The sequence below is a fragment of the Alosa pseudoharengus genome, unplaced genomic scaffold (assembly GCF_046254945.1).
Source record: "Alosa pseudoharengus isolate Yale_2024_CS ecotype anadromous, Long Island Sound unplaced genomic scaffold, YU_APseudo_1.1 YU_APseudo_1.1_scf_11, whole genome shotgun sequence".
NCBI classification, from domain to species: Eukaryota; Metazoa; Chordata; class Actinopteri; order Clupeiformes; family Clupeidae; genus Alosa; species Alosa pseudoharengus.
The window spans coordinates 20,483,834-20,743,961 of NW_027468576.1; the positions used below are offsets into that span (position 1 = coordinate 20,483,834).

General features: G+C 42.2%; 14 protein-coding genes, 1 long non-coding RNA gene and 1 other non-coding gene across 25 annotated transcripts in view; 11 read left to right on the forward strand and 5 right to left on the reverse strand.

The window, feature by feature from the left end:
• The window catches only part of LOC143116947 (uncharacterized), a 13,478-nt gene extending 8,552 nt beyond the window's left edge, over positions 1-4,926 (reverse strand). Inside the window, exons 1-6 of one of the 2 annotated variants that reach the window (XM_076278350.1) lie at positions 3,597-4,926; positions 2,922-3,191; positions 2,154-2,204; positions 1,804-1,923; positions 1,372-1,513; positions 914-1,086 (exon numbers count right to left, since the gene is read on the reverse strand). In XM_076278350.1, the coding sequence (XP_076134465.1) occupies positions 914-1,086; positions 1,372-1,513; positions 1,804-1,923; positions 2,154-2,204; positions 2,922-3,191; positions 3,597-3,644 (804 nt within the window). In that variant the 5' untranslated portion in view covers positions 3,645-4,926. The remainder of the gene's footprint in view (positions 1-913; positions 1,087-1,371; positions 1,514-1,803; positions 1,924-2,153; positions 2,205-2,921; positions 3,192-3,596) is intronic. The other variant, XM_076278351.1, reaches the window with a different exon arrangement.
• An 88-nt stretch (positions 4,927-5,014) lies between these two features.
• On the reverse strand, positions 5,015-13,188 carry LOC143116948 (uncharacterized). Of its 2 annotated transcripts, XM_076278352.1 has the most exons (10): positions 10,936-11,233; positions 10,627-10,681; positions 10,398-10,461; positions 9,442-9,572; positions 8,349-8,437; positions 7,981-8,045; positions 7,659-7,716; positions 6,793-6,863; positions 6,186-6,292; positions 5,015-5,714 (listed from the first exon to the last, which is right to left on the reverse strand). In XM_076278352.1, the coding sequence occupies exons 1-10, from the start codon at positions 10,949-10,951 to the stop codon at positions 5,159-5,161; spliced, it is 1,212 nt and encodes a 403-aa protein (XP_076134467.1). In that variant the 5' UTR covers positions 10,952-11,233; the 3' UTR covers positions 5,015-5,158. The 2 variants fall into 2 exon arrangements, with proteins under 2 accessions (XP_076134467.1, XP_076134468.1); XM_076278353.1 differs by lacking the exons at positions 10,398-10,461; positions 10,627-10,681; positions 10,936-11,233 and adding exons at positions 12,742-12,812; positions 13,098-13,188.
• A 2,151-nt stretch (positions 13,189-15,339) lies between these two features.
• On the forward strand, positions 15,340-35,279 carry shdb (Src homology 2 domain containing transforming protein D, b). The gene is made up of 7 exons (XM_076278354.1): positions 15,340-15,608; positions 16,093-16,760; positions 18,142-18,292; positions 21,622-21,816; positions 30,351-30,519; positions 31,544-31,663; positions 33,950-35,279. Exons 2-7 carry the CDS (start codon positions 16,419-16,421, stop codon positions 34,134-34,136), a joined length of 1,164 nt encoding a protein of 387 aa, XP_076134469.1. The 5' UTR covers positions 15,340-15,608; positions 16,093-16,418; the 3' UTR covers positions 34,137-35,279.
• Positions 35,280-45,324: 10,045 nt separating this feature from the next.
• On the reverse strand, positions 45,325-48,752 carry s1pr3a (sphingosine-1-phosphate receptor 3a). Its single transcript, XM_076278355.1, has 2 exons — positions 48,534-48,752; positions 45,325-47,787 (listed from the first exon to the last, which is right to left on the reverse strand). Exon 2 carries the CDS (start codon positions 47,653-47,655, stop codon positions 46,468-46,470), a length of 1,188 nt encoding a protein of 395 aa, XP_076134470.1. The 5' UTR covers positions 47,656-47,787; positions 48,534-48,752; the 3' UTR covers positions 45,325-46,467.
• Positions 48,753-79,341: 30,589 nt separating this feature from the next.
• mier2 (mesoderm induction early response 1, family member 2) lies at positions 79,342-102,089 on the forward strand. Of its 3 annotated transcripts, none has more exons than XM_076278356.1 (14): positions 79,342-79,417; positions 79,626-79,741; positions 81,671-81,840; positions 93,468-93,593; positions 96,555-96,681; positions 97,973-98,073; positions 98,431-98,500; positions 98,962-99,110; positions 99,405-99,486; positions 99,794-99,888; positions 99,998-100,128; positions 100,297-100,427; positions 100,790-100,891; positions 101,952-102,089. In XM_076278356.1, the coding sequence occupies exons 2-13, from the start codon at positions 79,639-79,641 to the stop codon at positions 100,846-100,848; spliced, it is 1,344 nt and encodes a 447-aa protein (XP_076134471.1). In that variant the 5' UTR covers positions 79,342-79,417; positions 79,626-79,638; the 3' UTR covers positions 100,849-100,891; positions 101,952-102,089. The 3 variants fall into 3 exon arrangements, with proteins under 3 accessions (XP_076134471.1, XP_076134473.1, XP_076134472.1); XM_076278358.1 differs by having other exon boundaries at positions 81,674-81,840; XM_076278357.1 differs by lacking the exon at positions 79,342-79,417 and having other exon boundaries at positions 79,480-79,741.
• Positions 102,090-115,576: 13,487 nt separating this feature from the next.
• Positions 115,577-137,660, forward strand: plpp2b (phospholipid phosphatase 2b). The gene is made up of 6 exons (XM_076278363.1): positions 115,577-116,062; positions 129,346-129,497; positions 131,282-131,544; positions 131,852-131,909; positions 134,556-134,732; positions 135,412-137,660. Exons 1-6 carry the CDS (start codon positions 116,002-116,004, stop codon positions 135,559-135,561), a joined length of 861 nt encoding a protein of 286 aa, XP_076134478.1. The 5' UTR covers positions 115,577-116,001; the 3' UTR covers positions 135,562-137,660.
• Positions 137,661-144,659: 6,999 nt separating this feature from the next.
• Positions 144,660-144,731, reverse strand: trnaq-uug (transfer RNA glutamine (anticodon UUG)). The gene has a single exon. It is a non-coding gene; the product is annotated as a tRNA-Gln (tRNA).
• A 9,242-nt stretch (positions 144,732-153,973) lies between these two features.
• Positions 153,974-165,756, forward strand: LOC143116956 (uncharacterized). 2 transcript variants are annotated; one of them, XM_076278364.1, is made up of 18 exons: positions 153,974-154,313; positions 156,792-157,389; positions 158,149-158,245; positions 158,916-158,998; positions 159,613-159,709; positions 159,902-159,981; positions 160,639-160,676; positions 160,826-160,866; positions 161,145-161,280; positions 163,043-163,202; positions 163,728-163,839; positions 164,116-164,129; positions 164,267-164,303; positions 164,744-164,807; positions 164,929-165,091; positions 165,199-165,232; positions 165,380-165,417; positions 165,556-165,756. In XM_076278364.1, exons 1-18 carry the CDS (start codon positions 154,311-154,313, stop codon positions 165,582-165,584), a joined length of 1,824 nt encoding a protein of 607 aa, XP_076134479.1. In that variant the 5' UTR covers positions 153,974-154,310; the 3' UTR covers positions 165,585-165,756. The 2 variants fall into 2 exon arrangements, with proteins under 2 accessions (XP_076134479.1, XP_076134480.1); XM_076278365.1 differs by having other exon boundaries at positions 161,148-161,280.
• A 563-nt stretch (positions 165,757-166,319) lies between these two features.
• On the forward strand, positions 166,320-169,631 carry pex11g (peroxisomal biogenesis factor 11 gamma). Its single transcript, XM_076277248.1, has 5 exons — positions 166,320-166,629; positions 166,738-166,926; positions 168,409-168,587; positions 168,749-168,820; positions 168,929-169,631. The coding sequence occupies exons 1-5, from the start codon at positions 166,567-166,569 to the stop codon at positions 169,155-169,157; spliced, it is 732 nt and encodes a 243-aa protein (XP_076133363.1). The 5' UTR covers positions 166,320-166,566; the 3' UTR covers positions 169,158-169,631.
• A 217-nt stretch (positions 169,632-169,848) lies between these two features.
• LOC143116957 (amyloid-beta A4 precursor protein-binding family A member 3) lies at positions 169,849-177,940 on the forward strand. Its single transcript, XM_076278366.1, has 11 exons — positions 169,849-169,935; positions 170,531-171,822; positions 172,118-172,148; positions 172,274-172,419; positions 172,562-172,648; positions 173,446-173,628; positions 174,930-175,094; positions 176,204-176,416; positions 176,638-176,757; positions 176,883-177,023; positions 177,120-177,940. The coding sequence occupies exons 2-11, from the start codon at positions 170,665-170,667 to the stop codon at positions 177,189-177,191; spliced, it is 2,316 nt and encodes a 771-aa protein (XP_076134481.1). The 5' UTR covers positions 169,849-169,935; positions 170,531-170,664; the 3' UTR covers positions 177,192-177,940.
• LOC143116959 (uncharacterized) lies at positions 176,924-180,443 on the reverse strand. Of its 2 annotated transcripts, none has more exons than XR_012985945.1 (3): positions 180,320-180,443; positions 177,153-177,185; positions 176,924-177,012 (listed from the first exon to the last, which is right to left on the reverse strand). It is a non-coding gene; the product is annotated as an uncharacterized LOC143116959 (long non-coding RNA). The 2 variants fall into 2 exon arrangements; XR_012985944.1 differs by lacking the exon at positions 180,320-180,443 and adding an exon at positions 179,720-179,950.
• Positions 179,201-185,230, forward strand: LOC143116958 (calponin-2-like). Its single transcript, XM_076278367.1, has 7 exons — positions 179,201-179,357; positions 180,787-180,908; positions 180,998-181,064; positions 182,882-183,019; positions 183,125-183,241; positions 183,373-183,519; positions 184,227-185,230. Exons 1-7 carry the CDS (start codon positions 179,292-179,294, stop codon positions 184,473-184,475), a joined length of 906 nt encoding a protein of 301 aa, XP_076134482.1. The 5' UTR covers positions 179,201-179,291; the 3' UTR covers positions 184,476-185,230.
• A 212-nt stretch (positions 185,231-185,442) lies between these two features.
• abca7 (ATP-binding cassette, sub-family A (ABC1), member 7) lies at positions 185,443-216,057 on the forward strand. 4 transcript variants are annotated; one of them, XM_076278370.1, is made up of 51 exons: positions 185,443-185,582; positions 185,693-185,768; positions 186,185-186,232; positions 187,115-187,232; positions 187,689-187,782; positions 188,297-188,438; positions 188,696-188,823; positions 189,335-189,456; positions 189,925-190,119; positions 191,610-191,702; positions 191,974-192,211; positions 192,318-192,457; positions 193,084-193,200; positions 193,485-193,682; positions 195,190-195,395; positions 195,714-195,890; positions 196,709-196,931; positions 197,131-197,352; positions 198,578-198,782; positions 198,941-199,054; positions 199,255-199,426; positions 199,671-199,802; positions 200,121-200,260; positions 200,783-200,920; positions 201,127-201,353; positions 201,590-201,647; positions 201,898-202,100; positions 203,199-203,313; positions 204,021-204,166; positions 204,668-204,792; positions 205,268-205,372; positions 206,135-206,327; positions 206,632-206,726; positions 206,916-206,948; positions 207,050-207,155; positions 207,300-207,374; positions 207,484-207,653; positions 208,717-208,894; positions 209,743-209,858; positions 210,254-210,398; positions 210,652-210,775; positions 211,051-211,180; positions 211,479-211,602; positions 211,798-211,860; positions 211,958-212,064; positions 212,335-212,476; positions 212,731-212,865; positions 213,075-213,178; positions 213,288-213,380; positions 213,717-213,960; positions 214,356-216,057. In XM_076278370.1, the coding sequence occupies exons 4-51, from the start codon at positions 187,167-187,169 to the stop codon at positions 214,932-214,934; spliced, it is 7,197 nt and encodes a 2,398-aa protein (XP_076134485.1). In that variant the 5' UTR covers positions 185,443-185,582; positions 185,693-185,768; positions 186,185-186,232; positions 187,115-187,166; the 3' UTR covers positions 214,935-216,057. The 4 variants fall into 4 exon arrangements, with proteins under 4 accessions (XP_076134485.1, XP_076134483.1, XP_076134486.1 ...); XM_076278368.1 differs by lacking the exon at positions 185,693-185,768; XM_076278369.1 differs by lacking the exon at positions 185,443-185,582 and having other exon boundaries at positions 185,611-185,768.
• Positions 216,058-219,427: 3,370 nt separating this feature from the next.
• On the forward strand, positions 219,428-226,166 carry r3hdm4 (R3H domain containing 4). Its single transcript, XM_076278372.1, has 8 exons — positions 219,428-219,582; positions 220,718-220,872; positions 221,001-221,119; positions 221,853-221,967; positions 222,238-222,323; positions 222,645-222,730; positions 222,919-222,974; positions 223,146-226,166. Exons 1-8 carry the CDS (start codon positions 219,533-219,535, stop codon positions 223,247-223,249), a joined length of 771 nt encoding a protein of 256 aa, XP_076134487.1. The 5' UTR covers positions 219,428-219,532; the 3' UTR covers positions 223,250-226,166.
• Positions 226,167-227,151: 985 nt separating this feature from the next.
• Positions 227,152-229,887, forward strand: LOC143116962 (G-protein coupled receptor 54-like). The gene is made up of 3 exons (XM_076278373.1): positions 227,152-227,328; positions 227,772-228,010; positions 229,427-229,887. The coding sequence occupies exons 1-3, from the start codon at positions 227,229-227,231 to the stop codon at positions 229,775-229,777; spliced, it is 690 nt and encodes a 229-aa protein (XP_076134488.1). The 5' UTR covers positions 227,152-227,228; the 3' UTR covers positions 229,778-229,887.
• Positions 229,888-244,707: 14,820 nt separating this feature from the next.
• The window catches only part of arid3a (AT-rich interactive domain 3A), a 20,686-nt gene continuing 5,265 nt past the window's right edge, over positions 244,708-260,128 (forward strand). The window contains exons 1-6 of the mRNA XM_076278374.1: positions 244,708-245,150; positions 245,486-245,768; positions 256,518-256,590; positions 257,362-257,545; positions 258,194-258,441; positions 259,261-259,557. Coding sequence (XP_076134489.1) covers positions 244,792-245,150; positions 245,486-245,768; positions 256,518-256,590; positions 257,362-257,545; positions 258,194-258,441; positions 259,261-259,557 — 1,444 coding nt within the window. The 5' untranslated portion in view covers positions 244,708-244,791. The remainder of the gene's footprint in view (positions 245,151-245,485; positions 245,769-256,517; positions 256,591-257,361; positions 257,546-258,193; positions 258,442-259,260; positions 259,558-260,128) is intronic.

A 260,128-nucleotide genomic window follows, 5' to 3' on the forward strand; every position in this document is an offset into this window, starting at 1 on the left:
GTCTCTGGGTGCAGTGTGCTGACCACTCAACCGGCACTTAATCTACTCCTCAGACAAACTCAAGAGGACTTCTGTAGTGGGGTTAGGAGCGAGCAGCGTCACAGACCACCTTGTAGTGGGAAAAAGCGTAACAAAGCACACACAAAAGTGCAATTGCAGGCTCGATTTCAAGAGTGAATTATAACCTTTCATATTGCTGTAATTTATAAGAGAGCGAATCCAGAGCAAATGTTTTTGTATTATCATTATTTTACTGAAAGGAAACCCTGCAAAGTCTTTAAGAGTCTTTTCACAAAAAAAACAACTGATGATTTACGTGGGGTAAAATTGCAGGCTGACTGTGTTTAGGCTAAGTGGGATAAATGATTGTACATAATGGCAAAACTCCTGCAAGTTCCTGGAACTCTTGGAACTTTATGAGAACCGTAGAGTTGAGGTTCTTGTGTTTGAAAGAATATCCTGTCTTCATGAGATGGATATGGTCAAATGACCTCTTAACATAGGTTCATTGGGTGTATACACCAGTATCTAAGCATTTCAGTAAAAGTAAGTATACTGAAATGCTTAGATACTGGTATATACACCCAATTCCATGCGCCAAACTCTGATATGATCTGACCTTGACAAACCATGCTAATATAATGCATGTGAGAGTCTGTGTGTATGTTTGTATGTTTGGAATTGGATGACTCCTGAGTGTGAAAGTGTAGCATGTAATCTTGTAAGGCAGCCCTGAAAATACAGAACATCAGAAAATATAGGGCAGCATAATTAGTCTGTGCATGTGTGTGTGTGTGTGTGTGTCTGTCTCTGTGTGTGTGTGTGTGTGTGTGTGTGTGTGTGTGTGTGTGTGTGTGTGTGTGTGTGTGTGTGTGTGTGTGTGGCATGTTTGATTTCATCTGCTGATATATACCTGTACTTTGAGCACTAGCTCGGTATTCTGAGCTGTCAGCTCCTCCACCTGTTTCTGCAGCTCTGCCGCGTCCCCAGGCTCCCGCGGGTGGGCCTCCCCAGCTGCAGCGGCCTCCTCCTGGGTCTGCTCCACATCTGCAGCCCTAGACTGCCGGGAGAGGAGCTTTTCGGCTCCTGAAATACATGGCGATATGAATGTGGGGCATTATAACAACTCTACCCAGGTCTATGCATTGTCACTGACATGTCATCAAGGCATTTATTTATACTTTCCTTTTCAGTTTTAGATTAGTTTAAGTTCATATATACTAAACAGTTTAGATTTATTATAGTTTGAATATAATAGACAATGGTCAAATACACACACACACACACGCACACACACACACACACACACACACACACACACACACACACACACACACACACACACACACACACACTTTTTCTCTCTCAGACCTGGGAAGTCCAGCATGCCGTCTGATTCCTCCGAGTCACTGAAGAGGCCGACGGACTGGGCTGCCCTCAGCTCCTCCAGTTCAGTCTGCAGACGATCTCGCTCAGCCTCCGCCTGCTCCAGACGCGCCCGCAACATGGCCAGCTGAGATACAGCGTGGCGGACAGGAGGACACGCAGCGCGCGGAGACAGGTATGAAATATGGGGCAGAGGAACAGGAAACCAAAACACAGACAGACGGATTACGACAAAGATAACATAAAACAAATTGGCCTTGGTTGGTTTTGCACGGTAACCTGAAAAATGTGCTGCACTGTTAAATCATTAGAGCTCTGTTTACTTCCTGATCTGGATTAATGGCTAAATTGCTGGTTGTCAAATGTGAGCAAGGCCAAACCAAATATCACGAATGTAGAAGAAAGTGAGTGCAGTACCTCCTCCAGTGCAGTGAGGGCGCTGTGCTGCTGCTGCTCCAAAACTTTAATCTTCTGCAGCAGGCGTCCCCTCTCAAGCCTCAGCCTACGGATCTCCTCAAACACCTCCTCATCCTCAGCCTCATACACACACACACACACACACACACACACACACACACACACACAGACACAAGCACACACACACACACACACACACACACACACACACACATACATCCTTTACAATGTGACAGGCTTCCCTGATAATGACTAATGGAGCTGCCATCCAAGACAGGGATTATGTGGTCATGGGCTCCACTTGGGCTCTAGACAAGAATCTCTGTTGAAAACACTGTTCAGTCTCTCACTTGGCTGATGGACTGTCCAATGGGTTGGCTTGCAGAAAAACTCCTCTGCTCCTTTTAAACAGTAGCACAAGCATTTAGTACTGAAATTATTTGTACTTAAATAACTTACATTTTGAATAGTTTTAAAATACATATAATGGGACACAATACTACATTTACCATTAGAAATAGGATTCTGATGTTTACTTTACTGACAGATAATGAGAATACTGACTTTGCATCTGCATCCACATTGCCTGACCCTCTTGACCTATCCAGATGGCTGACAGGAACAAACTGTCACCAATCACAGACATCTCTATAGATGGTGTTTTGTTTCCTTTCTGCTCTTGCCCCAGGTATGCAGCGGGGTAGTGTGTGTGTGTGTGTGTTTGGTGTGTGTGTGTGTTTGGTTGTGTGTGTGTGTGTGTGTGTGTATGTATGTGTGTGTGTGTGTGTATTTGTGTGTATGTATGGTTGGTATATGTAGGAGGTCAAAACTCCATCTCTGTTAAATGATTTGTTAAACCACACAGGGGGCCACATGAGAAAAAAAGCAGACCTGAATAGAGTTGCATTAAGCCGATATCTCCTGTCAGAGCATCCATAATTCATTAGGAGCCCTTTGAGTGGTGTGTGTGTGTGTGTGTGTGTGTGTGTGTGTGTGTGTGTGTGTGTGTGTGTGTGTGTCTGTGTGTGTCTGTCTGTGTGTTGTGTTCTGTGTGTCCCATTCAATTTATTCGCTGTCGCTGAAGGGCAGAGTGGAGAGGCTGTCACTCACACACTCACCAGGTTGGGCTGCTGCGAGTTGGCGGGGTTGTCGGGGGACTGGCTGGAGCGTGGGGAGCGGGGCGCAGCCCGAGGGTTATCCCCGGGGGAGCGGGGCGCAGCCCGAGGGTTATCCCCAGGGGAGCGGGCTCTGGGTCGGGGGTTCTCCCCAGGGGAGCGGGCTCTGGGTCGGGGGTTCTCCCCGGGGGAGCGGGCTCTGGGTCGGGGGTTCTCCCCAGGGGAAGGCTTTGGGGTGGAGGTGGCCTGTGGCTCCAGGCCTAGACCTGCAGCCTGGAATAACACATCATCAAATAGATCGGGCCAATCATTCATGGGAGGCCAGGGTCTGTGTTGTACAACCCATTAGGACATCAAGGAACTTCTCCATATCCATTAACAGGTCATCAGGCACATAAAACATACAATAGTACAATAAACATAGAGCTCAAGACATTCCTAGTCATACGTTAGGCAATCATTACGAAGGAATAACATGTCAGAGGACTAAAACAACAAAGTTATGTTCAGCAGGTCAGATTCAGTTGGTACAGAGCAGCATGCTGATGTTCAAGAGAAGCCCGGTCGGGAAAGGGGAGGACAGCGCAGCAGGGAAATATATGTATGAAAGTTTGAATGAAGACCTGTGCGTCCATGTGAGTATAATGGACATGTTTGATGCCAAAGCCATTCGCATACCTGTAGAGGGGAGCGGGGTGGGGGAGGGGCCTTCCTCTTGCGGGGCATAGATCCCCCCGGAACAGGGGGAGGGGCAGCAGGGGGCTGCTGGGGTCAAACACCCAGACATAAAGGTCAAAGGTCAATTATAGGGGAGAGAGGGGAGTGGGGTCAAAGAAAAATATGCAGCAAAATGAATTGGAAAATAGCCCCCACACCACCTTTGTTCCTATGTATGAATAGGCTTAATGTTTCTAGAACATTTTAACATGAGAGCTCTTAAGAAAAGAAGTTCCTCAGTTTGCCCCACAGAAGAAGCCACATTAATTTTACCTAGAAACATTTTGAGCTATTAGCTTTGAAACACTTTTCAGCTTTGAGGAACCCTGTGAACAGAACCCAAACAGGACCAGACAGGGATTCTTTGTGTCTTTGAAAACCTGTATGCTTTAAAGATTTTCTTTTCACATAAATAGCACATTCTGGCAGCTGAACTGAACACTTTTGTAACACTAATAGCTCACCATAATTTCATAAGGCTTCTACAAACAACTATTCATTAGACATTTAAACAAAAGCTCTTGTGTTCTCTGGGGAAACAAGCCAAAGTGTTCCTCTTAAGAGTGTGAAGCTGGAACTTAATGAGAATAATATTCATTGAGGCAGCATAGTAGGATAAATCTTCCATTTATCCCTGACGGAGGAAAAACTATCAACCATGTAATTTCTAATGCCGAAATCCACTTTAGTTCCACATTTTGCCAGATGCTTCAGCCAAGCCCCGAATTACTACAGTCATCCTTCCACAAGGACAAATGATGCTACCCAGCACCCTGGTCTTTTTCAAATGCAGTTTGGATATTGGATTACTCATGCGACAGATCCCTGGTGTGGAGAAGCTGAAAGGGGAGACAGCGGGAGCCACATTTTCAAAGTTTGAGTGGGGCTGTTTGCTGTAACCACGCCAGGGCTGCCTTTATGACTGGTGCTGCAGACTATATGCGTAATGGCTCGAAGTGATGATGATTTATCTGGGATGTGACAGAGATGCTGAGTCGCTGTGGTTACCTCCTCGCTCGCCCCTTCAGTGACTGTGAGTGCATGTGGGAAAGACAGACATCATGACCTTTCACCTTTTGGATGTTTCCACTTTTGACACACGCATGAGGACTTACAGGAACACAGACACTCGAGTTTGTAACATCAGATTCACAAATGCTAATTTCCACACACATGCACAAACCAGGCACATCTTAGATTTACAGCACACATTAAAACAAAAGATTGCAGTCAATCACATCACACCAGCTGTAAAACGGGGAAAGTTCAAAAGCAACCACACAGCCACAAATATCACATATCACATTTGAAACACACATGCAGTAATACACACCTACTCACACACACATACGCACACACACACAGACGCATAGACACATAGTCACCATATGGTTTTAATCAGTCTTTGAGGGCCTTTGTAACTGGAGAGAGACTTCACTGTTTCTCAGTCTTTCATCCCTGTGTAATAATCCACATCTGCCCCTCTGATCCACTTACTTAGATTACTCTCCACTTCAAGGGAACTAAGAGGTACCATAAGCCAGAGGAGAACCTGTGCCTGTGTGTGTGTGTGTGTGTGTGTGTGTGTGTGTGTGTGTGTGTGTGTGTGTGTGTGTGTGTGTGTGTGTGTGTGTGTGTGTGTGTGTGTGTGTGTGCGTGTGTGCGTGTACACGCCCGTGTGGGTGTGTGTGTGCGCGTGTGGGTGTGTGTGCGCGCCTGTGTGTGAGTGGATGTTGGTGTGTGTGTGTGTGTGTGTGTGTGTGTGTGTGTGTGTGTGTGTGTGTGTGTGTGTGTGTGTGTGTGTGTGTGTGTGACGCCAGACCCTGTCTGCAGCTGTCCACTTTGTCCCTGGGGACTCCCCTACAGCTCCAAGAGGCCTTTGAGGCCGTCCATTTACCTGCTGCGGTCCCCTTACCCCCGTTCTGCAGCAGCTGTGTGATTCTCTGGTTGCCTGTGGCGACGCCATAGTGCGATGCATCGCGCCCGAAGACGTCGGTCTGCTGGGGGTTGGCCCCGCCCCTAAGCAACGCTTCTACTGTCTCCACACTGTCACTTTCACATGCTATCATCAATGCTGACCTGCAACACAAAACAAACGTAGACTTCACAGTCTTCATTTGACCACCAGTATATCAACAAACAGGTTTATCAACAAACATTAGTATATCAACAAACATTACTTTATATAGTATATCAACAAACATTACTTTATACAATACAGTACACACATACAGTAGGCACATGAAGGTTTCAAGGAGTGTTGTTAATAATAAAAAAAATAGTCTAAACCTGGCAATCTAAACTAGTCTAAACTTGGCCTCACAATGTCATCCCAATAAGAAGCTGGTTAAGGACGCCGAGTGCAAACTCTTCATGTGACTATATTAATAAACTGCAGACCTCAAGGAGAGTGTTGCTGAAAATAAAAGTTGTCTGAACTTGTCTGAAAAGTTGTCTGAACTTAATCAATAACATAATGTTCTCCCTTTCAGAAGCTGGTTACAGTATCATGAATTTATTTGGTGCCATGGTGATTGAAGTGTCCCCTACCTGCCCTGCTGGTCCTGTATGTTAGCGTTAGCTCCGCGGTCTAGCAGGAAAGCACACAAGTCCACTCTGCTCATCTGTGCTCCCAGGAGCAGTGCTGTTGCCCCATCCTGTCACAGAGACACCCTTACACATCTCACACGGACAAATGCATACTTCACATCACCTACGTTAGATCTGACCAAACATACACTTAAGACGTGGACTAAGCAAATGTCTATAGGCCGGTTTCTCATACATGGATTAAGCCTAGTTGTCGACTAAAAGCTTTTGTTCAATGGGAATCTCCATCGAAGTTCTCTTTTAGTCCAGGACTAGACTAATCCATGAACAGGAAACTGGCCCTATGTTATGTGTGTTTCCAAACGATGCAAAGGAAAAACATTCCAAACACACTCACACACTATTTTTCATCCAGGCCCTTATACTCAATTCCACCTACAGCACAGCAACATGCTACGATCAGCACACATTGCTTTCATCCTCCCACATGCACGAGCCAAACTAATGGTTTTCAGTCCCCAACTTGCTTTGTTGTTATCTCTCCACCCCCATAAGACTGCCGCTGGGCTGACTTCAAACCCAAGTTGGATTAGAAGTGGAAGCATACCCCATCCTGGGCATCCAGCGAAGCCTTGAAATCCCACAAAGTCTCAGTGCATGACAGACACCCACTGATGGCTGTTAAAGCAGAGAGAGAGAGAGAGAGAGAGAGAGAGGGAGTGAGAAAAAAATGGAGCAAGAGACAGACAGACAGAGAGAGATAGAAGGAAATGGCTTTAATCTTGAGGTAGATGTGATGTTTTTAATTCTTCACTCTAGCTTTTCCTTTGAAGTGAGTGGCTGACAGGCTTTAGCAATTTCTTTTGCAGGGACCAAGTTCTCAATGTGTTTACTTAGAAATGAGTTACCATAATGGTCCTGTTGCCAGTTAATTAGACAAGGGTTAAATACTCTCTTAGACATGTCCCTTAGGAGTTTTGAAAGCAGCACCTGTGTTGGCGTAAGATCAACAGCATTTGATATTGCTCGACATTGCCATCAACCAATGCAGCAACAAAGGTGATTATTTATTACCTAATAAAGAGGAAGTGCTTAACTGGCACACTGCCTAAAGCCATTTATGGGGAACTACATGATCTAAGACCAAAGCACCATCAGGGAGCACTACTAAGGTCCCTCAAATTGGATCCACAGAAATAGACTCTTTGTGTGTGCCTCATAGACCTGTGTTATTCTGCACCAAAATTTACAACATTCCCAAGGATGAAAAAAGCTCTATTACGACCCCTTACTTTTCATGCCTGTTGGACTCATTTAGCTCTGGGTGACATCATATGGACCACAGTGCAGCACTGTTTAAGTGTTAAAAAGAGCTCTCCAGAACGTATAAATATACGTATGAGCCCACCCAAATGATGGAGGGAACGCTGGATCACACGCCAGGAGGTCATGTAGCCTTGGATATTACCTCACCTGCATGGTGAAGGGCAGTCCTCCCAATGGTGTCAGTGGAATCAACCGGCATTCTCTCCTGGGAATTAAAAAGGTGCAAGAGGCAATCAGATTAACCCAATTCATTATGGAAAATTAAGTAGATTTTGTGAACAAAATCTTGTAGATATCAAGCTTTGAAATTATTAAACAAATAATCTTTCTTGACAGTCACCTTTGCTTTACGGTTAGACAGCAAAAACAAAACAAAACACATATCGCATCTTCAAGAGAATGGACTTGAATTTAGTGAAAAACTGTCATCACTGCTGTACACCACGCTCTGCTGCCGCCGACTCCCTACCTGCAAAAGTCTTTTAAGACACTCAGGTTGGCCGTTCTTGGCAGCAAGATGAAGAGCATTAAATCCTGTAAAAAGAGGTGAGCAATAATAATAAGTAAAAGAGAGTTCACATACAGTACCTTCCTCAACAAAGGCACAGTGTGTCTTCTGTCCCTTTACTATATATTCATCTTGTGTAACTGACCGTTACATTGCTGAGTGTATAAATGTGATTCATTTTTTTTGCTTCCACAAGTGAACTTCAAGCACTAAAGAACTCAACTGTGACTCTATAGAACACTGCTTTTGAACAGACATCCTGTGTACAAGGTCACTTCTGTCAGTACCAGTTATCAGTAAAGAGACAGATAAAAGGGGATCCTTCTCACCAGCTCCATCTGTGATGTTGATGTCCACTCCGTGAGAGATAATGACCTCCAAACAGTCTGCACGACCTCGTGAGGCACACAAATGAAACCTGGGAAATGCACAAGACAGAGAGGGGAACAGTGTAAGGTATACAAGGTATTAAAGGTGCTCTAAGCAATGTCACGCGGTTTCTAAGCTAAAACATTTTTGTCACATATATAGCAAACATCTCCTTACAATCCGCTAACTGCCCCTGAAAACACTGTAGAAAAACGTGGAAATGTGTAGACAGCCCAGACTCCAAAAACGTCAACAAAAACAGCCTGGTGCAGCCTGGACCATGAAACATGACACGTTTTTCCAGCCAGTCATGACGTGATGCACATTTAGAAGACTTTCAATTGCACGGGAGGGAGGAGGAGGGAGTAGCAAGCTAGCTCTCTGTTTTGTTTGAATGTCAACAGAAGTGACGTTACCCAACATCACTTAGAGCACCTTTAATAATACAGTACATAATGTGTCATTCTCATCCATCATTGATCTAGGGAGCTTTTTACCCAACATCAAGGGTTTGTGTTTTGTTTGCTGATAGGATCATAAATGGCCACAGCAACAACGAGTATTGGCTGAAGAATTTGTTGCCATTTGTTAAAATTTGGTTCTTTAGTTGGGCATTCAGGTTACTGGCAGTGCATGTGGTACTGTGAAGGAGGGCTGTTAGGATCCTGAGTACAACATGCGGCATGTTTGCGACTTCAACTGTGCACTGTTGTTGTATTCTGTTGTGTAATTTAAATAGGCTTGGTTGTTGATTGGCCACTGTGGGAAATCCCCTGATTACAGCGAAAGGAATTTAACACCTCTCCAGTTTATATCTGAAATTACATATTGAAACAATAGCCCTTGAGAGCTAAATCCCTGAAATGCTGACAATGATTGCTTTTACAAGAAAATAAGTTCAGGCAGAGCAATCAGTAAAGGGGCAGGTGGGTCAAATTCTATAAGCTTTTGGTAGCAAAATACAAGGTCATACCCTTAATTACCAAGAAACACCTTCAGCTATGAAAAAAATATAAATTTTCCTTGAAGACAGATTGAATAAAAGTGTCTCACGCTGATTTCCCCTCCGCGTCCAGTTTGGAGGGATTGAGGCCCTTCTTGACGATGAGTGCTGAGACTTTGTCCGGCTCGTTCTGCTCCACGGCCTGCAGCAGCTTCTCATCAGTCTTATTCCAGTCCTGGCTCTGGCCGAGAGGCAAACCGGAACAACAAGACCGACAGTCACGCTATCTGTGTCAGCCAACGCTATCTCATCTCTACACATTTCTCCACAGCACTAAAGAAATGAAGGGGCATTGACTAGCCAGTGAGTGGGGGAGCGAACGAAGGCAACCTTACCTTACCTTACCTGGTCATAAAATCCATCTGCTAATCTCTCAATTGTTCTACACAGAGAGGGCTCCAAATAATAGCTTATGTGGTGGCTGTGTGAGATAAACCGCCCTATGTTGAGTTTTGAATGCTGCCTCAATCAAACCTGCCAGCAAAGTGGCGCTAGGTTTAAATGTTATAACTATCTGTTACAGTTGGAGTGTGTTTAGAGTCTTTTGTATGCAGCTGCATCACAGAGTCTGCTGGGAGCTGAATGGACTCGGATTAATCTGATCCTGTGATGTCAGCTTTTCCCATAGTACATATGGAGAAGAGTTTGCCTTTGGTGTGCCCAGGGGACAGGAGGGAGTACAGCAAAGTACAGTACAAAACACATGGACATGGCATCCTACAACTTTCACATTATACAGCACAGTATGCCTCATTCAACTCTGGTTAAGTAGGCCGCAGTATACCACATCCAACAATACCATAAGGGTGGTACAATACACCGAAAGCTTAGTTGATGGCAATAAACTACATACTGTAGGAGTGAGTATAGTAAGCAATGCACAATGAATATAGCACAGTACAACAATTATGCACACATTGCACTTAACATAGACATATGTTTAAAAAGTGCTGAATGAAAAACTATAGTCTGTATAATGCAGAAGAGTAGTAGCATACATACATACCCCCAGCAGGGCAAGACACGCACAGAAGCGCTTCATCAGGCTGGACAGGGCCTGATCCATACAGCTGAGAGCACAGATAGCAGTAGTGCACAGTAGTGCTCAACACATCACACAACACACAAGAACACACATATAACATACAGACTCACTCACACACTCACTCATTCACTCGGAAGCTGCACAGACGTAACCTCAGACTCTCACTGAACCCTGGTCCCCTGACACTGACCTACTCATACCCTTCAGGAACGCAATCCAGACATGTGCTCTCAAGTACTCATCAACTGCCGAGACAAAAACGTGGTCATAGTTACATATTAACCTCACAACCTAATGACAACATGTTCATTCAAACATCTAAGCACTAAGTCTCTAAATCATCACCAAAAGTGAACTAAAATTAGCAGTAGTTAAAAGACAAACAAATTAAAATCAACACAGACAAAACACATGACCTTCAACAATCATTTATAAATAACCTAAATACCCTTCTTGCTATTAGCACTGACATATACATTGTGAAACTAGCTCGACTGACCATTCTTCGCCAACATGCATCCTGACTGACTAATTAATTGCTTCCGTCCACAGGAATAAGAATGTCTTAAAAAACATCCTGGGAGACTGACCGGGTGCCTAGCCTTTAAAGACGAGCAGACATTCTCGCACAGACTCACACACTGACACACCCCTTTGGAATCCTCACATCAGCCTCTTTCTAAAGCGACTGATCAGCTGATACTCTGAGTCCCTTCACCCGCCTCGGACGTTTGCAGATATACATGCACAGCGCAGTCATTGGTTGGCACAGTCACAACATACTTTCTCTCCCTCTCTCTTTCTCTCTCTTTCGCTCTCTCTCTCTCTCACACACACACACACACCCTCATTCTGTGTCCTTCTTTCTCACACACTCTAGCCTAAAACTGTCGCCTCATACCCTGTCCCCCACGCCTCATACCCTCTCCCCCACTCTCCTCCCCCTCTCTCTTCCCTTATCTCTCTCTCCCTCTCTTTCTCTCCCTCTCTCCTCTCCATCAGGTTTCTGTTCAGCTCTGCTGGCTGCTGGCTCGGCTGCCTCAAGGCCCTCCTGCAGCAGCGGCAGCAGCTCTGGGCTCAGCAGAAACCGACACGGCCACAGGCAGACTGGGAGTGCCAGACCAGAGAGGGGAGCACAGCAGTCACAAAACAGCAGCACAGCGAGCACGCAGAGCATGCCCCAGCCTCCACAGCTTCCCACAACAAACCACTCCGCACTACTAACAAGGACTCAATGGGAACAACTACATTTCATGTACCATAGTTACCATACGTTACCATGTAACGTATTCTGCATTCATGCAAATACTGGCTGAGAGTGCACCACATGGATACATTAAGAGCCAGTGTTTTGGTTATCTAGCTCCATGCAGGGAAGGCACTGGCACTAGGGCCACAGAGACACAGGGAAGACACAGGGAAATCACCTTAGTTTCTAAACAAGTCCAATATTAGTCATTAGCTGTGCATGCCTGAATAAATATTCTTAGAATAATATTTCCCAAATATTCTACATGCTAGCTGATCATCTGTCTCTTATTATTGTCACCAAACACCTTTGTCAGTATGAGGTAAAATACTCCTGGAAAACCATTCAGCACAATAAGCAGTAACTTCATATCCAGTCTCTTTTTATATTTCTGCAAAGCAGCCATGTCATTTTGGTAATATTTGCCATCCAATCCCTCCGATATCCACATCTGCTATATTCTGTAGATTGTGCTGACACCGAGGAAAGATCAAATGATATATAATTAGTTCAAGTGGTGATGAAATGTATGAGAGATATCCTGGCCTTGCTCATTGGATCATCTGTGCTTGCCCGGTGAAACATTCCTCTCCAGGGGAGGACACCATGGGCCAATGCAGACATCTCACAGAAAGACAGACTTATAGTCTCATGGTGGAAGGTGCTGGAGGAGTCTATTATGTGTGATCATCTATACGGGCATGATTGTGTCACTAGATGTGTGTGTGTGTGTGTGTGTGTGTGTGTGTGTGGTAATGATGTGTGTCTTAGTGTGTGTGTGTGTGTGTGTGTGTGTGTGTGTGTGTGTGTGTTAATTATTTAAAACAGGTAGGCAGCTCTGGTTACAGCCCCAGTCTGCCGTCTGTACTGGCCTCTGGCTGCTTGGTAACACTGACGCTTTGTGGGGGCCAGTCCAGTCCCCTCAGCTAACTCAGAAGGACAGAAGCACCCCCACCCTCATGGTTTACATTACAATGTTCTTATATTCACAATAAAAAGACAACACTAAATTGACAAAAGAAGTTATATTGCAGGGTAGTTTCAGGGTAGCCTTACCTCAGTCTTTCGGAACTTGGCTTTCAGAGTCTTCATAATAGCCTACCAGTCAATAAGCCTTACTTCTCAAACTGGCAAAATTGAAACATATGTAAAACAAATATTTAACAGCCTAAATATACAAAAAAATGAAATCACAGAAAAAAGTTAAATCACAGTAGACAAATGTTACTGCCAAAAACAGGAAATAATAAGCCTATGATAAAATAAAATACACAAACCAGCTTTCATCTCATGGGATTTTATACTAAGAATGTGCAAACTTTGAAGCCTAAAGCCAATAGGCTACTCATCCACAACAGTCAACAATATAGCATTGGCGGACATATAGAATGCTATATATATCGAAGACGTACCTGAGGATAAACCGTGAGACGTAAGACCACATAGGGTGAACCGTGCCAGGGAGGGGGGCAACTACAGCAGTGTGACAACTAGGGAAGGGATGCCCTGTCCCAAGTGACGCTGATACGCAAGCCTGTTAGTCGCACTTTGCTAACCAATGCGTTAATCCACCAATCCTCTGAGAGGAAACGCCTTCTCTCAATTTGATTGGGAGTTGTAAGTCTATTGGAAAATGTCCTGGAAATGTTTACATAGATTTGGTTGTTCTCTAAAACTAGCTAAAGCTATCCCTCGTCTAGCCTATCGCTTTAATAAACGAAGGTATAGCAGATAGGCTAAACATGCGCTTTATGCACTGGCATTTCAATGCAGTCAAAAAGAGAAAGCTTAGGTTTACAGTGTTGATAACTAGCCTACCTGAGACCAATAAGGGCAAGGTAAAAAGGCATTGACCAATTCGATGTCAAAAGAGGCGGGATTTCGCCTAGAGGTGCAGGCATCCACTGGTAGTCTGGGTTAAAAAAAAAAAAAAAGGGGGGGGGGCGAAAGAGTGGCTCCTATGGTTGCATTTTTACCAAAACTGATCAGACGAGTTAATAGTAGCCTAGCCTAAGGGCAAAACTTGGGACAATCCCAATAATTAATTTTAATAGGTGACAGTTCACAAGGGCAGGCTATATCCCTTTAATGTCCTTATGCCGTAGTCAAATACGGGTTGATGAAAGCACACAAGAATGAATGTAGTGATAGTATATTGCCATGCGGGGGCAGTAGGCAATAGATTTTCCTAAACAGTGGCTCTTTTGCCATTATTGTTCCCAGTTTCATGTTGAACAGAGTGCCATTAATTCAATTTAATGAAATGTTCTGTAGATAATTGTTATCTATATAGACTAGTACCTTTCATGGATGCAAATAGTGATTGGCCCACTGATCAAATGCTGATCTCATAAAAGTGTTTATTTGACTCTTGGCCTCTAGGCTATGATGTAAAATAAAGCAATTTAGAAATTAGATTCGAAAGTCATTGTGAAATGACAGGTCACTGTCAATATGCGAGTTGGATGTCATTATACCACATGACACCACTACAGCTGGTCAAACCTACTATTTTATTATCAGCAGCTGCTGCTTAAATTGTTCCAGCTCAGTGTCATTCAAATGCTTTACAACAAAGCCATGATCGGGTCTGTAGTAGAGTCCCCAATCCAGACAAAGAACACCCACCTAAACTGCTCTTAACTTTTCTGATCAATACAATATTTTAGAAAAAAAGAGAGATGTTGAGTGAGTTGAGTGTGTAAGTGAGTTGATGTGCCAGTGTGTGAGAGAAAGAGAATTGGGAGGATATGGGTTGCTTAGTGGAAAAGATGGGATGGTAGTTGTGCTGGCTGGCATGACCTCATCCTCTCGTCAACCTCGAGAGAGTATGAGCTCATAGCTGTCCTGAGGAGGCGTTCACTGGTATTTTATCATCTTAGCCTCTCACACAATCCACTCTGATTTCAACAGCCTACCCGGAAAATGACACACCTAAACGAATGAAATGCATTCTGCAGAAGACAAATGTGTTGTCTGGTGAAGTGTAGGCTATGATTATACCCACTTGATTTGCTCTGCCTCTCTCTGTCTCTCTCTCTCTCTCTCTCTCTCTCTTTCTGTGTGCCTGTGGGAAAGAGAGAGATTATTTATTTAATTGGTGTTGCAAATTTGTGTTTTCACACTTTTTTATTTCAACAAAACTGTTTGTTCTGAAATGTGTCAAGGCATTCTCCGTCTGTACATTGAATAGGATTTTCTCCATTAACATAATGTGACTTGACTTGACTTGACTTGAACATAATTTTAGACTGGAACTTAAGGAATATGACCTACACACCATTAATGGACATTCTTTTATGTGTATGAGGCGTTTTTAGGTATCTTTGAAACAGTGTATGACTACTGTATTTGTATGCCTAGGCTACTATTCATCCATAGCCTATTTGTTGTGTTTAGCCTATGTATTGACATCAACTAATTTTAACCAAGAGATTGTGTAAACATAGAATAGTTTTCTCAGCCACAGGTTTTCCTTTTTGTCATGAATCATCATCAATCATTTTAAATCAACACTGTATTTAATCATATTAAAAGACGTCAAAGTGTAAAATGAATGGCTTGGGTTACTGTTCGAATGCGGCCGTCCCCTTTAAGAGTGTGCTCCCACTCTCGTACTTTACTCACACTCAGTCGGATGCGCCTCGACGTAGCTGAGTGCTGGCTTGTTTTCGCTGGTGGCTCGCCACCTCTCTCTCTCCTTTTCTTTTTGTTTTAAGTAGAAACATAGGTCAGAAGCATAGCTTTCCTATCTACAGAACCTTCGTAGGAAACAGAAGGAAACGCAGTAATTGCACAGAGGCAGAAAATACATCTCGTTCATGCGTTTGGGAATTGTCTACTCTTGTTGGAATTTTCTAATCTGAAATTGCATCGGTTATCTTATCACGTTTGTGCGTTTGTTTCATATAGTTGGATATCAAGTAAGTAGCCCTCGTCAAGTTACTTTTAATGCAATGCGTTTAACTCCTTGTGTGGTTGGCATTTAGTCAGCATTAAAAATGCCCCTGTGGAATTGAGAGCAAAATTGCTGACCGTGTACATTAAAAGAAAACAGACAGCGATAGGTCAATGTTCAATGGCTACAACGGCAGACGCGTCTCAGGAATAGTAGTGCTGAGTGTGCATATTGTTGGAATAATTGTGAAATTCCCATCACGCCTGTAAATGGACTATGGCTGTTAAAAGTAACCTTTACTCATATTGGCATAAGTTATCTGATAAGTAGCCTACCTTAAATTGTAAATAGTAATGCCAGGCTTTGTCAAAAACACGAGTGAGGTCTCAGTAAAGAAAGCACTGCAAAGTGAATAGGCTATAGTTACAGTCATTAAAATCCATTGGAAACAACCATACTATAAAAGCTTGATCAGTGTCCAATCTTGTTTCTACTAATCTAATTTGCAGAGGAATCATATCAGAGCCCAGAAGATACTGACTCGTACCAGCTGTTTGCACAGGCAAGGAGAGCAGAGCGTGCGTTGTTAGGAGTCTTGAAGGGGAAGCTACACCTGCGTCGGGAGTCGGCTGGATTGGGATTATCGTCATATTTAAAACCAGTTGCCGTGACATCTGAATAGATTGTTATACCCACATGGCCTTCGCTTTCAGGCCCATATGCAGACGTTTACATAAGTTGCTGTCAGGATGATTATGAAACTGTTGAAAGCAGTTTATCACACACGTATGTGGCTGTTTTGACTTTTGTTATCTGGTCAGTGTGCGTTGTAGCAATGGCGAAGTGGCTGAAAGACTATCTAAGTTTTGGCAGCAAGCGTATGCCACCCCAACCACCTACGCCGGATTACACGGAGAGTGAGATATTGAAGGCATATCGCCTCCAGAAGAGTTTAGATTTCGAGGACCCCTACGAAGACCCGGAGAACCGTTCAAGAAATGACTCTGGAACAACTGACACATCCCTGTCTGCTTTCGGGTCTCCAGTGAAATCCAGCACCACTCTGGATGGGAAAGTTGTGTCACCCAAACATCGGCTCATAAAAGTCGACTCTCAAGATTTGGGGAGAACCAAGATCCTCCTTAGCTCAGTTTCCCCCGAAGAATCACTGGAACCCGTAAGTTATTCTTGATTTCTCCTGGTGTGGCTAAAAACAATATTGCTAGGATATGTCATCGTTACAGCCCCCTTACAGACATGACGCATGGACTGAAGTTTTATACTAACCAAGAAATAAAAGCAGGCCTATAATAAGAAGATTATCAAAACAGCAGTGTTATGCATTTTAAGGTACGCAGTCTAATGCTGTCTTTATAGGTTAATACGCCACAAATTACAGTCCTCACTAAATTATGGATGAGTGTTTGCTTTCACATGAAGCGGTGTCCCATCGGGAACGTATGACCAAATTCAATAGCCAGCCTACCCAGCTCGGTCCCTACAGCCGTCCGTGCCCAATCAGGCGTAAACCTTCAGACACCGCACGGCACCAAAAGCGAATAGTGTTTACTTCGTTGTTTTTATTACGAGTCAGCCTACATCTAATGACTCGTAACTGTTGAGCTATTATATAAGCTACACTGTCAAACCTGTGGACTGATATTTGGTCTGTTCTTTAGCCTATTCCTAAATACGCTATACATTGTCCCCCAGCCCATGACCCAACTGAAAGTAAGATGTAGGCTATGCGCGAGCGATGCTTTAGCGCCTTAATTAGTTTCCCCTCCCTTGTCTTTTTTCAAGGGCTTCTACGTGGCAAACAGGCTGCTGTGGCCGTCTAATTAATAGAGCACAATCCATCGCCACGCACTGGAAATTCTCATTATTGAATTAACTAGGGTGTTAACACAGAATGGTTTTCGTGAGCTGGCGTCAAACGGGAATTGAGTCCCTTGCGTGTGGAGTCTTTTTAAATTGTGGCTGTTTTCGACCGGTAACTGTGTGCAGTCGGTGGCTTCGACCACGGTTTGTGTCGCCATATGGCTGCCTTTGTAGTTTGTCATGGTGCCAGCTGACCAACGACTTCCCCCTGCGAGAGGATTGAAGAACAAATGTTCTCCTCAACAAAGCCATCAATGCTCCCCACCTATTTCGTTCCCTTTGGTTAGCTTTTGGATATATTTCAGAGACCGAAATATTTGGTTTCTACAGAAGGGACCTCTCCTGTCTCCTATCACATAGAGAGGCACACATTCCAAATACACTTCAATGGGAGATTAGTTGCACTTTTGGAATAGTCTCAGTGTGAACTGCTGTACATAGCCTAAAATAGCACATTTCAGGACTCAATATACAGGAATACAATGAAACCCAAATTAAAAACAATTCCACACAAACCAGACCTGAATTCACCCATCTATGCACTCTTTTGTCCTATCTGTGGCTGAGCCGGTGTGTATGTTTGTGTCTAGTATGCCTGCTGGCATGCGAGTGCGTGATTGATGTTCCTTAGCCCCCACAGGCGTGTTCAGTGTTCCATGCCCTCTGTCTTGCATCAGGTGGTGCCGTCTGCTCCGACAATGGGGGACACAGATTACTCTGATCCATTTGATGCCCGGCTGGACCGGCGCTCGGAGCCGGATCACGGCCCCACTCCGCAGGAGAACAATGGCTACATGGAGCCCTACGAGGCTCAGAGGGTCATCACAGGTGAGTGCCGAGCTTCCGGCAGTAACACCACCAACTTCAGTCATAAAAGGAGGTAAAGCCAATTGATAGGATATACAATATTTCATTTGCTAGTTTTATTTTCACGGATGCCAATCACAGGTAGATCTGGTACTGTAGTTTTTACTGTGGCAGGTAAGGTTTTGAGGGAGCAGGTTAAATTTCACTTAGGCTTGAGCTGCTGCACTGGTAACTTTGTTTTGCTTTATACAAGACTCTCGTAATGATGTTTGTCTAGTGATCTCTTTATGGTTGTGGTATTTTTGTTTTTAAACTCTGACCATGACCTTGGCGCATGGTGTTGAGTCTACAATGGTGATCTTTTAATTCTGTCGGTGTTTTTTCCATGGTTCCCGTGGGAGTCTGGGCAGCTGTTTAATCAGTGTGTGTGTGGGTGTGAGTGAGCGTTTATGTGTGGTGTGTCTACACTATGCATAGCAAAAGCCTTTTGCTTTGTTGCTCAGGACTAACACTGGGAAGTGTGCAGTAGTGGTGTTACACGGCGAAGTCTAGGCCAGACAGTTCGGTAGCGACGAGTGAAGAATGCAGAGCCAAATAAAACAGCTTCTCGCCCCTCTGTTTGTGGTTCCATCTGCACCATGGCTGAATGTGTGCAAAGACTGGCACGGCCTGAAGGACGCTGAGGGTTCAGTGGTGACAGGCAGAGGCACTCAAGCCTAGCCTATGTGTCTGGAGGGAATTTCCTTTTTAGAAATGTATTTACGCACATGCACACATACATTTGCATGCAAACACACAACATTTTCATAGTAGATATCTACACATATACATGTTGCACCTTCTGGTTGTTTTTAAATATAAATATGGACAGGCAGTAGTCTGTACCTGATGCTCTTATTTCACCAACCCACTATTCCACTTAATTCCTTGGATCCTCTCTCTCTCTCTCTCTCTCTCTCTCTCTCTGTCCTACTCGCTGTGCTCAGGTACGGATCAGAGAGTACAGTCACTCTGTGCTGCTGTCTGAAAGACTTAACATCAAAACAGTCCTTGTCACCCCCTCACACACACTCGTACCCCTCTCCTCTCCCCACTTCTGACGCCTCCAGGCTCTTTCCCCTGGGCCTCTGTTGTCGCCATGGAGACAGATGGGGCGCCCGGTAGTGGAGTGTCATCTGAAGGTTAAAGTTTGCCTCTTCACAGCCCCTCCTATTCTCTCCCTCTCATGCTCATATTTTCTCTTTTTTTCTCATTTTCCTGTTCTCCATTCCTCCCCTCCTCCCTCTCCTCCCTCCCTCCCTCACTCTCTCTCTCTCTCTCTCTCTTACTCACACACACACACACACACACACACACACACACACACATTCACACACACATTCACCCACAGCCTCTATGTGTGTTCACACCTAGGGCTCCCCACCTTTTGTATCTTAAACAGAGACCATATTTTCTCTGTCACCCTCAGCAGTCCCTTGGGCTCCACACAGCGAAGTCTATAACTTGACCGACTGCAAACCTTGCCTGTTTGTACCCCCATCTTAATGTTCTGTATGATGTCACACCCTACATCTCTCCACTCAAATGAACAAAATATCCAGCGATCCCATAGATGTCCTGGTGACATTTATAGATGGCTACGCCAAGGTCGTGTGTGCAGATGTGGGTTTCGGTTGAAGGCCATGCGTGGGTTGTGCGTTAGCTGCTTTGGCTCAACAGTGCGATGAGGGGGACTCCAGTGCAGCGCAGTCCAGAGTAGGCACGCAGACGATGAGTGAGGCTTAACACCCCCCGCCCCAACCCCCGCACCAAAGGGACTGGCCAGTGAAACAGGATATCTGCATTGTGAGACAGGGCCCCACTGCCGTGATGGAAAGCAGTGACCGAGAACACTGAGCCGTGAGAACAGGACCCCAGCACTGCTGACTTGTGGAGATAAATCAAAGAGCAGGAACATGAGACAGCTGTTAGATAGTGGAGAGATGGAGGACGAAGTGGACCTCAGTGCCATGAGACAGGTCAGGGACATTAGGATGCAGTAGAAAGGCAGGACCCATCGCACCAGATACGCAGTGGGACAACATGGTGACATCAATGACTTGAGCCCCACTTCATCAATGACTGACATCACTGGAGCCCCACTTCATACATACTAGAGATAAAGAAAGCCAGAACTCTGAGGCAAGACGGGTATCTAGGGTTGTGGAGATTGTAACCGAGACGAGGGCCTCTAACTCTGCTAGAAAGAACATCAATGAAGGAAACAAATGAAGAGTTAGCCTCCAGGACAGTTGTGCTTTTGCATATGCATTTGAGTGAAGAGCTATGGATCCCGAGCTCTAAACAGGGACTATATGGAATCGCAAGCTAATCAGCTGCAGCGCCCGTGCCTCTCCTGGCGCTTCGGGCTTCACTCGAAAGCCCTTCCATATGACGCCTGAGCCTGCAGCAAGCTGTGCAAACACGCTTCCTGCCCCCCACTCCTCCAGGCCTCCTCTCCCTCTCCCTCTCTCTCTCTCTCTCTCTCTCTCTCTCTCTCTCTCTCTCTCTCTCTGCACACTGCTCATAATTAATCACTCTCTTCTGGTGGGGCAGACCAGGAGGATGTGGAGCTCATTTCTCTCTTTCTCCTTCTTATCTCTGTGTGGCGCAGAGGAGGACTGAGTTGTCTGCGGGGTACGCAGAGAATTGGGTTTGGTGGAATAAAAAATGATATTTGAATAAACATAAGTACTGTGAAGTAATTAAAAAGACTGTTGGGCTTCTTGAGGAATTTTCAAAGGCGCTGAAACATCACCAGTGGTGTCAATTCACTAATGGTGTGTATCATTTCCTCGTCTGTTTTTGGAAACAGCAGATACTAGTATTAGTTTTTCTCTATCAGTGTCAAACAGAAACATCTACTCAAAGGTTAAATGTTTTTTTATTGTTCTTATCAATTAATTCACAGTGACATGAAGTCTTTTGAAAATGGAGTCAATCACAGGTGGTATTTTTCATGAATCCTCTTGTCATTTCATTTTCTAGTTACATTCCATTTCTAGCCTCACAAACCCAATGAACCTCACTATTAATTGCTCACTTTAGGGTGTTGGGAACCTGTACTTATGTTTTAGCATTAATCTTGACATTGTATCCAGGACTACTAAGGCATAGGGGGCAGTCAAGAGGAACTAAAAAGGAGCCAAAATCATGCCAGCAGGTTGAATAGAATTACCATGCCATTGTTCGCTGTGAAGTACTTGGGGTGTATTAATAATTAACATTTTAATTAGTTTCTCTCTCTCTCTCTCTCTCTTCCTCTCTCTTCCTCTCCCTTCCTCTCCCTTCCTCTCCCCTCTCTCCCTCAGAGCTGCAGCGTGGTACTACTGTGGGCTGGGGCCGAGGAGGAGTCCAGCTGTACGACACCCCGTACGAGGACAAGAGCCTGGTGCCAGCAGAGGAGGAGAGGGAGAGCCGCCTGCCGCAGGACGACGAGAGGCCAGCGGACGAGTACGACCAGCCCTGGGAGTGGAAGAAAGACCACATCTCCAAGGCTTTCGCTGGTACATTCTCTCAAGCACTATTTCCCCTTAAAACGTATTTTCCCCTTAAAACTCCGATGATTTTCCCTTTTTTGCTCTCTCTCTCTGTCTGTGACTGTCTCTTTGACTCTCTGTCGACACACAGATTAAACACATCCTCCCTTTTAACTGATTACTGTCTTTGTCCCCCTTTAAAGCGTTAATGTTTTATCTGTATTCCTCTCTTATCTCTCTCCAGTCTTTCTTATCCGTTATGCAAATGACAGATGACATATACCCTGCTGTTTATGTCGTCATGTACGCTTACATTTCCCATTTACCCTGTCTTTCTTCTTTGTCTCTCTGTAGTACAGAGTTATATTAAGCAAAACATAAAAGTGCACATTTATGCTCGTGTCTGTAAAGGGCGTCTAGCCCCGCAGGCATTTGATCTGTGTGTGGGTGTGTGTGTGTGTATGGGTGTGCATATATGTATGTGTGTGCACGCTTCTATTAGAGTGGTTGTACCCAATTAACTGTGTGTGTGTGTGTGTGTGTGTGTGTGTGTGTGTGTGTGTGTGTGTGTGTGTGTGTGTGTGTGTGTGTGTGTGTGTGTGGTGGGCAGTCTAGCCTATAGTCATAACATAAGTGCATGCTCTAAGTGGCAGGTTGCCTAATTGAGCCACAGTGGTGGCGTCAGTGGGGTCAAGGTTACAGATCTAAATCAACACGGGTGCTCCTGTTGGTCTGCTGCATCTCCGTGCTCTATTTCAGCACTCTCCATCCCTGCTCCTCTCCATCTCGCTCTCTATCTCTTTAAGTTAATTACGCGCTCGCCTGTGCATGAATGATGTAGAGCTAATGAAGCCGGTGGTCAGTGGCGGCGATTGCCCGGAGCCAGTGTGAATCACGTGACTGGGGTGAACGCAAGAGAATGAGGGGTGAGAGAGGTGTGTGTGAAGGGGAGAGAGATAGAGAGAGAGAAAATGAGAAGTGTGTGTGAGAGAGAGAGGGAGGTGTTATCAAGATGTTACCTTGCAGACAATTTATCCTCCTCTGTGCTGCACTCTCTGTGCCAATTTCTGCCAAATGTGCGCTTTTGGAATGGGATCGCTTACAGGGTTGTTAGCAGGGTGGTGGTGGGGGGTTCAGGAGGTGGAACAGGAGGCCTGGGCAGCGGACGCGGTCAGAGGTACCTGCCTCCCGCAGCACATGGCCTGTTTTAGCAGACTCCATTTTGCTGCACAGAAAAAAACACATCCACATGCACTTTTATCCATCCATTTTTTTCATCCAGAAACCCATCCATATATTCATGCAAAATAAAATTGCAGTAGCTGGGCCAGTGTTTCACTGTGATATGAAACCCCACGGAGGCAAGTGTGAGAGCGCAGGGCCCATGCCAAGAAGTGATTGAGAGGCAGCCCACGTCCATAGGAACGACTCTATGCGCGTCATGGGAACAGGCCTGTCAGTGCAACACATGAATCCGTACCATGTCGGCCGTGGCACAGTGTCACATGAGTTATGGCTCCTCAACATGATGGCGTGAAGACCACATAAATGTGTGGTATGGGAGGAGTGACGGGGTGTGTGTGTGTGTGTGTGTGTGTGTGTGTGTGTGTGTGTGTGTGTGTGTGTGTGTGTGTGTGTGTGTGTGTGTGTGTGTGTGTTTGAGAAGAGCGAAGCTGACAGAGGATGGAGTTTAGCACTAATCTGATTTGAGCGCGGCACAGCGGACGAGACCGAGACCCCCTTCACTGAAGCTAGCCCTCCTAAGAGCCCACAGAACAGAATTAATGACAGTAACCCAGAGAGAGAGAGAGAGAGAGAGCACATGAGTAAGAGAGAGAGTGAGAGGGTGACCGGGAGGGAGAAAGAGAGGTGGGTGATGGAGGGAAAGGGAGATTGATGCCGAGTGATGGAGGGAGGGAGGGAGGGAGGGAGGGAGGAGAGATAGAGGGCGGGGGGTTAGTGGGTGTGCTGGGAAATGGGAAAGAGCGAGGGTGTGGAGGGGATGGAAAAAGGGAGAGGGAGGGAAATATGGACGAAGAGGGGGAGCAGTGGATGGATGGAGAGAACAGGCAAGGGAGAGGGAGAGCGGGAGGGAGAGAGATGAAGTGTGATTGAGAGGGAAAGGGGTCGCCGCTATTGTGGTGTGTTCCAATCAGTCACACACTGACACCTCCTCCCTGACGGAGGCCTGTAGCCCCCCCTGCAGCACTGACAGGACCGCCCTCTCCTATTACACACTCACACACACAAACACACATGCATTCAACACATACATACACACTTGCATACAACACATACACACACACACAGAGACACACACACACACACACACACCCCTGCTGCTGTGACACAATCACTCAGATAACCCTCTGCAGGGTGCATGGGGGTCCTGCCAGCAGCCTTTCTCTGCACTCTTCATCTCCACACACAGACACACACACACACACACACACACACACACACACACACACACACACACACACACACACACACACACACACACACACACACACACACACACACACACACACACACACACACACACACACACGTGTTCACACATCCCTAACAGCCCCCTCCCCTTTCTCGTACCACCTTAGAGGAGATAATTACCACCATGGTGCAGTGAAGGACAGAGTGACAGATTAAAAAAAGGATCGAGCCAAAGACAGGGATGAATTGAGATAAAGGGAATGCCTTTAACACAAGAACATCCATTTTAATCCACAGAGAATGTGTGCGTGCGTGCGTGCGTGCAAATGGAGCCAGCAACCCATGCTGGACAGGTTGGCATCAGTGGGTCGTCCGGCTCCAGCGAGACGTGTTGCTGTCAGGCGTGCGTCCAGTCACTCTTAATTAGGGCGGCCCCTAAGCTGTCACCGATTACAGCGGGCATTAATTACTCTGAATGGTCGGACACGTCAGCTCAGAGAGCCGTGTGCCTCGGGCCACCGAGCAGCCATTACGGAGTTAATCAGATGGAGAGGGTCCATGATACTCCACCACCACCACCATCAGCACCACCCCCCGTACCCACACCTAACATGCTCACACTCTGAGAGGAGCGTTTCTCATGGAGATGAAATGTGTTTTTTTATCCTTTGTTGTAAATATTTCCATTGATTTCAAATGAGAAGCCTAGATGCTTTCTTTTCCCACGGACATGGCAGGCATTTCAGCTGGATTTCTATTTGGGCTCTCTTTGAGAGGGTGCGTGTGTGCATGCTTGGAAAATCAATCTTCCATGCGTGAAGAGTTTGACTAGCTACAGAGAGTGTAAAGAGGAGTCTCTCTCTCTCTCTCTCTCTCTCTCTCTCTCTCTGTCTCTCTCTGTCTCTCTCTCTCTCTCTCTCTCTCTCTCTCTCTGTCTCTCTCTCTCTCTCTCTGTGTAGCGGTGAAGCTATGACTGTGCCACAGCACAAGTGTGTGAGCGCATGCAAGTCCCACTCGTGTGCAGTAGTGTGCATGTGTCTGTGTGTATGAGTGAGATTTGTAGCTCGTGTCCTACTCTGTCAGCCCTCTGTCGGGAGGCCCCAAGGGAGAAGACAAGCTCTTCCATCAATTTACTCTTTTCCATCTCTCTCTCTCTCACTCTCTCTCTCTCTCTCTCTCTCTCTCTGTCTCTCTCTCTCTCTCTGTCTTTCTCACTGCCCCCCTCTCTCTCACTGTGTGAAAGCATCAGTGACATTAATGAAAAGACATGTCCTCTGCGATTCCCTTTCCCCCTGCCCCCATTAACATGCTGGGGACGAATATAATAAAAAGAAGAAAATAGATGTGGAGAGTAGCAGAGGAGAGGGGGAGCTTTAAGTGGTGCGTCGAGAGCAAAAAAAAACCCGGAGAATGGGAAGAATAGAGAAATGAGAAAAATAGAAGCCGGTACCTCTCCCGATGGAGGGAGGCCAGGGAATTTGAGGTTTGTGTGCTGGCTGTACTATGGAGCGGAGATCCACCACCACCACCATCATCCTCCTCAACATCTGACACCATGTCATTGTCACGATATAAAAAAACATCCTGAAGGATGCACTCCAAATATATTCCAGCACACCATGGATTTGAGCTCTTTTTTTTGTGCACGTATGGGATTTTTCATTTCATTTAATTTTGAATTGGAAAGATTAGATTAAAAATTGTGGTATGATTGGTAGATTTCTCCACTGACAATATTTCCCACTTGATATTTTGATATGTTTTCCTACTGAGAGAGTGGGAAGGTTGTGGTAACATCATGCAGAGTTGAGTGTTTTCCAACGGAGACGAGGATGAGCGCTCCAAAAAGAGCAAGAGAGAATGCAATAATCATTTTATTATGCTTGGCCTCGGGATGCTAACACGCTACATACTTACACATTAATCAGATCACTCACACACAACAACATCCACTATGTTTATATATGCATGGTGTAGCCAGGCATACCTGGCTGGAGGTGATGCTTCTGTCCTACATTAGGAACTACTTACAAACACTATTAACAGGATACAGTATGCAACTTGTATGTCAAAATCTGTAATTCCTCTAGGGAAAAAATGGAACATAAAAATGAATCTAATGAGAAATGTCTACCCTAGCACACTACCGTGCTTTTTAATCTGATTGGAACTGTAGAACTGAAGTGTCAGGCCAGTGCATATCCACACAGAAAAAGCAGCTTAGCATTGGAGATGAGGAGGAGCATCTGCAGCAGACTGTCTCATTGCCTCGTCTCTTACAGTGTGAGCCGCTCCACATGGCCCCGGTAATGCAGAGAGGGGTGTTAATTGCGTCTCATTAGTGCAAAGTAGATTCCAACTCGTCGAGTGGAAATTGGATGCATTACCACATGTTTCATCGTACCGCCGTACCATCGTGCCATATGAGGTCTTCCTCCTTTGTGTTTCCATATTCGGGGTTCTATTACAGGTTGAAATGAATAGGAAAAAACATGAGAAAATGAGATTCTGAGGGCCTTAAGGCACACTGCTGCTATAACAAACAAAGCCATACAAGTCTGCACCTTTTGTTATCTCTCTCTCTCACTCTTTCTGTGTGTTTGTGTGTGTGTGTGTGTGTGTGTGTGTGTGTGTGCTGTATTTCTCTAGTCCCTTTGTCATTCTCTGTAATGAATAACAAAGCCACAGGTTCCTGTTGTTTTTCTGCCTGCTTCAGCAGGAGTCCAGATGTGACCTTAGTGTTACAGTTCAGTTCAGTCTCTCTCTCTCTGTCTCTCTCTCTGTCTCTCTCTCTCTCTCTCTCTCTCTCTCAATTCAATTTTCAATTCAAGGTTGCTTTATTAGCATGACTGTAAGTACAGTGTTGCCAAAGCACAATTAAAACAGCATAACAATTAGAACATTGACAGCATTAAGGGAAACAGTAACATGTAACATGAAAATTGTGTGTATACCCTCACTTTCTCTCTCTCCTACACACACACCCACACACACACATACACACACACGCACACGCACACACACGTAGGCATGTGGTCACACACACACACACATACTGCACACACACACACACACATACACACACAGACAGCATACACATTATAACACATTGGATTAAGTACAGACATTAGGTCGGGCATTCTCTCTCTCTCTCTCTCTCTCTCTCTCTCTCTCTGTCTCTCTCTCTCTCTCTCTCTCTGTCTCTGTCTCTCTCTCTCTGTGTGCCTGAAAGGGACCTAGAGAGTGTGTGTGCCTGAAAGGGACCTGGAGAGTGTGTGTACACAGGGTAATGTAAATTGTGTGTGTCTTGAGGGGAGTTGCTGAGAGGGTCTGTTAATGTGTAAGGATGTGTCATGTGTGTGCTTTCTTTGTTTTAGTCTTTGCATCCTTGTGTGTGTGCACGTGGGGAATGACCAGTTGCCCTTTATCAAGCTGACACATGCTGACAGACTGAGGAGAGGGGTGCTGTGATGTCACATAAAGGTCATCAGTCGGTAATCTAGAAGTCACAAATCACATTGGGTCATACTGACAAACTGACACATCACAACCAGCTAAACATGTCCCCCACACACACACACACACACACACAAACACACACACACACACACACAAACACACACACACACACACACACGTGCACACGCACTCACGCACTCACAATCGCACACACATACACACACACACACAAGCACACACTCACACACACATGCACACACTCACACAGCCTTCAGTGCCATTTCCATGTGCCCTAATATCATAAATCTGCACAGTCCCCGTGCCATGGAGGGAGGAGAGTCAGTTCAGTTATAATCAGTGTTGTGGGCGGGGGGATTGGTGAACACTTCTGACACTTGTCATAACAAGTTACATGAAACATAAATAGACAAAGATCTGGTTTTCCTATGATTTCTCTGGAGCTGTATTCCAAAAGTGTGTGAGAGAGAAAGAGAACAGACTGAGCGCAAAGCAAACGTGTTCGTCTACATGTAAGTGTGAGTGATTGAGGGTGTGTGTACACAGAGGAGAGGTGGACCAGGTCACTGTTTAATCACGGCTCCGGGCCTTCGTCTTCCCAGACGGGCCATTGTGCCTCGGTGCCACGCATCAATAATTCACCCCGAGCCGGGGAAAGTGCCGGAGTGTGTCTGCCCCTTCAATAATTAACCAGAGAGCCAGCAGAAGAAAGACACGGCAGAGAGGGCGAGTGATGTATGAAGTGGTGTGTTTCTTCTCCTCTAAATGGCTGTTATGCGCCTGCCTTTCATGTCTGGGGGCATGGGGGACCTGGCAGAAACGGGGGAGGCAGCTGGAGGCAGAGCGGCCTTCTTATAGAGATGTCATAGCCCTCTCCCGTTTGACAGAGTGCATGGGTATGTTTGTTATGGTGTTGTGGATATTTATGTGTGTGTGTGTGAGAGGGAGGGAGAGAGAGATATGTGGGTCATTATAGTGTGTGACATGTATATGTGCAGTTGTGTATGTGTATGACTTACTGAGAGGGTGTGTGTGAGAGTGTTTGTCTGTGAGGTGCTGAAACGGCATTGCAAGCACTACATCATGATTGCTTTGTTTTATAATGAGCTGTGTAGGATCCCGTCACATGCTATTGTGTCTCTTCCCCTCTCTCTGTCTCCCGCCATCTTCCTTCTCTTGTCTCTTTATCCTCCCCTCACTGAGCTGAGCTCCGCAGCCCAGCACTGTACACATCACCATGTCTCCTCTCTCTCTCTCTCTCTCTCTCTCTCTTTTGTCTTCCTCTCTCTCTCTATCTCCCTCTCTCTCTCTCTCTCTCCCTCTCTCTCGTGCCTCCTGTCTTGCTCCTCTCTTCCTCCTGTCATGTCCCTGTATCATCCCATCCAGCTCTTCCTCTCTCCCTTTTCCTTTTCCTCTCTTGTCATTTCTTGTAACGGTCATCTTTCTCCCTTTTCTCTCTCCATCTCGCCAGTTGTTTTCCTGCCCTCAGTGCTGGCTTTGCTCCCTTGACCTCTCCTCGCCGTCTTCCTCCTCCACTGTTAATCTCTCTTCAGTCATCCTGTCTTCTCTTTTCTTTGCGCTTCTTTTTCTCTCCTAATTATCTTCGCTCGCTGTCCTTCACTTATCTGATGGTGCAGTTTTGCCCTCCACTTCTTGTTTGTTTCTGAAGTCTCGTCTCGTCTCATCCGTCTCACTTTACTATTTCTCTGCCACTAACATGATCTGCTCTGCTTTTGTCTTTACACATGAATCATTGGTCTTTCTTTCTATCTCTCTCTCTCTCTCTCTCTCTCTCTCTCTCTCTCTCTCTCTCTCTCTCTCTCTCTCTCTCTCTCTCTGCGCTTGTGTATTGTGCTGTCTCAGACATGACTGAGTGTACTGAGAGGCCTTGGCCCCCTCCGGTGGGGCAGCTGGAAGAGGAAGATTCTCCCCTTAACGACCAAGGTGACCTCTAACCCCTGGGAGTCTCACTTTCCTCTCCTGCTCACCTTACTGTCCACCCTCTGCCCACCCCCTGAGTACTGTCCTGCATCTGCCCTTCCGCCCACGGACCCTGGCATTGGCCTTGTGATGACCAGCCTGCTGAGTCATGCCGCCCCCGCTGGTACCACAAGGGCACCCTCCTCTCCCTCTCCAGAACCCCAGCCACATTCCTCTGATGTTTGGTCAACACCCTGTCTGCTTCCCTGAGATCCTCCAGCATCAGAGTCCAACTTTACCCCCTCCCCACACCCCTCAGACTGAATGTGGTCCGGTCAGGGCTCACAGCTCACTCTGAATGCCTTTGATATCCCTCCTCTAGTCTGGACAGAGCTAGCATGCATGTGCCTTCTGCCTCAGCTGATTTCCCTGTGGCCCTACCAGACTCGGCTCTCTCTCTCTCTCTCTTTCCCTGATGGACATCACTCCTCTATGCAGTTTGTGCCTTTGAAATGCAAACAAGCTTGCATCCAGTGTGACAGCCTGCCTTGGCGTTATACATATACTGCTTTTATGTTGCTTGTGCAGTCAATCTGAACTCCTTCTCTGTACTCATGTTGTTATGGGTTTGTGTACTCCTAGTAGACATAGGTCATGTTTCTCCTGTGTTAACATCTCTCTCTTTCTCTCTCCATTGGCTCTCATTTTCCTCTCTCGCTGTCCCTCTCCAGTTCAGTTTGAAGGTGCCGAATGGGACCGGTCTTCCTCCCCCACCGACCGCCTCCGACCCCCCAGATCCTCGCCTCTCGCTGCGGGCAGCATGAAGTTCCGCAAGCCCTCGGAGTCCCTCACCCTGATGGGAGAGCGGGTGGACCCCACTTTACCCCTGGAAAAGCAAGTGTATGTACTATTCCAGTGACCGTAGAAACCCCGAAAAAGAGAATCGTGGCGATATCTTGCTGTCTTGGTCTCCTATTGTTTTCACCTTGTGTAGACATTTAGATACCTGTACACAAAAGCTAGAAGTGGTGACACCGCTGAATCATGTTGGGATGGTCATTTAAACCCATTGAAAATACAAAGTCATTTGTGAGTGATATTGTCTACCATGAGGCAACTCTGGAAGTCCCAAGACCCATATTCACAGTAGAGTTGTGTATAACTACTTTTGTCGGAGCTCGCTATATTGTTGTGTTTTGTCTGAGCTGAGGCAAAGTGATCCTCATTAACTCTCGGCTGCTCTGTATATCCTAGCTCAGGTGTTAATAGGATGAGGCCAGTGCGCTACCATGGGACAGGTGTTTTATCAGCAGTGATGTTTGAAATCCTCTTTAAGACTCTCATACGGCGCCTAATGTTTGTAATCACCGTTGAGCTCTGTGGGTTGGCTCATTATCTTACACAGTCAACAGCAGCTGGCTGTGGGGCTTTCACAAGAGCTAAACAGCCTCAGGAGTGTATTCCTCCACATCCATAGCACCTAAACAGCTTTTACTTAGACTCTTATTTGGTTAACAGTTTGTAGATATGTCTTTTGAAATTTGTATTGTTTTTGCTGAGATATGAAGATATACAACAGGACTCCAGGGACTGTTTTAGTTTGTTGTAATGCTGTTTGGCTTCCACAATGCACACACATGTTCCAATCTTGGACCATGTGCTAAAGGGTTGTGAAGATGTGTTTTCACTCGTTTATGGCATAAGCTGCACGAAGAGGCTCACTTTGCTGATTGTTATGCAAGATGCCATTTTCCACTTTTACATTATGCTATACTCTGCAGTTAGTTTGATGATAAGATAATGGAGCAGTCTTTATTAGCTCACAGAAGTGGGCTTGAACAGGGTCTATGCAGTCTAGGCTAAGTGTGTGTGTCTGTGTGTGTCTGTGTGTGTGTGTGTGTCTGTGTGTGTGTGTGTCTCTCAGGTGGTACCATGGGGCTCTGTCGCGAGCGGAGGCTGAGTCTCTGCTGACACTGTGTAAGGAGTGCAGCTACCTGGTCAGAAACAGCCAGACCAGCCATTCCGACTACTCCCTCTCTCTCAGGTAAGCCATACTATCTCTCCATCCCTGTTCTATCTCTCCATCCCTGTCTCTTATATATTGGTCCAACTCTGCTTATCTCTCAGGTAATGTTGGGTTTTGAGCATTTGAGCATTGTTCTCATGCTGGAAGCTTACCCACACGCAAGCATCAGCTTGGCCTATTGGTCTCTGTGGCATTAGCTACTAAAGTATATGAAGAAAGTTCTGGCAGCTCGTGTTTTTGATGAATCCATCAAAGAAAATCCGAACGCAGCATGAATCTGAATTGTGAAAAAACGAATTTACTATGTATTCAGGTTGGGAGGGGAGGATGAATTTAAAGTGCTTTTTGCATCTCTGATATGCATAGCGTGCGGCAATCCTGCAGCTCCTCCAGATATTTCATTCACTACAGGCGCCCATCTGCCCCCTCTCCTCTTCCCCCTCCCCCTCCTCCTCCTCCTCCTCCCCCCTTCTTCTCTCCTTCCTCCTTCTGCAATTCCTCAGTGCGCCAAAGCACTGATTTTCCTCTCAATATTCAATCATCCAGCCCCAGCACTGCTTATCTGTTCAAATCTCTTCCCTCCTAATTATGGTCCTGATCTCTGGCCCGCTGCTCCCCCCCCTACACCCCCCCCGCCCCCCCCCACACACACACACACACACCTCCCGCTCCCTGCCTATGTGTGTGCTGCCTGTGCGCTGTGTGCTAATCACACAGGTAGCCAAGGCGCTCCATCATACTCATGACAACCCAAACGCGTGCTTGCACACACACACACACACAGGCACACACACACAGGCACACGTACATGCTTGTTCGCTCACAGCCGTCCCATCCGCAGGACTAATGAATATGAATCTCCGTCTGTAGACCTCACAGAGGTACGCTTTCGCATGCACACTCGTGTACGCACACACACAGACATCAGAGTCTCTGATCTTGTCAACCTGTGTATGATGCATGGAAGTACATTCTGTGTGTGTGTGTGTGTTTGTGTGTGTGTGTGAGAGACGGAAAGATAGACAGAGTCTGTGATCTTCCCAGCGTGTGTACGTTTTAAAGTAGATGCTGCCGTGGTGCACACTGCTGGGTTGTGGTTGGCGACAGCGTGGTGGCGGTTCCTCACACCGCGCGGCTGGTGGGCTCTGGGGCTGTGCTGGGCTCGGCTGGCGTGCTGCCAGGGTGCTCGGAGACTGATAAGCAGCCGATGTGACAGATATGAGACCTATGAGAGGTTGACAGGTGTGTGTGTGTGTGTGTATGTTTGTGGGTGTGAGTGAGAGAGAGAAAAAGAGAGAGTGAGAGAGAGAGTGTGAGAGAGTGAGAGAGAGAGTGTGAGAGAGTGAGAGAGAGAGTGTGAGAGAGTGTGAGAGAGTGTGTGAGAGAGAGAGTGTGTGAGAGAGAGAGTGTGAGAGAGAGAGAGAGTGAAATCTTAAATTTGGCCTTAATGGCTACTTGTCCAAATCAGTTTTTTGACTGTTTTTTTCAGTGTATGAAGCACTAGATGAAAAGAATTGGGGGAGGTTTTATGTTTTCTTCTTCCTAGTCTATGTTATGTCTCCAGGACCCAGATACTCTTTCTCACATCGGTTTGTGTTTTTACACTTCGAAGTGACCGGCCATAGCCAGCCAATTACAGTGCTTGGGTCTCCCTCCCGTTGCTATAATTAGAAACACATCATCTCAGACTGGGCTGTCTTAAAGGGGAGGTGCGGGGCTCGCAGAAACAAAGACCGCTTCACAAGGCTTCAGAATAATCTTTATCCCATTACAACTACCCATCCAGAAAAGATTATAAGAGACTTGTTTACATCTGGACAGAGTTCAACCCCACAGATATTCAGAAGATAAGTCAATTTCAACCTGGTGTAGAGTGAAAAATATTGGATTGTTAAAGCTTTGTGTAGTCTCACCTCTGAAGAGTGTTCTGTGTTTTTTCTCTCTCGTCAAATGTGCCCGGTAGTCTTTTGTACTAGTGATGTTGTAATTTCGCTTTCAAACAGTATGGAGTGTTGTGATTTCTGTGTAAGTGAAATGAGGCGCTAGTCATTGTTCTTTTAGAATATTGTAAGGAATCCCCACATTCATTTTACTGACCTGCCTTTTTGTTTTTTAAGTCTCTTGTCCAGTGTAGCCAGAGTTTTTTTTTTCCCCCTCTCCCTGTCCTCTCGTTCTTTGTTTACCCTTATCCAATTTTGTCTCCCTCTTATTTGAACAGTTTTATGTTAATGTCACATTAATCTCCCTCTCTCTTTTCTCGTCTCTCCTCAATCTCTCTTTCTCTGTCCATCTCGCTCTCCCCAGGAGCTGCCAGGGTTTCATGCACATCAAGTTCTCCCAGTCCAAGGACGGGAAGTACATCCTGGGCCAGAACAGCCCTCCCTTCGACACCATCCCCGAGGTCATCCACTTCTACACCACCCGCAAGCTGCCCATCCGCGGCGCCGAGCACCTCTCCCTGCTCTTCCCCGTGCTCGTCCAGACCCTCTGAACGGCCGTCGTGGCGCCCGTCGCCACGGGCAACCGGCACCCACAATGCCATTGACTGACAGGGACAGGGGAAGCTTTTCCCTTTTCCTTTCGGAGCGGCCACGGGTGTTCTGCTATTCAGTGGATTTGTTTGGTATTGTGTGGGTACAGGGAGGCGCGGTAATGCGCTTGCTAATCCACCCCCACTCTCCTCCACTCCACCCCTCCGCCTGGCAGGGCCATTCATCTCAGGCCCGCAAATGGACACGTTTGAAGGGATAACACGCACTCAGTCCGCGGAGGGCTTTAACCTAATTAAGGGCCTCTCAGTCCTCGCTACTCAAGTTGTCTTCGCAGAGGAACCATTTGTGCCATTTGACGCACTCTGACTAATGAACACTTAATGACCCAGTTCTGATTGGTCACACAGATCAGATATACGACGTTCGTACACTCCAGACATGCACACGCACCACGGACTGACAGTTTTCTTCCTCTCCCATGGTGCCATTTAGATCGTTTTGATTTGGATGTCCGTTGTGGCCATAGCAGTCATTTGATCTTGATCATTTTGTCTTGATTTGCCAAAGAAGCCGCTGATGGGAAATGCTTATCTGCAGTTGAAATGCTGGCGGACTCCCTCAGGCTTTTTACAGTACAAGTGGACTTTGTACACACAAACACACACACACACACATGGCAAAGGAGTCAAGGCATGCCATTTCTCTACCTACCCAAATTAGTTGAACTAGGCCAGTGGCTATTTCCGAATGTGTGTTGTGGTAAGGTGTAGGGGCTGCTGAGATCCTGCTGTGCCATCTGCATCACACCTCTGCTGCACCAGCCGCCAGAAACAACTGATTACGCCGGGCTGCCAGCGCCATTAAACCCAGTTAGACCCTCGCACCTGTCGCCCCATGCCCCTGGCTGCCAGTCTTCCCCACAGCTGCCATCCTGTGTTGGCGGCAGCCTCATCAAGCCGTTAATGATTCACTAGCATTCCCATCATGGCCACAACCTTCAGTCGCGAAACACGGACAGGATGTTTATTTATTTAACAAGAGTTGCTCTGCGCAGTAGCATAATGATGGTAGTTTTTTTTTTTTTTTGGTTGGTCGTAATCTGGAGAAATATCCTTTATTTAGCAAGTGTGTTTTTATTTTTATGTGGGTATGAAATAAACTTTCTTAATACCTTATTGTGGATGTGTGCGTGTTTTCATTTAGAATCTTTGTCTCCACCTCACGCTGTGTGTGTTTTTAATTTTTTATTTATTTTTTGCTGTTATAAAAAGACCTGCACCACCTGCCGTCACATGTAGTCTTTTGTGAGGCAGCTTGTGCAGGTGGACCGCTTTTCTTTTGGCACAGTTGATGCTGAGCCACACAAAAGCATCCATCTCATGCTGAACAGCATCCCGCATACAGCCTGTGGACCATGCAAGAGCAAAGCAGTTTTTTCCCCAGTGTACTAGACACTGGATTGGCCCCCTCCATTAATCAGAGTGGGGGGGCGGGGTATAGATGGATTGGGGTGGGTGGGGGGGCTTAGGGGAGGGGGAGGGTATTTTGGAGAGGGGGGGGGGTGAGCTCATTATTTCGCTTCTGCTGGAGTTGAGGGTGCTGGGATTGCTTTCATTACAGAGCCAAATGAAAATGGCAGTGGCTGATTACTGGTGTGACGGGGAGCCGGGACGACAGAGCATGCTGTGTGTGTGTGTAAGTGAGGGAGGCAGGCTGTGGCTTCGTCTCTGTGTGAGTAGGCTCTCGTGGCACCATTGTTTAGCGAGAGACAAGAGTTTTTACTGGCTCCGCTGAAAATCTGAGTCTGATGGGAGCACTCGCCAGTGCTGCTCTCCGCTTTAATGAATTGCTATCCAGTGGGAGAGCTAATGATGAGACTCATCGCCTCGGCTGTTGTCTTTACTAACCACAGGTTTCATTAAATGGTGACTCACTTTGCTAAACCTGGGGGAATGGTGTTAAATTAAAATGCATTTTATATTAGAATGTAATTCCTTTGAGGGTAGTATCATTCTCTCTCACTAAGTCAACATTAATATACTTGTGGTCACGTTGCTATGCTGGTACCCTAGAAAACAAGCCATATAAATATGATTTCAGTAGACGAGACAGGCCTCACTGAGTCTTCGGACATGTTTTCCATTGCTATTGTTATTTTGTGTTTACCATCTGAATATTTATCATCAAATGTGTTTTTTTTTTCTCCTGTTCTACTGTTAAATATTGCATTCCTGTCCTTAATATATCCTCAGCAGGCTGATTTCAGTCTGTTGAATCTCATCAAGTGTGGAAATGTGCAGCTGCTGACGGGCTGGTGAGTGACAGGACTGCAGACGTGTGTGTGTGTGTGTGTGTGTGTGTGAGAGAGCGAGAAAGAGTACGGCCACCTGTTTAATCACAATCTCTGTCATGCCAGTCCAAAGCTTGCATGTCTGTGCTTGCGTCTTGCATGCGAGTGTATGTGATAACAGCTGAGGATAACTCTGACGTTATCTGAGCCCAAAACCATTTCACACCGAATCATCCACTTGCACACACACATACACACAGTCTGACTGTGACAGACACCCTCCTCCCCCACCACAGAAATGCAGAAATTGTACCGACACACACAGATAGGCAAGAACTTGTGCCAACACAGTGACAATAGCCATGCAACACATTGAGGATTCACATGTTGAGCTGTGAATGAACCAGCTGTGCCCACAGGCATGTAGGCCTATAATCACATGGTCTCTGGAATACGCCAAGGCATATCTATCTCTTCTGTTTTCACTCTACTGGGTCTGGTCCATCATACCCACTATATACACTCACACAAGCATATCTTGTGACAGGCACATGCTGTGACACACCTGCTCCGTCTGCCATAAAAAAGAAAACCACTGTCCATGGGTCTGTGAGGATTTTTGTGTGTGTGTGTGTGTGTGTGTGTGTGTGTGCGCACAGACACATCTGGATAACAAGTCCTATTCAGAAGTCTTCAGACAGCCCTCCTGAGGTGACACCAGACCACATGCTGCTTGTGGGTTTCAGTGAGGGCACCTTACAATGTAGAGCTGATTGAAGGCAAAATAACTGGAGGTATCTGGAGCAGTAAGTGCCCTGCCGGTCAAGCGAAAAGCCTCAATCAAAGCAGATGTGAAAAGGGACTTCAGGTTTCAAGGACCTATTTGAGAACAATCCTCATTCTATGCATGGTTGATGCCTAAAAGCTAGAAACTGAAGTGTGTGTGCGCACATGCACGTCTGTGTGTGTTTCTGTGTTTGTGTGTATGAGTGTACTCAGCTTACTGTTTGGAACAACTGTGCTGTGTGTGTGTGTGTGTGTGTGTACATACTGAGGGCTGTTGCTGGTCTGGTTTCTCACAGATGACCTTTGGCCTGTGTGTTGTGCAGGAGCAGCTGTTCATGATGACCCAGTCCAGCTGATCACTGAAGCTAAACAACAGCCATCCTAACCCAGCCCTGAGGCTACCCCCTTCCTCCACCTCCAGCTGGTTGGTAAAGCATGCACAAAAGTTAAGGGATTTAGGGGATCGCTCCTTCAGAGGTGTGGTGAGAAATTGTGCCCCACACACCTTCAATATGCCAACTTCAAAAATCTCAAAATCTATCTTTCATTTAATTAAGGGGGTGGCCCCTGACATTTTTTCCACACATTCCTCTCTGCTGTTTAATATGCATAAGACCGGCATACTGTATAAACCAACACTGTGAAAGAGAGGAATGATTCTCTATTACATTGTCTTTGTCACTCTCACACTGTCTCTCACACACACACAGACACACAAACACATTCTTTAAAAAAACTGGCCCACTGAAAGGAGAGAACAATTCCTACCCTAGCACACCCTGCGTAGCTGACCAGATGGAGTCTTTTGTTTACAAACAGAGAGAGAGATTGAATACCCCCAACTGTAAGACAAAGCAGGCAGGCGAGCACAGTGAGGCAGTGCGATCCTCTAATCTCCCACATGCCATGCAGGTACAAATGAAACACCTCAAAGCGAGAGCCGCCTCCTGCATCTCAGTGGACAGGCTTTAGCTCCGCAGCCCTCACAAGCCCTGGCCAGCCATACTCAGCTGCTCTCTGCCTCGCTCTGAATGCTGTCTGTGGAACAAATGGAATACATCTCATACAGATAGCAAATGACAGGATTGTTTGTTGCCTTTGTTGTATGCTCCATAAAATACACCCTTTGTGTCATGTACTGTCCATGTGACAGTGTTTATGCTTTACATGTGGTAATGTAAGCGATCCTAATACTGAACCCCAAGGGCTTAAAGCTTAAATGGCATTAAAGCTTACATTTCCAAGGAAATATTTTTTAATCAGCCCACGAGCAGGCCATTCCTTAGTTGCAGCAGATGGGGATGGTTGTATGCGCCATTCCCTGCCTGTCTGTTATCTTCCCCTGGAGCTTATATGTCGGAGTTAGCCCAGTGTAAAGTTCATCTTCCACAGTGCTGATTACTCTTGACAGGCTTTCTTTGTGGGAACTGTAATAACCTTTCCAAGTGACATCTCCTGTGTGCTGATTACATTTGATTGGTGGTATATATCTGCATTAAAAGGACATGTTTTTTTTGTTTTTTTTAAATGATCACTTAAAGAGGTATTTATAATCAACCTGTAGGAGCTGATTTGATTCACACTGGCAGTATTTGACCTTTCCGTTGATAGGGGAATCTTTGCCTCTTCCTTGACTACTTTTTATTCCATTTCTACACAGATTAATTGTGTGTGTGTGTGTGTGTGTGTGTGTGTGTGTGTTTGTGTGTGTGTGTGTGTGTGTGTGTGTGTGTGTGTGTGTGTGTGTGTGTGTGTGTGTGTTTGACAGAAAGAGACACAGGAAGAGAGGTTAAGATGTCATTTTGTTCTACAAGAACATGCCCTCTTATCACTTTCTGACAGTGCCACCAATACAACCTCAAAAATATTATGGTTGCATGTGCCCTCTGGCTGTAGGTTGAAGTAGTGCGGACAAAAGGCAGTATCTTCGCATAAAGGGAAAAAAAGAACAGCAGTGATCTATTTGGGATGTTTTATTAAAATAGAATTTCTGACGAGTAGACATGGCTGAAACTCTTAGTCCCTCAGTTTGCGGTGCTCTAATGAATTTGTGTTCTGCACACGGGGCAGGTGGGGCTCTGCTGAAGCCAGCGATTCACACAGCTTCTGTGGAAATTGTGGTTGCAGGGCAGAGTCATGAGCTGTTCTCCTTCCACATAGTCGCTTAGACAGATCCCACAATCACTCTTTCCATTGGCGCTCTCAGCACTGAAGATCATGGTGGGAAGGTCGTAAGTGACATTCATGGGGAGGCGGTTGTTGGCTTCGATTATGTCCAATTGACGTGCTAGGAAGAAATCAAGCTCAACCTGAGGAGGGCGAAGCATGCCAACAAAAATGACATTTTCTTGTTCATTTTCATCATCATCGTCATCACTCATGATGATTGGAGGTGTGTTTGCCCTTGTCACGGATGGTAGTGCAGTATCTTCACCATCACTAATAGTGGCAATGGGTATGGCTGACCTAGGTGGAGATGGTGACCTTGCTCTCTGTTGCAATTCTGAGTGGGCATGGAGGTCTCGTGAGGTCCCTGGTTGTGGGGACCTTCTGCCATTAGTTGACATGGAGGTCCCTGGTGGTGGAGACCTTCTGCCATTGGTTGACATGGAGGTCCCTGGTGGTGGAGACCTTCTGCCATTGGTTGGCAATGTGGACTCAATTGGTCTGGACCTCTTGGACCATCTTAAGTCCCCATCATCACTTAAGAGAACATCACCCCTCAGAAGAAAGAGGGGGTCAGCTCTCAACTGGTCCTGTAGATCAGTGTGGTGACTGATAGAGGACCGTGGTCCATCCTGGCTAGACAGCAAGTAATAGCCGCTGTATAGTTGAACAGCTCGTCGAGACTGTCGAGAGGACTGTTTCCTCTTTCTGCTCCTGCCACTCATTTTTAAGAGGGATGATGCAGGAAACTAGAAGGCAAAATGTCAATGGAAAATGAAATTAAATATCAGTAATTCAGAACTGTGTGAAGTATTGAAATACATTTAGTTCTAATATTTAACATTTAAATAATATTCAATTCAATTCAAGCTTCATTGAATTGAATGAAATTTAATAGAATATTATTTAACATATAAATATTTAAATATGTCATTAAAATTAAAATAGTAAATTACCTGTTTTGACAGAAGTCCTTAGTTCAACAAGAAGGTATTGAATCAAAGCTTAGAAAAATATCAAGTAGTTGGATAAGGAGCTGTAAATCAGGTTGTACATCAAGTGAAAAAGACACGAATGATTAAGAAATGGATAGCTGTGGCTTTAGAATCTTGTTATCTTATGCCATAATTGCATCACAAAGCTTTTTGTGTTCCAATTAACTAGTGTCCAGTCTTCATTATGTCAATGGAATGGAACCTTAAGGCCTCTGTGATGTAAACATTACAGTGCTGAGAGCATAGAATGTCTAATTCTGTGATTAAGCCAATCTTTTTTTAACATTGAATCTTATCTAAGCAAAACAAATGTCAAACATCAATTTCCTTTGTTCCTTGTTGTGGTTATACAGTAGTTCAGTGGCCAACCTTATTGCATGTCAGTTATTGCATTTACTCCACTAGGTGGGGGAGTTGCATTATATACCTGCCTGTAACATCTTATAGCCTACCTACTGTATCAGAGATGTACTCAAGAAGTCACTACTGAATTTGTCAAGTGGTACAAACTAACCACCGAATCTAATGAGAGCCACAGAATGTGGGCTTAAAGCATCCCAATTACTTAAAATAACGGCTTCAAACGAAGCATGCCAAGAATGATATTGCACTTACAGGTATTACACAAACCTATACATTTCAAAAAGGGCTTACAAAAAACAATATCCCCAAAGGAGTACATGGCATTGCTATCAACAGAAAAGAAAGAAAAAATCAATCAGTGGATAAACAGTTCCATATATACAAGCCTACCCAAACAAGGACATTACCCCCACAGTTATAAAACCTGTAAATACAGGCAGTTTCTTACCAGAATATACTACTACTATAAGAACGGTTTTATATCAAATTCCTCATTAAGGGGACATTGTATTTAAGAAGTGAATCCAAAAGGTTTCGCGTTGGAGCAACCCCTTGTCATGATCACCCCCTCTAGGTGGTTTATTGACCCGCTCCACCCCAATATATCTGAGGGCGCTGACATTATGTCCGGCTAGTTTAAAATGGGCAGCGACAGGACTGCGCACATCCCCTGTTCTAATAGTGCTCCTGTGGCACTGATCCTGGTCTGAAGCGCTCGTGTTGTTTTGCCCACATGCTAGGCCACAAGGGCAACGAATCAAATAAATAACATCTGTGGTGCAACATGTAATGACACCGCGAATGGATAACGTCTTGCCAGTATGTGGATGATTACAACTTTTGCATTTATGTGTGTACGAACACTGGGCGCAACTGCCACATTTATAGTTACCATCAGACATACTCAGATTTTCACTAGGCGGTCTCTTAAGTTAGGAGCACGCTTAAAAACCAGCTTAGGTTTTTCTGGAAAAACTCACATAAGTTTAGGGTCCGAATCAATAATATCCTCCTGAGAACCAAGAAAAAAAAGTGTCCAACAATTTCTTTTTTTTTTGTGATTTCCTTTCTATTTAGGATTAAAAAAACATCTTACAATTTTTTTTTTTTAAATGTATTTTTATTTTACATTTTATAGCATGTCCCCTGTGGTGGACAAAAGGACCGTTTTAGTATGAAAAGGTAGCCATGAAAATAGACAAAAATTGACAAATTATATGCTTTTAGTGGTATTAAATTAAGGGTAAACTTAACCAAATATAAGGGGAAATGTTATTTATCCTTCTAGACTACTTTATTTGCCTTTTTGGACAGTTGTATTTCTTTTTTCTGGATTGTTCATTTCATTTTTCTTTCATCTGCAATAAATTATTTTTTAGTCTTACTCTTCCTCGCTATCTTCTTGAGGCACAGGTTCATAGTCCTCATCTCTGTTTCACTCACTCATCACCTGAGAGCTCCAAATCTGCCCCCCCCCCCCCCCATTCATCCTATACAAATGATCTCCTAAATTTCCCAAAAAATCTAAATATTTTGGTCCTGGTGTCCATTATAATGGACATTCATAAAGTCACTATTATTTCAAAATATAAATAACTTAACTTCTTTCAAAATTAATCATATGATTCCTGACATTTTCAGTAACAAGACCATATATTGCCATCATAATGAATGCTTAATAAGAAGACACTATTTTACTTATCTCTCCTCCTTCCATAAAATGTGCTTGTTTTGATGTCAACCATTTTTGAGAACCAGGAAGAGGAGGTTCCCAGCAACCCAGCCAATCACATGATATATCATTAGAAAATCCAGGATGTCCTCTTTAAAAACCACAGGAATTGATAGAATAGCTCAAAGGGGTAAAGGGGTATGCATCTAGAACTTATGTCCACTACAGAGGACATAGGTCTATGGATTGGTTCTCAGGAGGATAAGCTATATTATTTATATTATATAATTGAATATTTTTTCAATTGGGTATAGTTTTCTTTTGTCCTGCACCTGCCAGAAGGTGGGATGTGCACACTATAACTGTTTGTTTAAAATATTTTCAACAATATTTTAAAGTTGACTGATATAGTAGCAGCGGCGGACTGGCCATGTGGCATACCGGGCATTTTCCCGGTGGGCCGACGCACCTTTTGTAATCTAGGTAATTTAGTTCTTTACACAGGCTTCAGTAATGTTTTGTTAATGCTATCAATTGAACATTGTATAGTTTAAATGTAGTCTATTGAATAATTTGAAATGATACTTTGAATTCAAGCAGAAATTCTTCTTTCATAATTGCTTGAATACTTCAATATGGTGATGTGCTCCATGGCTACCTCTGATCAGTCAGAGTGATAGTGTAGGCTACACAGAGGACAAAAGGTCAAGATTGTACTTTCTGTAGAGAAGGGCCATCTGAACACAGCAAGTGTTTGCGAGAAACGTTAGCCTGTCCATCAGCTATTTATTCTTCATAACTCAGGTTTTTACTAACCTCAGTCTGTCAGTGAGCTCTTTATTTCGTTGATTCAACTGAAGAATATGGAAGTTGCAAACAGTTATTGGGGTGTGACCATAGCTTTACTTGTATATTTGGTTAACAAGAAAATTAAACAAAGTAAGAGGACAAAAGGTTATCTGAGGATAGAAAAGTTTCCATGACAACACCCTGTCACATGTCACACATGTCATATCCCTTATTGGTTTGCCAAGACATCAGTAATCTACTGAGAAAGTGGACACTAAATTCTGATTGGATTGTTGCATATAGGAAATAGGAGAACCTTTGACCCCTTTTGTGAGGATAATGGATGGAGTACAGCTGCTTCAGCCTCAAATTTGGCGCAGATCTCAAATTGGGTTTAATATTCTGCAGAATATACATTCACTCTACTGCTCAGTGTTGCATGGGCTTAGACTTGGTCAGCCTGTGTTACAGTGTAGTATTGTGATTAAAATATTAACAGTTCAATGGCTACTTTCGTCTCAGCATGTTTCCTTGGATCGAGGTTTACCATAGTGCTAATTTGGTCTTGAATTGAACGGGTAGGTGTGAGTTTTTCCACCGCACAGGCCTACATTTGTCCATTTTTTTAGTGCTCAACGACACTTAGGTGTGTCCGACCGATTTGAGGGCCAGTTGGGCCAAAAATGCCAGGGCCGTTTTTTGTCCCAGTCCGTCCCTGTTTAGTAGACACTTTTACACTTTTACCCAAAGCAAAACGGACTCGAAATAGCAAATTGTCCATCCAGAAATTAATTGTCCCTCCTAAAATAAAATCCACAGAGGATATCATATAATTACTGATAAAACAAAAGCATAATTAATATTTATGACTATGACATATTTATCAGACTGAATATTGATAAAAAATAATTCGGTAATCATATCATATTTTATCTAATTACACAATTATACAAAAACAAAAACACTATGGCATATCAGCCATTGGACATAAGATTCAAGTTTTATTTATTTTATGATCATCATTGCAATCTGTTTTCAGGCACTCGCCCTTGTCTGAATAACACTTTACCAGTTACACTATACTTCACAATTCATATTTCAGTCATTTCAACATTAACACTCTTGATGCTCAATCTAATTAACATTTCTCAATTCTCTACAGTTATTTTGGAGAGTGTGACCCTATAAACTGAACGTGCAACGTGTGAGAGCCAACCGATAGTAAGACAGGGGGCTCTAATTTAAATTATGGGCAAAGTGCATGGTCAAAGGACAACAAGCAAAGTGCCTCGTGTCTGACCTTAAATGATCTTATCGTGTGGCATGTGGGAGCAATAACCTGACACATTGGGCCCTATTTTGGCGATCAGAAACATCTGTCATTCCCTTTAACTGCAAGCAGCGCAATTTCAAACAGTGCATCGGTATTTTGATAGTCACCGGCGCATTTGAAGGAATCTGCTTGCATGTGAGACCGTATGGAACAGGGATTCCACTAAACCTTGACAAGCAGAGTATAGCCTACATGCATCTGCACTCTTATTATTTGAACTCATAAGTGAAACTAACTTCACCGTGGTCTCATAGTCAACGACAAAAACAGTTAATTACTGTACTTTCACTATTGACTGACAAGGGCTTACCATCGAAAATATAGCCTGAAAAAAGCAACACTTAATCCATTAATGTTTGAATGACTGAATAAAAAAGATATTTATCCTGCAGAGGAGTTGCTGCTTACATCCAGTGACAGTGCGCCTTCAGCTGTGCTTTATATGCGCCTTTCGCTATAAACAAAGTCCTTTTAGGCAAGTCCCTCCACTCGGCGGCCATATTGCAACGCTTTTTGGGCACTTATCGAGCATCTTTTTCGGTAGAAATGCGTGTGCCAAGGCACGTCACCAATCTTGCTCCAGCGGCGAGATTACAACACATGATTGGCTTAATGTATTCACATGTCAACGTTTTGCCACGGTAGGGGTTGGGTATGTGTAGACAACTGCCCGAAAAATTCCTCACTTTATTAAGATAAGAATAATCCTTGCGCACCTTGCGCCGGGTACACGATAGGGCCCACTGATGTTTGTGCTATCAATCTTGTTCATGCTACCAAATATAGATATAGGTTATTAAATTATTATTATATAAAGTTATTAAATTAACTTTATTTAGACTTTGCACTTTGCCTTTCATTTAAATTAGAGTCCAGGGTGTGAGTAGAGTAATATTTATCCTTATTTATCTCACACTCATCTCAGAAACACTTTATTTTATTTTTTTACTTAAGTTTGCTGTACCATTATAGTGGATTAAAATATTTGAATAATACTGACAGTTTTTATCCTCAGGTAAAATAAATATGCTGTGGTATAGGTAAGGCAAATACATGCATTTAGCTCCTCTAATTGTGTACATTTTGTTACAAGGTGCATCTGTAGTTAACCCTGGAGCCCACTCAAATGAAGGCTGTGTTGCATGTTCAAAGATGTACAAACTCGTGGCAAAGGCTTAACTGCTCACCCAGAACAGTTTCCAGGACAAAGATTAAGCCTGGTCCTCGACTATAAGAGACCTTCTATTTAGTTCTCCACTGAAAAGAGAGCTTTTAGTCTGGGACCAGGCGTAATCAATGTCTGTGTAACTGGCCTATCTGAGATTTTAACTCAAAATGAATCAGAAATCTGCTGAATACCCCAGAGCTTTGTATAATTCTTCTTTGAGTGTTTGATGCAAGAGCCAACATAGGCTGTTTTTCAAATGCCTTATGCTTGGTCTTTGATCTGAAGTCTTGTATTGAGATGCATTTTGGCGATGCAATGAATTCCAGAACTCCTTTCTTCTGAAAACAGTTCAGTGCTTATATAGTCTAGTGCTGTGAATTAGTTCCTCCGTTCCAATGCTGGTTAATGCACAAACATAGTGGCTACATACTGAGTTGAGCTGAGTTCAAGTCTGTACCCTTCCGAGCCATTCAGAACAGTACCCCTGACCCCAGCCAGTTCTTATGACTCTTGAGCCCTTATTATGAATGAGCATCACAAGTCCTGCTGCATCTCTTGTCTCTGGTAGAAAGACAGCACTGACCTTCCATGGCGTCTAAGTTGCAGAATCATCCACACCTCCATGAGTCAAATCAACATCTCCACAGGATCAAGACACCCCCCCCCCCTCCCTCCGACTGTCCTCCGCATCCTCGGTCCCACCAAACGCTGTGGAATCACAGGTACCATAACAAGTCGATTAACAGTGAAAGTCTGCTGACCTTGGAGTCATAATTTTCCCAGAGAGGGCAAGGCGCCAGCTTTGACAAGGACCACTGAGAGAAGGTCACCCTTGCCGGTGCGCGCGGGAGTACCAGAGGGTGGAGGGTCTGGGGGCTGATGGTGCGAGTTCTGGGGCGTAGGGACCTTGCCTCTGAGGAGCGTCGATTTGGCCGGCCCGATGCTGGACTTGCTGTTCTCCATGGTGGGGATGGGTGTGCCGGGGATGTTGAGACCAGGCACGGTGGGCGGTGGCGGCTCTAGCGAAGACTGGCAGCCGCAACAGCAGATCAGGCGGAAGAAGGCGGCGCGCATCTCGCGGCTGGACAGTGTGTAGATGAGCGGGTTGAGTGCCGAGTTGAGCACGGCCAGCGCGATGAACCAGTCCACCTCGTAGAGGAGCGGGCAGCGCTGCGGCGAGCAGCCCACGTCCACCAGCAGCAGCGAGAAGAGCGGCGTCCAGCACACTACGAACACGCCCAGCACGATCACCACCGTCCGCAAGAGCGCCAGCGCCCGCTCCGACGGCCGCCCGCTCACCCGTCGCCCGCTGGACGTCACCAGCCTGTAGATGCGGATGTAGAGGATGACGATGGCCAGCAGCAGCGCGCTGAAGACGCTGATGCAGAAGGCCACGTAGCTCTTGGCGTAGAGCGGCAGGACGGTGGAGCAGGCGCCCAGCTGCCCACGGCAGTTCCAGCCCAGGCTGGGCAAGGCACTCAGCAGCACCGACACCAGCCAGCAGGCGCCCAGCAGGCCCAGGAGACGGCCGCGGCCAGCCGCCTCGCACGGACGCAGGCGCACCATGGTCATGTGCCGCTCGATGCCAATGGCCAGCAGGCTGAAGGTGGAAGCGCTCAGGGCCACGAACATGCTGCCTTCCCGCGCCAGCCACTGCCAGGGCTTCAGGAAAAAGGTGTTGCGGCCCGAGGTGAAGATGTTGACGGCGTACGCCACGCCTGCCAGCATATCGGACAGTGCCAGGTTGCCGATGAGGAAGTACATGCGGCTGTGAAAGCGCTTGTTGCGCCACAGCGCCAGCAGCACCGTCACGTTCTCCAAGACGATCAGAGCGCAGATCAGGATCAGGACGGCCATCTTGCAGATCCCCACGCTGCGCGGCCGGATCCACTTGCCTGAGTGGTTGTAGTGGGTCACGATCTCCCAGTTCATGCCTGGCTCGATGCTATTATCCATTGCAGGACACTTCTTCAGATCACACACTAGGGGGCGATGACAGGAAACTTTCTAAAGACAGCTGAGCCGTAGAACCCTTTGCTATGAGATATCATCCCTCAGCTCTTGCACCACACCAGATCTTTAAAAGTTCTGCAAAGAATAATCACATTGACATACATATAAAAAAAATCAAATTACTACATAGTTCCATCAAGTCCTTTAAGTCCATCAAATGTTACAGACTCTGAAACGGGAGGTGTTTAACAGTAAAATATAGCCTACAGTAGGCTATATGCCAACATAAAGTGAGCCTATGAAAAAATACACATTTATCACAAACTTAGTCGCCAAATGACTTTTCTTCAGCAGTCCACACAATGAATGACATTACATCCATTCAAACAGGAATAACTTTCTACTATGAAAACTGACTGTGTGTGAGGACTAGTTACATCTTCTTTGAAGACACTGCAGATTGTTGCTAAATTAGATCTTAAGAATTCACAAAACATTGGAATGTCTGCGGATAATGTCTGCGACTGAGTAGGCTATGGATGTTTTTTTTTTTAATCAAATTATTTAGAACATCAGAATGAACTCCCTACCTAGAAATCATTGCCTCTGAAGAGTTCACCAGGAAAACACATCAGCACAATTCGTTGGACTAACATACCAAATGATTCACTACGTTTAGTAGTCTAGCACAATCAATTAACTAAATGTTTCGAAGTGATTATGCTAGCCTATTAGTTTATGGCAAAGTAGGCTATATAGGCTATTTCGGGGAAAAAACTATGATGATTTTAGCTTAAGGGCTTCTTAAGATTTGCATAGCCTATGTAGCCTATTTGTTATTTTAGTTCATTGAAAGTTCACTGTTTTAGGAAAATATTTACCTTTGTGCCGATTCATCACATCCCGAAGCAGAACGTTCCTTTACAAGCGACTCAAAAGGTCTCTTCATATTTCAAAATGGAAGCGCTTCCCACTCTCAGACTATGTTCTCAGTTAACTCTGTTAACACCGCTCACACATTTTAATCAGTGTCTTTGTCTCTACATACATTATATCACGGTAAGAGAATAATGCCTTCCTTCGCATAGCTCATCTTGTGATTAACTCGCTCGCCTAGAGCATCACAAGTCTCGCTGCTGAACTTCAAGCCCAACCTTTACTCGGGGCGGGTTTTCAGGAGTTGGTAGACTTACCCTACTACGATCCTGAGTGCATAGGCCTGCAGTATATCGTTTATGTTCCAGCGTTGGCCATCACATCAACTACAATATCTTAGAGTGGACAGGCTATGGTCATCAGTTATTCATCAATAAAAAAAGAAGTTAAACAGTAGCCTAGCCTAATATAATGGTGTCATAGAGAAATGTGTATCATTGAGCCTGGCTTGTTTTGAAGGAAACTTGCGTGTCATCCTTCAGTGACACCTACTTACACAGTGAGGTGTCACTTTAATAATGACCCTGAGTGGATTATTCTTGTGTAGTTGCTCATGCAGTAACATGTTTGTTTTACAAACCAGGAATTACCTGTCTAGTCGGCCAGTTTGTTCTGACATGATAAAGAGATTTTTGGTTGTCAGAAGAGAACTGCTAATATATAACATAGACAGCAAGCTATGTTGTTGGCTTAAACAACATAGCTGGCATAATTGATTAGAGTACATTTTCTTTCTTTCTTTCTTTCTTTCTTTCTTTCTTTCTTTCTTTCTTTCTTTCTTTCTTTCTTTCTTTAATGTCCCACTTATGCATGTCAAAGCATCTTCATGATCAAACAAGATTGTTACATTTGAATTGGAACCAGGCCATAATGCAGCATTATATTTATTGAGCATACTATGTTATATTAAGATGGAAAAGATGGGTAGGGAAAATAAAGGTAAATTTAGACTTTTTTCAGTTAAAGGCTTATACAAGCCTCTTGCCCATCCAACCAACTGTTTTATGCATGTAACCTCTCTGATAAGTCATTGTTCATTTGCAAAGATTTATAGGTCTGTTATTTTTTATTTTTTTTTTCTTTCTTTTTATTTATCGTTCTTTCCCCCTTTTGGCCCTCTCCCTCTGAGGCTGTCTTGGGTTTGGTGTTTATAGAACAGGCAGTGCATTCTCACAGAGGTCCCACAGGACTATGGCCCAGACTTCTTAGATGGTGACTAGCCAGTGAAATGTGGCCACTGCTGGAATAGGGAGGGGGGGGGGGTGCACTGTTATCATATCTCAGACTACCCCCCCACACACACACACACATACACACTTACTCCCTGTCTCCCACTCAGTGTCTGTAGTTGGGACAATCAGGCCAAAAGGGGGTCACTGAAAAAGCGTAGAAAGCAGTGAGAGAAGTGGGGGTTGAGAGTGATTCTTCACAGGCTTGTCTGCCCTTTCTCTACACTCCTCTACACATGTCCTCTCCACCACTCTCCAACGTCTCCCCTCTCGTCTAATCTGTCTTTAGCTCTTTTTTTACTTTTTCACTCTCTTAATGTCTTTCTCCATTACCCATCTTGTTTTTCCTACCTCTTTCCAAACTTTGGTCCTCCTCCTTCTAAACTTCAATTAGATCCTTCATTCACTTATCCTTCATTCTCTCCTTTTTTCCTCTCTGTCCACCATTCCCTTCCTCCTCTCCTCCTCCTCTCTGAACACCTGCCTTATCTGTCTTCCCCTCCTGATCTCTTCCTTCCTGTGCAGTTCTCTCTTTCATCTCATCTTCATTCTCTTCCTCAATTCTATTTTCCTCTCCTCTCTCCTCCTCTCCTCCTGTGTTCCCTGCTCTCCTTCCCTCTCCTCTCTTTCTGATATTGCTCTTTTCCCTCTCATCTCCCCCTTTTCAGACCAGGGTCCAGCCAACTGATGGATCACCCTGAGTTCTATTTACTTTACCCTGAGCGTTGACGCTCTGTACAGCCATTAATAACAATAAACAAACATGCAAAGGGGAAGGACTGTTGTCACGTGCGTGCGTGCGTGCGTGGGTGCGTGCGTGCGTGTGTGCGCGCGCGTGTGTGTGTGTGTGTGTGTGTGTGTGTATGTGTGTGTGCGTGTGTGTGTGCGTGTGTGTGCGCGCGCGTGTGTGTGTGTGTATGTGTGTGTGTGTGAATGTGTGTGCGTTGTAACTGAGAGGGAAGAAATTGTTCAGACAGAGTCAGAAAAACAAGGGTGGCTGTGGTTTCTCTGGGACTACTCAACCACTCACTCGATCTTTTGCCATGTAATGTTATATGTTTACATGTTTGGTTCATGTGTATCTGTATGTATGTGTATGTGTATTTATGTGTGTGGATGTGTGTCTGTGTGTGTGCGTGTGTGTTTACTCTTTTGTATTTGTGTGAGAGAGTTTATACTTGTACAGTTACATCTCTGTGAGTCAAGGCTGGCTGACGTAGGAGCTGGCAGTGAGTGAGCTGGTCTGGAATTTGGAGTTCAGTGGGAACTCTGGGGCTGGGTCTCCAGGGCCTTCACCTTTCTGCCCCCCCCACCCCACCCCCATCCCACCCCCTCCCTACAGTACCCTTCATCTACACCACCCCAGCCCCAACACACACACACACACACACACACACACACACACACACAAACTCCTCGACACACACACACGTTTGCACATACACACACGAAAACAGTTAGACTTCTTAAACATCTGGCTTTCAACGTACTCTCAAAGATATCCGCAACATTTCCTGTCATTTAATTCCAGTTTACATTGTTTCCATCACGTCAGAAGGGTTTTAACATTTCTCTCAGCCCTGAACCCGCAATTAATATCACAACTTTCCTTCAGCACAGAAAAAAACATCCAAAAGCACCAGTTAATGCCCGTCTTTGGAGTATCCTTCTCGACTCATTCTAAACTGATTTCTCCAAGAGCAGGTATCTGGTGAAGCTCCTTGGCTGATACTTTATCTGTGTTGGTAATATTAGCCATTATCTGTCAGAGCAGCAGGTTACTTTATCTGTTCTGTGATAAGGCACACCACAGAGACACACCACAACTACATGCCCTTTCCTGTCTGTGGCTTACAGTAACCTATGGCTTATAAAATAGTAAGATCTGCCACAAGGGGCTTATGCTGGAGACTGTATCGCTTATCTCTCAGTTTATTTTCTTGTAATTATTTGTACAACTGTGAGGGCAAAGGGGCATGGTGTTGTGGGGACTGGTGCCACAACAAGGAACCCTGCTGGGAGAAGTCCAAATCCTTCGGTGGAATGGTGAGATTTTCAGTCACGCTCTGAGAGCGCAGGCTTCAGTGAGAAAACGCAATGTATCGCAACACCATTTCGTGTTAGAGAGGCACTATCATTCTCATCTCCCGCCTGCCTTCATGGCCACTTATGGAAGTTGAAGGACTCAATTACACCGAGCGCTTTTTAATGGCATTATCCTGCCCTTTCTGTGATCAGTGCTTTAAAGTACTAAATAAAGTACCGGCCCCTTGGTCTCCAAATAACTCAAAAATAACTTGGAACTCAGTCATGTAAACATCCCTGGCCTCAGATTCTGGCTCATGCTCCCTACAATGTTTGGCCAAAGGCTGGGAATGATGGCATGGCTTATACTGGTGCGTGCGAGCCCTGTGATTGCGTGTGTGTGTGTGTGTGTGTGTGTGTGAGTGTGTGTGTGTGCGCGTGTGTCTTAATTTGTCTGTGTGTATGTGTTTAAACCCAAGACATTTTTAAAAAGAGGTCTACCCTACTCTGAAAAGAAATGAATGGTCTTAAGACTATGGCCGGATCATGACAATGTGTCCGCAGTCAGTTGGAGAGTAACTTAGAATGTCCCCTCTTGTCTGCCGTACCCTGAAAAGTCGCCATAATAAACATCATTAGCCAGAGCTGCCTGGATTACCGGGCAAAGGTCAGATGGCCTCTGAGTGGGAGAGGATCTTAAAAGTGGTTCAGTGTGTGTCCACCCAAATGAAGTGTGTGTGTGCGCGTGCGTGCGTGCGTGCGTGCGTGCGTGCGTGTGTGTGTGCGTGTGCGTGTGCGTGTGCGCGTGCGCGTGTGTGTGTGTGTGTGTGTGTGTGTGTGTGTGTGTGTGTGTATGTTGTTCTCCCACCATTTTCAATAATTGCCTACATCATGCTCTCATAAACATCTGGATCAGTTTGTCATCATCTACGTTTTACAGACTTCCCAGAACACACATAAACACACTCATTGTGAAAGTTCTAATCTATCCAAAAACACACATATGCACACACGTACACACAGACACAGACACACACACATTCACTCCCGTTTGTCAATTTTTCAATTTCAATTCAATTTCACTTATAGAGCGCCAAAAAATTACATGTCTCATGGTGCTTTACAGAATGTTAAACATTCAGAGAATGCCCATGAGTAACAGGGGCGAGGAAAAACCTAGGGTCAGTTACAGTAAAGAGCAGTAAGGTCTGCATACATGATAAATGAATAGGTTAGTTAGGTGTAGAGAATAGAACGTGTTTAAAGCCACCTGAGGTACAGTATATGTTACAGAGGTAGGATAGTTATATCCAGTATGATAGTGCATGAATCGTATTTAGTGGCAAGGGGACAGCAACAAGCGATTATAGGGCAGTCATAGGGATGGGACTTCAGGTGAGATGAGGGCCAAACACAAGGATGGCTGATGACTGGTAATGGTTTACCTCACAAGTGAGGTAAGGGGGAAGAAAGAGAGATATAGAGTGGGTTAGTATTACTACAGTATAAATCATGATGGTTAGTATTAATAAGTATATCAATGGTACTTTATAGTGTTATAGTAAGAAAGAAAAGCCAAGAGAGGGTGAGTTGAGGCTGAGTTTGTGGCTGAGAATTGCCTAAATCCACTTTAAATTACATTTATTACATCCATCCTGTCAACTCCACCCTTTGCACCTCTGAGTAAATTCCTTTCTGCCCTTCTACCAAGTCCATTGCCTCGTCCACCTCAGACCAGTGCCCTTGCCAAGCACAAACGCTGGCAGGGACTCTCTTACCTACAGTCTTCCACAGTCGTCCATATTTCCCTATGGCAACACAGTGCAAACAGCTCCTGGAGGATTCAGGGCTTTCAGGGCTGATGTGCTGTTCTTGATAAATTACAGAAAACCTTGATCAAGTGATTGTGATTGTATGATTGGGATTAAGAGTATAAAGACTGATGAGCTGATATGCTGATTATACTTAGACCTATAATCAGCATATCAGCACCAGCACCTGTTGGAGGACATATTATTATTATGTGTTGCATGACATTTGCAGGGGGTGGGGTGGGGGGGTCTAAAAGAGTTGTCTTGGTCAAATGAATGAAAATCTAAATAACAAGATCAAATAAACTTGCTAAATGTGTTGTTTCTTCTCCTTAATCATTCCCACATGATATACGAGAAACGTACCAACCATGAGGACAAACCACAAAGAAAGAAAAAAACAAGTATGGTCTGAAAGCTGGTGTTTCTGTGGTGGTGTAGTTAAACTTAGGCCCCCTGATATGCTCTAATTCAAACGTGTTTCTTCTAGCAGCTTCTTGCTGAGTGAGAGGTACTTGTCAAGCACGGTTCCTTAACATCTGGACCACAGAAGAAGCGAAAGCCGAGACACGCGCTACACTGTTTACGGTTTCGCAATCACACTTCAGAACTCTGAGGCGTTGCGGGTGTATGCAGAGTGTAAAGCATACAGTAAGCGAACCCTGTGATGTGTGAACAGAAAGGCTTTTCAACTTTGTCCGCATTGGGTGAAACAAACCTGTTTGTGGAAAATGTGTCAGGTCTTAGAGCTATTGCTGATGGTTTGAACCTATGTTTGAGGCTTGAAAATGTACCTGAGGTCAAAGTAAGGGCAGAGAGTTTGGTGGTTATGAGTTGAAGTTCAAGTTTATTGTCATGTACTCATAAATAAGCATTTATCAGAATTGAAATTCTTTGTGCTCAAGTGTCCATTCAACTTCAAGAATAAATTTAAAAAATACTATAAAAAATATGATGGAGAGAGAAGGAGGAAGAGGGTAAAACAAAATCCAAAAAACTAAGAGCCATTATGTGGGGATTTCCAAGGACGGCTCAGCATCCTGATGACTTGTCGGTAGAAACTATCCCTGTATCTGCTGGCACGGGTCCTTATGCTTTCGTATTGTCTGCCCAAAGGCAGGAGGGTGAAAAGACAGTGGCTGGGATGACTGGGGTCAGAAACTATACGCTTGGCCTTTCTTCTGCAGCACTGGCTGTAGAGGTCCTGGATGGATGGTAACTCAGTCCTTGTAATGTGCTGTGCTGATCTGACAATCATGTTCAGTATTTGGCTTTGCCACTGGGTGCCCAGAGGAGGGATAAGGTGGCTGCTTGAAAACTTCAGTGACATGCTCACAAAGGCTCTTGTGTTGCTGTTTGTTGCTGCGTTAGGTTCCTTGGTTGGACAATCCGGTAGTTGAGCTTAACCCTTAAACATGTACCGTCACACTGGTGTAACGGGAATGTTGGAAAATAAGTATTCTATTTATCTCGGATATATCTAGAATATCTGGGTTCATTGAATTCAACCAGAGCCATATAAAGGTATCTTTATATGGCTCTGAATTCAACATAGAATTTTAGAACCTTGAATTGTTGCGGAACGGAATCTTATATTAGAATGTTCCAAAACCCACACCTTTTACAGTTTACACACGTTTTCAAAACTCTGTGTCTATTTTTTAAAACTACACACACAAAACCCACAACTGCTCACACAAAATGCAAAATGCCCCAAATCTCCAGCAAAATGACACACAACATTCAAAATGTCAAAAACACATGTTTAAAGCAAACATTCGCCTCACATTACAAACACTTTTGTCATAATATGACATTTTGGATACATCATGTACACACTGTTGCTCAAAACCTAAAGCTCTTCTGTCTTAGGCTTTCTATATGTATTTCCATACAAGAGTGAAAGTTACGGTATCAACAAAGAGAAGTTGAAATATAGTAAAAATGCAAGCAATATTGAAAGCAAAAATAGTGATTTTTCCCAAATAATTTGCTGTTGTGAATACAGTATTTTACAGCAAACAATAAAAAAAGCAAAGAAGAATACAGTGACCACCAGATGTACATGGAGTTTTGAAAACACTGATTTAGTTTTTTTCTAAAGACAAGTGTGTGTGTGTGTGTGGGGGGGGGGGGTCGTGTACAGTATGTATTCATTGGCCTATAGACCCTTTCAACTGCAGAAACAAACAATTCTACAGTAAGCGTTCCTAAGGCATTTCTGGAGGCACAGAAAAATGTATTGAGCTAATGGTACTGTAACATGGGGACAAACAAAAATAGAGTAAAAAGACACATTTTACATAAAGTCAACTTTTTGTAGAACATTACTGTAAGCTAAAGTCCGATTACTGTAATTTTCAAAGTATCTGCATTGGTTCTGAATATTTCAACCGGAAATCCTCTAGGAGCAGATTGAAAGGGTCTATACCTATATAGAGAGTATATATATTCATAGACCTATACTAAGGCAATGATTGGATGGTGTTCAGTAAAGTAAAGAGTGTTTGCACATGTGAAGAGAAAGAGTGAAGCACTGGTGATTTAGTGTGACATTTTGATGGGTTGTGTTTGAAGAACGAAATCAAGTTACTTCCTGTTAGATTTTTGTGTGTTAGGTAGACAATTGTGTGTGGTGTTTTGCAAAATGTGTTTTAGTCAATTGAAAAGTCAAACACTGAGAATTAGTGTATGGTTTTGCAGATTTGGTGTGGGGTTATGATGTTTGGAAGACATGTTTAGAAAATTGTGTGACAAGCAAAGATTTAGTGTGTAAGCAGTTGAAAAAAACTGTAAAGATTAAGAGTTGTTGGCTACTAGCAGTGCATGTTGTACTGTGAAGGAGCTCCTTTATGGCCATGCACATGTTGCAACTGCCACCGGACCGTTTTTTATGGTTGTACCCTGCGCCATGTTGTTTTATATTAATTATGAAGCTAGATTGGTGATGGCTGCAGACTGCATAAGCTGTGTAGGGTCCTTACAGGGCCCGGGTACAGGATGTGACAGATCCACTTGTTGCGGTTGTCTCAAGCCAATTGTGCATTGCTGTTGCATCCTGTGTCATGATCTTTTATGTTCATTTGGCTTGGCTGTTGATCAGCCACTGGGGGAATTCCCCAACAAATAGCACAAGTAATTGAACATCTTTTCCTATAACTGAGAAATAGATGTGACTTGTTTCAGGTTCAGGGTTTGGAGGGACATATACTTCACATTTTGACCATTGTTACAGTCTGTGTTTTCTCTGAGTATAAACATCATACTCTACCAATCTTTTGTTGCAAAGAGAAAGAATGAAGCGCAAAAGACGACAGTAAGGGAACAGCGGAAATAAATGACAGAAAGCTGTTCAGAAAACATGTGTGCCATCAGAGTAGTGAGAGAGAGAGAGAAGTGGACTAAAATAATAAAAAGACAACAAAAAGTCTGTCAAACAAGTAACCTAACAGACAATGAGTATGAGCAAGCCCAAGAGACAAAGGCAGAGAGAGAGAGAGAGAGAGAGAGATAGTAGTAGTTGGTAGTAGGTGCTGGTCAGGGCTGGCCTCTTATGTAGTGTCTGTGTCTGCATGCTGACGGCGAGGGTCTCCCCTGGAGTTCAACCCCCACAGAAAGCCCTCCGATAGGGATCTGCAGAGGTGGCACGGGGCCGTGCTGAGCCAGCAGCCGGCCGGGTCAGCGGTGGCTCGAGACTCCCCCAGCGCCCCAACCCCCACCCTAAACTCCCCCCAGCCCCAGCCAGCCGTCGCTTGTCGCTGGCACCCCCAAAGCCCGCTGGCTCCAGCGCCAAGCCCCCAAACCAAAGACTAAAAACACATTTCACACGTCATTAATGCGGCAACGCTGACACGATGTGCTGCCACGGACCATGCACGCGCATGCAGATCTTCCACCGCACTCTTACGCCACCGCACAGTGCCCTGCACTAATTGGGTACGATGCGGAGTTCACCCTTAAAGGAAAGACAAATGTTTTTTGCCAGGCAGGGTAACTTGAGCTGTGGCTTTAGAGGGAATGAAGTGTTCAATTGTGGGGTGGTTATTATGAATTATGGGGAAATAACTTACTCTGTGGGACACCCAAGTAATAGTTCAAGTGATATACTACTGCCATTTATATTATATGCACTAACGTCAGCCATGCCTTTGCAATCAAGACAACAAGAAATCCCTTCATTTTAGATGGTCGATAATTTATATCATACTCTTTATAGTCACATTTTTGAGACCATTGCCCTATTTATTACAAAATACATAACTAATTATGTCAGCAGCATGCAATTTAGCTGTTTTTGTATGTAAGGGTTACAGTAATTCACCATTTCCCTACTTCCTATTTGTAAGCTTTTGTTCTTTTCTGCAAAGGATCACCAGCTAGTATAATGGACAAGCTGCTTTTTCTTCTCTCTTTTTCAGTCATGTTTGGCTGTACTGCAAAAAAAAGGCAACGTTTGGAGAGAAAATTTCATGGTCAAAGTGTGTGTGTGGTGTGTGTGTGTGTGTGTGTGTGTGTGTGTGTGTGTGTGCATGTGCATGTGCGCCTGTGTGTATGTGTGCGTGTGTATGTGTGTTTGTGTGTGCGTGTGCACCTGTGTGTGTGTGTGTGTGTGTGTGTGTGTGTGTGTGTGTGTGTGTGTTTGTGTGTGCGTGTGCATGTGCGCCTGTGTGTATGTGTGCGTGTGTATGTGTGTTTGTGTGTGCGTGTGCACCTGTGTGTGTGTGTGTGTGTGTGTGTGTGTGTGTGTGTGTGTGTGTGTGTGTGTGTGTGTGTGTGTGTGTGCGTGTGTGTGTGCGTGTGTGTGTGTGTGAGTGTGTACTGAGGGCAACCAAAAGTCATCTGTGGGTCATATGTTCCAAGGCGATGGCACGGTCTCCGTGTTTCTCCACCAGTCTGACTGTAGCACACCTGTGTTTACAGTCCAGCAGTGAGGAGCCTGGGCTGTCTTTTTGTCGGCTGGTGAGAAGACTCTGACCTCTGACGGCCAGTACATCCCCCCCCCCCCCCGTGTGGCCAGACATGGAGCGAAGGGATCATGGTTGGGGATGAAACGGGGCCGCTCGAGGCTGTTTGTTGATGAAAGGTGGCCACGGATGGAGCGGTGTACAAGGGAGCGGGGAGGCAGCCTTGAGGGAATGTGGTGTGAAAATAAACGGGGGTGCCGAGCACAGACAGCGGCGCAAACAATGAAGCACTGGACGGGTGAATGGTGAATGTGTGTATGTGTGTGTGAGAGTGATATAGAGAGAGAGAGAGAGAGAGAGAGAGAGAAAGAAAGAAAGAAAGGGAGAAGTGGAGGTGGAGAGGTGCGGGGGTGTAAGTGCGGTATGAGTGTACATGATTATTTTAGTTTGATGACAGCAGTGACCTCACTCTCTCCAGCCTGATGATGCACACATGTTGCAAAGGTGCTATAAATATCTCTCACACACACACACACGCACACACACATGCACACACATACCACATGCATCTGCACACACACATACACACACACACATGTGCATGCACATGCACGAACGCGCACGCACACACACACTCACACACACACACACACACACACACACACACACACACACACACACACACACACACACACACACACACACACACACACACACACAAACTCTGCTGCACCAAAACCTGTGTTTTATGTAATTTCCTCTTTGTGTTTCCTGCTATTATGGGTGAGCACTGCTGTCCAGCCTGCTAATCCCCCCCCAATATTCAAATATGACCAAAATGTCCCCCCCAATATACGGACATAGAAAAATAAAGACAGAAAAAAAGCATTATACTAGGCCTACAGGAAACCAACACACACCACCATCTGAAATGTGGTATCAAAAGCTAATTATACCATTTACTGCACCCTACTACGGTGAGGTAGGGCTGTCAACAATATCGCAGCTACCGGTACAATTTTCACAAAACTTGTTGGAAAGGTGTAGCACAGGCTAAGGAAATCCCATACATTTTTGAGGCCAATCAGACTAAAAGGGAACTTTGAAACATTTTCCATATTGTAGCCTATTCTCGCAATGATAGCGAAAGTGAAACATTTTATTTTAAATGATGAATTTGTGCAAGCCTGAGTCATTAATTTCTTTCACATGTCTTTCAACATAAATAATGCATTCATATGCTAGTAGTAATGCCAGAAATTGCCGTTTGGCCTCTTAGAAATGGTTGTTGCATCTTGCATATTATTTAGATGCGCACTCAGTCGCACATCCATGCAGGCAAAATGTAGGAATTAAATGTGGCGACGGCACACAAGTTGGAAAAAACTTTTACAATGCACTGACGGTGATAACCTACAGTTAATGTGTATTGCCAAAGAAAGGAATTTTCACCTCTATTCATCAATTAAAGGCTGTAGTAGGCCTAGTGTTTCACATGTTGGCACAAAACATAATTTCTGTCAGAAGCCAGTCAGTCAATGCAGGGGGTAACATGAGGTGAGTCAGACAGAAGAGGGGCCTGTCTTAGTAGCCTATTCCTGAATCCTGTCCCTTTCAAACTATGTTAAATTGTGTGATTAGCCGCCAGCGTAATAAAATCTAAATTAAAAGACAAAATCTTATTAGGCTATAGGTCCAAACCTATGAGTCTAAGCCTTAGTTAAAAAAAGTGTAAAAACCACATTCTGTGTAATATAGAGTTTAACAAAGATACTCTAGTTTGTAATTCCTTTTAAAGTATACATTTTGAAGACAAGTGGAGTCATAATACAGGTCCAGGGATGGATTACTGAATGGGCTTACTGGGCATTCTCCACCCTTCTCTTTTCACAAAACTCATCAGAAGTCATCATTTAGCCTTATTGCAAGAAACTCACCTTTCACCTGAAGAACATCTTAAACTACAGAAAGATTGGGTTGGACAGATTTTCTTTTCATCTTTTAAAACAAACAGCCGAGGAGTTGCCATTTTGTTTCACAAATATATACCCTTTGAATTAATTAATCAGATTTCAGATACAGAGGGGAGATATATATTGGTGAATGGGAAGATTTGGGGCAAAGAGATAACTATACTTAATATATACGCTCCTAATACAGATACACCTACATTCATTTCTGATATGGTCTCTCTTTTGAATACACAGTGCATAACATTTGGATTGATGGGAGGAGATTATAATTTAACTCTTTCATATCTGGATAAATCCTCGCACTCTGGAGGTTCCAACCCTAAATCTGCAAAAATGTTGCGTGCATTGGGATCAGAAACAGGGTTAATAGATGTATGGAGAGAAATTAACCCTACAGAAAGGGATTATACCTTCTTTTCCAATAGACATAAATCTTACTCTCGTTTAGATTATTTTTTTCTTCCTAAAAAATGTATGAAGTTTGTTTCATCTTGTGACATACATGACATTTCTATATCAGACCATGCAATGGTCTCCTTGGATATTACTTTAATTGAAGCTTATACATCTAAAATGTGGAGATTTAATAACATGCTATTAGAAGATGAAATTTTTTGTAAGAGAATGAGAGAGTACATTGAAGATTTCAATACTTACAATTTATCACCTGATATAGCCCCATCCATACTTTGGGATGCCGCAAAAGCTACTTTCAGAGGACACATTATATCATATTCCTCTTATAAAAATAAAGAAAGAAAATCAATTACTAACGGTCTAAAGGAAGAACTACTATTAAAAGAAGCACTACATAAGCAAGATCAATCTGAAGAAAATTGGAACAAATTAGTTATAGCCAGAGCAAATTTCAATTTAGATCATTCAAACTATATAAAGCAAAAAAATATGTATTTGAAACAAAAAATGCATGAATTTGGGAACAGACCAGGTAAACTATTGGCACACTATTTAAAAAAGGAACAAGCTAAGAGAACTATAATGTCCATTAAGATTGAAAATGAAGTAACATACGATCCATTAGGAATTAATAAGCACTTTTTTGATTTTTATAGTGATTTGTATAAATCAGAAAATATTTCAATCCCTGAGGCAACAGCCTTCTTAGACCATCTGGATCTACCACAGGTTACAGCCTCAGACCAACAAAGCATTAATAAAAACTTTTCTGAGGAAGATGTCCTTTCTACAATTAAATTATTGCCTGCCAATAAATCCCCAGGACCAGACGGTTTTTCGGGAGAATTTTATAAAACTTTCTGGCCACAACTTAAATCAGTTTTTATGTTAATGGTCAATGACTTCTCTACTTATAACACTCTTCCTGATTCTATGAAAACAGCTAGAATCTCGGTTTTACTGAAAGAAGGTAAAGACCCACAGAGTTGTGCCTCCTATAGGCCTATAAGTTTGCTTAATTGCGACTATAAAATTATCACCAAGCTGTTATCGAAAAGATTAGAAGCAATTCTCCCTAAATTGATAAAATTGGATCAAACTGGATTTATTAAAGGTCGTTACTCATCTGATAATACTAGACGGCTGTTTAACATCATACATTATCTGAATCAGGATAAAATACCCTCATTATTAATATCACTTGATGCTGAGAAGGCGTTTGATCGTTTAGAGTGGGATTTTTTGTTTTTGGTACTAAATAAATTTAATCTAGGCTATAATTTTATTAAATGGATTAAAGCAATATATGACACTCCAAAGGCAACTGTTTGTACGAATAGTGTGGAATCTCCCCCAATGCAACTAGGAAGGGGTACCAGGCAAGGCTGCCCTCTTTCCCCATTATTATTTGTTATTGCTTTAGAACCGTTTGCTGAGATGATCAGAATTAATCCTATGATAAAGGGAGTGACTGCAGGTACACTACACCATAAAATTTCACTATATGCCGACGACACTCTATTATTTGTTACTGAACCTATGTCAACTCTACGCCATGTTTTGGTAGACATTCAAACATTTTCTAAGACTTCAGGGTATAAGGTTAATTTACAAAAATCAATTGCTTGCCCTCTAAATATCCCACATGGAAATAATGTTAAAGAAGAATGCCCCTTCTCTTGGTCAGTAGATGGCTTTAAATATCTTGGAGTACAAGTGACACCCACCTTGGACAAACTATTTCAGGAAAATTACAACCCTTTGCTGGAAAAATGCAAAAAGAAACTTCAGACTTGGTCGGCTCTCCCACTGTCCTTTATTGGGAAAATCAATGCTATCAAAATGAGTATACTCCCTAAGTTTATTTATGCATTTAATATGTTACCATGTTATATTCCCTTTGCTTTTTTTAAGCTAATCAATAGATGTCTAACAAAATTTATATGGAACAATAAGACCCCAAGGATTAAGCTGTCCACTTTAACAAAGTCATGTATGAAAGGAGGGTTAGGACTTCCAAACTTTCTATGGTACTACTGGGCCTGCCAAGTTAGAAATATAATAAGTTGGAAGCTGGGAACTAGTTCGCTTTGGGTCACATTGGAATCACTAACATGCTATCCATTGGAGATCACAACAACACTTTATGTTAATAAATTGCAGTCCCTGATGAGTGTAGGGATGCCCCCTTTACAAACTACATTGAAAGTTTGGCAGGACTGCAATAGGTATTTGAATACAGAAAGCCATATAAGCAAAGAGTCTCCTATTGCATTTAACCCCGACTTTCTAGCTCTCTCTCAAACTGATTTTCGAAACTGGACATTTCATGGTCTGAAAACTTTTTCAGACATGTTTGAGGAGGACTCTGAGTCCATTAAATCCTTTACTGATATTTGTGCAGAATATCAAATACCCAGAACAGACTTTTTTAAATATTTGCAAGTTGGTCACATAATTGTATCTTTACATAAAAAGGGACAACTTAGATTCTATCCCACTGAGCTGGAACAATTTATTATTACTGCTACTTCGGTTAAGGGGAAGATATCCCACCTGTACAGAACTCTATCTGAAAGTTCACAGAACTCTTTTTTGTCTCTGAGAACAAACTGGGAAATGGACTTTAAAATGACTTTCAGTGAAAAAGAATGGTTAATTCTGTGCACCCAATTTACCTCTCCTTTGACTACAAACATTAAAGTTAAAGAAAGTAATTATAAATTTCTGTATAAATACTATATAACTCCAGTGAAGCTTAATAAGTTTGATGGCACTAATTCTCCTATGTGTAGAAAATGTGAAACTGAATTTGGAACATTTATGCATTTATTTTGGCATTGTAAAGCTGTTCACTCCTTTTGGGAGAAGATTCATAAAGCAATTCAGGATATGTGTAACTGTACTTTTGAGCTGTGCCCTATGTTATATTTGTTGAATTACGATGTGGAAAATAAGTTTCCCTATACAAGAAAATGTGTGTTTATAATGCTTTCCTATTTTGCTAAAAAATGTATACTTAGTACATGGATTTCCCAGTCAGGACCCACTTTAGGTCAATGGCTGGAACAAATAATAGACTTATTGCCCATCGAAGAAATCACAAGTAAACGACATTCAAGACTGCAAGATTACTTATCCACTTGGTCCTTAATATTGAATTATATACATACTATAAAATGACTAACTTAGATTGAATAATGGATAACCCACAGACTGTGATAACGTAGGATTATTATTATTATTGTTCTGATTGTTATTGTCTTTTTTTTTTTTTTTTTTTTTTTCTTTCTTTTCTTTTCCTTTTCTTTTTTTTTTTTTTTTTTTTTTTTTTTTTTTTTTTTTTTTTTTTTTCTGTCCTGTAGATGTGTCTAGATGTGCTGTCCCTGCTGTTTTGTGTGTTGTCGTGTTTCGATGTGTGTGTGTTGTATGTGCTAAATTGTGAATAAAAAAAAAAAAAAAAAAAAAAAAAAAAAAAAAAAAAATAAAAAAAAAAAAAAAAGAAGTCATCATTTAAAGGGTATTTTTTAAAAAAATAAAAAATCTTCCGTGGGAGAATGCCTCAGGACCCGTCTATCTGTTGGAGGGGGGGTGGGGGGACATCTGTGCCCAGGGGTTCATAATCCATCCATTCATGCCATGCCTATGTCTGTCAAAAGTTTGGAATACCCTAATTGACTGTTGTGATTTTTAATAATATTTTTTGCATGGTAGGAAATTTATTGAAATTCTGTTTGGACCACCACAGATTTGGTCCCCCCCAATGTTGACATCACGGCCTTGCCCTGTGGTCAAGGGCAGAAAATAGTTTACACACTATTTCATACATAATACACTTTGTTTCATAAAACAAATCTCATGGGTACCATTGGGTAGACACATACAGTATATTCAAAATACAAAACACATTGGGTGATTGAAAATACTTAGACACACACCTGAAAATACTTACTTACAAAACTGAACACCAATCAGCCAGCCACAAATAGGCCTCAGTTGAGCCATTTTGAGAACTTTGCAAGCATGGAGGCAGGGAGAGCAAGAGGTAGAGGTAGAGAAAAAGGAAGACAAAGAGAGAGAGGAGTAAGACGTGATCGAAGAGGATATGCACAGAACAATATTTGAGATGATATTAGAGCAACTTTGGTGGATCATGTGATAAGTCATGGCCTGACAATGAGGGAAGCTGGGCAGAGAGTCCACCCACATCTAAGCCGGTTCACAGTTGCATCCATCATAAGGACATTCATACTGGAAAACAGGTATGTCTCTCTCCAGACAGGCAACGCTCTACTCCAGACTGTATCTACAGTATTTACAGTATACTGTATCACATTACCGTATCACATGTACTGTATTGCAAGTTGGCTAGTGCTCCTTTTGTAACAAAAAATAGTTTTGTGAAACATACAGTACAGTAGTACATAGCACTGTACCATTGAGATGTTACAGTACTGTGTATAGTATACAGTACTGTAAAAAGGAACCAAACCAATAACAATTTGTGGTTGCATTTTTCTACAGAATGACTAGAAAACCTTCTGGGGGGACCTTCTCGACAACACCAGCAGGAACTTGCCATTGTGGAAATAGCCAGAGCAAACAATGCAATCCATCTCCACCAGCTACGGCAACAAATATTTGCAGATGGCAAGTATTCAATTGAGTAGGCATTACCATGATCAGACGTGTCTTGGTAAAGCACAAAATCACAATGAAGCAATTGTACAGGGTCCCATTTGAGAGATCAAAGGACTTTGAGAAGAATATGTAAAGGTAAGTGTTGCAGTCCTTTACATTTACAATACAGTATTTATGTAATCCAGTAATAGCTGAATATGTACCATTGTATCAGTACCCCATAGATACATGCAGAGAGGGACACAGGTACCTGTGTGTGTGTGTGTTGGGGTGGGGGAGTGTGGGGGGGTTCTGTATGTGTAGTACTGTAGTTGTGTGTTTTGAGTACTGCCAGCCATCTATGCCATGTATTTTTTGACGCAGAAAATCATGCCAAACTAGGTCCCTACAATACGCCACATATACTCACTTTCTCGATGCACTTCATGATGCAGTTGTACAGGACAGAACAGAGCAGCCCATGTTTGTTGTTGTCTGGGATAATGTTAGTTTCCACCAGGCTGCTCTGGTCTGGAACTGGTTCACCATGATCAAGTTGTATACTTGCCCCCTTACTCACCATTTCTAAACCCGTTCGAAGAATTTTCTTCCATTTGGAGATGGCGCATACATGACCCCCAACCACATGCCTGCATGCCTCTGAAGGCAAACAGGGTCCTGATGGGCCCCCATGTTCCTCAACCCAGGTAAAATAAAATATATTTCATACTTTTCAAGGGCCCTCTCTCCCCTTGGGCCCCTATGATCACCCCCTGGGTAAGGTCAATCCATGGATGGATTTGGCACACAAGACGATATTTGCCCCGTTGTTTAGCAGGAGAAAATATCACTTGTGATGTTGATGAGATCCTGTGGCTAGACCCAAACAGACGGCGGGATCCATAATCCCACCCATGCACAATTGCCCTGTTTTTCTGTATTTACAGTAGTGTATTTTTTATTTTATTTGGTAACACTTTATTTTAATGTGTCGCTATTACAGTGTACCTACCTAATTAGGTACAGTGGTACAACCTGTGTAACAACATGTACTATCAGGTACTATCATTGTACTTGCATCATGTATTTATACCTACATATAGTTGTTACATTGTAATACTGAGTGCTTTTACAAAATTTGCCTACATTTTCATCAGAGGCAAAGAGCTGACCTAAGACCTGCTGGATGGGGTAAATCTGGTCATGATAGATTTGATATACAAACCATTCTTAGCTCCAGTCAAGGCCTCATTGTCTTCCGTGTACATGTAACAGCTGTGCTGCTACAACCTTGTTACTCTTTGATACAGTGGAATAAACCTATTAAGTGTACCAGTTAATTACTTACATGTACATATGACATGTATGTTGTGTCTTCGATGTCTTGAAACAGGTCTACTAATTCACTACATAGTACATATATCAACTGTGTTGGTACACACTTATTACTCTTTGATACAGTGGCATAAACCCATTAAAATGAAGTGTACCAGTTAAGTACTTACAATTACATATTACATGTATGTTGTGTCATTGGTGTCATGCATCCTGTAATTGATGTGTTGAAACGTGTCTGCTGTTACACCACACAGTACATGTGAATTAGTAGACCTGTTCCAAGACATCGAAGACACAACATACATGTCATATGTACATGTAAGTAATTAACTGGTACTCAAAGTACGTAAACAAAGATAGAACTGGGAAGAAAGGGATAATAACCTTGAATTGACTTTAAATGAGTGCCATATCGGCCATCATACTCTACATACAGTATATGCAATATCAGATGAATAGCTTTTTGAGCTAAAATAGCCTTTTTATCAAATAAAAGGCCTTTTGCAAGAGGTCAAGAACAGAAGAGAGTTTAGGGAGATAAGATGATGAAGTGTTATTTCTGGAATCACACCAAACTCGATCTAATGCTATAATAATGGCAATATGTCTAAAAATAAAGAGGCCTTCACAAGGCCTGCATCACAGTCACGCACATGAAGAATCTTCGAGATGTTGAATGTGTGTGAATGCATGCATGTATTTTGGTTGTGCTTTGTGTGTGTGTGACTGCTGGTGACCCTCTTGTGATCACATTTAGTACTGGTGCGTCCACACTTACGGGAAGTCTATCAGCTGTAGATGTAGAGTTACTTATGTTGAGGTTTCTGTTCAGATTCAGTGGAGATTGCAAAATGCATAAGTACACTGAGGCCTGAGCCCTTTCTTAGACTAACTGTCCTACTACCTCAGTTCTTTACACCTCACCATGTCAGCCTATGGTGTGCAGACTTCGATTCCTTCAGGCCGAAATCATGAGTATTTTTAGGCAAAAGTCAGAAAATGGTCCCCGGGGAATGATTTTATCTGCACCGTATAGCCGCATATCAAATCCACGGCTCGGGCCCAGTGGTTGGATGTGATGGTTTCCATGTCGACTGGGTTTCAGTGGAGATGTTTTCCATGGATCGAGCCCAAAAGATTAAGCTGCATGTTCCCGCCTGTCGCCACAGTAACCCCCCACCCCCCCCCCCCCCCCACACACACACACACACTGATTCTTGGAAAATGTGGTTCCAGAATATTCACAAGGCGCTTATAAAATCAAGATTTTTTTTTTTATGATGTAGAATAACCCTTTGACAGTTTCACACCAGAAGGACACTTACAACAGATCATGTTTGCTGCCATGATGTGTAATCTTTGTAATCAATCATGATGTGCCATGTTGACATTTAATTTAATTTAATTTAATTCAAAATCAAGATAAGTTGGAAAGTCTTTTCAAGCCTTTTGCACATAGTTCCGATTTCAGAGAGTATGTTAATCATATAAAAGTCCAAAGTCACATCGTTGAGCTTTTTCTAATCATTCCTTGCCTTACAGGAAGTGATTTATGGCTATGCTTACATATATTATATGCCATTTTGTATGGAGGGCAAGTAACAGTTGATCAAGCAATGGCACCAACAACTGAATAATTGTGTTCGGTATCTATGGAGCATTTGTGTAAATAAGCTCTCTGTGTATATGTGAAAGACCTTATGTGTCTGGGTGTCCCTGACTTAATGACACTACTTACTGCCTAACTCACACTCAGGTTAGTGTGCCCACTTGAAAAAACAACACTGTGATCGAGGTAACACAGAGCCTGCTGTGTCACTCTGCAGGGAGTGGACATATACCTACAGTACTCAGTTACATGTGTAGAGCTTTGATCAAAATGGCCATGTTTCAACCAACCACCTTCCTGGCCTTTTTTTTACCATGTTGGCTGTGGGATTAGTTTCTTAAATTTGGGTTTCCCAAATGTTTGGAACACATGGGATTTTAGGTCATGGTGGAGGTCGTCAACACATCTGAAAGGAGGTTACACTCTAGTGAGTACAGTTGAGTAAGAGGATAAGGCTAAAAGAGGTGAGTGAAGTTTCACTCCAATTTCCTCATGGTTGCTCCACAACAGAAGCAAGCCATTTCTCCCCTTTCTGAGCAATTTACAGATGTATTTCCATTTATTCCCACACTATGCACTGAGACTTTGTAAATGTACTATGGGCCCTCTTGTGAGTCTGAAATAAAGATACAATTGAATTGAGAGGTTTTATTTTATTTGAACTATTCATCATACTTGATAGTCAACTTCACTGCTATATGTTAGCTCTTAACCAATAAATAAATAAAGCATTAGCATTACATACACACACCACACATAACATTACATAGTGGAACACAACCACTTCAGCTTACCTTACATTTGTTCTGCATTGTATTTCTTATGAATGATCTAGAATGCAGCTTTGTAAGAATTACTCCTGGCATTTTGAAGAAGAATTATGTGATGATTTCTGAATGAGCACACGTGACTTGCATCACAGGCTCAAGATTTACAATGGTTTGCTGAGGTCTCTAATATTCTCGGTCAAATATTCCAGGAACAACAGTGACCTGAAGAAATCAACGTCACCATGAAGGAATGGGCAGTAATTTGAGCGGGCAGAGCTGTGCTCGTCTTTCCACTTGAGTGTTTTTATTCATACTGGTTTTTTTTTACAGGAAGTGTAAAACAACATGTTTGCTATGGGGCTTGGTCCCTCCCCTCCAACCTAACTTAACTGCTTTTTTAAGTCAGCACTTTTTGTCCAGTCCCAAATCCACACAGAGGATTTATAGAGAGGTGGAGCTAGTTCAGTTCAGTTGTAGTGATATTCAGTATTCAAGTAAGCTCAACAAATTGAATGCAATTTAAGTCCAATTCATCTTAAAGGTGCCCTGATGGTGTTTGATGTACTTCCGCCATATTGCTTTTACAATCTGATAGCCATTATAGAAATACTATGATTAAAACAACCTCCTGCACCCAACCAATCTGTTTAATCTTTAAGGAAAGTTTAAACGTGATCTGGCAGATTCAAGTGCCATTTCTTTCCCGGCTGACATCAGATCAGATCAGAGGTTTGTAGGTGATCATGTCTGCCATGTGGCCTGTCACACAATGAGTCGTTTGGGCTTGTCAGAAGTTTGCAGTCTGGCCGCCACAAGCGTCATAGGACGTAGCAGTGGTGCAAGATAAACATGGGCATTTGATGAATGAATGGACGTTTCATTGTTGGGTTAGTCCCAGCCCTTTGCCCATTGACTGGGACAGACGCTAGGGAGAAGGGTGAGCTTATCCAGGACCGTGGCCAAAGAGACGGCCCCTGCCCTGCGGATAGTGCCGAGGGCACTGCTGGAGCTGCACAATCCCAGTTAATCTGTACTGGAGTTGTGGTTTTTTTTTTTTTCGGAGGGAGCCGGGCAGCCCCCCCCCCCCCTTATCTGATCATCTGCACTGCACTGCACAGGGCCTTGAAGCGCAACAGGAGTAAACATCCTGTTAGGACAACAGCAGCGAGAAGGAGAATTGCAGAAAGACAGAAATGCAAAAAGTGAAAGGAAAAAAGAATAAAAGGATGAAAGGAAGGAAGAAAAGAAGGAACAATAAAGAAAGAAGTGTGTCAACTTGGCAATTTGGGGGGACTCGAAAAATGTTAGGGGCAGCAGAGTATTGCATCATGGGGAAAAACCTCTGTGTCAGGCAGACAGGATTAATGTATAGTAGAGTGGACAGGTCATATCCTTGAGAGACACAGCAATGGAATGAGGGGTTTTGGAAGTCCACATCTAGCTCTCACCAACCCGAGTGTGACAGCCATGATAACAGTCAGCACTGCATGGTTGCTGTTGTTGTACAAATGGCAGCTTATCTTTCCAAGTATGTAATAAAGCAGAGGAAATGACATTAGGAGAGAATGTACTGTATACACAGCAGTTTCTGGGGAGAGAGAGAAAGAGTAAGAGAGAGAGAAGAACAGATGAGAATGTGTGTGCATGAGCTTTTGTGTGTGTGTGTGTGTGTGTGTGTGTGTGTGTGTGTGTGTGTGTGTGTGTGTGTGTGTGTGTGTGTGTGTGTGTTGTTCTCCCACCATTGTTTTCATTTGTGTATAGTAGATGCATTCCTCTGTGTTTCTGTTCTTATGTTTTCTGGACTAATAGATTAATGTGTGTGTGTGTGTGTGTCTCTGTGTGTGTGTGTGTGTGTGTGTGTGTGTGTGTGTGTGTGTGTGTGTGTGTGTGTGAGTGAGTGAAAGAGAGAGAGAGAGAGAGAGAGAGAGAGAGAGAGAGAGAGAGAGAGAGAGAAAGCATACTGTACAAAGGAGAAATATGCACATAAGCTTTACAGGGAACAGCCCAGCCTGCTCTTTTTTCCCCACGCTTGACACTACAAAGCCGAGTACAGAAGTTTGTATGTGCATTTCTGTTTTTCAATTTCTTCACGTTTGAAACTTTGAGCTCCAGTTTGATCCTTTTAGAACCACACATTATTATTGGTCAACATCGCCACCTAGTGATAGATTGGTGATTCATGTCGTACTGTAAGTCCAATTGTGTTGACTTTGGCCATGGACAAACACAGTGATGATAGAGTCTAACAATGGTGTTCCCCTGAGGGTAGGTGGTTAAGAGGAAACATTAGTTAGAGGAACAGGCAGGACCAATGCATTGTTGATTTGTACCTCATTGTTTTTATTTGTGATTTGATTTGTGTACAGATAGTATAAATCATTAACTTTTTGAAATGATATATAATATTTTTTTATCTATAATGATGATGTTTGTGGGGACACAATGATAAGGACGGTGTGGATGTACATAATGAAGCTCATGTGGTAGTTGCATGGGTTTGCTAGAATAGCATCTTTTAATGGCCAGGAGAAAAGTCAGAGACTGTAGGTTTTCACTTCAAATGTTCAATCTATTATCCATGACTGTTCTCTGCAATTATGATAATGGACTTCTTTCAGATTCAGTTGTTCATTATCATTCGTGTGGTTCATATGTAATTTTCAATTACATTACTTGTATGAAACAAGGTTTATTTTGGCAACCATTAAGTAAAAAAAAATGTTTGAGTTCAAAGTTTAAATACAGCTCAAACAGCCCCATAGGCACGTCTAGTTCCTTACACCTTTTGGAGGCATTTTTCCCAGCAAGGAACAAGAGACCCATAAATGCACACGGCACACATTGTTTAAAAAGTGCCTGGAAATAATTCACTGCATATATGACCATGTGTATTTAAACTACTACTACTGCAAGGCAAATGTGAAATGATGGCATCTCGTATTCATATTTTTAGCACTTCACTTGTCTGAGGCTCTGGAAGAAATGTTCAAGTTCTTCATCAGAGTACAACAAAATGTCTACAAATTAAAACAATCTTATTGCGTTTGTCTCCTGTGTTTGTTCTTTCTCATCAGATAGCTTGGTCTAACACACTGCAATCTATCCAGCTGCCTTTCCCTCAGGCTGTGGACAACACTGCATCCTAGTGGTCACTCATGGTTTCTATACCCCAGACAAGCTGCATGAACAGTCATTACCGCATTACAGAAACTGGTTAAGGAACCAGGGCAGTGGGCATAGTTTCAGTACTTGAAACAATGTTTTTTTTTTTGCTGACTGCCCAATGCCTTCATACCGTCAGCGATTGTTGCAACATTATAGGGGAATGCTGAAACTGACCTCCAGCCTAACTATAGCCTGAGTCCTGACCCTAATCCTAACTCTAATCCTGTCTTTATTCAACTCACATACACTCTTCATTTATATGAAGCATTCTCCAGTTGTAGTGTCCATATCTTACACCCCTTCATTTCCTCAGTCCTTGCACTAACATACTGTATATGATAACATTCTGGGATTGTATCCATAGTCTATCTCAACCTGTTTTATAAGTATTACAGCAACAGAAAGAATTGTGATGAAGATTTTTTGCTTTGGCTGTTTCAGCATTAAGTTGCCATATTGTGATATTTGCAGCGAAATAAGCCTAAATAAGATATCTGTACTGATTCTCGGTTCACATTCTTTTCATTTCAATTAAACACATCAGGGCAGGGCATATGAAAGACATTGTCTCTTTTCTGCCTGTGATGTAGATGTGCTGTAAGATCTTCGCTGAGATACAGTGAATGATCCTACAGTTGTGCAACCACACACACACACACACATGCACATACACAAATACAAAGATTGTACTTTGAGTATAAAGTATAGCCTCATTTGGTTCGCTACACTAAAAAACGTTTAACGCGATAAACAAGAAAACACTCAAATTTAACAATTCAATTGCATCCCACAATGATCTGCTCATTTACATATCAGCTTACAACATAGTTTGCCCTAGCCTAGAAATCTAGACGCGTCCTTAGCGGCAGCCAGGGCTAGTCTAGCAACTCTCCATTGGCTTGTGAGCTCCAGAAATCTAAACTTAATCAGGCCAATGAAATCGTGTATAGAGTCGTTAGGTGGGCTTAACATAATGATTGATGGCAGAGTTGCAACAGTTTGGCTTGAATTCCCTGCTACTTGAAAACAAATAAGATGGATGTTGCTGCTGGCGAACAGTGTGACACGAGTTAAGCTTTTATTAAGTTGGCAAACGTTTGAACTAGCCAACTAGCTCCGCTGGTGGGAAACGCATGGGACTAGCACTGCCGCTGTCCTATTGCGTGCAGAGGGAATTTAAAAGACAACTGATTATCCCGCCCCTCGACTGAGCACTGCAAACGGTGAGTGCCTAGACCCTACATTTTAATGTGGGTCTGGCTCGTCAGGCTAAGTTTGCCCTGGATCTTTTCACAAAATATATAAATAGATAAATAAGTAAATAAATAACACAGCACAATACTACATGAAATAATAATAATAATAATAATAATAATAATAATAATAATAATACATTTTATTTGTTATATAGCACCTTTCAAAGCACCTAAGTAAACACAGTGAAAAAAAATAATAATCAGCACACAAATTAAAAATAAAAAAACATTGTATGAGGATGGAGCTTTCTGACCGGTGATCCTGAATATGTTCTGTCTGCTAAACAGTGAGCAAACCATGCATGAGTTGTGCCACAGATTCCAATGCTTGTAGTTGGTGTGAAATTTTTATTTTGTCGAAAGCAGCACTGAGGTCTAGAAGGATGAGGATGGACAGTAGACCAGTGTCAGCTGCACAGAGGAGATCATTTGTGATCTTAACCAGGGCTGTTTCAGCACTGTGTTGGGGGTGGAAACCAGATTGAAATTGCTCAAAGAGATTATTTTACTGTATGTCAATGTTTGCACAATACAGTTTTGCACAATATCTCCCAAGTGACTTGACGGATCTTCATAAAACTTAACACAATTATTCACTATAGTACATGGATCAGATGCTACTTTGACGGCAGTGACAGAGTTTGTTGTGGTGTGTGGGGTTGCATTGAAAACAATGTCATTTAATGTAATTAAAAAAAAAGGATTGAATGGTCTAACTCCACAATTCAGTACCACACAGTTCACAGTCTTTTCACATGTTAGTACGGTGTCTTGAGTAATCCCGCTGGATTTTCTTGTAAAAATTGATTTTTTTTGCATATTTTGCTAGTATAGAGTCTAAGGAACAAGATTTTTTTGTCTTCAAATTTTCACAATCCATTTTCACACTTAGATGACATCATCATTTATATAATGCATAATTAAGACTGGGACTACTATCACTTGGGGGTCAAATGTGAGAAAACACTGGTAAAGAGGGTATTTTGCCTAATTTTTGGGTGCTGATTCTGAATATCATATTTACTTAGCTGATTTTTTAGTTTTAAACCTAATTTGTGGCCTAAAACTGGCCTAGGCAACATAGAACGGGTAAATAGGGTAACAAATTTAACTCCTTGATATTCTTATGAAACTTTACTAGTTGATTATTTATGTAGAGACAATCTTTTTTTGCATTATATTATATTTTCTGAAAATATATGTTTATGGATGTAATTTAACAATATCTCATTAATTATGCACTAATTTGCATACATTTCAATTAGAAAAAAGGGACATCTGAATATTGGATAGGGTTAGGGTTAGGGTTAGAGCTGCTAGACTACAAGATTATTTGTGATCTTGTAGTCAGGTTCAGGTTTGCCTTCAGAACTTTTTCTGGATTCAGAGCCTTAAAAGAACGTTTTGTTCAAAAACTCTAGTCTTTTTCTAGTGGGCGGTGGTAGTGTAGTGGTTAAGGAGCTGAGCTAGCATGCAGTAGCCTGAAAGTTGTCGGTTCAATTCCCGGCTTCCACTGTTATGCCCTTGAGCAAGGCACTTAACCCCAAATTGCTCACCATGTACACTGACAACAATCCCCTCCAATACCTGCAGTTAGCGAAACTGGGCGCTCTGGAACAGTGCTGGGTTTCTCAGCTTGCCCTCTTTGAATTTAACATCAAATATCGTCCTGGGACAGCTAATCGCAATGCCGATGCCCATAGGCTTCCCACAAGCCCCACCAACACTTTGCGATCTGTGTCACACAGCCTGGACATCCCCCTGCCGATTGCCATAGCCAACATGTAAGCCTCGAGTGCACCTATCCAAGACTCTTGTATGGTGGACACCATCCGTGGTCGAACCAAAAGAGACCTGAAAGTCCTGCAAGGGACTGATCCCTGGCTTCCACTGTTATGCTATGTTATTATGGGCAGCCGTGGCCCACTGGTTAGCACTCTGGACTTGTAACCAGAGGGTTTCCGGTTCGAGCCCCGACCAGTGGGCCGCGGCTAAAGTGCCCTTGAGCAAGGCACCTAACCCCTCACTGCTCCCCGAGCGCCGCCATTGTAGCAGGCAGCTCACTGCGCCGGGATTAGTGTGTGCTTCACCTCACTGTGTGCTGTTTGTGTTTCACTAATTCACCGATTGGGTTAAATGCAGAGACCAAATTTCCCTCACGGGATCAAAAAAGTATATATACTTATACTTATGCCCTTGAGCAAGGCACTTAACCCCAAGTTGCTCCGGGGACAATGTGATCCCTTGTAATATAGCTGACATACAATATGTAAGTGACTTTGGTCAAGAAGTGTCTGCTAAATGTAATGTACATGTACACTCTTTTGCAAGAACCATTTTCACGGTCGCCACAAAATCCAGGATACATGGGTGTCCACCAAGTATGAAATTGTGGAGTGCCTGGATGGAATTGGCACACACTATAAGATCAGACCGTATAGGGAGGAGGGCCCCCTTAAGACCATGCATCGCTCCGAGCTTAAACCAGTCAAGATTCATCCAGCCCACCAGCACTAGCTGCTCCACAGCCTCATGGGGGTATCGGGAGGGAGCCAGGCCTCGTAACCCTGCAGTTGGAGACCCGTTGAGGGTAGCCATAGTCCACACCAGGACTAGCATCACAGTGACCAAGATGGTGTTAACTTTAGCCTTGACCAACTGTCCCAGGCTCATTTGGAGGGCGTACCAGATTAAAGAGAGCAAATGCAAATGGTTTAGTGTCTGACCAATGTTTTCCCTTGAGTTATTTGTTTTTTGTATTAGTTCAGGCTGTGAGAGGGCCATCCGTGGTTTGTCTGTCTGTTTGTTTGTAACTTATATCCGTGGTTTGTCTGTTTGTTTGTACCTTATATTCTCTTGTTTGTTAATTTTGCCTACTGCTACTTAACTACCCATGCCTATGACACCTAGTGGTGTACTGTGTTGCCTGTACTATTATAGATTATTTCCAAGACAAATTTATCTTAAGGTAGACAATAGAATGACATGGCAGGTCAAGGAAAGCATCAAGAAAAGCAAAGATTAAGAAATCGTTTTTGACATAGGCAACCAGGGAGGAGGTGTTTTTACACTTTTCAGACACTCAAAGTTTGAAAACTATGATATTGTTTTAGAACCAGTAACCTTTCTACATTATCTGCGGGTTTTGTGTGCAAAAAGTGGAATTAATTGTCAAAAAATTTGAAAATCACTTTTCGGACTAGATATAATCGCTTATTTCAAAAAATACAGATAAAAACACTAAAGATGGATCGTGAAAATATAAAGACAAAAAATCTTGTTCCTTAGACTCCATTTTTACATGAAAATCTAGCGGGAGCCTATTTTCCAAACACAGCATACTGTACTATGTTTTAGGAGTAGTTGTCTAACCCAGTGGTTTTTAAAGTGGGGGCCGGGGTCCCCTGGGGGGGTGCCAGGGGGGCCTCAGCAAGTTGGAAGGAAAAATAAAAGCAACAAATAAATGCATTTGAAAAAATGTAAATATACCTGAGAGTTGTTATACAATGTCATTATAATAGTGTGAAGCATATCTGAACATTATATTTCCCAAGGAATAATAGTAGAGTGATAGCTCTCATATAGCAGAAAGCCCCAAATACAATTTTTACACACTGTATGCTCCATCGCGAAGTGCTTGTGGCTAAAATAATTATTAGGATTAGCTTAACGTATTTTTACATTTGCCGTAGTATTGTCAATGGGTTTAATAACACATCAAGGGGGTCCTTGGCCAGAACCTAATGGTATTTGGGGGGCCTTGTCGTGGAAAAGTTTGGGAACCCCTGGTCTAACCTATAGCCGAGGTTAGATACTATACAAGGTTAGAAAAACAAATCTCAGATTTTGGTCAACAGGATTATTAACCTCTACATCTAATATAATGTTTGCACAAGTAGCTTGAGTACAGGAAGTGTCATTGCAAGATTGTATATCAAGACAGTGTGTGCTCATTTTACTAAATCATGTTTTCTATTAAATTTTGCGCTCATTTGATACAAGTAATGTGTTCATTTTACTAAATCATGCACTCGTTGTGGGCTCATTCTCATTAAATCCTAGCCTAGAAATCTATGCACCGTAGCGGTAGCAAATGTAATTTACAGCCATGGTAGTCTAGCAACTCTCCGTTGGCTTGCGAGCTGGAAAAATGAAACTTCTATCAGGCCAATCACATCGTGTATAGAGTCGGCGAAGGTTCCGCGTGAAACCTTCTAATGGTCAAATGAACTAGAATGCTATGGTCAAATGAACTAGAAGGTTACAGTAATGGTCAAATGAACTAGAATGCTATGGTCAAATGAACTAGAATTCTATGGTCAAATAAGGCTATGGTCAAATGAACTAGAAGGCTATGGTCAAATGAACTAGAATGCTATGGTCAAAGAGTAAAATGGGACAAAGAGCAGTGGTATAACAACTGAGAATGAAATGGAGATGGTTTATTTAAAATGTTCCTATTAAAGAAACATACATGTAGTAAAGGAACATGCCCCCTATCCCTTACACAAAATAACTGCAGTTCTGGGACTATACAGTAGATGCAGCCACTGCAGTTTTTCTGAGGCACAGTACAATACAATGCAGTTTCATGTACAAAATATGTTATTTTTGAAGTAAAGTGCAGTAGTCATTGCAATTTTTTGAACGGCAAGGAATTCCTCAAAACTGCAGTTTGGACACTTGCATTTTTGTATTGGATAACCTACAATCACATTCATCAACAACATACTATCATCATTGTTTCTTACTGAATATTAAGCAACATATGTACTGATAGTTGTGTTACTTCCCAAGTTACTTGTGTTACTTAGGCAAGTTACCATCACAACATGGGCCAGGTGTAGTGATTATACCTGAAGTGCAATAATCAAACACGTTTCCAGTTAGAGTTTCTGCCTTTCCTCTTGTGCATCTTGATAAGCATTTAAAATAATTTCTTTCTGGGTTCTCCTGGCATGTTCTCTGGTCAAATGCTGTACTTGGTATCACCACACAGGCAGTTGTTGGCTAGCCAAGATCTCAGTGACTTGCAGAGGAACTGTAGAGCAAGACATTTCAACAAAACAATGCCTGAAAAAAGGTATCCCTTTCTGACAAATCCATTAATAGCATTTGCTTGGATTTCCATGTAATGAATATTTCATTCTTTTTCCTCCCCTTATTTTCAAAAAGGTTTGATCCATAATTGTAAGTGGCAACTGATGAAAATATTAAATGTTTTATTTCAGGAGAACAGGAATTGACTGAGGAAACTCCTCTAAGACTTTTTCAGAAAATCTTTGAGAGAAAAGCTGACAAACACGCATCAGCATGATAAATTGCCCCTATTTCACTTGCACTATTTCACACAGCTGAAAGTGTGGATGTATCATTACACAGAACCGATGGAGGATCAGTGCTCTGTTTCCCACAGGATGGAGAAGATTAGTCTTTGGTTTAGGCGTGTCCCTGATCTCAGATCTGTGAGGTGCCAGGCCAGTGATCACTGTGGGGGACTCTGGGTGCCCAGGACAAGCAGTGACCCTGTTCCAGCTTTATCAGTGATAACCACACTTACCCCTCCCGTCATATCCTCTCAGACTCTGTCCTCACACACACTCACTCACACTCAAACACATCTTACGTGCGTGCACGCACACACACACACACAGAGAGAGAGACAGACAGACAGACAGACAGAGATAGAGACTAACTTTTCATATTTTGGAGGTAGGGCAACTATAATGTTATACTGTGTGGTTTCAATGTCTTAAATGTATGTCATTATGGGTGTCTTGAACCTGCATTGAGTTTAACAGACTTAAATGAACCCCTTTCAGAGAGAGACGTGACGTCATTCCAGTAAATATTTCTAAATATCTTTTGTTTTTAACTTATCTCATGTTGTTCTATCCTATGTGTGTCTACTCTAATGAAGTTAAGTGGAGAGCATGTCATCACTCTTAGTAAAACGTAACGGCAACCGGTGGCTCAGCGAAGACTTCTACAACATCCGGGCATTCCACAGCCCTGCGCAGAAACGGAATGGCGGAGGTGAGTGAACGAAAGGGTCTGGGGAGGAAGGGAACGATTAAATGCCTCTTCAGTTAGGTCTTACTCGTGTGTTCGAAACGAACTAGAATCAAGATCGTGGTGTCTGCACTGAGGTTAGCTGGTTTTGGGACCGCTTGACACAACCAGGACTTAATAACGAGGAAGTTAAAATGGGGGGTGTCCGTCCCCGTCTCGCCTAGTCGCGTTCGTTGCGTTGGAGAACCATTCCCAGTTTGCCAGATAGTGCGCTATAGAAAACAATGGGAGACCCGGCTTGACGAAGGTGCTGAATTCGTCCCAGGTGCGCAACGATAGGTAATCGTGTTGACAGTGAACTTACTTGCATGTGGCGACGTATAACATGGAGCTTTGCCCGCATGAATTCGTGACTATGTCCTACCACAACAACTATTTCCTTCCTTCTCCGGTTATGAGTCAGTTGTATGTTCAGCACCGAGTCGTAGGAAAGCGCCTTGGTCAAAGATTCGCGGATTTGTAAAGTCGAGGGGCTCAGTTATTAAAGACCTCCAACTTTCTCGTAATTAACTGCGTGTCGAGATTTTGCTGAAGACTGACTCCATCTATCCCACTAAAACTTTGTTTTATGCATGGTGGCAGTTTCTCTTCAGTAGAATGGCCTTCATTATTTGCTGAGTCGCGTAAAAGACTCATTTGAACATTCCTATGGAGAATAGTTGAGTTGAGGTCATACTTTCAGCTATTTGCCAGGGTAGTCTATCCAGTTGTAATCGCCTCGAGACAAGCACATCTCGACTTGAAGTATATTGATAATGCCACCATCAGGATTCAGTAGTCTGCATTACTTGGAAATATAGTCAGTAAGGCCACTATAATTTCGGCTGGAACTGTCATATGCAGTTGTGAATTACCCAAATGTTTAATATAATCTGATTAGCTACTTAAAATTAGGCCTGCTTTTGGATTAGTAAAGCTATATGTCAGACTCCAATTAGAGCTTTTTTAGAACTATATCAACACTTAAACTGGTGCAAACACAATATTTTTGTTTATTCAGCTCTAAGTTGTTCCAGCTGTAGGTTTTTTTGGAACTCCACAAATCATTGTGTGATCCTGGGAATATATCAAATATGCATGACAATCTCTCAGAATCTATTTAAATTTGTTTGGATATTGCTTTGGATGCTACTCTCATTATATTAAATAGTATGGTGTATAAAATTAGGCTACTTGTTTGAATATCATATTCTCTTTAGAATTCAGTTTAGAGCTGACCTTTTAAAAATATGTTAATACTGTAATCTTCCTGCACATGAGGGAATATTTTGAAATGCACACTGTGTGGATTGCATCTAGGGCATTTGACATAATGTGATATAGCCTAATAAACCAGATATGTAATCTGACAATCAACACTCCTGTGTCTGCACTAAGGTGTCATTTTGCAATATTCTAAAAAAGTTTAGCTAATTTTGCTACATTTAAGACTGAGTAGCAAAACTGCACATCAACGCACTGATAGACTGTAGTGTGCCTGTTTTGAACTGTGTTTTCCTGCCCTCATTTGTGTTGTGTGGCTCATCAGGACAAAGATAACGTGTGACTATGTAATTTAGTAAGTGTGTATAGATACAGTAGATACTTTATTGTCATTGTACACAGATACAACGAGACATTGTTGGTCTGATTTGATGGCCCTTTTCTGTTTAAACTGGCCTGAGATTAATCTTACAGTATGTGTAAGTGCAACAAATGCCAATCCACTGGTGTGTTTGAAATGTTTCAAACCTCTCGAGAGGAGGAGTTGCATCTGCAAAGATCAAATGCAAGGAGCCACCTGCTCTCTAATTGGATGAAAAGGGATTAACCACTTCCTGTCCATCATTGCTCTCTCTCTCTCTCTGTCTCTCTCTCTCTATCTCTCTCTCTGTCTGTCTGTCTGTCTATCAGTAGGTTCGATGGGCTCAGGAGATCCCAGTCGCTGTATGTCATACTTTTTGAGCTGGGGAAATGAAGAACAAGTGTCTGCCACAACCACCACCAAGTCCCTAGCAAGGGTCTTGAGGAGGCGAGGGGTCCTGCAGACAGGGGCTCTAGAGATGGCGTCTCACCCCCACACAGTGAGTGAGACTTCTGTACTCTGCACCAGGCAAATAGAATGATCTCTTCAGAAGCATTTGGATGTAGTGTTATTGGAGTGATATGTTTTAGGAGATTAGACCTACTTGAAGGTGACTTGGCACCATGGTGTCTGGAAATGTCATCGTTTTAGGATCTCACTCTGATCTCTCTGTTTGACCACAAATACACTTTGTTTGTTGCTGTGACCAGCTAGATTTGTGCATTGAATAGTAAAAGATACCAGGGTCAATAAATAGTGTACTCATTTGACTAACTCATGCACTCATTTTACAAAAATTAAAATGAGAGCACAACTTAGTTAGCCTGACGTAGCCATACTGAATTCTATTCTGAATTTGAGTTTCAACTGATACAGGGGAAAAATGCCTCTGCACACAATTGGATAGACCTCAAATCAGAACAACAAAATACCCTTCTGTGAATTCTGTCGGGAGAACAGCTAAAACATCCTTCTTCTCGACAAATGCCTTAATCACTGTTTTCTATTAGTTTTTAAAATTATTCCACTGTCAATATCTTATATAAGAGACATGATAGTGCCATTTAAACATCTAGCTTCTCTAGCGACAGCCATTTTACTGTAAACAAAATCAATCAGGTGACATGAATGCACCGTTGCTCACATATCTATGGTTGCTTATCTATCCATCATTGTATAAAGCGCGCCCAGTCGATTTGATTGGTCTGCACAGTTCTCAAGTTTTCATAGAGGCTTCTCAAGTCCACACCGAATTTCCCAACCTCAAATTTTATGGACGGGGTTAAATTCAGGCTGGCATTCAGGCTGGCGTACTGGCTACAATTGAGTAAAATGAGCGCACTATTTAGTAAAATGAGCGCACTATTTAGTAGAATCAGTGCATGGTCCGCTAAATTGAATATGTGATTTACTACATTGAGCACACAATCTAGTAAAATGAGCACACTCTAGGAAAACTAGCACACATTCTTTCGATACACACAAAAAATATCTTGCAATGACAACTCCGGGGTCCTGTACAAAACCAAGACCTTTACATCTTGGAGGCCATGTTTGGACAATTATATGTTTAAAAGTATTATCCTTGCCCAAACAAGGATGGAAGACAAACATGTTTTAAATATAACTGGACCATTAAAAGTTTGTACTATATGCCCATTGATTTTAAGGTCCTAGATATACAATGAGTTATATAGAGGGTCTTGTAAACTTGTCAAACATGTCATCAGTTAGTATTTTGTCTGCAAATACAATAATTGATTATGTTGTGCCAAATTTTTGAGGTCTGAAAATCTATGTGGGAATAGCTCAATGTATAATTATTTATGGGCAAATTCTCCCATGTGGGTAAGGGTGCGTAATTAAAAAAAAAAAACATGCAACTAATCTCTTTTCAGACTGCACGCATTCTGCCCTTATCTTAAGTCTGTTATTTACGCGCCATGAAGCCAGTTATGGACTTTGGGAAGAGCTACTCCAAAATCTTATGTATACAACTCTTGCACGCATTCTGCCACTGACTTAAGCACATTTCCAGCTAATGAGGGCTGTATTAAAGTCGAGGTAAAACAGCATATTGCTCGATGTCGGCAGTAGGCCTGGTTCTAAGTACTTGTACACTACATGTAGGTTACACAGAATGTTACAAATTAACATTACAGTATCAAATTTGGTACTTAATATGCTGATACATCTTTATGTTTTTTCCCATTACAGTGCCATAAGATGACATATTTCCCAACATTACCTTATCAAGGCTAGATTGTTAAAGCGTAACTTTTGCCAAAATGCATCCTAGGGTGTTTTTGTGAATGTACCCAAGTCAAACTTTCGTTTAAAAGCATAATTACGTCCGAAGCGCCATATTTAAGCTTGTCCGTGTTGTCATTTTCGGGTCAAATGGCCTTTTGAATGGGAATCGTAGGGGCACTACTATTTTGATACATGATAAGAAGGCTCGACACAACATGAAACTTTAATCGAAGTATCAGTGTCTCTACACATGAACTCGCATTGAGAACGTTGTTTGTGTACACATAGTTGACTAAAAAGAAAGGTTTTGGACAACTCACTCCTTGACTGGCAAGATGGCGGCGAGCAGAAAAACCAAGTGAGTTGTTCAAAACCTTTCTTTTTAGTAAACTATGTGTACACAAACAATGTCTCAATGCTCGAATGAAGTATGCTATGGGATGATGACTTCACTTCAAGTTAAAACTGAAGATGCACAGTCAGTAAGCTTCAATATCCAAACAGGGTGATTATAACGGGGTTTTCCCTATTTAAAGTGTAACTTTCGGCAAAATGCATCCTAGGGTGTTTTTGTGAATGTACCCGAGTCAAACTTTCGTGAGCTGAATAGGGAATGGCCTACAGTAAAATGGTGTGTCATCACATAGCCTAACAACGAAACAAAATTTCACTTTTGCTTTGAGGTTTGTTTATAGAATCAAGACATGCTTGAGGTGTGTAGATTCATAATTTAGAAACTCACTGTTGAGAAAGAAAGTTTCAATGGCAGCTGCTTCTCATAATACCAATTTATCTAAGCTAACAAAGCTGTAGACTGATACTTGTAGTTTCGGATACAGTAGAGAGACTGGCATAACAATACCAGTCTCCATTACAAATGAATCAAGAGACTGGAGAATATAAACTATGCTGCTCGACAATAGTGCAGATGTATGGATGATTTCGGTCAAGTTCGGTTCAACAGGGTTTTCCCTATTTAACAATGTAGGCTCATGGATAAGGTCATGTCGGGAAATATGCCACCGTGTGACACTAATGGGGAAAAACATAAAGCCGTATCAGCATATTAAGCACCAAATTTGATACTGTAATGTTAATTTGTAACGTTCTGTGTAACCTAGATGTATTTAGAACTAGGCCTAATGCCGACATCAAGCAGTATGCTGTTTCACCTTGTAGTGGCGCTTGACCTTAATACAGCCCTGGGGAGCGTGTAGATGGTAAGGTGCTTAAGTCGGTGGCAGAATACGCGCAAGAGTTGTATGTATAAAAAATGGCCAGATTTTGGAGTAGCTCCTCCCAAAACGCTTAACTGGCTTCATGGCGCGTAAATGACACACTTCATTGAAGGGGAGAAAAGCGCTTAGTTACCCGTTTATTCTACTCACGCACCCTTAAGCCGGGTTCACATTGTACTCTTAAGCGGTTAGCCTTAGTGTATGTTCTTAGTATTTGTTTTGATTATATGAATTTATATACAGACGTTTAAGGAACACAACGACCGGAAAACTGGCAGCCTTAACCCCTTTAACCCCCTGCAAGCATGCCATATGGCAAAGAAAAAACTCCTGGAGGAAACCTTGAGCAGAACCCGACTTAATAGGGGGAGCCCATCTGCTTCTGGCTGGCCGCAGCTCTAATAACAACAGTCAAATGTAGAATAATCTGAAAAAGCAGTCTACAAGATAAGATGAGTTAACTAAAAGCTCTCATATATAGGTATGTTTTCAAGTCTTTGCACATGCAATGTGAACCCGGCTGTACGCACGTGGGATAATTCACCCCTAAGTGCCAATGTTGTACCATGTTTCATAAAGACAATTAGTTGATTTTATTGTATATTTCTGCTTTTTCATTCTTGTCCCTGAGGAAAAGCAATGATTTTAAATCCATGTATTTATCTATGGCACAACATTGATACCTTGTGCACTACGGCCCAAATTCTCCCATTCACACATCCTTTTTACAGGCTTCCACTTCCATTCGCATTTCTGTCACACCCACAGTGCCTAAGTTCTCAATCAAGGTGGCCTTATGAAAGAGGCATGATTTAAAATAGAGCCAGACTGACCTACAACCTTATTAATTTTGGCTGTTATGATAACATGGAACATAGACTTGCTCTTAAACCTCATCAATGCCATTTAAATCCAGAAAAAACATAAATCTGTCATTGATTTTGAACCGTTTGAGCATATCAATGATTATTGCGGCTTGACAGTAGTGTGGGCGTCTGCAGAAGTCTACGGATGACTTTGGAGAAGTTGGAAAGAATTTGACAGATTCGAATGAAGTAGGCTACGGGATGATGACTTCACGTCAAGTGGAAACTGAAGCTCCACTGTTGGCAAGCTTTTTTCCATCATTTATTGATATCTCAGAATTTTACTGAGATTAAGCGAATTATTTAAAAGTCTTGTTCGCAAGATCATGTGATTATAACGTTATGTGTTTTTGTTTTGTTTTATGTACATTGTAATGGGGAAAAAATAAGGGGGTAGGCGAACGTTCGGAAAACATACCCCCTATGGGAAGCTCTGAGGCTAAGTGTAGACCATTAGCATTCCATTGATCCCGGATCATTTTGCCGTATATAGGCTTAGCCACATCTAGCATTCAACTCTTGTAGTAATGTTCTGTGGGATTTTGTTTGTCATAATGGAAGCCTTTTACAATGCTGTGGTTTTAATGGTAAAGTCATCCTGGCCCAACTCCAAAACCATGGTTTTACCCTTTCCTGGGCCCTTAGCTGAATGTGTAGGTGTAGCCAGTTTGACTATTTTATGCTCCTAAAACTAAAGTTTGTAGATTATCACATTATGTTTTGTGATACTGTATTGATTGAACACACACAGTATGATTTTTGATTAATAATATTCATACAAAAAGTTGTGGCAAAAGGTAGTTCATTTTATGTTGTGGTTAATCCCCTGATTGCAGTCTCCAGCCATTTGACTTTCACTCCAGTCAGATTTTATACACATGGTGCAGGTTTCCTGTACAAGGATTAAGCCCAGTTCTGGACCATGGGTGTCGTCAGGCCATTTTGCCGGGGCTTCAGCCCCAAATGTTTTACAGTTTTTCTCAGTCGCTTTGGTGCTTTTCTCAGATCAGAATGAAAATTTAGGAATTTAGGAATTTCTCCTTCCTCTGAACAAATTGCAAATGCTTTTGGACATGTATCAGTTGCTTTCATACAATTCTCTGCTGTTTTATAACATAATCATTTGCTTATGTCATGTCAGTCAAAATTAACTATACTTATGGATGCTGAATAGTCTTTCCCAAAAAAAACTAATAGTCTTCATTTCATTGCTTGAGTCATTACATACAACATTTTTGAACTAGTTATCAAATTCCGTCACAATGCTGTAGAATTGCAAAGAGCATATACAGTAAAAATGTGAAACGTACGTATTCAGTGTCTTGTACTCACTTAATCCCCTAACTACAGCAATGTGTAACTTTACTGTAGTTTTCAAATGGCTGTCCAAGTAGTGTATAGTGCGGTCTTGAGCAGGGGCGCCTGCAGGAATTAAGGCTATGGTACGCACCCCCCGGGCAAAAAAAAATTCACGCGTGGACAATATTTGTCCGTTTCCCGGTTTACATAGCATAGCGACATTCACATGCAATAATACAACAACAACGTCTTCAATGACCTATTCATTTGGACAACTTGATACAGCCATATACAGGCTAAAGTTACCTTTAGTTTTGTTCTAGCTTACCGTGACGTCTGGCTTTAAACAGCTGTCTAATGCAGTCTAACGTTCTGACAAGCAATTGCCTACCTTGTTCTTGCCCATCTGGAATAACTCCTAGCTTTGCTGCATCCATTCTTTCTGTTTTCGTTGTTTAAACTTGTGATATCCATGATGAGTATTGAGTTAGTGAATTATCTCAACATTGTGTGCTGATAATATAGATAGCCGAGTAAAAGGAAACAAGTAGCCTAGTTGCGTGCCTGCGTGCGTATTCTCTCTCTCCTGCTCAAACAAAATGTGTGCGTGTTAATTTTGATAACGTGTTCACTAACTTCAATAGAAAATTGTAAATTGTAGCCTGATGGCATGCAGCTAATGGGATACTGTCCATAGTTGGGAAGGTATGGTGGGCCAAAACACACACACACAGGAAATTTTCTCTTGTTGAGTAGCCTGATGGTACGCACAGTGCGTACGGACGTACACCTGCAGGCGCGCCTGGTCTTGAGCATGTTAAGGTAGTGTCTCCGAGTTCTGACCTTTTTTTTGCATTGGAAAACACAGAGAATAAACTGTCATAATGAAAGCATGACAAAACCATTTGACTATCTTGTTCATAAACGATGGTGTCAAGACTTCTCATTTTGATGACACTGGCAGTTTCATTGACAAGAATACTTATTTTTGAGGAATGGACTGTCAATTTTGATCAAGTGACATGCTTTTGCAGGTTATCCACTAGGTTTTACAGTTTGCACTAATTGTTTTGAGAAATGCACTAACTGCTGTGCAAATGTTAATAGTGATTTGAGAAAAGCACCAAAGTGACTGAGAAAAACTGTAAGTTTAGTCCTGAATATAAATACTGGTCTTTTTTTAAACCCTCTCTAAAGAATGTCAATTACTCATTGAAGTGATGAGATCGCAAAAGGAAAGCAGATAGAAAGAACTCAAACAAATCTACAACACATGCACCTTTTTCATACGTCTGGAAAAGAGAGAGCACGCACAGACAAACAGATCTTAAATGATTGTTGGTTTCTGGTGGTAATCTGCTAATTCCACTGATGTGCCTCGTCACAGATTGGTGAAGGAGAGTGCTTCATCTACCTAGCTAGTTTAACACAGTGATTCTATACTTTTGTGAGAAGGCATGCCATTTACAAAATGTGATAGCTGTGTAAATCATCATAAATAATACATCAATACACACCTGGCTCTTACCCAAGCACATCAGTATGTGCGATGATGGCATAGTTTATTAAGAACCACTGCCTCCACTCACTGTCGGCTAATGGACTCGGCTGGAAATCTGGTTGGATACATCTCGTTTTGTATAGTATGATGTTCACACAAAATGTAATGTAAGTTTTGTAGTTTGTGGGTACCCTTTGGCCATGTCCATTTCGCTTGTGAGGTAAATGTTTTCTATGTCTGGATAATGGATGAGGTAATGTTCATGAGTGAAACGACAGATCGTGCATGTGTGTTTTAGGCATAATGCGGCCCTATTCTCTGACTGAAAGTGCACAGAAATTGTGCATTGTGCACCCCCACAAAGTTTGGGGCTAAGCCCTGAAGGTTTTCAACTCTTGGTGACATGCCTGTCGTGGACTAATTTCAAAAATACACTGGAGAGGTGTTAGGTAGGTGCTATAGGTAGGAGATTTCCCACAGCGGCCAGTCACCAACCAGGCCTATTTATCATCAAAAACAAAATGACCAACAAAGCAATCAAAAAACATCACCAACAGAGTAACCCTCAAGAGTATTTCACTGGGGTTATCAAGCAGGCACCCTTCTCCATTGTTTTTTTAATTATTATTATTTGGCCTACCACACCTCCAGAAGTCTCAACAGTGGTTCCTGGCATCCCAGACCTACCCACCTCCACACTTATGATGGGTTCTCTACCAACAAATACCAACAAATGTTTCTGTCATTCCTCTTCATTGCTGTGGCCGATTATGATCTGATCAGCAACATTACCGCAAGCCCTTGATGCGGGCACACACAAATACCAACAAATTCTTCTGTCAACCTTCGTTGCTGTAACAGTTCATGATCTGAACAGCAACATATCCAAAAAAAATGCAAAGCAACATATCCAAAAAAAATGCAAATCCTTGACACCAACAAATACCACCAAGTACCAATAAATTCTTTGGTCATTCCTCTTTGTTGCTGTGCCGTTATGATCTGATCAGCAACATAAGCAGACAAACCACAGGCCCTTGATGCTGGCACCACAAATGCAACACAGTCAAAGTCTTTGATACAGACAAACACAAATACCAACCAACACATTATTTGGTCATTCCTCTTTGTTGCTGTGGTTGCTTATGATCCGAACAACAATGTACCCAGCCAACACGTAAGCCCTTAATGCGGGCACCAACAACTCCAGGAACATAGGGGCAAGATTTCACACATTTCAGAATAAATTTAGATTACAACATGACCCCAAATAGTCTGTTAGCCATTAGCTTGCCTTTTCAGCAGCCTCCAATCACTGTTTTACAGCTCCTTTCGGTGAGGTTCACGTAAACTTCTCCCAGAGAAACTAAGCATCAGTTGGAATTTAATACAGATGACAGATTTTAGATTTAGGGTTATTTGAGAATTTGGGAAAACCTAGTATCACCATTGCCAATTTATGCAAGTTTTCCTTTTCATAGACCCATTTACACTAATTGATATAATTATTATCTATCTCTTGCAATATTGACTGGACACAACCATTATTGGCTGCGTATGAAGGCAACAAAAACAGATTCATCCAAGAATGATTATCCATGATTGTTTGCCTTTGGTACAAATCGTTTACAAAGATAGAAATTGAGCATTATTTTCTGTGCAGTCCCAGGCACCTTTGACCTCTCTGGTGATGTGCAGGCAGACAGTGCTACTCACAGAAGAAGTCACTGTCAATGGCAACCTCAGACCTGTGCTGACTACTTATATTTCACAGAATTGGCGGAGGGAATGGGATGAATGTCTTTACAAATAATGTGTATACAATAAACCCTGCCATCAATAAGAGGCTTTCAGTTTCCTTTCAAACCCAGACATGATCAAAAGGTGCAGTTGCCATATCAAGTTCAATGTAATTCAAGGCTCACCCATGTTTATTTATTAAAGAGTGAAGAAAAAGCATTGCCATTTCTATAGAACATCTCTATCAATAAAGCACATTTCACTCTGTTCCTCTTCTGAAAATGCCACAAGGCAACAGTTTTAATCACAAAGGGGCAAAAAAGTATGCAGCTAAGTGCTTTTCAGTCTGCGCACATTCTGCCCTTCACTTAAGCCTGTCATTTATACGCTAGTTATGCGCTTTGGGAGGAGCTACTCCAAAATCCGGGCGTTTCTTATGTATACAACTCTTGCATTCTGGCACTGACTTAAGCACCTTTCCAGCTAAGTGTATCTGAGGGCTGTATTAAAGCTGCAGTTGGCAAGATTTTTTGATCAATATAAATCAGCTGTTTTTTAGCAAAAAACGCACTTCTACCTCCACCTAAAGCCTGTTATTTGTTTTGCAAAAATCCACAGCTCCCGAATCTTCTGGTCCAATCAGAGCAGGGCTGTGTGAGATCTGACTGTCAATCACAGTCTGGTACGCACTGACGAGCACAAACTCGATGAGAGGGTGCTCGGTGGTAGTGGGGAAGGGGCATGAGAGTTGTAAACATTCAAACTTTTGGCTAAGTCCCCTCAATCTGTCAGACTTACTGCAGCTTTAAGGTTGAGCGCCACTACAAGGTGAAACCACATATTGCTCGATGTCAGCAGTAGGCCTAGTTCTTAATACATGTAGGTTACACAGAATGTTACAAATTAACATTACAGTATCAAATTTGGTACTTAATATGCTGATACGGCTTTATGTTTTTTCCCCCATTACAATGTCACAAGGTGACATATTTCCCGACATTTCCTTATCAATGAGGCTACATTGTTAAATTGCGAAAACCCTGTTATAATCACCCCGTTTGGATATTGGAGCTTACTGACTGTGCATCTTCAGTTTTAACTTGACGTGAAGTCATAATCCCATAGCCTCCTTGGTTCGAATCTGTCCATTTCCTTCCAACTTGACCGAAGTCATCCATACACTTGTGCTGATGCCTGCACTATTGTTGAGGAGCATTGTGTATATTCTCCTGTCTCTGATTCGTTGGTTGGTATTGTTATGCCAGTCTCTCTACTGTATTGAACTAAAACTGTATACTGTACTGAAACTGCAGGTGTCAGTCTACAGCTTTGTTAGCATAGATACATTGATATTTTGAGAAGCAGAGCTCTGCCATTGAAACTTTCTTTCTCAGCAGTGATTTTTAAATTATGAATCTACACACCTTAAGCACATCTTGAGTCTTTATAAACAAACCTCAGAGCAAAAGTGAAATTTCGTTAAGTCAATTCTTTGTTGGGCTATGTGATGATGCATCATGATGGCCGTTTGCTATTCAGTTCACCTTGCTTATGGCTTGGCGTTGGTTTGGCTCATTTCTTGAAACAGAAATTACATTCTCAAAACTCTTAGATCATCAAATTCCTTTATCATATAAAGAGTCAGTGCCACAAAATTGCAAAAATCCTTCTTAATTGCATTGGCTCATTTTTTGAAACAGACCGGACGTTCTCAACACTCTTGGTGCTTTTGCCAAAATAACCTGGATGGTTCAGCACAACACCATGGTTCACCTGCAAAAGCTCATATCTCTCCCAAAACAGTTCACTCGTGTCAAAACTAAATTTATTTGTCATATAAATAGTCAGTGCCCCCAAAATGCATCTTCCTTTAGCATTATGTAAGCACTGCAAGTCAATTTTTTTAAGTGTTTTGTCACTATAGCAGAGGACCATTGAAATATCCCTTATGTCCACCTCTCAGTCTTAGCCCAGTCCTTCATTGACTATGGTTACTTTACTAGTTTTTTTGTCTAGCTGACAGAATACAATTATATATAAAACTGAAAAAACTGTTACAGTAAGAGTAGCCTCCAAGGTGTGGAATCACACATTGCACTCATACTGCCAAGGAAATTGTAACCATTATTATTCACACACATGAAGTAACTTCCATACATCAGAGTAAAAAGAAAATGTATACAGCATGATCTACTGTAATATAAACACATAAACAAAAAACAGTGCTGTTAATAAAGCTGAAGTTTCACAACTAACACTTCTTCACTGGTCGCTGTCCTCTCTCCTGGCCACCGCCCTCACCCCCCTGGCTATCCACGGTATTATGTTCTTGACTAATTTTGACAATTGAACAGACTATTGTGCATGTGATGACTTATACATTGAAATGATGCTGACACGTTTTGGAGAGAACAACCTTTAGACTGAGAATCAACAATCAGCTAAATGTAGGCTACCTGTACTTAATAATTTGCAAAGATGTATTGAGACATTGAGACGTGTACTAATACATTTGCAATTTGATGAAATGAATGAGAAATTAAATTCTGTTGTGAACAATTGCCAAGTAGTTTGGCAGTTTGTCCATGTAATTCTGAGAATGTAATTTCTGTTTCAAGTAATGAGCCAAACCAATGGAGAAAAACTGTAAATGGCATTCAGAAGGTCAATGAGAAAGTCAACATTCCATGTTTTCCAAATTAACCTAAATTAAGAAGGTGGTGGATCAGTCTGGTTCTATTCTTAATAATCACACCTCTTTTATAAGGCCGCCTTGATTTCAAACATGCATGCTGTGGGTGTGACAGAAGCGGGAATGGGAAATGTGCGTAACTGAAAAGTGTGTTACGGGAAGGGCATAAAGAAGGCCTTACGTGCGATTTACACGCGAATGGGAGAATTTGGCCCAAAGTACTTTGGATTATATGTTTTTGGTACCATAAAAAGATTTTTAGAATTTATGTCTATTTATTTGATCTATCTGTGCAATAATTTATTTCTATAGATTTACAAAACATTTAGCCATGACATTTCCACAGGTATAGCATCAAAGCAAATTTAAAGTATAATGGTAGTATTGTGCTGATTAGTTGGATGGTTCCCATATGGACTTACCACTGACAGATCATGCAACTCGTATATTAGGTCTATAGTGTTAGAACTGAAGTTGTTGGTGTGTGTGTGGTTGTGTGTTTTGGCTTTTTGCTTATTCAATGTTTCCATTGTACAGGGCCGAGAGATGCCTCTGGAGGAGCTGCTGGCACTCTATGGCTATGACATGCCCAATGCACTCATCCAGCAGCAACGCCAGCCTGGGGCGCTCACGGTCGGCCTGCCAGACATCACACTGAACAAGGTGATAACCTTAATGCACTTCACACTCGATTGAACCAGTGATGACGGGCACTATTTCATGGTATCCTTCACTTCCCAACATGCACAGTTTGTATACAGCTTGGCTGTTGTGCATACTTGTTGTACTGCATGGCTTGGGTTAATTCATTTAATTGCCACATAAAATAATTAAGTTTAAGGTTGTATTGTGCCTGTGTGAAAAAGATGCAGCTTTAGTCATTCTCCACACAAAGAACAGACAACCATTTCCCCTGTGTTGAGATGAATCACACAAACAAAGCAATAGACACATTGTGGGCCATACTGTATGTGTGCATCTGTATGAATCACAGAATTCATTAAGGTAACCTGAATCATTGTTTGGTGGGTATAGCTGCTCAAGTCGAGTTTTGTGTGTGGTTTTCTTGTTTTGTTTTTAAAAGAACAATCAGTGTGATATGTAGTAGGCGGTGTCATATTGTTAAGTGCAGAGTCGGCTTATAGTCATACAGAAGATCATAGCATAGAATGTGTCCTTGACAGACAGACAGAGTGACGGGCCTGTGCACTTGGGTGCCAGCACTCTTGGCAGCAAAGCTAGATGAAACCACAGCATGACATGAGAAATTTCCAGACCACACTGTGAACAAACAGGGATTGTACAAGTCAGTGATGAGTCTCATCAAGCCAATGTCAAGTATTTGGTGTGTTTCTATTGAGCTCTTGAAAAGTTTTCATAGTATGTGGTAAAGGTCCTTCTTGAGAATGTCTCATGCATTGCACCTTTTTGTAGAGCTGCATCCATTTTATGTGTTACAGTAGGTATTAAGCCAGATGCTACAGTACTTAAATAACACAGTTGCTATTACAGTAACTATTGGGAAGCTGAATTACTCTTCCAGTGACAGCTGGAGACATAGCCATGATTGGTGTATTTTTGACCCACTTTTAGGTAAAGTTCAGCTCTAACCTTACAAGGTATAATTATAGCCTATAGTGTACTGTTGGGCTATTTATAGTATATGCATTCTTATTAAGAGCCTTAGATGGTTCTGTTTTCCTATGTGTGGAACATTCGGTTTTGTAGACCGAGGCTGTAGCCTATGCTTTAATGTAGACTGAAGTCAAGATGTTTTCTGGTCTATGAACATTGTTTGGCTGGAAGTTAATCTGATTGTTTTCAAGCTATGGCCTCTTTAAATTGTTGCAGATGTAGTCTAAGTACATGTATTTTGCATGAAACATTAATGAATTTTGAAGCATATACTGGAAAGAATAAAACTGGGTCCTGTTTACTTAGAACTGTTTTCAACTTCTCAAAGGCTACTGTCCTACTCTTCTTTCGAAATCGGGTTTTAAAACAAACAAACAAATAAATAAATAATGCGCTGCTGAAGCTTGTCCATTCTGGATAAACGTTAACGTTAATTCAAAGGCAACAGGTTCACTCTGTCATGAGTTGAGATTCCTTTACTAATCTTCTGTATGAATTCTAGAGCATAAGGCATTAATACTGTGATATTGCAGATGACGTCACTCCATGAACATTATCAAAAAAATTGAGTGCACTAGAAATGGAGCTGTATCCCATGGGTGCTAGCATGTCTTAAGTTTCTAGCACATCTCTGAAGGTGTCGGGAGGGAGGTTTACTTAACATACATGTTGCGCAGCTATCGTAGCAGCTGGTTACACCTGGCTAAACTCAATTCTTTTGATGGGTTTAGAGACCTTGTCAGTGGGCTGGTGGGTAGACACAACGAACAGGTGTTGGTGCCAGACCAACTTGGCTCGTCTGTAGTCATAAGCCCAGACTGGCTGTTAAGAACAGGATTTGTAATGCTCTATCAAGACCTTAGCGAATTGCTCACAGTAGAAACCGGCACATCTGTACTTCACATGGAAGCCTTACAACGCTGGATCTTGAGGAATAGAACAGATAACTACAGGCCTACATTCAACTAAGGTAGAATGATATAAATTGTGCTCACCAGGTTATTGGGTCTTCAGGAGGTTATGGGGCTTCTCCTTCCCCTTCCTCGTGAGGGGAAGAGGATGCTCAAGAATCATAGGCTTCCTGCCTTAGAATTTCTTTGTTATGCATTGGTGCAAGATATTTAACTCCCAGTAGATCCCAGCAGCAGGAAATGGTATCCTATCTAGTGCCCTTGGATGTTTGTGGTTGTGAATAAGGCAGGTTTTGTTCAATACTTATAGAGAAGAAAAGATGCTCTATTGAGACCTTTCACTCCATTAACCAGAAGGTCCTTCAGTGTTATCACAACTGCTAGAGGAGGGGAATGGATTTTCAGGTGTTCCCATGATCATGGGAAATCTTCAAAAGTTTTGGAAAAGTCATAGTGTTTCTCATATACAGTACTGTATTCATTCAATAGTGGTGTACTTCGGTGTATGTATATGCTATGAAAGTGTCCTGGAAAAAGTTATGGATAGTCATGGAAAAGTTTGGAGATTTTACCAGTGAAATTGAGTAATACTGTGAACATCAGATCAGGTTGCAGCTCAAAAGACCACACTAGAAAAGGTGCTGTCCCAGCAGCAGCCATGGAAAGCCCCTGAATGGAGCCTCATTATGACAAGAGGGAGGATTCTGTAGTCTGAATCTTGTATTGGAACTTGTTTGTTTAACTTGTGTTTGAAAGTCTGCGACCATCTTGGGTAAATATATGAGGCCAACAGCCTCAAATTGACCTTACTGGTGGAACCGTAACACTGCAACAGACATAAATAATGCTACACTCAAAAGAGGCCCCCTTAGGGTTCCAGCACAAATCTAGTGTAACTGTTCAGAAGATATATAGTGCATTGTGGACAAGATGATGTTTATGATATATTTGGATGATAGATTCTCATGAGTAATGAGTGATATTGCAAGCTGCCTGTTTACGTGCTTGTTTGACTGAGTGATGCCTGAGTGTGATTTATGCACAGTTTACTTAATGCTGTAACTGTCTCTCTCTCCAGGATCACTTATCTAAAGATCTTTTCTCAAGAGAGGACGATGGGGAGGAAGAGGTCCAGTCACTGGCTGATGACCTCACGCCTTCGGTGGCCTCTGATAACTCTGACATCCTTCAGTGCCGTTTAAGAGGTGAGGCACAAAGCATATCCTGAAAAATGCTCCCTTCAGAAATGTGTTGGAAGCCACTGTGTCCTATGTTGTTAACACTACCACCTACACTGGATTTCCCTGATCCTCATTCTTCATTGACTCTCCTGCCTTTGGTTATGTCGTTTCAAGGTTTTAAGTAAGTTGGAGGTAGCAAGCCCACATGCAACCCCTGGCAAAGATTTTGGAAGCACCACTCTTGGAAGATTTTTATTCAGCTATTTTTTAGAAAAAAGACAAAGCACCGATGTGCCTCAAAAATATATATTTTTTTATTATCTATATATTTGTATGATTTGTTTGATCGTGTAGAGGGAAAAAATATGGATTCACTCAATCTTGAGGAAAAAAAATATGGAATCACAAACCAAAAACATCACAATTAGGACTTTGTTGCTCCTCTTCTGGCTTTTCTTACCGCTTGAATTCTCTGAGGCATAGACTTTACTAATGCAGAACAGTATTCTTCATCAATCAGGTTTCAACATTGTCAAACAGCAGTTGGCAGATCAGCTCTACAGGATAGTGCCGTTTCTTCTGTTTGCACCATACATTTTCAATGGGATCGAGATCCAGACTGGCTATTTCATTGGCTTGACATGTCTTTCCTGAAGAAAAGTGTTAACATTCTTTGCTTTATGGCAAGATGCATTATCGTCCTTCCAAAAAAAATAAAACAGCTGAATGAGCATCCTCCAAGAGTGGTGATTCCATACTTTTTGCCAGGGGTTGTAACATGTGGTCATGTAGACACTGCTACAGTGCCCGTCACTGCATGCCTTGGACACACAGGACCACGGATCACACAGATCCAGGCACACATGCACTCAAACGTTCTGGAAAATACAGGTCTGTTTAAGAACCATTGCCTCAATTGCCACCCTCGCACTCACCAGACCTGGAGAATTCAAAAAGGCCGTTGGCCGCTGACCCCCATTCCCTACCCATCCCATTATTATTAAAAGACTCCTTTTGGTAGAACTCATTTTGATTGATTGAGTATCTATGTTTTCTGCTTTGCTGGTGAGGTAGTAGACTTGTGCTGTATTGAATAGTCCAAGGATTAGAAAAAAGTGGAATAAATACTACAGTTACCGGAAATGTGAGTGAAAAAGAAGGAAGCTAACCCAAAGAAGTGGCTATGATGCCTTTTTGTTATTCAATCGCTAGAAGTAATTGATTGAAAATAAACTTTCTCTCTGTCTGTGTGTGTGTGTGTGTGTGTGTGTGTGTGTTTGTGTGTGTGCATACACACATGTCCATCCATTTCCAGCACATTCTCTTACATCAGGAGACAAAGACATATCAGTCAGCTCCTCAGATGAAGACGACGACTCAGACAGTGCCTCGGTTCCTTCCAATGACAGCCACAAGGTAAGGCACGGTTTCATATTGATACAGCGATGTCCCAACTTAACTGGGGTTACAGAAGTTACTCATTTCTTTATTCTGTGTCAAGTTTATTGGATAACTGTAAAGAATCTCAGTTCTGCCTTCGGGGATTTATGTTGCTCCCATGTGTTGACCATATGTTGTCTATCTGGAATGGTGGAACTAGTCTCATGCTTGATTAAAAGAAACCGTGTGTGTGTGTGTGTGTGTGTGTGTGTGTGTGTGTGTGTGTGTGTGTGTGTGTGTGTGTGTGTGTGTGTGTGTGTGTGTGTGTGTGTGTGTGTGTGTGTGTGTGTGTGTGTGTGTGTGTGTGTGTGTGTGTCCTCCTGTTCTCCTCAGGACATTATGGTGGGGCCTCAGTACCAGGCCACTATTCCACCTCTCAGCATGTTTTCCTACCAGGACAGAGGTAACATTGCTGCTTCTCTTCATGTGTCATTGTGTTTGTGCTGGGTCGTTTCCTACAGTTCCTTATAACCATATCTCAGCACCTTACCAAACCAAAGTTGTAGGTCAGAAAAGTTGCATGTCGAAGGGATGCATCGGTCCAAATTTTCAGTCCCGATACCTATTTTTATGCCTGGGTTATTAGCCAATTCCAAGTACAAATCCGATACCAGTGTTTTATTTTTTGACAGTGTTAGCTCCCTCCATGCTATGTTCGCTCTCCTTTTAGTAAAAGCAGTGCTGACCGACGGTGTAGCATGTGCACATACACATAGAATAACACAGAAATAGGCTGAATAGATTGGGTCCCATGGCTCAATATTGGACCAATATATCCAATATCGGTATTGGATCAGTTCATCCCTATGTTGACCTGTGGAAATACTAGTGTGCTTGACCAGTGGGTGACTCTGCCTGTCACAGCCTATGAGAGTGAGGACCAGCTGCTGTGGACCCCAGAGGTCCTGGCCCCCTCAGACGTGGAGAAGTTTCTGCTCCTTGCACAGAGACGATGGGGTCAAGGGCAACATGAGGATGCCATGGCAACGGACATAGTCAAGGACAACGAACAGGTAGGTTGTTGTAGGTTGACAATGTAGGTTGACGATGAATGTCTTCATTCAACCTTGATCAAATTTGTTACCTCTTCACATGGAATCTGGAAAATGTAACGTTGCATTTTACAGTCATATTGCCAGATTTTTTTATACTTAAGACACCAGATATGGAATGTTTTTAAAAGAGAGCAGGAAGCAAATCCCTGCAGTGATTTTTTGTATAAGCCCATGGGACCCAGTCCACAACATGGACTGAAAGATAATTAAGCTGGCAAAGTAATATGACCGTGTTTTCTCTTCCTCTCTCAGGTGCTCTATGAGCTTGTGAAATGTAACTTCAATGCTGAAGAAGCTTTGAGAAGACTACACTTTAATGTTAAAGTTTTTAATGGTAATATTTTATGATCCGTCTGCCTGTCTTTGCCTGTATGTCTGTCTGCCTAGTTTTGTCTGGTTCGGTCTCTGTCTGGTTTGGTATGTCTTTGTTCTTTCAGTCAGACATTTTAGTCTATTTAATTTTTCATCATGTTGTCAGCACAGAGAAGTGATTTTAGCTGCAGATATCACCAGCATAGTTTTCCAGCGAAAATGCAGTGTTATGACCCTTCCCCATTTCCCCATCTTCAATCCAGCAATATAGAATAATTCCCATTCATGTTGCCTGGTGTGTCATGGTCCTTGTTTTGTTCCCTGTGTAGAGGAGTTGTGTGCATGGAGCGAGGAGGAGTGTAGGAACTTTGAACATGGCTACCGTGTCCATGGGAAGAACTTCCACCTCATTCAGGCCAACAAGGTCAGTTGAAAACCCTCAATCTTCAGTTAATGTAGGCTTTAAAACACCAGTTCCACCTACAATTAAAATAAATAATCTGTCCATTTGTGTATTTCTGTGTATTTTGTAGGTACGCACACGTTCAGTAGGAGAGTGTGTAGAGTATTACTACCTGTGGAAGAAATCGGAGAGGCATGACTTCTTCATTCAGCAAACTACCAGGCTGGGGCGTCGGAAATACAACATACAGTCTGGGAACATGTGAGTTGACACACACACACACACACACACACACACACACACATATGGCCATATGGCCTCGGATGTGCATTGCCCTGCACTTCTAAATATGAACCAGATACACACCTTGTCCTTTCAACTTTGTTTTTTATGGTGTGTGTGTGTATGTGTTGTATGATTGTGTTTCAGTGACGACGGAGAGCAGGACGGAGAGGTGGCAGAGCTGGAGCGGAGCAGCAGCAGTAACTCCCACAGCTCCTCGCACACCTCCACTGGCCAGTCCAACACACCCTCGCCCTCACCAGACCTGGAGAAGCAAGGTGTCCACACACACACACACTAACTTACAGACGCACATATTCACATGCAGACACACAGAGAGAGCTGTGTGAAAGGTTTTGGATTCACCCTCACCTCATTTATTTTCATTATCCCTTTGTCCTTCGATGACATGATTTATAAAAAATAGTTTTCACATGGAATCACTTTGTTTGTGTTTCTTTATTCCATTGTTTGGTTGAATTGTTCAGATTGTGTTTATCAGTGATACCCCATGTCTGCATTATTGCCCATTTGTTTATGTTCTTAATTTTATTTTTTCATTTGTTTGTTTTTTCTATGCATTGTGTGTGTGTGTGTATGTGTATGTGTGTGTGTCTGCATGTGTGTTTCCTGGCTACAGAGGAGTCACAGGGTCGTCCACGACGGAAGCGAACAGCACGCTTTCTTTTAAAGCCCTGAGCACACAACTCTCACTGCATGCACTGCAGGCAGGCCTGCACAGGTAAAACTCAGCTGAGAGAAACCCCCAGGCTCGGGGAGAGGAGGGAGGGGTAAAACTAAGCTGAGAGAAACCCCCAGGCTCAGGGATAGGAGGGAGGGGTAAAACTAAGCTGAGAGAAACCCCCAGGCTCAGGGAGAGGAGGGAGGGAGGGGAGGGGAGAGTGGGATAAATAGATTATTTTCATATCTGTTACAGGAATGTCAGATCAATTCATTACAGAAGCAGAAGACTGTGTCAAACTGTCTATTGAGAACGATAAAGTTAGAGATTGGAGATCTGATGATTAAGTAATGTCCCTGACAACTAGGGGTGTCACGATTCTCCAAATTCTCGATTTGATTTAATTTTTCGATTTTGAAGTCACGATTTGATTACATTTTCGATCTTTTTATTACTATTTATGCATTCCTTATGTTGTTTACTTTTTTGGCCTTTTCCTATTCTGTTTTGGGGGGCTTTTATTTTGAAACCGTACCTACCGCGAGGTTGTAAACAGAACAGACATTAAACATAGACGTGAACATAGTGAAATGAAACAACAGAAAATGATAATTTGATTTGTTTCAGCACACATGAAAAGACCCAAGGTTAGTCTTCATGGAATATGCACTTATAAATGTGCATTTTATGCCTTAAAGTAATTTTGGACTGTAACTAGATCATCTTTTCACTTGCTAAGTTGAGTAAGTTAGTGTTAATTGATGTGAATGAATGACAAAATACTTCCACACCGGTGATTTCAGAGTAGCAAGAGGGGCTTCGATTTTGGTCGATTGATGGGTTTTTTCTATTTTATTTTTTTATTGGCTGCAGGCAGCCTAAAGTTAGAGGAGTGCTGACTTCGCAGTTCAACACGTGTGTGTGGCTACATCGTTGATTCTACCTTTGAGTTCGAAGTTCGAGAACGAGATGTAATTTCAATCAATTTCCACTTAAAATCTAAATCGTGACACCCCTACTGACAACTTAACGTGTAGGTTTACAAACTCTACTCTACAATGTACTAAATCCTCTGTCTCCATCTGACTCGGTCTCTGCCTGTCTGTCTGTCCCTCATTAGATGCTGGGTGTGGGATGGTTATGGAAGAGCTGTGTGCCTCGTCGTGTCCCTGCTCCCCGCCTCAGGAGTCCGTCTTCGGCCCCTTCCCTCCTCTCCCGTCCCTGGAGGAGTTGAGGGAGCCGCCTCCGCCATGCTCCGACTCCCTGTCCCCCCCGCAGCTCTTCCCCTCCTGCTACTCCCCCTCCTCCTCCCCCTTCACCTGCACCTCCACCAGCCACAGTTCCCCGCCCCGCACCCCAGACTCGCAGCTCCCCGGCCCGGGCCTCTACCACCTACAGCTGGGCTCCTACCTCCAGGACGACCTCCCGTCGGGCTCCGGCTGTGGCCACGGCTCGGTGCCTGTCTCCAGCGGGATGGAGGTGGACTTCTCCATGCCTCCGGTGCTGCCGCTGATGTCCCCCACACCGGGCCCTCCGTCCCCCTCTGCGTCGGTCATGGCTGAGTTTGGGTCTCTGGGGGGCTTCCCTCTGCCTCCCCCTCTGTGCCCTGCTCCTGTCCAGCACCCCCGCTCCCTCACACAGTGACCAACTACAGAGGTGGGGGGACCATGGGGGGACTCTCTCGAATGTCCATAGAACATCATGTACTGTACTCTTGACGGACTGATACATTTTGGTCCGTAAACCGTGCCAAGGGCAGAGACGTTCCCACAATTTAAGATTTATAGAGCAAGAGAACTTTCTAGGTTGTTGAGGGGATAATGTACCCCTGTTTGAACTCCTTTGCAGTTCTTGAAGCACAGGACTTAGTCAAGGCAAAGTTGTGTCTACCAGCTCTGCTGAAAGGTCTTGCTAGCTCACGTCATATCTGGAGCACTGGTGCCCACCACTCCTCAGCCTAAAAACTTTATTGAGCTACAGTCACCTTGACCCCTCAAGATGACCCCTTCACCCCAGCATCCTACCAAAGCTTTGACTGTGTCATACCCCTCTGCTAGGACATGTCTGTCTCATGCCCTTTGTCATCTACGTTGGGACAGAATTTCAGTTTGACCATTCACTCTAGTGGACTTCTGTGTAAACAAAGACTTTATTCCTAAGTGCACACACCACCCTTCCCTTGTAAAGGTCTTGTGAAGGTCTCGTAAAGAGTATTTCTTTGTGAGTTTCAAGGTGTTTCAATGATTTTTTATCTGAGTGTTTTGTAAGTGTGTGAGGAACTGGAAAAAAAGTCAATAAGGTGTTTGCTCTGGATGGTCTCCAAACATGTGGTGACATGTGGTAAGACGTGCTAAAAAATGCTATTTAAATTAATTTTTTACATCTTTTGTGCTTCCTTGGATATATATTTTACCAATCCTGATCTCTCATAAGGTTGGGGTTTAGTTGTACGGTTTTCACAGGCGCAGTCACTTTTGTGCAATAAGAAACCCAAAGTCATCAGGGATTTTAGCTTTTGTTTGTTTGTTTGTTTGTTTTCATAATCATATGCTCAGAGGATCCCCCCCTACATGTTTGAATATGCCACAGGAACAAACATTTGTCAAACCTGTGTATACGTATTTTACCTTTAACTCTTAGACTGTCCATTTGACTGCATATATTAAATCATATGAAATTGCTGTGCTCATGCAAACATGTATGGCAGCAACCCAATGGGCTTGCTTCACCAACAATGAACTGTGGTCATGTTAAATGCGTCATGTGAAAGACCTGAAAAACTTCCTGTAGGATATCACAAAGTACAGCACAGTTTTCATGAAGCCCAATACAGACACATCAACTCTGAGGACAATGATAAATATTTTAAGTAGAAATTCAGGGCTCAAGGATCGTTTTGGACCAGATAACTACCGCATCAAATTATTGCTTGATTGTAAATCACCCAGTGCAGGGTTTTGATACTTGTGGCCTGACTCAGCTTGAGTGAATCACCCTGTAGTCTTTTGTCTTCAGGCTGAATTTGGCTGAGAAAGGGTAAAGTGACTCAGCTTCGGCCTCTGGATCAGAACGCCACCTCCAAGTGCCAATCACCATCTCTCACGTTCTGTGTTCTTTAGGTCTCGGCAGTCTCTCAAACATTTCTTACAAGCTCAGGACTATGGTGGGAAAACCCTGCATTTGAGTCTTGCTAGTGCAAAAAAGGCATTGTGAATCGTGCAAAACTACCTGTTGGAGGGTGCTGATTATGACGCATCCTGTCTGTCTTGGCCTGGGTCCAGACCCATCTCTATCTGTTCCATCCAGATGGAGGGGATAGGGGTATAGCTGTCCTTGTTCCTGCCTGTTCAGAATAGCTGGGACACCCTCCCTATGTATCACACCTTGTGTATTTGCTTTATGTATTTCTTATTTTTTCACTCCTGCATTTCTGATGAATTGTCATTACTGAGTTTGTTTACTTCTTATGGGAGGTTCAGAAATGTATGTTGTTTAAGATTTTGAAAGGGAGTAAAACACTGCCTTTGTTTATTCTTTTGTAAAAAAAAGCAATTTATATTGTATTGCTTCTGTTATGTTAATTTGTTGTTATAATTATTGTTATATTTTGTAAGAAAATGATTGAAATGACGAATGAAGAGGTAAATACATTAAACTTATCAAAGTAAACAGAGCTGACTAATTATTTGTTCACCATAAAGAAAGAAAGAAAAAACCAGTTCATAAATCAAAGAATCTCAACGAAACTCGTTGTCTGCTTTCTGTTTAGTTGACAAGCTGTCAGAATCTGCTTGTGGTCTTGTCCTCATTTCAGCATGTTAATATTCTCCATTGACCACAGAGGATGTACCACTGCGCACAGAGATGTAGGCAGTAGGGATAGATGTGTGACTCATCCTGCAAAGCGTTCTCGTGCATAAATAAAAAGGGCTTCTTTTCCATTGTATGCTTTATTTCTATACTGCTTGCACCGTCTAAACTTCAACCAGATATTTTTATTAGAAATTCTTTGTGTGTGGAGTTCAAGGTCACGTGTAGGATCTGTAGTTCAAAATACACCGTGTTCCAAATTAGTATGCAAATTGGATTTAAGTGTCATAAACATTTATTTTTTTGTTTTTCAATTAAACTCGTGGATGGTATTGTGTCTCAGGGCTCTTTGGATCATTAAAATCAATCTCAGACACCTGTGATAATTAGTTTGCCAGGTGAGCCCAATCAAAGGAAAACTACTTAAGAAGGATGTTCCACATTGTTAAGCATGCCACAGGTTTCAAGCAATATGGGAAAGAAAAAGGATCTCTCTGCTGCTGAAAAGCGTGAAATTGTGCGCTACCTTGGACAAGGTATGAAAACATTGGATATTTCCTGAAAACTTACGTGTGATCGTTGTACTGTGAAGAAATTTGTCGCTGATTCAGAGCACAGGTGGGTTCGTGCAAACAAAGGCATAATGAGGAAGGTTTCTGACAGACAAATTCATAGGATTACTAGAGCAGCAAGCAGGTATTTGAAGCCGCTGGGGCCTCTGAAGTCCCGCGAACATCAAGGTGTAGGATCCTCAAGAAGTCTGCAAGTGTCCATAAACCTACTATTCGCCCACCCCTAAACAATGGTCACAAGAAGAAAAAACTGTTGCAGTGGGCTCAGGAATGTTTTGAGCCGGAATCATGGGGAGAGAGCTGGTAAGCCCCTTTAGGGTCCCTGATGGTGTGAAAATGACCTCGGCAAAGTATGTAGAGTTTCTGACGGGCCACTTTTTTCCATGGTACAAAAATAAGAACCGTGCCTTCTGTAGCAAAATCATCTTTTTGTATGACAAAACACCATCATGCTGCAAAGAACACCTCTGGGTCATTAGCTGCTATGGGCATAAAAGGAGAGAAACTCATGGTGTGGCCCCCATCTTCCCCTGACCTCAACCCTATTGAGAACTTTTGGAGCATAATCAAGCAAAAGATCTATGAGGGTGGGAGGCAGTTCACATCAAAGCAGCAGCTCTGGGAGGCTTTTCTGATATTCTGGCAGCTCTGGAAGGCTATTCTGCAAAGACATTAAAGCAGAAACTCTCCAGGAACTCACAAGTTCAATGGATGCAAGAATTGTGAAGGTGATCTCAATGAAGGAGTCCTATGTTAACATGTAACTTGGCCTGTTAAGTGTTTGATTGAAATAACTTTTGATTTAATTTATATCACCTCCTAATGCTGCAAATTTGACAAATGACCATGTTTAGTTATAAAATGTCTTGAAACTCTGTTTTGCATAATAATTTGAAACTGTGCATTTTGAGTTTTTTTATCTTTGAAAGAAAAATGCTGTTGTCATTGGGAGGTTTGTTCATTGCAATTTGAATTATACTCTAACGGTTGATTTGAAAATTATACTGACTCATTTGCATCAACTATTTATGAAAATCTGAGAGAAATATAATTTGCATAATAATTTGGAACGGAGTGTATGTAAAAAATGACCTGCAACCCTGTTTCCAGTTGTTGGGATGTAAAAGCTAAATAAACAATACTATGATTTGCAAAACATGTAAATAATTGAGAATACAACATATCAGTTGTTGAACCAGAAAAGGAATTGCATAGATTTTTTTTGGAAAATTTAGATTTTTTGAAGTTGCCAGCGTTACGTTTAAAGAAAGGTTGAGACAAGCCTTTTAAAAACTGTTTTATCACCTCTTCTTTTAGCTGTGGAGACCAGGGGGGTATTCCAAGTACATGGTTTAGAGTAAGTTAACTCAGAGTAAGTAGTAAACCTCCTAATAGAAGAGCTGTATAGCTTCATTCTAACAAAACAATGGCATACATATAGGCTATATAAAATAGTAGACCTACAGCTGGTCATTGTCAATATTTGATGTTTTCTGTGCGCCTTTTGCAACTAGGGTTTGTGTGATTTGCATATTATCAGATTGTGCTTTTATTTACATTTAACAAAGCATCTCAGCTTTATTGAAAATATCAACAGAATGTGAATAAATACAGTCTTAAAACAAATGCGTTGTCCCTATCTGGACACAGAGATGCGTTAAAAAGACAACGCAAGTTGTGTGGATTCAATGCAAGTTGTGCTATTTTCAACACATTTTGTCCAACAAATGTAAAAATGAAACGACACAAACTTGTGTGGTCCCTATCTGGACACAGAGATGTGTTAAAACAACGGAAGTTGCATTGTTTTCAACATTCATTTTAACAGTGTAGCCTTTTTAAAAAATGTCAAAAATGTTCCTTGTTGCCTAGATATTCACTAACTTTGGTCCAAACTCTGATAATCTGACTTTGTACCTCGAAAGGTGCTGTATTGAATTCATACAAGGAGGAGTGCTTATTGGTGTGTTCAAGACTCAAGACAACCCAAATTCTGCACATAACCCCCTAAAGGGTTGATTTTTTTTTTTTTTTTTTTTTACAATTTCTTATATTAACTGATAAAGTAAATGAGACGTAACTTTGTGTTGTCTGAGTAACTTCTTTCATGGTTTATGAAGGTGTTCGTAGATCAATTTTTCATTTCTACATCCACTTCAGGTTCAATAGTCACAGAAAAGCTACAATTGAACTTTCACAGAAAACCATGTCCTAGTCTCTTATTGATGAGAAAAGGTTCCCATAAAATTATTCATTACATAAATATTAGTTTAGATTGACAAGATTTTGCATAAAAGCAACAAACCAAAAAAACCACCAGTAATATGTAAGATGTTTTATTAAAATAATTTCTAAAGAGTAGTCATGCATGGCTGAAACTCTTAGTGCCTTAGTGTGCGGTGCTTTAATGAATTTGTGTTCTGCACATGGGGCAGGTGGGGCTCTGCTGAAGCCACTCATTCACACAGCTACTGTGGAAATTGTGGAAATTGTGGTTGCAGGGCAGAATCGTGAGCTCTTCTCCTTTCACATATTCGCTCAGACAGATCCTACAGTCGCTCTGTCCATTTGCGTTCTCAGGATTGAAGATCATGGTGGGAAGGTTATGAGTGGCATTCATGGGGAGGTCATAGTCGGTCTCCCATATGATCTCCAATTGGTGCACGAGGTGGAATCGAAGCTCAATCTGAGGAGGGTGAAGCATACCAACAAAAATGACGTCCTCATGTTCAACTTGATCATCAACGTCATCACTCATGATGATTGGAGGTGTGTTTGCCCTTGTCACGGATGGTAGTGCAGTATCTTCACCATCACTAATAGTGGCAATGGGTATGGCTGCCCTTGGTGGAGATGGTGACCTTGCTCTCTGTTGCAATTCTGAGTGGGCATGGAGGTCTCGTGAGGTCCCTGGTTGTGAGGACCTTCTGCCATTGGTTGGCATGGAGGTCCCTGGTGGTGGGGACCTTCTGCCATTGGTTGGCATGGAGGTCCCTGGTGGTGGGGACCTTCTGCCATTGGTTGACATGGAGGTCCCTGGTTGAGGGGACATTCTGCCATTGGTTGGCATGGAAGACTCAATTGGCCTGGACCTCTTGGACCGTCTTGAGTCCTCATCATCACTTACGAGAACATCACCCCTCAGAAGAAAGAGGGGGTCAGCTCTCAACTGCTGCTCTAGATCAGTGTGATGACTGACAGAGGGTCCTGGCTGTAAGGAGTCTCCTTCCTGGCTTCGTAGCAAGTAGTACCTACTGTTTGGTTGAACAACTGGTCGAGACTGTTGTGAGGATCTTTTCCTCTTCCTGCTTCTGCCACGATTACTCATTTTTAAGAGAGATGTTGGAAACTGGAAGGCAAAATGTCATAAGAGAAAACTGAAATTATTCTCAACTAATCATGCAGGACTAATTAGGTGTTGAAATATACTGAATGAATTTATTATAATCATAATAAATGTAGGCTATCATTATGAATATGAAAATAATAAAATGGTGAATTACCTTGTTTGACAGTCCTTGAAGTCCTTCGTTCACCAAAAAGGTATTAAAATAAATTAAAAAGGTTAAAAAATAATATCAAGACGATTATCTGAATAGGGAGCTTGTATAGAGTTGTAGCCTTAATCACAGTGAAAAAGAAACATTTGAGAAATAAAAAGCTGTGACTACAATCTTGTCATCTTATTACATCACAAAGCTTTGTGTGTTTCATTTAACCCCGGACATCATGGAACGGAACCTAAAGGCCTCTGTGATGTAAGCAGTGCATTGCTGAGAGCATAGAATTTTTAATTCTGTGATCGCATGATTGTATTCAAGTTGTTATAGCCATAACATTTTGTCTCAATATATAAACAATCATTTTTAATACATAGGGGCATCACATTAAAAAAATTCCTTTGGAAAAGTTAAATGTCACATCAAAATATCTGGATAACTCAAAATGGCAAATTTTCCAAACCCATAGGCCTATTTTTTATTGTGAACATTTATGCTCAAGTACATATGAATAGGCAATATTTGATATTTGTCTTCTAATGTTGAAAATTAATAAATACTGAAATAAACCCTTTTAAAGGTGTAAGAGTTCTACTATGTATAGGAGTTTAAAATGAAACCCTCAAAAACAACCTAGAAATAGCAACATAAACAGAAGACAAAATTGTTTTGATGTCTATGATTTGGACCGCTCCCAATCATAAAATCACATTCTACCTCAACATGCACTGAACAATTAAGTCATGCGGACATAATGGTGTGTTCAAGACACAACTGCAATTAAGCTATAGGATTATAGGATAGGATATCCCCATGAGAGAGCAGCAAACGGTAAACTGGAATGAAGATTCACAGAGAGGGGGGCCATTGAGCACCTTTAAAAGGGCTGCTTCAATGCTTTCATTAAGTCTGGAAGAAGATCAGAGGCCATACATGTTTTAGGATGAAGTAGAATAGGAGAGTAATTATTTTCTTTCAAGCACTTGGATTAGATTTCAGTCAGTACAGTACTTTTAGCAGTTGTCTAGACATTACAGGAGCAAGATGTAAGTTTAATGGCTCTATACAAGGGAATATACTTTCAATATACATATTGAAAGTATATATGGGCAGGAGTTTAGTTTAGTTGGGTTTAGTTCAGTTTAGTTTAGTTTGTAAGGTGGAGTGGTGGGAAAAAATGGAAAGCCAGTGAAAAAGTGTATTTGAAAAAATGTATTTGATGAGAGATGAGTAAAAATGAGTGATGCTTATATTTGGAATTATATCCACCTTAAGGTGAGCCAATACAGTAGAGTACATTTTTAACACTGTCTTTGTTGTATAGTTTGAAGACACCCCTGTTAATTGATAATGCAATTGATAATTCAAAATTGTAAGTAACTGAAAATACTCCTATGACATTGGAGCTCACATTCTCACCTACCAGTTCCACCTAGAGTTGACCGGTGAGATATGAATTCTTCTGGACACATACAGAGTAAGTTATACAGAGTAAGTTACAGTACAGTACAATACAGTGCAGTAACAGTATGAAAACATAGTCAGTTACAGTTTTTTAAGCCAGGAGCCCAGAGACGATCTGTTTCATTCAGCATCTTTGTGGGCCTAAGAACAGCAGCATGTGTGGCACACCCAGAAGTTTCACTTCCTAACGGCATGTAACATCTGCGCACACAGATCTCTCTTTTGGAGCATGCGTATGTGACACACAATATTTATGTTCTCTGTGGTCAGTGCATTACTGGAAATTAATCATGATACCAAAGCCTAAATAACAATAGCAATAACAACGTTGTTGTTGTTGTTGTTGTTGTTGAATGTACTTTTTACTCTTCTGAATGCAGCGACTGCATCCGAAATGCAATCCCTTTGTTGCTAACTATGATTCGTTCTCAGCTATTTTCCTTACCACAATGAATTCTCCAGCTTGAAATTTGACGCACTCTCCACCTGAATGCTGTGTTTCCATCACTGCCCTCTGCTGGACCATGGCAGAGCACTTAGCTGCCCTGTCCTGGACTTCCACTGGCTTTCTCAACCGTACAATTGCCTCTGCTGCTACCGCATCATCCTGTTCCAAAGTCAGGACAAAAGGGAACACATCTGTGTAGGATGTCAGTAAATTACAGTCACAACCATGTGGGCATCAGAGGTAGGTATACAAGTAATTAACTGGCGCACAGCTGTCTTTTCCTGCTTTGCTTATTTTACCCAGGACCTATTTTAGTTCCACATCAGTATTCTCAGTGTTTTATCACAGTCACAACAATGGCATTCATTTAAATTAATTTACGTTTTTGATCTGGTGTAATACAGACATTCTAGCCTGTAAAAATCCAAACTCATTCACAAAGTGAATAGAGTCTGGTAACTCTCGATTGGGAAACATTTGCAACACTTGCATCGCGACGGGCACTAACTTTGAAAACATCGGTCCCGCCTTACCAATCACATTGATCAGAACATTACTTCCTACTTTGCCTAAACTGTGCAAACTGACAATAAACAGCATCAACAGTCGGGAAACAATGTATGTGTCTCTACCTTTGTGTAAATTAATTTCTGCATTTTTCCAACTGTATTTTTTGACGTTTGCAGGTGTTACTGCTTCTGTTAATCACAATAACTTTTGGTTTCGTCTTCCCCTCTCATCGCTGATTTTTCTTGTCTGAGGGAAACTGTTATGAACTATGGTGTTCCAGACTAGTTCCCTGAAAGAAGATCTAGGTGGGCGGGGCCAGGCTACAGACATTCACCCCCATATTCTTCTTTCTGTGGTGAAGATGTGTTTTAGGAATACGTGCAGGTAGATGGTTAATGCGGGTCGATGTGGAGTCTTCTATACCTGTGCACGATGGCAAGTAATGGTTTACTAGTGATGCCAGCTAGCCTGGGTGAACCCAGACGAACCTGTTATAGCCAATTTGAATTTGCTCTGCAGGTTCGTCTGGGTTCACCCATAGATGTCAGCTCTTCTTCCTTCAGAATCAAATAAGATGATGTTCACGGAGCAGTGAGGGGTTAGGTGCCTTGCTCAAGCCGTGCCTACTGGTCGGGGTTCGAACCGGCAACCCTCCGGTTACAGGTCCGAAGTGCTAACCAGTAGGCCACGGCTGCTCCAAAGTATAATATATTACACACTAATGTGCTTACTACAAGGTAAACATTTGTCACATGTTTATTCCTCAAAAGATAAAATGGACAAAAAACGTGATATTACTAACTTGTAAATACATTTTCAGGGTCATATTTAATGAAACCTTTAGTGTAAGTCAACAATGCTTTATCTCAACCATTATATCAGAAAGAGCATTTTTTCCATCAATATAATTGCACAAGATTGTCTTGCACTTGTCAGAGGTGGACGATGTACACAATTCCTTTACTTAAGTGAAAGTATAGATACACCTTGTCAAATATTACTCCAATAGTGGAAGATGCTAAGTCAGATTTTTTACTTAAGTTGAAGTACAGAAGTACTTGATTTTAAGAATACTTAAGTATTCAGAAGTATAAGTATTTGTCATTTTTAATGTATTGTAATGTAATGTTTATTTGGTCATTACAGTAATAGGGTATACAATCATTTGGTCTTAATAGGACTTAACCAACAAAAACATTTTACCTATTTTCATAACCTTGCAACTGTTCAAATGGATGCAATAATATAATGTAAATCATTATTCATTCTCTGTTAATAAATGTAAAAACATTTTAACTGGCAAATACAGTACAAAACCAGATAACTCAATTTTGAGTAGATTATTCATCCTTTAATGATGTACGCTAAAGATCTAGCTACTGTATGTGGTGCATGTCAGGTGATAGGTAATGTCTAATTTCATTCCGATTTCACAATGATCATGGAGGATAACCTGGTTAACAACAGACCACTTCTCAAGTCTCAATTGCAAACAGGTTCTTGTAGTTCTCCCAGGCTACATGGAGGATGTTCTGATGAAGAATCTATTGTTCTGATGAAGAATCTATTGCAAACTGGTTTGTGTATAGTTCTCCCAAACTACATGGAGGATGTTCTGATCACCATCATCATTACCACAGCCAATTCAGCCAAGTTCAAATTGGACTATTGAAAAAAACTTTGGTCAATGGTCAATCGCATTATTGTATTCAAAGACTCAAATGTGGTTAAAAGTAACAAGTACTTCATGCTAATATTTCAAATGTAGTGCAGTCAAAAGTACAGTATTTATCTTTCAAATATAGTGGAGTAAAAGTCACAAGTTTCAAAAAATATTAATACTCAAGTAAAGTACAGATACTCAAAAATCATACTTAAGTACAGTAATCAAGTGAATGTACTTAGTTACTGTCCACCCCTGGGTCTTGTATCATGATTTAACCAATAAATGAGTTGAACTTGTGTGTCTCCAACAACCAACAGAGGGCAGACTTAATACAGAAAGTAAATCATAAAGTAAAGCTGATTCTTTCAAGGGCCCTGTGTGTTTTCCTATTACTGTTATGAATCAGTGTTCAATATTTTCTGTTAATGTCTTAGTCAGTATTTTAGATTTCATACATGCATGGGCGGATTATGAACTTTCGGGCCCCTGGGCCCAGATGTATTAAGGGCCCCCCACTTATTGTCGTATATGTGGGAGGGGGGGTTTGGGGGTCTTCCCCCAGAATTTTTTTAATTTTTCTGATGTGATTTCCTGTATTCTGGTGCATTTTGGGGATGGCCAATACTAAATTCAATCAAATTCATAGCCTACATCCTGATTTGTTGATATTGAGGCAATGATTCCATGCAAAGGCTTGGGCTTCAGGGCCCCCTGACCCCTTGGGCCCCTGGGCCTGGGCCCGGTAGGCCCGTGCAGTAATCCATCCCTGCATACATGCACTGACACAGATATGAATTGCACTGTATTTTGAGTTTTAGTGAGAGCAGTGTGTGGGTGAAAGTGATCTTCCACCTTAAATAAATGTAGCCAGGCTCGATTCAGAATATAAAAAGTCAAAAAATGTTTTCTTTCCAAACGGAAGATTAAGAATAAGAAGGAATACTACTTTAGGACACTAGTTCTTGTGTTTTCTTTATCTGTGCCTGCCAGCAGGTATAATTTATAGATAAGGCCAACACCCTCTGACACTCCCTGGGTTGATCTAAGCAATCAGTCCTCCGCACTATGTCCTAGAACTGCCACAAACACTGGGTGGTTCCACCATACTTCAGCAAGGTGGCTGTATTATATGCCTCCTGTAACCACAACATTACGGCCTCAGCCCTGTGTTGAAGAACCACCAAACCACCGGCCAGGAATGTTGTGTCTGTACCAACAGCCTCTGGGTGCCAGAGTAAGACCTCCAGGACTACATGTCTCTGTGACCAAAACAGGGGGGGGATCTAAGGCTATACAGACTGTTAACGTGAGAGCCTAAGCTGGTTTGTACAAAAATAAGTATTATTTTTTCAGTCGCTATGCCTTAATCTTGTGTGTCCTATAGTCTCGAAATAGTGTGCCATTGGTGGATCCATTATGGTGTAACTGGGCCTGGACAAGAGAATTATGGGGAGGACACAAGCAGGGCTGAATAAAGAGCTGCCAAAATAGGACTCCATACAAAGCAGGTGGTGCTAAGCCCAGAGGAGTTCCCTCTTCATTTGTGAACAATAAGAAAAGAAAACAGTGGGTGTCTCCCGAGAGCTGTTTACGTAACCAGGTCACCATGGAGTTTCTGAATAGGAGGTGAATTAGCACTTCTCTCCAGGCTTTGACTCTGGATGTATTGAGAACCATCCCACTCCATCAAATTCTTACTGGCTTAGCCCTAAATAATGTATGGGATTGGGAGTATTTACAAATTGTTGATATTAATAGCCATTATTCATAAGATGTTTACTGGTTTACATAATTCAATAACTACATAATTCCATTTGTAGTTCCATTCATTTGGGACAGTCAACTGAAGACTGTCAGTGGTGTCAACAAGAGAGAATAGTCCCAACATTATGTGGGAAGATCACAGGATGGAAACTTGATGACATGACAACATTCTCAGTTTGACTGTCAATTGTCAATGAACAACTGTTGAATAAATCTCCACATACCCCATCTTTTGGTGGCCTGACACCTCATTGGGGATTTTTGTTCGGACTTTTTACAAGGGTTTTTTCCCCTCTGTGGTCCCACACACTTAGCCTGGCTCCCTGTGCTAGTCTCTGTGTGGGCTGTGATTCATGACTGTAATTAATGACACACACACACACACACACACACACACACACACACACACATACATTCATACACATACACACACACACACACACACACACACACATTTATTATTTTTATCCAGTTGTTATTTTATAGTTTTACATCAAGCAGCCAAACCTTGCCATAACTGAGTCACTGTACCCAAAGGACCCGTTGACCCTCTTTTCTTGTTACCTTTTTTACTTCAACTCTCAACTTTTTCTATTTCAACCTTTGAAGAGGTGGTGGGCTGAAAGTGAACAGTTAGCTGCGAGAACGCATGTTGAAATAATTAGACATAAAAGTTCCAATTCGGAAATCTCCCTCCCTGTCTCCAGTTGCTTGTCTGTATTGTGCCACAATTATAATTTAAAAGATCTCACAGCTGTCAAAACAAAACCGAAGGACTTTTACTTTCATACTGTCGTTTTTATATTGGGTGTAGGGTAGTCCTTGGCTTTGTGCTATCCGTGTCTATGGGCAGATGTGTTAATTTCAATGTGAGGTTAAGCAAATTGATAATTTGACGTTTATTACACACTGGCGCCTCCCCCAGCTGTTTCACGTGGAGACGTAGGAATTCAAGAACAACCCTGCTTTCCGATTCCCAGCTCGTGGTTTATAGCCTGAGCTGCCTTGATCGCGACATTTCATCCTCTGCGAACGCCCCTCACGTCAGATGTGGAGCTGTGGAGAGTCCTAGGAAGTGAATGTCAGTGGCTTGGGAAAGGAAGCTCTAATTTTGTTTTTGCTCTAACTTAGTTTCTAACTTAGTTCACCGTCACTTTTGTGTGTGCGTAAAGCCAATATGCGCTTAGAGGGACCTCAGAGTTGGAAAGTCTGACCAGATATAGGCGTTTTGTCACAACCCAGGCTACAGCCGAAGTTACCTTTGCAGTAAACAGCGGCAGGCAGGTATAGCAGAAGCCGGAAGAAGAACGTTCAGTACAGGTTGCTGTGTATATCATAATCTACAGATTTTTCGGACATCACAAAATTCCCAGATGTTTTAGATTATTGAATGATTTTCATATATTAGAGATTTTATCCAGTATAGATAATAAGCCATGACTGACATGAGAAAAAAGAAGCTTTACGTTCTCGTGGATGTTCTATGTGTGTTCGTGGGTAAGTAACAATCTAGTTTCTCAGATTGTTTGTTTTCATCCTAATATGCTATTTAAATTAGACTATCTTCTAATAAAGCCTTCATTCATGACTCTGCTGAAAAGTGAAATAGCCTAGTAAAAGACTGACTCGCTATACCTTCTATTTCTAATCTTGAAATGTAGCGATATGTGCAAGGCAGTTGAATTACACTGTTTATAACACTAGTCAGGGCATGATCTGTCAGCCAAGCCCTAGCATACTCGATCTTAAGTTATTTAGGTCAGTGCAAGAGGACATACTTTTTATTACTATTAGATTAGTCTATGAGCAAGTGATTTATCCTCCATCTCTCTCTCTCTCTCTCTTTCTCTCTTTCTCTCTCTCTCTGTATCCACCTCCCCACCCCCCGTTTTTTTCTGTTGGGGTATCATAATTCATAACAGACTCCCCAAAATATTTTGTGAGATGACCACACGATTTGGTATTGGTTTGTTGATGCAGGCCTACATCCTCCTTTTAGCCATTGTGTTATTGTTCAAATTATTTCTTGACTTGTGTACCAACCATCAAAAAAGATCATTGTCTATGGCCTAAGACATGCCTGTTGTAACATTCTGTTTCTTGCATAATTGCATATGGTTGTGGGCTTTTTCCTGTTGTTCCGAATTTACTGGAGTTCACAAGCTTTCAGGAAGCGTTATGTTTGTTTATGGAAATGTGATACCAGTTGCTCATAACTTTCCACAGGCTTTGGCTTACCCTACTGCCCAAAAATTCTTAAGCACCTTTTTCACATAGGCCCTCATGTGCGGAGCTTGACGTTTCAGTTGCTTACCCCCCACACACACACACACACACACACTGTATGTGCAAGTGTTTATTTATTACCTTCAATCATGTCTCATTTATGATGTTTTATTACTGTGCCACAGGAATGTGAGTTAGTTGTATTCAAAGTGATTGTGTGCACCCCTCCCACATATGATTAACTCTTTTGGTTGCTTGCATCAGTCAGTAGCTGCAGTTAATACTCCTAGATGGTCCTTGAGGGAATAGACTGCTATGATTTGGTATGTGCACATGTCATGTCTTGATCTCCATGGTTGGGTTCAATTCCTTTGCATGACACCTGTGTCAAATAAGGGGTCTCTTTCTCAACTTCACGATTGCTGTTGTGTAACCAGATAGAGAGGAGCATTTAATCACTCTGAGTAGAGAGATTGTGTAGTCTGGCCAATATCAACAAAAGCTCCACTCCAGTGTTTGCCAGTATTGTATGATGATACATTGAGGATCGTAAGATGTGCTACAGAAGAACTGCTTAGAATTTATATAGATTTTATATTTGTAGGAGCGAATTTGTTATATATATTATTATTATTATATTATTATATTATTCCTTTGTACTGATCACTTTAAATGAATCACTTAATGTAGGGCTGCAACAATTAATAAATTAATCGATAAGTTGTCAACCCTTAAATTAATTGCCAACTATTTTGGAAATCAGTTTGAATAATTTATTATGTAAAATACCTCAACATTCTCTTATTGCAGCTTTTTCATTTTTTTTTAATCAAGAAAATAACTAACAGATTAATCATCTATGAAAATAGTCGTTAGTTGTAGCCACAACTTAAAGCACTTAAAGCATAATCCTCATCTCTTATATCACAGAGAACATAGTATTCAAGAAACAGTTGTTTGTTTCTTGCTGATATTATTGTAAATACTGGAATCAGATGTACACACATGATGATACATGCATTGGTTTACTATAGATTAGTGAGATAAGGGACAGAAATAAAGCAACAACAGACCCAATATAGCCTAGCTCTGATGGTAACCTATTGTTCCCAAATATATCCCAGGGAAATGTAGCAATGCAGATGTGTCCCTCCCATCCCCAAAGCCTGCCACTTCTGCCCTTGTGATTCATGTCCCATCTGCCATAATAACAGTAACACTTCGTTTAACAATTTGTGATATCCCAACAGTCTCAGATAGTTTTATGGTTTATTATTGAGGAGGTATTAAAACTAGGCAAATGTGTAATCCTCTCATAGAATAGTGTTCATTCAATCCATTCCAGTTTCATAATACTGGTAATCCAAAACTATAAATATTTTAGCAATATTTGGACTGGAAATAACAAAGCAAATAGTTTTGACATACAGGTGATTGAGGTGCGTTCCAAACACAATCAGAATGGAGACAACAGGTTGTGGAGGCTTATGACACCTTAGTAAGAGGCAATCGGTCCACCACCATGCAGGCTGCTGGTGAAAGGGTTTTGTGGCCCCAGACATTCCACTCGCAGGACTTTGTTTGACATCCAATCTTCAGACCCTCAGCACCGTACCCACCCTGCCTCTTTTCCTCTGTCTGTGTAAGTCTACCCTCAGCACAAACACTGGCTATGGGTGTTGGCTCAGCTCACAGACTATACCTTCGCTGGCCTACTTTGGCTCTCAATTCAAAGAAACAATCAGTGAGTTTAAATCCACATTTACCAGTTTATTTGGTGGCAACATGACTGTAAAATGTGTTGTCAGCATTAGGAAGAATGAAATTGAACTCCAACTACTGCAAGAACATCTCACAATTGTTCTCTATGCTTGTTTACTCTTCTGGTATGGTCTGCTTCTCATAATGTTGACTGACCCACAAATGTTTGCTATTAAGGCCCAGAGTTTGGCACTAGACCACAGAGAAGCAGAGATTTATGAGCTCAAGCCCTGTTAGGCAATGGTGTGATTTGACACGCCAAAGTTACTCAGTGTAATACACAAATTGAGTAAAGAACGAGTATGTGAACAGTGAGGAGTGAGGGGGGGTGTATAAAGAGTGGATAAGAGGGGGCTGTGTAAAGAAAAAAGAAAAGAAAAACATCATAAGATCGATGATCAGCTGTTTCAGCAACAGTACTGTGTGCACTGTTATGGAACTTCTAATTGGTTGAGGGCAACTTCAATGTCTGGCTGGAAGCTATTGTGGTAAAAGACCAGGCATAAGGGTAGCCTTATTGTGTATTTCTTACAGGCTCTCCCATTACAATGTAGATCTGGGGACAATCAGAGAGGAATTTGGTCTAACTGTGGGTGGGAATGATTAGCTTGTTAAAGCAGAGCTAAAAGTAGAATTACTGATTCAAACAGAAAGCAGTGAAAACATCAGTGGTACTTTGATCAAGTAGCTGGTTTTAGCAAAATAAAGGAAGAAAACCCTGGTACTATCAGGTCCCAATATTTATTCAGTACCAGAATGTGCATGGGTTGTCATCTGACTTGTCACAAAGTACTGAAGTCACATTTGGCCCAGCGTCATATTATATAGTCCTCACTTCATGATATCCATGCATTACTACATTAATACAATTCCAAAAACGAATAGGCTAAATAAAATACGAACTTAGAAAGGCTTTATTGTCATTGTAAGCAGAGCAAACAACATTTTAGAGTTGTGGAGAGTTGGAGCAAATATTTACTAATATACATGAAGATCTATTACCCCTCTCTAAACCCTGCCGGACACTGTAGGTGAAAACTAGTCTTTCGGCTAATGCTACTATTTGGAGTCATGGCTGAAATGTATGAATATGACCATATATATAAATTAATAAAGAAATTGATAAGAAAGTGATTTTTAAAAAGAATTCAACAGGCATGATGCTTCATTCTTGTATAATTTGGGATTATTCTCCTCATACTTAGCTAGTGGTTGCCTGCCCAGATCTCCATCTCAGGCAAACTGAGGAGACATCCAGGGGAGATGCAGTGTCATGAGTATCTGGAGAGTGGGAATCACCCTCTCTTTCACCCTCCAACATAGAAAACTAACCCCATCAGTGCCCGGTCTTCAAAGAGAGGACAACAGTTTAGGAGTCTTTGTAAGGACATGCTGTGCGATACAGCACAGTACTGTATAAGTCCTAGTGACAGAGCTGCTGACCGGACAGTCCGTTGTCTTCCTGTGAACATTGTTGCTAAATAACACTCAGTCATCTCTGCTATATGACTGTGTGTCAGAATGTCATATTCTATTTAAGGAGGGAGGGGGAGTAAGGATGAGCGAAATGATGGAGGGAATATGATTAAAAGAATGAAAGGTGGGGCGCTGCCAATGAGGGAGGGAATGGGAGTGTGTTTGTTGAGGGATGCAGGAGGGAGAGAGAGAGAGAGAGAGAGAGAGAGAGAGAGAGTGAGGGAGAGGGCGTTTCTGGGTGATTTAGGATTCCAGGGCCTGCAGCCCAGGGTTGTGCGATCAGCACATACCTTCCACATGACTCAGCTCAACCCTGCGAATGAGACTGCAGCCGAGGGCAAAGGAGAGGAGCTCCTCATCTACACCCCTACACACGCACACACACACACACACACACACACACACACTTACTCAAATACATACTCACACACACACACACACACACGCTTACTCAAACACATACTCACACATAAACACTTACTCTAACACATACCCACACACAAATACACACACACACACACACACACACACACACACACATACAGTATACTCACGTACATTCACAAACTCAGACACACACTCATGCTGAGTGTAAAGACCCAGACAGGCAGACGCAGAAAGACGACTATAGAGATGATTGCGTGCATGTAACACTATCAGACACCAGCGATCGCTCTGCGGCTAATCTGCCCAAGCGCACCTAATTTGGAGCTGTTTCTCATGTGGTTGGTTCATATTAAAGGCAGTGTTTTTATGTGGACGCTGCTGTGGTTAGTTGGACATGAGGATAAGAAGCTGGCCAGAGTCTTGAGTAAACAGGATCACATCCAAAACAGTCAAAGAGCTTAGAGAGGAAACGCTGACCCACATCTCTGTCTGAGACACTCTCCCGTAACCTCAGGAAATGATCAGAATTTACACAGCAGCCACTGGATTACTGGGCTACGTAGCAGTGAAATATAAATATTCATATGTGTTCTTCAGTCAAATCTGATCAATGAATGATTTGACGTAACAGTTATTCTTATCATTTAACAAAACTTCCTAAGTAGTTCTATGTTAGTCAATAGGTTAAATTAGTTCAATGTTCTGATATTTATTCTTGGGTGTGTCATATGCCATATGTGGTCCCAGTGAATGGGTGTGTGATTATTGCCAAATTATAAATATACAGCCTATAACGGCAAACAAACAAAAAAAACAGACACTATATATTATATGTATGATTTCTGACTCGTAATGCTTTGATGCCCTAGAACACAACCGTGGCCTACTGGTTAGCACTTCGGACTTGTAACCGGAGGATTCGCCGGTTCGAACCCCGACCAGTAGGCACAGCTGAAGTGCCCTTGAGCAAGGCACCTTACCCCTCACTGCTCCCCGAGCGCCGCTGTTGTTGCAGGCAGTTCACTGCGCCGGGATTAGTGTGTGCTTCACCTCACTGTGTGTGTGCTGAGTGTGTTTCACTAATTCGCGGATTGGGATAAATGCAAAAGAGTATATATACTTATACACCCCATCTGTGTGGATTAGGAAAGAGGAAGTTGCACCTTTGTAGCAAGACGCCGAGTACAGTACTTGTAAGACGTGAGTCTTGACCGCATTCCTGGCAGCGGAGAAAGGATGTCTTTTAGTCAGTGAGCTTAGTGTTCAAATAAGGCTGTGCCTCAATCATTCCATGTACAGTAATTGCACATCAGCAGCCCTAAAAAGGGAATAGAAAAGAGGTGGTTGTGTGTATTCCACCCCTCCAGGGCGTATTTTTAGTAGGTGCGTTTGTGAGGATCGTTGGCACCGGCTGCGTGGGACAGAGGAGCGACGAGTGGGATGGAGAAGCTCTGAATGAGAAAAACACTGTGGAGTGTGGTGGCAGTCAGAGAATGGAGCGAGAGGAGGCTCCGGGAAGATATGGCCACAGAGAGAGGGAGAGAGAGGGAGAGAGGCTGTAATCTGCTGTTTTTGAGATGGCCAAAGTGCTTGTGCGTGCCACAGTCTTTGCTTTACTGCCGTGATGTCTGGAACCTCCAGTGCATACAGAGGGCTTAGCCGAATAATGCCTCCTTTCACCTAGTTCCCAGTTGTTTTTGCTACAGTTTTCATTAGCCAGAGCTTTGGTAAATCCTAAATGTGGAGAACATCCAGTCTGCAGTGACCCTCTCTGCTCTAATTCATAAACTCAGGGTACTTAAAGCTCCTGCCAGAGTGTATTGTTAGTAACAACAGCCTGTTTTTGCATTGTTCACTCACCCTGACCTGATTTAATTGTCTGAATGAGTCATATACCGTGGGTGTCTTGTTTTTTCTCTACCAGGTGTTCCCCCAAGTGTTCTACCAGTTGGACGTGTTGGCGTCCCTGCAGATTAGCTTTAGCTCTCTTGACACCACAGTATTGCTGTTGTCGTGGCAGATATTCAGACTCGGGCCAGAAATTAAGTCCAAACATCTTGCCCACAACGTAACAAAAATACACCATTATAAGTGCTGAAGTCAAAAACTTCTCCCAAAAAGAAGGCTCAAAAGTCCGGCAGAGTTCCATGCAAAAATTCCTTTAATGATTACATAGCGCAAAGCCTGAGTGGATCGCACGATCGCACTCCCGAACAAAGGTAGAACTCTCTTACTTATACCCCTCCAAAATGCTGACACAACACTACCCCGAACGAACTTTTCACTTTAAGTTTATGGAAAGTTCAGGGGTGTACAGTATAGAGTGATCACAGGTCATACATTGTGCATGGGTTAAATATCGTTCGCCCCCCTGCACTCTCCTACTGGTTATTATGAGTAGAGCTCGCCCTGTGTACGCGTTATCTTGCAGCTTCAAGGCCGACTTTGGTTTCTTCAAAAGGCCTAGGCTAAGGCAGCATGAGACACAGTGCAACAAAATGAGACACAGGGCAGCAAACGGAGACATAGGGATACAGAGCGCACGTAGGGGGAATTCTGGTAGAATAGCTTCAGTATGTTAATAGTATTAGTTAAACTTGTTATTTAAAATGTTATAAGAGTATTATGGTTAGGAATTACTTCAGTGTATTACTTGATTATGATTAAGGTTATATGAATACATGCTTTACAGTTTCAAACTCGTTCTCTCATCATGATGTCTACAACCCATAGGATAATTTTATACAACACTGTATGTGGAGGTCAGAAATACCATTGTGCCAATTGGACCTCTGATCCAAAAAAACTCATTAGTCTGAAAGTGAACTAGCCCATATGTTCAGCCCCACATTCAAATGCAACACCTGCATGTATGATGTCTGCAATGAAGTGTGTGAGGCCAGGCATATGTTTCTGGTCTGCCCTCTTAACATGCACGTGTGAGTCCTTGTGTCTGTCATTTTGCCTATCTGGTACCTGCCATCGGTTGAGCCCCGAGAGAGCAATATATGTTGGACTTTGTACCATTACGCTCCTATAAACGATTCTACAGCATGCTAAGTGCTAGTTGTGCCAAAGATCCAAGTTAAAGGGGCTGAACTTTTCAGATCTTTCAGTTACACTTCAGTCAGACAGGATATGTTGATCTGCCACTTCCTGTCACTTCAAAAGGCATCATTGTGAGTTCAAACAGGGAAGTTTTGATGCCAGTCATTGATTGGTTAGTTGGCTGTACTCCATTAAGCCATTTCCTGTGCAGGAGACTCACGTGGTGGTGTCCAATCACAGCTCTCTATTGACAGTCTCCCCCTCTCTCTCTCTCTCTCTCTCTCTCTCTCTCTCTCTCTCTCTCTCTCCCTCTCTTCCTCCATAACCATCCTTTTCCTTTTAACTTCCTTGTTTCTCCAAATCCATCTTGCATGCAGTATTTAACTACCTAGATGTAATGTTGAAAAATGCATGCCTGCAAAACCAATATTTCTACTTGACAGTCATAGTCAGCATCAGTCACATTTCCTTGCTAGACTGTGGTGTTTATGTTTGTATTACGGTACGTCAGGTGAAAACATTTATTTTGGCGAGGGACTGTGTTTGTGTGAGAGCATTACATAAAGGACCGACCCTGAAACATTGCAGTGGATTGAATGTTTTGCCCAAATGAGAAAATAGTATCTGTTTAGTGGCAAAATTAAATGGTTTTGCCAAGGAGATTATGTATCATTTTAGTTTTGCTTGTGTGTTTGTTCAATTTAAGTAGCTGCTCCCAGCAGTCCCAGGTTAGCGTAGCAATTCCAATTGTTTCGGTCCATGCAAAAGATACACTTAACACACTTAATCAACGAAAAATGACTACAGCAATGGTCCTGTATTCAACAGCACAATTATAGACCCCAATAGCCTTTTACAATACCTTTTACTCTTCTAAATGCTTGCACACTATGTTCTCCATTTCTGCAACTGTGCAACATAAAGGTCAAGTTTAAAAGCAGATTTTTAGTCACATACAGAAATGAAACCACTGATAATTGACTGTGAAAACTTTGGTTAAACTCTTCTCCATGAAACTGCATAAAATATGTATACCTGTACACACTAACTGTACGTCCATAGAATGAATACAGAATATAGGAGAAGATATTGTTCAGGGTGTTACTGTCCTTGGCATTCATTGTCCTGACCTTGGCCCTAATTTATATCTTTTTATGAAAGATGAGTCACCCATGCACCCATGCACTTCCTCTTGTACTGTCCTAGGATATGCCTTATATGAAACTGATGTGTCAGCTAAAAAAGATTTTAAGAATTTTATGGAAACAAAGACACAATTGTGTTCATAGTTAGTTGTGTGCTCCATTTGTCACATCTTTATAACTAGTTGAAGGTAACATTTCCTCAGACTTCTTCCACAGGGTTTTAATTCCATAATTTGTTTACACTACAGTTTCAGACTTAAAGCTTCAACTCATAAAATTAGTAGGACTATATACGGTAATTGTAGAACATTAAATTACTTGAGAATGTTGCTGTTCAGTTTTCCCATGATTTGCTGCTAAGCTTTGGAACATCAGTTTCTGATTGCCCTGCCTCAAATGTATTTGACATGTCACCTCAAACTTTGACCGTTTAATTGCAGAGCTGTTAGCCTTGTCGGAGTGTAGACTTTATGTGGCATAGTCTGTTGCTTCTCAAATATTAGTCTTTTAACAGGGCTAGGACGCAGACACCAACTTGGAAAGATCAAGGATCCATGTCACAGGAAAGGAAGGGGAAGACATGCAAATCTTTCTTCTTTATGCAGGTCATTTGCAAACTCCATGGCCCAAATGTTTAAAACATTTGCATATTTTCTAGACTGTGAGGGAGAATTTATGTGTCTTAGAAATTTGAAAGAGAGGTTTTTTTTCCCCTGACCGATCACACCTTGGCATGTTACTGCAGTTTAATGGTGTGCAAACTGGAATGTTGCAGAAATACTGTTCAGAGTGTCAACATGTATGTGCTTTTATTTTAGTTGTGGTAAAATACTTTTTGTTAGTGCAGAAAGTAATGAAATGCATTGATGTAATTAGAAAAATATAGCACCAGTGGGAATTTTCTTCCACTGAGGTCATGATTTTTTAAATCATAAAAATGATTTCAATATTCAGACTCAGTAATAGTCAAAAACAGCCCTCTTATAAATGTTGGTCTTGCATGAAGACCCATCAGTCAATTCTTATGATGGGCCCTTGGGAAGAATCTAGTCACAGGGTCCTGCTGCAACAAAGAGTTTTAAGATTCTCTCTTCACAATATTTTATCGGTTGCCATCCTCTCCATCCAACTATGTGTCAGAGGGGGACCTGGGAACGGAAAACTCAGACATATGTTTCTTGACACTTCAACGTTATTTCTGTCAGAGTGGGACTTTTTGCAGCCAATTGCAGGCAACGACAGTCATTCAGTTCCTCTCAGAGTTTGAACTGTGACTCTGGGATTAAAGGCCCTTATGTGGTGCTCGGAGGGTTTACTCAGTGTCACAGCTGAAAGCACCTGTGGAAAGGTTCCTTTCACTCCGCCACTTCCACATAGAATGTTCTGGGCAAACACTGATAACAATGAAAATGGTTTTAGCCAGTAAGTGGGAAATGTTCTTTTGGATGGCAGGTGGGCTGCAGCTGCCTTGTGTTGACAGAGCCACCAGACCCGGCGGGCTGAAGCAACAGGGAGTTATATGATGTGTTCAGGGCCTTTGATGAAGCTGAGTTGGGGTGCTGCTTTAACCATCGTGAGGTTCAACGTGGCGCGTGGAATCCAGCTTATTTCCTCCGGCGTCCACATCTGCTTGTAGTTGACTCCATACATTTCGTTCAGTTTAAGAGGTGTTTGGGTCCGTGGCCTCTGGTGTTGGTGCATATGTGGGCGCCGGTGGTGTTCACTTGTTTCCATCCCTGAGGCATTTCAGATGAATAATGGCAAACAGATTGCTTTGTTAATGAAGTGAAGAAAACTTCAGATACTGTAACAACATTTATTATGTTGTTGCAGACCAAATCCAAAAAACTTGTACATTTCCATTAATGGTTGGTAAAAGTTCACCGTTATGCAAGGTTATCAAACTTCAAGAGCCACCTGTGCATCTTGAAAGACAAGCATAATGGGTCCAGCCTCTAAACTCACTCCCTGTCTGGTAATGCCATTAGAGGTGTACAAATCCATAAAACAATGAAAAAGATGATCCACCCAGACCTCAAGTGGTGGCTCAAGTAGCTCATCTCAGCATTTCAGCCTGATAAAATGGCAACGTTCAAGGCCAGACGATGCTGCACTGTCCCACAGAAAGCCCACAAAGATAACACTATTTATCTCATAGCCCATTGTCCATTCATATGGAACACAAAGGAGCTTTTTCCTGTTGTCTCAGTTTACTCTCAACAAAGACATGTGTCTTTGTCCATGAGCTCAGGGTATAGCGTGACACTGCAGTGTCATAGACACACATACACGCTCTCTCTCTCTCTCTCTCTCTCTCTCTCTCTCTCTCTCTCTCTCTCTCTCTCTCTCTCTCTCACACACACACTCACACCACACACACACACACACACACACCAAGCCACTGTTCATATGCTAATACATTTTTGGGTTAAATGTACACTTCATGGAAAAGCTGTCATAAGCTGTTAATATTCCATTTTTAGCATTGCTGAGGATGCAAATGCTGTTAGATCCAAGTGAAAGATGAGTCAGTGGTGTAGAGTCCAACGTCAGATAAAACCTACTAACTCAGCAGTTGCAGGTCCAGACGGGATGAACACGCCCTTGTGTCCATGTCCGTGTTGTTGGTGTGCTGTGGGGATGTGAGGGGTATGGTGTGTGTCTCTGAAACAGTGGCCTAAGGTGCACACGAGAGAGAGAGAGAGAGAGAGAGAGAGAGAGAGTGTGCAGCGACCACAGGAAACCTGGCTACAGCTGTGAACACACTCTAGGCAGACACTGTTTGTCAATGTCCTCTGCTCTAAGAGTAGTATTTGGAAAACAGGAAGGGAAAAAGGGGGGAAAGAAAAATCTCTATCCTCGTTTCACCTTTTATCTTTTTCCTTCCCCTAAGAGTTCTGTGCTGTCTTATGACTTGAGGTTTGACCTTAATGTGCCCCTCCTGTGCTTTATGACATTTTCACATAACCAGGAGAAATAGATACGTGGGAATAAATATTTTCTCAGACTAAACTGCAGTTGGCAGTCAGCTAGAGCAGGGAATGACCAGCCAGGACCATGTTTCTAAAAGCACTGGACTATTCTTCTGACTCCTGACTATTTATTGAGGGGTATTGAAGCAAGATGCTGAATCCCCAACTGGTCTGAATGACTGGAAATTTTTCCTGGCATATGATTAAGTGTAAATTTGTTATTGTCAGTTTAGAAAAATGCAATCATTATTTTTTAACTCTTTGAGGCTTGTCAGATGATGTTAGCTGATCCTCTCTCTCTCTTTCTCTCTTTCTTTCTCTTTCTCTTACCCTTTTCCTCCTCTCTCTTTCAATTTCATTAATCTATTCAAACAAAACTCTTAGCCACTCTTTATTTGTGTTATGTGTGCCCATAGTTGGAGCTTTGTCCAATAACAGAATTCAATCATCAAAGTTTGACCATCAACCTCTGTAGCCTGATGTATTCATCACTGTGTGGTGCTATGACCTACAGTCTCACCTCAAGATGTTAGCTATGGGGCGGTTTGGATATATCATCAAAATTCTCAAGAACTTTTTTTCCATTTGCTCATGAAGTTGTTATATTTAGGGAAGTTTGTTGACAAAGCTGTGTTATTTAGCTTCATGAATTGTGGCACAAGACCATAATATTTACACTTGTGTAGGATCAAGCGAAAAACATGTCCACTGGCTTTTTGCAGCCATTACAAAATTGTTTTATGGGGTTAATATGTTGACTTTCATGTTTTTAAGAGCATTCATAAGCTCTCATTTAAGGAAATTATATTTCATGGCACTTCTACTGAAAGCACATTAAGTGCACTGACAAAATTTGTCAGAAGAACCAATGGTCTTTAGTAGATTAGTTTTTACATTTTAGTTTAGTACATAGTATTTACATGTATTGCTCTGTATTAATATGCAACATCTTTTCCAATCTACTTACTCACCCCATGTAAATGTTTCTGAAAAATTGCTATTTCAACCACAAACACACCCAGTCTAGCTCTCCTTTTATTTCTAGCACAGACTTTTGTTGTTGGATTAAACCTCATCAGTAGCCACAACAGTGTCCTTTTGTTTTGCCCTCAGCCTCTCCGGAGGAACTAAATGAAGAGACATTCCTTAATACACTCCATTGAGTTACAGTTAGTGTTATTTGGACCGCTGCTAGCGTAACGGTCATATAGGTTTAGTCAGAGTTTTTTTTCTTCCATTTCTAATCTCTAATAGTCTAGTCTCTACTAGTATCTAATGAAACTAAACATTCCCTTCCAGAGAGAGATAGAGAAAGGAAAGGCACATTAGTCATTGTTATATAGTAGTAATAGTAATAGTTAGGGCATTTGGAATACTGTCATGTCCAAAGACAACAAATGTTGGATGACAAAATACTAGCTTTGACAATACATGGTGCTGTAATCCCTTTATTTTAACCAGTATAGTTTACCTCAACCCTAAACCCTGCAACTCAGCCCAGAACAATAGGTACTTTTAGCATGCACTTCAGTATCATAGGCACTGTACTGGTAAATAAAGTAACACACATAGTACTTAAGTTTTATATAGTAAAACCCCTGTTATACAGATGGCTTACGGGACAACAAGCCACATGTAGACGACTAGGCCGATCAGGGAGGAGAGAGTTGGTTGTCTGGGTGTAGTTGGAGGCTCACAGGGCAAGGTTGTTGTGTGTGAGGAGTGTGACGAGTGACCCCTGCTGTCCCCCTTTCCGTCCCTCCAGCATCCCTGCCCTTCATCATCATGAACTTGGTGTTCCGGCCATACCAGCGGGGCATCTACTGTGACGACGAGAGCATCCGATACCCCCTAAAGCCTGACACCATCACCCACGGTCTGCTGGCAGCCGTCACCATCTCCTGCACTGTCATTATAGTGAGTCCTCATTTAGCCAGACATTCATCCATCTCACTCTCTCTCTCCTCGTCTTTCTGGCTTTGACATTATTATTCTCTGCCATAGGTTGACTTGCACATAATTAATCTCTCTTTCCTTTGCTTCTCTCTCATTGTGTTCTTTATACTATACAACTATGTTTATTAATAAACTATGTTTATTTGTGGTCTTGTCAAATCATAGTTTCTTAAACACAGAGGCGATTCTAGAGTCTGTGGGGGCCCCAAGCAAAAATTCCAAGGGGGCCCTACCGACAAGTTTTATAACCATTATGTTATATCACCATTAGGTTATTATGTTAAATAATAAAAATACAAAAAGCGTATTATAAAAATTCTTATATTTTGAAATGTATCTGGTGTATGCACTCATAATGATTCTCTACATCGTTTTACTGCATTGGCCATGAACAAAGTAGAAGCAAAAAAGGGGTTTCTTTGTTGAACAAATTGGGATGCAATGTGAGCCTTGAATTGGATGCCATGCAGGAATTTGCTAGGATTTCAAAACCGGATTATGAACATGCTTTGCCACAAAAACAGATACAAATTTGTAAAGCTATATGAAGTTATGATTTTGCTGTCACTTTGTCTGTTTTATAACCAATGATGTACTTGGTATCAAATGATAGCTCTGTGTCTCCTCTTTCATCTGACATGCGTGGCATATCTATCCGATCACAGGTCTGTGAGTAATTTAAACGAGAGTAATGGGTGTGCAGCGTTGGTTTGTGTACATGACGTTATTATTTTGCAGTTACTTCGTCTGTTTTTATAAGCCAAAAGGATCGATATGGTACCAATGGATAGCCCTGTGTCTCCTCTTTCATCTGATACGCTTGCCATATCTATGCGATCACGGGTTTGCGAGTAATTCAAACAAGAAACAGACAAGTGCATAGTCTTGTTGGAAAGCCCCACTTCTGCTCTGTCACTCAAGTTTTATCTCGCTGCAATGAACAGTTCCGGAGCAATGTAACAAAGAAGAAATGGTCTATTTTTTGACGCACTTTGCGTCAATCGGGTTCTAACCTATTTTTTACAGTCTATGGTTCTAACAAATTAACGTGTATGCTTGGTCCTTACTGCATCGCGATTAACATGTTATGGCTGACAGCCCTAATACAAACATAACGTTAACCATCTCCTTGCTTAACTAGTTATAACTGCCGCTAGCTAGCTGACGTTTACTGTCGTATAGATGTAGCAAACCATGTTCAATCTTTCTGGCAATTAACATTAGCCTACTATAACTTCATTGAGTAGGCTAAATGGCAAAATCCGATGTTGATCCGTCATCACTGCACCCTCGATTGACGTTTACCACAGTTGCCTAAATATATGCGGATTCTTTGAACTTTTTTGAACACAGATCCGCTGTTCATAAGGCCATAGCATAGGGCCTACATATGCACGTACTGTTTGTAGGTACAACAGGGCAGGAGCACGCAAAATACATCATTCAATCTCAAATTCTCGCTTGACCCACTGGCAAACGCACTGAGACCAGGTCGGGGGCCCCCTAGCGGCTCGGGGCTCCAAGCAGTTGCTTGGTTTGCCTGTTGACAAGGTGCGCCTCTGCTTAAACACAGAGATTTCTCCCTTACATACATATGCTGCATAAGCATTTAACAACTATGTATTGTAAATTTACAAATTTTTTTCACATTTTCTATAGTCTTTCTCCATCTTTTGTCCTTTTTCTTATTTGTTATTCCCACATGGATTTCTGGAACAGTTCCCTCTGTGTCTCCCTCCACACAGATAAGCTCTGGTGAGGCCTACCTGGTCTACACCAAGAAAATCTACTCCAACTCGGAGTTCAACCAGTATGCGGCTGCCCTGTACAAAGTGGTCGGGACCTTCCTGTTTGGTGCCGCCGTTAGCCAGTCCCTCACCGATCTGGCCAAGTTTACCATTGGGCGCCCGCGGCCTAATTTTATGACTGTCTGCGCCCCAAAAATCTGCAAGGGCTATGTGCCACAGATCAACTGCACCGGGAGCCCCCGGGATGTCACCGAGTCTAGGTGGGTTGCACACCCAGGGTTATTCAAGTGGATTGGTGCGAGGATATTTTCTGCACGCTCAGATCTAAAATTAATTGTTTACTCATTGCTCTGTGGTCCATATTGAGTTATTTACACAGACCCAGGCTTTTGGGTTTTAAGAAAATGGATAAACATTGAAGGATGTAAATGTGGGGGGGTTTGACCATGTCATGATTACTACAATGTTTGTTTGGTCAGGCTTCCATGTCATGTGGCATCTGTGGAATCTCTGCTATTTGGCCAGCAATCACTTGTTTACATTTGTGTTCTATTTTCTTCGTGTTAGGTTGTCCTTCTACTCTGGTCACTCCTCATTTGGAATGTACTGCATGGTGTTTTTGGCGGTAAGTGTCTGCTATCACAAAGTAACTCCCAGGTGTCTGAAAAAAATTCAGTAACGTTACTTGGATAGTCCACTCCACCCACAGAGAGTTTACAGATGGTTAGTTGAAATTTAAGTTACATTTTTTAAATGTATATTTTTAAACAATTACTGTACATCCTCTTAATAAAATCAACCCCTAATCCTAAGTGTCAACCTGTAATCCTAAATGTCAATAGATAGTTTGTTTATAATTTGAGCATCTGTAGAATCCATTTTGGAGTCCATCCAAGTAAAGTGTGACCAAACTTTCTGAAATCATCACAACAGGTCTGAAACTGTGAGAGGATCCTCCATTTATCACCCATTTCATCCGAAAATTCTAAAACAACGATGTTTTTTAATACTTCAAAATAACATTTGATAAATGAACCTTACATTTTTCAGTAGCCATAGATGTGTAGATTTGAACAAAATCTGGTTTGGTTCTTACCGGGGCTTTTACTGCCTGAAATATCCGATTTTGTTTACCACGCTTGGAGGTTAGTGCTGGCCTGGTGGGTCGTCTACTTCCACCCTTTCAACGGCACATGAACAGTTAGACTGAGAATTCTCGTCGCTACCTCAAAATTCCACTGGAACTCCGAGCGGATTTGTACACACAGCCTTACAAGACTGTTTATAGCTCTTCGAGTCACGGTAAAATGTAATTTTGGTACATAGCTAATTTAGATACACTTATGGTGTGGGTGCTTGCGTTTCTTTAGGAATCTACCGTCTTGGTTTGTATAGAAATTAATAGTAAGTGACACATACATGTAAGAGGAAGGAAACATGGGGCTGGTGATAATAAGGGCCGTGTGTTTGTGTGTGTGAGTGAGAGAGAGTATTGTATATTGTGTCGGTGGGCTGATATAATATACAGTAATACCTTACATATATTTGCATGCAACACAACACTGCGGTTAGAGGCTACACAAAGACCTTGTTTTGAAATACTGAAGCTATTCCGATGCCCTTGTGATTGTGGAATAATCCTCCATGGCCTACCCTCTCCCTACCCTCCCACTGAGCACAGCCTTATACCTCTGCCCCAGAAACCAGATCGGGAGGTTTAACTGTGGCGAAATAATGAAAGGATAGGGTTTGGTTTAGGGTAAGCTGGAGAGATGAATACAATAGAGCAAAGCCCAACAGGGGGAATGCATGGAGGGCACCGGGCTGTTGCCCATTTCCAGAGATGCAGGCAAAGGGTCATGCATTCATAAACCTTCAGACACACAGGGTATCTGTTCTCTTTTCCCTTCTTTAAGAGGGAATAATGTGTCCCTCGCAAACGGTGTGAGTCAGAGCTCTTGTGTCTGCCAGTGACATCAAAGGCCCTCGGGCTGCCGTTAGTGTAATGGGATGTGTAAATGCCAGTAAGCTGACACCGTTGTGTGCATGTCAGGAGAACAGTGTGACATAAGACACTGGATTGGATGTTTTTAACGATGTTTTGCATAGGTGCATGGGTGTGGCCTATGTATCTCTACATGCGTAGGTGTGTGTTTGTTCATTTGTGCGAGTGTATGCATGCGTGAACAGTATGTTTGTGTGTATGTGGATCTGTGTGTGTTTGTGAGTGTGTGTGTGTGTGTGGTTAGTGGGGGAGAATGCCAAGTCACACACCTCCCCCAGCGAGCCTCTGGATTTGTTTGGAAAGCCTGGTTTCTTGTTAAAAACCATGCTGGCACAAGCGCAGCCCTCCTAGGCAGATACAGCCCAGCAGAACGAAGCTTTTGAGCCATTTGTGTAATAATACTCTCAAATGCTGCCTGTGAGATTAACTCAATAACATTCTTACAAATGGATCGTCCTTAGTTCCACAAGCGTCTTGAAACCTTGCTGTGGTTCAGTAGTTCAGTAGGCATAACACTAAATCTGTGCTCCACCTATCTGCTAGGGCAGGACACATTACATCACTGACGAGTGTGCTATTTTGTACACACACACACACATTCGGGACAATTCGCCGTATCCATTGCTATCACTGGGCCTCGTGCCACCAACGAGCTAATCCAGGCCTGGAAAGCGGCAGAGGAAGTGCTCCAGGCTGACAGTCTACTCAGCACAAACACACATCCCATGGCCATGCTGTCATGCTGTCATGCTCTCTCCCTCTGGCTGAGACTGGCTGGCAACAGAAAAGCTTCATCAGCACTCAATCATGCTGCCATGCATGTTTATGGCGTATAAGTGTATATTGAAATGCATCATGATGTCTTTCTCTATGCCTGTTTTCCTCTCTGTGTTACATGTCTTGCTTTTATTCTTGCAGTCTTTCTTGGGGGCAGCCATGGCCTACTGGTTAGCGCTTCGGACTTGTAACTGGAGGGTTGCCGGTTCGAACCCCGACCAGTAGGCATGGCTGAAGTGCCCTTGAGCAAGGCACCTAACCCCTCACTGCTCCCCGAGTGCTGCTGTTGTTGCAGGCAGCTCACTGCGCCAGGATTAGTGTGTGCTTCACCACACTGTGTGCTGAGTGTGTTTAATGCAGAGACCAAATTTCCCTCACGGGATCAAAAGAGTATAATACTTATACTTCTTTCTTTTTTTCTTTCTTTCCTTTACCTCTTTCTCATCTCGCTCTTGGTGACCTTTCTCCTGTTCTCCGTCTTATGTCCAGCTGTACGTGCAGGCCCGGCTAGTCGCCAAGTGGGCCAGGCTGCTGCGGCCCACAATCCAGTTCTTCCTGGTGGCGTTCGCCGTCTACGTGGGCTACACACGCGTGTCCGACTACAAGCACCACTGGAGCGACGTGCTGGTGGGGCTCCTGCAGGGAGCACTTATAGCCCTGCTCACTGTGAGTAACCACCAACCTACCCCCTCATACACACACACACACACACACACACACACACACACACACACACACACACACACACACACACACACACATCTTAATCCTCTGTCCCTCTTCTTACTTCTCGTTTTCTCTCATGAGTACCTTTTTAAAAAGTATCAATCATTTTCTGGATGACTAGGGAGTGAGAGTGGGGGAGGCAGAGAAAGAGTAAGGCTAAGAGAGAAGAGAAGGGCATGGACTTCTCCACTGCTGTTGGCAATTAGAGAGCCCCCAGCTGGGATTAGAAGCCCCGGGTCCTCATGGAGCTTCTGGAACAACTGTTTTTTTCCTTTCTCTTCGTTTCTAGCCAGCATGTCTTATTTCCTGTATGTATTGTTTTTTTTCTCTTCCATTTCTTTCTTCGTGTCATTTTGGCTTACTTTGTTGCTTCCTGCCTTTCTCATATTCTGTCTCACACTCTGATGGGTCATGTCATAAGTCCCTTCCTGCTTGTCAGTCATTTTTCTTTTTGTTTGTTGTGTATAATCATAATGCCTTTGTTGTGTATACTCATATGTATACTCAACATTGTGTACTACAAATACCTATCAAGTAAATTTAAGTAGATAAAGTTTGGTAAAAAATTTCCCTTGCTTTGTCTCTCTTTCTCTCTCAATTTCCCTCGTTTCCTTGTCAGGTGCGTTACGTGTCGGACTTCTTCAAGCAGCGGCCCCCTCGCTGCTCTAGCCCTGAGACGGTGGAGAGCGACGCCCTGGAGCGCAAGCCCAGCATGCAGATGGTCGACTCCGAACACAACAACCATTACACCTACCCTGGCCCCGTGTGAGACTCGGAGCCAGGCTGGGCCTAGCTCTCCGCTCACGCACAGAAAACCTCACCCCACCCGACAGAGGCATCACAAGGGAGGGAAGTCTGCCACCTGGCTCTACAAACTCTCTCTTGACAATTTTCAGTGCTGACTCAAGCCTTTGACTCTCCCGTTTGGCTTGTGAACCACTCAACTACAAATCCCATAAGGCCACTGGACTGACTGGGGCAGAATTATTGTTGTTCTGAGAGCAACAGCCTTCCTGCCTTGCAAAAAAAGAGACATGACTACCTCCTCCCTGCTGGGAGGGGCTGAACCAACGTTTTACCTGAACATCATTATTGATGTTGTAAAAGTAGACATTTAGGTGAATTTTTTATGATGGAATTTTAATTTAACCAGTTTTAAGGGGTGCCAATGGCGGGCCTACGACTGTATCAGATGGACACTTTTACGCATTTAGCTTTTGGGGTGAAAATGGATAAGCTCTTTGCACATTTTGTCTGAATTGTTGTTTAAAACTTAATCATGAAGCATCACAGTATGGAACTACAAACCAATTTTGGGTCCAGTCTATATTTTTAGCATCAAAATAACATTACATTCAACATAGCAACTTTGATATTTTAAGCTTTTAACTTGAACTTTTAACCCATATACCACAATTTCTTTTATTTAAGCTGTTTCAAAGTAATGCATGGGTCTGTTTTGCCATATAGAGAGCATCAAAGTGCCTGTATTGTTACAAGATAGGCACACCTGGCTCTAATACGATTTCTTTACAAAAAGAGGAAGTCACATCAGAGGCTGTGTAACCAGTTCTTTAATGGCACCTTGGGCATCTGGTATGAGTAACAGAAACTTCTTTGATGTCTGCTCTCCTGTGCACAGCCAATGAGAATCAGGCTGGACACAAGAGACACTACATCTGTTGTTTTCGGTTTACAATCATGCAAGGTGTTCAAAAGCAATATCCCACTACATCACCGACTTTCACCTCTGGTGTTGCCTTGGTTATCATTTGTCTTTTGTTATGTCAAATAAGGTTAAAAATGAATCAGGGCTTTAAAAACTAGAGAAATTGTCTGTTCCCTGGTCGTTTCCCACGTCAGGACTCAGCTCAGAATGTGTCATTTGGTGGTTTTGGGAATGAAGATCCCAGATCAGAATATACTGTACACAGAACACAAGCTTTGCTAAGATAGAGGACAATCTCACATGCAGTTACACTACAATCATTTTACTTGTACATTGAGCTACATAGCATGTTGACCAGAGCCAGGTTTTCTAAAACTGCTGTGGCCCTGTGAAGCGTTATTAGAGGGTGATATGTCCCCCTCCTTATGTCTATCGCACGTTTGATGACGACACTGGCACTGCAATGTTGTAAAGAAAACTGAGCCCAGCCAGATTAATTGTAACTCTGTAAAGGACTCACGCTATCTCTGCGTACACACTCACCACTATTCAAAAATCGATGACCAATCTCTCTCACACACACAATATACAGTAAAAAAAAATCAATTTACCCTCGCTGTGTATAGCCATTGCACGCAGAACTAATCATATGAATATTTATTCTTAAACACAACTAGATGTTTTCCCTTTGTTTTCCTATCCATTACATTTGTTATGAGATCATAATTATATAATTGTATGAAACTTTGCTCATAAGACCATCCTCCAGGAGTGCCTGCTAAAGTTTTCTGCTCTGCTTCCTATCCTATTTACTTTTGCTAATGAGATGAGATCACACTCTCAGTGATTGTAAAGACTAATAGATCTATGCAGCTATCGACACCTCTGGTCTTCCAAAACTGTTTTCACTACAAAGTCCCATATTCCTCACACCAGTCTAACCTGTGTATTGTTTCCCCCCTTTCCCTTCCACTCTGAGGAAGAATGGCAATTTATCTCTAAACTCATGTTCTGGGCCTTCTGGTAATTTGGCATAAAAGTTGACCTGCCAAAAGGTGTGTTTTAATGGACAACGGTTCTTTACACCATATTAAAAATGACTCTGGAACTGTGCCTTATTTTAGACATTTTCCAAGTATTGTACATAAATTTGCACATTTATTTAATTACAGAAATAAAGCCAACATGTTTGAACAATGCGTGGAATGCATGATTTTGGAGACTTTAGTCGTATTATAATAGAAACTTTTCAGTCTGTACATCTGTCACACAAGGAAACATTTAAAAAAATGGTTCCTTGCCACTTTTTAAGTTTTCTTTTAAGAGTGGAATGTCAATCTGACACCACTATCCTGTTCACATCTTGCATACAGACACAGTAGCTGTGTTATGTGGTTTCCTTGCCTATTAGTGCTGTCTGGCCTCCTGTGCATACATATGGTGTGCTACAGACTTTCATTAGTCTGCTTAAAAGTGTGTGAAAGTTTCACCAGGCAGTAAGATGATAGGCACTAGGACCATGCACATACTACCTCAAGAGTTTAGCAGTGTTCTTCTCTGACCGCCATTGACTCTGGGTTCTACCTCAGGGGTGGAGACTAATTGTCCTGATGAGTCACTGTTCCTTTGGCAGTAACTAGACCACATGAAAAGCAGAGCGATGGACAGTGTTTGGACCTCTCAGAGACTGTGATGCAGCCGGTGGATCAAACCGCGGTCAACTCCAAGGCATCCTAGCAGGAGACACAAGACTCAGATCCTCCACACCATCCGGCTATACAAGCACTGCACAAAGAAGCCCCTGACTTGTTCCTGGCTTTTCAACAAGACTAATTAAAATCAAGGTCCAGGATTCAGCAGGGGACTCTGTTGCAAGGAGGGGACCGTCAGTGCACTGGAATGCAGCTCCTGACCAAAATAAACGGCAGTGTGTGTACAAGTAAACTGCGGTTGCCCAAGAAATGTTATGCCAGCTCTTATGAACCAAATCCTAAATAATTCAAAATGGGATTTTGGAGTTTTATCCATTTTGGTCACAAGCCTTTCATTGAGCTACTATGCAGTTTCAACAGGGTTGCACAGACAAAGCCAATTCATGCTTCTTTACACTCAGTGAAATACATTAACACCTATTTGGTGCTTTTTTTGCTGCGAATAAAATAAATATTTTAAACTAAGCGGGAAAGTTAAACAAACCACTCTGTTTTGTGGTGTGGTGAATACGACTTTGTGCATGTTTGTGTTTTGCCTTTTCCGAATGGCTCCTCCTTGGTGTCACAAAATGAAGGGGTACAGAAACCGCCATTGTGGCAGCAGAAGAGTAAAAATGGGACTTGGCTGCTGGGTGATTTTGGTATTTTCAGAGGCGCTCTTTGGCACCAGCACTCCCCTCCTACCTGGCTGGCAGCACTGCGGGAATGCCAGTATCACAGGATGGCTTTCAGATTTCTGATTTCTGGCCTTGAGAGCTAGCAGCATGAGCTCTGTTAGTGTTCAGTTATGTGTGACTGGTTTTCAAGGTCTATGTGAGCAAGAGCAAGGGCTGCTGAGTCTGCTATATAACTCTAACGATGCATTGGCTTGGGAATGAAACCAAATTTGCAACTGACTTAGCAAAGGTCTGATCAGATATATACAGTCCATGTAGTGCAGGTGTTTGAGTGTTTAGGCAGCAGCCGCAGCCACACCAGCCCCAGCAACAAAATGTCACAAATCTGAAAGTATGATGTTCTCATTCCTTTCTCCCTCTCAAATGATCATTAGTGACAATGAAGTGATGAGAGCTAGTTTTCAGTTGCAATACATTGTTTCAACATAACATATATTTCTAAAAGATTGTGTGCTGCAGATGTGAATGACAGTTTTAAGTCACACAGCCCTGAAGGCATCTATTTGATGTGCTTCCATTAATTTAAGAAAAGACAGACCAGAATGACGTCTTTGGCTCATGGCATCTGTTCAATTTTTCTCCTAGCCTATCTCATTTTGGAGAAGAGTGAGAGCTTTTTTTAGCTTTCTTCTTCATTGTGCAATTAAAACGTCACCACAAGATGAGTGGTCATGGCCTCTCTTGCTGTTGTTTTTGACTTTCTATTACATACTGGTCGCTTTCTCACCATTTGCTATATTTAACTCCAAAACGTAATACTTGCTGTCATGTAGAACCATCTTTATCATTATCTTTCTACCTACACTCAGTTTCATTTAGATAATCATTTTGAATAACTTTTAACTATTTTACTGAAGATTTCTGAAGTTCTGAATATAAATTATTTTCCCTGATGTCTTTGTTCACAACTATGCAGAAATAATTGGTTGATTTCAATGTTCCATCAAGATGCAAAATAGGGAGCTTTGCTGGAGTTACACTGAATCTCATCAACAAACACTGTGTATTTCACATGTCAGCAGTTTACCAAAAATACACAGTGGGAACCTCTCGTCACTGCTGAGGAAAAGGAGTATGTATAAACCTGTCATAGAGGCGCGTGTGTAGGTGCATGTGTGTGCCTGTGCATATGTGTGTGTGTGTGTGTGTGTGTGTGTGTGTGTGTGTGTGTGTGTGTGTGTGTGTGTGTGTGTGTTGCAGTGTGTTGCAGTGTGCATGCACACTAGTGTGTGTATGTGCGTGTGCATGTGTATATACTGTACGTGTGTGTGAGTGTGACTGCAACTCTGTGTATGAGTGTGTGTGTGTGTGTGTGTGTGTGTGTGTGTGTGTGCATGTGTGCATAAGGAGCCATTACAGCTGCTCTTAAAGGGGGGGGCTGTAGTCCTGTTCCCTCAGGACAGGCCCTGCTCTGAGGCCAGCGCGAGACAACGCTGCACTTCTTCCAGCTCAGCAGTGGCACCCTGCCATCCCCACCACCAGCCTTGCTGACGGATTCATGCATTTATATATTTATACATATGTCTGTTGCTCTAGCCTTTATATGTTTATAAATATATTTTTACCCTGAGCTGCTATGGATCTACTGGCTCAATAGCTTATGAAGATGCCAGATTTTAAAAGACTCCTCTCCAGCGATGCAGACCTTGCGAATGATGAGTCACTCAGGTTGCAGACAGAAACGAAGTGAACGAGGTGCTATGTGCATATTTGCTGACATTAGCCATATGTATACTTAGCAAGTAGTATGTATAATAAATACCTGCATAAAGTATGATACAAGGTCAGTCCTTAGGTCCAGTAAGTTCTGTCTGTTTTATTCTTTAAGTTACAAATAAAGCAAAGTGTTCTCTCCATACCTCCATTTTGCTTTTCACACATGGGTACACACACACACACACACACACACACACTATTACACAGATGTACCTTTGGGAGTATGCTATGGTGACGAGGTATAGTATTACCATTTCAAGTTCAAAGTGGGGAGAAAAAAAATCACCTTTTAATCGGCAACACCCTAAAAATACATTGGGAACTAATTCAGCCTAATTGAAACAGCCCAGGAGTAGGTGTCCATGGATTGTCTGTTGATTGTGGGCGTGTGGCTAAAGCCAAGTGGGGCTGAAACGTCCCTGTGTCTGCAGCAGTCTCAGGGGTTTGTGATGATGACATGAGAGGGTGTCTCCTCTCTCGTTCCAGGCCCTTGCGTTGGCATGAGGGGCCACAGGGGGGAACCGGGAGCAAGGCCGCGGACAGCCGGCAGCCAGCTGCGCTCTCCTGGAAAATACAGGTTTTCTTCGGCTGCCAGAGGCCTGACTGGAACAGGGGGGGGGGGGGGGGGAAGGGAAAAGAGGAAAATGTGAGTGTGATGGCAGGACAGAGGAAAGAGGCAGCCAGCTTCTCCCGCTCCGAGTAATCAGAGGTAGAGGAAAACAGGGTACTCCACAAATAAATGAAAGAGGAGTGAACATTTAGAATAATAATAATAAGATATTAAATGTTTACCGAGATCAAACAGAGTTTGACAGAGTGCTATATTGTCCTTAATCAGCCTAGCAAATGCAGTGATGACAGGTCTTGATTAGAGCTCATATTTCTCATGTTGAGACTGGATGGTGAGTGTGATGTCCTGCCCATAACTGGTCATGGTTATGGTACTTCAAGGATGTATATACTGAATAAGGTTATTTAGGCATGCCTGCTCTCCTATGTATCTTACTTAACTCTTACAGCAATTTAATGTTCAGTCAACAAAGATGCTTATTGTTTATTATCTTAAAGCTGCAGTTGGCAAGATTTTTTTGATCATATTTACTGAAACCGACACTATGGTTCGACAGAACAACATAAATCAGCCGGTTTTAGAAAAAAACCCGCACTTCTATCTCCAGCCTACTATTTGTTTTGCAAAAATCCACAGCTCCCGGTTCTTCTGGTCCAATCAGAGCAGAGCTGTGTGAGATCTGACTGTCAATGTCTGACTGTCACAGTCTGGTGCGCACTGACAAGCACAAACTCGATGAGAGGGTGCTCGGTGGTAGTGGGGGAGGGGCATGAGAGTTGTAAACATTAAACATTTTGGCTAAATCCCCTCAATCTGTTAGACTTGCCAACTGCAGCTTTAATCCACATCTATGGGAGTTATTATTCACAAGGACAACTAAAATGCCACTAACTGTTTTGGGAAATTGTATTCAGAATTGATCTAGTTGATCTAGTTGAAGTGTTTGCCCCCTTCCTGATTATCAACTTTAGAACATTCCTAAAATTAGGTCTGTTATCATCCATGCCTTTGTTTCCTTTTGTTAAACTTGATCATTGCAATACCTTATTCACCTGTCTAAATTGTGCATCTATCACCTGTTTACAGACTGTTCAGAACTCAGCAGTCAGGCTCTTGACAAAGACTAAACATAAAGAACACATCACCCCATCACCCCTGGGCATGGCAACCTAGAATCTCCTTTCAGGGATAGTAGTCTGGCACACGACAATACACTAACATTTCCCTCAGGCACAAAGAGTCACAAGCCAATCAGTGACAAGATGGGATGACGCTATAGTTTTGAAATAGAAAGTGGCAGTGGTTAAAGGTAGTAGCAAGCCTTGCGAACATCAAAAATTGCAGTCAGAACAATGTGTATTATTATATAGACCTTAGGCCTACATACATTGTTTCCTGACTGCCGATGCAGCTTATTATCAGTTTGTAAAGGATAGGCGAAGTGGGAAGTAACATAAGGAATCCATGATCAATGTGATTGGTTAGGCAGGACAAATGATTTCAAAGATAAAACAAACTCTACGCTACGATTCTCGAGTTGAAAACGTTTCCCAATCATGAGCAGCCAGACTTTCTTCACAAGGTGAAACGAAGTAGTGAGTCTACTACAAGGCTAGTGAGTTGTACCAATAGCAACCAATCTACATTGGTTTTACAGACTTTCAAATCCACGTAATAACCTGCAAGGCTTTATATGGACTGGTACCTGATTAAATAAATGATTTCTTAACCCCCTATTGTCCTGCCAGGCCCCTCAGATCCTCCAACTTGGGCCCTTTAGCTTTGCCACAATGTGTCTATCGACTTGGGATGACTGATCGTTTGCTGCACTCTGGTACAGTCTTACAACATTAAATCTGCTCCATCAGTGGCATCTTTTTCATATATCATTTTCATAAAATTGCCTTTCTTAATAGCTGACTGATTCCATCTATCTCTTTATTTTCTTGTATGTCATTTTAATTGTTTAATTTACTGTATGTTTTCTCTTTTGCTGCCTTGTTTTTAGTCATGGGTACCTATGTTTAACTTTATTTTTCAGGGGTGCTGAAATAATATGATTGTGCACCCCTAAATAAATCCTAAAATGACCACTGAAAATGAGACAATAGATCTGAAATTCTTTGAATAAAAATGCAATAAACATGCAACATGTAATTGCGGAATCGTCTTGGTTCACAGTCGTTGTGCTTAATTTGGCTAATGCTAACTATCATTCCGACAGAAATAGCCTATGCTGATTAGACGAACTATGTTAAAGCATGAAATAAAGGATTCTTGTGTGGTTGACGAGGCACAGGACCGGCATAGGGCCCAGCAATCAATGTGTAATACCTCATATCTCATATGCAATGATATTTATTTTGACTTTTGGTTAAAGCATTTATAAAGTGGATTTTCCCAAGATTTTATTTCAACGGTGTGGAATTCATGTGTGGAGGCATGACTGCAATAACACTGTTTTGGACATCAATAATTTAAGTTAAGTTAAGTTAAGTTAAGTTAAGTTAAGTTAAGTTATACTGTATAGTCCTGTAGGAAATTCCTACTGGAAATTTGTTCTCTGCATTTTACCCATCCGGGGCAGTGTACACACATTCATAATTTATGCATGTTATGCAAAAAACTGGTGAACCTTGACTCACATCAGTGAGACCCCATATAAAAAATAATAAGTAGCCTATTTGAATATTCTTATGCAGGCGCACAGACGTGTTCCTATTGAACTCCTTTTTAATAAAATCATACCACATTATATGGAGAATACTGACTCCTTGTGGAGAAACATAGGAATGACATACATTACAGACTCCTCATTTCCTATCAAAATTAAAAATGGGCTTGCTTGACATGAAAACATGAAACGGAAACAATAGTATAACTTCAAAAGGATTGTTGTGCCTTTGTCTGTACCATGCATGTGTTTGAGTAGATTATCACCACCCATGCACCTTGCATGAGAATGAATGACATATAAGTTAGGATCTCCTGACAGTGCACTAACTCACGTGAACTATGCACACTTTGTCATAGTGCATGTAAAAGTGTTGCAGTTGTATATAATTGTATTAAAATGAATTGCCTGATCTTGTGTTGGCATATTGCATTCTAATAAATCATGTTTATTATAATGTGTGTAGCAAGGGTTTCGTTGACTTATTTAACAAATGTATATTTATGGCAAGAAAAACTGAATGAACAGTCTATAAAATGCACTCACAGACCCCATGTGCTGCAATACTTCATTACCATGATCACAGATCAATGTCAAATTGAAACTACATATGCACCTTTAAGATAATGTTGCAATGGCATAGGCTACTCAATTACTAAACAGTGGCATGGGCTTCTGGAAGGGTTGGGTTAAGAGGGTTGTCCTCACAACAGACATAAATAATTTGGATGACCAGCTTCCACCACAGGTTGGATTAAATATGTGATTTGGATCAGCTATGCACTTTGCCGAAGCTTCTTGTAGGCTACCCATGGCCACTAAATGCTTTTGTTAATGTGACAAAATGAAGGTTCTACCGAGATTTGAACTCGGATCGCTGGATTCAAAGTCCAGAGTGCTAACCATTACACCATAGAACCAGCTGATTCCATGGCGTCGCACCATTGCTATATATACGTGCCTGCTCACGTCACTACCATTCATTTTTCCTGCTTTCTGTTCTCATCTTATGTACGTTTCCCAGTCAGATGATTGCATTGTCTGCAGAACAAAGACATCTCTATGACACCCGACATACACAACCTGTTAGGCGAAGTCAAACTTTGTTAGCTTTCAAGCTATCTTAGCTGGTGCGTTTCGTTACGCCATAAAGCCAAGCCTAGCATGCTAGGCTAACGTTGATGATAGTCCTACATCAACAAACTCGTTACCAAAGATTCTAGAGCGCTCCGCTCTCTGTTGACATTTTAAACAATGTTACGCCACACACTCATACAAGAGGTGGCAATACAATACACACGTGGCAAAAGCCAAAAATCTTATTTTCTTTTTATTCCAGAAGACAAAACCACTCGGACACTGAGCACGTAGCCACTGCAAAGTTTATCCGGGATGAGTTCAATCTCAACACGTTGCGAAGTGTTTGATTTAACGTAGCCTAAACAGTGGTGTGCTCTGTTGTTCCCGTATGCCTACGAGCAGATGAGAAGGCCAATTTTGCGTTCTTTTGGAATAATTATCTGCCTGATGAAATCTGTGTGAATGGGCTATGTTTCATTTATTTTTGAAATTGTGGCCTAGTTATTATCTTTCACAGTTATTGGGGCAGTTAAACTCAAAATAAATATCAATGTTTGATAGCAGCAAACTTGGTAGGAAAGCACACAAAAGGGGACTGGTCATATTTAAAATCATTGCCATAGGTGCCTCGGATTTGGCCCCTGAGGGCCATGGGCTGACAGATAGGCTATGGGTTTTGTGAAGTGACAATGAACATTTAAAAAGTGTTAAATGTAGCCTATTATTTGGCCCCTGTGATACAAAATAGTAGCCCAAGGCTACCATGCAAGTTTGTGTAGTGCGATCAGAATTAGTTACATTCTGTCTAGCTGACGATTTGCGACTGACAGAGCTTTCAATGAATCATGGTTATGAAATATGGTTATTGGATTTGGCAGATGCTTTTATCCAAAGCGACATACAACTGTTCTTCCTAGGCTTTCTTATTGTTACAGTGCATAAAAATGCATCCTACTGTTCTTCCTCTCTTATCTATTATTATTCCGCTGATCACTTTTTCTGCCCGCTATTTAGCTTGAACCGTTAAACTTTGTAACGTAGGTTTTCTAAAGGACATGGTATACTTTTTAAACTATTAATTAAAAACTATTATCACCCGGAGAGAAGAAATACTCTTTTCTGATTGGCTGGCGGGTGGCCTTTAATTCTGAATAACAGGACACCGTTCCATATCAATGCTTATGAATGGTAACTATAACAACCATAGTAGGACGACGGTTGCAGCGCTCTAGAATCTTTTGGTTGCAGGCTTCCCAACAATGGAATCAACTGTAAACAAGCTAACTGTCCATGCTAAAGTTGTACAACAAGCTGAACTAGTGAGCTTCTTTTTAAACAGAACCGCGTGTTTACAGTGGCAACCGGGTGATAAGCGGGATAACGGCCTTCGAGGTGTGTCCAGTTATACGGAATTAATGGACTTGGGCGGAGGCAACTCCGCTGCGCGTCGGGGAGTTTTTGCCCCTCGCCCTCGTCCATTAATTCCGTATAACAGGACACCTCGGCGGCCGTTATCCCTTACTTAAACATTTCCCCATAGACTTAATATTGGCCATTATGACATCACAATATGGCAATTAAGCAATTAGTGCCAGGTGTTCAGGCCACGATAGCAAGTCACTGTCTCAGAATCTGGCTTTCTTATGACTACAGATCCTGTTCCTCTGCCTACAACTGTTTCAAAATAAAAGTCCTCACTACAATAATTCACTATTAAATAATTGAACTATTTAAACTATCCAACTATTTAACTGTTCAGCCATTCCAACTGTCAGTTGTCATTAACTACGACTCCCACCAAATGTTTCCTCTGCCCACAACTGTTTTAAAGTAAAAATTCACTATTAAATAATTTAACCATTTACACTACTCAACTATTCCAGCTGTCAGTTATCATCAACTATGCCTCCAGCCAACTATATTAAAGGACCAGTATGTAGGAAATAATGGAAAATAAACTGTAACCATTCCAAAAATGATCCCCATATGTTGTCAGAGAGTAAGGAAACACGATGAATTGAAGTAATGGCTTATTTGACAACATTACTCTAACCTGTAAAACCCCGTAAAACCAATGAAAAAAAATTACGAGTTACGGGGCGGAATCTCTTGGAATTTTCGTTTATGTTTTGAACAATTCATTCTAGCATAGCGTATTAATAATGGGCTAGCGCTTCCTCCTTTTTGGGTTGCCAAATTAGCAAAGGCCAACTGTCAACAGCTGTCAGTTGTAGTCATGAACGCCTACGAGAGGCAGGCAAATTTCCAAAATTAAAACAAGAAACAAATTAAGTGGACATCGGAGGAGCTTCCTGAGATGGTGACGTCTTCGTGAAACGAAAAATATCAAGTCTGACGCAGAGCTGGCCATATTTCTCCACAACAGGTAGTCTATGCTAAACTTCATCTGCATCGCTAACTTCAGCTAAATATGTTACGTTGGTTAGAGAGGTATTTTTTGTTTCCACTGTTTCCGTAATGTGTAGCTGGGTCATGGTTGGAGAAACGTTAAAGCAGCTGCAGGTCAACTAACGTTAGCTAAGTCTTCATTACATCTGGCAACCCAGAAAAGAGGCTCGCGTCTGGTAGTCTTGAGAATGTTCACCAGTGTTTTGATTTTGGCCTACAGAACGTTCTGTAACAATCCTACAAATCGCACCTTTAAACCACCACTTACCTAGCAACCAACATAGCAACCATTGAAATAAAGCATCTATGTCAGTTTCCATAGCAACCAACATGATTATACTAGCAAACCACTATGGTAACTCCTTTATTTCTGATAGTAGCCACCATTTATACCCAAGCAACAACATACCACCCGCTTTATTTGGCATATAGCAACCATCGTATGTACCCTAGCTGCACCATTGTAGCTATCTCTGCATTATCTGTTTTTACTCTGTATGATATTTTACATTATATATTTTGCATTTTCACTGGTAATTCCTTGGAATTCCATTTCTAGTTCATTATGATGTATCCCAGGTGATGATGAGTCAACTTACAGAGCAGAGGTGGTCACCCTGACATGGTGCCAGGACAACAACTTGCTGCTCAACGTCAGCAAAATCAAAAAGCTTATAGTGGACTACATGAGACTGCAGGGAGAAGAGCACACACCCATCTACATTGGGGGCACAGCAGTGGAGAAAGTCAGCTGCTTCAAATTCCTTAGAATTAACACCAGCGAGGATCTGAGCTGGTTACACTATATAGCTATGGTCATAAAGACAACAAGACAGCTCTTCTTTCTTTGGCGGCTGCGGTGAAGTTTGGTATGGACGGTGAAATACTGACCAACTTCTACCATTGAGAGTATCCTGACTGGCAACATCACAGCATGGTATGGTAACAGCACCGCCCATGACCGCAAAGCTCTGCAAAGGGTGGTCAGGTTAGGTCAGCGCAGCGCATTACAAGGACTTAGTTACCAACTATTCAGGACCTTTACAGCCAGCGCTGCAGGAGAAAGACAAAGCGGATCCTCGCCGACTCCAGTCATCCCAGCCACAGTCTCTTCACCCTCCTACCATCTGGTAGAAGGTACAAGAACATGCGTACCTATACCAGCAGATAGATAGAGAGGTTTCTATCAAGCCACCAGGATGCTGAACTGTCATTCTCTGCCTCATACCTAATCAACCTCACACCTCCTGTTTTTTTTACATTTATTAATTTATATTTATATTTTTTCCTCTCTCTATGTCTCTTGCCACTTGCCCCCCACATACAGGTACACCCCCCTCAATCACACACACCATTACATCGTAACTCCCCCTCACACATACACACACCATTACACCCCCCACCCCCCCCACACACACACACACACACTCACACACCATACCCCCCAAACACACACACCATACCCACACTGTAAAATATATGTCCCTGTTAAATGGGTTAAACTACTGCCAGCTGCAGTTACCTGCATTGTACAGTTATTCTGCAGTGTCAAACAACTGTATCAAACATAACCTAACAACAGTGAGTGTGACAACACAGTGAGTGAATGAGCTAGTGAGAGTGAGATGTAAAAGAGACTATTCATGAGAGAGCGAAACTTGTGTGTGAATGACTACGTGTGTGTGTGCATACTGTATGTGTGTGGGAGAGAGAGGTGAGAGGCTGGTGTGTACGTGAGTGACTGATATAATGTCAGCCACTGCAACCTAATTTGTGCTCAACATGCACTTTCCCTGTCATCTAAATTAAGGCAGAGAGAGAGAAAGAGAGAAAGAGACTGGCAACAAGTTATAAGAGGAAAGGGCCGTTCACACCAGGAATGATAATTATAACTATAACAATAAAATCGTCCACACTGACCAACAATAAGGAAAGTCTCTCTTTGTGCTTATGAATGTGATGGCTAAAATTTGATGGATTCTGATTGGCTTGTTGCATGTTGTTATAGTTTAAGTTTATGTGTGGACGTCGTCATTCATATTAGCTAGAACAATATTTTTTGCCGTTATCATTCTTGGTGTGATCAGTCCTTAAAGGCACCCTTAACAAGATTAAGAAACACAAAATCATAAGCAAACTAAATATGCGTCTTTTGCAACAAAGTAGCCTATGAACATAACGCTGATATAATATATAGGGAATGCACTGACGGCAGTCTGTAGCTAAAGCACCAACAGAGGGCCGCTCAGACAATGGCAGAAGTGCCGTTTGTCATGTTATGAGGTTATGTGCCATCAAAATGATTTTGGAAACGTTATAAAGGGACACTTCACAGATTACCATTAAGCGTTGTAACAGTAGAAACCCGGTAGTATTTTTGAATGACCGTGCTTCCCTCCCTCATGTCCCCCTGAGATGAGATATATCTGTATTTTTTTGTCTGGGCCAGAGGCTGGAAACTACATCACTACAACATGCGTACATCACTACGCATGTTTTCATCCCGCCCATAAGTGGTGGGCTTTAGGGGAGTTCGACTTGCGGCAGATCTGTGCAGATCTGACTTGATGTGATGCATGCTGGGTTGAACACAATGCATACTGGGATGGACGCAATGCATACTGGTTAGAAATTCTGTCCGACTTCTGTCAGCCGGGGAGGGACTTACCACCGTGACACCATGTCACATGGCCTTAAAATATCGCGGGAGTCTTAGCCTGCAGACAGATCTTGCAGTTGCCTTCCACGAGCTGAAACACGCCCTCATGACGTCAGTTCAAAGACGTGATAGGGCCATTTGGGAGGAATGTCCTCATGACGATTATGACTAGAGGCTCATGCTGCTTCCTTATGTTGGAATATGCGAAAATAAACAGAATTCGAAGGGATACCTTCTTATACGTGATTTCTGCAACAATGGTAGGCTAGCCTACTGAAAACGTTTGGATATTCTGTTATTTTCTGCTGTTGGCTAAATAGATACACACATATAGGGGAAACACTTGATATTGAATTTATGTGCTACAATGCAGGCCTGTTAACTGTATGACAACAGTGGTTTATTTAAACTACATCATAAGAATTTATTTCGTCAGTCATCATGCTCATTTTAATGAGTAAGAATGAAAGTTCTGCTGTGTTTATTGCAAACAACATTCTGCGATATCTCCCGCGATGTCTCCCGCGAGTCACGTCAGGCAGACTGTAGCCTTTCTGTCCGGGATGAGCTGCCCTCTGTTGTAGCTAGGCTCTGAAGATCACGTTTACGTAGTAAGCCAGACCAAGTCAGACTCAGCCGAAGTCAAACAAGCCTATTGAGAATGAGGAGATACATCATGGTAGCTTGCTGCCACGTGACGATTTGGGAGGCGTCAGAGCCCGCCCACCATTTTGGGTTCCCATGCTATCGGTTGCCATGGGCGACAGCGACACAGCGGCAGTGACACAGAGCAAGAAAGAGGAGTTATCACGGCGTTTAAACTGAGAAATTAAGAGGAAATTAAGAAGTTGCCTTGACTTTTTTTCCCATAAATATGAAGGAGTTATTAGCGATTGCAGGCCCAAAAAAGGCCCAAACATAAATTATCACATTCATCTAATCTTTCCTAACAATCCGCTAGCTGCCCGCCCTATAAGCAGGCCATAAAAAAAAAGCATCTCTGTAGGCAGCCTAGGCTCTGAGATCTGCACACAAAAACAATTACTAACAACAAGTGTTGCCAACCACTCAAAGGCAAAATAAAGTGTTCCAACCAATAACCGAAGAGATGCTCGTTCAGGAGAGTTTCAATTGCACGGGAGGTAGAGGGAGGGAGTAGCGAGCTCTCTCTCTCTTTGTTTGAATGTCAACAGAAATGACGTTGCCCCGCCATCGCTGATACAACCTTTAACTTTACTATTTTATAAAATCTGCTTAAGTGATTGGTTGCTGGTGAAAGGATCGGGGCTAGTAATCCTCACGGTTTTCTCAGGAAAGTAACGTTATGCTGTTATTTGTTTATTACAATGTAGGATATGGACTCACACAGGAATGACCGGTTCAGCATTTTCAGTGAGTAAACTGAATATCACACATACAAAACAGTGGCACCTGGCATAACATGACTACATATGTTGCAAGGTGCATGAGAGATAACAGGTCTTTGTTAGGCTACCAAGTGACACGACAGAGCAGCAACAAGTGCCAGATCAGTTGAGACTGACTGAGGTAACTTGCAAGTATGGAAGGCTACTTGGGTACTTTCTATAAGATCATATCGCAATGCAAATCAAACCAGCTATTAGGCTAACTGAAATAAAATCATGCCAATCTCTAGGTATGGTGAAGGTATGTGATGATATTTTAATTCCAAAGGCCAAGGGAACTTTATCAGGATGCATAGTATCCTGGATCCATGATATAACTGGCCTTTAAAAAAAAAAATCTGCCTGCCTCTATGGGAATTTAAGGGTACTTATGCCCCCTGTATTTTCGGGAAGAACATTTATTTATGATACATTATTCATTCACAAAGAAAATTGGTGTCCTTAATTAAAGGTTGGATTTTTCCTCTTTATTTTAATTAAGACAAGATCCATTTCTAAAAGATTTTTTTAAAATTCCTTTTAGTCAACTTTAGCATGGGTGTGTAAACGTATGGGCACAACTATATGCACTACACTTACAGACCTGTTCTGGCAAGGATCTGTTTACAGCTACAGGTCATCCTAAAGTTACAAATATTTTACCATTAGGCTAAGGCTATTAGATAGATAGATAGATAGATAGATAGATAGATAGATAGATAGATACTTTATTGATCCCCAAGGGGAAATTCAAGTTCACTATTTGTGTCCTAGGAAAGATTGTTAATTTTCCAGGACAATCATCCAAAAAAAAAGAACAAACCAGTAAATGTGGTACATGTGCTGTATTCTACAGCTCTACAAATTATACAATCTACAATTTACTGAAACGATTTTCAACAGTATAGGCCTATGTCCTTCACTTACAAATCTATTCAGCAGTTACAAATCTTTGCTGTGTGTACAACTCTTTCCTACAGAGTCACATTTGAAACACATTTGATGCTTCCTTGTATAAAAACTAATGGTCAGGTTTGGCTAACCGACCAGGATTTCAAGTTCACTATTTGTGTCCTAGAAAAGATTGTTAATTTTCCAGGACAATCATCCAAAAAAAGAGAACAAACCAGTAAATGTGGTACATGTGCTGTTCACAGAGACTTTCTAATGAGGAGACAGCACTCAAAAAATCCTTTATAGAAATGCATGGGGTTAGTTTGTAACGCCAATATGGCAGTTGTCTACACATATCCCACCCCTTCCGTGGCAAAAAAGTCAACATGTGAATACATTGTGCCAATCATGTGGTGTGTTGTGAATACATTGTGCCAATCATGTGTTGTGATCTCACCGCTGGAACAAGGCTGCTGTCGTGAAGCCTTGCGCACGCACATTTCTGCCGAAATAGATGCCTGATAAGTGCCCAAAAAGCATTACAATATGGCCGCCGAGTTCAGAAGAAGGTTCTTCCCTGCGGCTGTCACCCTACTGAACTCAAGCTCTGCACCCTGATGACAACCAACCAACTAAAAAAGGATGTTTTTGGCTGTCCTCCCTACAGGATTAACATATTTCGTTTCTCTTGTTATTTAGGTCTATCGAATTGCGTGCACAGGCATTTTCCCTGTGTATGCCTGTGTGTGGGAGTGATTGAAGTTTAAGAAAGTTAGCCTCCTGCTGGTAAAAAAAAAACTGGAACTGCTTCCACAATTAAGTGCAGGGTGCCCATGTTATATCTCATCATTTGTCCAACTTTGCCCATGTTTTGGTGTGCATCATACTGTCGTAGCTGAAGATATTCTCCATCCCTGCTGCTACACTGGAAAAACTGATACACTAAACAGAAGACTATTTACACATGGAAATATGTAGATCTCCATTTGCTTTACAGCCTTTATACTATTCTACATATTTGCAACATTAAATATAATCCATGTCCAGTATATAGCCAATGTAAACTATTCCATATCATTCATAGATATCCTTATGAAAGATTCATGTAGGCTTTTGTTCAGATATGGTGTCAGTCAGCTATAGGAGATACTATACTTTTTTATAGCCTATTTCGTCAGTGAAGTGAATATAAATATGGAAAATATAGCCTACAAATATTTTCCATAACTCTCAGATAAAAATGAATAATATATGTCCCAATATATGATATGACCCATAAAAAGAATATATTAATGGCCAATATATTAGAAATTCATATTCCCCTGTTTCCCTTGACACCCTCACAGGTTGACTAGATGCAGGCTTATCATTATAGTCAGCTAATTTGACTGAGTGGCCTGGAGAACCAATCTATCTCAATCTTTTTTTTTTTAAATGTGGCAGTAGCCTAGGCCTACACCATGCATTGTGTGTCAGATAAAACCTATATTTTTAAATTGATTTGTTAAAATCAGGTCAGTAGCCTAACTGAGATTTCTTTGTTTACATGATTACCATCCCCGAAACTACCATAACGATAAAATACCCTGTTAAAATAGGCTTACTGGTTGGCTGAAGGTGCTACACACCGCTAACTTACAGAGTGGGCGGGGTGGTGCCCCCCCAGAAGTTATAGCCTATTTGTTTTGCGTAGGCTATCACTGTGCCATTTTGGTAGCAGCTGGAGGTCCGACAGTGCACCTCTGCTGCCAACATCACGGATATAGGAGCATGTCGTAAGCTACATACCTACACCTGCTGCCTGTCAAAGAGAAAACACAACAGCCTTTTAACAAGAAAACCTGGGAAGTTTTTCAAACCACATTGCCTATGAAGTGCACTTCCTGCAGCTGATATTTGCTAGTATACCATTAACTCCCCAACTTACCAAGGTCTACACCGTAAGCTACATCAGGAAGCTGAGGGTGTGAGAAGACAGTTGACGTTCAGAACACCGTGGAGCAGGCTTCCATATCCGACAATATGGAAATCTGAAGTTGTTGAAGTTTAAAATGGTAAGACAAAATATTTTTTATACCATCATGTGTTCATGTATTAATTAACTTCATATTGTCTACCCACATGGGGACCAATTTGTGGGGGGGAATCGAGCGTGTCCATTTATCTTATGAGCTTCTCTTTAAAGGTAGCCTACTTCTATTTTCTGAACTTACCGCTACCGCTCGGTAGGTTATTTAGACCATGTGACCGATAGGCTCGCTGACCGATGTTTTAAAATAAACAATTTTCTCTGCAGGCCCAGACATTTAGGCTAGGCCTATGTGCAATAAAACAGACGACTCTCGGACTAAAAGGTACCAGACGGTTTTCAGCAGAACAGCCCTCATATTCTTTTTTATTCTGCATCAGATCGAGCATAATTATGTCGTTTAATTAGGCTATAAAAGTGAGTGGCAAACTAGGCTACTCTCTCCAACCAACTATATTTCACAAATAAATCTGGATCCTTATAATGCTCATAATTTCTTGGTTGACAAATTGTGTATAAACTGTTGGCCAAAAAGTTCATAGACTACTTTCACTTAAATAGGAAACAAATAATGGAATATACATTGTTTTGTTTGTCGTTTAATTGACTGGCATGAATTAAAATGGTCTGATGCTGGTATGTCCCTAGAACTTGCAACAAGCCTGCTTTCAGTGCAGTCTGCAGTGCAGTGCATTGATCTCCAGGCTAATTCTTCACAGACATTTCTTTGTATTCGGGGAGCATTGGAAGCAACCTGTTTCCTTTTGTCACTCTACAGAGCAACGCATGCCTCTGATTGGCTGCCATGTGGTTCATTTCTCTGTAGCAACCTTTTGTGCAGATAGATGTGTGGTTGTAATCATTTCCTTTGTGTCTTGGTTTGTGTCTCCATGAGTTATATTGTTCTGTCTGCTCTTCATTGTTTCCAATATAGCCTTTCATGTTTCAGATGGGACTTGTCATTAGCTACATATTACACAGCGTTGGTTTAAAAACACAAACCACTAGGACCTGTCAGTCAATATAGTTTATTGCCTTGTTTCACACAGTTCACTCTGTTACTTGGTGTGATTATGACCTGTGTTTCAAGCTTCTAACATCTTAACAACTGATTGAGTAAGATGTTTCCACTTATAGAGCTCTGGAGTTTCTGATATGTTTATTTTTGTGTTGATATGGAAGAGGAAAAAAGAGATGACATTTATATTTGGCATTTAAATTTATTTTTTCAGTAGGCCTGATTATGAAATAACAAGATTTCCCGTATATTTTCAGATTCAGATTCAGATTCAGATTTTATTTGTCACATACATACAATGCAGTGAAATCTTACAGTCGGCTCCATGCCAAGCAAAAACACAAACTGCCACAGAATAACATATGAAAAACAGTAACAGACAAGAAACAATACATTCAAGATGTCAGGGGGTTATTGCAGATAGGGAAGAAGTGGTATGCTCTACAGGAAAACAGTGGTATACTCTTATACTTATAATAAAAAGTGCTTAAACAGTGCCATTTAGGTACCAGATGGCTTGGGGGAAGAAACTCTTCCTGAGTCTCTCAGTCCTTGCAGCCAGTGTACAGTATCTGCTTCCTGAGTGAAGCAGAGAGAACATACCATAGTCTGGCTGGGGTCTTTAAGTATTTTGGTGGTCTTGTCCTTACACCGCTTGGTATAGATGTCACCTATCTTTGGGTTTGGTAAAGACTTCCCTGTTTGCTGTTTCATTTCTCACAATACAGACTCATTGAAATGTATAAGAAAGTGTCTGACTCCTTGAAAGCTTGTTGAAAGCTTGTAGCTCTGTATGGCACTAGAATTAATTCAGAAATCCTACAAGAATGATCCCATGGGCCTCTTGCAATATCATATAATAACAAGAAATAATTTCTACCTTTCACCCTTTCTAAATGACTCTATCGATGTCAAAATATCAGTACAGCGAGAATGGTGACCTATTTTATTAAGGAAATACACATACATGCCGTTTTTGCAACTCATGAGGTGGTTGGTGAAGTGGGAACCTGCGGTGCCAATAAAAATATTTCCTGGGGCCAGGGATTAGAGAGCACGACACATATACAATAACGTGTCCCTCAGTTCATTATTTACAGCAACTCTTCCAACAACACAGACCATGAAGCCCTGTGTTTAATATTTGAATGTTTTCTTAGTTTTGGTTTGTGTGAGTATGTATTTTATTTGGAACACATTTTTAATAGATAAAGTTGTAAAGATGTGATTAATTGATTCCTCGTGCCTGTTTTTACATCCAGTTTCTTACATGATGTATTTCAGGCAGGTGTACTTCGAGTCAAAGCCTGCACTTTAGCTCTCTATCAGTGTGGTTCGTTTTCTTTCTTTGCTGGGGCTTTAAAAAGTATCACTGTCAAAAATAGTTCTCTCGCTTCAGTCAATGTATTCTGAAGCACATATGCGTAACCTGCTACTCACAGTCCTCCTCAGTTATCGTATAACTCCACCTTGGTCTGTTAATAGGAGGAGAATGTTGACGTGAAGGCCCTGATGGCCAGGTTCCGCCAAACAGGGATGATAGCAACAGGAGGAGGAGGTGGTTCCCCAAGACTCCCACCTCCCATCCTCGAGAGAGGTGTCCATTCACCGGTGGACCCTGGGGCTAATGGAAGTGTCAGACCCAGGTTCTCTGTTCCCCTGAACAAACCAAACCCAGGACCTATTTCTCCCTCAAACGGGCCAAGGTTTGGCCAGGCGCCGCGTGGCGTGTTCCCCAGGCCCCCGCCTAGCTATCGTCCCAACCACCAGGAGCCCGTCAGACCCCCCATTGCGGAGGCAGACAAACCAGGATCCTTCAGAAACTCCACGGAGAAGCTGGTAAGACCAATGCCAAAACCACACGGTTCCCCAGGCGGCAGAGGTCCCCAGACCATCCACACGCCGCCCCTGCTCTCACAGAGGAGTATGTCGACCGAGGTGCCACCCCTCTTACGGCCACTACCTACTGTGGGGTCCAGACCTAAAAAGCCCAAGCGTCCCCCCTTTGTGAACTTGGAACAATTCCGAAGGAATTCTGGCACACCTAAGCCCACTGCCCGGCTGTCTGGGAGAACATTAGGGGGTAAGTGATACGGAGCTTAGTGGCTTTCATGCATCCTTAGTGCAGTCTTATTGTTTTTGTTTAATGTGTTAATGTGTTTGTTCAATTTATTCATAATATGTTATAATTATTATAATTCTTTAAATGCACTATCGAGATTAAGTCCATGTTTTTTTGTTACCATAATTTCCCAACTATAAGCCGTGGCTTATACATTAATTTTGCAAAATTTATTCAGCTATGAGGTTAATACACGGGGGCAGTTAATATGGTATTAATATGGCTTTGTTTCTTTGAACTTGCATAAAACACTGTCCTGCTTACACAATGCGACTAATACACAGGAAATTACTGTATGATAAAGCTTTGATGTGAAAATTAGCTTCCTTTTTTCACAAATCTGGAAAATGCTGAGGTCACCTCAAGGTTGGTTGCCTCTTTCAGCTTTTGCTATTCTTCCTTTTCATTTGTATTCTTTATAGCAAAAGAGTCTCTTAAAGACAATCAAATTCTGTATTTAAAGTGACTAAGACTGTGGAGCTGACCCATACAGTACTAGTCCACTGATATATTCTCTATCACATGCTCAAAATCTATACAAAGTTTACTCTTTAAAAATGAAGGCTGCTTTATTGCATTTCTCTGTAATGATAATGGAAAAGGTCATATTTGTTAATGTATGTAATTCATAATTGATAAACAAGTCAGGCTGTCACAGGCCTACAAACACTCATCTTGAAATACATTCCTGGGAACAACATTATAATTTTTTATCCTCAGATAGCAACAGTCCGACAACATCTGGAGCAGCTGGTGTTAAAATGCCTCCACTACTCCCAAATAGGCCTAAAAATATGACAGTGCCTGTTCCAAAGCAGTAAGTAAATACAACTATAACTGTAATCATGGTGGAAAAATGGGACAACCAAAAAATCCAATCATACACTATAATTCACATCAAAAATTTTAATAACACACATTTGCTCACATTTACATTGTACTTTTTTAATAATTTTTCAACTATTGGATTGTTCATATTCTGTAAGTCGCTTTGGACAAAAGTGTCTGCTAAGTAACCGTAACCAAACCATAACATTGTCTATATAACGTTTAGAAGAGTTATCTTTTAACAGAGGGCGAAGAAGACATGTTCATGGGAAGTTGAGAAAATACTGCAGTAATATAAAAGCAGCATGCTTGCAGGCAGCTGTGACTTTTTGTTCCTCAGAGTTTGCGTGGGTGGTTTCTGAGTATTGCCAGAAACATTTACAATAAGTGACACAATGTCATTTCCTTAAATTGGTGTTTGATCAGAGCCGAAAATTTTTCCAGAGATGCCATTTTAAAGAACTTTACAACAGTCAGTACTCAACAACTATCAATAATTTCATTGGCTCTGAATTAAAGTTGTAATGGCTATTTTCCTGTGAAAGATTTGCACGCCTCTAGATTGTTTCAATACAGAAACGTATAGCTAGATCAGTCATTAATCATGTAAGTCATATAACCTGATGGGAGTACTGACTGTCTCTCTCCCATATCCCCAGAGACATGGATGATGACCAAGACACATATGATGATATTGAAGCCCTTCCTCCCCCTCCACCACCTCCATCAACACAGACCGAAGGTGTGGCACATTATTACGTTTTGCATGTAATAATTTATTGGTGTCATAATAATGTCGTTGGATTTGTTTATCGTAAAACTATAAGCAGTCACTAATAGTTAGTATTGTGTTGTATTGAATTAAATCAGTGTGGTTCTCAAATACAAGCCTAGTTTAACAATAATTGCCTGGCTAGCCAATTTCACTATTGTTAGTAATCTATGTTGACTGTGTTCTGCATGTAACAAAAGCCACTAAAAAGTACTGGAGGTATTCAATGTTTGATTCAAACATACAGACTCTTTTATAGGTGTTCTGTAATGTTTCAGTCATACTGCTATTCTGTAGTAGTAAATGTATTGAAGAGTATAGTATATTCCTTGCTTGCATCTGTTACAAGATCAGTCAATGCAAATGATTGATTAAAAATGACTGCATTTAGTTTTCTTATTAGCATGCATTGTAAGAGTTATTGTTTTGGTGTTGTTGTTCACTACTGGTCATGTATGTGCCACAAAGTTTGGTCACTAGATTACTCTTCTTTTAAGTGTATTGAGACTTTAAAGATCATGTAAATCCCCTTGAAAGGAGTAGTGTTAGGAGTAGTGAACAAAACTTTGTTCTCTCTTTTCTAGAGGGCTTCAGTCCTTCTTCATCTAGAACAGCTGGTATAAGCAGCCCCCCCTTCATGCCTAGTAAGCCAAGCAGCATGACAAACTCCTTGTCAGTCCAGTAAGTTATGATTTGTGTTTTTCATATCAGTTTATTTGGCTCTGAATTAAAGTTGTAATGGCCATTTTCATGTGAAAGATTTGCACGGCTCTAGATTGCTTCAATACAGAAACGTATAGCTAGATCACTCATTAATAGTGTAAATTATATTACCTGATGGGAGTACTGACTGTCTCTCTCCCATATCCCCAGAGACCTGGATGATGACCAGGACACATATGATGACATTGAGGCACTTCCTCCCCCTCCGCCCCCTCCACCTACGAGTCAAGGTCGGGGGCAATTCATTACTTATATACTTTCTTATGGTCCATTTACAAGGAAATTCAATGGATTAGTCTCTGTATTATTCTTATGGTTTAATGTCTGTGACAAATGTCAAAGTGAAATAGAGGCGTAGAAATAGACAGCTCTGGGAATCACCTGTCATGTGAGGAAAGCTAAGACACTGAGACGATGTGATTAGTAAAAAATTGTTTCCTATAATCATGTGATTCTATAACAGGCTGCCATCACTGTATTCTCTCTGAAAAAGGGCAACATTTACTAGCTCAAAACAACATCATCCAGCCACTATCAAAGATGATCTATATGTTACACATAATAGGCAATAATCAGCCATTGATTGTCACTATCCTTAATTGGGACTAATTTGGACTAATTTGGGACAATTATAACAAGAACCTTTGCAACAGTTGAGAGTAGTTTAATGTCTGTGTTTGAAGAATTACATTACATAGACTCATGCTGCTGATTTTGAAACATATGCTCTGAAATCTTTGGGCAGTGCTGTTTCACAGCAACTTGTAATACTAGTGTGTATAGCTTAATTTCATTAAAGAGCAAAACCGGCTTTGCCCTTTAAAGGCTCAAAGCATGACTTTTTGTATTTCTGCTAAGCTGAATGAGTTTTTTCATTTCACTCTCAGACTCCTGGAATGATCAGCATTCAAGTAAAGCAGAGGAGGTGAGAGGTTTTTTTTAATTCACTCCTATAATGAGCATCTTGACTGTTGCAAATATTTTATTAATTATAGGCTACTGAATTGGAGTGTCATTTACTGCAAATTAGAAATGAATCTTTCCATTGTATCTCTTTGGTCTTATTTCCTGTAGTGGGATGACAGCGATGAAAGTGAAATCTATGAAGAAGTCGAGTAAGCTTATGTTATTTTCATCAATTCTTTGGTAGCCTTATACTTTATGGCCATTGATCTTATACCACTATAATTACATTATTGTTAAGCCTTGTAATGACATTATTGTTAAGAAGGTAGTTTAGTTTGCGAATTAACATTTAAGGACTTCAGGACATTACAGTTGAGTACTGTCAATGCTTTTTTTTAATCAGCCTCACCAATCAGTACTGTAATAAATAGTGTTTTCTGGATTGTTGAATCTGTAATGACCCATGAGACTTTTGTGTTCAATGCAGCAGCCAGGACAGCATCCCGTTGCCAACTGACACAGGCAAGCATTCAAAGAAAGACATGAAACGACAAAAAGAACAGGAGAAGAAAGAGCAGAGGGAGAGAGAGAAGAAAGAGATCGCATACAGAAAGAAATTTAAGGTAAGGATTCCATACATTCCTGATGCTGTCTCATATATTTACCTTGAACTGATGTTAACAAGACCCCATAACTCTATTTGAACAAGGCCTGGTTTTCAAAAGTTTTCTTTTGAAAGCTCTGCTGTGAACAGACTGAAAATAACCCCTTAAAGTGAACTCAAACCTGCATTTAGATGGTCACATATGTCACTTTATGGGTTCCTGTGTCAACATAGTGGTTGGAATAAAAATATATATATTAGTGGTGATAATAACCTCATTTTCACCTTTAAACTAAGAACCATAGTTACAAAACACATTTATCCAGTCATAGAGCATACAGTATGAACAAAAAAGACCACTGAAAATCATCATTGCAACATTGAAAATGCAAGCAAATGTATTGTGAAGTTTTATGCTTCAGATAAGCACATGCACTGAGGTTAGTGGCCGGAAAAGTGCTGCTGCTGCTGTTATGAAAATCCTGTGTATTTAATGCATACATGGGCAACATACGGCCCGCGGGCCACATCCGGCCCGTGGGCTTTCCCTGACCGGCCCGCGTAAGGTCCGTGAAAGAACAACAGTCAAGAGCCTAGCATAGAGATAATGCATGCAAATCAATATCGTTGTTTTTATTTTGAAAGCGACTGCTATTTGTACGCCCATACATTTGTGCGTGGATGCATAGCCTACGACGTAAACACCCTCACTGATGTGCTGGTGAATAGAATTTATGCTTCTGCGTCGACACAATGCAGTTGCCTTTACGTCGGCGTAAACCTTTCAAAGTTTTGTGTCTCTTATGTCGCTCACCACCGCAAAGATTGTTAGAACGAACTCCTACTGCTGCTCGTTGGCGATACGAAGTGTTCATTTCAAAACGTTACTGGCAGATAGGCTAGACACTTTACAATCGGATAACCCCGTAATTGTAACCAAAATATGTCTGAGTTTATTTGCAAAGCTTATGTTAGCGAACTAGTATGATGCTACTACCCACAGGTTGCTTGAAGCAGCCGGCTCAACACACAGAGCGAGTTGACCAATCACAGTTATGTGCATAAAGTTAAAGCATGAACATAGCCTACATTTTTAAAATAGTTTTCTTTGTGCATGTTGATTAACTAATGACAGCCTACTATTTTCGTAGTCTAATTCTGCATAGAGTTAATTTAATGATGGTAATGATTTAATGATGAAATATTGCTGAGTGTTGATGAAATGGTGGCACAGGCCTATCGGTTGTACTGACTTCTTCACAGTACTTTTTTATATCAGTCTTTGAAAAATGAAAAAAAAATGTCAAGGTCAAAAAATCATTTTCGAGAATGAGGATTAAATACTGGACATATATTAAATATTGCTGTTTTTCCTTTGTCTCCCTCACATTTTCATCTGTTCTTACGACTAGTAAACAAAACCATATGATTTACTTAATGTTATACAAGAACAGAATAGAATTGAACAGAATTGAGTTCAGACTTGAGTTCGGTATTTTGGGTCCGGCCCTCCTCAACAGTCCCAGTTTGTCATGTGGCCCCTTGGGGAAATTAGTTGCCCACCCCTGATTTAATGGTAACATTGTTCTTCCGTGCAGTTTTTATACTCTTACCAACACCCATAGCTGAGTCAAAGAAACACTTATTATTAGTCTCCTCTCTTGATTTTATCTTTATGATGTTGCATACTGTAGTTTATTTTAATCACTTCAGCTTTATGTCATGGGAGGACCTAATCATATTTGTGATGATAACGGATGATCACCACCCTCTCCCAACAGCTGACTGGAAATGAGACGGCTCTGCATATAGCCCGCGTCAGGGAAGACTGGCAAGGGGGGAAGAATGATCTGAGTGTGCAGCAGGGTGAAAGTGTGGAGATCATCCGCACCGAGAACAACCCAGAGGGCAGATGGCTTGCCCGCACCATTGATGGCAGATGTGAGTATAATCATGTGGCAGTAATGGCATCAACAAAATAATTGAAAAGACGGCTATCACAGCATGAAACTGAGGAGGGTACTAGTGGGAGAATGCCAATTGAAACTGAGGAGGGTACTAGTGGGAGTATGCCAATTGAAACTGAGGAGGGTACTAGTGGGAGTATGCCAATTGAAACTGAGGAGGGTACTAGTGGGAGTATATCAAGTTAAACTGGGTGATGTGTGCTTATCTTGCAGTATGATTTTAACCCACCCAGATGAGGCACTGTTGATAGGCCTACTAATGAAAAAGCATGCTGAAACAATGTACAGTGTAGGCACACAGACATGTTATTGGCAATTATTTGAGGATAGTGATGAAGTGTGAATGGATAGTTATGTCTGGGTGTAATATTTTTTGCTGTGTGTAACTCGGACTGCTGTGAATACTAAGACTCAGAAGTAGAGCGATTGGAAGTTAGCCTGCTAAGTCAACTGTGTTCTTGGAACAAATGAATGAAGCGTCCTTTGTGTCACCTGATAGATGGCTACATTAGCACCAAATGTGTGGATATGGACTATGAGGAGGTGAAACGGCGCTTTGGTAGCCTTGCTAGACCCAGACCTGATCCTGGTGTCTATGATGACGTGAACAGGCAAGATTTCCCCATCACCTCCTCAATCATTAGTGCAAGTGATGATGCATGATAGTATACAGAGTGTTACTGGTTAAAGGTCAAGTAATCACAGTGGTTTATCAATATTTAATTTTAGTTTGTGTTAATGTATGTATAGTGTTCAAATTATTTTAACATTAGTTTATGCATACTTCAAATGATTAAAGAGTCGGTTAAATATCTGTACGATTAGTAATGAAGCAATAAATGTTTTTGTGTTTACTTTTTTCTCTATTTTTTCTCTCTCGTCAACAGCATGGAAGGCTATGGTGAGTATGGATTAAACCAAAATGGGGCAGCCCATGTTAGATGTTAACAAAAAGGATATAATGAGAAATCTTCATATTATGACAGCTGTTTTTGTTTGTGTTTTGATTGTGTTTTCTCTGTCTCTCTCTCTTCTCAGGATGTGAGGATTTCCCACCGCCTCCTGTAGAAATAAGGTATAACGACCATTCGACCAATGTAATATGGAAAGGCATCAGTACACTGCAGTTCCTACTGCTGATGTAGTGGGATACAATTGTATTGGTTTCATTTAATCAAAATATCTTTTGAATGAGCTATTCATTTTAAGCAGAGTTTGCATGTTAGGTAATGTGTGACTGATTTTAGGGCTGTTTAATGGATAACTTAAGGGTGAGAAGTACTTTAGGGAATGTTTTACGAAAGGAATGTCTTTTTTTCCCACACATTTGATTTTACATTTACATTTAGGCCACGCAGGCCTTAGAGAACTTAGGTGACAATTAATTACTACAACAATAAATATTACTGGTAACGTTAGACAAAGGAGGAGGTAGAAGTTGGAGGGCAAAAAGAAACTGCATGTTAGAGGTGTGTTGGGTTGTTAAAAGTGTTTTTATTTATTTATTTATTTTAGCCCAGATCCCAAAATTTTAAAGAAAATGGAAAGTAAGGAGAAAGAATTCAGGAAAAAATTCAAGGTATTTCAATAATTAAGGCTGTGACCTTGCATGTGCATAGATTAAACATCAGTCTTACATAAACCTTAAATAAATTCATTGATCACATGCCTCAAGGGCTGAAACAACAATTGTTTCTCAGTTTGAAGGGCCAATACAAGTACTTAGGTACATGAGGGTGGATCCCAATGCGAACATCAAGAAAGCTGGTGGAAAAGACTTAAACGTGGTTCGAGGAGATCTTCTGGACGTCATTCAGTTTATTGGTGATAAAAAAGCACTGTGTCGAAACGCACAGGGAAAATGTAAGTGTAAACACTGCCCTCTGTTGCATAGACACAACACCTACAGTAGTTCAATTGCAATCTGGAGCACTGCATCACTTCTGAAATTTGTTCTCCTTCTCATATAGATGGATATGTACCCATGGCCTACCTGCTGCCAGAGTATGTTTTTACAAAGAGAGATAAGGATTTTTTTATTGTTAAATGTGTAAAAACCTATAGATATAAATGTACACGTGTTATGTACTATTGTTATTATCATTATCATTAATGTTGTGTTACTAATATTATTAATCTCTTTGTTTTCAGAGAAGGGGAAATATATGATGACATAGATCACCCAGGAGGTGAGACGTTGTTTACTAATAGTTCCACACGCCTGCATTTATATTAATTAATAATTATACACCGGAGACTATTTGTTTTACTAAAAAAAACTTGCAACAAGGTTTTAGACTATTTCTCTTTTTTTGTTAATTTCTCAGATGTCTACGACAACGATAGCAACATGTGACGATGAAGTCAGTGCCATACAGCAGTATTGAAAATGAAATGGATCATCATAATAGGACATTGAACATTTTGGATTTCATTTCAAGGGTGGAAACTACTTTGTGTTTGTTTGTTTTTTTTATTCCTGAGACTTTATTGTAATTATGACAAATAAATGTTTATGCCTGTTTGTTGCTATGAGTCGCTATTTCTTTTTATTATGCAAATATTCCATTGCATTTCAGGCTTATAGGCCTATGATGACACTACTGCAGTCTGAGGATAATCTAGTTAGTAGGCTTAAAAATCATTTCCAAGACCTCAGGGCCTGGCCCCATCCACCTAGACCTTCTTTCAGGGAGATCTAGTCTGGAATAGACAAGAAAAATGTCAGGCTAATCAGCGATGAGAGGGGAAGACAAACCTAAACTTATTGTGATAAACAGAAGCAGCAACATCTGCAAACGTCAAAGAATGCAGTTGGGAAAATGCTGAAATGTATTTACAGCAAGGTATGATCACATTGTTTTCTGATTGTTGATGCTGCATATTGTCATTTTGTAAAGTTTAGGCGAAGTAGGAAGTAACAAAGTTTCCCAATCGAGAGTTACCAAACTCTGTTCACTTTGTGAATGATAAATGATAGAGTAAGAACAGGCTTGTGATGTGCCTCCAGTAGAGTGTCTGCCATCAGGGGGGTGGCGAATAGGTAATCAACTATGATTGCCTGTGAAGGAGTACTTCGGCTACTTCCTGACCAGTGTAAAGTTCAGTTGTGACAGACTGACTGTGTAGATATTTGTTAGGTCTGAGATGTTAAGTTGAAAGAGTAATCCTAGTTGAAAAAAGACCTGCCAGGCATGAAGTGTGGTATGTTCTACTGCATGCAACTGCACTTTTGAGGATATGAAAGCCTAATTTCTTCTCAGGTTAAGACAGCCTAGGCTAATATAACGTTACAGGTTTGCTACACTGTGAATGAACACAAACGAGCACATGACATTATGCAGGAATCAATTGGATTGATTGTGAATTTACTAGAATCATACAGAGGAAGAGACAAGGTGGTAAGTGCACCTTGTGTTTCTTCGATACTACAATATTATGTCACGCTATTATTTGCGTATCTATCTGTAACATGAGGAAAACTGCTCTTCAATGGTCCTTGGGGTCAGGTCCGAACACTCTGCTATGGCTCCCAGCTGGTTGGAGGCGTTCTTTCCCAGAAGACTGCAGGGTCGTCTGAAATCGGAAAGAGTCTTATGTTGTTTTCAGCACAGCTCAGCCACTGCAGAACTGTCCTGAGGCTTTTCGACGACCTCTCCATGGTTGCCTACTCGAGGAATTATGGATTAGGAAACAGGGTATGAAAATTTAGTTTCAACACTTTGGTATTGGGTTCAATGCATCTCAGGTGAAATTGTTACATGTAGCCAGCTTAAAATTACCTCTCAACTGGGTATGGAAGTTGGTAGGTTTGTGGTGGTTTATTGCATGCTATATTAAATAATGGATTTAGAAATATACATTTTCCCACACTTTTTTACTTAAAATGAAGCACAATAAGCAATTAAAAACAAATTTTTGAAAACAAATGTTTTGGAACAGATACATTTGAGTACAGTCATAGTCATTTGAGTAGACTATGTTACTTTGAGCAACAACATGCAGTAGTGGTATTACATAGAAAACATGGATTTAATTGGAAAAACATGTATTTCTGATTTTATCAATCACGTTTAATGAAAGTAATCATTAAATAGCAGCATATAAAGAATAATTTGCACTGACAACACAAGCCAGATACTGATCGTTTTTGTGGAGGTTACCTACAAGCAACATTGCGCAACAAAGGAAATTTAAATTCAGTTTAAATTTAAATTTCCTTTTTCAGTTTTTATGCTTTATGCTCAAGGAACCTCCCTATGCACTATCCGATCGGCAGTAGTGACGACCAATTTGGGCCCACACATACTTACACACACACACATGTGCGCACCCACCCCACACACACACACATACATGCACACTTATAGAATAATATTTGGTGATTCCCTGACATCTCAATGGCATGTTTACAACCAAGCATAAACACTGTCCACTGTTGGATGTTGTTGCTTTATCAATATACAAAATACATTTGTGGAAAACATTAAAAATGGATAAAAATACATGCAGGACTTATCAAGATTGAAATCAATATTTTAGTTGGTGAAAATATTAAGGATAGTGCCATTTTTAGACAATTTTGGAAGACCAAAAATATGGCCGTCAGAAATGTTCTCAGTTGTGGAAAAGAGTAGTATAAAAACTAATTTGAAAAGTCATGTGGTAGAATATAAGTACACTATTGGTTTCACTACTCACCTTTTAAGAAGGGCACTTATAATTGGTGTTTGCATTTTTGTGTTTGAGAAACTCGAGAAAAATGGTGTTACCCTGAGGTAACCCTATGCAATAGAGGGTTAATACACCATGTAGGATCACACCACAGGATCAGGGGTGTCAAACATAAGGCCCGAGGGCCAGATCAGGCCCTCCAGCAGGTTTCATGCAGCCATCCAGATATTCTTGGGTAGGAAGTAGAGTATTTCAAAAGAGAAAGAGCAGTATATGACAGCAGTATGCTTACATGATTTGTACTTGTTTGCTCATAAGTGGGTATAGTAGAAGAGTATATCATCAAACAACACTCTGATACCCATGCAGAAAAATGATAATGACCATGACAATGACGGCCCCCACAAAGTCTCATTCCAACAAATGAGTTGGGTACCCCTGGTCTAGAAGTTAGTGATTGCATGGTACACCTTTATCTCACATCTCACCATGTGTCTGTTATGCAGGAGGAGGACAGTATAGTCCGATGTATGTCAGTTCTTAACAATGTTGCGGATCAGCTGTACTACCCATGTGAACACGTTGCCTGGGCTGCAGATGCAGAGTTGATCAAGGTCAAGTCAGACAAATGGTGGACTCTGAGTACACTACTTTGGGCCTCATCTTTGCTACTAGGAGCCCTCAGGTAACGCATGATTGCAGGTGCCATCTTGAAGATCTTCATTGTCACATTTCTAGTCACACTTACTTAAGACACACTTACACTTAATTTTGCTTGCCAAAGACATTTGTTGTCTGTTCAGCAATTATAGTGTTATTCTGACAATAAGAATTTCCCTTGATTAGATCAATTAGAATCATCGTTCTGCTTAGGAGAAAGCTGCGTAAAAGCCGAAGAACAGCACAGGAAAATGTCAGGTAAATGCAATCCTTTCTTGACTCTTGTATTTTCATTAAAAGTAATCAATTGCATATTTAAGCCAATGCAATGATGTCTTATTATAATTTGTTTTTTTGTGTCTGTAGTGAAAGACTGGCCATGCAGAGAGAGTGTCAACAACAAATGAAGATGGAGTTCCTGGGTATTCTCAGCTCCCTGGCAGACCTTAGCAATGCCATACACTGGATGCCCCATGGTATTCTCTGGGCAGGACGCTTCCCCAACTGGCTTGTGGGACTGATGGGCACAGTCTCATCTTTCATTGGCTTGTATCAGATGAGCTCAAGTGATGGTGAACATGAAGCGACTTCTTGATACAACTAACTCTAACAAACAAACAAAAAAAAGAAAAGAAAACTTTCTTTATTTCTTCAAAAAAAAATCTTAATTTTGCACTCCAAATTTTCACTGATATGCCTTTTTGAGATGGAAAATGACTTGTAAATTGTACTTATTAATTACCTGTAGATTTTTGTCAATTGAACAGTAACCTAATGTCCATTGAATGTAACCTCTGCATCTTATATAAATGGAGTCCTAGAGTTAAGACTTTATAAACTTTAAGCCTTTAGATTCTTTGTCAATTTGGGCCCTGCCATGACCATGGTCATGATGATTTCACAGTTATGTAGCAATTGCTCTGTCTCTATCAAATCATTTTATAGAGAAGTTTACATCTATGGCCAGTTTGGCTACAGTGGGATTTTTCTGCATTGCTTTGTATTTGTAATTTATGCTTTGGCTGTTAATTATACTGTTGACATTGAATAAAGACAGTGTTATTTAGAATGAGTATCTTACGGTTTCTTCCCTCTTCCTGTGCCTTGTTTTTTTTCTTCTCACACTAATAGAACGGAGCAAAATAAATGTGCACAAAACCAACTGTGTCAGACAGTTAGGCCTAGTCATTTTTAATGAGGCGACCTCACGTTATGATTGATTGACACATCTTGTTTACGTTTTCAATGCATCGATTAGTCAGGACTTACTCCTGTCCGGAGCGCATGCGCAGTGTATAGTCGCGTCACAATGTAGCCCAAGATCGCCGAAAGAAACAGTTAAGTGTAAAAGATGAGTACATTCCAGCACATAGGTGGGTGTTTTTCGACTTTAGTTTGCCTCTTTATGTCCGAATTAGAGTAGTTCCTGGTGATTCGTGTGTTGTGATAACATATGGTCGAAGGCATTGATGAAAACTCTAAAATGTATTGCTCATTAGCAACCTCAAGCTGTGTAACTTTTCCATCAATGAGTAACGTTAGTAAAAAGTTTTGTTTTTGCTTGGAGGCAATGAATGGAAAAGCTGTTTTAGACAGGCGATTGAATGTCAATAGAGTGTTGAGCGTCACTGTGATCAAACCTCTGTTCATTTAAGGATAGGCTACCATACAATGATTGTCTACAGTGGATACTCCAACGTAGTCTGGAGTGTGTTGGGGAAGCAACCTTTGTTGAGGCAGTCGAACCTTGATCTTTGATTATATAGGCTACGTTGGCCTTCTGCTGTAGCCAGATCATTAGCGACACGTTGCGGTTTCATACTGGCCTATTGTCCATTTTGCTCCATAAAGCAAAACAATGTTAACTCCACAATAAAGAAACGCAGCAGGCAGGTAGGCTACATCGCCAGGATGTTGATGTTGCAGTATTAGGCTATTTTGTTGGTGACACTCATTGCTTTTCTGCAGGTAAAAATTGCTGTCAGCCAAGGGTGTTGTATCTTGGAAAGGTCAGAATCTCTCAATCCCATGGAAGGAACCTTGCTTGGGAGTGTTAGAAGACTCACTCATAGACTGTATCTGCCCTTGCATCACTGCTGAAGATGGCAGAAGAGGCAGACACCACGCTAATAAATGGCGAGGATGGGAAACACAGGGATTTGCTCCAAGCAGAAGTGCAGGCCCTCATGATTAATGTGTCTCCTGCATCCAAAAACAATGAGGCCAACATCCCTCTCCATGATAGTCCTGCTCCCTCACAATCAGAAGAAATCGTGAGCCAACCGAATTCAGGTTTGGTGGATGTTGATCACAGCAGCTCAAATCCAACTCAGGAGAATAGTAGGAAAGCAGATCTGGAGGACCTGGACTCCTTTAACCTGATTGAACCCCCTCCGTTGGACTGGAGGTCCGACTCCTCAAGTGAAGCAGGTTGCATTGGAGAAGCTGACAGCGAGGGCTTCATTCAAACAGACTTAATTAATATTCCAGAGTATGCGGCGAGCGAGGATGGATCCCAATTGGCCGCATCTGTTCCTGAAGCCCCGTTACTCCCATATCAGGTGGATATAGGGAATCATAATGTGGGACGAGCATTTGAACAAAGTGTTGAGGAGGTGCTACAGAATGAGGTGATAAAGGGACAAGAGGTGGAGCAAGAGGTGCAAGAAGAGGAGGAGCAGCAGGAAAAGAAGAACGAAGACCAGGAGGGCCCAGCGAATGAGCAGTGTGGTCCTCCTGACGTCGACCACTCCCACATTCACACCCTGCTCTCTCACCTCCAGCTCATCAGTCCATCCCCTGCCCCTGACAGCCCCAGCCCAGAGCCTGCTCAGGCCACCCTCCTGGACCTCACCGACACGACACCTTACGACACGCTGTCCACCCTGGGTCCTGTCAATGTGCCGCAAGCCCAGGGCACTGCTGCTTCCGGACTGCTTTTCACCGAGAGCCACCAGAAGGACCTGCTGGGGCTGCTGGAGGGACCCAGCTCTGCGGAGGTGAGGCCCCAACTCAGCCCACCATGCCTCAGCTACGGACACCTCAGTGCTGGGGTGGACGCTGTGGTCTCTGTCTCCTACAGCCACGAGGATGCTGAGAGGTACTGGGAAGGCTCACATGGTGGACACAATGAACCGGAGGATGAGATCCATGCGTTGGATTACTCAGGGGAAGATGCTTCAGGCTTGCTGTGGCAAAGGAGGGAAGAGCCACCTGCTGAAGAGGAGGGAGAGGAGCCTGCAGCCAGTGGTTCAGATATGGTGAGTGAGGGGCAAATGTTGTCCCTGTTTTTACTGGGTCTGTCATGAAAATATTCTAGATTCAGCAAAGCAGTTCATATTGAATAAGAATCACACCAAAAAGTCTTGATATACAAATGTGTCTCAACAACAAGGCAGACAAAATAATTTGTCAGTATTTTTTTTATGTTTTTAAGTCCTGAAATATCAACTTTTTGAGGACCTACTCCAAAGTATTTATTTTAAAGAGCTGTAGAGTTTGTAGGCTCTGTGTTTAACTGCTGTCACATGTGATTCTCCTTTTTGTTCACAATAGGATGCTGAGGCCCGGCCTGCCTATAAAGATGGTGAGAGAGCTGAACACACACACTTACAAGATAATCATGTTCCGTTTATACTAGCAAACAATGCAGCATCAACAATGCACTCGGGGTTGATTGGTCATCACTCTCTCTGTCCAATGCTGTAATAGTGCCTGGTCCCTGTGACCCAGATGACCTGCTGGATGGGGTCATATTTGGGGCCAAGTACCTGGGCTCCACACAGCTGCAGTCAGACAAGAACCCCTCAACCAGTGGCCGCATGGCTCAGGCCCAGGAGGCTGTGGACAGGATCAAGGTTTGAAGCACGAAAAGTCGATATTTGTAATAGTCAGTGTCAAGCTGTACCTACAAGGGGAAGTCTGCTATCAGTAAGTAGTTCTGTTTTTCGTGTGTGGTTGTTTGCATGTCCAAACATGTGGTTGTACATTGTTCGGCAGGCTCCTGAGGGTGAGTCCCAGCCTATGACAGAAGTGGATCTCTTCATCTCTACGCAGCGAATCAAAGTTCTCAATGCTGACACACAGGTGGGTTGCATGCACGTTCTAGTCTTTCTTTTTTTTTATTTTTTTTTTATTCACAATTTAGCACATACAACACACACACATCGAAACACGACAACACACAAAACAGCAGGGACAACACATCTAGACACATCCACAGGACACAAAACAGCAGGGACAACACATCTAGACACATCCACAGGACAGAAAAGAAAAAGAAAAAAAAAAAGACAATAACAATCAGAACAATAATAATAATAATCCTACGTTATCACAGTCTGTCCATTATTCAATCTAATTTAGTCATTTTATAGTATGTATATAATTCAATATTAAGGACCAAGTGGATAAGTAATCTTGCAGTTTTGAATGTCGTTTACTTGTGATTTCTTCGATGGGCAACAAGTCTATTATTTGTTCCAGCCATTGACCTAAAGTGGGTCCTGACTGGGAAATCCATGTACTAAGTATACATTTTTTAGCAAAATAGGAAAGCATTATAAACACACATTTTCTTGTATAGGGAAACTTATTTTCCACATCGTAATTCAACAAATATAACATAGGGCACAGCTCAAAAGTACAGTTACACATATCCACATATAGACTTTCTTTTTTATTGGTATTCATATTTGGCTCTTCTGGTATTAATATTTTATATAAAAAAATTGTCAAATTTCACGTCAGACTTTTAAAGCTTTCTTATACATTAGCAATATGCCTCATATAATTAGTTTTTTGTTACAAGAATACAGAGTGATCTCCATTCTGAGCACTGATGTCTCTCAAATATCCCTGTTGTTCCCTATCACTTCTCATAGGAGGCCATGATGGACCACTCCCTGCAGATGATCTCTTACATCGCCGACATTGGAAATATCGTTGTGCTGATGGCGCGTAGGAAGCCTGCTAGCCGGAAGGGTTCGGACGGGGGTCAGGCAGCCAACCCCGCGGCACCGCCGAAGAAGTGTTGGATGCTGTGTCACGTCTTCATCTCTGACGACGTGAGTGGCAGGGAGAGTTGACCAAACATTCATCATGTTCATGTGGGAATGTTTCTTTTTTATTTAAAAAACTATATCTCTGATTGAAGAAGTGAATCATAGTGTTGGTAATTTTCCTAGTACCAAAGTTATCTGGAAACTCAGGAAAGTTCAATCAAGAAACAGGCTCTATTCTTTCAGTGATGTGCATTAAGGAGATGCAAAGAGACACGCTTCACCCAAAGGATTCACTAGTATACTATACTATTGAGAAATTATACATGAGAAATCCCAACCGTAAGTAAGTTACAACAGAGGGGGGCGTGATCTGTTGTAACTCAGGGAGCTCATCATCCAAGACGGCCGTTAATTAGGAGCACCCCAACTTGCACATGGTCAAATGCTAGCAGCCATATGTGACAATGGGAGGTGTGAAAGCCCCCCATCCTTGCCCCTCTAGTGAATACAATAAAGAATCACACCTGGGGATAAACAAAAGGTCTCTAGATAGGCTCCCATTGAATTCTAACTATTCAAGGATAAACAAAGGATACTCTGCATACAGACCAAAGACACAAGAAATACACAAGTACATGCACAGGCTGATTCACACTGAGTGATTCCAGGAAGCAGATTGTCCATAAATCATGCCAGCATGTTTACCCTTTTGCCAGCTGTAGTGCTTCCCAGGAGTTTCATCTGAATTCCCCATTTACAGTGTTTCTTTGGCCTAGTGCAACTGGTGACTATGTTGACTTGACTCATTAAATAATAGTGGTGGGACTAAGGGCCACTCACCCACTCTATCATATTCTGCTACTGATCTGCGAGTGAGATGACTCCATTTGGGCTGATGAGGAAGTAAAGTCAGTGTTTAGCATGATCTTGAATACATCCTTTCTTGCTTAACTCTCATGTTCCCTCTCTTGAGAACACCAGTGTGACATTTTCACGGATGGACCAGTTTCTGTGCTTCTCTGCCTATTGAAGAGGGTGAAGACAACCCATTATCTCTTCTATTAGAAGCATGCTCTAGATTCTTCTGAGGCACAAATGGAGCATGATTGTCAGTCTGCCAAATACATGAATTCCAGATGAAGAATGCACGCTAGTCTCTCATTTGATATCAAGATAATGAGGCCAATTTCCTGTAACTGTGTGGAGAAATAGTGGCACATGGAACTTACTTTAACTCAATTCAGTCATATTCACAGTGTTGCATAATGCCATTATGCCAGCTCTCAGGGTGTGGATTGACATTTCAATGCTCACGCTATATATAATTGCAAAATAACATGGCAATCATTTGCTGCCCTCCCCAGGCTCAGATCATTGCACAGGCCATTGGCCAGGCATTTGCTGTAGCTTACCAGCAGTTCATGCAGACAAATGGCATCAAGCCGGATGAGTATGATGACTTCCTCAGCACTCAGGAGCTGTACAATGGAGACTTGGTCCACTTTTCCTGCTCGGAGAATATCAGAGAGGTACTGTGGTTGCGCTAGTGATCACCTATCCTGGGAGGAATGCCCATAAAAAGATATGTCATCTGCTTAAGATAACAATGTCATACCACATGTATATAGGTAATAGGTAACAAACCTATTACCTATTCATTCATACATATGTCAGATATTTTCAATTAGATAGATAGATAATTTATTCATCCCAGGGCACATTTTAGGCATCCAGTAGCTTAACAACCATAACACAACACACACACATACACTGTAGGAACTTAAAATTGTCTAGGGATTGTTTCAGAAATGAAGTCTCAGTCAGCCAGGAGTCAAGTCAGAAATCTCAGAGAGCTTTATTCACGAATCCGGAGACCTACGTCGTGTTGCTAACAGACGCAGTCTGATGTTACAAACAGGGAAACACTTTTTATACTTCACTGACAGTTCAGACAAGACATGACATCTCCATTAATGGTACGCAAACTTGTTTACGACATAGTTAACCAAAGAGTCAACCATATCTATAAGGCTGTATCCCATAACGACCAAGGGCCATGGAATTCAGTCAAGATTGACCCCAAGACAGTAAATAAGGTCTTAGGGCGCCAGCCGTCGAGAAGAGGCCTACCCAGCCTCCTTCGAGGACACACACACACCTAAGCCATGGTACACACATACACAGCATTGACACACGCACATACATCCAGACATCATGGCATACGCACACACTTTCAGCAAGGCTGCAACCATGCGCTCACCATGAAGACACATACACACACAGCAGGACTGCACACTCACACACCCAGCATGGCTGCGCAAACACCTTGAACATGGAATTCCACAGTTGTTAACACATAAATCTCTCCTTCACTTTCTGCTTACAGCAGCGTCTCTTTCTTCAGCTTTGCACAGACCATACCAAAAGAGTAAATGGTTGAATATAGCCTGTACTTAAATGGAAACACCTTTAAGGCCAAAATTTCTCACTACAACACACATATATCTCACATGTATCACTCATAGAAATTTAAAGAGTTAACAAATTGTGAAGGGATTACAAAGGTCTGATACTGACTGACCAAGTGATCACTTAATCAATACATCAAATTGCCCTCCTCCACCTGCGGCCTGGTTAGGTGTGCGTTCGTAAGGCGATCGGGGAGATCCTGGGCCTGGCCGTGGTGGAGTCGGGCTGGGGCTCCATCCTGCCCACAGTGGTGGTGGCCAATCTGCTGCATGGAGGACCGGCCGAGCGCAGTGGTGAGCTCAGCATTGGAGATCGTATCATGTCAGTCAACGGCACGAGCCTGGTGGGCCTGCCCATTACGACCTGCCACAACATCATACGGGTATGGTTCTCAGCTGTTAGTTGAGTATTAGTGTTTTGTTTTTTGTCACATAACATAATATCTCATTTTGTTAATTTTTACTAACAGATAAGGATTATTGCCAAGAATCATGACCACATCATGATGACTCCCACTTCTTTTTGAAGTCTGCCAGCCTGAATGCTTACTCTAATTTTCCACTAATACCCTGACTTTGCCTTACTTTCATATTTGTGCTCAAGGATCTGAAAAACCAAGCTCAAGTAAAGCTCAGCATAGTCCACTGCCCACCTGTCACCATGGCGATTATAAAGCGTCCAGATCCGAAGTACCAGCTTGGCTTCAGTGTGGAGGATGGCATTGTGAGTTTCTTGCCATGAAAGGCAAAAAATGTTGCAGATTCTGTAGCTGATTCATTGAAAGGGATGAATACAGATTAGTTCAATTTATATAGCCTGAATGCATGAATGTTATTTTCCCTGGTCAGATCTGTAGTTTGATGCGAGGCGGGATTGCTGAGAGGGGAGGCATCCGAGTGGGTCACAGAATCATCGAGATTAACGGACAAAGTGTTGTGGCTACACCCCATGACAAGATCATCCACATCCTTACGAATGCTGTCGGAGAGGTGGGAGTAGCATGAGTACACAAATAGCAATGCTATCATGTGTGTGTGTGTGTGTGTGTTAGTAGTATATTAACTCTAGTTTGTCTTCAAAAACAGATTCATCTGAAGACTATGCCAGCATCTACTTACCGTCTGCTGACTGGACAGGAGCAGCCTGTGTTTCTTTGAGAGAGGAAAAAGAAGAGAGTGAGAGTGAGACAGAGAGAGAGAGAGAGAGACAGTGAAACAGACTCCACTCTTACAAGCGATAATGGGAAACAAAGATGTCCTTTTGAGCACTCTTCAGCTGGCAGTGTCTCAGTCATCTGCTGGATTTGCTCCCTGATAATGAACTTGAGACTGTTGCTTGTGCATTCATGAACCACTTCACGTGCATAGAGTGCCACTGTATACAGTAGCAGTATTTTTTGACAAGTACCAACAAAGTCCGTGGTAGTTTACATGAGGAAAGAAAATATTTTAATACAGAATTTTTTAGATGTATCTGTACTGATTTAGATTAATGCAAAAGGGCTTATTTATTTTTTATGCATAGAACTTAACTCACTCACTGCATGCACTGTTGGCATGTATTTTGACTTCCTTGCTGCTCTGTAGAGAGTAAGTTATGCCTAAGGTCTATGCAATTTAAGACAAGCCTTATTTTTGGAATGCAAAGTTGTTATTGTATTTCACTTGGTTGGATACATCAAGACATCTGTCCTCCAATATACCACCATCATTGTGCCCTCTGTTAGTATAGACATGGAATAACCGCATTTTCAGTCTTGAATAAGGTTTTGCTGCTCACAAGTGCTCATAATGTTCTCCTTAACCCAATGCCAGTGCATTTCTGAACACTTAAGGATTAAGGATTTGAACACAAATAGTAATATATCTTTTAATAACTGGTGACTATTAAAATGAACCCTATCATATTTGTTGTGTTGTTCACTTGTTGTTTCCCAATCAACTTCTTTCCTCAATTCCCAATCCCAGGCTCACTTATTTGTGACAAAGGATCAATAACTCCTCTGTGAAACATGGTGGTCAAACAAGGACTCTTTCAAGAGGAAAGGTTTGTTTACCTAGCCTACTAGTGAACATTAAGACTTTCACCCTTAAGGATGTGGGCTCACCTATTATACTGCTGGTTTGAAATATAGACCTCACTGATGGAAAAAAGGAACTATAGTAATACTATCATGCCAACTATGTCCCAAAATAGGCTATACGATTCCTATATCTATAGTAGTCCTTTATAATTTATATATAATTGTTATTATATAATATTTCAAGAGTTTGGTTCCAAAACGCTATATCTCCATTTTAAAAAAACATTAAAAAGTAATGTCATTTAATTGTGTATTTCAGGTAGGCTAATAGCAATAAAATTACAGTTGTGTTGTTTTGATTGAGTAAAGATAAATCAAACAACAACACCCAATTACAGTTCTTGCCTACTGAAATTACTTGGGAAACAAAATGTACAAAAAATAATTTATGAAAATTCGTTGAAATTGAGGTTTTAGCGCTTGTAAGGGCTAAAGTGTGAGACGCTCATCAGTTGAATAGGATAGGAAATATTTTTGGTTCCTCTAAAAATCAAATTACAGGTGAATGCATGAGTCACAATCAGAATGAATTAATTTGCTTTAAAAGTAGAATCCGTCAATTTATCAGTAATTTCAGATGAGGTCCATCGCTTTAAATAATTCTCATTCAGTTTCCTCCCGACCTGCCTTCCTGCCTCGAACCACAGGAATGTGTGACCTCATTCACATGGGCCTTGCATAGTTCTTTTGACTTAAGCTACTGGTGCCCGTTTTACATAGTTGTCTATGGACTATTATAAAGGATTTACCTCTGTTCTGTCTGCGATGTCAACACGCAGTTCTGTATAAAAATTACAGATAGTCTAACAAAAATATCGTGACCCTAGCCTACGATATTTTTGTTTTTCTTATTTTGGATTTAAAGTCAATGGTAATGTTTAGGCTACTTAAGATCCGTATCAAGCATTGGTGAAAGAGAAAACTTTAAAAAAGAGTTAATGAAAGTGTTAACTGTAACACTGACTGAAACCCTCCACCCATAAGGAATAGACCCATTATAAGGTCTTTCTAATGTCAATCACGTCCAGGATAAGGAGGAGCTTATTCGCCGCACAGCGCCCATTATGAAAAAAAAACTTCACACCAACTTTTTAATAGGAAATTGCTCGCCATCTTCACCACACGCTGCCTTCTGAGAGGTAGTGTACTGTAGCCTAATAGTTTTACACGTCTAATGATGGCTGCAAATCAGTTCAACAAGGGACCAGCGTATGGACTTTCTGCCGAAGTCAAAAGCAAAGTAAGACACTAATTTGTTAAATTATTGTAAGATATAAAATGAAAATTGTTTGACATTCCGTTATGCCTTATACCAGAATGAGCCTAGAATGCATAGAACCTACCTATCATACTTGTTTTTGAATGCTGGTGTGTAGCCTAAGTTAGTTTTCATATAATGTTGAGCATCTGGGCGTTGCCCAATGCATTCTTTCTAAAACTAGGCATCCGGTAAAGTGCCAAAGTTTTTGGCTAAATTATTCCTATTCTACTCGTATCGTGTACATAGCTTTTTTTAGTTAAAACGAACACGTAGACCAATAGCCTACATGCTTGAACAACTTATTTCGGCCACATATGGTAAACGCACGTCTTGAAGCTTACCATATGCTTGAATGACAGGTAGTCACATTTCGAAGAACAGGAATTCCCCTTTCCTCCTAATTCTTTAGGCTACTGTAGACTACTGCGAAAGCAGTCTTTATTATCCTAAAATTGTGAGTTGTTCTCTCGTTTTCATCTTAATTACTGAAGTAGCCTACGCATTAACGCAGTTTCGTTACACGCCTCTTTTTTAAAAACACATGAGTTCAACTTCCCCCTTGATGAGAGTTGACATTCCATTAGCCTAAGCAAAGAAGTAGGTAGGCCCACCAACCCGTAGTCACTGATGATGCTGTACGCCTATTCAGCAGCCTGGTAAGAGGGTTACTTACCATCCCCAAGCAAGGGGATCATTATGTTCCCTCTGCAAGACTGAAACTGGTCAAGGCGTGGCTAGACTATTATTTTCATGTAATGAAACCACCTTAGTTTGACAGTGAAAGAATAAATAGGCTACAAAAAGCAATTTCAACATTTATGTCATTTCAACAATTACGCAATCCAAACAAAATTGTTTTGTGTAGAACTGGTTCTGAAAGTAGTTAATAGATTAAAAAGGTCGATTTATTCAGTTTAGTGATACATAGATAGGTAGCCTACCCTTTAATTTCCCCGTGGCTGCCTGCCTGAGGCTAATGTGATCTTGAGTTAGGCCACTCCCACACAGTTGTAAGACTGGTTTTAAAGCCTATGACACATAATACACACATTTGGTATGTTTTGCTGGTCAGAGGATGAACAATGCAAGTGTGTTGTTACTCAAAACAAGGGCAGTGCAGTATATGGTAGTTTGCTGCTGCCTAATAAGGGAACAAGATGTCAGGCCTATTCCAAGGTCATAGGTAATAGTTCACTTCATATGCAGAGAATGCAAGTTGCAAAAACATTGATTTAAGTTTTAGGGTCAGTAATGATCAATTAAATGTGGGCTCTGTCATTAAGGGACAAGTATGTCACTGAGGTGGCCTTATCTGAGTGCTGCTCAGCCACTATCTAGATGAGTTGTTGGCCAGGGGTGTTTCTAGAGGACAATATCTGAATGCATGCCCTGTTATCCTTTGTCCCAGATAGCACAAAAGTATGATCTGCAGAAGGAAGAGGAGCTTCGTATCTGGATTGAGGACATGACAGGCTGCAGCATTGGGGATGACTTCCAGAAGGGCCTGAAAAATGGTGTCATTCTGTGCCAGTGAGTGACACTTTGATCAATCCATTCAATCACTCTCTCAGACTCTGCCGTGGTGCCCTAACTTAGACTTTTGTACTCTTTCTGTTTAGATTGATTAATAAATTGCAGCCAGGGTCGGTGAAGAAAATTAACAACTCCACTTTGAACTGGCACCAGGTAAGCCACAGCTCTCCCTTTGTCTAGTTTACTCAAACCTATATCACAGATCAAGGACGCCGCAAGATGCTACATGGAAGTCTAGGAGTCATTTGGTGCTAGTCTTAAATTTGAATGACATCAGAGGCAGACATCCCGGGTTCAGAAAGTAAAAGTCCTGGCAAGTATTTGATCCAACCATTTAGTAAACCATCTCATCCTAATTAGCTGCAAAATTATAAATGGCGGAGCAAGATATTTCATCAGGAGCCACTTCTACGAACCCTGATTAAAATCCCCCTTTATTCAGAGCAGAGACAGCGACTGTTCCATTGAAGCCTATGGCCATAGCTCAGAATTTCACCACATATGCTAAGATCTTGGTTCTATAGAGTTAGGAATGGGAATTTCAGGTACCGGTGCATTTTTAGCATTTTTAAGCATTCCTGTCTGGAGAAAATCAACCTTATATCAGGTGTGCGCCTGTTATTTATTCTGCGGCTGCTACGTAAGCTCATCAATACGTCAACGACACGCCTCTTTATGCAGACAGGACATGATCCCCATTACGCGCCCATAGACATGAACTACGACAAACTATCTTGCTCCGCCATTTATGATCTTTGTTAGCTGCCAGGTAGATCCGATAATTAGTGATATCACCTGTGTTAAGTGCACAGGTAGAAATATGGCAGGACTTTTACTTTCTGGACCCGGGATGTCCACCTCTGAATGCCATTCATTACACAATTCACAATTTGTCTTTAGGAATATGAGACCTGACCTGAAGATGATGAGGTAGTCATGGTCAGTGCAGGCATTGGGGCCCATTCTGTCAAGTACCCTCCACACACTTCAGTGGTCCTCCACCAGCCAACTGGCAAACGTCAATGAAAATGAAAGCACAAGCAGAAACAGAGGCATGCACTGAATAGACCTCTGATCGTTCGCCTATAAAAAAGCTACCATCTTTGCCCAAATAAGGAGATCTGGTATCTTGATATTTTTTCTATGGGGAAATAACATAGAGATTTTGAATTATCGCACCTGTTAAACTCTCGCTAACTTAAACTAACTTACAATGCAACTTGTCATAGGTAGTTAGCTTCAATTAACACCCGGCTCTCCTTATATGGGCAAAGATGGCAGCTTTGGTTCCTTTTTGTAGGCAAATTTCAGAGGTCTATTAGAAGAACAGAAGCATTAGGTTATTTTTTTTTCTTCCGTTTTTCCCTAACTGTGGCTTTAATCGAGATGTGAAACTGACCACAGTTCATAGCTGATGGTCAAAAAAAGTCAAGGTTCCCCATAAGTGCTGTGAATGGCCTTGTGAGAATTTTTCCAAATAGAGTGGAGTTTACCTTTGGCACTGTGTATTTCTAAGAAAATGCAACAAGGATTGCTTGAGCTGAGTCTTGCTCTGTGTCTTGACCTGTAATTTGGAGCTGTTGTTCATGCATCAGTGTGTTTTATATCTAGCCGAATAAGTCAGTTTTGCAGCTGTTGAAGTTGCCTGCAGGGTATAAATTAGTCGCCTTTGTGGCGATTGAGTTGTGTGTATATATGCAAGTCTGTGAGTGGTTACTGCTACTGCGTCAAGTGTAGACAGATTATAGGGAAGCTTTTTTTTCAACTGTTTCATGGGCTGGACTGCAAGGACAACGATCACAGCGTTTATGTAATTAGAAGTGTCCCAAAATAGCAGTCTACTGTTGTTGCTCACCAAAATGTTCCATGACCATCATTTTTGTGCTGTACTAAGCTTGTTGAATGGATAGTTTGTGTGCACTGACCTCCCTCAGCCTTATCAAGTGTTGAACTATTTTATCCCTCCTTAGCTGGAGAACCTGTCTAATTTCATCAAAGCCAGTACAATGTACGGGCTGAAGCCTCATGACATTTTCGAAGCCAATGATCTGTTTGAGTGTGGGAACATGACATCAGTCCAGACATCTCTCCTGGCTCTTGCTGGCATGGTAACATTCTTTTTTCGAATCTAGACTAGTACACCCTGCAATATGACTGCCAGACTGTGAGTTCTGTGAATCATTGCGCAACCCTTTATATGTGATGCCTGACAGGCTAAGACAAAAGGAGTACAAACGCGGGTGGAAATTGGTGTGAAATATGCTGATAAACAAGAGAGGGCTTTCGACGAGGAGAAGATGAAGGCTGGGCAGTGTGTCATTGGCCTCCAGGTACTAAACACATGATGAATGAAAAATAAAAACAAAAAATGTGTTAGTTGTGTGTGTAAAACAAATGTGTTAGTTGAGTATACTTCCAAAAGTCATGCTTTATTCTCTTGTCTTGTTGTTTTTCTGTTTAGATGGGTACAAACAAGTGTGCTAGCCAGGCCGGCATGAACGCTTATGGGACCAGAAGGCATTTGTATGACCCAAAGGCTAATGTTCTTCCACCCATGGACAGCTCAACTATCGGTCTGCAAATGGGTACCAATAAGGGTGCAAGCCAGGTGTTCTATCCTTGCATACATTTAGTGTTACTGCAATTATGTTATCCAGTCTCACACACAGAAGTGTATGGTCTAGTCCAGGGGTTCCCAAACTTTTTTGGGAAAATAACGGTGCCAGTGACTGGCCACCATCCCCAGAGGTGGTAAAGGTATACAAATGTTGCGCATTGCGATGCCCACTTTGAGAACCACTGGTCTAGTCTATGCTAGATGTGAATATGGGTAATTGAGTAAATGTAGCTGTTTGTCTCACAGTAGCCACGTTTATATGGACACTTCTATTATGATTAGAAACAGAATAACGGCTCAATCAGAATAAAACTTATCATATAAATACCTCAGTCGGAATGAAAATTCCTGATCCAATCAGAATTTTAATCGTAATGAAAGAGGTGGTGTAGTCCACTCCTATTCCAAATGAGCAGCCATGTATACGGCCAACGGTCATTCGGATTGACTGCTGTATCTTCTCAAGGAAAAGTAGGCAACAACGGCTATTCCGATCAAAGATTCTGAAGTGCTTGAGAGCACCTGATCGGAATAGAACGTACCCCATGTAAACAGATGCCACACATTTTTCAATCTAAATAGTTTCATTGGAACGACAAAAAAACTGTCCATGGAAACGTGGCTAGTGATAAATTGGAATGTTTTACTTTTTATTATTGTACATTTTTCCTAAATTTACATCTCTGACATAACTGTAGGCTGGCATGACAGCCCCTGGCACCAGACGAGCCATCTATGACCAGAAGCTGGGAACGGACAAATGTGACAACACCACCATGTCCCTACAGATGGGCTCCAACCAGGGTGCCAATCAGAGTGGGCAAAACTTTGGTCTGGGACGCCAGATCTACGATGCCAAGTACTGCCCAAAGGGTGAACATCAAGACATGCCGTATGAGATGGATGACAACGGTTATGACCAGGACCAGGGTTACGTGGGCCACTAATGGAATAAAAAATATAAAAGGACACACACAGTAGAGACACACAGTGTTTTTTCTCTTTCTCTACAGGTTAACATCCAATGCATTGAGGCTGTGCTTTATGTTAGAAACATTGAACAAAATGTATTGCATTTGTCTCTCCCTTTGTTAGCCTTCTAGACCCTAGTGTTCAGCCATGCTGTTCACTGCCAAGAGCAACACATTCATATCCTCTCATCTAACAAAAGCCTCATCGTGGGACCACATCAGAAAGTGTTAGCATCATATTTGTTTTTGTCTTTAAGAGAATATGGGTGGTTCTCTCCCTGCTCCATTGTAATTGAAAAAAGTTGTACGTTTGGTAATTATCCACAATTCAATTCACTAACTTTTAACCTCCTGTTTCTTGCCATGCCATTTAGTTGGACTACATTTATAGTTCCTAGCCTTGCCTTGTCTCATTTGGCATGCATCTGTACACATTCATCTAGGTTATCTTGACTTAACCTGACCCATCCTTTCACATCCTTGACTAATGTACCTAGGCTACTACACCATGAGGTACATTTAATTAACCATGATGTTAAGTAACAAGCTGATTGCTTTGGGGGAAATCGTTATACATTCCACATGAGTCTTTAAGTGACATATGCAAGTGTTCATTGTTCTTTTTAAATTCCAGAAGAAAATATTCATCAAAAAGGGTGTTCCATATTATTTGATTTTGTACATTTTTTTAATTAATAAAGTTAACCTGTCGTTTTTGTGCCTAGTTTTAAGTATGACTCTTTTTGAAGATTTTGAAAGGTTACAAAATATTAGCCTGTTTGATGACCTTGTGTAAATGGGACCTAATCTTTCAGCCAGCACCGAAATAGACCTGCGTCCCAGTGTGGGGGCCAATCAAATGTAAAGCCGGTAAGCGTGGACCCTGCCTTAATCCTCCTTCAACCAATCAACGTCAAGAAGGGGGCGGAAATACAGTAGTCCCTAATTCCAACAGCAAATGTTACAAAGTAAATATCTTGAATCTATGGCTTACACAGCGGCTGGACCTGGCTACTTGAAAGAGCTAGGACTCGGATAGGTTTGCTGCCGAATACAAAACGTCGAGCAGAATTTAACAAGACGGTAAGACATGTTAGTAATGCATTAGGTAAGACATGTTAGTAATGCATTAGGTACTTTACAATGAGCAGTTGCCGTACACCTTTGAAAGCTTGTTATTTGGCTGCGCCCAGATCTTCTGTAATAGCTACGGTAGCATCGTCCCACGCTTGAAACAATGTCTAGATGACAGGTGCCGAACCAAAACATGTGAGTAGATATGACCTATCTTTTTTTGTTCTAGCTCATATGTAACTTAGCTGTGGGAAATTATTGGAAATGCGTTACACGGACCGTCCATCGACAGGTTTTCTTTTTTTCTTTTTAGAATGTCCGGAAAGAAATGCAACATTTCGTTTGTAATCAAAAAAGGAAGTAGCCTAGGCTATGTGAAAATTTCATCATGACGTTGCAAACCCTCTCATCCCCGTCTGCATGACGTGTGCTGTGTCTCCCTAGCACAACTCCAGAATATCTTGATATAGGCTAGGCTACTCTTATTTGTGTACGTCCTGCTTATACTGGAGTGTGTTAGTGCTTTAGAATAATTCATATTATGGGCATTCAGAAAGTATTGTTTTAACAATGACATTCCATTGAATATCTTGTCTGATCTGGTGTTGTAGGCTATAGTCTTTGAAAAGAAGACGCGACGTGATGCTGCAAGGAATAAGGTCAATACCGAATATGTGCATATCATGTCACCTTTTGTATGTCTCTCAGACGTCTGGGAAGGGAAGTGTGGGCATGTGTTTGAATGAAATACCAATTTAGGTATATTTGTTAAAACAAATACATTTGAGATATTGTTCACACACTTAACACTTAAATTCAGAGTAAATGTTGAGGGTTTGGCCATAATCCTGGGAATGTTTGAAGAAAGTGAGTACATTTTTCTGTGCCACAGGTGCATATAACCCACCTTCCCCCGGCACCCCACCCCCGGCCCAACACACACACACACACACACACACACAAACAAACATTTCTATTCATTAGTCATATGGTATTGTATAGGAAGTGCAGCTTATAGGCGAGCAGTCAGGCAATCTTTAAAATTGGTTTATAAATTCCAAAATGGCAACATTGATCGAAAGAAATTTGGAAGCAGTGGTTGTGAAGGCAGTTCTTTTTAAACCTTTTTTTAGACTGATTCTCTGAATGCTTTTAACAGAATTTGAGGACTAATGCAGTTTAGTTGTTTGCATGTTAAGATAAGTCAAGAATAATTTACCTTGATGCCACTTAAGCCAATAAGGATAACAAGGATTTGGAAATCAACTTGTGACTGGTACTCCCAAGCAGATCAACCCCTCCAGTCATGCACACAGCTTCAACGGGCACTGTTACCCAAGTTTTATTTAAGTGCTTGGAAGTGTGTCAGGTTGATGATTACTCGAATCATTGCAGAACCTACCAGCCATCAGAATTATCTGTCTATCATCAAAATGTTATCTCATATTTAATTGTCCTAAGGTTTATTTAAGTCTTTGGTATTGACTTGTTAATCCGTGTGAAGCATGAAATTGTGTTGCTATAACCTCCTGCTCTGTCAGTCTTCCCAGGGTCCCTCTCTAACGATGGGCCAGTAACTGCCATCACTGCACCATGGGGATCTGGACACAGTTTCTGCTTCTGCTTTGGAAGAACCTCACATATCGTAGGAGGAATAAGGTGATTCTCATTGAAGTGTATTCATTTTAATTCAGTGATGCAGTGAGGAATCATCATAATCCTGCTGTAGAAAGAACCAGAGCCTATAGGGAAACCAACTCTATTTCAACCATGGAGATTTCAGGTCCTGTTCTAATGGGATAGGTAAAAACAGTTTGACAACTAGCCAAGCTAACTTGTGTTTAGCTGTCCAGTTACCCTCAGAAGTCTTTGCTAAGTAGAGACATTAGGTAAGGAAGCTGCCTGGGGACATTTCAATTGGGTCATTGTCTGCTTAAATTACACCTTAATGGTAGTCCTTTCTGTTAAGACAACAAAAGAGTTCTGTGGTCAGTAGCTGGTGAACCTTCAGCTTGTAATGGTGCCAGCTGTGTTTTTCTTTTGCCATAGGGTTGTTGCACAACCACGGGCAATAGAAAAGGCACTCTGTTTAACCTGCCTCCTTCCTCCCTCCAGATCCAGCTGCTCATTGAGATACTGTGGCCCCTGTTCCTCTTCCTCATCCTCATCGCCGTGCGACACTCCCACCCCCCATACAAACAGAGCCAGTGTGAGTACCAGGCCTGTGTCTGCCACTGCTTTTTGCTCTCTCTCACGCTCTATTGCTCTTGAGTTGGATCCTAGCGGTCCCTTCCCCCTGCTGAAAAAAAAAGGCTAGCAGATTGCGTAAGCTGATTAGCTAGGTGAGAGTAATTCTCTGTGTTATGCACAGGTTGAGTTTTGGAGTTTGTTTGTTTGTTTCTGACTGCGTGATTCTGCATGCAGTGTTCTTGGTCACACACAGTATAATTTAGCCCTCACGTTCCTTAGGATCGCAACTTCGTCCTGGTTTTGCCTTTTGTCTTCTGTGCCATTTGTCTTGGTTCTCACCTGTCAGTCAAGAAAGATCTATGTGCCCCCTCATTATTTAACTTGTGTGATGTGCTGTGTTGTATTTTTGGTTGTGTGTGTTTCCATCACTCATTATCATTTCTCTGATTTAAAATAGTCATGGCCAGTATACGAGCTGCCGTGGCAGCGTGCTGAGTAATCATCCATGAGCCTAACTGACTCTCTATATGCAGGTCACTTCCCCAACAAAGCTCTGCCCTCAGCTGGCACGCTAGCATGGGTTCAAGGCATTGTTTGCAACATCAACAATCCCTGCTTCCACCAGCCCACACCTGGAGAGATGCCTGGCCAAGTGGGCAACTTTGACAACTCAATGTGAGCATGTGTCATTTGGAAACAAATATACAGCTGTAAAATGATAGCGCTTGGAGTACAGTTATTGTGGAATGTTTGTTTCTGTTGTTGTTCTGATGTCCAGCCTTTTGCCTTCATGTATTTTCTTTGTACGTAGAGTGGCAGATAGTAAGCTTTGGCGTGTCCATGCTTATTTGTGTACATCTAAGCTTCAGTGATAATGCTTTGCATAAGCCAAAAGTCATGCAAAGTCTGTCTGTGTCTCCACCCCACAACAGACTTTCCCGAATTCTGTTGGAAACGAGGACGGCATTGGCCTACAGCAGCAACCAGACGGCCCTCCATGGGTTTCAGGAGCTCCTGGACGTCGCTCAGAGACTTGGAGAGCGGCCCGAGGCTTGGCCAAGTACGCCGTGCGGTCTCCCATGCAGCATACTAATGAGACTTCTGTGGTTCCCTAACCTTTGTGCTAAGTCCCCTCGGTGACGTTCTGCGAAGCACACTCAAGGGGACTCCAAGACAGTGAATCTTAGCAGGCCTGACACTGAGCTTGACTCTTAGCAGTCTCAACAGACATTATTGCTCTGACATTAATTTGCCCCCACCACCCCCCTTCTCGCCTCAGGGGTTTGTGTAATCCTCTTTGTTGACAGCTCTCTTAGCCAGAGCAGGTTGCAAACATGAGTGGCAAAAGTGAAGGCGGTTATCTGATTGTCCGTTTCAACACAAGGAATCTTTTGTTAAACAAGACTGACACTGAGGAAAGTCCTAAATCTTGTGCTGAATCGTGTTGTTAACAAATAGGGTTTAAGGAAACACACAGAAGTCAATCTTTCATATCACACATGCACTTTATTATAAACACTATGATAAATCTAGTATTGCAGTGATAGTAGCCAGACTGTTTGTTTTGCCAGATTTGCCTGTGGGGGAGTATCTGCGAGCAAATGAAACCTTCTCCAACTTCCTCCTCACCAATGGCAACCTCTCACGGCCTGCCCTTGATGCGCTGCTTAGGGCGCGGCTCAACTTCCAGGTGGTGAGTGCTCTGTCCTCCGCTGCCGTCTGAGATTACCTCCCGCTGACCTCTGCTCAGTCTATTATGACAAACAGTGATGAATCATGCCATGTGGGTTTGACCTCTCGAACACCCTCAAGTTGTATGAGAGAAATGCCGATGTTTAGTTAAGCTGTGTAAACAACATGGAAATGACCGTTTAAAAGGTGATTTGAGACATTGTATGGTCATTATTTTAGATGCTGCCAGAATATTCTCAACACTGTCATTACCCAAATTATCTTGTTACCTTTCAGTCTGATTCCACCAGTTCCAGTGACATATATGACAGGCCAAGTTGAAATACATGTTCATGTCATCAAGTTGTTATTGAAAATATAACTGTACACATATATACATGTATACAGCATACTATATTTTAGATAAGTATATTATGTTTCAAATAAGCTGTGACATATCACAACCCCGCCCCCCCCCCCCTCCCCCCAGGTGTCCCTGTCTGGGGCAGGGATGCGTCTGACAGACATTGTGTGCAACGCCTCTCTGCTGGAGCGCTTCCTGACTGTGGAGGGGGGCGACTCCATGTCGGAGCTGCAGGCCAGCTTATGTGTGGTTGACCCGGACACACTGCAGCAGGCTGAGCAGCTCTTCCTTTCCCAGCTGGACTACAGCAAGATATTCACGGTCAGTGACTGAGGATTGGGTGTTGTGTGTGTATGTGTGTGTGTGTGTGTGTGTGTGTGTATGTAGGGTCGGTGAGTCCTGGTGAAAGGTTGGTCTGTGTCTGACATGGGCTAATGTTGGGGAGGATATTGGTCATTTTTTGGAAAGATGAATTAATGGCTTGGCTGACTGTGTGTCACTGGGTCAGGGAGTCGTCTGTGAGTGTTCTGGAGTGGTCAGCATTTCATTGTGGTGAGGTGGCCAGTGTGACCTTTTCTTTTATCTATCAGTGGATACAATACAACTGTGTTTCTCTGTAGTGGACAGGATGGAGTTTGGTCTGAGCCCATAGTGGTTAGCCTAATTCTTGATCTATTTAAAGGTGTGATCAGTTTCTAACACTGGGCATTTCTAATTAGTTTCCATCTCTCTGTTTATTCATTGTTACGTGTCTGTGCAGGGGTGCGAGTCTAGCTATAAACACCTGGCACTGAGTCTATTTGTGGTGGCTAGTATCTGCCCTCACATGTGAATGAGTTCATCAGTCTGTTTGGCATGGTAATCCAATTGGTCAAGCTTAGTGGTCTTAGTGTATTGGAGTGGGGTCTTCAGACCTGTGTGGCTGGAGTAGAATGGTCTGTCTTTAAGACAGAGTGTGCGTGTACTGCTTGTTAACTGACTGTAGTTAAATAGATCAGGGCCTAAGACAGTCTGTCTTGCAGTCTGGCACAGCCCTGTAGAAGAGCACTGAGGTACTCAAGGTAGTCACTAGCATGCATGATGGTGTCAGAGAGGAGTAAATGGCCTACTGCATCTGTGCAGAAGTGCTCACAGTATGTGTGTTGTTAACCTTCACTGAGGAGGTCATGTTTTCGGTTCAGTTTGTTGGAGTGTTTATCAGCAGGATTTAGCAAAAATAGCTTGTTAGACTTTCATGGAATTTCAACTTGTTGGAGGGGTGTAGCATGAGGAAACTCATTAAACTCATGTCCATCCATGAATTAGGTTTCACTTTCACTAACATTGAGAGAGGGCAATTTGGCCTTGGCAGAAGTCTAGTTTTCTCCATCTGTTTGTTTCACATGCGTTATTGGTGAATGTTTGTTTGTTTTATGTTAAATGTTTAATTGAATGTTATCACATTGTACAAACAACATATGCAATGATTTATTAAACATCTATGAATGTATAATCAGTGTAAGTGTCAGTGTCAGTGGTGCATGGCTTGCAAGTTTTTTGCAGTCTAAGACCTGGGCTACACTGTTCATGTAGCGTTAAAGAAAGACTGCTCTAATTTTTGTTGAATCACCATTATCATGTGTGGTGTAGCCAGTTCCATTGTGGAAGCTAATTATTGCAGCAGACGCTTGCGAATGGAATGCTTCGGTCACGTGCCCAGTGTTGCCTCCTGGTTAGTCGTTCTGCTCAATGCTGTTTTACAAATATCTTGAGGTCTCTCTTTGTCATGTCCTAATCCTCTCACCATCCCATTTCATTCCTCTAACCCTCAGAGAGAAAGACTGAGAGCAAATTTGGGAGAGCTGAGGGCTCTAAGCCAGGCCGTCACTTCTGTGTCTCAAGAAGTTGCAGGAATCTTGGATGATGTAAGACATTTTTAATCAAGAAGTCATGTGTTTTCCACATCACACTATCATTATATCTGTCTATTTTGAAGAACTGGCATTAAAATCTAATTGTGTACACTTTTTTGTCAACTAAACCTTATACACATATTACAATATTAAAATATAAGCTCACTCATGTATATGTAGTATGTAGGTAGATGTGTAGTATGCCTGATGAAAATAATCTAACACCAGTTTTCCATTTCCATATTTAGCACGTTACCATAATCTCCCCTTTCCCTTCTTGCAGTTATCAGGGTTGTCGAGTTTCTCGGACTTGAACTCGGAGCTGAGGTTGCTGTCTCCAGAGAACCGCACAGGCGCTCCACTGCAGAGCTTCCGTGCCTTTAGCCGCATCGTCTGTGGTCATCCGGAGGGAGGTGTGGAGCGCATCCCTTCCTTCAACTGGTATGAGGACCAAGACGTTAAGTCCTTCCTGGGCCGAAACGGCACGGAAGAAGACGACATGGAGAACGACAATGCCACCAGTGAGTGAAAGATGGACTTATTGAACCCTCCAACCAGTTAAAAACATCTGTGATGTAGAGAGCGCCTTTTCTGCATGTAATGACCCCGCACCTGGTTTTGTTATAGCTCCCTTCTGTAAAAGCATCATTCAGAATTTGGAGTCAAACCCCCTCTCCCGCATTGTGTGGCGAGGAATCAAGCCCCTCTTCATTGGGAAGCTGCTGTACACACCAGATACTCCTGCAGTCAGGGAGGTCATGAAGGAGGTACGGTACCGTGCGGGTTGTATTGTCCCGTGTACTGCCTGAATACTCAAACTTAAAAAGATTCAGAGAGACTTACTATAAATACGGTTTAAATAATGAATCCACTGTAGAGTGAGGTTTTTATGCCTTACATGTGCTATACATCCAGGACATAGTTCTTGGAATGTTTTTGTGAGAGGAAAAAGCTGTGCTGCCTATTAGCAAAGCAGTGTGAATATGTGTATATGCTCCAATAGAATAGGGAATATGCTCCAATAGTTTTCTGTTTACAGTTAGCCTTTACTACAGTGCAGTCTACAGTCAGCCTTGTGAAACACTCTAGCATGGTTTAATTAATCAGCACATACCAGAACACTGTTCTATTCAGATGAATTGCAAATGAAGCATCATGGTTATGGTTTGATTTACTGAGACTTTGTCTGCATGCCAAAGCTTGCAATTAAGCAAGCATTTGGTTCCGTCAAAACACATCACCAGCGAGCGCGGTCAATGTGTAATTGCACTACTGTGCTGTTGGATACTTATTATGAATGTTATGAATTATTTGAGGGAAAAATGAAAGACCTATTCAATTCCAGCGGTGCTTTCCAACATAAAGCTAACATGCTATACGCTTTGTGCCCCAGGTAAATAAGACCTTTCAGGACCTGCAAATTCTTAAGGACCTAAAGGGGGCCTGGGAAGAGATTGGACCTCGTGTGAAAACCTTCATGGAGAGCAGTGTGGAGATCCGACTTCTCCAGGTCAGTTTATACTGAAATTACTGGAGCTGTGGGTAAGACAAGAGACAGCTCAACACAGGAAAATGCTGTTCCTCGCTCACAGGCAGCATATTTTGCAGCAACTTTTATTGAGGAGATTGGCTTGTCTTAATTAACTGCTAGTCTTAATGTTGTAACTGTTTACTAACAGTGTCGCTAATACGTCTTTCTCCAGCTCCTAATTAGCTTATTAGTCTGTACTCTGACTTTTTGTCACTAAGTTGTCTCTCTCTTCCTCTACTAAATGGATGCCTCTTTGCTGGCAGGATCTGCTGAGGCGGCCGGAGGTGGCGGTTCTGGTAAACATGCAACTGGCGAACACTTCCTGGACGGCGTCACGGATCACCCGTTTCCTGTCCACGCCAGCACCTGACACGCCTCGCAAAGAAGGGGCTCCGCCCACCTGGTTTGACATCTTCCAGGATGTGAACAACACCATCAGCACCCTGGGCCAGATCACTGAAGTATGTTAATGCTACAATTGCATATATTCACACTCACACAGATACATTTACTCACATGTAATACACTATAGACAAAAGTATTGGTATGCCTGCCAGGTATTAATAATTGTCTATGTAGAGTCATATTATGGACTTGGCCCCCTCTTTACAGCTGTAGCAGCTTCCACTTTTTTGGAACAGATTTTAGGGTGTCTGTGGAAATATTTGCCCATTCATTTAGAGAACTATATGTGAGGTCAAGCACTGATGTTGGACAAGAAGTCCTGGCTCGTAATGTCTGATAGAGTTCATCCCAAAGGTATTTGATGACGTAGAGAACCCTGTTCTCAGCAAGCCAAAATCACTTATTTCACACTGGGAACGTGGCGTAAAAATCGCATGTCTGTTGCGTGTCAGTTGCGTGGCATTTTCTATGTCTTTGCTTACCAGAAGTTAGCCTGATGCGGAGCTGTGGCGGCCTCTCTGCCAATTAAAACGTCTCTTTTTCTCACAGCATTCTTTTCTTCACTGTTTTGAATGGAAACGCTTCCAACACGTGTGAAAAATAGGCGTGAGTCCTATTCCTAGCATGCATGTGTTTTCGGCACGGCTCGCCCCCGCCTGAGACGTGAGTGTCACGCAGGAGGTGTGCAAGGTCTAACCTGTTAACATGGGAGCCGAAATAAAATCGGACACGCCACACAGCTGACACGCTCACGCCACGCACACGGTGTGAAACGGGCCTAAAACACGTTTTTACAGACCTTGCATAATGGTTGCTTTTTAGGGGTTGGGCTTAGGTTAATGAAGGAAAATCTTTAGGAGAGGACATTTTGCATTTTGTACAATTACTGTACATGCTTCCAGCTTTTGGGGAACTGTTTGGGCAAGTCCTTTTCAGTGCACAAAACAAGGTCCATAAAGATATCGTTGGGTGAGTTTTGTGTTGAGGAACTTGACTGGCCCATTGAGAACAGGTTTCTCAATGCCATCAAACACAAGATGAAAGATTGAACTAGAAGAAAGATTGCGAGCTAGGTCTTCTCGTCCAACATCAGTGCCTGACCCCATTTCTAAATGAAAGGGCAAACATTTTCAGACAAAATCTTGTGGAAATAAGAAGAAAAGAGTGGCAGCTGTTACAGCTATTGTATTTATTTGGGAAAACAGGCACCAAATAAAGCTCTTGCTTTTACTAAGCCTTCCTCTTTTGGCTTCTGCTGCTGAGGTCTGCAGAGTACTTGCATAATTGAAGGATCTGAGAAGCTGTTCTACATACTTGTGGCATTTGCTTCCACCATGTTATTTATTCCCTCAATTTGGTGAGAGAAAACCAAGTGCATGAGCATGGGTCAATCCAGAAAGAACAGGAATGTAATCTGACCTATTGCCACTCCATGGTATTATTCAGACTGCATTATGCAGACTGCAACAGAGATTTTGTTTATATCGATTTCTATTTTTTTCTTTGTGCATGTATGGGTGTGTGTGTGTGTGTGTGTGTTCCTCTTCCCTTGCTGTCCCACAGTGTTTCTCTCTAGATAAATTGGAAGGCGTTGCCACAGAGGGCCAGATGATTGACAGGGCTCTGGAGCTCTTAGAGGACAGGCAGTTCTGGGCAGGGATCGTTTTTCTCCTTCCGGATCCTTCCGCTCCCACCCTCCCCCCTCACGTGTCTTACAAGATACGCATGGACATAGATGATGTCACGCGGACAAATAAGATCAAAGACAAGTAAGCAGAACTCGCTAAAGCAGAAGTGGAGAGGGGAAATGCAGAATATGTTTTGGTATCCATGTGTGCTTAGCAGTTTATTTGTTCACAGACCCACACATCTATCAAATCAAATTTATCTCTGTCTAAGCATTTGTGTGCAACTTGAATTTTAAGCCTGATTATATGCTACAAATTATCTTAAAAATCTTAGTTTGTAATGTTTTGCTTGTAATCGATAAAGGCATTAATCTGGTCAGAAATGTTGTTATGTTGTTATTAATCGTGTGACTTGAACTCATCTGTACTGTTGCACTGACTTGTCTCTCTCGCCTTCAGGTTCTGGGATCCGGGTCCGGCAGCGGAACCCTTCAGTGACATGCGCTACATCTGGGGCGGCTTTGTGTACGTGCAGGACCTGGTGGAGCGGGGGCTGACTCGAGTCATGACAGGCAGGGAGCAGAACACAGGCGTCTACCTGCAGCAGATGCCATATCCGTGCTTTGTGGATGATGTGTGAGTGCTGCTGTGTGCATGTGCATGTGCACGTTCACACCTAGATGCTCTCTGATGTCATTCAGCCTCTCAGTTCACCAACACACACACTTGTATGCTAGTTCACACTTTGACACAGAGACCCTTAAGCTTCTCCTTCCCAAAACCCACACACCTCCACACATGTTCACACATGTTCGCACAAACAAAACACACACACACACACACACACACACACACACACACACACACACACATACATTTTCACACATGTGCAGTGCACACATCAAAGGGTTATAATTGATGCCTGGGTTTCTGGTTGCTGGTGGCAAGGTATTAGTTAAAGGTGTTCTGAGACGGAAATTAAAAACTTATGCAACACACAAACAGAGCCAGGTGGGCATCATGGCGTCTGGGTTAGATCTCTTATCAGATTTCAGCTTGGTGTGCAGCCTTTGGTTGTTGTCATAACAATAATGGAAGGGAGGAAAGAGACCAGAGTAGGCGGCTGCTGCCACAAACAAAAACAGAAATGCACCTCTGATCTATCTATCTTTCTGCAAACCCACATCCTGTGCCGTGTCCCTATACCTTGCAATTGTCCCCAAGTATCTTTAAACATCTTATTGTACAGCTACTGCTGATTATGTGTTTTTATGTAGTTATTCATTCATTTGATTCATTCATATATATGTTATTACTATTATTTGTTTATGTATTTATGTATTTATTTATTTATTTATTTATTTTGTCAAGTGTTAAGTTTGTTCATTTATTTTGGTATGAGCGTTGAATTTATAATAATCCCATTCTGATCGCACCACCGTAATTCTCCACAGTTTCCTGCGTGTGCTGAACCGCTCGCTGCCCATGTTCATGACGACGGCGTGGATGTACTCGGTGGCGATGATCATCAAGTGTGTGGTGTACGAGAAGGAGGCGCGCCTCAAGGAGACCATGAGGATTATGGGATTGGGCTCGGGCACGCTGTGGGTCAGCTGGTTCATCAGCAGCTATGTGCCCTTCCTGATCAGTGCAGGCCTGCTCGTCTCTCTTCTTCAGGTGTGTGGGAGTGGGTGGGGGTATGTGGCATACAAGAAGCATGTTATATATATATATATATATATATATATATATATACTGTATATATACTGTATATATACAGTACATATCATAATATCATCCAACTATGCCCTACAACTGTGCCCTATTGTGCAACATCTTGTTTGGAATTGTAAATGTTTGTTTTCATGTGTTTCAGTGGGGGGACATCCTGCCGTATAGTGACCCAGTGGTGGTCTTCTTCTTCTTAGCTGCCTTTGCCACGGCCACCATCATGCTGTGTTTCCTCATCAGCACCTTCTTTTCGCGGGCAAACCTGGCGTCAGCATGTGGGGGCCTCATCTACTTCTCTCTCTACCTGCCGTACGTGCCGTGCGTAGCCTGGAGAGACCACCTCACCACCACACACCGCGTCCTTTTAGTAAGTAGTCTGAGTGTCTGTGCTGTTCTCTCTTAGTTTGTCTTTATGTCTGAGAATGACTGTACCAGTGTAAAAGCTCTACCATTCAGCTTGCCATATTTACAGTAAATGTCACCCTTGGGAGTGATCGTGGTCATGCATGGGAGGTATGTATGGGAATGTCTTGGTTGGGATATTTTTATGACCTGTGTTGGCACCACTGAGCTTCCACTCGCTCACACCCTCCATTCCAAAGACAAGCAGAAAATAAAGTCTCCAGATAAACTGAATCTGATGCTGAAGGAACTAAATATTCTACGTCCCATAATTTAGCCCCCTTTATTTGTGCCATTGTGTTCTTCTCCCTCTACGGTCTCTCCAGTGTTAAGATGCAGTGTTCTCACATCTCACATGTTCCCATCTGCCTGAATGTCTCCCGATAAGCCCCGAAACCAGAGTCAGAATCACGGGCAGCTGCCTGCTTGTGTAAATGCAAGTCACACATACTCATCCGCTGTCATCACACCTCTCCCGGTGAGCGCAGCAGCCTGGAGACAGGCCGTGTTTGTGCTCTTAATTCCCCCAGCACAAAGGCCCTCTGTTGTCGTCAGACAGGAGCGGCCCCGAACGCGTGCTTCTACACGGCCGCATGCTATTACGCCCCGGATCGGAGAGACGTCAGGCAGGCGTCTGAAATGCTGCTTACGAAAGAGAGGGGAAGTGAACCGGTTTTTATAGGAGCAGCTGAACAATGATGCGTGGGCCAGGCATTGATTAGACTCGTAAGTCACATCCTGCTCTGTTTCTCAGGAGCCGAAGTTAGAGTTGGACTAATGCAGATGTTTAAAATGAACTCAGTTTTACATGGAAAATATCATGACAGGCTATATGAGTACATCCTTGTCATTAATATGACTCATATGAGTCATGTTTTTTTCCACTCTGTGCTGAATCTTAGTTTCTGTTTTTGTTGATGATTCTTGATGAACTACACAATAAGAAGTGGTCAGGTGTGAAAACTACATATTCAGAAGTGGTGATGGAAAAAAAAACATTCACATAGGTTCACTTCCTCTCTCCATGTAGCCCTTCCTTCCCTTGGAAAAACATACACAAAACATAAACATACAGTAGATATGTGTTGACATATGCTGAGTAGACTAAACAGTTCACTGGTGAAACACTGACACTGGACTGCGTGAAACACTGACCGCATGCTCGTCCCCTCTCTTCTCCTGTCCCGCAGAGCTTTCTGTCTCCAGTGGCGTTTGGCTTTGGCTGCGAGTACTTCTCCCAGTATGAGGAGCAGGGAGTGGGAATCCAGTGGTTCAACATCAACTCCAGCCCCTTGGAGGGAGACACCTACAGCTTCGTCACCTCCATCGTGATGCTCTATGTAGATGCAGTCATCTATGGTGTACTTGCCTGGTACATAGAGGCAGTTTTCCCGGGTAAGGACTAGTTATGATGTGTGCCAAAATACAATTATGGCTGTGGCATGACCAAATGAACATTTGAACTGCAACTGTCCTTGTTGTCAGCCTTTGCATCTAGTCAGCATCATTTAGTCATTATATTCCCTCTCCTTTTCTGTGTCTCCCTCCTGAAGGTGAGTTTGGGATCCCTAAGCCCTGGTACTTCATCTTCCAGCTGAACTACTGGGGCGGAGTACCACTGGAGATGGGCATGCCCATCCCCCCAGCCCCCAGGGACGAGCGGGACGGTAAGGCCACACTTCAAAAACTGACCAGTCATGATATATTCAAATATATGCACTGTCACACAATGAAATGTCACAGTTTAGTATAGTGTGGCTTTTATTTTATTATTTATCAGTTTTAAAATTGGGTAGTTTTGAAAGGGGTTCTTCACATCGGGCTTCTAAACCTTATGTTTTTCATCTTTTTCCCTCTTTTTTTCCAGAACGAGTTGAGTCAGAGCCCCAGAACCTCATTCTGGGTGTCGCCATCCGCGACCTGGTCAAGATTTACAAGAAAGGAGGGAAACTGGCGGTCAATCACCTCAATCTCAAGTTCTATGAGGGTCAGATCACCTCTTTCCTGGGCCACAATGGTGCAGGGAAGACCACCACAATGTGAGCTGCACTCTGTTTAGCATGTAGCTTTTCAACTATAGTCTGTTATGATATCAGTGCTGGGTGTGTAAAGTAAAGTAAAATGTGAAATACACAATATATAAATATAAATCTAAACTGATATAAATATGAAATAAGGCATTTGGATGAAAATACATTTCTAAATGTACATGCCGAGTGATTCAGTGGCCCGAACAGTTGGAGGATGTGGACTACTCTGACAGTGTTCCTCCCCTATTGGCAGATCCATCCTGACTGGGCTGTTTCCCCCTTCGGCGGGGACAGTGTACGTGAGGGGCATGGACATCCGCACAGACATGGAGTGGATCAGGAGGACACTAGGGGTCTGCCCACAGCACAATGTCCTCTTTGACATGTGAGAGCTTTTTCACAGTCCCCACCCCAATGTGTTTTTACATAAATATTTACAAAGGTTTTCCAAAATACAAACATTGCCAGATTTAAAAGTGCTATTGGGTGTGAACATTTACATTGGGATATGCATGTGCATGTTTAACCTGTTGATTAAACTGTTGAAACTGTAGATTATTCTTTTTGTACCATTTAAACCTGCATACTTGGGATATACTGTATTTCATTTGAATCCAAGCAGAACTAGCAAGAACCATTGTGTGACAGATGGCACATCTCTCATGGTTTCCCATGGTCGCCTGACGCTAGACTGTGTTTTCAGCCTGACGGTGGAGGAGCATGTGTGGTTCTATGGCCGGCTTAAGGGCTTGGACAACACTGAGGTGTTGGAGGAGACGACCTCTCTGCTGGACGATGTGGGACTGCTGCACAAACGGCACGAGGAAACACGCAACCTGTCAGGTACACAGCTGTTCCATATCTTAAGTAGTGCATTTTGTTTTATTATGATGACTATTAACTCCTCACTCCCCTGAGCAAGTAGACTTTATGGTATATTGGGGAATTGTCCTCCATGTCCTACATAGAGTTTTTGAATGGCTGCCCTCTGGCAGGCGTCTGCGCTGCCCTCTGGCTAGGACTAACAGGAGGAAGGCTACCTTTACTTTTGAGGCTATTCGTCTTTTGAACTTGAATATGCTCCCAGCCCCCTCCTCCTCCATCTCCTGGGACTAACCCTCCCCCCCTTACACTCCTGTCTGTCCTGTTCTTTCTTTGTCCTGTCTTATATGTTGTGTTATGTCTTATATGTTGTGTTATGTGTTATATGTCACTATGCCTGCATAGGGATAAATTGCCCCTCAGGGATAAATAACGTTTTTTTTTAATTGAATTGAATTGTGTGCGTTTATATTTGCTTTGAGTGCTTTGTAAACCTGCTGGTTTATCCTGTGTGCTCCAATGTCTCTCTTGTCTCTTGTGTAGGGGGGATGAAGAGGAAGCTGTCCGTGGCCATTGCCTTCATTGGGGGCTCCAAGGTGGTGGTTCTGGACGAGCCTACTGCTGGAGTGGACCCCTACTCCCGTCGGGCCATTTGGGACCTGCTGCTCAAGTACCGCAAAGGTACTGTAAGAACCAATATACAATTCAGCCATTTTGAGTTTTCAGCCATTTTCAGTTCAAAGTTGGAAAACTATGCCATGCAAAACCGATGTGTGTATCTTTACGATGTATGCAGTATAGATTGCACAGAATGTAAGATGAAGAATGTAAAGATCTCTGGCAGCATAAAAAGACAGTTAACCTGCGCTCATCGTTCTGTTTCTCAGACCGCACCATCATCTTGTCCACCCATTACATGGACGAGGCGGAGTTGCTTGGTGACCGCATCGCCATCATCTCCCAGGGGAAGCTGTGCTGCTGTGGAACGCCCCTCTACCTCAAGGCCAAACTGGGCACTGGCTACTACCTCACTGTGGTCAAGAAGGAGGTGGACAGCCGGACACCCAGCACTAGTGCCAGCGCTGGAAAGCTCTCTCTACCTCCAGTGCCTAAGGTATTCACACAGGTTAATTAGCCATAGTTCACATGTAAGTCAGAACCATTTGGCAAAAATAGGGCAGCAACTACCTGATCAAACTTGGAAATAGGAAAATAGTCATATAAATTTGTATTTATCTAACTAATAAATAATACTATTACTAAGTACTAATAAATAAAAGAGTATTAGTTGCTTAGACTTATTGTGCATCCAGGTTACCTTAGTACTGATTTTGTCTCCACGTGTTTCAGGACAGTGATTCATCCCTAAGTGACGACACTGGACTAGGAAGTGAGGAGAATGGCCCTGGTATGTCTTCTAAATTGTTCATTTTATGACGTGAAATATGACAGATTATATGACACTTTCTGATTCTCTGTATTCTGACACCCTGGGGTGCGTTTCCCAAAAGCATAGTTGCACCTGTTAGCAACTTAGTTGGTTGGCAATGGGAAATTGCATAACTTAGTTAGCAACTATGCTTTTGGGAAACGCACCCCAGTGTTTTCCCCCGCACTCCTAATGCTGTGTGCCCTCTAATCCCCTGTCACCTGCGCAGACGTGCCCGCCCTGGTGGCGCTGGCGCAGCACCATATGCCCGAGGCGCGGCTGGTGCAGGACCTGGGCCGCGAGGCCATCCTGAACCTGCCGCACGGCGCGGCGGAGGACGGCAGCCTGGCGATCTTCCTGTCCGAGCTGGAGAAGAGACAGGCCGACATGGGCATCACCAGCTACGGCCTGTCCGACACCACCCTGGAGGAGGTGAGCCCCGGACACGGACATGTGACACACACGCACACACACACACACACACACACACATACACACTCACACACACACATACACACTCACACACACACATTCACACACTCGCACGCGCACACACACACACACACACACTCGCACACACACACACACACTCGCACGCACACACACACACATACACACTCGCACAGACACACACACACACACACACACACACGCACACACACACACACACACACACACACACTCGCACACACACACATACACACACACGCACACACACACACATACACACTCGCACACACACACACGCACGCACACACAACCACACACTCGCACGCACACACACACACACACACACTCGTAAGAAGGAGCACGCTCTGAGGGCTATAAGAGGATTGGGTCTATCAGAGGCAGGTCAAGCAGTACCACCTATACTACACATTCAAAAGCAACACAAATGTAACCTGGTCTGGTTAAGCCTGGCTTTAACTTGCACCGTATTTAGATTGGTAGATCATTTGTGATTTTTGCACAGGTGTGATAATCAGCAGAAAGAGAGCAGGTCTTACCTGTGGAGTCGTGTTGTGGCTTGCCTGCCCATGAGACATGCTCATGAGGCAGTGACCGTGTGTGATATGGCAAAAGAACAAGAGGAATATCAGTGTCAGTGTTATTGGGCATGAACGTGTGTAATAGCCTACTTTTGTGTGTGTGTGTGTGTGTGTGTGTGTGTGTGTGTGTGTGTGTGTGTGTGTGTGTGTGTGTGCATATTCAATTCAGGGGTCAGTTATGCCTTTAACTTCTGTAGAAGATTTCGGTATGTATTTATTATTTATTTCTGTATGTGACGCAAAGACATGCCACAAATCATTCCCAGTTGTCCTGTCAAATCAGCCATCTAGATACAGGATCGTTATATTGGACTTACTCAGACTAATGATTACGGCAGAATTCTCAGTTGAAAATTAAACTAAACTTACTATGTATTCACAGTGAGGGGTGACGAGTTAGTCGGAGCTGTGTTTTGACACCTGACAGATTTTGTTTGAACTTTTTGGTTGCTCTTCTGTTCCTGTGTCCGCATGAAACCAGATTTTCCTGAAAGTAGCGGAGGAGACGGGGGTAGATGTGGACCCCGCTGAGCCTGAGAGACCGCCCTCATCACCACGGCAACAACGAGCTGAACCACCTGAAGAACGAGAGCCAGGTAAACATCATCATCCACTCAACGCTTTTATCCCCCTATGTGTGTGTGTGTGTGTATGCGGGTATGTACATGTTTGTCTGCGTTTGTCTGGTTGTGTATATGTGTGTGCGTATGCGTGTAATATGTATGTCTGCGTGTATGTGTGTGTGTGTGTGTATATGTGCGTGTATATGTGTCTGCGTGTGGTTCCCATGTGCCTGTGGGCACATGTCCCTTCACCCGTACATCATGTTTGTTCCAGATCTGCACTGACTTGCATCTTTCTCTCTGTATGACTTTCCAAGGGAGGAAACGACCACGCAAGCAAGGTACAAGCCTCTGCGTGGTGACCTGTGTAAATAAAGCCAGTCCCTTCCTATCTCTTCTGTGTGTGCTGTATGTGAGTGTGCTGTGCTGTGCTGTGCTGTGTGTGTGTGTGTGTGTGTGTGTGTGTGTGTGTGTGTGTGTGTGTGTGTGTGTGTGTGTGTGCACTCAGTAACTCAGATCCAGACTTTAGGTGACTGACCCTTGGCCTCTCAGGCCTCCTATCCTCCAGTGTAGTAGTAGGCACACACTGCTGCAGTGTGTGCAGTGGAAGGGATTGCCGTGTGATTTCAGCTCGTTTGGTTGAACTTGTGTTCGAATGGTCAGTGAGTGGAGGTCAACAAAAAACGCCAGTCTTTGTTCTCATGTTTACACACTCTTTTCCTATTCTTTGTTCCCTCTAGAGCCCAAGGAGACAGACCTGCTGAGCGAGGAAGGGCGAGGCGGTGACCCGTCCACTGGCTGGTGGCTCACCTGGCAGCAGCTGCGGGCGCTCTTTGTCAAGAGGTGGCTGTACGCCCGGCGGAGCCGCAGAGGTTTTCTCGCTCAGGTGTGTCCAGGTGGAGGGGATGATGCGCAGTCTCAGGAGGGCCAGGAGTTTTGGGCTAGGCTGGGTTATGTTGTTCCTGGGACCACATGCTTCATTGCTTTTCTATTTGACCTAAAGATAGAAGAGATTTCTTGAATAATGGTGTGGGACTTCTCTCAACTGGACTACTTCACTGTGCTTTGATGTGTATATGCTAAATTGATGTATAGTAGCCTACATCATAGGTATTGTTTTAGTTCTAAATGTCTAAAGTTCTAAACACAGAAGTATGATATAATGCAGAACTGTCCCATTATTGTAAGCCGGTTTATTTGTTTGTTTATTAAGTTTATTTTTAACTGGGGCCATGTACAAAAATGTGTTAATCACAGAGGGGGGATGCTTTGTACCAGATTTAGCTATTAGCTCATTTCCATCTGCATTCCCTGGGCAGTCCCTGTTGTGTTAGTCCAGTCAGAGATGGGTCTCTTGTGTAAATGACGTGTTGTGCCCCTCTTCCAGATCGTGCTGCCTGCCTTGTTTGTCCTCGTCGCTCTGTTCTTCAGTCTGCTCGCCCCACCCTTTGGGAAGTACCCGGCCCTGAAGCTGCAGCCCTGGATGTACGGAGAGCAATACACATTCTACAGGTAAGGCCCAGGCTAAGAGAGCAGTACATTATTATCAGTAAGATATTCTAAAGAAACGTTCTAACAGGTTACATGGTTCTATTGCTGAAAGAGACAATGAATGAGAGAAAAGTTCGGCTAATATGTTATACCTTGCAATGAGAAAGGCAGCACAGTGGGGAAACTGCTCTACAGATATGGTCTTGATTCAAAAGAGAAAAAGAACCCAGCACTGCATTTCCTGGTCTCAAGAACAAGAGGCTTGCACTCAGCCAAGGCAGCCATCACAGGGGCTTTCCTACTGGAAATTACATGGTCCCAGGAGAGGAAGGAAAGCCAGTCATGGCGGGCCTTGTGGCTGTCTATAAACAGGAAATATCTCTGTTCTGTACACTAACACAATGACATGATCCCTTTCTGCTGTGTTAAAAATGCTTCACTGACTACAGATACATGATATGACCTGATATGTCGGTTCTGTCTTTTAAATAAACAGCAATGACGCACCAACGGCCCCAGAAATTCAGAACCTCCTTGATGCCTTGCTTGACCCTCCAGGTTTTGGGACCAAATGCATGGACTCGGAGATGGATACGGACGTGTAAGCAGCTCTTGTTGTATTTGAGTTTTCCATCTAGTGAGACGATACTCACAACAGAAACTCACACTGTCTTTTGATGCCATATATCTATCTTTCAATCAATCTGTCTATGGGCCTACCCTTTTGAGCCCATTATCTCGGCAATGGCAACTCTGCAGTTACAGGTGCAACTTTTTCATCCTCTTTTTAAAGATATCATCTTTAAGAAGTATTTATAGTAGATTATGCAGTCATTGTTTATGTAAGGAGAATGAAGCCAAAATGTTTTTCCTGTCCTGTCATAAGAGGACTAGACCATAAGAAATTAGAAGAGTTAAGGCCCCAACTGACCGCTGGGATGAGAGAATGAGGTGTCCTCTAGTAGCCTCTTGAATTATGCCTCTCACCTCCATCAGTCTGTTTTCCCTACTGCATTAAAAACATCATATCTTTAATCATTACTAATTTATCCAACATTGCATCGTCATCTGTCATGGACAGCATAACTTTCACCATATTTGAATCAAATGAATGTCTGGCACAGTATGGCATACTGTAACACATGACACATTGTATTATATGACCATAGCTTTTAATAATAAAGCTCAATAACAGACATCTAAATAGCAAGCAGTTAACCTGGACATCAACATTTATTTTTGAATGTGTCTGGTTTAGATCATTCAATCGGAAGCTCCAAAGGCATTTTGAATAGCAGAAGCAAGATCATGTAATTAACATACATGTTTCCGTGTGTGTGTGTGTGTGTCTGTGTGAATGCAGGAACTCCACCTGTAGCCAGGAGCTGGGCTCCAGGTTTATGCGTCCTCAGATCCCGTACTCCACGTGGCAGCTGATGGGGAAGGGCAACTGGACGGCGGCGCAGCCCTCTCCTGAGTGTGAGTGCAGCTCAGAGGAGGTGCGCCGCATGCTGCCCGACTGCCCAGAGGGAGCCGGTGGCCTGCCCCCACCACAGGTCAGACACAAACACACACACACACACACACACACACACACACACACAAACACACACACACACACACACACACACACACACACACACACACACACACACACACACACACACACACAAACACACACACACACACACACACACAAACACACACACACACACACACACACACACACACACACACACACAAACACACACACACACACACACACACACACACACACACACACACGAGTGGATAGACAGATATGCTGCCCTACAGTTGATTACTATGTCTTATTCATAATCTTGACTATGTGCATCACAGATAAAGCGACTCACTGGAGACGTCCTGCAGAACCTGACTGGTCGTGACATCTCAGATTACCTGGTGAAGACTTATCCCCAGATTCTCAAGAAAAGGTTTGATCCAGATCTGTGCCTGTTGTCCATGTTGTGTCCATTTTTGATACCTAATGCTTGAAAAGCGCTATACAAATTACACATATTATTATTATTGTATGTTTCTAGTTGTATTGTAGTATATAATATAATGTAATTTTCTAATTAGCATTCTCATTTGCTTTTGTTCACATATTTGGCATCTACCAGTATGAAGACCAAGAAGTGGGTGAATGAGTTTAGGTGAGTTTTTGAGGTGCCAAACAAAATCTGGTCCTCTACTTATGTGATACGATATCATTCTACGTGGACCATGGAGGACAAACTTGTGCCTTCCTTTGTAGGTATGGAGGCTTCTCTCTGGGTGGGAAGGCCTCACAGCCCATTCCAGAAGGGCACTACCTGGATGAGCCTGTTATGGCCATCAGATCACGCTACAGAGTACCAGAGGTATCTACTAAACAGCAACAGCTAGCATCTTTAGCAGCTGTGTTTGTCACTTAGTTCATGACAGTTGGTGCCTTTTTTAGTTGATTTTGATTCTTCTAGTTTTTATTTTCTTATCGTGTACTCTCTCTTGTTTGGTGTCCACAGAACAGTTCCTTTGACAAACTCCTCCATAGACTGCCAGGCTTTCTGAGTGGCCTGAACCGCAAGCAGAACGTAAAGGTAATCCGCCACGGATGAGCCTTGTCGACCGAGATCAGCCTTTTTCCTGCCGTGAGTTGGCAAAGTGCTCGCTGGCTTGACGTTAATCCTTATCCTCTTCCTCTGCCAGGTGTGGTTCAACAACAAGGGGTGGCATGCCATGGTATCCTTCGTCAACGTGCTGAACAACGGGCTCCTGCGCGCCAACTTGCCGCCCGGCGTGGACAAGAGGCTCTATGGCATCACAGCCTACAATCACCCGCTCAACCTCACAAAGGAACAGCTCAGTGAAATGGCCCTGTAAGCATTCACCTTATCTTGTCTGTGGTTTGTGTGTGACTTTCCTTTTACCTTTGTCCTTCTTCCTGTCGCTTGCATTCTTTCTACTGTTATCTGGCCCTTAGCTATCACAGTCATCTGAGAGCAATATCTGTGTCTCTTGGGGGGATCACAGCTCAGCTGGGCCTGCACTCAAAATAGGCAAGCTTGACATATTTATAATGCAAAGACCAAGAAGCAATGTGGGTGTATTTCATTATTATTTATAGGTATGTGTTGGTTTATAGTTTTACTCTACGTTATGAGATGAATGCAAGTGTATGTGAATGTTGTTAGGAATGTGCTGTGGCATAAAAATGTTATAGACTTAAAGTGGGGTAGAGGAGCACACCATTTGAAACCACAAAAAGTCCAGAAGCTGTTGATGTAAAAGTAATACTGAGAGTTCCTGCTAAAACAGGAAACTATTGGTTTACAACATGGTAGCTGACCACAAGCAAAGTGAAAGTTTTTTGTATTATTGCACACTTTAGATAAGGGAATGTGGAAAGTTACAAAGAAACACACGGGGAAACACTATTAGCTCCCCCTTTATTCTCCCATCATGTTCTCTTTCTTGACAGTTGTTCTGTGCAATGGAAAAGTCTAAAGAACTACAGAGGCGTGTTCAAATTCGCTCAAGTTCACAGTTTTCCGTTAACCTTGAGTTTTCAGCAAATGTTTGCGAACAATCCTAAACAGTCTGAGGTGGTAATTCTCCGTGAACATACAGTGGAACTGGACGTGAGTTTGACAAAGGAAACAATGCAATTACCATTACAATGGAATGTTATTAACACCAAAACGTTAAAAGAAAACATGTTCATCACGGACGTTCGCCACTCTTTCCCAAATTTGAACACGCCTCTGATCTCATGAAACTGTTTTTCTCTGTTCAGAACAATTTAGTCATACGATGTAGGTAATGATGCTGTGGGGACGGTAACCTTTCACTGTAAATTAATTGTGCAAAAAAGATATTGATAAGATACAGACATCTACTGTTCTAACTTTAACTTTCTAACTATTATCTACTTATGACCAGGATGACTACCTCTGTGGATGTTCTGGTGTCTATCTGCGTCATATTTGCCATGTCTTTTGTGCCGGCGAGTTTTGTGCTCTTTCTTATTGAGGAACGTGTCAGCAAAGCCAAGCACCTGCAGTTTGTCAGTGGAGTGAAACCAATCCTGTACTGGCTGGCCAACTACACCTGGGACATGGTCAGTTTACTAAGGCTCATAACTTGCTAGTCATCAATGTTCAACATCACTGCTACATTGTTGCAGGATTTTTTTTTATGAAAATGGCATGATTGGAAAATTACCAAATGCTGAAACACGACAAAGGGTGTGTTCAGACTAGTGTTATTTTTTGCAGCTGCCGGCATCCGTTTTACATTATAATCCTCCTGTTTTTTTTTTGTTGTTGTTTTTTTTTAAACGCTTTGCCGGCGTTTTTTTCTTCAGCTCAGAGCATCTTTTTAAGGTTGACGTAGGAAAAAACACCCTACTTCACACATTTTTTTGACAGCTGACCAATTACAAGCTGAGTGGCGCAACTGGTAACATCACCCATACCATATTTGGGTCCACGTGCCCATGGGGACCCGAGTTCACGTCCGACCAGTCATTTTCCGGTCCCACCCCATCTCTCTCTCCCGATTGCTTCCTGTCACTCTCTACTGTCATGTCTGATTAAAGGTGTTATACATACAGTATATACAACAATTACAAGCTGAGTAATGAGACGTTCGTATCCAGCAGAACTGGAGACGGTAGAAGTGAAGAAACCTATTACAATCGACTTTGAGCACAATGATGTGAGAGTTAAATTGTATCACCATATTCTTTTATGCAGCTAAATTGTCAAAAAAGAAGCCTAGTCTGAACATAGCCTAAGATAACATACTGTGAAAGAAAAACTGTGAAACAAACATACTGGAAATCTTCAAACTTTTACATTTATAGTCATTATGGTACTTTTGACAGCATACATTACTACACAGTTGTAACTGTAGCCGTCTCTAAAACATAACGGCGCAATAACAAGTGTGCCATTTCTCTTGCAGCTGAACTACTCTGTGTCAGCCACCATGGTGGTGCTCATCTTCATCGGCTTTCAGCAGCAGTCCTACGTCTCTGAGACCAACCTGCCCGCCCTCGTCCTGCTGCTTTTGCTCTATGGGTGAGAGACTTACCATCACTATCCCACTAGACAGACAGGAAATCATCAGAGATGATGACTGCTTTGTCTCATAATATTGATGATGTTCAGTTGCTCTACATGCACATTCTTATAAATGTTCTAACTTACTAATGTTTTAACTATACTTACATGTATATACTATATTTACTCTACTCCCAACTTTTCTATCAAGTTGTGGTAGCACAATAATATAGAACAAAATGCGGTCAAGGTGTATGTTTATGCTGCATTTTACAATGGCATCGAATGTGATTCAGCCAATCACAATCAAGGACCGGAACTATCAGTTTTAGAATTACTATTATACTTATATACTATATTTATAGCAACACACAGTCCTATGACATAACAGTGACCCCTGACCCTTTCCACAGCTGGTCCATCACACCGCTCATGTACCCGGCCTCTTTCCTGTTTGAGGTGCCAAGCACAGCTTACGTGGTCCTCACCTCCGTTAACCTCTTCATTGGGATGAATGGTAGCATTGCCACATTTGTCCTCGAGCTGTTTGTGGATGAGGTATGTGGATGATGATGGGGGATGTGGGTTATACTCCCCGAGTTCTAAGTATAATGCAGTTTGTGCATTACATCACATTTGTCTACCAAATTTACTTTTTTCAGTATGTGTAAATGTTTGTGCCAAGTAATTGTGTTATCTTTGTTCCGGGGCAAATGTACTAAGTCCTCCATGGGGTCAGTGTGTTTCACATTCCTTAGATGCCGCGGAAGTAACACTCCGCTTCCTCCTGTTTTATGTGTCTGCTTCCCAGCATTTAAATTACGTCAACAAGATTCTGAAGAAGGTCTTCCTGATTTTCCCACACTTCTGCCTGGGTCGAGGGCTCATTGACATGGCGAAGAATCAGGCCATGGCCGATGCATTTCAGAGACTCGGTGAGCCATGAAACAAAGTGTTCTCTAACAACTCCGATTTAGAAGATGCCTAAGGGCAGAATTGGTTAAGTGATTAAAGTTGATATGACTGGTTAACATTTCTTGTCTGATGAGCAGCCAGGTTTAAGGTGGCAGAGGAGGCTGCTGTAGTTTATCACCATTATACCCCTATATGTCTGCACTGTCTCATGACTACCCTGTGTTTTCATGTCGTTGTGTCAAAATTAGTCTGCAAGTTTTTCTTACTTTATTATTTTCTCCTCCTTTATCTGCAGGTGCCAAGCAGTCACTGGATCCACTGGCGTGGGATTTTGTGGGGAAGAACTTATTTGCAATGGCGGTTGAAGGAGTGGTGTTCTTCATATTCACTATTCTACTACAGTATGGCTTCTTCTGCAAATTCAGGTACAATAGGCATCTGCTAGCATCTTTAATGGTATACCAAACAACAGGCATCTACTGATTGGTACAATTGTACACCATGCCAAAAATAGTTTCAAACCATGACCTGCCTTTAGGCCTGTTTATCATTAATTAACACACATACTTCAAAATCTGTCGATACTAACTGTGTCACAGTATAGAATGGAATAGAATATACTCTTCATAACACTCAACAAATATGTGCTATTCATCTGGTGATACCAGATCACTGTTCCAAATGTGACGTTTCCCTGTATCCTCCATTTCTCTGTGGGCCCAGGCCCTGGTCTGACCTAGTGCTGCCCCCTCTTGGCCCAGAGGATGATGACGTTGCCAAAGAAAGAGACAGAGTACGCAACGGGAGAGCACAAGGAGACATACTGTGCATGAAAGACCTGAGCAAGGTATGCACATAAAAAATATAACATGGGCAATTTAGAAGTTTATGTCTTATTTTTGATGGAATGCAATTTACAAATCCACTGTTACTGTTAGAAATGCAACCACTAACACAACTGCAGATGTTGTGTCTGGACACCAAATTGCCTCTTAATAATACCCTGTGGTATAGCTGACAAACAATCTTTGTGGTCGTGCAGATATACAAGGCAGGGAGGAAGCCAGCCGTGGATCGCCTGTGTCTGGGGATCCCTCGTGGGGAGGTGAGTGACTGCTGCATTCTACTTTCTCTCTCTCTCTTTCCTTTCATAAACTCGGTATCATTCATGTAGAAAAGTCTGTTCATGTCTTCTCTGTCAGTGCTTTGGTCTACTCGGAGTAAACGGTGCTGGAAAGACAACGACATTCCGCATGCTGACAGGAGACACCACTATCACCCATGGAGAAGCTTATCTTAATCAGTTCAGGTACTGAATATCACGAGCACTGACAGGAGTTGCTTTACATCTCTTCAGTCACTAATTCAGTACACTTATCCAACTTTTTTTTTAAAGGTTTTGTCCTAGGCATCATATCTCATCGTATCATGTATTTTAAATGCTGTCAAATTGCAAGTGTAGGACTTTGTGATATGTGCACATAAGATTGACTACACTACTTCCGGACCCAGAGTATGAAGCATGTGTTGGATGTGACCCTGATCAGCAGTCTAAGGCGTGTTGTTTTTGTAACCCCAGCGTGCTGACTGAGATGGAGCGGGTCCATCAGCTCATGGGCTACTGCCCACAGTTTGATGCCATCAGTGACCTGCTCACAGGTCGGGAGCACCTGGAGTTCTACGCCCGTCTGCGGGGGGTGAAGGAGGAGAACGTGGCAAAGGTGCGGATGGGTTTGTTATCCATGAGAGGAGATGGTGCTATTATGAGAACTAGATCAACATGTTTTTTTGTATGTGCATGTCCAACATTACAGTGTTGCATTTAGTGTGTAGTTGAGAAGAGGTGTGGGTCTGCATACTTCAAATCAGATTATGTTGAGATAGTATGAACATGTAGAGCAGATAAACACTGAAATTGTCCGATATACTGCAGATAAAAAGTGAAACTCTGACTGGACATTTTTCTTTCCGTCAGGTGGCCGACTGGGGCGTGCGGAAGCTGGGTCTGATTCAGTATGCTGAGCAGGAAGCAGGAGGCTACAGCGGGGGAAACAAACGCAAACTCTCCACTGCCATTTCCCTGATTGGAGCTCCTCCAGTGATATTCCTGGTAAGCCCATGATGATCTACAAAAATCAGAAAATATCAACTAATACAAAAATATCCAAAATTTGAAGGCAAAGAATACTGTTTTTTCTTTTTCCAGGAAGTTATATTATGCGTTATGTGTGGGCTAATCAAATAAAAACGAAAGTGAATGATTAAACCGATTCCAAATAAGGTGTAGTGAGATGAAATGTGGTCCTTTGTGCATGTCAGGATGAGCCGACCACGGGCATGGACCCCAAAGCCAAACGTTTCCTTTGGAACTGCATCCTGAGTGTCATCAAAGAGGGCAGAGCTGTGGTGCTCACCTCTCACAGGTAGATATGCATCCCCATGCATTGTCAAAAACCACAGATTAGTAATGTTTTGACTGAAAGACTAGTGTTGTTGCATAATGACTTAATCTATCATTGCTTGCTTCCTTAGCATGGAGGAATGTGAAGCCCTATGCACTCGGATGGCCATCATGGTGAATGGCAGGTTTCGGTGTCTGGGGACAGTGCAACATCTCAAGAACAGGTAGAAATGTACCATTATCCATCTGTATCGTTGCCAAGCTAGTGTATCCCAAAATTCTGTTGAGCCTTTGTAGAATCACTGTTTTACTTACTCCAAATGCAGCATAATTTACATGACAGTTCATTTAAACTTCATAAGAAGTTTGGCGAATTGATATACCAGTGCAATGCAGCCCAAAAACCGAACTACTTCATGGGTGTGCAAAAAATTGACATTATAAAGAACACATCACAATGGAAAATTCAAAGAAGCAGTGGTATGAGTTATAATTCAACTGTAATATTGATTATACAAGTGCGACTCGCTCTCATCTTCCTGCTCTCTTGTCTCTGTCAGGTTTGGGGATGGCTACACGATAATCCTGCGGCTCTCCATGCCCTCACAGGAGCCCTGCCTGGTGGACTCCTACCTCAAACGGGCTTTCCCGGGCATCGAACTGAAGGAGAAGCACCAGAACGTCCTGCAGTACCAGCTGCCTTCTCATGCATGCTCTCTAGCCTACGTCTTTGACGTGCTCTCCAACAACTACGAAGAGCTGGGCGTGTCGGACTACTCTGTCTCTCAGACCACTTTGGATCAGGTGAGTGAGATGAGAGCCAGATGTTCCTTACAGAGTTGTCTTCAGCTAGGCCAGTTGAGGATTTGTTTGCATATGCAAGTTTTTATAATGAAATTTATATATTTTAATGAAATTAGCCATTGAAATCTACCTGTTTGGTGATTTAAAATGACAAAGGACACAGCATTCTTTGTTTATTAAAACACTTCTGTATAATAGGTTGGTTTGGCACGTTACTCATCAAGTCATCTATATGTGTACAAGTGTAAAGTGAAAGTTTTACCTGCATGCAGTTTTCTCTGTAATGTTATTTTTCACCCTGCATACAACCATACCAGTTCTATATTATTAATTGAATATTACTGAATATTGGTCATAGGGATACATAAGAACACTTTTCTCATCCTCTCTTACAGGTTTTTGTTAACTTTGCGAAAGAACAGAGTGATGATGACCAGCTCAGAGAGGTGACAGTAAATGGTGCTGTTCAGACCACTCAAACCAGCCGGCTGCTACCAAGCCGACCAGTTCAGCCAATAACCAGTGGACCCACATCACCAACCAGGTCACAGACAAGCCAGTCTTCCCCACAACACAAGGCAGCTGTCACTAGCCAGTCGTCATCTCCCACCCGCGAACCCAGCCGGTCAGCGTCACCGAGCCAGAGCTCTCACGCTGGCCAGTCCTCTTCACCCATCAGGGCAGCTCAACCTAGCCAGTCACCGACACTCAACGTGGCAGCTCAACCATCCCGGTTACCCACCCCGAGTAGGGCAGCTCAACCCACCGGATCTCCCAAATTGCCTGGGTCTGGGGTCAGAGAAGGTCACTCCGATGGGGTAAAAAACAAGGGCAAGGACATCCCAATGACAAGACTACCAAAGGCCAAGAAAGAGTCTTCAGGCGACAAGTCAAAACATAAAGGAGAGGCCTCTGGCAGTAAAGATCCCACCAAACTTTTCATGGTTACAACCACACAAGACAGTGAGATCTGAGGAGAGCAGCCTGGCTGTGGTTTAAAGGCTTGTGAAAAACGGACAAAATGGGTCGTCTGTCAGGGGGTGGGAGCCCTCCAAAGTTTTAGGTCTGGTGCCTTGTTCATTATCCATCATCGCTGTGCTCCATATCACTGTGTTCCCCCTGGCTCTTTAAGGCCATTCATGTAGTTGTAACAATTTATTGTTAAATCCTATGTGGAAATCTTCTACTACGATTTCAGGAGGAAAGCAATGACTCATACATCCGCATGCTGCAAACAACTACCAATGCATTCCCCAAAATCCTAGTCTGTTTGTTACTGAATGTTTCCATAATCTGATGCACTTTGAAACAGTAAATGATGTGCACTATCTGACAGTTTATTTTTATTTTACTGTAACTATTATGCTGGGTTTTCTTATTACTTCTGGCCTATATATACACAATTGTGTACAACTGATGTATAGCTTATTTTAAAGTAGTACTTATGTGACACACACACACACACACACACTTAGCTTTTTTCACTTACCTCCAATATGGTTGATAAACTTAAATGTGGTGTCCAAATTTTGCCTCTTAGGACCGTATGCCAACACTTTTTATGCAAAGTATTATGAGCGCCAAATGGCATTGTTTGACTAATATTATTTGTCAAAAAAAAGTATCACTTACATTAAATTGATCGACATCATCATGAGAATCAACTCTACCTTTCAAGACAGTCAACTTATATTGGTGTTGGCAGGGTAAGACCAAAATGTATTTAAACTTTTACGTTGTGGCATTTAGATTTTACAAATCATGGCATTATCACATACTATGTGAGATATCATGTAAAAAATAGTCTACTGGACTGTTTCACAACTCACTGTGTTTTAGGCTATGGTAATGACTTCAGCAGTTTACATGGCCATTGTTAGCTTACATCAAAGATCTGTGACAAGTGAGCAAGATTTGGACATGAAACATAATCTTGATGGATATGTGAATTGAGGGGAAAATTTGGGTAAACCACTTCTTCTGCTAAACTACTCCACCAAAACACCGCCTTCATTAGGTCAGTTTTGATATGTTTATTTATTTTTTATCTATTTTTTCTCAGTTTCATGAGTGTCAGATGAGAGGTAAACCCTATGCGCTGCATAATGCTGCACTCTTTTTTTTGGAAAACAAGATCTGTTACCATGTCAAGCTGCGTTAGCATGTGAAGACATAAAATAGAATGTATTGAAGGACAATGTGTTTAAATAGTAATATATACTTGACTGTGGCTGTAGTAATTTATCTGTGTTCAGAAAGTATGTCTATATGGAAAGAATATTTATGAATAAATATGTAATACTCAAAACATTTTCTGGAGTCAAGTTTGCGTTTGTTTCCTGTGTTAGTGAGTATACAGGTTCAATGTAGCTTTCATCTGTTGACAGACCAGGGAAAATTATGTGTTTCCTTATGAAAGCGGAGGATAGCGAGCTGATTCACATTCTTCTCGTGGAGAGGAGGACTGCAAGATATCCTGGCCGACATCTCAGACATCTCCCTTTGAGCTCGGGGTAGCTTGATCTCAGGAAGTTTTATTTTGCCCCTGAAGAAAAATGGGAACATTTCTAAATTTCAGAAGTAGTTTATGAAGTAGTTTATGACAATATTTACAATAATTAAAAGCTTCTAATCAACTGGAAATGTGACAAACATGCTTGGACAAAGACCCATGGTATCTTACCCCAACGCACAGTATGGAGGATGGTAGAGGCAAAACATAAGTATAAGTATAATTATAAGTATATATACTTTTTTGATCCCGTGAGGGAAATTTGGTCTCTGCATTTAACCCAATCGGTGAATTAGTGAAACACAAACAGCACACGGTGAACATACAGTGAGGTGAAGCACACACTAATCCCGGCGCAGTGAGCTGCCTGCTACAACGGCGGCGCTCGGGGAGCAGTGAGGGGTTAGGTGCCTTGCTCAAGGGCACTTCAGCCGCGGCCCACTGGTCGGGGCTCGAACCGCCACATTCCATAAGAACCACTGTTGGAGAGTTACAGAAAAAAGTCCCCCAAAAAAATCATCAAAAGGGACTGCTAATAGATTATTAAGAGGGCATGCCAAGTAAAGCCTTTCCAGTCATTTCATTACACATGTAAACGTCAGTAGTTACTGGAGTTACTACAATCTGGGCAGATTTTGTAAAGATGAAGTGTCATAGGAACATATTAGAATCTGTTTTATTGTCAAAGGGAGGCTTAAGAAGGTTTTACAAGCAGGGGTGCCAATTATTGTGGGCGACATGTTTTCTGAATATTTTATATATTTAGTCAACTTACCAAAGGTGCCAATAATTCTGAAGGTAATGTATCTATCTATCAATCACAGTAACGAAAATACATTGTTTATACTGTATTTGACTATGTAAGATTTTTTAAAAAGAGCTTTGCTTACCAATATTCACTGTCAGGAGCATTGTATGCCATAGGCGAATACGACAATAATGTGCTGTATGTCACCCTGTCAAGCTCCTGACAAAACTTTATCTAGTCAAATCTGATCATGAAGTAGGCTACAACTTTTAAAAAGTCTCCTAAGCTTTTACAGGTCAGAACACTATCTTCAAAGCCAGCCAGAAGTGCTGTTAACTAAATTGATCTAGGATAATTGTTTTTCAGTTGCCTCCAAATGTAACTCAGTGTGCTCAGCCAAATTGAGTTGGCTTGTGGAAGCAAATTGGTTTGGATGTTCCTCAGGTAGGGTCTGCAGTTGCACTTAGGCCCTCACTGGGGCAATCGACCGAAATTGCCCTGTCATCTTTCTGGTCAGTCTGACCCTGCTTTTCTCTACTTTGCTGGAAACTCTATCAAACCTCCATGATGACTACATGTCCACCTCCACTACCTTTTCCACATGGTTCCGATTTAGTCCAGAGTTGAAAATGTTTTTTGGCTAAACTTAATTTAATTGATAACTAATTTTGGATGTCTCCATTATTTAACTATACAATACTTCTGTGTGGAAGATAAGTTTGTTTAATGGAAAAAAATTATTAGTTGCAAATGTTGAGGATCAACAAACACTAATGTCAATTCCAATAAATACATTATCCTCGCCCACCCATCAAGCAAAGTCATTTTTTATTGAATTCTTCTCAGAAACCCACTCACCTGTCCAGTTGCCTTTCCACTCTCTCAATGAGCATTTGGATGCTTGAAACAGAAATGTCAGGGAGCTGCAACTGTGGTGCCATCTGCAAACAGGCAGCGAATCGATACATCACAATTATAATTAGTTGTATTTACTTTTCATCAATGCAATGTGAAACGCAAACCATCTTTCATGGCCTGTCATGACTTTTCACATGCAATACCTAAAGCAAGGTAAGACTAAAACTACATGGTCAAAGGTATAATTTCAATATTAGAAGATAACATCAAAGTGCATACTTTTTGGCTCAGGATATTCTTGATGGCATCAGTCTTCAGAAATCTTGGCTTTGTCTCTTCATATTCCAATTCTATTTTTGATTTAGCATGAGCAAAATCCAGAGGATGTTTTTCTGAAACATCAATGTGTGGCATTGTGCAGCATGGTTTTATGCATTTATCAGAGTTAGATGCTGATGGCAGAATGGATGATTTCAGTGGAGGCAGCACGATTTTATTACTCCCCATTATAGGTTTATCCACTTGGTGTAGTTTTAGTTTTTTATTAATAGTCATAGACTTGACTTCTTTCAAATGTTTATCAGTTTTTATTTCATTTGAGAGTCCGATTTCTGTCATTTTCAGATCATCATAAGATATTTCATTTTGGTCCATTTTAAGGGGCTCAACAGCCATGGAGAGGACAGGCCAAAGGTCGACAGATATTTTCAAAATTGAGGAGCCACTTTTGTCGCCAGATGGATTCACTGACTGAGACTGCTGTGGGGGCCTGCTGGTAGGGCTATTTGAGTCCTTTGGCATCAGGTGTGTTTTAACCGAGCCGTTTCGCCGTTTAGTTTTCATCTTCGGTACACATTTGATTGATTCCACCATCATTAAATCACACACAAATTTACTTGGACCAAAAGGTACTTCCACGGTTTCTTTCAAACGCTCTCCCTTCCTTCTCTGCATTATTTTATACCTGGAGACACAGTCGACAATAAACGTCTGAATACGAATACATGACAACATAATCCACAACTGTACAGAAAGGCTACACATTAGCAAGCCTAGTAGGCTGTCCTAACTTAATTAGGCCTACTTACCCCGTCGCCTAAAGCCATTGATCGTCAATGTGATTAACCAAAAAATATTTGTTATTTAAGTTTTTGTGCCTGACCATTTAATTCATCTGAAGTAAGATGTTTCAAAGAAAGAACGATGCATAGGTCGCTGCAAGGCACCTGATCACGCAACTTTTCTCCATAACACAGTTCACTTGGATGCACAGCCTCGTTCTGAATCGCTTCCTCTTACTTGGTCAGTGCCGACTGCGGCCAACTTCTTCGGAAAGACGCTAGGGTGTCGTACTAGCTTAAACAACAATTTTGCAGTGGGTCGCCCGAGACGTCTTTATTTATTTTTACAGAATTTGCTGTGCTTTCTGTGCACAGCTTTAGTTACTAAGCAGGATGGTTGTGCTAACCAACGACAATAACAACACCGATGAACGGGACTTAATGTGAGTGGGTGTAATGTTAACGTTAGCACAACATATTCGACTAGCAGTGTTATACTGGCTATGTATTGCTTTGGTTTTTCCTCTGCATGCATCTAGGCCTAATGTTTTCCGTCATGTAGCAGTTCATCTATATAAGCGTCATCCTGTTGTCAGTAGCCTAACTGGTTAAAGGTCGCGATTATATTAGCTTTCTATCTATCTATCTAGCTAGCTAGCTGCTAGTAAGCCTAGCCTAACCTTCTGCTTAACTGACCAAACAATATAACGTTACATATATATAGATCTAAAGGGCATGAAGAACTTACCTTTGATGTAGGAAAGTGTCTCGGTGATCATAGTGTTAAATGAGCAGTACTTAATTGTATTGTTGGCGACATTAAGTAATGTAAACATGAGCCATTGTTGTTGTTTTCTGGTCGGTGGCTACCTACCTATCCGTATAGCTAATCAGAGAGAGCTAATAGAAGTCTACGGAAGGCTGTCATCCTTGTTGACTACGGCCGCTGTCTGCAACGATCTACACTTATTTTGTTACGGTTGGATGAGCCCAATTTAGTGTGATATTATTACCACTCAAATGTAGCGAAAACTACATTAGGTGCCGTAACTTAACGTTACATTTTTTCCTGTCATATTATTGGGAAAAATGTTGGCATATGTTACACTGGCGATTTCCTCAGTTTAGTATCTGAAACGGAGACGATACTGTATTTCTGTGGCAGCAAATCATTTAATGTGGGCGAGACTTTGAAACATAAACCCACTGACCCATTTCTTTGCAGCTGTGGGCAAACTAGGCTCTGTGATGAAGCGATTTACCATGATAAGGGCGTTTTTGTTTCTTGAACAAACAAGAAGTATTCACTCAATGTATTATCACTCACTGACATAAATACAGTATTGTGAATCCAAAATTATCCACAAAGTCAGCAGTGTGATTTTTCCCCTCTGCGTTTGCTGTATGGATTAGAGATATGGAATTGCATTTCATGTGCTGTTTGTCTTTCCACATAGAATAATTTTATGACATTCTGTTTGCAAAAATGTTGATTATGTTGATGCATCAACCTTCCTCTATATCCAAATGAAAGTGTTACTCCAGTCCCTCATCATAGTTTCCACATTTTCTTGTCAGCCTAATCGATGAGCCGCCAAGATCTCTGCCTAACTCTCCAGCCAAGCGTGTCTCACCGGCCAAGAAAAAGCAATTCTATATCAACCAAGCAATCCGCAACTCAGACCTCATCCCTAGAGCAAAGGGCAAGAAGAGCCTTAGAAGACAAGAGAACAGTAAGCTACCTTACAATATCTTGAGATTATGTGTTATCTAGTTTCATCCTGCTTTGTACTTTAAGGCTTTACAACAGTAGTAAGGATTCAATACGATTTTAACCCACTCATATTGTGATGCCTAATAGCTCGCTTCCTGGCTAATCTCCTGGAGAGAGATGAATGTGTCAAAGACGAGGGCGAAGTCTGTGACTCTGCCATCCCCACCATCTTCACTGAAGCCTGCACCAATGGGAACTATGCCGAGGTACAACTAAATTGTTTATTTTTTATATACATGTATATAAGTATATTTTTGGGGCTTTTAGTCTTTATTGAGATAGGATAATGAGAGACTGTCAGGAAGTGAGTGGGAGAGAGATGAGATTGGGAAATGACCCAGGTTGGACTCGAACCCGGGACGTTCTGGAAATTCTTTAACTGAATGGCCATGAACCCTCCATTGGGTTGTATTTTTATCAGAATTTCAGTCTGGTAACATTTGGATTTGTTCATGAGGTGTGTTTCAATCTTGCCTGGAAGGCAGCCCGAATTTACCCCACCTACAAAATTTGAGGGTTGTTAAATGCCTTAATCGCCATTTTCATCTTTTAAACTTATTGCACTGTAATTATCTTGTATAACAGACACGAATGCCGAATCTAAAAATGTTGTTTTCCCAGTGACAGCGATTTTTGTTGTAAACAAAATGAACTCAAGTGCACTCAGGTGATTTGTATGACTGCTTCACGGTTGCTCATCTGTCCATCATCGTATAACGTCTGCCCAAATTATTTGATTTGCCCGGACATATCTTAACCAGGCATATAGGCATCTCAATGGAGCCACTCCAGTCCGAATTTCCTGCCCTCAATTCAGCTGACTTCCAGGCTAAGGGAAAATACCAGATTAATTGGCATGTAAGGTTTCATGTGAATGGAACTTCTTCTGTATGTTTAAGTGTATTTAATGTGCTGTATGTATCTGTGTGTCTCCCCCAGACCTGGAGTGATTTCATGAATCGCTCCGGTGAGGAACAGGAGAAACTGTTAGCTCTGCTGGAGGAGGAGGCCAAGAGGACCTGCGCCAACCAACCGCTCAAGGACCAGAGGGAGAGTAGGTCAAGCTTTATCAGATGCTTTTCTCATTCCCCTTGTGTAATCGTATTTTGTTTAATGTGTAAGGTCATTCTCCATGTTTACACAATGTAGTGCTTTTTCTCATGCAACTGTTTTAGGTGTCCACATTACACAACTAACTACTTTATGTGTTGTACAGGTGTTGCTAAACTGAGTTAAGCACAGAGACAGATTTGAGTTTGGCATAATAAGTGGCAACCGTATGTGTTATCGGACTACTCAGTTGTGTTGTCTTCATTCCTTACAGTCAACCCCGCCTTCAGTGCTCAGGACTGCTTCCAGAAGATCGACCGCAGGTTGCGTGTCTGTCTGAAGCGGAAAAATATCCCAATTGTGAGTCATCATTTTACCACCAATATGTTCTGCTGAAGAGATCTGAAAATCTAATGTGATTTTCCCTAAGGTCTTTTGGTGTCTTGGGGACAAAGAAAAATCTGGTTAAGCACAAATGTTGATAAATTCATAAAAAATAAAAAATAAAAACACGAGTGTACAGGCATAACAACTCGAATGCCTTAGAAGGGAATGGAAAACCGTAATGTCACCTCAAGCAGCTGTGTGTTAAATCAGAAATCCATTTCCCCTCATAATCTTTAGTATCATTGCTGAAGGCAGCCCTGACTGCAGAATCAGAACAGGTTGTCACTGTTTCAGGGCACCCTGGAGGTCATTGAGGAAGATCTCCTGCGTTTTTTCAGGGCTCAGCCCCATTCTGTTTACATCACTAATCTTCAGAGCAGGTAAGAGTGTGGCTTTGTCCAACCTATGCAGCCTTGTTCTGAGGAATTCTGGAGCATGTTGTAAATTATCTCCCAAATTTACGGTGATGTATATGTGTGTTCAAGAATATAAAGCTTCCGTGCTGAAGTAGACTGATGAAGGAAAATAGTAATCACATTTCTGTTTTTTGTTTTTTTTAAATCCCCAGCTATGAAAGGTTGTTGCTTCATGCTGTCTGCCAGTACATGGACCTCATCTCCCAGAGTGAGTACTGTATACAAAGAATAAATGAAGTGCAGTATGTCACTATAAATCAGATCAGCACATACACACACACAGTGGCAATTCAAGAGTGGCCTCGATAATGAACACTCTAGTGTAAGTCTGGCAGGTCAGAAGGCATAGCCAGTGACCATTACGAATGGTTTGCCCTAGGTTCTGACTGTAATGGGGCACGCCAGACCGAGGTGAAGAACAACCAAGAGGAGTTCCTGCCACCCCAACCCCTTCTGTCCACTTACCTGGGCCAGATGAGCTGAGAGATGGACAGGACAGAAGATGAGAGCGAGAGCAAGGAAAGGATGCATGGGCAGGAGGAGTCACTGCCACCCCATTAGCCAGTAGTAACACTGAGGAAGCAGCTTTATTATGAGATTTGGCTTGTAAGTAGGATTCTGTCAATACTGAAATTCTGTATTGATGGATGCTGTATTGATAGGTTTAGCTATGTATTTCACAATATTTCCCTTTGGACACATACACTCACGATGGTGCACATTGTCAATAGGTCAGTAGATTAGGGAACATGTCTCTGGTGGCTGGTTCCTAAAGAGGCGGCTTTAAAACAACAGAAAAAGTAAAGGTCAAAGGGGGGACATCATTATTAGCTTGGTTTCATATCACAGGACTGCATGTCTGTCTTACAAAATGACCATAATCTCCCACACAGACCCAATTATCTTCTAGAACAAATTATTTGATTAATCATTTTACATGACCATCTCTTTCTGAGAGTGCCCCTTCAGTGGATAGTGAATGTATAGAAAAAAAGTCGTGGTTGGGGGCTCACATCTCCCACTCGCTTCCTGTCTCTCCACTCCTATTGATATAAAGGCAAAAGTCCAAAAAATATACCTAAAAAAGAACAGTCCTGAAGGTGCAACACGTCAGATATCATCCTCCAACAATACATACTAGCACAACAAACTTAGCATGATGTCTCACTGGCATTATAGATAGGAAGCACTTATCAAAAGACACAAGATATGAATAGCACAAATGTTTGCATGAGCAGATGGGCCCAAGGATATAATAATGTGACATTAATGCACAGCATTTATATATGAACTGCCAGTAAAGTAATATTGTAGGTGTGCAAAAACGATACTTTGCATCATTCACACAGTGCCAGTATGCAAAACCTATATCGACACTGTTATGTTTTTTAGGGCCCATCGTTGATGGAAAACCTACAGAACTTATTGAAGCCAGTTATAAGTCGATGCAATGAAAATTAGCTGATAATTGCAACATTGTATTCATAATAAGTTTGTTTAGCCCTCCTGATGACACACACATCTTTTTCATCTAAGGAAATCACTGATCAATTCAGCCAATGTTACTTAATGCTTTAAAAGGGCCTAGTGCTCAATGCTTACTGATGATGTGTGTGATTATTTTACTTTATTTCATTAATTTGAGGATGCCAACAGGACATTGTCATGTTGGTGCCGTCAGTTTCTATCCAGCTGTTACTGATGTTGAGTTGTAGTATTCAGTGGACAGCATTCTTTCGCACTCTTGGAATTATTTCCAAAAGCCTAGAAATGAATGCAAATGAGTTTTCTTGCAAGCTTTTTGGTGCATTTGAATTCAAATGCACAAATTGGAGGCCTTGGACTTAAGTTGAAGAGCTCAAGCCCCCGCCATCCCAACCACCCCCCGGCTACAACAAAATAAATGTCCTTAGCTCATTTTTTCCAAAAATCACTACACTTCTAATATCACATAGAACAAATATTTATGTTTGTTTTACCAGCACTGTGCTCATCTGTTTCTTCTTAGCTTGGAGACATCTTAGAGTACGGAGATGTTTGTTCTCATCTTCTGTCCACTTTGTAAATCACCTCAAATGACCCTTTCTCTCATCAAAGTTTCTTAGCTCAGGGTTTTGTTTATTTAATGTACTCTTTCCAAGTGAAGTGTAGTTTTGCATTCAGTCCAATTCAGTGGCTTCCATGCCGACATGTATCTGACCTAATGGGCTGTGATTGGGTTATTGTGTCTCTTAAATTCTTTATATAAACCTCAACACAGCACCACTGCCACTACCAAGAGGCCTCCCACATATCTGATGCACATTTTTTGTATAGGCCTACTATACACACTTCAAAACATGGTACATGACACAACTGATGACTGGTGAGGTACTTGGGCAGTGTATAAACACCTTGATGGTACCTAATTTTCTTATTTCCCTCATGAACACAGATAGGTTTCAATTCGGTTGTCATTTCATTCTAACTCGATGGGCCAATGTGCAAACCAGTTGTATCTGATTCTGCTACTCACTCCATATTAGAATGTATACCATAGATAGAATCTTACCCACCAGGTTAACAACAGCTCTGAGGGAAGTTGTCATTATCTCTTGGTACTTGAAATCCCATGGACTAAACCCTCCTTTGAGCTGTAAGGTGCTGTGTTATTTGTAGAGAGACAAGCACCTCTGCCTTGGGTGCATACGCCAAAGTGGTTGTGTTTTTCATTCTATGTGACACGTTTGTACATGCAGATATGTGTGTGTGTGTTTATACATTTATACACTTAAAGCCTTTACAACCAGAGTCAGTGGTTCAGTCAACCAGGGTCATTTCATGTCAGATAATATGTTTTTTTTTTTTTTTTCCTTTGTCTTTAATGTCCACTGGTATCATTAACCAAAGTCTGCAGAGTCTGTGATCTTAGTGTCTCAGGCATCAATATACCCTCATGAATGTTATCTGTGGTGTGATATCTGTTTTTTTAAAAGTGCATTTATGGATGGGCTGACACATTATATTATGAACTTAAAAAAATACCCCAATATGTAGCCCTTCTATTCACAGGAAGTTGTGATTTAGCAAATAGTAATAACTTTTTACTAGACATATGTTTATACATTGCATCCTCCTTTTTAAAATCACATCTGTACACAACATGTGCCAATAGAAGATGAATAGTCACACTTTGTATGATTATAAGCTTTAAGTTGTCTGTATGGTTGTTTAATATATGATATGCTTATTTGTATGTGTGTGACATTGGTGTGTATTTATATTGTGCAAGGGTAATGGGTGTGGGTTTAATTTAAAATGCTTGAATTTTAAGCAATCACAACATTAAAATGAAACTCTTGACAGGATGAAAGCCATGTACTCATCAATATCCTCATTAAAATCTAAAATCAGTTTGAAAGCTGTTTTTTAAATTGTTTTCTCTGAGACTCCATGCCGAGTTCAATTGATTGCACAGAAATTCTGGCATCTAATGGTCAGTATGTTGCAGTGTGTTGACCATTCGAAAAAACGTTCATTAAATTAATGGTCAACGTGCCTCTTCAAACAATATTTTTGTTATATCAAATTAAGGTTCCACCTCTAGGGAATAATGTCCGCATAGTTCAACCCCCCCCCCTCACCTCAGCCATCCCTCTTAAAACCCCTTTGCACCTGAGAGACAAGGTGCAGCTGACGGACAACACAAAAATCAGCCACACATGCGCATCTTTAAACCATGGATAACTTAGGTTTTGTATTGAATATGTCAGTTATCTTATCAAATGACTCCGAAACGTCTTGCAAGTTGGATATTTGTACCAATAATTCGGGACCATATGAATCTGCGTTACTAGTAGACGCCTGGCTTGTGCCACTCGTCTTTGTCATTTTTATGATCTTTGGAGTCTGTGGAAACTCATTAGTTCTTTATGTTATATACAAGCATAAGAAAATGAGGAGTGCAACAAATGTTTACATTGGTAAGTCTGAATTAAATTATTCGAATAATTTAGTGGCTACACTTTGAGCTATATGTTGCCTATTATAACTGAGTGTATTTCTTTAGCAAGCCTGGCCACAACGGACATTGTTTTTCTGGTTTGCTGTATACCATTCACTGCAATGCTTTATCCTTTGCCAAGTTGGGTCTTTGGGAACTTAATGTGCAAACTGATCAGCTACATCCAACAGGTAACTTTTCACCAGCATCATAGCCCAACATGTCAGTTTTAAGAATATACATTTTTTCCCATTTGACTTTTGATATCGAACCAGAAATATATTATATTATATATGACAAAGACATCAGTTTGCAATATTTATCAACAGATACATTATTTTGCAGACTAATTTTGTTAAACAAATGTTATTTACTCTGCGCCAAATCTTCCCTATAGGTCTACCTGTACAACAGCAGTTTTAAAGGTACATTACATGTCGACAGGTGTCTGCCCAAGCCACGTGCGTAACACTGACCGTGATGAGTGTGGACCGCTGGTACGCGACAGTGTATCCCATCCGTTCTTTGCAGTACCGAACGCCAAGAGTAGCTGCCGCAGTCAGCCTTGGTATATGGATAGGTACGTGTCTCATTGTACCATCACCTGCTGGCTTAGGCCTCTACACTGTATCCCGAATATTTCTCAGAATAATTTGTGCGTTTTGTAGAATTTAATTTAGCCTACTCTACAAATGTAGGCCATGTTTTAAGGTAAAGCATTACCTTAAACAAAAATTGTAGGCCTACAAGAATACTTCCGCTACTTCATTTGGTTAACATTTTCACAAGATGATGGCTAATCTCATATATTAATGTGATTCATAATTTAACTGTTTAGCATATAATTAGCAGTAGTTAGTAGCCTACTAAAGTATTATGTTTAAGATGAGAATAGCCTAGTATATAATTGATTGTTGATATGTTGGTCATTTTCAATCAAATTAGCCTATGTATGATCTATTTTCTATGCCTGAATATCTTGAAAGGGTTGCATGACAATCTCTATTCCTGCCTTTTTATCAGGGTCATTTCTGCTGTCCGTTCCAGTGCCTTTGTACAGCAGAACTATGGTTGAGGAAGAACATGGCCCTCAGGTCTTCTGCACCGAGACCTTCCCTACTGCGATGCACATGAACATTTTCATCTTGTACAACTTCCTGGCTGTGTATCTGCTCCCCCTGTTCACCATCTGCATCTGTTACTTGCTCATGCTCCACCAAATGGGCCGTTCCTCTGTTGAGCCCATTGACAACAACTACCAGGTCTCTGTATGGGACGTTTGAGTTTTATTTCTTTTGTATAATTGCATGCAAAGCACTGACGGTCATGGCCAAAAGTTTTGGCAGTGATGCACATTTTGTGGTTCGCAAACTTTGCTGCTTCAGTTTTTGTGGTGGTGATTCACATTGTTTGTAGTTTATTGTGCAGCATGATCAGTTGGATATTACCAGCAATTCCAGTTATTACCAGGCGGGCATGCTGCAGGGAAACTAGAAACATAGAAAATAAAAGAAATGTATAGAGCGACAAAACATTGATTAATTGTTTTTTTTAGATACTTTCCTTTATAGCTTTCCCATGGGTTCCCAGATAGCCTTTGATAGACAATACAGTAACTTCACTCCTGTGCTACTGAAAATACTGAAGCAGCAAAGTCACAAAATGTCTGTCACTGTCAAAACTTTGCCATGACCATAATAGTAATATATTTAATGTCATTTGGGGGTAATTTGATTGGCAGTTCAGCTCAAATATCAGCAATCTTTTATACTAGGATCATAGACTGTAACTTTATGTAGTGCTTCTGACTAATATGTGTATGCATCGACTCCACCTGTCTTTCCATAAATATCTTTCAAAATGTGTCCTACAGTACAGAACAGTAAGCACCTACAGTACAGCCCCCATGCACAGTATATGGAGGATTGTAAGAGAGGCAAAAAATTCCATAAGAACCACTGTTAGAAGGTTATAGAAAAAGGTATCATCTTGGGGTCACCAAGTCCCCAAAAAATCTTCAAAAGTGACATCACTGCTAATACATTATTTATAGGGCATGCCCGGTAAAGCCTTTTCTGTCATTTAATTACAAATGGAAACAGCATGAGTTACTGAATGCTACAGTGACTTTGTCTCGAATAAAAATTGCACTCTTTGACAAGAAACACTTTAGGTACAGTTTTGGCGTACATAGAAAAATTACTATACTGAAAAGAACCCAATGCCTAATGAGAATTATGGTGGAGGGGCTGTGGGGATTATTTTTTATACCTGTTTTTAGTCAACTTTAGCAGAGGTGCCAATAATTATGGAGGGTAACGTATAAGGGGACACAAAAAAATAGGTTTCTCATGTACACCACTAAGTTTCCAGACGGGCACCAGAAACGTACTAAACAATTGTTTTTGCCCATGTCCTCTAAGGAACTTGAGTTTCTGGTGTGCACAAGACAGTATCTGGTGTGCATGTGAAACTCTCTGGGGCACACAAGAACATTTTTGTACATCCATTTAGGCCTCCATTGTGACATTTGTCTGTCCCAGAAATGGACTTAAAATATGTCTTACAGCAGAGTATGAACTTACCTTACTTCATATCAGTGTAAGCAACTGACAGACTGTAACTTTTATTATTCCACCTGGCTCCTTATCTCACCCCCACCCTCTCACCTTGTGCAGCTGCAGGTCCTGACTGAGCGCTCGGCGGCCTTTAGGGCCCGCCTGTCACTCATGGTCCTGGTGATGGTGCAGCTCTTCCTGCTGTGCTGGGGCCCCATCCAGCTCTACATCCTGGTGCGGGCGTTCAGCCCTCATTTCCAGTACAACTACTGCACCTACAAGCTGAAGATCTGGGCACACTGCATGTCCTACCTTAACTCCTGCATCAACCCTGTTGTATATGCCTTCATGGGGGCCCATTTCCGCAAGGCCTTCCGGAGGACCTTCCCCTGCCTGTTTAAGCAGCGTGTGGCTGCTGCCCCACCACCACCCAACAGGAATGCACATATTGAGATGCAGTATGTGTCATAGGATGCCTCTACGCAACTGCCAGCATACGTGTTGATGATAATGATGACAATGATAAACTAATGGGTCAGCAGCCCTCCTACACCTACATGTATTTTCCAAAGATGCGAATACCTATGTGACCTTAGTGAATAAAAGTATACAGATTTTGAAAGCACCTCAGTCTGTCATTTATGTTTGTGTATGGAAAATGGTATCAGTAACCACCATATTGTAGTCTACAGCCAGGTGCATCATATAATCTGTGATGATACTGATCAGTGATGCAAAAGGAAAATGGCTAGCACACTTTCCAGGAAGTAGGCATCACATTGGATCCTGTCAGTGAACATTCATAGGCTGCATCCCAAAGCTCTATTTGCATAGGGCCTCTCTCCTCGGTCCTCCAGCTCGTGGCCCGGAAATCGTTCAAAGCTCTACGTCATCGAGGATGTCTCATTTCCAGTAGGGGTTAATGGTCCGTTCCTGCCAGGAATATCAGGAACTGCCCCTGTGATTACGTTTTTTTTCCCACTACGAGTATTCATGTTTTGCCGTCGAAATGGTTAAAGCATACTGTCACAGACCTACCGGGCTCCTACTCCTTGTTGCTTTTTCCTGTCTTGTGTCTCCTCTACATTGATTTCTGTTGGAAGACTCATTGCACGTTGATATTACTGTGCCACCGTCTATGCTTCAGGTTCAAATATTGAGCGGTTGTGAGGTGTCTGAATAAATAGTTCCACAATGGCAAATAAGACGGCTGGAAATCATACATTGCACCGATATATTTGCTTTTAATAATCAACGAACACCACTAACCACTCGGTGAGTTGCACAGTTTTGAAAACGAACGTTAAGGGTTGTTTTAGGACATGTCTGAGTAGCCTACACTATGCCTGTTGGCAGCCACTCTGAGTAGTCAAAGGCGATTCAAAACGAGTCAGAAAAGTCGAGACGGGACCAATCGTCAAAATTTCGTTGTCCACCACTCTAGTTCATCCAAAACAAACCAGAAAAGGGACTCAAAGTGCTAAATACCGGACTTTCCCTTTAAGATCGCTCCAGACCTGGTTGTGGAGGGCGCTGCTTCTCCTCCTCTCCCACACCTTTTTGGCGTTTTGTTTCTTTACGCACGACACCTTATTTCTCCTATCACATACACTTTTATTTCCCAACCTAACATTTATACTGACTTTACTTAACCTACGTTGTTAATTCTTTATCTTAAATAAATACATCTCTTTATACGGCAAATCCGCGTAGTCTTCCCTCTCTGGTTACATAGCCTAGAAGGCAGGATGTAACAGATTGGGTGCTCTTGTCCGGTAGATGACAGGACATTGGTAAATATGGGACATATACATTCTGTACAAATTACCGTAAACTAAATAACATTACAAAACCAGATTTTTTTTGAAGATTGGGTTGATAGGGTAGGATCAGCCAGGTTTGTGAGTAAATTTGACTTGCTCAAAGGCTAGTACCAAGTCCTTTTGTCATCTCGGGCTCAGGAGGTTTCAGCCTTCATGACACCGTCTGGCTTGTATTCCTACTCTGTTATGAGTTTTGGTTTACGCAATGCGCCAGCCACATTTCAATGTCTTATGAACCGCGTTGTTTCCGGTTTGCAGGGGTGTGCTGTGTACCTCGATGATGTGGTTGTGTATAGCGACGAGTGGTCTGAACATCTGGACTGTATTCGGGCTCTCTCTACCAGGCTTGTGGATGCTCGCCTCACTGTAAATCTAGCCAAGTGCGAGTTTGCCCAGGCCACAGTTGTGTACTTGGGGAAGGTCGTAGGGCAGGGCCAAGTGAAGCCACCATGCTAAGGTGGTGGCTATTGATAATTTCTCTATTCCAACTACCAAACCCGAGTTGCGGCACTTCTTGGGGATGGTAGGGTATTATCGTAGCTTTTGCCCCAACTTCTGAAGATTGGCGCGAGCTGTTCAGCACAGATTCACAGACAGGAGGGGGACACCATCAGGTCCTGTAGCCTTCTTGATCTTCTGCTTCTGAAAGAGCCGGCACATCCTTCTCGCAGATTGTTAGCGCAGGTGGGGGGAGGGGGTTGGATGTTGTGGGAAAACCTTTTGTGCGTGGGGGTAGGGTGGACATTCGTCTGGATTTCGTCCGGACAGTCTGGTTTTTGAGCCTTCTGTCCGGACAGAGAGAGTGTGTCCTTCTTTTTGGACATTTGTCCGCATTTCATGAGCACATAGGCTACACCTCATTCCAAGGCCTCTGTAGCCTTTACCGCTGATACATGTTATCATTTCTGACCCTCCGCCACCACCGTAGCAAGGGACATCACAAAACTACACTGATTTCCTTTTCGCGAAATAGTCAATGCGACAACTCACCTCGTGATTGAATGAATGAATGCCATTGCTGCACTAGTAAACCGGTAGGCTAACGAAAGACGTCTTTCAACTCTGCATGGTATTCTGAAGACCGTTTTGCTACCAAAAGCAGGGCAGATGCATGCCATGCCTTTTGTGAAACAGACATTGATGTCCTTTCTTTTAGAAAGGCACACTCTCACAGACAGGTACAAACAGAAAGCCAAATCTGCCGGGCAATCCTCTGTGGCATCGTTTTTTTGCTCCAGCAGCAACCACAGCTGCAGAGCTCACTAAATTATTAAGTCACTAAAAAGTTACTTTTCTAAAGTTATTCCCCACTAATGTTACCCCGATTCCGTATGTGTCCTCACTTTTTGGGCACAAGTGTCCTCATTTTCAGTGTCATGGCGGTGGTCACCCTAGTGAGAGGTGTGATAATGGGTACTTTTCAAACCTGTCCTCAGCCAGTCTGGGATTTTCTGCAGATGAAGGTCAAGTTATCTCCAATGTCTATCAACGGTTCGTAGGGATTTATTAGACAATAAATTAGTTGATAGTCCAAGAAAAGATCTGTATGCTAGAATTATCATGAACTACCATACAAACTGTTTTTTAAAACGTTCATGCCTGTTTTGTTCACGCATTGTATAATAAGTAGCCTATTCATTCATGTGTCGTGAACTATCAAACATTACCTCATTATCAGGGTCAATAAGTGGGAAGAGTCCATGTTCATATGATATTTTTAGGCTTTGGTATAAGTTCATATTCTCTGCAATTTGCATGTCTGTTTATTTTAACCTAAGAGGTGATTTGCCGCATCATCAGTAGCCTTATTGATGTCTCTTAAAATTATGCGTGAAAGAGCAGGATGTCTCATTTTCTCATATGTGTCTCTCCTTCATTCCTCCATCATCCTTCCTTCCTCGTTTCCTTCACAAAATTAATTATCAGGAGGGGTTAGGAAAAGAGGAAGGAAGGAAGGGAGGATGGACAAAAAGACAAATTATCTGCAGCCATGGTAAAGGAAGGGGATAAAACTATAAGTACCACTAGGTGTCAGCAAAGTTATTGAAATTACTGAACATTCTCTGAATTTCAAGACTGGCTAAAATGTATTTGTTTGGCTTTGTTAAAAATTAGACAATATCCTAAAATCAATTGTCTATAGCTTAATACAACTAAATACTACTTTCAAATATATATACATTTAATACTGGTGTGAGCATTGGGCCATTGCAGGGCACCTGAGGTCAGAAAGATTTCGTTCAAAACTTGCTCACCAAATTCGTAGTCTGTAGGTAGTTCTGAATTGAATGGCTTCAATTGTGATACTTAACATTATATATCAAATGCGTCAAATGGTGCAGCTTTTGAGCTTAGATCATGCTTGTGTAAAGGCATCCTCCAACAATGTGATTAAAACGTCATGAATAAAGGATATTGTGGGAAATGGATGACAAGGGCGGGTATAAATAATTCATTGTAGACTATGCTTGGCAGCCATCATAAAATGGAAGGCGTCAGAGTCAGACTGAATTTGACTAGTATTTTTCGTTGCTACTGCGCTTACGAAATTCCCAATCACTTAATGCCAGTAATGTATCCTACGTTCTAAGGTGAAATCATCCAGCCTCAATATGAATGGACTACTTGCACCATTAACACTTTGATCATAGGCTATGTAAGCTGTAGGCTGAAGGATAGCCTCACACACCCGTACAATCCAACAGCGTAAGGGTTAACTGGTATCATTAACCAAGGGAACGTCGCCAAAAGATTGGCATCGGACAGATTGTGTGCTATACGGGAAATATAAGGGAAGACCCATACAGTTAATGTGTATTATACTGTTACGCTGCGCGTTTCATATAGATCCGTCATGCTGCTAAATTAGTCTAGATATTGAAGTTATTGTATTCAAGCAGTTACGCGTAAATTACGCATGGACAAGAATAAAGTCTGTAAACTGTTTGCATATGTTCCGTCGTTGACGTCACCACAATTCGGTATTTGATGATGATTCCTAGTTAATAAAGTAGGCTGGCCTCCGCTGATTCAGAGGTTAGGAATTTGCATCTGATTGATGTTTGTCAACCAATGATTTGACTCTATGACCGTGAGCACGCCTTAGATTAGGCAAAGATGCAGTTACCACTAAATCAAGCTGTACTTTGATATCGAATTAGATGGAGTTCATACCACTCATAACAGTGATACGTTAAGATAATATATTTTAGTTTTGGTGAAAAGTTGTAGTCAATAAGCGCTCAAAAAGCTAGATTTTAACTGGGAAATCAGGAATGTTTCTTCCGGTTCCCAAGAGTGCGAAAACAAAACGGAAACAGAATTGGTAAGTTTATTTCCTTTTCTTGCTCACATTCTAGCGTGCTGAGAAACAAACTGATAGGAAGTGTTCCGGCGTTTTTCCTCCAAATTATGGCGCTGGATTAAATACAAAAGCTAATGTTGGTTTAAGTTAAATTCAAATAATGACATGGTTATCAGCAGCGTGACTCGTATCAGTTACAGGGTATTTATAAGTCGTGCGTTATTGGCTTCCTTCTGTTCATCATGTTCAATGTAAAATAACCAGATTGTGCTGTGAGTTTCATATCATATCAGATCATATCTTAAGGAAGGCTACCACGTGACAGATTTTAGAACATGTTTACAACACGATAATCAGGTTGATTAAGCAGAAGCATGCGATAGACTTATTCTCACTAAATCAGTTTTGTGGCCATTTAAGGCGTATGATTTAGCCGTGGTATTGGTGAGCGTTAGTCCAATGAGAATGTGAATAGAGAAGTGGTGGTCACTGTTGTTATTGTTGCCTGTTTACATTGAGCCAAAGCAAACAATGCAGCATTTGACTTAAATCATCCAAACACAACACCATCGCACGCTAGGCTTTACTAGAAACTACTACAACATGTGGCGGTCACACATACAGTCCATTTAAGGCTAATTTAAAGCCGGCCTGACACAGTTTGGATCGACCTTTTTGAACATAATTGCAGTAGGATCGTACGATTGATATAGCGATGGTCAAAATGGTACACAAAAAATCTAGCTACAGGTAAGTTCATATGCTTCCTGATGAGGCCTGTCAGGTGGAATACACGATTCGTCTCTCGTTTTCATAATATTTTCCTTCGTTTTGTTTGTAATGATGTACTGTTTGTTTGCATTAGTTTTGAATAGCATATGCTATAAAGCAGACACATTTGTGCCCTTTGCAACGTAAGCTAATATATTATAACCCCTCCCCCTTCATACACTGTATAGTTCGGGGTGGAGGTCTACGCAGATAGTGATTCTGAACGTTTCCTTTTTGTACAATATGTAGGCTATCGTACACGGGGGCTCATTCCTGGTCACCACGATTTGCTGTTCTTATTTAAGGCAAATATATCCCATCGGAACACATCCAGTGGCTTTAACTACCGGTTGAAACGAACACATGGGAGCATATCGGTCCCAGCCAAACCTGAAACAGTGTAGCCTAGTCAGAACATTATTATTAGGGGGTACTCTGAAGATGATAGCCAGCAGGCGTCTAAAGTGTGTGATATTGATCTGCGAAACTCTAAATAACTTTTTGGCACTTTTTGTTGTAGTCTGCTGATCAAGAATTAGGCTAATGTGTACATGCTGTGTTGTAGGCCTAACTTATCTGTAGAGTTCTTATTGGTCAAGACTAGCCTACATTGCCAACTAAGCCTGCCATAGCCTTCAGGCCAGGGCAAAGGAATCAGTTGGATATGAAGGGTGTTTTTGTTTGGGTTGTGTGTTAAACTTTTCTGCCTCCTGTGTAGGTCGCCCCCATAGCCCTCCTGAAGTTTTTCAGATGCTAGAAGACTTTCCTTAGAGGTTCATTTCTAGTGCAGTGATTAAAATCTCAATGGGGGACATATCTCTCTCCTCAGAACTATTTGACCTTTGGATCACTGACCCAATTATTTAATTATTCTATAGGAATGTGGTCTAAACGAGACTTGCGCTCATGTACAGAACACTTTTCAATAGGTTTTACTTAATCTACATTAACATAGGCTTGTCATTTACTGAGGCATAATACAATCAAACAGTCAGAACAAAGGGTTTACAACTGTGACCTAATTAATGAAATTAGAATCATGGCATGTTGAGGACTGGCCCTACCAAGCCTACAGCATGGCGCCCCACTGACAGACATGTGTTGGACTGTTACTAAACTACTGAACCCATGGTTCTATTAGTCATTATAAAGCCATATTGATAGGCACTTTTATTGGACACCTCCATCCTGGAAGAGTGACTCATATGACTGTCTTATTACAGCGGAACATGAGTGAACATGTTGTCTACTCTGTTGTGAATGTCTTACTAATATGCTGACATGCAGTGATGGGTGGATTGTTGGTGCTGAACATTTGCCAGAGTTGGAGGGCAGCTGTGGTTTTGCTGGCACAAGATAAACGGTTTTGTTATGCAATAAGTATTCAGCGCCTGGATGGAGGTATTTTTCTTGCTCACAACTTTTTTGAGTCCAGCCTAGCTTTTAGCATTTTGCATTAATTTCACTGATTTCACCAATGATGTGTTTATTACAAGTCGTCAAAGGGAACCTCAATAGGCTGGCCTACTTGTATATTGTTTGTACATTATTTAGCATTTATCATCATGTACACCTTTTCTGTTATCACTAACATGGTTGACACAGAACGTACAGTAAACTGTAAAGTTGGCCTCATTTTAAGTCCTTTCTTGTTCCCATAAAATGGCAAAATTGCAAATGCAATATAAATGACATTGAGTCGAAACAGAATGACTTTCTTTGTGAATATCTGACGTTCACTTCACAAAAATGTAGCTGATGAAGTGCTGACATAAGTGAGACCTAGAGTTGGAGCGAGGGGGGCTTTATGATTGAACCACTGTGGATTAGAAACGTATGGCCAGCGATCAAGTTCAGGCCTGAAAGACTTGAATGTCTTTGCATAATGAAGGGGTACTAATGAATAACATGCCTTGTTAGAGGAGGGTTTATGTCACTACTTCGCTTGTTTTGCCCAAGGAAATTATGCTAGGAATGCATTGCATTTAATGCAGTGTAATGTCAGTCTGGGGTCCTTTATAAAGAGCCTTAGTAGTATTTTCTCACACAGAAGCAGTCAGTTAATGATGTAGATACTGAAGATTTTGTTGTCTTTCCATTTTTTAGGCTGTTTATGAAATGAAATAGTCACGATAGAATAGCACTTTTATTATCTTCACCAAGGCTTTGAACTGGTTCACGGAATGAAAATAAAAAACAGACACTTTTGATGTTTTGCTAGTAACAGAAAATAAACCAGAAACTTTCATTTTTTTATGTTCCGGAACAGAATAATTTATCTAAAATAATGGTAACTGATAAATACCGTTCTGTTTCTGGTTCAAAACCCTGATCTTCATTATAATAATGCATGCATACATATTAGATCCACACAGAATCTTGTAATGCACTCTTTGTTGCACTGCTTAGTGTCACATGAAACGTTAAAATGATTTTGTGGTTTCCCCTGCCTTTGACATACAATGGACATGCACTTTGAGTATCAAACAAACACACACATACACAAACATTCTCTTCTTCCCTGATATCAGCAGTTTTTTTATTTTTTATTTTATTTGAACAGCAGTACACACACTTATCTCAAAAATATGTACCAGACTACAGACTGTGCCTTTGCATCGAGTGTGTGGAAATCCGGTTGATTACGGAGATGAGTTTATATCAGTCAGACACACATTTAAGGTGGTTGTTTTGAGTTCTGATGTACTCTTGATGTACTTCCATGAAAACATGAAATGCTGAAAGATAGGGCAAGTGGTGGTAGATATTTCCACTAGTGTTGGGGGGGGGGGGGGGGGTATTGCCTAATGGGCGTTACGTTTTTTTCCCTCACTGTTTTTCCACTGAGGTTTCATATGTGTCCGTATTTCATTTATGTGGTGAATTGAAACTATTTAAAAAAATTAGGGCTGTCAATCGATTAAAAAAAATAATCTAATTAATTACATACTCTGTGATTAATTAATCTAAATTAATCGCATATATAATTTTTGCTCTGAAAGTATTTTAAATGTTTAAATTCAAATAAATCATTGAATAATCAGCATTAGTGACATTAAAGTTCAAAAACAAATACATTTTGAAATAAATTCAAAAGTGCTTCGGGAAGAAGTTGTTTTTCACATACAAGGTATTTCAGGCCACAGATATAACCTAGGGGACACAATGAAAATAAATTAACACTTCCCTCAATGTCAACACTATTTCTTTGCATTGATGTGCGACTTTAGAGTTGATGCAGACATTGCAGAGGACTTTATTTTAATCAACACTTTATTTTTATCAACACCATCAGGCCGTTGTTTAAAAGTAAATGTTCCAATCAATGATCTAGTCAGCACATTTTCTTCTCTCTACTTCATTTTACATGGTTACTGACTACAACGGCTCAGGGTCAAAGGTCATACGGAATCGATTAATCTGCGTTATTTTTTTTTATCAGTTATTTTTTCTCAAATTAATTAATCAAAATTAATCAGTTATTTTGACAGCCCTAAAAAAAATATTACCTTTTCTATTTAACTCTTTCTTTCTTTCTTGGCTGTTGAAGTTAAAACATGACAAAGAATTAATAAGCATGTGGTTAATAACCAGGATAAAAGTTTTAAGTACAAACCAGTAGATTGAATGCTCAGCAAGGTTGTGTGATACAGAGCAACAAGTCCTGTCTACTGGTTATTTGTTTAAAAGGGTAGCAACATCATAAAAAGCTGGCCAAACAGGTTCTGTCAGATGTGACATTATAAGACATTGTTATCAACCACTGTTTAAGTTCTTTTATTTCTTTGTAACAGTGGATAACACCGAAAAGATGTGATTGTTGTGGTAATAATGGTGTTGTCTGCACCTTTAACTGACATGAATACTCATGAACCTTGATACCTTACAACTTATGTGAACCGAAACCAAAAGCTGGGGTGTTATAAACACCACCCACCAACACCTCTGACACAAGCTAGAAATGCTAAAGTGCTTATAGCCCTTATATGCTAGCAGGTTGTTGTCGTCATCACACACAGAGCCTTCTCAGAGCATTCTAACTACATGTTATCGCATAAACAAAGTCCACTCTTGCACACAGAGTGTACTTCATGTTTAAACCTGTTTCACAAAATCAGTGTTCATGTATATTGAACGTATGTAAATCTTGTTATTGGAAATCTTAGAATTTATTGCACATAGAGGGGCATTGACCAATCAGAATGCGTTCACATTGGGATAGCAGTCACATGTGTATGTAATACATACACTACTCACCAAAAGTTAGGGATATATGGCTTTCGGGTGAAATTTCAGGATTAACCTAAAATCCACTATAATCTTTACAGGTGAACTTAATGTGACCTTCTCTAAACGTTTGAATGCACATATCCAACAGTTCAATGTTTCAGTACTTTCTGTACTAAACCATTACATTTCACCCGAAAGCCAGATATCCCTAACTTTTTTGGGAGTAGTGTATATCGCTGAGAGACTCGTACTATCATGCTACTGTGTTTTCATTTCCTCTGCATTTTCCTCTGCAAGCAGTGGCCGGAATCACTTGCAGCTTGGCCCTTTTGGCCCGCAGCCTTTCTGTGTCACACACAGAGTGGAAGTGTAGCGAGTTGGCTTGCTTTCAGCTGTGCTTTTGCCAAAACCCACATATTAACAAGTCTGTCTGGCACGCAGGCCAGTTCGCTTTTCTCCTGCCAAAAAAAAGGGGCGGAAGAGGGGCAAAAAAGTGATTTCACTCTTTGGGACGGTGCCATGGGAATCCCAAGCAGCTGATTACGCCATTTCTCACCCCCCCCCCCCCCCTCCTGGGCTTGTCAAGGAGATTCCCCTCCTCCCAGCCCTTTCTTTTTCATTCATTTTTGTAGAAAAATTCCTTAAATGACAAGGTATAAAAATGACTAGATCCTTATTGTACTGTTGGGAAATTAGCTTTGCTTATCAGCATTGGTTTTGTTTTCAAAAGCAGATTGAACTCTTACACTGATCTCCTTGCCTCTTCTTCGATATGAGTATGCAGAAGGTGTTGGAGGAGGCTTCTCCACACATGTTCAAATCTCTGGCTGGGTGGCTTCCCTCCAGTCTTCCATTGAAGTTCAAGCATGAGTAGCCAGGCTGGTGACTTCAAGTTACACAATAGTGAAACCCATGTCTGACAAAAAGGATAAGGCCCTATATTGCTATTCAATTATGATTGTAGTTTTTCATAGCTCAAAGAATAATATAGGCACAGTCAGCAAAGGCCATGTGTCCACCTAATTTTTTTCTGCATTTATTATCCATCCATTAATTATTGGTTTGGTCGCATTTGACGTATCATTTATCATGATAAAGTATGCGGAGGAGGAATTGTCTGCAGAGTATGTAGGTTGTACGTGTAAAATGGCTGCTATGTAAAACCGACATGATATCAGTGGAGCAAGAACAGGTCTAACCACATGGATCAGTGATGACTTGAGATAGAAATGCACATCATTTAATTATAGAGGGCCTTCAACCCACTGAAACTGAAGAGACTACCTGCTTATCAGCCGTGCATAGACAAAGGCATGATTGTGAAAGATTATGATAGGGAGACAGAGGCATCCAGCTCCCATTTGAATTGATGAAAACAACTGGTTGTTCCAGTTTATAATGCGTAAAACCTGCCACGCACTCACAAAAACAACTGTGATTAAAAAAAAAAAAGTCTTGGCATTTAACAGTTGTATCTGTATATAGTGTGGGCTAAAAGTGAATGCTTTCATAAACTAGAGGCGTCCACTCACTTAAGACTCCACTCCAGTGTGGCCTGTGTGCTTTTAGAGATGGAGGAGGCTAGTGAAGACTGGCGAGAGAGCGAGACCGCGAGACCGGAAGGGAGATGGAGAAAAAAGAGGTGGTATTTAGGGTCAGTTGCTTAATATCCACTTTCTCTTCTTCCTTAATACCTTCTCTTTTTCTGCTGCTGTGCAAGTTCAGCTGAGTCCGCATGTGACATGATTGCGTAATTTAATCGTATAAGGCATATCTCATCATCTACTGGTTTAGTGCATAAGGCCCAACAATAGTGAAATGCTGACAATCAACACTGACTTAATGAGTTAAGCACTTGCAGATGCACACAAGGACAGTGGCGGACACAGCGGAGGTGAAGTTGTTCTCATTGTATTACAGTATTAATCCATATGGAGTCTTACTGTAGTGCCTAAAAGACTACACAAACGTCCCCTACGCCTCTTGCACGCCTCTTGCACACTTGCACATTTTGTCTGTTGACAAAATTGGATGCTAAGAGTTGATCAAATTGGCTTTAGGGTTTAAAACAATATATGACATGCTTTCTCTTTCCTGTCTGGAAATATGGGTTGTCATAGAAATAGACATGACCACTACTTGCATACCTCAAAAGGGAAACCTTTGGGTGTATAACCAGGGAGACAGTTGATGTGGAACTGCAGTGAAAAGGGTGACTATATGAGATTATGTGGAGATTCGCCTGTGGCGCTGGAGCTAATCAGATTCTTCATAGCCATGTAATCATGATTTCCACACAGAAAGTGCGTAACTCCACAGAACCCCACAGCAGTGGATGTCTGAGTCACAGGCATTTCTAGCACATGCCCAATAATGATGGCATTTCTTTTATCGGCGGGTGGGGGTGATACAGCGGCCATTTTATTGGGTCTCATTTTCAGGATTGCAATTTTACTTCTACCGCTGAAGATTGTCTCAGCCAATTATTTTCCAGCCTTTTTACTGCCACTAAATTGAGTCTCTTTTGCTCTCGAGTGTCACAGACCTCGAATTGCTTTTGTGCTCTGCTTTTGAGTCTGTGGCTTTTGAAGAATTCTTTAGAATGCCTGTGACATCATATCCTGTCTCCTTTGAGGTTAGATTGGGGTGGTGGTTCGGTGTGTGTGTGAGGGGGGGCAAGGTATTTGTAGGTGCAAACATCAAGAAAAGCAACAGTGAGCAACATTGTTAGTGACGCACTTGTCTGTCCATTTTCCTTGGTGTGCACAACTATATTGATATTCATGCTCATCGACCTTGACTGTTCTATGAATTGTTCTATGATTTGTTTTGTCTTGACGCATCATTGTTAATTCTCTCCATGGTTTTGTCATACAATGAGTCCAAAGGGTTTGATGCAAAGATACGAGAGCTTTTGTTTTGATGAATGCATTGGTGTGGAGTTGCTCTCTTGTTCTAAAATGTATGTGAATTCTTTATTTCTCTTTTTCTTTTTTTTTCTCTCTCTCTCCCTCTTTATCACTTTGGAATTAGACCCCTTAGCGCGGTGCTTATCTCACTGTCATGTTTGTTCAGACCTTGCGATCTTCAGCTCTCACCCCACCCGCAGACACCCTGTAGTGGTGCTGGGACTGGGAGGGGTGGATTGGGGGCGGGGGGTTAACCCATTAGCTCTCATCATTCCCCACTCATCCTGCATTTAACGTAAGCCCCCCATCCTGTTCTACAACCCCCCCACCCCCCACCCCCACCCCTACCCCTATCCCAAAAGACCCATAATGTCCTCCTCAAAATCTTGTATCTCTCAGCTAGCATACGCTTTCTGCAGCGAAGAGTAAGGGCCTCTGGTGATCACCGTTCTGACAAGTCACCCAGTCGCCAAATGTAGTCCAGTGTCTGCGCTGACCCTTTTGGCGCTTTCCAACAGCTGCTGGTCCAGACATGGAATGATCACGGTCCTGCACCAAATTGGATGGAAAATTTCACATTTCCAAAAATAGCACTGGATCGGTCTTGCAGTCTGTAACACCTGCCTGTAGTTGAGTAAATGTCTATGATATATGTATATGTATCATGTCCATTTACAAAACACTAAAGACAGATTCAGTGTATTATATAGACTCCTGTAGCTATATATAGCCAGTCATTAGAAGCTGGCCATTTTTGAACCAGATTAGTTTGTAAATTAGATTTTATCCTTGTCACTGCCAAATTAAATTATTTCTATTTGCGTTAACATTAAATCAACCTTGTTAGATAGCACATGAGTGCTTGGGGTGTTCATCTACACATATAAACAAACAAACTTACACACTCAGAGAAGAGACCCTACAACTGAAACTGTGAATACCCGCTGTCGAATGTATGTAACCGTGGGCCGGCCTGCACACCCACGCACAAAGTGAAAACATACCTTTAGATGTACTTGTGTATTCATTTCAGATCCTCTTTTTGTCTGTACCAGAAAGTGACACACAGGTATATCAGAATGTGTCAGCTCACACTCATACACAAAGTTTCTTCCTCTTTACGTCAGAAATGTGAATGAAACTTTACATATAGACAGACATAGACAACACTAAAAAAAAGGTCTTATCACTGCTTTAATCCTTCAGAGGAACGTACTGTATAGATTGGTAGAGGCACATAATGTGGTTTCCCGCTCATTTTCTCATAACCCTCTTCATTTGAAGCAGACCTTATCTCTAGCCTGACCTACTTAGCACAGGCAATAAAAAAAAAAAAAAACAGAGCTCTTTTCTCTGTAGTTAAGAACACCAACAACAAACAGCAGTAACCGCCTTTTTTTGATATGCGGACTCCATTCGTGTTTGTGTGGTAGGCGAGAGAGGTAGAATTGTCCACCTGTGAATAGATTCAGAGTGAAACCAGTCAGCAGCCATTGTCATGGAAATGGATATTGGTTATGAGAGTCATGAGATGTGACGGAGAGGATTTCCCTCCCCGTGAATTTAGCCCCTGGAGCCCTACCGGTTTACAGTAATACTTGAGGTTGATGGGTATTGCATTTGTAACATCCCCTGAGATTCTGTAGAAAGCCGTTTGGACCCGTCAGACCACATGTAATGGAAGCTGGTTTTTAAGGAAATTAATCATGAGTGAACCAGAGTGCAACTGAACCGAACTGTCAGTGACGCATTCTTCATCAAATCATATCTACACTTGTATACTTTCAAAATCAAAATCTCTCTTTCTCTCCCTCCCTCCTTCTCATACCATGTCACTCATACTCTCTCCCTCTTTTGTGTGTGTGTGTGTGTGTGTGTGTGTGTGTGTGTGTGTGTGTGTGTGTGTGTGTGTGTGTGTGTGTAGGCCTTGCTAGTGTTTGGTGCGGTGTCTGACGTAGGGGGACTCGTCCGTCCAGGTGTGGCTCACTGATCGGCCTGCTGGGAGATTGGAGCTGCTGCACACCTGTCAGGGGTCAGAGGGGGCCGCCAGCTGAGCGGGGGTGGAGAGACGCTGTCCGACTTGCCCTTCACGGGAGGAAGGGAGGGGGACCCAGACAGACAGACGGCGGGAGCGGTCATGTGTCATTGTCCCCGCTAGGACTCGGAAAGTTTTATTGAAATTAATCCAATTTAGATTTCACTTTTTAATCCCTCGAGCGTTCATAAACCTAAGCAAAACAGGGAAACCCTTACCACATTCATCATCATCGTCATCATCACCACCTTAGCCTACAAAAGCCTTAAAACGCCTTAAACCCTTTCTCTGCTTGAGGAAGGACCAGTGAAGGAAAGAACCCCCCCCCCCCCCCCATTCCTTTTGCTCTCTCTCCCCACGCTGCCTATCCCCCTCCACCCCCAGCCTCCAGCCCCCAGCGCCTCGACCTGGAGATGAAGCTCCAGGCCGTGATGGAGAACCTGCACAGGCAGCAGAGAGCCAAGTTGCTGATGGAGTTGGAGCAGCAGAAGCAGCAGCAGGCTGCTCAGAACCAAGGACAGCTTGACCGCGGTGGCGGAGGGACCGCCGCCGGCACAGACGAGGAGCGCATGGGCAGCCCGGCTGCCGAATCGGAGCACGCCCAGATGGCGGCGCTGGCGGCCATGCGTGCAGCAGCAGCCGGGCTGCAGAGACAGGCGGACAGTCCCATGTCGGAGCGCAGCAGTGTCTGTGACGAAGAGGACGAGGATGATGACGAAGAAGTGGAGGAGCCCTACAAGGACATGATGGGTTCAGAGGAAGAAGAGCAGCTGTAAGAGGTTTTTTTGTCTATCTATTTCTTGTTTGTTTTATTATGAAAAAAAAACTTGAGTGAAATACTTAATACAGCGTGAAAAAAAACGATGCAGCCAACAGCTAGAGCAGCCAGGCATCTACAATGCTACACTCTGGGGGCATGATTTTAAAGATGCCCCCAAAGTGTAGCACTGTAGCTGCCTGGCTGCTTCGTTTTTTTTTTTGTACCGACAGTACTCTGTGACCTCGAGAAACTGAGTTCTGTGAAAACAGTAATGTACAACCTCAAAACAAAAGCTGTACAACACTTGCTAATCGCCTCCCATGTCAATGCTTCTCTCTGCCCTTCAGAAAGCAGAAGTGGGACGAGGATGACTTTGAGGGGGAAATGGAAGAGGACTATGATGACGACCTCGCCGACGAAGGCCTGCCCACAGGCCGTGAGGCCATCACCCCCGGCAAGGGCATCCTGCTCCTGCCGCACCGCCAGATGCACCCCCACTCCCAGCTGCTGAAGCCGCGGGCGGCCCCAGAGCAAGAGCCCCGTGGGGCCGCTCTGCCCATGCACGCCTCACAGGGCGTACTGGTCCCCCAGGACCATGCCGACTGGACGTATGAGGAGCAGTTTCGTCAGGTAGGACGCCGAGGGCTGTGACCCCTTTTTTTATTTGAATCAGGTCTGACACAGTTAGGTCCAGTCGCCAGTGTCACTGGTCTCAGCGTAAGGTGTGTGTGTGTGTGTGTGTGTGTGTGTGTGTGTGTGTGTGTGTGTGTGTCAGTAATAACAGGGCCCCTGCTATGCCTATTAAAACCTATCCCAGTAGAATTGGTTTGATTTGCTTCTTTTGTCTTTTAATTAAGTACAACTTGCCCAACTGATTCGGGTTTTTAGGCATATGTGGGAAAAGGGATAACGTTTTTCTGTACTCCAAAGAAAATGTTTGCTGACTCTGGGTCTGTTTCTCTGGGGTCCAGTTCTTTAAGGCTAAATATGGAACAGTATATGCTGATTCTGTCAACTTCTTGTTTTTCGTATCTGACATACTGCACACCTTGGCCATCCTGAATCGTCTCTGCCAGACAGGGAGTGTGCGTTCCCTGAGAATGTCAGTTTGTTTCTGTCTTCTTTTCTTTTTTGATCTGTGCATGTGATTTGGCTTAATGCCACTATTTACATAGAAAGTCAAATGGGCTGTCTGAACACACGATACACTCTGATGTTATCAGAGTACAGACGCCACTCCAAGTTGTGTCATTGTCACTTTTATGATGATGAAGATGTTTGTTCAGAGGACAATGTAATGGCAGGGGTTTCCACATTTGATTGAGCTTCATCTCTGAGAGAATGTCTGGTGCCACTGAATCTGTCTGTCTCTGTTTCTTTCTCTCTCTCCCTCTCTTTCCTTCTCCCACTCTCTCTCTCTCTATCGCTCTCTCTCTCTGCCTCTTTCTCTCTCTCTGTGATTAAATGGTGGCCTAAATGTTCACCACACCCTGACTAAAAATGATTCCAATTGTTCGTCACAAGCCAAAGAGGCTGATAATTTTGCAATTGTTTTTCACATCAGTGACAGTAAATGGTGAGGGATGAGGCCCCTTGTTTGGCAGGCCGTTGAGCCTGTTCACCCACACCCATGACATACCACCACCACCACCACCACCCCTCTCAGTTACTGTGGGCAGCATAGACCACAGATGCAGTGTCAGTCCAGTGCTCTTGGACATGCCCATTGGACAGCAGCTTGATAAAGTCTCATCTCGTCTTACTCACATTCCCTGACTCTCCAGTTTACGCTCACCCCTTCATCCACATGTGTGTGGCCCCAAAGATGATCTACGACAAGTCAGGTGGGGGTTTTATGAGATGGCTACCGCTGTTGATTTGTTTGTTTGTTGCCCATACGTATTTGGTCCTTCTCAAGGATGTCAATTAACATGTCTTTCTCACAAATCCTGGTGTCCCGAGATACAAGGAAGTCTGAGATCATTTGATTAGTCAAGGAAATGCAGTATTTGCCTAGGTACCCCTTGTACCGATACCTCTGAAGGGAGTCATAGTTGGCAGTTATGTAATCAAACATGCCAGTTCCTTGTCCGTTAAGATAATGTTACACAATCATCCGCTAATGTCAGGCTGATTGCATCATATGAGTGGCCTTCAGCCCCAGCTTTTGATAGTAATGGCAGGAAGACAATCTTTTTTTTCTTTCTTTCTTAAAATATTTGTTATTCTGTGCTTTGCAACCACTGTCAGTTTGTATTTATATGCAAGTATTGAGCTTGCACCAGAGAAATCCCTTTATTTCCCCACACTCTGGGGAAACCGGAGCCTGCCAGGAAAGGGTTAAGGCTGAGCAGTTTATTTTAGGCAGGTGGGTGTAGGCAGTTGGAATGTGCCTGGGGCGAGTGATAATCTGACCACTCTGGACGCAGACCCCTCGTAGAAAGTGCCGTGCCTCTCTATCTGTTGCTGTCAGTTGGAAGCCTTCCAAACCGAAAGTGGGAACACACACTCACTCTCTCACTCTCTGGCCCACTCCCCTCCTCTCACTCACTCACTCACTCACTCACTCACTCACTCTCTGGCCCACTCCCCTCCTCTCACTCACTCACTCTCTCTCTCTCTGGCCCACTCCCCTCCTCTCTCTCTCTCTCTCTCTTTTTCTCTCTCTCTCTCTCTCTGTCACACTCACACTCACTCACACGCTCATTCTCTGATCCATTCCCATCCTCTTTCACACACACACACACACACACCCACACACACACACACACACACACAATTGAATCTTGAATTTCAGGTGAGCAGAAAACAGCATTAAAGCACTAAATACCAGTGTCCCCCTCCCCAAGTTGTCGTCCAGCCTCTGGCTGTCTGAAGAGGAAAACTTGTTTCACCTCTTGCAATGCAGAGTGGGGAAAGGCCAAACTAAATAAAGTCCCCATGTGCTACAGTGTGTTTCTAATTTAGATGTGACTATTAATTAATCAAATGTCGAGGCACGTTGCCAGTGGCCCCAGATAGTTTTATCAGCCACAGGCAGGCGTGGGACGCAAAGAAAAATAGCGTGGAGGATTTATTGGGTGATATCAAAATGAAACAGCAGTGGATTAATGAAAAAGAAATGGCACAGATTTCACTCTTGCATGTCTGATTGAGTCATGTTTGCTTAGGTTTTTCAGGACAAGTCTTTGCGAGATAAACACAACCACAACTAAGATGTACACTGCAAAAAGTAAAATGTTCTTGTCTGGGCCAACATCAGGACAGCATGAGAATGTGTAGTTTTCAGAGATCCTTTGCTTAACAGTCTGGGGAAAATCAGTGGCGTATTTTATTACAAGAGCTCAAATGTCAGTATAGCGCCCTATCGGGGTTTGGTGGGGAGGGGAGGTCAAACAAGTTATATTGCCAACAGAACTGGACGGACCACCATTTACAGCTTCAGGAGGTTTCTTTTCTCCCCTCCCCAGCAGTAGATCCTCTTCTGTTTGTGTTGGATTATAGCTCTCATATTACAATTTTTTTAAACTATTATCTAAGTGGTTTTCATCAAATTGTCTTCATCTTTTATGGTCAGGAACTTACATATTTTCATTGTTTTGACCACAGTTGTTTATCGCAAATAAAAAGGCTTAAAAAGATATATACATAAAAATAAACAAAAGGAAGTAGAATAGAGAGAGAGAGAGAGAGAGAGAGAGAGAGAGAGTCTTTTGAAGTCCCTGCTTGCATTTTTTTCTATCTTTCAAAGTCCAGGCCAGGAGGGCAGATGGGCTGCAGATGGACAGTAAAGCAGACATCTCTTTAAAAATTCAGCACGCTGCTGCTCTGGCCCCACTGCGTCCTGGGGAACCTGCATTAAAGATTGATTTCCACAGGCCAGACTGCCACAGGCACTAGTGGGGTCACTCTGGACCTGATAGAAAAAGACTTTAGTGTGATTTCTCAGGGGGGCTCTTTGGCCACTCAGTAGTAAGTAGCAGGGAGTTCAGAGACGAGACATGAGGAATCCTCACACAACCAACCCTATTGCTGGCCATTTAGATCCTTCAAAGCAGATTCCAATGCTATCTGTGTGTTTATATTTGACACATAAATCTATGCCTAACAGATGCTGTTTGCGATGCAAGTTTTGCTGTTGGCATCTAACAGTGGGTTATTGAATGTCTGTCATCACAAGATCTGTCACTGGAAAATCATTGGAGAGAAGAGCAATGTCTATGTGACGATTACAGTTAACTCTTGTATTAGTTGTATTTGACTCAAACATTTCCTCACTATACATAAATTCAGGTTTCCAAAGATACTATTTACCTCAAATTAGCATGCAAATTATAATGTGCATGTCGATTTGTATCTGTATTAGTTGGTAATCTCATCAGTAAAAACATCCATGGCATTGGATTAGCTGTGTTTTCCACTCCTGTGCCGTTCGGGCGATGAGTGGTGTGGGGGCTGGCAGGTGGCCTGCTCTTCTTTTCATTTGTCATTGTGACATGATGTATCCATTTATGGGGATTACCTCAAACAAATATCCTCGGCCAGCGGCCGGCCACTCCCGCTGGGGGTTCGCTCTGTACAGCAGCGCCTTACAGCCCGGCACCAAAGCCAGCTGCTGGCAGTGCATTGTGCATTTAGTCACACTCCGGTAGTTTCCTCGGCCTGTTTGCGCCATGGTTTGTCATTGCAATTGGGTCTTTTTTCTTGTGTTTTCTTGTTCCCTTTTTTATCACAAACTCAGCCAACATTCAGGCATGTTGGTTTTGAGCTGGTTGGTGGATTTGCATGTTGAGGATTAGTGATATTGTGACTAAAATTATATATTTCACACCCGGTTGGCAACTTTTTTTCTGCTTAAGGGAGCGAGTCGGTTGGTTTCGGGTGAGGCCCCTTAAGTAGGGCAAATTTGAGATTCACTATTCTCAACCTATTCTGCCGGCTTGGTCATGCAGACCAGAGACAAACCCACAGATGTCTCGTTATGCTCTTTCACATAAAGAGAACGAAATGAAAAGACTGCAATAAAAAGGTGGAGACACGTGGAGAGGGGGAGAAATGGCTGGTCATGGCTTACTCACACAATGTGGAGAGGGACTTGATGTTTATAAAAGGGGATGTGAAGGGGCGGGGGGGGGGGTTAGGTTTAGAGTGGACGGAGAAAACCTGGGGCGGGGTGAGGGGGGGTGGGGGTCAGACTTTGAAGAGAAGCCAAGCTGTGCGCCACGCGCCAAGGCGGCCCTTGGCTGAAAGGCAAGGAGTCGCAAGACCAGCACATGTTTGCTTGCTGGCTGCTCTGAGCTGATGTCAGAGTAGAGGAGCCAGGGGGATTCTGGAACTTGGCAGGCACTCAATATGGCGCCGAAGGGGAGGAGACAGCATGCGCGTGGTGGGGAAGCGGGGAGAGGGGAAGCGGCAGGAATGTAAACAAAGATTGCATAAAGACCTAGGCCAGCAGTTTTTAAAAAAAAAATCTTTTCCTGTTTCTGTCTACTGTACGCCAAGTCTTTTTACTTGAAAAATGTAAGTGGTGTGTTTATGTTTTGAAGCAGCTTATTTAGATGAGCTTCTCATGTCAGAGGACTGCTTTATTAAATGTAAAGAAAAACAGAATGTACGGAGAATCGTTTAGTTAGAAATCAGTGTTTTAAAATGAAGTTATTGTTTTAAAGTCACAGGATTATTTAGCAAAGAGCCTGGATCTTTACAATTCCCTGCAAATGTCTTTTCTTCTATCTATGATCTTTTCAGTACCCTTGCCTGAAGGATCGCATTGATTTTAGTGTAAACAGGCAAAGGCCATGTGTAATGTTTTGGCAGAACATGTGTTGTGATGTGGGCTGTAGTATGTCAGTAAGCTGGCAGCAGTGTCGTGTCTCTTGGACACCTCACCCTGTCAGGCCACTTGGCACTTAACCCCCACACTCTTCCCAGACACTCCCCACTCCATCTGACCCCCCCAGATGCACCTCTGCCACCCCCCTGCCCCAGAATCCTAATGGAGGAGTGTTGTAAGGAAGCGCCGGGCTCCAGCCACCACCTCTTACTCACAGAGGACAACGGAGGGGGAGGACATGTGACAAGGCATGGACAAATCAGAGGTCACCAGGGGTTAAACACTCACTGTGCCCTTATTGATCAGGCAGGGCAGCAAGGGGCTGTCACACAGAGGCCCAATGAAGGAAGTGTGTGTGTGTGTGTGTGTGTGTGTGAGAGAGTGACTGTTAACATGTGTGTGCATAAGCAGGGCAATGTAACTAGAGCCATGCAAAGAGGATTCATCTATCCTAAGTGTCAACCCAGTCACCCACACCCCACCCACACCAACACCAAAACCTTCCTCCCCCTTCTCTTGTGTCTTGTTGAACAAACTCACTCCTTGCCTGACAAAGCACAGGTCTCGCTCTTCTCCCTGCCAGACACAACAGTCCTCCCTTTCACCCCAGATTTGACAGCCAGGGGTATCTGTTAGTGATGCACCGATATGTAACAGCTTAACATTGGTATCAGCCAATATCAGCGTTGTTTACTCGACTATCAGCCAATTATATGACATTTAGAGATGCCAGTGGTCGAATTTTATTCTTTTATGCAATTCTGCGCCAGCTAAATGTTGTGTTGTGCACATTCAGAGGTGCTATGACTGGCTGAAACACTTGAAAATGGTTGTTATTTTTTATATAATTGATATTTTTGTTTCCCTGCCAGTAAAGGGTATAATTAACAACATAAACAAACAAATAAAACAATATTGTCCCCAGTGTCTCTCCGTCGGCAGAGGGGCCTTCTGGCTTCAGCTCATTGCCCTGTAGGCACCAGTCCTGCAGATATAATGATGATGATGATGATGATAAAATGTTTTATTTAGTGCCTTTCTCAAACCCAAAGTTGCTCTCAGCTCTACATAGCAAAGCAATACTACGGTACAACAGTAGCAATAACTACATAACATGACTGACAAGGAAGACGGCATACAAACAACCAATATGTGTCGTTTGTTGCTCCTTGCCAGCATAAGGAATTTCATTCACGGGTGTCCACGTTGCCATGGCGATGGCAAAGGCGGTTCGCCGCAATTATTAACCATCAAGAACATCACATGCCGGCTAATTAGATTAGCCTTTTCCCAAATTGATCACAGTTTGGATGTCAGTGCATTCCATTTTTTTGCATTTCAGTCTATATTTCCTATGACGCAGGTTGAGGTATTGTTTTCAAAAGGGTCCGATTTTGTTTTTTTCCTCTCTTTAATTCCTTTAATCCAGGCAAATTAATCCAACAAGCACACTGACTGACTACTTCAAATATTGATCTGCCAGCACACAGTGAAGGCATTGTTTGTCTGTCATTTTGTACAGAGATGGAATTTGGTTCTCTCACTTTCTGTGCATGTGACCTATTTGATTTTGCACAGACATGTTTCCAAGTGCCCTACCCCCCTTCAGGACACAAATCCAGATTTTTTTAAACCTTTTTTTACCATGATGTAGCCATAGATGCTGTAATTTTCTTTTTGATTTCTTGGTGGGTTTTGTTTGTCTGGAGACATTTGTATACCTCATAGTTGGTGGATACTGTTTGCTCTACTTTGTTGCAGTGCTCTATTTTCCATCTAGTTTTTGCATCTAGTTAGTAAGTATCTTTCCAGTTTAACTGTCTTCATTGTTTTCAATTATGTTGATCTATGGTATATTTGGAATTCCGTTCGTGTTGTGTGAAGCACCACGGAAATGTAGGTCACTATGGTCCCTTAGACTACCATTGGCATCTCCCGAGATGAGGCCCTGGGGCCAGATCCAAATGAATGCCTAGATAGTCACCCAAACCTCAGCCCCCTGTGTGCCTATCTACCACACAAAAGGATTTGGTCTCACTCATCTCTAATCCTGCATGACATCTGACATACAGCCATTGAATTAGGAATCGGAGGTTGAGAAGGCAGGAATTTCACCAAGAAGCACGGGGGTGGGGGAGGCGTTTTGTCGTAACATGCAGACCTGGATGTTTCAGACTCTTTTTCTTTATTTTAAGCCAGTTGTGGCAGTCTGTGGCCAAGGGCACCCTAGCAGCTGCTTTAGTTTGTTTTTATATGAATACTACCTAATAGAATAGTCTTCATCTCTTCATCTGGTGAATTGTGTTCTAGTGAGAGCAAATTAATAGGTTGCAGTTACACTGTTGCTGATATGGTGGTGATCTGACTTGAGTTTGGTAGTGATTTTTTGTTAGATCAAGGTGCACGTGTGGCAGAGCTATTTGTGGTTTGCTTCCTGATTTCTCTGTCTGTGCTTGCAGTGGTATCACAATCTCTGAGGAAGTGTCAACATGGTCAGCAGAAAAGGCTTGTTTCTTGTTTTACGTGACTTGGGTTTAAATCATTGCGAAAGAATGACCTGAGCTTTGTGTATTTTCAGATATAAATGTTTACAGTTATTGCCTAATGCCCACACTTACTTATAACTTATACTTGTCATAATCATCATTACTGATACTACACGCTACCTTATGTGATAATGTTCAGCTTGCCACTCCCATTCTAGGCCTATATCATGTGGCTATGTTTAAGTCCCACCCAATCCAGAGCCCTCATGTTGAGCCCCCCACCAGAGAGAGAGAGAGAGAGAGAGAGAGAGAGAGAGAGAGCACTCCAGGCAGAAAAATTTAACAATCTTCAGCAACAAGATGTTGTTTGCGTGTGGGAACTAGGAAAACGATATGCCTACTTTGAACTACGGGTGCTCAAGGGGAGAGCGTCAGTGGAAGTTAAAGAGAAAAACGATTTTCATTCAAATAAATCAAAGTCAAATACGAATAAATCGATTTATCGCCCAGCCTTAGACCACAGTAGCCTAGGCTATAGACTGGTGTGTGATGCCATATGATTACCACTATTTTATGTTGCATTATAGCTCTTGCAGTGTTGGTTTCTTTAAACGCCTGCTGCAGAAATAGCAGGACATAATGAAATGCTTGTGGGGCGGGCACTGCCTTTGATGTGCAGGGCTGCGGGTGCAGAGATGCAGCAGAGTGGCGTAAGTGCGTGAGGGTCCTTCAACCGCCAAGTCCCGAAACTAAACTTGGGCCAGAGCAACAAAGACACATGGAGACGGGAAACTAAAAAGAACTCCATAGCAACTAAAAGAAGAAGCAAAAACAGCTCATATATGTTTCATAAGTGTTTTTTTTTTTTTTTGGTCAAGGTAATAGCTGGAAGCTAGTTTGTTCAAGGTTTGTGTGTGTATTTGTGTTTGTGTGTGTGTGTGTTTCTTCTTCTCCTGCCATTTCATTTATTGCAAGGAGACACCCTATCAGTGTGTGCCTTAGATTTTACTAGATGTAAAAACCTTTGGCACTCCCCGCCCTTTGTCAGATAAACAGATGTTCTGCTGAAGTTGTAGTGGTGGGGGTGGGGGCATTTGGGGGTTGGAGTGGTTCTATGTGCGGGCATTGGTTTTGAGTGTACTATGTGGAGTTTGGGGGATCTTGAGAAAAGGATGCAGCTGCATCCAGCAATAAGACCAAAGGGGCCCGTGAGGGGGAGGCCCATACTATGAAAGACGAGGGGGTAGTATTGGTTGGTTCCGCTGTACCATATGAGAAAACCGTTAACCATTTAAAAGGTGTGTGTGTGTGTGTGTGTGTGTGTGTGTGTGTGTGTGTGTGTGTGTGTGTGTGTGTGCATTCTGTGCTCGCAAAAGCAAGACCCCTTTCTCCTCACAGAGTGGGTGGTACATCCATAGCACTCTGCTGCTGCCTCTGTTGTGCCTTAATGCTGTGTTACCAACTGTGCCATTCAATCAACCTGTAACCTGAACCACACATCCCCACACACTCACACACACCCATACCTCATTCTCTACCACTGTCCCCACCCACACTCATCGGCTGAGAAACCCCCCCCCCCCCCCCCCCCCCCCCCATCACAATTGTCCGCCCTGCCTTTTGATCCGCCCTGGGAAGAAACAATGTCACCAAAAAAAAGACAGAAAATAATCCCTTAAACTCTCCAGACAAATTAGCGGTGGTGCCAGACCGTTGCAATTTAACACAGAGGCCTCCATCAGTGTCTCTGGTGCTGGTGGCGGCACTTGTGTGCTCCGGCTCTGCCCAGAAGAATGGGGCAGGATAGCCACTGGAATGCAGGGGAAAAGGAAGGGCTAGATTGTGCTGCTGTGGGGAGTGGAGAGGAAGGGGAAAAGCCAGGAGACCATTGGAGAGATCCATTAGAAACTTCTCTGTGTGTGTGTGTGTGTGTGTGTGTGTGTGTGTGTGTGTGTGTGTGTGTGTGTGAATGTCCATTTGAAAAGGAAGAGAGAGGGAGAGACTGAGGGGAGCCATTTCAAAGATTTATAGTGTGTCCCTCCTTGAAAATGCATCCTGTAATTAAGCCTCTACTTGCCTCCAGCCTCGCCACCCTCCCCCACACACACACACACACACACACACACACATCCCCCCACATCTCTGATAATAAGATCTTAGACTCACTCAGCGTCACTAATGAGCACTAAACAGCCAAAGAGAAAATGGGGAGCTTGTGGACCAGAGTGAAAACCATGGATAAGAAGGGAAGTGGGGTGGGGTATTTGTGGAGGCTGTAGAGAGGGCCTAAGTTTACTTTCCTGAAAGCCAACGTCCCCCAACTCTGTCATTTCACTGCCTCTGTGTTCCCAAGAGGCATAATGATTAACAGCCTTTCATATCAATTTCTCTGGGAAAAAAACTGGACATGGGATGGGGGGTGGAGAGGGAGAGAAAGAGAAAAGGAGAGAGGGGGGGGGGGAGAGAGAGAGAGCATGTGTCAGAAAAAATGGAGAGAGGGGACAGTATATAAGGAGTTGGTTAATGTTTGTGAAATGTGCAGTCTCTTCTGTGTCTTGTAACATTTTCTGGGAAATTTCCAGTTTCAAAGTCCAAATGGTTTTTGGTCTTGGTCTTTTCCAAGTTCTGTATGAGGAAAAACTGTTTTGATTCTATTTGTAAGACCACATTTGGACTTTTAGTCTCACTATGCAATTTATAGGGTGTGTGTGTGGGGGGGAGGGGGTCATATCCTTCTCTGGGAGGTTTGAACATGTGTTTGCACAAAATGGCAGCTGGACTACCTCAAGATTCTGTTCCATACAGTCTTTCACTATAGTCCCCCTTCCCATGAAATCTCTGTGTGTGTCTTTGCACTTTTGCTCTTTCTGTTACACACTCTCTCTCTCTCTCTCTCTCTCTCTCTCTCTCTCTCTCTCTCTCTCTCTCTCAATGTCTCACACGTTAAGCTAACTAAAAGTATAATTCATTGTGGTGCCAATACATTCAGTTATTTTTTTTGTTTTTGTTTTGTTCTCCTGCCTAATTACACCCCCCCTCTCTCTTTCTCTTCCACTGCAGCTGTATGAATTGGACGGAGACCCCAAACGCAAGGAGTTTTTGGATGACCTGTTTAGCTTCATGCAGAAGCGAGGTACGTAGCCACCATTTCACAGGTGGGTCCCCATTAATCCCCTGGCCACTCACAAACACTAGCTCGGATTACCCTGATTGCTTGATTGTGCTGCCCAGTATCTGCCCCAATGGATTCTGGGAGTGATCACAGAGATCGCCTGTTCACAAACGTGAAACACACGCAACACCCGGCCCACATCTTGTTGGACATGTAAATACAATTCTCAGCTTTCACCTCGATGGGTAGATCTTTATTCATCTCTGGGATGATTGCTTTATGGTCTCGCCAACTCTGGCTGTTCACACAGTGTGTGTGTGTGCTAAAATAGATTGCCAGTATATCTGAGCATATGAAAGTCACATGGTTTTTTGTTTAGGTTGCTGCCATATCTGATTACATCAAAACATTGCCCAGTGCATGTGAGAGGAACATTTTTCCCTCCACCCTTTTTTTCTTTTCTAAGACATTGCATGAGTTATTTGCTCTATCCTGGGCGATAATCAATTTTGACGTTGTGATGTTTTGAAGGAATTTTGTTTTGAGACGCTCCCTTTTGAAGTATTCACATCTTAAGTCCATATGAGTGCTGGGTCAGGCAATCCTGCCCCCTAGGGGTGAGATTTGCCCAGACATTTGGTCACAGTTTTAGGATGGAAAGCATCAGGACCTGGTTTGTCTACCTTTGGTGTTTCTACAATATCGTCTGAAATATCAACCTGAATGAATAAGAATTGAAGGCAGTTAATGTCATTCATTATTTGTTGCTCTCTCCACCCTCCCACACTGCAGGAACACCAGTCAACCGTATCCCCATCATGGCTAAGCAAGTGCTTGACCTATACATGCTGTATCAGCTGGTGACAGAGAAGGGTGGCCTCGTGGAGGTCATCAACAAGAAGCTGTGGAGGGAGATTACCAAAGGACTCAACCTGCCTACCTCAATCACCAGTGCTGCTTTCACCCTCAGGACACAGTGAGTGGCAGTGACTGTGCACTCTGTGACTCAGCTAGCTAGCGCTCGCTAGCAATCAGTGAACGAACACAAAACAGCCAACATTCCCAACCTTTTGTTGTGCCACTTTCAGTTTCAGTATAGGACTTTGTGTAGTGTTACTTCAGAAGTCTCAGTGTGAAGATTAGGAGTGAATTGGGTCATACTGATTTCAAGAGATGAGAACATGTGGAGGATGTCTTGTGGTTAGCCACTGCCAACTGTCTGATGCTTAGAGATGGCATGAACAGGAAGGTGCAGCTTAATTTACCCCTGTTGCTGTGTTCACCCAAGGCTGCGATAGAGGATGAGTAACAACTCTCCAGACATCGACTACCTTTTACTGACTCTGCCTCACACAACACTCTTAACTCTCTGGGTTTGGCAGCTGGCTCTCTGAGGAATTCCTTCAGTGAGACATATTAAGATGTTTAAAACATATAAAAGCCTAAAAAGAAAATCGTAGACACTCAAGTGGCCTTCATACGAGACATTTTGTACCTCTGAACCAGCTAAAGATACTTGTGCATGACCTGCAATGTGTGTCCTATTAAAATGCATCTACTGTGAAAAAAGTAGGTGTAAAAAAATCAATCTGGACTGATGCCCTAATTGTCCTTGTTGCCATAGATACATGAAGTACCTTTACCCTTATGAATGTGATAAGCGGGGGCTGAGCAATCCCAACGAGCTCCAGGCAGCCATCGACAGCAACCGGCGAGAGGGCCGGCGGCAGAGCTTCGGCAGCTCTCTCTTCACCTACTCGCCCAACGGCACGCCCACCATGCTCTCCTCCCCCAAGCTCTCCATGTCCAGCATGGGCATGGGAATGGGCACCAACGGCGCAACAATGACGCCCATCCAGAAAGTCAAGAAAGGTTAGTCGTTTTTGTGTTCATTTTTGTCCCTCTCAAATGATATTTACATTAGTTATTATCTGTTGGCTTTAGTATGAATGAAAGGCTTTGTTCTTCATTAAATGAATAGCATGTTTGGTCTGTGGAATCTACCACCAAAACCATCTGAAACCGCCTCTTGGCATTATTTCAAGTTGGCTCTCACTCCTGTGCTTTTTTGCTTTTTTTCAGTCTTTTTCTCCTTTTTGTTAACGTTTTCATCTTGATGGGTAGATGCATTTGCAGTAAGCCTCGTCCTTCCGGTGTGTTGGTGCAATTGAAGCTTAAATGCAGTTTTGTTTGTAGACATTTTGTGAGATACTCAAAGAATACTGTGAACTCCAAGTTGTATGTTTCAGATTTCTTTCATAATGAACACTATGTATCAATACCTCACTACAATGACTAATATCTGAGTCATGAAATCATAAGGCTTTTCTTGTCATTGAAAGATAAGTTATTCAAGTTACTTTCAAAATGTCAGCCTCATGGGAGTGTTATGTGATTCTCTCTCAAGGTTTATTTATCTGAGGATATTGCCTGTCTTGAGGAATTTATGGATAAGAGGAAGCTCTTTGAAAAATTATTTTTGTTGAACATTGCTTGCCATGAACTTGAGTGAATCTCTGAAATAAGCTTTCTTGTGCCCCTAAATGCAATGACAGTCACGTGTCTGAACAGACCAGCAGGCCTGTAGGTGTTTCTTAGTGGGTGACGTGATTGTAGATAAAGTTGACTCATCTCTCTGCTTCCTCCCTCCACCTTCTCACCCTTACCTCTCTCCCCACCTCCTCACTGCAGAGGACGAGGCCGTGCAGCCCCTGTCTGCAGCCGGACGGCTCCCGGGAGCTCTGTCCGGCCACTCTGTGTTGGCGGCCCAGGCGGCGGCGGTGCAGACGGCTGCCGCGCAGGCGGCCATGGTGGCACAGGTGGCGGCGCTGGAGCAGCTGCGGGACAAACTGGAGGCGGGCGAGCCGCCGGAGAAGAAGATGGCGCTGCCCGCCGAGGAGCACCAGCGGCTGTTGCAGAGGGCCCTGCAGCACAACCTGCTGGCCATGACCGCACAGATGCCCATGAACATCCGCATCAACAGCCAGGGTGGGTGGGGGTGGCGAACACACACACACACACACACACATTTTTGACAAATCCTGACATTATCGCTCATTTCTGACCTGCTTCACCTGTGACTAATCTCATTTACTGACAGGATTGACAGGTTTTTACATGGTAAATGTTGCTCCATAAATGAACAGCAGATATGTTTTCCATTTTTGAGTTTCCTGTAAATACATGGACTATGCAGTACACATGTGAGGTTCGGTACTGGAAAATCACTCTATGTGGTGACGCCCCAGAATGTGAGAACCTTATTTCTCTACAATGTATTGTCTTCATGGGAACTCTTCCATGAGAAAGAGACAGACTGAGACTGAGAGCATCTCAGAAAAACGGCAAGCACAACTGATCTACCTGAGGGGAAATGTCATTCACACGTTCACGTTCTTCCATTCATATGTTTTCTGTGATCACTGCACGTGGGGGAACCCCTCCTTGGCCTCAACATTTGCACTTCTATTATTTGCTCTGCAGGAGGTGTAGTAATAGTAGCAGTAGTAGTAGTATTATTGAGTCATGGGATTTTGTCCCCTGAACATGACTGAAAATG

Bases quoted from the DNA above. Each gene is read 5' to 3' on its own strand.
- shdb (XM_076278354.1), top strand. From the start codon at position 16,419: ATGGCGAAGTGGCTGAAAGACTATCTAAGTTTTGGCAGCAAGCGTATG. The intron at 18,293-21,621 runs GTGAGTGCCGAG...TCTCTCCCTCAG, and splicing joins GGCTCAGAGGGTCATCACAG to AGCTGCAGCGTGGTACTACT. The intron at 21,817-30,350 runs GTACATTCTCTC...GTCCCTCTCCAG, and splicing joins CATCTCCAAGGCTTTCGCTG to TTCAGTTTGAAGGTGCCGAA.
- r3hdm4 (XM_076278372.1), top strand. From the start codon at position 219,533: ATGGTTGTGCTAACCAACGACAATAACAACACCGATGAACGGGACTTA. The intron at 222,324-222,644 runs GTGAGTCATCAT...TCACTGTTTCAG, and splicing joins AGCGGAAAAATATCCCAATT to GGCACCCTGGAGGTCATTGA. The intron at 222,975-223,145 runs GTGAGTACTGTA...GGTTTGCCCTAG, and splicing joins CATGGACCTCATCTCCCAGA to GTTCTGACTGTAATGGGGCA.
- s1pr3a (XM_076278355.1), bottom strand. From the start codon at position 47,655: ATGGATAATAGCATCGAGCCAGGCATGAACTGGGAGATCGTGACCCAC.
- pex11g (XM_076277248.1), top strand. From the start codon at position 166,567: ATGCAGGAATCAATTGGATTGATTGTGAATTTACTAGAATCATACAGA. The intron at 166,927-168,408 runs GTATGAAAATTT...TCTGTTATGCAG, and splicing joins ATTATGGATTAGGAAACAGG to GAGGAGGACAGTATAGTCCG. The intron at 168,821-168,928 runs GTAAATGCAATC...TTGTGTCTGTAG, and splicing joins ACAGCACAGGAAAATGTCAG to TGAAAGACTGGCCATGCAGA.
- LOC143116956 (XM_076278364.1), top strand. The intron at 159,982-160,638 runs GTCGGGGGCAAT...TTTCACTCTCAG, and splicing joins CCCTCCACCTACGAGTCAAG to ACTCCTGGAATGATCAGCAT. The intron at 160,867-161,144 runs GTAAGCTTATGT...TGTTCAATGCAG, and splicing joins GAAATCTATGAAGAAGTCGA to CAGCCAGGACAGCATCCCGT.
- plpp2b (XM_076278363.1), top strand. From the start codon at position 116,002: ATGACTGACATGAGAAAAAAGAAGCTTTACGTTCTCGTGGATGTTCTA. The intron at 131,910-134,555 runs GTAAGTGTCTGC...TCTTATGTCCAG, and splicing joins ACTGCATGGTGTTTTTGGCG to CTGTACGTGCAGGCCCGGCT. The intron at 134,733-135,411 runs GTGAGTAACCAC...TTTCCTTGTCAG, and splicing joins CACTTATAGCCCTGCTCACT to GTGCGTTACGTGTCGGACTT.
- LOC143116948 (XM_076278352.1), bottom strand. The intron at 9,573-10,397 runs GTATGTATGTAT...CCTCTCGGCCAG, and splicing joins CGTGTCTTGCCCTGCTGGGG to AGCCAGGACTGGAATAAGAC. The intron at 8,438-9,441 runs GTGAGACACTTT...TGCATTTCCCAG, and splicing joins GACGCGGAGGGGAAATCAGC to GTTTCATTTGTGTGCCTCAC.
- mier2 (XM_076278356.1), top strand. From the start codon at position 79,639: ATGTCATCACTCTTAGTAAAACGTAACGGCAACCGGTGGCTCAGCGAA. The intron at 99,111-99,404 runs GTAGGTTGTTGT...TTCCTCTCTCAG, and splicing joins TAGTCAAGGACAACGAACAG to GTGCTCTATGAGCTTGTGAA. The intron at 100,428-100,789 runs GTGTCCACACAC...TCCTGGCTACAG, and splicing joins ACCAGACCTGGAGAAGCAAG to AGGAGTCACAGGGTCGTCCA.
- LOC143116958 (XM_076278367.1), top strand. From the start codon at position 179,292: ATGATGGCTGCAAATCAGTTCAACAAGGGACCAGCGTATGGACTTTCT. The intron at 183,020-183,124 runs GTAACATTCTTT...GATGCCTGACAG, and splicing joins TCCTGGCTCTTGCTGGCATG to GCTAAGACAAAAGGAGTACA. The intron at 183,242-183,372 runs GTACTAAACACA...TTTTCTGTTTAG, and splicing joins AGTGTGTCATTGGCCTCCAG to ATGGGTACAAACAAGTGTGC.
- LOC143116962 (XM_076278373.1), top strand. From the start codon at position 227,229: ATGAGTGTGGACCGCTGGTACGCGACAGTGTATCCCATCCGTTCTTTG. The intron at 227,329-227,771 runs GTACGTGTCTCA...CCTTTTTATCAG, and splicing joins CAGCCTTGGTATATGGATAG to GGTCATTTCTGCTGTCCGTT. The intron at 228,011-229,426 runs GTCTCTGTATGG...CACCTTGTGCAG, and splicing joins CCATTGACAACAACTACCAG to CTGCAGGTCCTGACTGAGCG.
- LOC143116957 (XM_076278366.1), top strand. From the start codon at position 170,665: ATGGCAGAAGAGGCAGACACCACGCTAATAAATGGCGAGGATGGGAAA. The intron at 173,629-174,929 runs GTGAGTGGCAGG...TGCCCTCCCCAG, and splicing joins ACGTCTTCATCTCTGACGAC to GCTCAGATCATTGCACAGGC. The intron at 175,095-176,203 runs GTACTGTGGTTG...CGGCCTGGTTAG, and splicing joins GCTCGGAGAATATCAGAGAG to GTGTGCGTTCGTAAGGCGAT.
- abca7 (XM_076278370.1), top strand. From the start codon at position 187,167: ATGGGGATCTGGACACAGTTTCTGCTTCTGCTTTGGAAGAACCTCACA. The intron at 193,683-195,189 runs GTATGTTAATGC...GCTGTCCCACAG, and splicing joins CCCTGGGCCAGATCACTGAA to TGTTTCTCTCTAGATAAATT. The intron at 196,932-197,130 runs GTGTGTGGGAGT...CATGTGTTTCAG, and splicing joins TGCTCGTCTCTCTTCTTCAG to TGGGGGGACATCCTGCCGTA.